Raw genomic sequence first — 240,036 nt, forward strand, 5'->3', positions numbered from 1 at the left:
AATATGCTGAATTTTACGTGTACGAGGTACAAAATGTTTTCGTTACAGGTCTGGGCATGACAAGGCGCTGAAAAAGATGCAAAAGTGTTCGGACAGCGGCACTTTGCGCTCAAAAAGTCAGAAAGATTTTCGATTTACGTCCTTTAACGTACAAGTCGCGTGACCGTAAGAGACTACCGGAAGAATCTGAGACTAATACTTGGCGAATTCCGTTTGTGTATGTAAGTTACGAGACCTAAGCTGGTTACGCAATCCGTAAAAGGCCCTATTCGCAGCGTCACGCCACTGTTACATGTCACAAGAGCTACAAGGTAAACTTTTTTTTTTATTACTACAGGTGAACAATAACTTCAAACACATCCCTATCAACCACCAACTACCTCACCACTAACACCATAGACTGAATAGTTGCTAACACACTAAGCCTGCATTTTTCTCTACCCGGAATCATGTACTTCATCTTTGTAAGGTGTTACGCATAGTAGCGTACCCTAAATTTTAAGAATTAATAATTGTCCTGTTAAACGACGCAGGTTGAACTTGCTCGAAGTTGCTGCATCCTGCTCTTACCCATTTGTCAACGAACGGGTGAGAGCGATATGCAGCAACTTCGAGCAAGTTCAACCTGCGTCGTTGAACAGTACTAATACTTGAGCACCCCCAAGTTATAATTCTGCATAGCTAGACGAGCGCACAATAGTGCGAATCGAATGTTAATTGTCAGTCTTGTGTTAAGGTGTTGTCCAGACGGGTCACCGAATTTGTTAGTGAGCTATATGTTAAATGTATTTTATGTGTATTAATAAATTATATTTTTACCTTTTTAGCTCACCAATGACAGAAATTGTCTCGTGTTTTGCTGTAGGAGTTGGATCACCATTGGCAACAAACACCTTCAGCAACATCAGATTAATCGTCAATCCTATCCTCGCTATCTCCCTTTTCAGAGGAGCATAAGCACCCTCCACTGCCCTACGATCGATACCAGCGAGATCAATATCGTCCGCCAGACCTCCTAATCACTTCGTCGAATGCAGTTGAACAATAAATTTGAAACAGCATCGCCCTGTTCGTTCAGCAAACACTTCGTCTGCGATTCGAATACATGGTTTTGATAATTAGTTTCGCTAGAAAACCATGTTCTAACATTGTCTACCAAAGCGGCACCAACATTTCAAAAAGGCGTAACTGCTTTCGCAACCAACTTTTTAAAGCTGTAACTTTTTTTATACACCAACATTTTTTTTAAATTTGTGATCAACATCGCTGTTGAAGCGGATTTTCTAGGCGTTTGTCCTTAAGAAATTCTATAGGTGTTTCATAAGGAAATATTTATTTTCAAATCCTTCAGAAGTTCCTCCGGAAATGCCTTCAGGACTGCTTCGAGAGTTCCGCGAGGAATCTGAAAATTCCTCCAGGAATTCCTACCAAAACTCCTCCAGCAATTCCTCTCGGAATTTCCCCAGGAGTTCCTCCGGGAATTCCTCCAAGACTTCCTTCAGGAGCTTCCTTTTGAAACTATCCAGGAGTTCATCCGGAAATTCTTCCAGGAGTTTCTCCGGGAATTTTTCCAGGTGTCCCTCCAAGAATTCTTACAGGAGATCCTCTGAGAATTCATCCACGAGTTCCTCCAGGAATTTTCCTAGAGTTCCTTCGGGAATAATTCCAGGAATTCTTCCGGGAATTCCTTCCGTTGTTTCTCCAAGAATGTTTCCAGAAGTTCTTCCTGAGATTTCTGCCGGATTTCCTCCGACAAGTCTTCCAGGAGTTTCTCCAAGAATTCACCACGACTTTCTCCGGGAATCCTTGCAGGAGTTCCTCCAAGAATTCTTCTAGGAGTTCTTCCGGAATTTCTTCCAGGAGTTCCTCCGGGAATAAAACCAAGAGTTTCTCCGGGAATACTTCCAGAAATTCCTCCTAAAATCCTTGCAGGAGTTCCTCGGGATAATTCCAGATGTCTTTAGGATTTTCTCCGAGAGTTCCTCCGGAAATTTCCCCGTGAGCTCCTAAGGGAAATCCTCCAGGAGTTCCTCCAGTAATTCCTCCGAGTTCTAGAAGTTCCTTCGGGAATTTTTCAGGAGTTCCTCCGGGAATTCTTATAGGGTTTTCTACGGAAATTCTTCCGGGAATCCATCCAGAAATTCTGCAAGAGTTCCTCCAATAAATCTCCAGGAGTTCATCCGGAAATTTTTCTAGAGGTTTCTCCGGGAATTTTTCCAACAGTTCCTGCAAGAATTCATACAGAAGATCCTCCTGGGGCTCTCCAGTCAGCCTATTGGTTAAGGCTTTGGATCGCCAATCCGGAAACGGCGGGTTCGATGCTCGTTCTGTTTGGGAACTTTTCTCGACTTCCCTGGGCATAGTGTATAATTGTCCTTGCTTCACAATATACAAATTCATGCAGAGGTAGGCAAAGAAAGCCCTTCAATTAATAACTGCACGGCGTGTTTATAGAGCAACTTTAAAACAAAAAAATAAGTAAGTTTGAAATTTTGCCTAATGATACTTTGGGCCATTCCCTTCACTTTGCTGGGTCGGTGGAAAACATCCATCGGAGGGTCTAGAACAAAAATTTTTTTAAGGTTTTTTATGCAAAAACTGTTAAAATCGCATATTGTAAATTATTGCATCTCCTACAAATAGTCACAACTTTTTTGTCTTTGAAGATAAAACCATAAAATTTTCAGGCGGTTCGAAGGAGTATGCGTAAAAGACTGTGTGAAAATTTCATTGCAATATGTTGAATGGTTTTTAAATAATAGCAAAACTATCAAACGCATTCTACAATACTAAGCTTAGTTGCAAAAGTCCAACAAAATATCTATATATTTTTTATATAATAATACACGAAAAATATTTAATTCTAAGCACCTTGATTCATTATGAGATGGCGGTACTGTGAAAACTTGTTTTTCAAATGATGAACAGATACATAGTCAAATGCATGAAAGGAAAACACACACACACACACTGCAAATATGTAGCTTTTCTCTGAAGTATTAATTATTTATTTCCAGAACGTGGTTTTGCGTATACATACATGTTCATTTTTTCCGTTTTATCTATAATTAAGGTCTTATCTAAGTATCGAATTGCAAGCGAAAGGCTTTAGTGGAGCGTAGCGCAATAATTTGGATTACAAAATACCTGTTTGATATTTTTCCGAAAGATATAGTTTTATGTTGAAAATATTCTACTAGTAAACGACGCCATAACAATGATTAATCACTCTTACTCATGCTTGGAGGTTTCAAATTACACAGAAAATATTTTTTGAGACATCATATGCAAATCGATAAAACTATTTAAATCATTGTTATTAAATTGTTTTTCCTAGGCTTTATGCTGAACAGCCTAATTTTCCTGCTTAATGTAGAAACATTTTCAATAAGCACTCCGTTCTTTCAACTATTCTTTCAGTACTTATTATCAGTTATTTGTTAATGAATGGTGGCATAACCAATAAGCATCACATTGCTATTAAATTCAAAGACAAACTTAAGTTGAGGTCCAACAGCTATCCCGCATAAACGATAACCATAAGATTTGCTTAACCGCCTATTCGGGATACAGTTCGAACAGTATGCGGTATTGTTGAACCGTCTGCATTACGGTGCGTGTATTGTGTTGGTTTATTAGGGATGTCAAATATCGTGGAATAATCCGCAAACGATGTTTAGTACCGTAAAGTTGCCCTTGATCGAATATTGCTCAACTGATTTCTGTTTTGAATTCAGTTCTTATCATTGTGTTCTTCAAGGCAGTGGTTTATGTACACTCATACCCACAACCTTAATGTTCTTATGAGGTCTTTAACATAGTTAACTTGTTTTTATGCTTTGACTAAGGGGAAATACTATTTAATTTTAAGCTTATAAACATTAATTCCAAAATAATTTAGTTTCTGTACTTTTTCCGCAAAACAGAGATGTTTCCCAATCCTCGAGTGCTTTTCTTGGCTTACCAAATAACATTCAAATATTTTTTTTAGGGAAGGCCGACATGCTCAGCAATTATTATATTATAGGATTCGTAATAGAGACATATTTGTACTTGTAAACATGTATACGCAAAACCACGTTCTTGAAATAAATCATTAATACTTTAGTGAAAAGCTGCATAATGGCAGTGTGTGTGTGTTTTCCTTTCATGTATTTGACTATGTATCTGTTCATTATTTAAAAAACAAGCTTTCACAGCACCGCCATCATAATGACTCAAGGTGCTTAGAATTAAATATTTTTCATGTATTATTAGGGTGGGGCGGGGCAAGATGGGTCGGGGGGCAAGATGGGTCAGTGCCATTTTCGGGCGCATTACTTATGTTTTGATTATGGTCATAATTTTGTTAGATGACCAGCATGAATATACAAAAGTTTGGAGCATTGATTGAAAAATTATTCACTCTTATTGGAATTAAAAAATAAAATGGTTTTTAGCCATTTTTCTTATGCGATACATTCCATATAATCCCCATATAAACGGCCGCGGGGCAAGATGGGTCACCTTCAATTTTGAACGTATTTTTGGAGCATTCCAAAGTTATTTATTTTTTATTACAAGACTATCTCATAAATGACTTCAATCAAGTGGAATGAACGCTCAAAATTATAACATAAAATTATGATAATTTTTTAGTGAAAACATCGATTTTCAAGTCGCCTTGGGACCACTCAAATCGTAAAGTTTTTTATATTCCAAATAAATTTATAAAATGTTCACTAGTAGCTCTTGTTTACTCAGTATGGATATGGAGCATATATGAATGCCGAACAAATCTCATATTTTGACGTTTTTCGTTGAGAAAATGTGAATTACTTAAAAGGTGACCCATCTTGCCTCGCACTTTTTTCACGGTGCAAAATCGATCACTTTTTAAAATTGCTTGTTTAACGTCATATTTTGTATTTAATTAACTTTTTATCGACTTTTAGCATAGCTAACTAGTGTAATAAAGAGTAGCGGACGAATACAAACCAATACAATTTGTATTTACAAAGTTATGGTGATCCATCCTTAGGTGACCCATCTTGCCCCGCCCCACCCTATATAAAAATATATAGATATTTTGTTGGACTTTTGTTACTAAGCTTAGTATTAAAGAATGCGTTTGATAGTTTTGCTATCATTTAAAAACTATTCCACATATTTCAATGAAATTTTCACACAGTCATCTACGCATACTACTTCGAACCGCCTGAAAATTTTATGATTCTATCTTCAAAGACAAAAAAGTTGTGACTATTTGTAGGAGATGCAATAATTTACAATATGCGATTTTAACAGTTTTTGCATGAAAAACCTACAAAAAAATATTTGTTCTAGACCCCCCGAAGGATGTTTTCCACCGACCCAGCAAATTGAAGGGAATGGCCCAAAGTATCATTGGGCAAAATTTCAGACTTACTTTTTTTATTATAAAGTTGTTCTACACAACACACCGTGAACTGTGGAAGTGCTCGAATAACACTAAGTTTAAGCGAGGCAGGTCAAGTCCCAGTGGATACTTAGAGCCATAAAGAAGAAGAAAAAGAAGATCCTCCTGGAAATCTTCTCCTGAAATTTTCAAGGATTTTCTTCCGGGAACCCTTGCAGGAGTTTTCTCGAGAATTCTTTCAAGGGTTTCTCCAAGAATTCGTCCAGGAGAAAAGAAATAAGTTAATTTTTCGATTAGATACATGAGAACCAAGGATGGCTTGGTTGCAGTCAGTCCTTTTAAACGAGAAAATTTAAAATATAAAGAAAGGTCCTAAGTGAAAATCTTGGTGAATGGTCTTGGAACTCACTTGCTTCTGTTCGATGTAATATTGGTTTATGGAGCTAACCGTGTTTTCCGTATATTAATAACTCCCATTGTTGTCCATCTGGTTCGAGAAAAATAAGTGCATTTCTTTATTGAAAAATATTGGCCACCCTATTTTGTTAACTTTGTATATGTGAGTAGTTTGAGGGCCAGTACATACTATAGTTGAACTACCTTTTCAGTTTCTTTGCGTACAGCACTGCGATCGGTACGCGAATTCAATCGTTTAATAAAATTGTTAAAAATACAGTCCACAGTGCTATTCTCACTGACTATCCGAAGGAACATTGGTCCTTGACGTACCGGATATTGAGTTAGCGCTTCGATTTCTTGATTTCGTGCGCGAATCAGGAAAATATTGACGTGTTTCGACGGCTCGACGGAAGTTCGACGCAGTTCGCGACGCGACGTGATTTCTGGCTCGGCGGTGCCAGGAAAGTGCAAAAAGTGATCGGCTTGAAGAAGGCTGAAGATTGATTCGAGAGCCTGAGTGTTTCTCGGAAAGAATCCACGATTTTCCGAAATAAATCCCAGACGGAATAATCCACCGGATTCGAGCGAAAGGAGAGTGAACATAACGAGAATTGGACTAGTGATGATATGTTCCTCAGATCCGGAAAAGTGAAGAAAACTTTGTTTCCTGCAAGTGCGTCGCCATTTTTGACACCGCAAGGTCAAGAGAGATACTCGACTCCCGTTGAAAGTGTGCGTGAGCAGCGTGAGCGACAAGAACGACGCAATAAGGAGAAAAACATGGCCGACACAGTAGAGGCTTTGCATCAGTGTTGCCAAGCGACAAAGAACAAAGTGGAAAGGATCCGAGTGGTGATCGCTGCAGCGAACATGAGCCACGACAAATTCAGTTTTCATGCTTTGAAACTGTATTTGAAGACAGTGGATTCCTGCTATGAGGAATTCAATGGATTTCAAAATCGAATTTATTTGACGGATGCCAGCCGCAAAGCTGAATTCGAACAACACTTCATTGAATTCGAGGAGGTCTACGAATTCACTCGGATCGCAATAAGTGAGATGATTCAAGCCCACGAAGATGAACGAGCTGCTGCTGAGGCCTCCAATGCAGATCGACTGAGCCAACTGAGTGTGATGAACGCCAGAGGAGCTAGCCAACCGGGTGGCAGCAGCTCAACCAATGCTCAAGCACGGATTCCACCTTCCCTGATTTTGCAACAAGCGCCTTTACCTACCTTTGACGGGCGCTACGATCAGTGGTTTAAGTTCAAAGCAAGGTTCCGTGATATTGTCGACCGGTGTGTACATGACTCGGATGCTACGAAACTACATCACCTCGACAAAGCTTTGATCGGAGATGCTAAAGGTGCAATCGACGAGCAAACTCTGAACGACAATAACTATGACGGGGCCTGGAAAATACTCATCGACCGATACGAGAATTTGCCGATGGTGATCCATGGACACATAACCAAACTGCTAAATTTGAAGCCGATGACCAAGGAATCTACCCATGAGTTGCGAATATTGGTCGATGACTGTGTAAAACGGGTTGAATCGCTCCAATTCCACAAGTTGAGGATGGACACAATGGGTGAAGCGATCATCATCACACTCTTGACGTCAAAACTCGATCCTGCTACAAGAAAAGCTTGGGAGCTGTCGGTTCCACACGGTACACTGCCGGCATACCAAGACACTGTTGCTTTTTTGAGGAACCACTGTCACGTACTGGAGCGCTGCGAACAAGGAATTAGCTCGGTGAAAGGCAGGAATCAAAATCCGATTTCCAGACCCTCCGCGGGGATTGCTGCACACAAAACACACACTGTGACAGTTCAGAAACCGGACGATGGATGCTCGATATGTTCGGGAAAGCATCTGATCGATACCTGTGAAACCTTCAAGAATATGCAGGTAGATGCGCGTTATGAAAAGGCGAAGCAGCTGGGATTGTGTTTCGGATGCCTCAAAAGAGGGCATCGAACGGGTGCTTGCAAGAACAAACCGGCTTGCCCATCTTGCACAAAGAAGCACCATCCACTGATGCACTACGAAGAGAAGAAAAAGCCTGTCAGCACCGACCAACCGGCACAAAGTAAACAAAGTGATGGTTACTCTGGCAACCCACCGCTGACGGCAGCCAAATGTGTTATTCCTTCTGAACCGAGAGTGTCGAAGAAACAAATCCTGTTGGCAACGGCGGTAGTGAAAGTTTTCGACTGTTGTGGTGTCCCGTATGACTGCCGTGTGCTTCTCGATTCAGGCGCGATGACGAGCTTCATTTCGGAGCGGATGGCGAATTTGCTGAATCTACGAAGAGTGAGCGCAAACGTTCCCATCGTTGGCGTAAACGGGATGAAGCAATTTGTGAAGTTCAAGATTTGTGCGAAGGTGGCTTCGAAAACGACCAATGACAGTTTCCTTTTGGAGTGTCTTGTGGTTCCACGAGTAACTGGACCCCTCCCGGCGACGAAAATCGATTCTTCAAGTTGGCCGATTCCAGATGCGCTAGAGCTGGCTGATCCAAGGTTTTACGAACCAAGTCGCATCGACATGCTGATTGGTGCCGAGATGTTTTTTGAGCTAATTCAAGCAGGAAAATGCCAGATGTCACCCGATTTGCCTGTGTTGCAGGAAAGCTCGCTAGGCTGGCTGGTGGGAGGCAAAATAGCCGGTGCAACCGCGTTCAACATTGTGAAGGTGTGTCATGCAAAACCAACGGAGGTTAACAACGAGCAGCTGAGCGAGTTACTCAAACGGTTTTGGATTGTTGACAATCAGCAGGACGACATGCATGTTGAATTCGACGAGTTTTGCGAGGATCATTTCATGAGGACACACACACGAACACCGGAAGGGCGCTACGTGGTCGTGATACCTTTTCGTGACAATCTTTGCGAGCTTGGTGAATTCCGAATGCAAGCCGAGAAGAGATTCTACGCACTCGAACGCCGACTGGAACGAGCCCCCGAAATGAAGAAGATGTACGTGGATTTCATCAACGAATACCTATCACTAGGCCATTGCCGGGTGGTGAATGAAGTTGACAGTTCAACAGATGGTGCGTATTATCTGCCACATCACTGTGTTGTAAAACTGGACAGTTCCACTACTAAACTCAGAGTGGTGTTCGACGCCTCTGCGAAGAGCACCACCGATGTCTCTCTGAATGACGTCATGATGATCGGCCCGACTGTACAGGACTCACTGTTCGACATTGTGTTGAGATTTCGAATGCATAAGTATGCCTTCACTGCCGATGTCTCAAAAATGTATCGCCAGGTGCTGGTGAGTCCTGAGCATAGAAAATATCAACGCATTCTATGGAGAGAAAATAGAACTGATCCGTTGAAGGAATTGGAACTGAGTACCGTAACCTACGGAACCGCGGCGGCGCCTTATCTAGCCACCCGCGCCATGGTACAACTTGCGAGAGATGAACACGACAACTACCCAACGGCAAGCGAATCTGTACTGAAATCGGTCTACATAGACGATGTACTCGACGGTGCGGATACACTAGCCGATGCAAAGCAGTTACAGAATGACTTGACGGTGCTACTTGCCAAAGGAGGATTTGAACTTCACAAGTGGTGCGCAAACGACGTGACACTTCTTGAAGAGATTCCCGCCCAAGCACAAGAAAAGCTGTTGAAGGTTCATGAAGGCGACGAAAGCGGTGTAATCAAAACCCTGGGAATACTTTGGAACCCGACAAAGGATGCCTTTATGTTTCGGGTAAAGCCAGTGGACGAAGGCGCTACAAAACCGACGAAGCGGTTGGTATTGTCCGAAACAGCTAAATTGTTTGGTCCGATGGGGTTTTTGGCGCCAGTTGTGGTTATTGCCAAAATGATAATGCAGCGACTGTGGAGCGACAAGATGAATTGGGATGACCCCCTTCCCGAAGAGCAGCTGCGCGACTGGAAGAGACTGAGGACGGAGCTCTGTAACATCAGTTTATTTAAAATCGATCGAAGACTGACAGCGGATAATGTGACGAAAGAAGAACTCCACGGATTTGCCGATGCCTCGATGATGGCATACGGTTGTTGCATTTATTTGCGAAGCGTGAAGACGGATGGAACTGTACAAATGCAGCTGGTTTGTGCCAAGTCGAAGGTGGCACCCATTAAAGAGCAGCAACGTCCAGTGAAACTCAAAGCAGAAGCGGAAGAGATGACAATCCCACGGCTCGAGTTGTGTGCGGCGCTCCTACTGGTGGAGCAGATGAAAAAAGTGCGCGAAGCCCTAGCATTTGACACCGAAAAGGTGGTGCTATGGGCCGATTCGAAAATTGTGTTGTGCTGGGTAAGAAAAATGAACATAAAGACTACAGTGTTTGTAAGAAATCGAATAATGAAGATTCGTAACTTGATGCCGAATGTTAAGTGGAACTATGTATCGTCGAAGGAAAACCCTGCTGACATAGTGTCACGGGGTGTCTTTCCCGAAGAACTTATAAGGAGTGCTCTTTGGTGGACGGGACCTGCGTTCCTGCATGTTGCAGAGTACGAAGACAGCATCAAAGTGTGTGGATCGAATTACGACGAAGATTCCGCCGTAGAGCAGGCAGTAACAGTTGCTGTCGATGGCGGCACTGAGCGATCTGTACCGGACAAGATAGTGACCAGTGCAATTGCTGAGAACAGAATGTACGAACTGATCCTTGGTTGTAGCAGTTTGAGGAAGGTGCAGCGAATCGTCGGATACGTTAACAGATTCATATTCAACTGTCGGGCATCAAAACGTAAACAGGAGCGACGTCACGGATGGTTGAGCAGTATTGAGCACAACGATGCCTTGATTGCTATGGTGTTTGTTGTCCAGCAGTGTGAACTGTCCGAGGATATTGATCGGGTGCAGAAACAAAAACCGGGGGGTAAAATGTTGAAGAACCTGAACCCGATCTACGACACCAGTGAACGATTGCTGAGAGTTGGTGGTCGTATTAGGCATTCTGACCTGCCGAGGGACCAAAAACATCCAATGGTTCTCCCGCAACGCAGTCATTTTACGGACATCCTGATTGAAGCACTACACGTAGAAAACTTGCACGTTGGCCTGAATGGCCTCCTGGCGATTGTGAAGCAGAAATTCTGGCCTGTCAGTGCGAGAAGAGCAATTAATCGAGTGCTGCATAAGTGCGTTACGTGCTTTCGTTCGAAGCCTACTGAGGTACAGCAGTTTATGGGCGACCTCCCTGCCTGTCGAGTAACAGCAGATCTGCCTTTCGCAAGAACGGGGGTTGACTACGCTGGGCCATTTCTTTTGAAGGTAGGTGCCCGATCCAAGATAAAACTGAAGGCATACATTAGCCTATTTGTGTGTATGGCCACTAAGGCTGTACACCTCGAATTGGTGTCATCGTTGACAACGGACGGTTTCATCGCGGCACTTCATCGATTTGCTGGACGCCGTGGTAACCCGTCAGAAATTCTTTCAGACAACGGTTCTAATTTCCGTGGTGCAGATCGTCAACTTGCGGAATTAGTAACACTTCTGAAGTCGCAGGTCCTACAACAACGTGTCAATGATTTCTGCCAGCCAAGGGGAATTTCGTGGAAATTTAACCCCCCACGTGCCCCACACCATGGAGGATTGTGGGAGGCAAACGTGAAGTGTATGAAGGCCCATCTTTACAAGGTGTTGAATGAAAGTTATTTAACTTACGAGGAAATGAATACCTTGTTAGTTCAGATCGAAGGAATATTGAACTCACGACCCCTTGTTCAGTTAACCGACGATCCTCGTGACTATGAAGCTTTAAGCCCCAGCCACTTCCTGATCGGCCGCGAACTGACAGCTGTTGCCGAGCCGATTTACGAAGATCTGCGAGAGTCAAGTTTGTCAAGATATCAACATGTGCAGAAAAGGAAGCAATGTTTTTGGCGGCGATGGTCAGCCGAATACGTCACCAGTTTGCAGCGGCGTAGCAAGTGGTATAAGGAACCTACACTATTGCGAAAGGGACTATTGGTAATTCTCAAGGAAGATAATATGCCGCCCAAATGTGGAAGCTGGATCGCATCGAGGAAGTCTACCCTGGGACCGATGGAATTACAAGAGTTGTTGATGTTCGAACAAGCAGCGGAATTTATCGACGAGCAACCACGAAGATAGCAGTTCTGCCAATTGATGACGAGGCCTAAGCTGAGGATTGCGGGCCAACCCACCGCGGGGGAGTATGGTTCGAGAAAAATAAGTGCATTTCTTTATTGAAAAATATTGGCCACCCTATTTTGTTAACTTTGTATATGTGAGTAGTTTGAGGGCCAGTACATACTATAGTTGAACTACCTTTTCAGTTTCTTTGCGTACAGCACTGCGATCGGTACGCGAATTCAATCGTTTAATAAAATTGTTAAAAATACAGTCCACAGTGCTGTTCTCACTGACTATCCGAAGGAACACCATCTAAGGGTTTCCGAAGTCAAGGCACGACTTCGCTTAGGTAATAAATTTTCCTTAAATATAGTTTTGAGAGCTACTAATACAAGGTAAAACATGTGATTACAATTCATCAACAGCTCATAGAATTCGAGGCCTGATCAAGTTTTCCTAGGAATAGTTGTGAGACACCTTCTTAATGACACATGATAGAGTATGAGTTAATGTGGTTCCACATAGATAAAACATGTGATTGCAGTTTATCTAATCGTATAAAAAACCATGTTTTTGTGTTCTCATACAATTTTTGAAAACTTCAGGCCCCGTGCGGTACCACTTAGTCTTGAGATACGATACAGACCTTTTTTTTTGCAGAAATAGGGGTGGCTTAATGGTCATGCTTATTACCCGAACACTAACTGAAGACAATGAATGTCATCATTAGATAAATACATGTGTCAAACTTTGAAATAAATACATTTTAATCATAAAAATTATGGACTTTGTAATATACTTACAAACTTGAAAAACTGGAACAAATTCTTTCGGCATCACTTTATTCATCCTCTTCTTCCATTTCCTCGTCTTCCTCTTCCGCTTCTTCTTGTTCTTCTTCGCCGTCCTCCTCCTGACTTTGTGTGACCCACCAGGATAGCAAGCCCAACCCGGATTCGTTAATTGCAGCCATAATCCGGTAGGGAGTCTTATTCGCCTCGGTTGTCGTTGTGCTAGTGCTGGGCGCTTCCTGATCTGGTGGACCGATGGGAGAGCTCTCCTCGAACACCTCACCGGAAACACGAAACTTGATACTCTCGCCAATGTCCATGTACAGATCGTGCTTTTTGCCATCTTCCAGCGGGTACTCCCACACCCAGGCCTGCTCCGCTTCCTCAAACCGAGACGGATGCTGGAGAGCCGAGGGCGGAATTAGGATGTCGTCGAAGAATCCCAGCGTTACGTGGACACCCTCTCGGCTGCAACTTCGAATCTTTCCCGTGATGACATCGCCCACCATCGGCCGGAAGACGATGTACCGAAAGTTGACTTCCGTATGGGAGGCACCGTCTCCGGGTAGGATAATGGAATCACCCAATTTAACGATGTCTTTGAGGGTGATGCACAATCCAACATTCAACAGGACCTTAGCATGAAGAATAATCGATTTTAATTTAAATAAAACATGAAAATAAATTTTCGATCCTTACCTTGTTGGCAAGCTTCCTGTTGACTTCATCCTTGATGGCCTCTGGCAGTTTCAAATTGAATAATTCCGGGGCAATGCGGACGGTATCTTTCAATTCAGCCAACACAAACATTTTGAAGCACTGACTAACGATTATTGTACTATTTTGCTACGCTTTATTCATAATTTATTACAATATTTTAGATTAAATTTCAATCGCGGCCACAACGCAAGCACCAAATTTCACCGGTCCGCGTGTTGTTTTCAAAACCCTCGACGGTGAAGAATCTGCAGAACAAAACAAAAATCGATAAGATAGTACTAGACTTTATCCACGCTAAAATATAACTAATGCACGCGTTTGAAGGGGCATGCATAATATACAGGGGGATGACGAAGGGCCAGAATCATCTACCCAGCATTCAATTCAACATGGCGCCCAATGTTTTTGTTTTGATTACTTAATTCATGGAAAAAATGCGCTGGAAACATCGGCACTGCTTCGCTGCTACTTATAATATCGTGCAAAGTGATAAGGAAAGATAAACAATCATCAAAAACAACGATTTCGTTGGAAATGTGTAATTTCTGAAATAAGCACTAGCAACACACGAGCCACACACCCGAAAATCAGGAGCAAGTTAGGGTAAACCGACCAGAAAGTGGGTACCAAAACGCGCCGTACCAAAAATGATGTTGGGTGGATCGGCGATGTACCGAGTTTGACAGCCGTGTCACCCCACTGATAATATATGAGACTGTATCTAGATTGAGTTTAAATAAGGGCGAAAGTAACATAAGAGAGTTCTCTTCATAGACTCTCTCTTCTGCAAATTAGAGTTACGCCCTATTCGCGAATTACTCCGGAACTGTCAAAGACCCGAAAAAACAGCTGATATAAGACGTCAAATGAAAAGGCTTATAGGGGACTGCATGAAATTCTCTCCTTCTCTTTCACTCTTACAGAAAATTTGTAAACAACAAGGCCAAGAAACGTCAAAATCCCATACAAAATCAAAACAATGCAGTGCCCTATTGATTGATGCACCAAGCGAAAAGAAGAAGAAGTTTTGACATCCAAGCGGTGTGCCGTCGATGAGATCCTCGTCGCTGATTGGTCGATGGATGTAAACGGCACACCGCTTGGATGTCAAAACTTCTTCTTTTTGCTTGGTGCATCAATCAATAGGGTACCCACGCTGATTGCACCATTTCATTGCAAACCATCTCACCATACAAAAATTCATCTCATTTCTACAAATCCAGTAACTCCACCAAACGTGCCCTATTGAAACTTTCCCGTTGAAAGCATTTTACACGAGATTTTTATCAGTGTACTCCTGCGCAGTACTAGCTTTGACAGTTTTTTTCTTGTCATTTTTGTTTTTCTTCCTTTTCGTAACAAAACCGCGTGCGTGTTCGTCGGTCAGTGCGGTGCGGGTGCAGTTCTACGCGGCGCGTGATTCCGTAATGGTCGTGTTTTTAGTGTAAAAGTTTAATTTATTCGAGACATTTGACCACACTTGGGCCGCAGAAAACTTCCAAGATCGCACAATGAGTGCCGGACAGTTTGACGATGCGTTGGAGGACACCACAGAGACCTTGAACATCATCAGCCTCAAGAAGCCGGAAGCCGAGGTGTTGGTGGTTGAAGATGAATTGGTGGCACCCCCCACAGTGGAAGTGGCCATAGCGGATGCAATCTTTGGCAATTCTCGGTACCGATCGGAGGAGCAGTATTCGCAAGACGATGAGGATTACAGTGGAAGTGATGACGAATATTATGCATTCGATGTGGATAACGTCCGGAAGAATCAAGCCGCTAACATGCAACAGTCTCATACCAATGTGCAAAGTTCCAGCCAGAAAGTATCCAACTTCCAACCAGCGGATGCCTTGTTTAAAAAATTTACGAATAAGATAAACGTGGAAAAGTACGAAGGACCGATGGCACTTCCAAATCATGCTAAAAATACGTTGATTGAAACTCAACGGAAGGCGGACAGCGATCGGCTCAGGAGTAAAGACAAACAGGACCGAGCCACAGCAGAGCAGGTCATGGATCCCAGAACTAGAATGATCCTGTTTAAGCTGCTGAACCGCGATATGATATGCGAGATCAACGGATGTATCTCGACCGGAAAGGAAGCCAATGTGTACCACGCGACGGCCAAAACCGGTATGGATTATGCCATCAAGATATTCAAGACGTCAATTCTGATCTTCAAAGACCGGGACAAGTACGTGACGGGAGAGTATCGATTCCGGCATGGTTATAGCAAGCATAATCCCCGGAAAATGGTGCGGACGTGGGCCGAGAAAGAGATGCGGAATCTGGTGAGGATGAAGAAATGTGACCTCCCAGTTCCGGAGCCGATTCTTCTCCGCAGCCATGTCCTCGTGATGGAATTCATCGGTAAAGATGGGTGGCCTGCTCCGAAACTGAAGGACGTCGAGCTGAGTGGATCGAAAGCTCGGGAACTCTATCGGGATGCCGTCGAAATGATGTGGGCCATGTACAACAAGTGCAAGCTGGTCCATGCCGATTTTTCCGAGTTCAATCTGCTCTTCCACAACGGGAAAATTGTCATCATCGATGTGTCTCAATCGGTAGAACACGAACATCCTCATGCACTGGAATTCCTTCGTAAGGATTGCACCAACATAACGGACTTCTTCCGGAAGAAGGATGTGTCGACGATGACGGTGAAGGAGCTATTCGACTTCATTACCGATCCCACCATCACCGATGCCAACATGGAGGAATGCTTGGAGAAAATGTCAGAAAAGATTGCCAATCGCAGCTTCGATGAATTCACCGAGCAGCAAAAAGTTGAGGAAGCTATTTTCAAGCAAATTTTCATTCCCAAAACGTTGCATGACGTGTACGATATTGAGAAGGACATCTTCGAGAAGAAGAACAAGGATGAGTTGGTGTATAAAACTATTGCAGGACTGGATGCCAACTTGAAGGTAGCCGAGAATCCCGAAATTCTGCATGACGGACATGGTAAGCTTTGCAATTAATTTTATACATACCTATGACTTCAATTTGTACCGTGAGGTACCCATATTTCGTGCACTTAAGAATCCTCAAAGTTTGATAAACGACTGAAATTTTACCATAAAGTATATCAGATTAATTTGTTCGATAATATCGAGTGCTGGCACTGCAGCTCCCATGAAAAATATAAATTAGGCAACTTCACATTATACAAGATAGTTACTGCATTAGTTTTGATTTGTTTGAAAGTGCCAAATTTCGTTCAAAATGGGTCCAAATTTCGCTCACTCTAAAAGACGTAGGATTCGCCTAAATGTGTTAATTTTTAAAACGTAGCATACTCGTACAATACCAATGAAACCATAAAGTGTAGATAAAATCGACGTCTGTGAGTATATGAGTGAATATTTGCCGTTTCCCATGTTGGTCCCGGATGTTTACATTAAGATTTCCAAAAATCCTTCTGTAGTTTTAAGGGTTATTATTTTTGACGTTTGTTTGCTCTTTAATTGACATCTTAATTAAACAATATATTGTTTGCTATTTGAATCAAATGTTCACTAACTTTATTGATGGTCAGTAATGTGAATCAATTCATTTTTGTAATTTATTTTATTTTATTTTATTTTATTGATGCACAAGGGGGTCATAGGGCCAAGTCTCCAATGCAAGTCCGAGAACTCGCATTGTCCATAATATACCTTTGAATTTGGGAGTAGGCATAGCAACCTCTTTAGCTCTGCGGCTTTTAAGTTTTGCGTGGCCTTGAGGATTGGGAAAGGTGGGAAATCGATGTGGTATATTGAGCTCTAAGAGAATGTGTTAGGGCCGATTTCTTCACCCTGGCTTAGGCGTTAAGCCAGGTTTAACTATATGGGTAAGCCTGGCTTACGACTTAAGCCGAGGTGAAGAAATCGGCCCTTAGTTAAATGGTCAACGTAATTTACCTTTGGGTCGCTTGTTTGGGGTAAGCGTTTTGAACATACTGGTTTTGCTGGGTTGCTCTTTCCTATTTTCGTTCGATCGTGTTGTTTTTTTGTGGTAGGTAGTTGTGATTAAATTTTGGTTGTTCTTGGAATGCTGCTTCGTCCTCATCGCCATCTCCATCGAAATACGATAAGCCTATGTCATTTGCTGTCTGCGGTTTCTAGCAAATCGACTTCGTAGTCCAACTTCACTATCTCCTGCTATAATCGCTTCGTCGCTTTCAAATTCGGCTGTCATTACCAATGTCCTTCCAATTCCAACGAACATTCGTCTATATCCACCTCTTGTCTACCGCTGGATTTCCACGTGAAATGAGGTCTGTCAACTTTTTCCCGGGATTTTGTAGATTAGTGCTTTATGCATGCTTCCTTTTCTGAGACTTCGGAGCACGTCTTAGATATGGCTGAGTACAAACAATGCTCATCTCCAGCGATATTTTTAACCAGCATCGCACCACTGTCGTACTGCATTACTTCCATTTTTCACTGCTATCACTCATGATACTCAGATACATGAAATATAAAAGAAATGTTAGTAGCGCTTTTGGTGATACTTTCACGACGGCCATTCAGAATGGTTCAACGGATGCAGATGCGAAGATCATCCCTGCTGACTAGCAGCGTTCATCAAACTCAGTTGAAGATGAAACTTAAAATATACGAACACGAAGAGCAACAAATAGACGAACTCGAATATTCTAAAAAAAAAAGAATGATCTTCCATCCGATCTTCAAGTGATCCTCACAAGTAGCATCTTTCGTTCAGGCACTTTTGAATGTCCGCATGCAACTTGTTCTCACAAGAAATCTGCCTCGACCAAGTTGGCAGAACGCGCCCATACCCCTTTCTGATCCGAAGGGCAGGCTTCTTCATCGTCTATCTCTTCTTCAAATTAAAGTGACAAGATGCAAGTATGATTAAACTTTTTGGCCATAAATCGCTAGGTTGTGATGCAATCTAGCGTCTAAGTGTAAAAAAGTTCGATTGAATTTGCATCTTGTCACTTTGATTTGCAGAAGAGAGAGTCGATGAAGAGAACTCTCTCATGTTACTGTCGCCCTTATTTAAACTCAATCTAGATTTGTTGTTACCCATCTTTCGTCTATTTACTCAACTAGCACTGTAAAGTTCGTCACTTCGAGTGTCGGCCTAAATTTTTAGTATTCATTTCATTAAAACTACTATTGTTGTACAGTCCACATATTTGATGTTGCCACGATGGGAGAGCTCAACCCAGTGGCACGTTGAGAACCGGTTTGTCCACATCTGCTAGAACTTTTGGCTGGGGGGTGGGTCTGGTTTGCAGGTTTAGCGGGGGCCTACCACAATTTGGGAGTGTGAGGGGGGGGGGGGGGGGGGGGATCTCTGCATTGAACTCACTACACATCAATTGCGCGGGGTATCTAGAAGACAATAGGACAGATCGGTGAAGTAATAGATTTGTAGTAATGAGCTGAATTTTAGTATGGTGAGAAGGTCAATCCTTCGTTTTTGCACTGAAATGGTGCAAAAAGCGTGGGTATAATGATTCCTTGCCAAATTTGATGCTGTTTGAGCAAAACTTTGGGCAACAGTGTTGTCGTTTTCTTCATTTCTTGCAACATAAACAACATAGTTATCCAAAGTTTTGCTCAAACTGCATCAAATTAGGCAAGGAATCATAATACCCACGCTTTTTGCACCATTTTATTGCAGAAACGGAGAATTGACCTTCTCACCATACTAAAATTCAGCTCATTACTACAAATCTAGTACTACACCGAACGTGCCCTATTGACGATAAGATTGGAAAAAGCTTGCAAGCTTGGACTAGACTAAAATAGTGGCCGATAGAAAACAACGCGCTAGACAGCGTTATTATTCATTTTTTAAATATTTACCCATAGGCTTTTCGCCGGTTGACAGTATAGTAGGGTGGGGCGGGGCAAGATGGGTCAGTGCCATTTTCGGGCGCATTACTCATGTTTTGATTATGTTAATAATTTTGTTAGAAGACCAGCATGAATATACAAAAGTTTGGGGCATTGATTGAAAAATTATTCACTCTCATTGAAAATAAAAAATAAAATGGTTTTTTGCCATTTTTCTTATGCGATACATTCCATATAATCCCCATATAAACGGCCGCGGGGCAAGATGGGTCACCTTCAATTTTGAACGTATTTTTGGAGCATTCGAAAGTTATTTATTTTTTATTACAAGACTATCTCATAAATGACTTCAATCAAGCGGAATGAACGCTCAAAATTATAACATAAAATTATGATAATTTTTTAGTAAAAACATCGATTTTCAAGTCGCCTCAGGACCACTCAAATCGTAAAGTTTTTTATATTCCAAATAAATTTAAAAAATGTTTACTAGTAGCTCTTGTTTACTCAGTATGGATATGGAGCATATTTGAATGCGGAACAAATCTTATGTTTTGACGTTTTTCGTTGAGAAAATGTTAATTACTTAAAAGGTGACCCATCTTGCCCCGCACTTTTTTCACGGCACAAAATCGATCATTTTTGAAAACTGCTTGTTTAACATCATATTTTGTATTTAATGAACTTTTTATCGACTTTTAGCATAGCTAACTAGTGTATTAAAGAGTAGCGGACGAATGCAAACCAATCCGATTTGTATTTACGTACACTCTAAAGAATTTTCACGTCCAATTTACGTGAAATATCACGTAGCTCACCCTTATTCACAAAATCTCAAAAGTTACCTGGCGTAAGTAACTATCACCCGATAATCACGGCGTATGCACCGCCCTGTTTGGTAAGATCCACCTAATGTTCACGTAAATCGTTTGAATGCGTTTGTGTTAGTAAACTTCTGACTTGGAAGTTTTCGCAAAACGAAAGCTACGTGATTTTCAGTTGTGCAAAATAAAAACAATATGGCGTCAATACTAAGTTGGTGCAGGAACCACGCCGTTTCAGAGCAAGTTAATGCAAATATTGAACGGTAATTTAATTGTTTAATGCAATAGTAATTATAAACAGGTTGACTTTTATTATTTTCTATAGTTTCAGAAGCAGGTGTTAGGGGTTGTTTGTGTAGTCGACGGACAACTAGTTCAGCGAATATTTGGAGCAGCTGGACGACGAAGATTTTGCGTCGAAACCTCTGGATTTGTTTGGAATTATCCTCGGAATTATCCAATCTTGGAGGATCCAAAACGTATGTAGGTGTAGATGTATAAATTATTATGTTAGTGAATGCAACTTTAATAACTCTGAATAAAAGACTGATGAAGAATTTTCCTAAATTGTTACATATTTGTAGCAGCTTGTAGCGTATTTGAGGTGTCAAGAGTTTTTACATCCCTAAAAAAATGCTATGATGTATTTTACGGTATCACATAATTTATGCTTTTCCGCTTTTTTCATTGCATTCTGTAAGGATTTGAAATCTCTTGCCTCTTCAAATACGTTGCAAGCTGGCACGGCTACTTTATTTCCATTCAAAAATAATGCAAAAATTACGTGAAATTCATGAAGAACTAATCTTGTTTCCACGTAAAATTTACCTGAAATTCCAGTAGCACTCACACACATTTCACGTAATCGGTACGTACAATGAATGTCAAGCTTACCTGACTTATCACGTCGATTAGCGAAGCTCAAATTTATCCAGCTACCTGTCATTACGGTGAAGGTTACGTGAAAAATGTGGTGGATGAAAACTACCTATCTTTTCACGTAAATCGGACGTGAAAATTTTTCAGAGTGTAGTTATGGTGATCCATCCTTATGCGACCCATCTTGCCCCGCCCCACCCTATTTAACTGTGTACGAAGATACGGATTAGTTGGTGTACAGATGACAGGGTTCTCACGGGAAGTGCTTCAATCGAGGCTTACATAACAACTGACAATAAAGAAACCTATTTTCCTTGACTTTCTACGCAATGGACATCTGACCGAACACACGTGTTTTCGTTAATCACCTAGGCATTATTAAAACATGACGTAGTGCATGACGGAACAACTAGCAGGACACAGTTCCAGACGTCTCTTTTTAATAACGATATTCAGCATATTTCCAATAAAACTACACTTCAATAAAGCAAAGACTAAAGCTGCTATGATAGAACAGATCAGAATGACTTAATTGACTTATTGACTACATATTGGAGATCTACTTCGAATAACTGACAAACTGACAAGAACCTAACTAAATACATGGACCATACTACAAAAAAAAACAATTGACAAAAAGAAAAAGGGGAAACTTTTATTAAAACTATTTTTGTTCAACGCAGGCCAAAACAGTGTCGACTTGGGCCACGATATGCCTACGTACTTCTGTGTGTTGAAACAAAAATAGAGGCTCATAGAAGCAAACGTAGGGAAAGGGTGCGGTGTTAGAACATAAGCACAGTGTGCTACCGCCGTAATCACTATGAAAAAAAAAGAAATCTAAAGATTTCCGAGTGAACGAACTTCGTTTGCAAAATGGCGACTTCACTTCACTTCACTTTGAGAAAGTTCTGGAATGCTTATTCAGCATGCACTTCCCCAGATGTTTGGATATTACATCTTCGGATGAACCTGATGTCTTTTCTTGTAGTTATGATTCTTTGGCTCCGATGCGGAGTATTGTAACTATAGAAACGATTGAGTGGGCACTAAATAGCTTAGCTTGAAACAAGCAGATGGGATTTATCCTATTTTGCTTCAGAAAGGATTTGATCATTTCAAACATGTTTTGAAGAAACTACTTGTTTGTAGTTTTGCTAGAGGTACAATATTCCCAAATATTGGCGGAATATTACTGTAAAGTTTATCCCGAAAGTGGGTCGTGAGTCGTATGAAGAAGCAAAAGGTTTCAAACCTATCAGATGGACCTCTTTTCTTCTAAAATGCTTAGAACGCATTGTGGATCATCACATCCGTGATGTTCATGTGGCCAACGTGCCTCTTCGTGTGAACCAACATGCCTTATGATAACTACAAGAAATCCGACAAGTTTCGTAAAGTATAACAGAAGAGTGCACGATAAATCCATACTTTGTGGCCCTTCCATGACAGTGTCAACTTGGGTAAAATATAGGTATCCATTTAACCTTTCAGAGCTCGCGCCTGTGGGATCCTAAAACTGCACCGTGCTGGCTTCCCGCACTCCAAAAATTATGAAATTCTGGATTTCGTCTAATTTTTGGGTGAAGAATCCGATTATAAAATAATCCGGATACCCATGAAGAAGAACCCACTTATTAGATCATTTTTTTGTGTTTCCACGTTGTTCATCTAGTAAAATTATTAAAAGTTTTGAATAACATGTTGTTCAGTAAAATAAACGGCACTCGACCCATCTTGACCCCACATTCCCAATTAGTAATTCCCAAGCCATGAATATTATATCATATGCATTTTGCTTCTTTGGTTCCATTCCAGATCAATCCGCCAAGGCAGAAGCTGCCCCAACACAAGACATATCCAGTGAAAGTGATAGCTCTTCCGAAGATGAAGAGGAGGGCGATGAAGACTCGAAAAAATCCGCTGCTGTGCGGGCGAAAAACGAAACAGCCGAAGAACGTAAAGCACGCAAAAAAGCCGTCAAGGATGAGAAAGCGGAAAAGCGCAAAACAAAGGTGAAAAAGCACGTGAAAAAACGAAAAGAAAAGTTGGGCGGTAAGAAGTAGGGGGTGATATTGTTATCAATAAAACAAAGTTTTTTTTAGATTCTGTATATAAGTACGGAAACTATCTACATTCAGTGTAGTCTGTTGATGTATATTTGGTTCGATAAGTTTCTCTGGAATGAAAAAAGAAACTCCCTTGGAAAACCTATCCTATGTAAAAATGATCATTGTCACCCGCGGAATATTAAACTAATGCTATTTCTATTAGTAACTCGTTCTAGAACATTACCAGAGTGGAAGAAGTTGGTAAAAAGATCAGCCCTTATTTCGCTCTAAATCTAAAAAAGATGATCACAATAGTTTTTGTCATGAACATTTCGTTGTGCCAACAACGACAGATCGATCAGCTCATTTGTAGAATCGCCTCCGAAGACTGAGGTAGCACAGCAATCGATAGAACAGTGTCATTGCAATCAAAATGCCCAGCTCGAACTGCAGCGTCGTGTTGTCTATCCGAACGTAGTGCAGCAACACCTTGGGATCATCGAAGTGGCAGTACATTTCGTTGCAATCCAATCGCTGGCGGTTGTAGCCGAACACCACCAGTACCACGGATACGACACCTCCCCGGATGAAGGACGCCCGCATCAACCATTGCATTATGGCGGGAATCTGCGGTGCAAAGTCGAACCCATAGATGGCCAACCCGAGGAAGGGAGCAATCGTTAGAGGACCTATTGCGGAACCATTCTGGAGAAGAAAAAAAGAGATTCAAGATATTAGACGGATTAGGTACTAACTCAAGCAATATACGCCAATATCTACCATAACGTTGAAGGTCGCTCCGATCATGAGGCCAAATCCTTCGGCGCAAAGCGACACGATCAGTCCGACAACGGTGAAGAGTGCGTAGCGGAAAAACTCGGCTGGCAGGCCCGCCAGCCAGTAGACGAGCATTGTGAAGATTACGTTTAGGAATATCTGAACCGGTAGCCGTGACAGTGTCAGTGCCAAATAGTATGGGAACAAACCGTACCAGCGGTTGAAGCATTCCTTCTTCACCAGCTTCACTTCGCGAGGATCTGTAAGTACACATTTAAGTTTATATGATTGTTCAAAAATTCATTATTATGCAAAAGTGGAATGTTCATCGTCTGAAAATTAATGAAATCATTTTTCGGGAATCATTTATATTTTGAATCACTTTGATTTTTTTAAATTTCTTTATATTCATAAATTTTAACGTAGAAAAAAACTTTAGAATCCGCAAAAATTGAATTGAATTGATTTGAAAGAAATAGTATTCGTTATTATGTCCTTTTGGTCATTCGTCGATACAAATTCACAGAAAAATGATACTCACATGCCAGAATCGGAACCATTACTTGCGTATAGCAAAAGAAGAAACATACTCCCAAACAAAACTTGAGATGATCAAACATTCGGGCGCCATCATTTGCAGCATTTAAGAAAATCAGTCCTGCAACGAAATAATATTTTAATGATAATCTGTGTCACATTACACTCTTTTATCCAATTCTTACCTATAAAAATTGCGCATATTATATGATGAACCAGCTGTATCCAAAGAACCGTTCTATTCCGCATCGTCTTAGTCCACATCAGTCGAAAAAGGACCCAAAACTGGACAAACCCAGACACGGCATGTGGGCTGTGGAAAAAGCGTGTAATCTGTTTCATCTTCTGTACCAACGTCGATACCTTGGGGCGTTGCTGTTCCAAGATCATCGAGGTCACCGTCGGTTTGATCACAAAGTCGGTCATGGGTTCGAGCGAGCTCGGTTCCTCTTCCAGTGTTGAGGTAGATGCGATTGCCGACGGCAGTTGCAGTTTCGTGCATATCGCCTTTCCATTTTGCATTGCTTCCGAGAGAGTTTGGATGACGTCATTCGACTCACTATCACACACTTCGATTACTGAAATATGGGGAACATTGTTAAAGCTTGGAAGATCTAATAATTACCTCAACATCAATTGCACTTACTGAAATCAGCTGGATTGTAATGCCTTGGGCATTCAATATGTACGTGGGAAAGGAACGGTACAACCGCCTTAGGGCTGCCCTGAAATACGCAAGACCCTCGTGCGATGACGTAGATGTGATCGAACAGGGCGAATATACTGGCAGAGGGTTGGTGGATTGTACAGACCACCGTACGGCCCTGTTTGGCGAGATCTCGGAACAACCGAACGCAGGTGGCCGCGGTCACCTCGTCCAGCCCGCTAGTGGGCTCGTCAAGGAAAAAAATCGACGGATTTGCCACCATCTCCAGAGCTATGGAAAGCCGTTTCCGTTCACCTCCGCTCAGTCTGTCGGCAGTTACATTTCTTCGGTGGTTGAGGTTCAAGTTGGATAAAACGTCCGTAATCGTTTCTTCATAGTTTGCTTTTCCTTTCACTTTTAGCTGGCAAGCAATGTGCATAAGTTCTTCTACTGATAGTAACGGTTGATGATGGTCTTCCTGTGTGATGTAACATGATGCCTTTCTGTTGAGGTGCATTGTGCCTTCCACTCCAGATTTTCTAAAATAGTGTACCAGAAAATTTTGGTTTGAAAAATTAAGTTAAAATGTTGAAAATTATGAATAGGGCCGGAATAAATAATAACATTTAAAAATAATAAATTTAAATTAATACAAAAAAAAATACAGAAATAATAATAATTAGGGACAATGGAAATTCGCGGTAAAATTTCTTAAATTTCGCGGGTCAATATTTTGAATTTCGCGGCGATTTCGCGGATCCATATTTTTGACCGTTTCGTTGAAGAAAACACAAATTTTGCATGCGAAATGTATAATTTACTTAGATTTTGTAAGGCGTATTCATAAATTCACAGAAAAAGTAACAAAATTGACAAAAAAAACCCTAATTCATCCACCTAGCGGTGATGGCGCCTTTCTCGTGCCTTCGAAACCCCATTTTAATAAAATTCAAGCGAAATATTGATGTATATCGCACTTTCATACGATTAATGTTCTTGTCGCCATTTTTTGGCGTCCAGGCATCTTCTCTACGAAAAATATACTTCATTAAACAGCCGCCATCTTAAATATGGAGCCGCCATCTTGGATTTTGGACCACTATCTTGGATATTCTGATCGCCATTTTTAGAATCCAGACATCATCCCCATACCAAATATACCAATAATGCATTGTTCCAGGCCCTAAAACTTCATTAAACAGCTGCGATTTTGAATTCGGAGCCGCCATCTTAAATTTTAGATCGCCATCTTGGATAACCTGATCGCCATTTTGGACTCTGAATGTTTTCCCCATACCAAATATACCAAAATTGCATGGTTTTGAGCCTAAAACTCAATTAAAAAGCCGCCATATTAAATTTGGAGCCACCATCTTAAATTTAACTTAACTGAATTGATTGGTATATGCGACTTGATCCTATATGATATAGTTTTTTAGTGCACTAAGGGCCGATTTCTTCACCACGGCTTAACCGGTAAGCCAGGCTTACCCATATAGTTAAGCCTGGTTTAACGCTTAAGCCAGGGTGAAGAAATCGCCCCTAAGTGTACGAGAAAAGCCAAACACTACTTTTGAGCTTTTTTTGCTTCAGTTATCTAACTAAACTAATAGATTCCAAGATCTTTTTTTGTAGCAAATTTAATAATCTTTCAAATGCGATAAGTTTGACCATTTTCAAGTTACAGCCAGTTTGAGGCAAGCAAAGTCAAAAACATGTAAAGTTCAATTACTACGTAATGGTTGAGATTTGACCATAAGCTTAAAACATTTTTTACACCAGTCTGAACCTGTTTGCGTGCTAACGTTTATAAGGTTATCAAAAAATTCGAGCTTTGCTGTATTGCATACAAAGGTTAAGTTTAATTTTATATTTGGCCGCTTTTGGAGGGACACCGGCTGTCCCTAATGTGGTCCTAACCTATTTCCTTGATAACCAGTCATCAGGTTATCAGAAAAGCCGTTATTTGTTGTATCGCCTGCATGGGTTTGGTCCTCTTTTATGTTTGGCCATATCCGTCGGGACCCCCGGAACCGGTTCCGGACAACTACCGCTTCAGATATGGTCTGATACTGTTTTCCTGCTAATCGTTCATCAGGTTATCGAAAATGCCGCTGCTTGATGTGTCGCATGCATGGGTTCGGTTCACTTTTATATTTGGCCATATCCGGCGAGACACCCGGAACTAGTTCCGGAATACAACCGGCAGTCCCGTATGTGGTTCGAGCATGCTCCCTTAATAACCGGCCATCAGGTTATAATTATTGGATAAGCCGTGATTTGATGTGTCGCATGCATGGGTTTAGTTCACTTTTATATTTGGCCACTTCCGGTGGGACATTCGGAACCGGTTCCGGAACACTACCGATTAAGATATGGTCTGATATTGTTTTCCTGCTAACCGTTCATCAGATTATCGGAAAAGCCGCTGTTTGATATGTCGCATGCATGGGTTCCCAAGTAACCATTAAGCCGTAAAAATGGCATTAAGTCGGCTCTATAGTCGAATGTAGAACCTGGCTAACAGAGCTAATTGGTTCTATATCCTCTTATAGAGCTGCTCAAAAGCCACTTTTGGCGAATTATTCGGCTGATATATGGCCAACTTTAAAATATCGTACCAAGTCTCTGGAGCGAAAGTTGTCAAAAGTGAGACAAAGAAAAAAGAAAAAAAAATTTGTTTATCTTCTGTTCTTTTCTAACTTCCTTCGCTTCCATTGAAGTTGCTTTTTTGCTACTTCATCCAGATTCTAGCTGTTGTCCTCCGAGTTCCTGATCAAATCCGTTGCCTTTCTCATCTGCTCCACCAATGCACCATGGGAATGGTGTGATCAAACTAGTATTTAAACCATGAAAAACAAAATAGTTTGGGCATTTCGAGGGTTGAAAGTGATATGGGATGAGGATGATTCAGTGGTAAGGTTGGTGGTGACGAACGCAGGAATTGATGCAGGAGAAGCAATGTTTATATAAATGGTCGGGAAACGTTTCACAAGAAGAGGAAAACGAGCTGGAGTTTGTCTTGATTGAAAAAAAAAAATGGAATAATCAAGATAACCAAATTCCATTATCTTTTAACAACACCATTCCGATAAACATGCCAACAACAAAAATAATCCCGTTTTGTCAATCCCGTCCGACATGGATGTTTAAAATGTATTGATCATGACCGACTCGAATCTGTTTTGGTCGAAATCTATTTTGATTGATATAAACGTCATGTGCTCCAAGCCCCGTGACAGCACTGACAAACTTCTTTACAGCTTGTAGGCTTTATATAGGCTTAATTTAGTTCTCACTGGTTATAGTGCCTATAAGCATTAGGAATGCTTATATAGAGCTACTAAGCACTGAAAAGCTGTTTAATGGCCGTTATAATGCTCAGAACAGTGCTTAGTGGTTACCTGGGTTATGTTCAATTTGATATTTGGCCACTTCCGGGGGGACACCCAGAACCGGTTCCGGAACACTACCGGTTCAGATAAGGTCTGAGACTATTTTCCTGCTTACCGTTCATCAGATAATCGTAAATGCCGTGGTTTGATGGGTCGCATGCATGGGTTTGGTGCATTTTCATGTCTGGCCCCTTCCAGGGGTACCGATCCGGAACACCTAAATGGCCATAACTCCAGAACGGCTGGACCGATCCGAACCATTTTCAATAGGAAACAATAGGACCAGATGCCGCGTCGAATAAGCCGTCGGTCATTAAAATCGGTTAAGGTTTACTACCAAAACACGGTGTGTCTGGTAGAACAAATTTATTACAAAAAAATGGGCATCGCTAATTTTTACGCTACGTGAAAGTTGACGCTACCAGCTTTCATTCAAGCCCAACATCGAAATATTCCATCGGGGGAACTTTTTCATACAAAAATTGGGTATGTTTGTTAAGTAGAAATAGGGATTAATTTGGAACCGTGCATTTTGTATGGGGAAAAACAGTATTCTGAAAAAGTTGTTCGGGATCCCTCGGTGGATTTTTTTGAGGGACCCTGCAAATGAAAGCTGAAAGCCTCTATTTTTGAATAGCGCAAAATTTGACGATGCCTATTTTTTTGTTATAAACTTTTCCCATACACACGCCGTGAAAAACTAATGTGAGTACATTTGTACACACACATACACACACATACACACATCATCACCTCAATTCGTCGAGCTGAGTCGTTTAGTATATGTGACTCGACCCTCCGGGCCTTCTATCAAAAAGTCATTTTTGGAGTGAACATATAGCCTTTCCTGTACACTTAGTGTACGAGAAAGGCAAAAAGAAAACAAACAGATATGAAATGATTTGAACTTTTATTATGTTAGACTCGGAATCGTAGATTACTTTACACTGTTGAAAGTTATCAGCTAATTTATGTTTTAAAATTTAAAATTGGTGGAATTTTGAGATTATTTTCAAAAATTTTATCTGATTTCGCGACATTTTGCGGGTTTCTCAAATTTCGCAACCATTGCCCAATTTCGCGGGATTCGCGGCTTCCGCGAAATCGCGAATTTACATTGTCCCTAATAATAATAATAATACATTTAGTGTATTTGATGAAAAAATACCCAAATAATTAGACAAAATCGTTAAACTCATCGGATTTGTTAAGAAATTTTCTAGGCGACTGTAATTTCACCATAAAATTTCAAAATTTCTTGAATAATTTATTTGTGTCTGACCATTTTTCGATTTGTGACATAAGAGAAAATCAAAGTTTGTATCAGCCCAACTTGATAAAAAATTTAACAGTGGAATTAAATATTTTAATAAATATTGGTAGAAAAAAAAGCTTCTATAAAGAAATTACATAGACATCTGTTATCCTTTCACTGGCATAGGTACACTCTCAATAAATTTGGAGCATCCCGTAATTTTTTTAAGCGCATCTCCGCCAATTTTCTTCAAAATTTCAAAAAAAATCTAGGTTTAACTCGAAAGATGATAAGTAAAAAAAAAGTATAGACATGATTTACAAGATTTTTCCAACAATTTTTTATATGAAAACTTTGCCCAATTTTCAGTTTTTTTCAAAAATGTAAATTTCGTATGCACACTTGATTTTGTTTTTCGACAACTAAACATTTAAAAATCTTTCATGAGAAGCCAGTCCTTCCAGAGCTTGTTTATTGTTCATCAAAATGTGTATTCCATATAATGTTTTTATGTAATTTCCATCATACTAAGCACCGACCAATAATGATCGCACCACGCCCTATGTCTCATGGCCAGTTTGGTTTCAATTACTAATTCTTAAATTAGCTTTCATATCATGTGACACGGTAAAGGCTATGCTACGCAATACAGATCCTATTGTGATCCACTAGCCTCTGCCCAGCAACTCCTATCCCTACCTCCTCGTGGTACTGGTTGGAAACTACGCTGGAATCAACGTCCGAGTTCCAGGGAAGGACTCTAAGTTCAACTATGCACTATGGTCCTCCGGAAAGTAGCGAGTCAGCCGTAAAAACCTATTGTAACGGAAAATCAGCAACAGAATAATATGAACTGAGACCAACGGCAACGACCCCAACGAACAAAAAGGACTTGCGATTGGAAACTCGGTACGTGGAACTGCCGATCTCTCAACTTCATTGGGAGCACCCGCATACTCGCCGATCTACTAAAGGACCGCGGGTTCGGCATCATAGCGCTACAGGAGGTGTGTTGGACAGGATCCATGGTGTGAACGTTTAGAGGTAATCATACCAACTACCAGAGCTGCAACAACACACGCGAGCTGCGAACAGCTTTTATCGTGAAGGGTGATATGCAGAGGCGCGTGATCGGTTGGTGACCGATCGACGAAAGAATGTGTAGGTTGAGGATTAGGGGCCGATTCTTCAACTTTAGCATAATAAACGTGCATACCCCACACTCCGGAAGCACTTATGATGACAAGGACGCATTTTACGCGCAGCTCAAACGCCAGTACGCAGCCTACGACTCATTGATTTCGCCACCTACAAAAACATGGCCATGCGTAGCACCTTTTTCCAACACAGCCTCGTTACACCTGGAGATCACCACAACATCCCAAATCGATCACGTTCTGATTCACGAACGGCACGTCATTACGGCACGACATTATCGACGTCAGGACCTATGGTGACGCCAACATCGACTCCGACCACTATCTGGTGATGGTCAAACTGCGCCCAAAACTCTCCGGCATCAACAATGTACGGTACCGGCAACCGCCACAGTACAACCTTGAGCGACTAAAACAACTGGATGTCGCCTCAGCATACGCGCAGAATCTCGAGGCTGCGTTGTCAGACGAGGGCGAGCTCGATGAGGCCCCTCTAGAAAACTGCGGGAGTACAGTGAAAGACGCAGCCGAGAGCACCATCGAGTACGTGGAACGGAACCGACGGAACGAATGGTTCGATGAAGAGTGCAGAACGGTTTTGGAGGAGAAGAACGCAGCGAGGGCGGTAATGCTGCAGTAAGGAATCCAGGTGGAATCCCAGGAGGAATTCCTGTAGGAATCGTAGGAGGTTGCTGGAAAAACTCCGGAAGGAATTCTTGAAGGAATGCCAGGAGCAATACTGGGACAAATTCCTAAATGAATCCAGGAAGGAATATCCGGAGAAATCCCGGGAGGTATTCCTGGAGAAATCCGGGAATAAATCCCAGATGGAATCCAGGGACGAATTTCTGGAGGAATCCCTAGAGGAATACTTGGAGAAATTCCTGGATAAATCCCGGGAGGAATTACTGGAAAAAAATGCGGATGAGTGCCAAGTGTATTTCCTATATGAAACCCTGAAGGAACCTTGAGATGAATCATGGAAAGAATCCCTATATTATTTTCAAATCAGAAGTTGAAACTGAAAACTTGGAACATTCATATGAATACCTGAGCAGAAGAAAATAACAAGTGAATAACATATCATGGTATTTATCTTAAATACTACCATACCTTGATATGCCCTTCATTTGGTGGTAATAAGAGGCAAAATAACAAAAACAAATACCAAAATTTAGTATGAATAACACAGTCTTATTATTTCAATAATGAATGCATACCTAAAATTTCAAGTGCTGTATTTGTTATCCCAAAGTTATTGAATAACAAACTAATTACATTTCTTGTTATTAAATGTTCCATTTGTTCGATGACTTCATGATGACTATAGTTCCGCCAAAGACATCAACTTCGAATATTTTCTCTCGATTGAGATATCAATGTAACAAATGTATATTACAATTCTGAAATATGGTTCAAAAGTCTATCTATATGTGATCTTTGCAGCTACATTTGCGCCACCTGATGGAGCAATTCTGAAGTAAACTGTCCCCCAAATAGGAAGTATTGGTATTGTTAACAGTATGTGAATATATTGTGTCAAGACATATTGTATTAAGACATTCACCTAAAAAGAAGTTTCCTTTTTTGAGGACATCCCGGGTAGAGGCAAAGAACAAACCAAGGACATAAAAATAACAAATTTTGCCATCATATCTCATTTTATCATTCTTGTGTTATTAATGAATAACACTAAATAACTCGTTAAGAACAAAAAAAAACGTTATCATTGCAAAATTCGTTATCATAAAAATAACAAATTATGTCATCATATCTCATTTTATCATTCTTTTTTTTTATCTGTATTAACGAGATTTTTAGCCCTAGGCTAGTTCATCTCGGGACCCACGCTTTACTTCCCTTCCGAAGGAAGAACTCACATTTTGTGAGTTTGTCGGGAGTGGGATTCGATCCCAGGTCCTCGGCGTGATAGTCAAGTGTTCTAACCATCACACCAGGTCCGCTCCACACACACCATTCTTGTGTTATTAATGAATAACACTAAATAAGTAACTCGTTAAGAACAAAAAAACGTTATCATTGCAAAAATTGTTATTTATGAGTTATTATTGAATAACAATAAATAACTGAAAAATAACAAAATATGTAATCATAGCAAAATAATTTCTTCTGAGCATCCTAAGTAAAATAACATCCCAAAGGCATATTTCGCAATCATAACTTATTTTGTTATTGATGAGTTATTTTGTATTTTATTTTAACCCATTAACGCCCAAGGTGTCTCACAATTTATATCTTTAAATAAATTTGTTATCCAAGGTCAAGTTCCAATAGAATAAGCATGATTTGACGAAAAAAAATGAAAGTCTATGGTGTAGTTCCAAAAAAATTCTTTACTGTAGGTCCTCCATATCTGATAATTTTCTCGAGTACTATTTCAGCACAACTTCTACGCTATCGCTATATTCTGATCCGTATAGATACATTACAGCTCTAAACAAGTGAGAGAGATAATAATCATTGAAAAAGAATAGAAAAAGGACTCATAAATTGAGGCAGTAATATAACCTGATAAACGCCTAAAAGTATGCAATGCATGGTCCTTGTAATTTAATGTAGTTTCGACTGCAGTGTTCAACATTTCTTATTTTTTTTAACAAATCAAATAAAGAGTGCTCATTATGTGTAGCATAACCAAACGTTAATAGTTAATAATGTAACGAGCTGCAAAAAGTTGATTTTTTCAGCACGAGTCGTACGAGGCTTGCCGAGTTGGATAAATACGACAAGTGGTGAAAAAAACGAGTTTTGCAACGAGTTGCAAACAAAATTTTATGCAATGATATAATTTCATTATACAACTCATTTGAATTGCATAATGTTCATAATGCAACCCAAATGGCCTGCATTATGAACAGTAGAATGCAGTATTGCATAAAATACTGTTTAAGTCAGATTTTACACTGATAATGAATTCTAATGAAGTTTTTTGAGTAATTGAGTTTTTCCTTCAGTACCCCGCAAAATCTCTTCGGTTAAGGGAATCTCACAACAAACACTAAAATAAATGGAAGTTCTTGTTGCTAGAGATAATGCTTCACATTACCATCAAATGTGTTTGCTGTCTAGCTAAATGTATAAAATAAATTAAATCTCATAATAACTTCTAGTCTCTGATCTAGACATATTTTTGTTTGTGGACGACGTGTTCCTAATTATGGACACCATAAGAAGCCGTGGTCCTAATTCTGAACACATAGTGTTACTTACTATGTACAAACACATTCTCTACGTTCGCAGTTTAGTCAAAAACGATATGTTTTGTAACGATTGGATAATAGAGGGGCTTAATAAAATTAACACCTCAACTCTCGATTCAATATATGCTTCATAAAAGAAAAATCTATTTTGCGTTAGCCGACTGTTCAGAATATGGAGCTGTCTATAATATGGTGCTCGCACGGTACTCGCGATACGTAAACTTTTCAGAAATGTTCCATGCTTTAAAAAGAAAATCTTGTTAAGTACTGTCCCTTTTAATTTGTATCCTTTGACAGATACGTATTTCGACCACAACTATAAAGTCGTCGCCAGTGTCTCGTACTTACAGGTATTCCACTAACACGCCCGTTCATCATCATTCCATGTTTTGATATAAAATTTAACCAGATATACTCTACACGGTTTCTCCACTTATGTTTGTACTGCTCCATTTTTTATTCGTGAACAATATGTGGGTGTTATTCTGGGCACTATCAAAGTTACATCGAAAACATAATATGTCTTTTGGCTACATGAAAAATGATAAACCACCCAAAAATTCAATTTTATTCGATCTACCAATTGCCATTTAGAATTACGTATAAAAGTCTGATAAACATAACGCTGGGGAAAGAACATTCCCGGTTGAAAGCCGTGAAGGAATCCTGGGAGGATTTACTGAAAGAATTCTGAGAGGCATATCTGGTAGAATTCCGAGGGAATCTCAGCAGAAAGCTTGGTAGGAATCCCTGAAATAATCACAGCAGAAATCCCGGGAGGAGTTGCTGTATAAATCCCGAGCGAGGATCCCGGCTCGTAGAAAGAATTCCATTAGGATTCTTTGAATATGTTTCGACAGAACACTTTGAAAGTATACTAAAATGAATCTGTGATGTAATTCCAGCAGAAATCCATTGAAGAATGCTGGTTAAAATGTCTGAAAGAACCCTTTCAGGATTTTCTAAAGCAATTCAGGCAGAAATCCCTGAAGTTATTTCTGAAGGAATCCCGTAAAGAATACCTGATGCAATCCTTAGAGAAATCATGACAGGAATGCCGGCCAGAAGCTGAGCCGGTATTCCTGCAAGAACCATAGAATATGTCTCTATGATCTAGAATTGCCTGAAAAAAACCTCGGAAGAAATATATAAGGTATGCGCACAGCAAAATCTGGTCAAAGAAAATCAAGCAGTAATAATTCAACCCAAACCAAAAGCAATTCATCGTAAAAAAGCACTAATTTACTTTAAATCAACAGCAAGACATTGCTGATTTGACTTGTTATATCCGTCATCTCGAGTTTTAAGCTTGAGTCCTTCCGTAAAGTTTTGCACAGTACCTTCGACCGCATGCCAAGAAATTTTTACCACCTTTGTGTCAAAATCAATCTTATTTTTCGATGAAAGCTGTCGTTCTTGACATTTTTTGAAGGTTCCAATTCACGGTTACTCAATATTTTTCAATTGGGTTGAGTTTTGAAGTGTATGAGATTTTACGTTTTTTGGAAAAAAGTAGTACAATTTCTACAGAGTTTTCTGCATACAAACGCAAGCATTCTCCGCCAAAAACAGGGGACAAAAATCAATTCAAATCAATACACAATATCTAAGCTTTTGAATAAGGGGTGCCAGCCATTTTTCCCGACATTTCCCGTAGATGATTGCTGTACATGTATTTCTAAAAGTTCGGTTTTTCAAACTACAAATTTATATTGTTGACCAAACTATGTATTTCTTGCCAAACTTCGATTTTTTCTTGCTCTTAAGTTGATCTGCAACCTTTCTAGGTTGTAATGATGTATAGAACCGAATACTTGAAAGCTAACTTAGGTCTGCGGGGACGGTCGCTTTAATGTACATTGTCAGATTTTCAACACGTTTGTGCACAAACTTTTCGAGGACTTTTTGTTCGCTTGTCTCTATTTTAAACACACTGTCAAAATATATCCCGAAGTAAATATTTTTCAATTCCTTACACAATAAGCTTTCATTTGCGCCAGAGATTGCCACGATTCGTTGAAAATAGAGAAATTTCTATCCAAAATGCGGTGGCTAGATTTTGCTGTGTGCATACCTTATTTTTCTTTTTTTTTTCGGGAGCAGCAGGAATCCTGGAAGGAATCCCTGAAGGAATGCAGAAAAGAATAACTAAAAGAATTTTCCAAAGCAACCCCTGCAAAAATCCCTGAAGAGAACTCCGGAGCATTCCGTACAGCAATTTCAAAAGCAATATCTGATAGTATCCCGGGAATAAACCTGGGAAGATTCTCAAAAGGAATGCCTGAAGAAATCCTGGGAAGAGTTCCTGAAGGTATCTCGATAAAAACGTCAGCTCATCTAATTTCATCTCAATTTTTCACCCTATTTTCTAGCCTCTACTTTACTGTCATCTTTGCCCTCTATTCCTATCGCTCTATCATATCCTTCAACCCTACCCTCTGCCCTACTCTCTACCCTATCCTCTACCATAACCACTGCCTTATCCTTTACCGTACCCTTTAGTCTATATTGTGCCAAATTTCACCGTCTGCCCTACTACATATCCTAACCTTTTTGCTACCCTCAACCCTACTCTCTATCCTACCCTCTTCCCTACCATCTGCCCTATCATTTACCCTAACCTTCTACTCCACTCCCTCTACTCTATCCTTCACCCAAACCCTCTACCCGACCGTCTGCTCCACCGTTTATGCTACCCGCTACCCTACCATCTACCATGACCCTCTACCCTTTTTCTCATGAAGCCCGATCGATAGATACCCATATTGCATGGTATCATAGCTCAAACTATCATACTGTGGGCGCAATCTCAGATATAGTCCGCCATATTGGATCTCAAAATGGCGTCAAATATCGTTTTTTGACTTCTACACATCAAGCCCTATCGATAGATACCCATATTGCATGGTATCATAGCTCAAACTACCATTCCGTGGCCCCCATCTTCTATATGGTCCGCTATCTTGGATTTCGGAATGGCGTTAAATATCGATTTTTGACCTCTACTAATCAAGCCCGATCGATAGATACCCATATAACATGGTATCAAACTACCATTCCATGGCCGCCATCTTGGATATGGTCCGTCATCTTGGATTTTAAAATAGCATCGAACATTCATTCTTGAGTTCTGCTCATGAAGCCCGATCGATAGATACCCATATTGCATGGTATCATAGCTCAAATTCTCATTCCGTGGCCGCCATCTTGGATATAGTCCTCCATCTTGGTTTTTCAAATTGGCGTCAAATATCGATTTTTGACTTCTACACATCAAGCCCGATTGATAGATACCCATATTGCATGGCTTTATAGATCATACTACCATTCCATGGCCGCAATCTTGGATATGGTCCGCCATCTTGGATTTCAAATTGGCGTCGGAAATTCATTTTTGAGTTCTACTTATGAAGCCCGATCGATAGATACCCATATTGCATAGTATCCGAAGCAGCATTGCCGTTAAAAAGCATATATTCTGGAGTTTTGACCGCCATCTTGGAACCTAAGCCACCATCTTGATTTCCAATACCCCTACTACCACCTCCACATTCTAAGGAATGTGTATGCCAAATTTGATTGAAATTTCTTGACGCATTCCAGAGTTATGCCTTTGTTCCGGCATACATATATACATACTAGAGTGGGTCAACGTTGTATGGAGAAACTATAAATTTGATCGTATCAACCCGGAACAAAGCTTTTTCAATTTATATTAGCGTCCAAAACAACTGTGCAAAATTTGGGAGCGATTGGTTGCGTCCCCGTATTCCGCATTGCGATTGAAATTTGTATGGAAGTTAGTATGGGAAAACGTACTTTTTTACATTTTACTCATAAGTTGAATTCTTTTGTCTGATACCATGTAACCAATGACGTTAAAGTGTAGCCTAGGATATGCCGAAAAACTTTGCCGAAGACCACAAAGTGATCCGACACTTGTAAAAAAAGTTATTCGCCTGGTAACTTAGGCCAAAAATTGAGATTTTGTTATTGATGCTATTCCTTTACATGTTAAATGTTAAGCACCACCGTGCAATCTGTACGTTATAACTTTTTTCACCAGTGTCGGATCACTTTGCGGTCTTCGGCAAAGTTTTTCGGCATATCCTAGGCTATACTTTAACATCATTAGTTAGATCGTTTTAGAAGAAAAAAATCAGTTTATGAGAAAAATGCAAAAAAGTACGTTTTCCCATACTAAATTCCATACAAATTTCAATCGCAATGCGGAATACGGGGAAGCAACCAATCGCTCCCAAATTTTGCACTGTTGCTTTGGACGCTAAAATGAATCGAAAAAGTTTTGTTCCAAAAAATCGACTTTGTAGACCCAGTCTAATACATACGTACATACATATAAACATACAAATAGACAAACATACAAAAATATAAATATACAAGCATATAAACACACAATCATACATACATCGACTTTTGTATGTATTGATTAACAACTCTGCCGAAGAAATGAACTATAAATTATTAACCATTGTCAAGATTCCAGGGAAATAATTTTATTTTCGCATTGGGAAATGAAGCTCATAGATCATGACAATATGTACTCTTTGCAGCATCGTTTACGCCACCTAGTGAACTAGTCACAAACTATATTGTCCACCATGAGCAAGGTATGAGTGTGGAGAACATCTTCTCTGAAGAAAGTATTCTAAAATTTTGCGTAATTCTGGAGATATTTACATCAAAAGGACTGTTCTATTTATAGGACGCTGGGCGTTCGAGGCATCTGTCCTATAAATAGGACGCTGGGCGGATATGGGTTAAATAGAATATTGATGAAGAGCAAATCTTGTTATTGGTTTGTTGGGAATAAGCGCTGAAAGAACAAATAATAGTAACTCACTTTGTTCCCGAAAAAAAGTAAATAATAACTAATTTTGTTATAATAAGATCATACCAAGGACAAAACATTTGTGAATCTACACTACATTTTTTTCCATTCATAAGAACAAAATTTACAATTATGAGGATCTCTTTTGAAATAACTTATTTTGTAATAACTTTGTTCTCAATAACTCGATAATAACTTATTCAGTTATTTTTCATTTTGAAATATTTTGTCCTTGGTTAGTTCTTATAAGGATAACTTTAGTTATTATTGCGTTATTTTCCGGAACAAAGTAAGTTATTATTTTTGTTCTTTAAGCTCTTATTCCCAACAAACCAATAACAAATTCTGCCATTCATTTTGAATAGCAAAATTTGATCTTCGTTAGTTATTTTCTTCTGCTCGGGATTTGTCGCTTGGGGTGTCTAGGATGCTGGGCGGATATGTATGTATTAGCGCCAGCTTGAAGAAAAACTGTCATTATCTCGATGTGTTAAACACTTTTGCCGAAGACACGAATATTCTCTACATTCAGAATGTAAAGATGCTAAATATTACTTTTGATCCGTTTTTTTTAATACACACTAGCGCTCTATACTGTGCTAATTTCGATTCAATTTATTTACCATAAGATTGCCCTTGGTCCATTGAAAAATTTTGTCGAAGACAGCATTATTCTAGGAAGTCACAATCAAAAGATAGAATCATTCGTGCCGTGTGGTCCAATGGACCCCATGGGTACAAAATCGCCCGATTCAATTTTGAAATCCAAAATAATCCATAGTACGCCATGAAACTATCGATATTATTGCACAAATAACTCATCGCTGTGTAGTTTGAAGGAACTGTAAAAATGTGGCCGATATGTCAACACCGACGAAATGTCAATCCAAACATTTTTGCGACCACTTTAAAGTGGCCAGTCTTGTTAGCGATCACAGTCTTTGACACCTTTTTGTCGATATTCGGCTGCCTTTGTCTTCAACATTCGCAACACAAGCGATCAAACTACTGTCCGGAACAAAAATGTCGAATGAATGCGCTTGACCACGATTGCATCTTCGGGAGATGATTCGGTTTTTGTTATTCCTGTCTTTCCCATAAAGAAAGCTGTTTTGTATAAATGTATGTGTCGTAATCGATTTATCACACACGAATAAACTAATATTATACCAATCTTAACTAAATTATCTGAGCAATTTGCATGGATCTGTTATTTTGTAGTATCCAAAATTCAAATAAGGCTGAATGTAAATGCCTCGTCATTGGATCTATTGAAATGTTTTGCATTGCCTTCGTGATAAGCACTTCTAGTATACACCCAGAAAGGTGAATGCATCTTCCTATATCTAAACCGGTTTCGAAACCAGAATGTAGCAGTTTATCTTCCCTGCTATGTGACACTATTTTTCATTTACTGAGATGGTGAATCTTGTCGCTTCTATCTAATGAAATGCACAAATGTGCATGCTACTTTGTAGCAAGAATCCACAAACATCACAGCTCGGAAGAAGGTTCATTGACTCCCACAAGCGCACCAGACTAAGCGCTCGACCAGCCAATGCATATGCATAATTGCGTGTGAAATTGCACAATCGCGCTGCATCATCTAAGCGTCTCCGGTTTACAAACGATACCGCTAGTTTCCCGGCGGCAAATGACGTTGACAACTATCGGCCGGCCACCACGTCATCCGCTGACTGCACGCTATTACCCACGGGGTGCGTCAGCCGAGAACCCACCTTAGTAGTAGGTACCTAATTATTCAATCGATATGTGACTGGCTAGCTCTGCCAAGAAATGGAAAACTGCGCCGGTTAGTTTTTCCCGGCAACCCATCGAACTGCCTATGCCTATACGTCTAGCTAGTAGATTCGTGAGTGACCCATCTCGCGTGAGCCATCGTAAGTGGGCCACCATAGTGATCATTACACCCCGGTTAACAGTCGTCTCCTTTGTGCAAAGTACCCATACCTATTCCAATGACTGCACTTGTGAATTGTTAATTATGGGTTGTACTAAATAATTGCAGGGGGTTTCCTCGAACCGGTTCACTGCAACAAAGAGCCAGTTCGATTCTGATTCACCAAAGCTTGAGGTGATGCGTATATCTTCTCTATTCGATTGAGAAAGTTTCTGTCATATTGCAATTATTCAGTTTGCTTATTATTGCAATGGTGGAATATATGGAATTACGATAATTATTCCATATAGCCGAGGCGACAAACGAGTGGGTGTTCAGGGTACCTAGTTTCGATTTACGAGTTTTTCGCTATGGAAACTTCTTTGACTTCCTTGGACAATATTTATAGTATTCTTCGTGCCTGCTACACAAATGGAAACATAGGGTCTGGGACCACTTGGGCAGAGGGACCTATTTTGGGCACTTGCTGCTATAACTCAGCCAATTTTTAACCGATTGACTTGATTTTTGGAACACGATCAGATACGCACAGTATCTAGCTATAGCGTTAGCGTTAGCGTAGTTGATACGCACAGTATCTAGCTATGATCAAAAAGTCAAATGAATCGGATTGAAAAGTTATTGCAACAATAGCTCTAGTCGGTGAAAACTTTTCGTCATACAGGTTCGGGCTCGTTTGGAAGTTAACCATCAATGTTAACTTCTTTTCCCGATCAGCCTAGATAGCTGTCTAGTGTCGGTAGCGCTTGTCTCAATTGGCTAAGCATAACACTACGAACCGCCAGATCCAGTGGTAAGAGTCCACTAAACAGGTGACCCCTAATTCATTGTGTTATGCGGCTTTATGCTTACCGTGCCAAGGAATGAATGGTTAGGGGCCGTCCATATACCACGTGGACAACTTGGAGGGGGGAGGGGGATCTAGAAAAGTCCATGCTTGTCCACGGACAGGGGGGTGGGGGTTCGTCAAATGTCCACGTGGACAACATTGACGTAGGAGTTAAAAAAAAAAATATTTACAAACTAAACAAATTATGTCGCATCGTTGATTAGATTCTCTTCAATAACAGTTTTTTCATACATTTTATTTTATTATACACTAGCTGTACCCGGCAAACTTTGTCTTGCCTACTGCGTTTTTGATGTTTTAAGTTTCTAGCCAACACCGGTCCCCGGTATGGAAAGATCAATTTTCAAAAACTATCATTTTTTTCATGTTTTATGCCTTATAAACCTTCCTTGGGTGAAAACTAACAGAACAAAACTAAGACGACCAAAAACGGACCTTCCTTTCGCAAGTTATGCGCGGTCCCACGTATGCCACTACATTTTTATATATATAGATTATCTTTTAGTTGGAATTGACTTCTTCAAGGACAAAAAATCATGGTATTGATTCACCGACTAATTTGTTTTAAATTATCAGAATTTTTAATTACATAGTTTTCTTCATTGAGGAATATTCTGGATATTTAAAATGGAGTGTAGACCATGCATATGCTGGTGTTTCAGTTAGAAGACTGTCTTTGAAGTTCTGTATGGATTTCTCGAATTTTCATATCTAATTTTTAAACTACTTCGAAGTTTCAAAATACATGTAGAGATTTGCTGGCTCATCTCAAACGCTTTTTTTGTAGCTTCCTTTAAAATTTATAGGATATTGAAGTCTAAATCTCAGCAATGTAATATAGTTTCGACTATACTCTATGCATTTTTTAAAAGTTGCTGTAATTCTTGTTTTAGTAAGAATCTAAGAAATAGCGCATCTAAGCAAACGTCTAAGAAAAAATACCTTATCCTCACAAAACAATCAGACAATAATAGATAGAAGAAATATTCTAAAAAACACCGTCTTCAATCAGCGGTTACACAGACTGAACAACCACTAACATTAGGCAATCGACATCACACGAAACACTCAGAGCAGAATTTTACATTTGACGATAAATTATTGCCGACTGGAGCGGGAAACAAACGCACACTCCCACAAATATTAAGCTCAAGTGAAAACTTGTAGATACTTATTTTGTGCCACTTCGAGAAAGACTTAAAAAATAAGTTATGCAAAAAAGTTTTCCCTCCTGCAACTTTTTTTTTGTTAAAAAAAATAAAAAAAAAATGACTTGTTTGTATTCTATAGAATACGTTGAATATATTGAAGTTTTTTACGCAGGTTTTTTCACGCGTTTTTTAAATAACGCGTAAAAAGTTATTTCAAAAAACGTCGTAAAAAACCGCGATTTTTTCACATTTTTTTTTTAAATTACGCAGTTTTTTACGACGTTTTTTGTAATAACGCGGTTTTTTACGCAGTACCATAACCGTCATAAAAAAGCTTCAGTGTATTTTCAATTCATAAATCTATTAATTATTTATATTTTAGACAATCTCGACAAAGAAAAAAAAAACATTATTAAAAAAATCAAAAAATTTCCATTTAATTAAAACAAATATAAAAAAATTCGAATGTCCACGTGGACATTTGGGGAGGGGGGTAGGGGTCAATAAAAAGTCCACGCTTGTCCACGGGGAGGGGGGAGGGGGTCGAAAACCATAAATTTTCTGTCCACGTGGTATATGGACGGCCCCTTAGGGGGGTCTAATAAAAACCTAACCACAAACGGAGCCTGTGGAGAATTAGGGTGCCCTCTACAGTATTGCGCCCTTACTGCGCTAACCGGGTGCAATACCTTGTGTTTTAAGTCTCATGTTTGAGACTAAATAAGGGCGGGATTATTCAAAAGTTGTAAATTAGCTTACATTAGTACCTGGGTTCGCTTAATGCATTTTCGCCATTGGCGTTTTTCAATTGACACCGATTTGGTTTGTCGTTGATGTTTCCTTTTTGTGCTGTGATTGTGAAGAGTGTAATCCTGTCTAGTTTGGGTAGTGGCTACGGCTAGGAAACTTCAGATCAATTTTCGGCGTAAAAAGCGTACGTAGCCCAAGTGGCTCTACTTCAAAAAGTTCATTTTAGTAGGGTAACTTCTGCATAGGTTACCTCGTGAATCCAGTTTTGCATCTTTCATTACAAATGAATTGTCGTGCCTTGAGCATGCTATATATTAGAATAACGTTAACCGTATGTTTCAACCTTTCCTTATGGATGCCTTCAAGCAAGCTCTTGTATTCAGCATCTTTTCGCTAATATTTGGCAGTAATGCTACGATGATTACATCATCTGAAGTAGCTCAAACATTAATTTGAGATGCTGCAGTTTGATGGATTTCTACATAGTACAATCACTTAACACAGAATTACACCTAACCTAACTCTGCATGAGCAGAATTTGTCATGAGTTGACTGATTGTCATGATGAGGAGTCTCTATTTGACCTTATTTGTACTTTTGAGTGTTTCTTCGCAAGCTTTGCGTATTCAGGCGTCCCGTCCCGGCTCAACAAACTGGGGAACCTGTACTAATTGATTGCGAACACATTTTATGGATAACTCGCTTCCACTGCTACTCCAAGAGAATTTCATTGTGGTTTTATTACTACAACGCCCTCTATTGGGTATCCCATAATTATTGTTTTGAAAGAAGCTTGTCCTCTGCGGTCTGTGCGGACCGTAAGAGGTATTCCTGAATGGAACTCTAATCTGTTCAAGTTCAAAATATCTTCGGGTGAACCATTCTTTTGTTTAGTTACCAATCTCTAGCTTCCGCCCGAGAATTGTAGCTAAAGAATCGACTTAGTGGGCACTAAAAAGCTCTGCTTATTTCAAATCTTCAGGAGCAAACGGTTTTTTTTTATTCTTAATCACTCAACCTAATTTACAGCTCTATTGTCCACTAGGGCACTTCGTGAGCGATTTCAATTGACAGCTGTACCTACAGATTGTACAGCGCCTAGATGTATTCTATTATACTTTATCGAACTGGTTGCCTTTCTGCTGCTTTCACTTTTCTACTCTATACGTGGTAGAATGATGAGCACAAGGATGATAGGTGGCCGTTATTCCTTTCCAGTCCGATTGGGTGTCCATTATGAGTAGCAGTTCGCCGATATCCAGGTATCCGGGTCCGTTTGAGCCATGGGGCTCAGAAGAGGGTCAGTGTCAACCGCTCTCGGTGAAGAGCGACTGACGAAAAATTGCAAGTGCCGGGGCTGGGAATCAAACCCATGACCATCCGCATATGAAGCGAACGTGTGACCAACTACGCCACGGGCCCCTAAACGAACGGGGTTTTGTCCTATTTTTCTCCAGAGGGATTTGAGTATTCCAAAGATGTTTTTGTTTGTTTGTAATTTTCTATTGGATATTTCCATGGCGTGAAACTACTCTATAGTTTTATCCCGAAAGGGTGAGTGCGTTGCATAAAGAAGGAATGAGTACCAGATTCATCTGGTTACCTCGTTACCTCAGAAAGGAATGCTTGAAACGCATTGTCGAATTTCACATCTGTGATGTTCGTCTGGCTGACAGGCCTATTCATGTGAACTCACATGTCTCCCAATTCGGGATGTCCACAGTGACTCTTTTACACAAAGTTGTATACGTTTTCAAGAAAGTACTCGCTCAAACGTAGTTTTTTCTTGGGTGATTTCCTGAGGATGCTTTCGATGACGTGTCAAATTGAAAGTCGCATGACGTCACAAGCCACCTCCAATGAGCTATAGGCTCTCTTTACGCTTATGCGTTTTACAGTGTCCTTTTTAGAGCACTGATTAAACCCGTTGTGGTATGGGCTATGAGCTCTCGTTGCGCTTATGCGTTAATTCTCCCTTCTAGGGTATCCCTTCCTATTTCATCAAATTTCCCTTTCCTAATTCCCATCCCTTATCCCATTCTCCCTCAGGTAAATGATGAAATGACGATGACACTAATGTCCCAAATGGAGGATATCGTACCTCTGGAGCCGGCTTTCTGATACCTGATAAGCTATAGCAACAAGTGCCAAAAATAGGTCCCCCTGCCCAAATGGCTCCAGACCCTACTCCATTGGCAAAGTAAGCTTTCAGCTAACAACTGTGGAAGCGCTTCTAAAACACTAAGCTGGGACGTTATACTATGAATAAGAAGGAGTGTGAGACACTTTAGCCCACACTTTAGTGTCATTTTTTACCCAAACCGTGCTCTACGTCAGCAAGCTGTTCCCAACGTGATACATTAGGAAGGTTAAGAAGTGCCTAGAGGGATCTCTGAAACCAATACTGAATTAGACACGAATGCACCCTGGGGTGTAAAGTGTCGTTAAAAAGCAAAAAAAACAATACTGAAGATCCAGGATGGCCTCCTAAAGGATCTTTTGGAAGAATTCTCGGAGGAGTAACTGAAATTACCCCTGGATTAATTTCTAAAGAAATCCCTGAAGGAAATCCTGGACAAATTTAGGAGGCTTTAATCGAAATTTAAAATTGTGTAATTGTGTTACGCGTTATAACGATATTTTGCTGTATCAAAACGTCATTGAATGTATTTCTTGTTAAATTCTGGAAACCACAGCAATTCTTACTTCTCTTCCCAGATAATCTCGAAGGAATTATCGTACGGTACGTAGGAAGGAACCCACAGACTACATTTCGAAATTTTCTGCTAACTTAATAACTAACTAACTGACTAACTAACTAACTGACGATTTCATTTTTTTGTTCGGTGCATGATCACTGCGACCAATATTTCTGGCGATCGATTTGAATAGGTCGTAAGTTTGCCGTGATTCCTATGCAGATTCGACCTATTCAAATCGAACGCTAGATTTGATCTATTGTGGTATATCCCATGTGGTATAGTGCATGTATTGAATAGTAAAGTATTCGGTTTTATTGCACTAGTCATTTTCAACTTAATTGCAAGGAAGGATTCTGATTGATAGGTTCCGCTTTAACAGGCTCCTTTTTCAGTCAAAATCGGATCCCTTAACGAAAAAAACAAGAAATGATACCGATATTGACCATGCCTCGGAACCCTTTAGATCCGTGTACGCACTCAATCTCAAAGAACGCATCATTTTCCTAAAAATCCTGAAGGAATCTACAGATAAATTCCTAAAGAAATTGCCGTAAGAATTCCCAGAGAAAGTTCTGAAGAAATCTCCGGAGGAAGATATCTGGAAATTCTTGAATGAGCCCAAGAATAAAATTTCTGAAGGAAAACCCTGGATAAAATCCCACTTTCGACAAATTCACAATATGCGAGATCTCCATTACAAAAATAAGTAAAGTTGTAAGTCCCTTAGATGAACTTACTGTACGCTGAAAATTTTATTGATATAGATAAAATACCTTCGAAGGAAACATCCAAGGAATTCTTGATGGAATCCCTAGAAGAATTGCTGAACTAATTCTTAGAGGAATTCCGACGGAATCCTCGGAGCAGTTCTTGGTGAAATCCACGAATAAATTCCGAATCTCTTGAAAGAATTCCTGAATTTCTAAATAAATCTTCGGAGGAAGTCGTAAAGGAATTACTAGAGGAATTTATAAAAGAGAATGTCAGATACAATCAACGGAAAAAATCTCTATGTAATGCCGTCGTAGTTTTAAAATTAAACGAAACGATCCAAGAAGGAAAAAACTTTGAAGGAACCGCAGATTGTAATTAAAGTAATTATTGGGAAATTTTGAAAGGGCTGTGTATAATCTTGCTGATAAATTCCTGATGCATGGAAATGAACTTGTGAAGTACAAAACACTTTCTAAGAATTCAGCAAAAGAATGTTTGAAGTAATCACTACAAAATCTAAAGAAACTCTGGATAAGATTTTGGAAGTATCTTATTTGAGAAAGAATTTTTGATGGAATCCCTTGAAATATATATAAAAAAACTAGAGTTGTTCATGTAAGAATTTCTGGAAAATATTTGAAAGATTTTTTTGAATCTTTTTTTTTTGAGATATTTCTTGAAGAACGTTTGCACTGTTTTCAACATAGTTAACCCTCGAGAACTCGCGCTGTTGTATTTTGTACAACACGGTGAAAAAATCTCGCTTTTTGTTTTCAGCATTAGCGTGGTGCTGACTGAGGTGGCCGACCGCGCGAGTTACGGAAGGTTAATGAATCATAATGTTATCGTTTGATCATTATCCGTTGTTTCCATGGTAAGAACTTTGAATATAGGGCACATCATTCCGTTGTAGCTAAGGTAAATTATACTAAGTCTTTGACTCGAACTTAGGAAAGTCAGCTTTCCATTCAAAATGTGGGGCTCTCGTGCATAGGTGCACTTAAGTGTGCTGATTTATGACTTACTGGATGCACCCCTTCAGGAGCTCTTTCTGGGATTTCAGAGGAATTCTATACGGAATACCTCCAAGAATTCCTCCGCAATTTCTGCACAAATTTCATCCAAGACTCAATGACTTTCTTCTGGGAATCTCAGGGGGTTCCTTATGAGATTCTTCCGTGGGTTTATTTAGAATTACCTCAGAATTTTCCTCTGACATTCTTACAGTAACCTCTTCAGAGATTCCTAAACAGGTTCCATTCCTAAGCAGGATGCCTCCAGGAATTCCTCCCAAGATTCCTATCGGGATTCGTCAAGCATGTTCTTCTGGGATTTCTCCAGAAGCTCCTTCAAAGATTCCTCTATGTGTTCTTTTGCGGGTTCCTTACATTGATTCTACTAGCTACACACTCAAAACAGATTTGCGGGCTCGGCAAAAACGCGCACAGCCGTCTGCTCAGTAAAACTATCAGCTGATATCCCAGCAAAAAGTGACATTTGTTAGCTGACTCTCAGCAAAACGATTGCCGAAGCTCAGCAATGAACTGTCAAAAATGCTGAGATCTCAGCAAAATTGTTGTTTGCTGATTACTCGGCTGTGCAAATCTCGGCAAAAGAATGGAAAAATGCTGATATCCCGGCAATCTGAATTAAGTGTGTAGAGACTGCTTCTGGGATTCTTCCAGAAATTTCACCCGAGACTTCTTCAGAGATTCTTCCAGAAGTTCTTTCCGCGATTGCTTCAGGAATTGCTTCCTGAATTCCACCAGAAACTTTTCCGAAATTCTTTCCAGACAGAACTCCTCCAGGAATTCCATGCGAGTTTCCCTCCGAGATTTTTTAGATTCTTTATGAGATTCATCTAGAAAATTCGTCCAGGAGTTCTCTAAGAACTTTTTCCGGTATTCTTCCAAGAACTTCTTCTAGAACTCCTTCAGGAACTCACTCCGGGATTTTTTCAGGAATTACCTCCGAGATTCTTTCAAGTACTCCTTCTGGATTTCCTGTGGACATTCCTCCTACATCTTCTTCCGGGATTCTACCAGAAACAATTGCCCGGATTCGTTCCGGAACTGCTCCTAGCATTCCTCCGGGAGCTCCTTCCTGGATTCTATCAGGAACTGTCTCCAGGATTTCTTCAGGAACTGCTTCTTGGGCTTCGTAATCGGACGGTTAGCGGCATCAGTCGTCCAGGCGTATCGCAAGTCTCGGAGTGTTCGTTCTCGTTACATGTTGTACACGTTTTTTGACTCTGACTCCAAGTGACAAAACTCAAACATAAACATTGTGCCAGGGGTCCACTAATGCTCCTGATTACAACCATTACAATTACCGAAGGTACTTTTCGAAGAATCCTGGAATAAATTTCTGGAGAATCTACGGAAAGATTTCTAGAGGAATTTCAGGAAAAATTGCGAGAAAACCCAGAAGGAATTCCTGGAGGGCGCTAGAATGAATTCATAGAGATTTTTTGAAAGGAATTCGTAGAGGAACAGGAACTCTTGGACGAATCCCAAGCGGTATTCCTTAAGGAATCCAGAAAGAATCTGTGGATTCATCACTGGAATACTTCCTGAGAAATTTTGTCAGAGCTACTGGAAAAATCTCAGATAGAATCACATTAGGAATCTCAGTAGAAACTCTTGGACGAATCCCAGATGGTATAACAGAGCCGTAACTAGTACACTTCAACTATCTAGACTCTAGAGGACTCTTTCCACTTTTCGAAGACCTAGATTATTTTCCATTCATCTGTTATTTATTACGTAATGCGGATCTAGAATATTCTATACAGTTGTTAGGATAAACAATGTCAACGCGTGCCGTTTTCAATGTCCCATATAGTTTATCATTTCCCAATGAATTGATCAAACATCGATAGAACAATCATAGCACATTCGATATAGCACATGTTGATATATGTACTGTGTGCTATGGTGCATGATAATCAGCCACCTATAATGGTCTGCTTCCCACTCAGCCACTGATTGTCACCACGATTATGATTATTAACCCTCAGCCCTGATTCATCCACACGTTAGCATCCGATGCATTGAAAGTTTCATCACGACTTTCCGCTTTGTAACTACAAGTCATGATAAGCTCTGTGTGCCAGTCTGTGCTGTGGGATTTATGATGCATGCAGTAGCGGACCAAGATGTTCGTTCAATGACACAAAAATGCATTACCTGGGCAGTGCATCTAGCAGTGTCGCACGTCACACCATTGACGGACCGGTAGCCCATTAAAAACCTTGTATTTTTCCTGTACTTTTTGTTGTATCACATTAACCTTTGCCGCCCTGAAAAACATCGCTTCCATCAAACGCTGGTAGTAACACTATTAACAGTAATGCCCATTCGTGTCTAGAATTTCATCAGTTAGGAACGGACAGTGACATGGGTAGGGCATCGGGTGTACAATAATAAACCATTGCATTGGATTAGTCATACATGAAATATGAAATAATCAACTAATGGAACAAATTTGACAGACAACGGAAATAATCGGAATTATTGCTAAACGTTTCAGTTCCAAATGTGAATCAACTGAGCAGAACATAGATGAACATTGAATGAGTAGGCAAACATTGGACATTGCAGACATTCAGCCAGAGTTGTATGGTATTCTAGAATTGTTGATAACTCAATTTTCACTAGATGAAAATGCGAATGAAAATTTCAAAATTTAATACCGAAAATCATATGCATTACATAAATATGTTTCTTCCACTGGCATGGCACTGAACTTACCGGTAGCCCGAGATGGCGTTTAGTAAACTGCTTTTTCCGGCACCGGAGGGTCCCATGATTGCTGATAATTGGCCATGTCGGAAAACGCCACTCACGCCTTTCAGTATTGTCTGTTTTCGGCTTTCACTGACTGCAACGAAGCAAAAGAAAACAAATGTTCGTTAATTGCCTATATGTACCGTAGATAGTAATGGACGGACAGGTGTGCATTGGGTTAGGTGTTAGGTCATAATGATCGAGGCATTCCTAATTCCTTCCTTTTCTTTTATGGCTATACATCCTAACAGGAGCTTGGTCTGGCTTTAAAATTGTTCGTTCGTTTGAGCATAACCCACGCGACGAAATAAGGACTACGATTGGAAACTTGGAACATGGAATTGCAAGTCACTAGGTTTCGCAGGATGTGACAGGATAATCTACGACGAACTACATCCCCGCAACTTCGACATCGTGGCGTTGCAGGAAATTTGTTGGACTGGACAGAAAGTGTGGAAAAGCGGGCATCGAGCGGCTACCTTCTACCAAAGCTGTGGCACCACCAATGAACTGGGAACAGGATTTATAGTGTTGGGCAAGATGCGACAACGTGTGATCGGGTGGCAGCCGATCAACGAAAGGATGTGCATGTTAAGAGTTAAGGGCCGTTTCTTCAACTACGTCCACTGCCCACACGAAGGGAGACCTGATGACGAGAAAGAAGCGTTCTACGCGCAGCTAGAGCAAACATACGATGGTTGCTCGCCGCGTGACGTGAAAATCATTGTCGGCGACATGAACGCGCAGGTAGGACAGACCGGTAATCGGGCGAAACAGCCTGCACGCCGTATCGAATGATAACGGCCAGCGATGCGTAAACTTTGCAGCCTCCCGTGGTATGGTAGTCCGAAGCACCTTCTACCCCCGCAAAGATATCCACAAAGCCACCTGGAGATCACCCGACCATCAAACAGAAAACCAAATCGACCACGTTCTAATCGACGGTAAATTCTTCTCGGATATAACCAATGTCCGCACATACCGCAGTGCGAATATAAATTCGGATCACTACTTAGTCGCTGTATGCATGCGCTCAAAACTTTCGACAGTTATCACCACGCGTTGAAGTCGAACGCCGCGACTCAACATAGAGCAGCTGCGTAATGTAGAAGTGGCTCAAAACTACGCGCAGCAGTTAGCAGTGGCCCTACCAACGGAAGAGCAGCTTGGCGCAGCTACACTTGAAGATGGCTGGAGGGACATCCGATCCGACATAGGTAGTACCTCGGCTACAGCACTAGGCACTCCGAATCACAGAAACGACTGGTACGACGGCGAATGTGAACAGTTGAAAAACGAGAAGAATTCAGCATGGGCGAGAATGCTGCAACACCGTGCGAGAGCGAATGAGGCACGTTACAAACAGGCGCGGAACAGGCAGAACTCAGTCTTCCGGATGAAGAAGCGCCAGCAGGAAGAACGAGATCGCGAAGCGATGGAAGAGCTGTACCGCGCTAAGGACACACGAAAGTTCTACGCGCAGAGGCTTGGTGCCACAAGCCGACATTTGCCGAGATAATCACGGGAATATTCTCACGAGCGAGCGTGAGGTGGTCGAAAGGTGGCGGCAGCATTACGATAAGCACCTTAATGGCGACGTTGCAAGTACCGAAAGTGGCGTGGTAACAGATCTAGGAGTATGTGCACAGGACGAAAGACTTCCGCCCCTTACCTCCAAGAGATTGAGGAGGAGGTTGGCCGGTTGAAAAACAACAAAGCCGCTGGAGCAAATCAACTACCAAATGCTTCTTAAATACGGTGGAGAAGCACTGGTGAGAGCACTACACTGGGTCATTACCAAGATTTGGGAGGAGGAAGTATTACCGGAGGAGTGGATGGAAGGTATCGTGTGTCCCATCTACAAAAAGGGCGACAAGTTGGATTGCGGAACTATCGCGCGATCATACTACTGAGCGCTGTCTACAAGGTACTCTCTCAAATTGCATGCCGCCGCCTATCACCGATTGCAAGAGAGTTCGTGGGGCAATATCAGGCTGGATTTATGGGTGAACGCGCTACAACGGACCAGATGTTCGCCATCCGCCAGGTGTTGCAGAAGTGCCATGAATACAACGTGCCTACACATCACTTGTTCATCGATTTCAAATCGGCGTATGATACAATCGATCGAGAACAGCTATGGCAGATTATGCACGAATACGGACTCCCGGATAAACAGATACGATTAGTCAAGGTGACGATGTATCGAATGATGTGAGTAGTTCGAGTATCAGGGTTACTCTCGAGTCCCTTTGAATCTCGCAGAGGGTTACGACAAGGTGATGGTCTTTCGTGCTTGCTGTTCAACATTGAAGGTGTAATAAGGAGAGCGGGGATAAACACGAGTGACGAGTGGGACGATTTTTACGCAGTCTGTTCACTGTTCAGCTGCCTGGTTTCGCTGATGATATTGATATTATATAGCTCGTAAATTTGAGACGATGGCGGAAACGTACATTTGACTAAAGAGTGAAGCCAGGCGAATAGGGTTAGTCATTAACATGTCGAAGACAAAGTCCATGAAGGCAAAGGGCTCCAGGAAGGAATCAGCGCACCCGCCACCCCGAATTCATATCGGCGGTGATGAAATCGAGCCGGTTGAAGAATTCGTGTGCTTGGCCTCACTGGTGACCACGGACAACGACACCAGCAGAGAATTTCAGAGGCGCATTGTGGCAGGAAATCGTGCTTACTTTGGACTCCGCAGAACTCTACAATCGAATTAAGTTCGCGAGTTCGCCGTAACACGAAGTTAACTACCTACAAAACGCTGATAAGGCCGGTAGTCCTCTATAGGCACGAAACATGGACCCTACGTGCAGAGGACCAACGTGCCTTTGTAGTTTTCGAACGGAAGGTGTTGCGTACCATCTACGGCGGAGTGGAGATGGAAGACGGGACTTGAAGAAGGCGAATGAACCACAATCCATACCACGAAAATCGGGAGGCTACGGTGGGCGGGTCACGTCATCAGGATGTCGGATAGCAACCCGACTAAAATGGTTCTCGAGAGTCATCCGACCGGTACAAGAAGACGTGGAGCGCAGCGAGCTAGGTGGGTCGACCAAGTGGAGGACGATCTGCGGACCCTACACAGAGTGCGGAACTGGAGGCAAACACCCAAGGACCAAGTGGAATGGAGACGGCTACTATGTACAGCAGAGGCCACCCCGTGCTTAGCCTGATCGGTAAGGTAAGTAAGTATAAGTAATATTTCAATTACTGAAACAGTTCACATCTCGTAAAACAAAGACTAAACATATGAAAAAAATCTGCAACCCTGTTATTGTTCAACAGCACAATTGTGTTGGTTCCTCACGAAAGGGATATAGCTAGTATTTCTGAGAATTTGAGCAGGGATCTTTTAATTTTCTTTGAAGATGAATATGATTGTTCTGGGAATTCCCCTCTGATGTTTCAAAAGTTAATATGTTCTGAGACCAACTATCACCAAATGATATTAATTATCCAGAGATCCAGGCATCAACACCAGGCTTCTTCGAGGGTCCCGCCAGGAATCCACTGAATATTAATCAGACACTAATTTCAGCAGAAACCAGATGATAACTTCGATAAGAATTGAGTCCCAGGCAAACCCACGGAACATCTTTTGATTTCTCTAATGAAAGTTGGCAGCTTCCGGGTTATCTCGCTTGCAATTAAGGTTCCCTGTTGATTTGATTTTCAGCCATGTGTTTCCAAGAAGATTGAGTAACACATGGTGGCGCATGGTTTTTAGTGCCTACGCTATCCATGTTAAAGGTCATACAAATATGACGACCATCGTTTGAGGGGGGAGGGTGTGTATAGGTCTGTATAGTTGTGACACTCTTTCTGTATAAGTTTGAATTCTTGAAAAATGATGGACGTCATTTTTTAATGTTGTCATTAAGTGTCATCTTACGCCATGGCAGATGACCTTTTTGCATCACTTCCGTTTTACGATCCAACATTAAACATCGATCACAATACATTCACGCAGAAAAAACTGTTTTAAAATCAAAAATATTTGAGGTAAATCCAAATAAATTGTCAATTTTTTCAGGCCACAAAAATAAAACTGTTTGGAGCAAATCGAACGTCACATTTGAAGCAAATGCAATCCATGTTTGGAACAAAAATGCATCTTCTGACAGATTATGTTAGTAACATATGTAAATATTTTTGTTTTTTTTTTTGTGGCAGGTCGGCCCTACGGAAATGTTTGTTTCTCATTAAACTTATAAAGTCATGTCCTTCGCTGGAAAAAACCCACTTCCTGTGTTGTACTTTCAATGCCAACATCATGTTTACATCTATTAGGTAACATACGCTCCCGAAAACAACGGAATTTCGTGCAGACTTTCGGTGAACCTTGCCTTTTTTCCAGGAGGAAGTCTTGTTTGATGTTGCAGCTGGAACTTGTGAGTTTTGTTTATGTTCTCGACGGAACGGGGGGCTCCTCAATGGGTATTGTCAAAATAAATGTGTAATTGAGTTAGTTTGAAAAATAAAAATTTTAGTTTTAAACATTTTATCAATTTACCGAATAAACATAAATATTTTTGTTTCTAACGAATGAAATTTGTCTCCGTGATTAGTTTCGTGAATATTTCGGCTGAAGTATCAAGCAAATATTGTTTAGTTGCTGTTACCAATTTGTATGCCTAAATAAGGCTAAAAACGATGAAAGTTTGAAAAAATGGTACCCGACTTTAAACCTACTTTCTTTGCTGAATCACGCAAAAGGGAAAAGTCCACAATAGCCAATGAGCCCAGCGCCTGTTTGAATTTATGTAGGTTCGTCATCAAACTGTGCTTTTTGTTTCTACCCTCCTATTGAATTGGGACAATATATAGTCAATTGTACATTTGAGTAATGTAGGCGATTTTTTCCCAGCGCGTTAGCAGAATAAGATGAGAATTAAACCTTTGATGTTTTATATTGATGGAAAATAGTAATAAAAAATGCACCTACAGTCTACCAACTTTTATTCGTCCCAGAACCCTCTACACCAGTGTATACTTACTGATGCTCTTCCGGACATTGACCGTGTACACCACATCTTGAAATTCCACGTCTTTCGTCATACTGGCGCGGGCGCGAGAGCTTCTAGCTACTATGGAAGCTGGTTATTCTCGACGGTGCACTTTTTCGCTCTCTTCCAGAGCCGCTCGAACAATGCACTGTGAGACCGGTTTCAGTGTCGTGCTCTGACTGAGGACGATCTGCTTCTGCGGGTGCTTTTCACTTTGCAGTTTTAAATACTAGGTATCCTATGTCGTCGTTGAACTTACTCTATCTGAGACTTCTCGCGACCGGCGACTGTTTGAACGCATTTGGCTTTGTTGGTAGAAAGTTTGGTTGACTGTTGAATTAACTGCTGCTAGGTGCTAGATTGATGCTCTTTTGAATTCGTTCTCGCCTTCCGTGACCGATCTGCAATGAGAAATAATAAAATATATAGTTAACCAACTGCTGGCCATGTGCTGTCGAGTGACGACGGAGTTCGTTTATTATCAATCGAATCACGATTACTGACTCATTTATTTCAAAGAAACTGTTTGTCTGCATGCGTCAATATCGTCATTCACCCTTTAGTTCTTGAAAAGGAAACCTCAGTTCCTAAAGATTGTAATTACACATCATGCTAGTTATTCCGTAAGACATGAGAACAGGGACGCCCTTGTATATATTTTAGCTTTATCAATGTAGTTCGATGATCAGACGTATTAAAATTTTCCTTAATATTTATATTAATGTATGTAATTGTGTTGATCTCCTTCCAGATTCCTTCTGGCAGTTTTCCAAGATTCGAACGATTTTTTCCGGAATTTCGGAGAATCTTAAAGAATTCTCGAATTCTGATCGATTTCGCCAGTAATTTTTCACGAGCATTCAGCACAATTTCTTCCAGAGGCTTTTTCGGTAGTGCTCCTAGAGTCCTTTGCTGGATTATTTAGAGTTTCTCCTTTGTTTAACCTAAACCTTCACCTCGGAATCTCATCATTATTTCACCACCACTAGCAACCTCAAAGCTTGTAGTAAATACTACACTTTTATTCACATCAAATGCTTGTATAATTTTTGTAGTATGTTCGAAAGTTGTAGTGTAGTAAACTCGATTTTATTTATACGAACACGTTCCACAAGTAGTGTTTACCACCAAAAATGCAGTTAACTCAAACTAACTACTTTCAATTTATATGACCTAATGAATGTTCAGAAAAAAGGGTGGGAAATTAAATTAATGGCGAAACTTCTTGGATGATTCTGTCACGGTCGCCATGTAATATGCCTGGCTGTGATATTGTACTATAAGATGACTTCTCAGGTTCACGTGACAATATTTTTTTCCTGTACACGGAACCGCCAAACTACCCAAAATTGAGTTCGTTTGACGCAATTCTATAGTTCGGCCCAATAAGCCAAAATTTGAGTAAATCGATTAAGCTCACGCTAGGTAGATTGCCTTTACCCCCAGCTAAAAATATACTCAAGAGTAAGTAAATTCAACCTAAGACCCCCATTCAACTCAATTTTGAGTATACCGACATTTACCCAAAATTGGCTTATTAGGGTCAAGGATGGATAGATGCATCTTTGTTTGTTTTTGACAACATCCGTGAGCCAGAGAGGGAAAACAACCTAATTTTGGGAAACGAGTTTATTCGATATACTCAATTTCGAGTAAAATCGACCCAAATATTAGGTAGTTTGGATTTTCCGTGTAGGGGTACACATCCACTGCGACCATTAATTGATCTATAGGATACTGCAAGATGACGTCATGAAGCCGTGCACTGACAGTTCAGCGAGCTTGTTTACATGGACTTAGTCTCAGGCGGAGATCCGGCGAACCTGTTTTTCGATAAAATTTCAGTGAAACGGTAATTAGACGATTGGTTGTGTATTAGTAAAGAACTGATTAATGCATCTTGAGCTTCAATAGAAAATGTCAAGATGGGCAGTGTCCGGTTAAAAATCCTGTTTACACACTTAATTCGCGTTCACTAAGTTTCAGTAGTGTGTTCGTGTTTTTCACGCTTGGCACGATGAATCTCTTTGACTGTAATATCCCAGGTGCAGTATGCCAGTTTGCTCCTACGCTCTGTTTTTTTTTCCCAATTTTTAGCTCCATCGATAGAGCACTTGATGATACTCCACAGAAGGGTTCCGGTCCATACAAGGCACCTAGCTAGCTGATCTGCAATTTCATTGCCTGCAATTCCACAATGATATGCGACGAGTCGGTCTCAACAGTCGGGGCACGATTTTCATGGAATCCGGCCAATTGGTCTGTTTTGCGTGTGACATGGATATTATTATTTAGGGGCAATGGAAATTCGCGGTAAAATTTCTTAAATTTCGCGGACTACTATTGTGAATTTCGCGGTCCTATATTTTTGACCGTTTTGTTGAAGAAAACTTCAAATCTGCATGTTTTATGAATAATTTACTTGATTTTTTGAGGAGTAATCAAAAATTCACTGAAAAAAGTAGCAAATTTGAAAAAAAAAGTATGAAACAAATATATACTTAAAATGCAATAAACTCGTAAAAAACTTTACACTGTCAAAAGTTATCAGTCAATTTTGCTAAAATATTTGTAATTGTTGGAAATTTGTTTGATATTTTAACAATTTAACCCATTTTCGCGGCATTTCGCGGAATTCCTCAAATTTTGCGGCTATAGCCCAATTTCGCGGATTTCGAGGCTTCCGCGAAATCGCGAATTTCCATTGTCCCTAATTATTACATTTGGAACGGTGGCAGAACTATATACCCGCCTGGAACGTGAAGCGGAACCGTGGAATCCAGGATAAGCCTAGGCAGCATTGTTACGACAAATGGGGACACTTTCGAGGTGGTGGAGGACTTCGTCCACCTCGGGATCTTATTAGCCCTAAAAGGGATACCTTCATGGCCTCAGTTTCGTCACCTCGCTGAGTGTGTTCCATCAAAGACGAGCTCTGAAAGGCGCCTGTGGTCCAATGGACCCCAGGTATCCCTTTTAGAGTTAACAACGTTTGTCGTGAAATACGAAGGCACATGATTAGTGGATTCGGATCGGATGTTCGCCATCCGCCAGGTGTTACAGGAATGCCGCGAATACAACGTGCCCACACATCACTTGTTCATCGATTTCAAATCGGCGTATGATACATTCGATCGAGAACAGCTATGTCAGATTATGCACGAATACGGATTCCCGGATAAACCGATACGATTGATCGAGGCGACGATGGATTGAGTGATGTGCGTAGTTCGAGTATCAGGGAGGCGGAGGGGACACTACCGCAGCTCTATCTGTGGATGAAAATTCAACCTTCATGCAGTAGTGTGCGTAACTGATTGCATGCGGATACCAAAACATACGCACATCACCTTCTCCTATGACAAACTATGAACAATGTTACAGAGACCTTCCACCTTGATACGTTTAGAGAGCGCCACTTGACTGGTCGCTTGACGCTTACACATAAAAAGGCCAGAAATAGCATTCTTTCTATTTTGATTTTTTGTTATTATTAAAATTAAAAGTTATTTAAAGCTTTTTTTTTAATATCATAACTTTTGAACCAGCTGACCGATTTTTAAATTTCTAAAAAAAACACAGATAACATCATGTTAGCCAGCTGTTTCATCTTATCCCACAAGCTAGACTAGAGCTGAAATGGAATTAGTTTTAAAAGTGGTGTAATATCCTTGATTGTGTCAAGAAATGACTTGATTTTAGCACTTAGGCCACACACATTTTTTCCGCTTGTCTCAGTAAAGCTCAGAAAAGAGTGAATTTTCTGACTGTGCAGCTTATGCAGATGTGTGTGAAGCTTGTTCATATTTGAGTTACCTTTTTTTAGCATGAGGGATAGAGTGAGTAGTAAGATCAAAAGTGGAAAGCGAGGGTACATTCTTTGAACCGAAGTGTAAGGGAATTTCTGAAGGACCAGTCAAAGTCTTTAACAATTATGGTTGGCGGTTTATCAAGCGGATGGTTTTACCAACTTCGGTACCGCCACCGCCAAAGCGACCCAATCTGTTAAATTGCCGTCACGCGGAGGGAAACAACGATATCTTTGATTAAACATTGGGCTACTAACGCAATGTAGACCAAATATTAGACGACCCGTCCCCGTCCATTCAAAAATTTGAAAATTTCTTTGGAGCGTAAACTTTGACCAGGCCCTGCTCCCTCCAAAAAATCTACATGGTTTATGGTCAGCCTCTCAGAAAAGATTATTGTATTGAGCATAATATCAAACCTCCACCTGAATATTTGAAAAGAAATCAGTCTCTTAGGTGCCGGCCAGAGTGGACGCGTCACGCGACGCGAAGCGGATTTCCCATACGATTTGACAGCTCCTTATTATTAATTGTTATTCCTTAGCGTGCAAATTTCCACTCTGGCCGGTACCTTACTCTTGGGCATGGAAAAGATAACCAGTCACCACGCTTTACGATACATTCATTCAGGGCCTCTGTTTGATTAATTTCATCGTTTACTATCGTTCCCAGCTTCCCGATGTCTCATAGTAATCTCAGGTTGTACTGATGACTGTCATTTGGATGTCATTCCAAGTATCCATTCATTTCACTCACCGATCGTATCTCCGATGATGTATTTCAAACAACAGCCACTTTGTCCCTCTGCTAAACTCACACGTTTTGTATTGTTATGGAATCTGCAAATGCATCCGTATGTCACCGGACAGCTAAATGGCGATTAGTTTGCACGTGGCATATCCGCGCCTATCGCTAATGAAGCCGCGCTTTCATCGATGATTGCACACGCCGCGCGGTTGCGGTAATGTCAAAAAGTTAATTACTCCATTTGGCCTGGGCATCTCCATAAACAATTGTTTTCACTCGGCAGAATGGGCAAACAACAAGCTTCATCAAGATCGCGTAGCGTTCCTAGCGGGGCTCCTCACAGTGCTGTAGGCGAGCTTTCGCGTGGTTATTTGCAAGTTCAAGATCAAGATCACTCAGCCTGATGGATCGGTTGAGCTGTACGCGGGGTTAATACGCTGGCTGCTGAAGCATGCAATCAATACGGTCGGATTATTGCTTATGTCTTATACTTAGCTGACCCGGTGCCGCGGTGCTTGATGACGATGACGCTGCTTAACAGTGGGGCTGGAAAGCATTTGCGGTCCATTTCACACGTTTCTTTGTGTTTTTGTGCTGTAGTCATCTACACCCGCTTTTTATTAGTATGTATGCATGATCATGTGCATCGTATATTTTTATATTTATGAGTTTCGGTCATAATTTTTGACAGGTTTTATGGTTATGCGTTTAATGTGTAGATAATTACTCGTTCATCTATTTTGTGACGTTGTTGATATACTAATTAATCATTTGTCAGTAATATGTATGGCATGTATGGAAAAATGGTTATGAGCGATGAATTGTTATTAATTTGCAGGACCGGAAATACCACCAGTATATTGTGAGGGTATTGTGTCAGTAATACGGAGTACTTAGGTTTATTTAACAGATTCGTAAAATATTATTGGTTTAACCCATGCAAAGAGAATCGGGCAAAAGCATGAGCATGATCGAGATGTTCGTACGATTCATAGTTGCTACGCCGTGACCCTCGTAGCCGTGCGGTTAGGGTCCCCAAGCTTCTTATCGCACCATGCTATGGGGTGAGGGTTCGATTCCCGCTCCGGGCGATGAAACTTTTCATGAGAATAGTTTCTTCTCCGTATCCACTGGTGCACGTGCATGCTCCGTGTGTCCCTTGTATAGTGTTAAGTTTCATTCAGTCTGTGCCACCTCTGGCTGAAGACGGTGTCCGCGTCTTTCTTTTAACCTTTCAGGGCGTGCGCCATCAAGCACCCGAAACTACACCGCGCTCGCACTGTATACGACGAGCGAGGTTTTTTGGTAGTGTTGTACTTTTTACAACATCACGCGTGTTGAAGGGTTAACAAACTTGTTAACAAAACCATAAAAGTTGCACATAGAATCAACAGATGAGATAGAGCTTGTGGTTAGATTACCATCGTTTGTGTATCTTTGAGAGTCCCAAGCTATAAAATGCCAGTAACGGTACCGCATACGTCCTTACGCTCATCGAGGAAGGGAAGGAATGTGAATGCGACATCAGTCAAATGAGTTCAATCAGTTATTGAACTATTTAATTCCGCCCTCTTTTGCTTATCCTTTGATAGACACGCGTATTTCGACAACCCCTTGTAATCTTCATCAGTGTCAGAAACAATTAAATTACCTCAATACTTGCAGCAAGCAGCAACTTGCATGTGAGTAATTCTCGCTGAAACCAGGCCGCCATTTACATCAAGTCTGGGATTTCAATTTTTTCTTGCTTAGCGAGAATTACTCATGTAAACTCTATCAACAAGCAGCTCTTGCGCCAATCTTCTTCTCGACGTCATATTGAATTGTTTTTGCACACCTGAAAATCACGTAGCTTTTATTCCACGAAAACTTTCAAGTCGGAAGTAGGGGTAGGCGGGGCAGTATGGACGGACACCCAGGGCAGAATGGACACTAGTGTGGGTCATCGGAACCGTTTTCTCAAATCAAAGCTTTTTTGGTTCCGTTTCGGGTCTTGAGTATCTGTGCAAAATTTGAGCACGATCGGTTGCGTCTACACTTTGCGCATTGCAGTTGAACTTTGTATGGGATTTTATATGGGAAAACATACTTTTTTGAATTTTAGCCATAAGTTGAAAAAGTTTGTCTGAAACTTTTTAACCGATACTGTAAAATGATAGCCTAGGATGTTCTGAAAAACTTTGTAGAAGACCGCGAAGCGATCCGATGCTTAAGAAAATAGTTATAACCAACGAACTGCATACATGTGTTTATGTTTTAACATGTAAAGGAATAACAATAGCAACAAAATCATGCTGTTTCGCCAAGCAATGTCAACGCTATAACTTTTTTGATAAGCATCAGATCACTTCGCGGTCTTCGACAAAGTTTTTCAGGATACTCTAGGCTATGTTTTTACTTCATCGGTTACTCGGTTTTAGAAAAATTCGAGCTTATTATAAGGGAAATGCAAAAAAGGGTGTTTTCCCATGTAAAACCCCATACAAACTTCAAACGCGATGCGCAAAACGTAGACATAACCGATCGTGCCCAAATTTTGCACACTTATTTCAGGTCTGAAATGGGATCAAAAAAGCTTTGATCTGATGGAATACCATTGAATTTTTCATTTTTCCATATAAACGATGACCCACTCTAATGGACACCCTCAATATTTTCAAATATGCGAATTCTTTTAAACTTTTAATGAATGGAGAATATAGTCCTTTTATCTAAATCGTAGTTTCAGAAAAGAAACATTCGAAATTAAAATTATACTTGACTTTACACGAAAAAGTTGCGTCCTCCGTTTTTGTGCATGGAAATTATAATTTTCACACCATCTAAAATAAGATTTAGTGGGTGTTTAAGGTGAAACATCAAGAAATCTCTTTGCAATCTTGCATACAAACTTTAGAGGCACAAATCTGACGAACGAAGCATCGAACCAAGCCAAACTTGTTTATCCTGGCTTTGCTCACTTGCAAAAAGAGGCAGCTTTTCCAAATCGAGCGCATTTGTTTATGAATTTTTAAGATTGGTGATCTTGAAAACGTCCAAGTCCAAGTCGGCCATTGTGGCAGCCATATTTGTATTCTCTGAAGTTTCTCCCTAATTGCGGGTCGATTAAAACCTGATATTTCTAGAACACATGCAATTAGTTTTGCTGTATTTACATGCTTAACATGTTTATATTTTCTTTTGTTTTATATCAAAAATCTAGTTTGAAAATGTCTTCTCCTACCGGGGCAGAATGGACACCCTTCTTTGTGAGAGAAACGGCAAGGGGAAAATATAAACTAAATCACAAACCAACCACATTCTTCGATTTCAGTAAATATTCGGGTAAAAGTTCACTATCGCAGACACAGAGCCGTAGCGTGGTTCCATTGCGCCCTTGGCAAGCATCCAGATTGGCGCCCCACGACAATTGGACATTGTCAATTTGCAAAAATTGTCATTATTTTTTTTAGAGTTTCTTTAAAAGATGGATTTTTGGTGTTTCGAAGGGCTTCTAAAATTATAACAAAATATTTCCCAAAAGATCTGCAAGAATGTTTTCTTAAAATCATTAGACGCACCATGGATATGGGTATATTCCTGAAGAAATCTCTATATGAGCTTTTGTTAGAATCTCTGGAAAAAATCTTGCTGGAATCATTGAATGATATTAAGCAAGAATCTTTGAATGAATTCATACAGGAATTCCGGAGAAATACCTGATGAAAAATCGGAAAACATTTTAGCAAGAATGTCCAATGGAGTAACTCTTGCAGGAATTCTTAGAGCAGTTCCTGAGGAATGCCTAAAGAAATTGTGGAGAACCAGAGGAAGATTGTTTGAAGGAATCCCTGAAAAGGTTTCTTTAATAATGTTTGGAGGATTTTCTAAAACAAAATCGCTAAAAGGTTTGATGAAGAAATCCCTGGAGGAAATTCTCAAGGAATTCATGGATGGCTTTAAAAAGAAACCTTTGGATAAATTTTAGATAAAATCAATGGCAGATTTTCAAAGGAAATTCCTGAATAAAAAGAATTTTCTATAGGAATTCATGAGGAAAATCATGAAAGGTTTTCTAGAGGAATTCTAGCAGAAATTTATAGAGCAATCGCTAGTGAACATGGAAATTAATGAACGAGTTTCTATGCAAGGCGTGAGATTTTATTTTTCTAAATGAATTGATGAACAACTTTCTGAAAGGAAACTCTGGTTGAATGTCTAAAATAATCTATGAAAGATTTTTTTAACAAAATCCTTGGAAGAATTTCTGAAGGAATTCTCAGAGGCATTTATGAAGGAATCTCTGGAGGGATTTTAAAAGAAATCTCTGCAAGACTTTCTGTAGGAATCAAGGGAGCAATTACTGAGGGAATCTATTGAAAGGTTTCTAAGTAATCACAACAGATATTTTTGCACAAAACTCTATAAGAATTTCAGAAGGAAACTCTGGAAAGAACCCCAGGAAAATATTTGTGAAACATAAGTATCAACCCCTAGAAGAATTTTTGAAGGAATTTGTGGAGGCATTTCTGAAGGTATCCTTGAAGAAAATTATCCCTGAAGAATGTTTTGGAAGAATATCTACAGACATTTCTTAAGGAAACTATCTAAGATTGTTCAATAAAATCCTTGGAGAAACATCCGGAGGAATCCTTTGACTAATTTTTGAATAAATTTCTAGATAACTTCATGAATGCCTCCTTTAATAAAATTCAAGAGAAATCTCTAGAAGTTTTGATTTGATTTTTTTAAGAATTCCATAGAAGTTTTTGTGAGAACTTCTTGAGAATTTATTTGAGATATAAAAAATACTAACGAAGATTTTTTGAAAGAATTTTCGATAGTTTTAGCGAAAGAAATCTAGCAAAAAAATCCGAAGAAACACCTGAAATTTATAAAGGATTCGTGGAATATTTAATTTGTTTTGAGGAAATGAAAATAAAAAAAATACTGATGGCTTTTTAGGTAAATACGCCTTGAATGGATTTTTCTACAGGTATACATAAGTTATTCTATTTCCCATTTGAAATATTTTTGTCTGTAAATTATTTGAATTTTTGCGACGAAAGTCCTCGGAAGCAACCTTAAGGCATTTCCCAGTGAGTATATTAAGGATTTTTCAAAAAGAAACTTTCATTAGAATTTCGAAAGCATATTGATTATGAAAAAAAAAACTCAAAATAAAATCTATATAAATAAAAATGGAATGGTGTTTGTATGTCATGAATAGGCTCATGAACGGGTCAACAGATCGACATGATTCTTTCACTGTTGCATTCCGCTAGGGCTCCGACGTGTTCGTACGAAAAAATAATTAGAAAAAGTGACCGGGAAGGCAAGAAAAACGGGAAAATCTGAAATTCCATGTTGAGGGGCATTTATTCATTGAACCGGGTGTCAAAAAACAGAGTAGGCAGGCAGGATGACGTTTGCCGGGACTGCTAGTAGTAAATAAATTTCCAGACCATCACACAGTGGTGCGAGGGCGGTCGAAACCTAAAAAATGAAAATGCTTTTCACGTAGATATATATTTTTGTCAGATTCCTAAATATTTCAACTGTAGAAATCCAAAATTTCAGATCGATTAATTGAAATTTGAATTTTTGACAGCCTGCTGAACGGACTGTGGTTTATGGCCTTTATAAAAAAACTATAATGTTTATTCACAGCTATGCCAGTGTCCCGTGCTTTAATAAACACATGAACTATAATAGTTGCTTTGAAGGCTTTGTTCGTAGATATGTGAATATCATCTGTATGACATTTAAGTTGTGAAAAAGCTGCCTAAAAATGAGTTATCCTTCGATATTCTTGAAAATTACCCATTTTTGAGTCAAAATTGATCTAAAACTATAGTAGGACATGCGCGCCCGCGATGTGGTTGTGCGATTTTGTAAGCTCAAGACCAGTGCTTTCGATTGGTGTATGATTTATTTTGCGAAAACTCGCGATAGATTTCATGATTTTCATATGTTTTTGAGGGTTTTAGGTAAGAGGTTTTGGCTGGCTTTTGTTCAGCAACGCACCACTGTGCATCATCATCATCATGATTAAGGTTCAAGCATTTGTCATTATTTTTCGGAGAATAAAAAGCAGTTTTCTTGCTGTAAATCAAAGCATTGATCATGAAAATATATTCACTGCATTCTATCCCTCATTTGGAGTACAGTGAATATACAGGGTGTTAGGTTCGTGAGTGCAAACTTTTTGAAGGGTGATAGAGGACCATAAATGGTGAAAAAAAAATGTTCTACGCATATGGTCAAATCTCAACCGTTACGTAGTTATTGAACCTCCCATGTTTTTGACTCTCATTGCTTTAATTGGCTATAACTTGAAAATTGTCAAATTTATCGCAATGTTTTTACCCTTATTCGAGAGATTATTGAATTTTCTATCAAATGACATCTTTGAATCGATTGGATTAGTTAAATAACTAAGTTTCCTAGAGCGAAATTGCTCAAAATAGTGTGTTTTAATTTGTTTTTGTGAATTATCTTTGCAACATGCGTAATAAGTTAAAATTCTTTCTTTGGTAGAGTTGTGGCCCCTGTTCCACTCTACAATTCGTTCTTTATCATCAAACGTCTATCTCTTATCGTTTTCTTGCAATTTTGATTTAAACATCGCATTTCAGGTCATAAATTTGCAACTGTCAAGGTAAGCACTTTTTTGCGCACTGTGCCGCACATTTAAATCGAAATTGCAAGAAAACGATAAGAGCAAGAAGTTTGGTGTAAATGAACGAATTGTAGAGTGGATCAGGGGCCACAACTTTGCCAAAAAGGAATTTGATTTTATTACGCATGTTTCAAAGATAATTGACAAAAACAAATTAAAACACGCTATTTTGAGCCATTTTGCTGTAGAAAACTTAGTTATTTACCTAAACCAATCGATTCAAAGATGCCATTTGATAGAAAATTCAAAAATCTTTCGGATAAGAGTAAAAAAATAGCAATAAGTTTGACCATTTTCAAGTTATAGCCAGTTAAGGCAATGAGAGTCAAAAACATGGGAAGTTCAATAACTACGTAACGGTTGAGATTTGACCATATGCGTAGAACAATTTTTTTCACCATTTATGGTCCTCTATTACCCTTTAAAAAGTTTGCACTCGGGAACCTAACACCCTGTATTTTCATATTGAAGACTTTTGTTTTGAACGAAAAAACTGCTTTCAAATGTTTGATGATGACGATGATTTCAATGACGAATTGTTCAACGTTAATATACTAAATAATCTGTTTTTTTTTAGAAAATGGAAGAATGCAAAAACACATGTGTAGAAAACATAAGAGGTACCGAAAAATGCGAGAAAGGTAGAAGTTGAAAGAAAGAATAACGGGGTTTTCATGCAGGGCAGAAGGCAGGTAAACAGAACTAAAAAATCAGTCTTGTGAAATATTTTGACGGAAACAAACGTGTTTTATAGCGGTGGAAAATAACCGAAAAAACCAACCCTAAACAGTTTTGAGGCCTGGAAATGGATTCCGCTCGTTTCGGATACGAAAACATGATTAATCTAAGATACTTTAGAACAGTGAAATCTTGGTAACATTAAATAAAAACAATCATCATCCTGTTTCCTTCTAGCCTTAGGCCTTTTCGGCGCCCGTCTGAGACTGGCGCCCTTGGCGGGGGCCAACCGCACGCTACGGCTCTGAGTAGACATAGGGTGAAACAAATTGATCAAAAAACGACAATAGTGGAAAATAGCATAGCTGTACATGCCAACAAAAACAAAGCTTTACCCAAATCAGTCTGAATTTAAATTAACTGAACAAAAATGAACTACTTTGGCGTATTATTCATCCATAGTAGTTGTTTTGTAATGAAATAACTTTATAGATGTAAATAATTTACGAAATTCGTCAAAGTCTCATGGTGTCCATATTGCCCCATGGGGGTGTTCATTCTACCCCGTATGCTTGAAGACAGTCATGAAAAAATAACATTTTTCGAAACATTTTTTGAAATGGATAAATCATTTGTTTTCATTTACACTCGTATGCAATAGCTGCTAAATAGACTTTAAAAGGATACATGTATCAAAAAACTAAACTTTTTGAACATCTTGCCAGGTAAAGTTGGCAAAAACCTTATGGTGTCCATACTGCCCCGGCTTCCGTCTACACTAACTCACTAACACAAACGCGTTGAAACGATTTACGTGAAAATTAGGTGGCTTAATACGACGTGGTTATCGAGTAAAAGTTTCTAACATCACGTAACTTTTGAGGTTTTGTTAATAAGGATGAGCTACGTGATATTTCACGTAAATCGAACTTGAACATTCTTTAGAGTGTATTAAAATAGCTAAATTATTTTTCAGAGGTGTGAGTTTCAGACCTTCTCGAATAAATTTTGACAAGCTCCACATTTTTATTCTTAAATATTTTTATTTTTCGAATTCCCTGTAACTTAAGTATGATGGAATGTAAGATAGGCCGTCCCTTATTTTGCAAAAAATGGAAATGTTATGAGTTCGTTATTGGAAAATGATCCTTTTAGCTAAGAAATGATCGTGCCAGAAGTCCGTATCTCAAAGCTAGGTGGTTTCTCAAGGGGCCTAAAGTTGTCAATAATTGTATGAGCATGAGTATAGATGACCGACCGTACATCGAAATTGCACAAGGAACCGATGAATAGGGCTTGGGACTAGCTTACTATTCTCAGTGTACACAGTTCGAGAGCTCTCAACTTGAATAGGGTCAATAACGGCGCCGGCCACGTCCTTACGGTCATCGAGGAGGGGAGGGAATGTTAGTAAGACAAACGTTGTTATAAAGACCGCGAATCGCTGCATCTCCACGTTTGTCTCGGGAAGGAATTTTTTATTAGTAGGGTAAGGTACATTATCAGTCCGGGAGTCACCTATGGTTGGTGATATGTTTTGACAATGGATCAATATACACAAACCGCCGTTAACAACCGACCACTTTTCAACGCAAAAACTAGCCAAAAAGAAAATGCTATCGCGCGTCTCCATTCCACTAGGGAGCAGAAACCTTTAGTCTATTCCACACAGAAATACACTAAACGCAACTCACTTGTCGGCGCCCGGTTTTTTTGCAAAAAATGAAATAAAATATTTATAATCAACTAAAAGTGTATTGGGAACTAGCGCCGACGGGAAGCAAAAAATTCGGAACCGATTCGAGCCACGACGTGTCCACCGCACACTGCTAAAGACACTGCTAAAGTTGTCAATAATTATATGGAACCGAAAAACCATGATTTTTTTTGTTGACGAAAAACAAATACGCTATTCTACTGAAACTGTTTATTTTAGGACCTTAATGGACCAAAATTGTACTTAGAATTGCGATATCTCTACTCTTTTTTGAGTTATTGACAAAAAAAATCGAAAAATCTGTGTTTTTGACGTTTTCTTTAGATCCCAAAGGAAACCTACCCTAATTTGCTCAATAACTTAAAAACGAGTGGAGATATCGCAATTTTAAGCACATTTTTGACCCTTTAGGGTCCTAAAATCATTGGTTTAGTGTAATTTTTTCGTCGAAAAAAATTTCATGTTTTTTTTGGTCCCATACAAATTTTGACACGATCATTTCTGAGCTAAAACGATCATTTTCCAACAACGAACTTATAACATTTCCATTTTTTGTTAAATAAGGGACGGTCTAATGTAAGGGTTATAGGGTAAAGTGGACAACATAAGCATTTTGGTCGTTTTCAGTGGAAATGCTAATTTGCTCAATAACTTAAAAACGAGTGGAGATATCGCAATTTTAAGCACATTTTTGACCCTTTAGGGTCCTAAAATCATTGGTTTAGTGTAATTTTTTCGTCGAAAAAAATTTCATGTTTTTTTTGGTCCCATACAAATTTTGACACGATCATTTCTGAGCTAAAACGATCATTTTCCAACAACGAACTTATAACATTTCCATTTTTTGTTAAATAAGGGACGGTCTAATGTAAGGGTTATAGGGTAAAGTGGACAACATAAGCATTTTGGTCGTTTTCAGTGGAAATGCGGCAAAATCCATCTGCTTTTCCGAGTAACATTGATTGATTGATTTATCTTTATTTGAGAGACTTTCAGCCCTTGGCTGGTTAGTCTCTTTGTCCGAGTAACATGTAAGGTAATGATATAGTCTAGAAATCTTGTAAGGGATTGCATTAAATAAATATTTTTTTTTTTATTATTTTCTTCACCAAAACGTGCATCGAAATAGCGTGAAAAAAATACGGACAATCGTAAAAAAATGGGCAATCGATGAACAAGTCGTTAGAAGTTATCTAACAGCATATTGTTTCTATGTTTTTTAAGTACAAACTATCAAATTTCATACGAAACCCTTAATTTGTTGTATTCAAACTGTTAATACAATCTTTAAAACACTTAAATAATTATTGTAAAAATAGTGTAAAAAACAAACACTATTTTGGATGAAAATTATATTTTGTCCATATAAAATATTTATTTATAACTTTTTACTTCAACTATCTCACAATATGTATGACGGCTGATAATTCTGAAGTTCGCAAAAAAAATATATGAAATTTTGGTAAAATTTGATGTCCATTTTACCCCCAAGGTCTGATTATGTTAAAATTATTTCAATATATTCTTCTACGTGATCTCTATTGGTTTAGGGTGTAAAATTTGTAATAATTTGAAAATAACTTACGAGGAAACCCTGGCAATGATAAGCCGATTTTGCATCATTTCCGATTTTTCATTCTTCTTCTTCTTCTTCTTCTTCTTCTTTCTCTTCTTCTTCTTCTTCTTCTTCTCCTTCTTCTTCTTCTTCTTCTTCTTCTTCTTCTTCTTCTTCTTCATGACTCTACGTTCCAACAGGAACTTGGCCGGCCTTTATTAAAATACGGCCAATCGTAAAAAAATGGGCAATCGATGAACAAGTCGTTAAAAGTTATGCAACAGCATATTGTTTCTATGTTTTTTAAGTACAAACCCTGGCAATGATAAGCCGATTTTGCATCATTTCCGATTTTTCATTCTTCTTCTTCTTCTTCTTCTTCTTTTTCTTCTTCTTCTTCTTCTTCTTCTTCTTCTTCTTATTCTTTCTCTTCTTCTTCTTCTTCTTCTTCTTCTTCTTCTCCTTCTTCTTCTTCTTCTTCTTCTTCTTTATGACTCTACGTTCCAACAGGAACTTGGCCGGCCTTTCTTCAACTTAGTGTTGTTTGAGCACTTCCGCAGTTATAATTGAAGGGCTTTCTATGCCTGTCATTGTATGAATTTGTACATTGTAAGGCAATGACAATGATACACTATGCCCAGGGAGTCGAGAAAATTTCCCCGACCGGAACGGGAATCGAATCCTCCGCCTCCGGATTGGCGATCTATAGAGCCGTCATTATGAACAGGTTTATTTGATTTTCATGTTCAAGATCAGCAAAAGTATAATGATTCATGCTTAGGCATAAGCTTCAATCGTTAAACATGTTGAAAAACAATAAGAGCCATAAAACAATATCCTGTCCACTTTATCTCCACCACCCCTAGAAAAAAATATGTATGTTTTTTTCATTGGAATTTGAACTTAGGATCTATTTTCTAAATCTAAAATTTCCTAAATTGTTTACTGTTGCTAGTTTTAAAAATTGACCATCTTGGATGGGCTATTTGGAAAATGTTGAGGCTAGAAGTCAGTTTTCTAGAAAGAAAAATAAATCGAGGGGCAAGGGTTTAAAAAAAAATACATGACATCGTCTAACATAGACCCTTTATCTCATACATCATTACTCTCAGAGTATATTTTTAATTCCTTAAAACATCTTCGGAGACATTGCAATCCTACAAACCCTTTGCAAGTTCTAAGAAAAAGTAAAGTTTTGAATAAGAATGTTTTTTTTTAGTATACGCCCTTTTTAAAAGTTGGATGACGAATATTTCAAAACAAATAACATGAAAAACATTTTCTGATAGAAGCAAATTTTTAGTTGAATTGAAAAAGGTCGCATCTACGTGATTCGTGCATTGAGCTGGAAATGCTCTATACTCTCTTCTTACTTAGGTCTGTCTTATATTAAGAGTACATGTTACGCCAATTCCCTCTATATGCGCAGTTTCTATAAGTTGACTTGTCCAAGAAGTATTCGTTTCGGGATTAATTATAGATTTTGACTTGACCAGTATCGGGTGTACGTTCTACTCTTCACGTCGCCACAGTAGCCGAGAACAAGATAGGGACCAAGAAAAGACGCAAAGTGTACTTTCATTTCAAAAGTAGGTATACATGCATGATTCGACATTGGAGAAATACTCTAAGGTCTAAGCCATGCGCACTGCAAAATGCATTGGTTCACCATTGAAAGTTGGTGGTCAACAATGCAATGTCCTTGAAACTATAACTTTTCAGATTGAATTGAAAAGAGCACCGGACGGAAACCGGTTCCATTTTTTGAGAACTGGAATTAACGTTCCCATCATGGTTCAGAAATCCTATCGAAATGCTATTTATAGTGAAAATGACGCGCTTGTGCCGATGCAAAAAAAAAATATGAGTACCGTCGTTAGGGGTGAGAATGGGTCAAAAAAGGATACTCAAAGATTGTTTGTTAAATAACAAATAAAAATGAAGTCGGAATAACTTTTTATTTGGTATGTATACTCTTCTATGTGGTAATGATAGTTTAGCAAGAAAGTATCACGTTATATGAATTGCTTACTAAACTACAAATGATTGAAAATTGACCCAATCTCACCCCTTAGAGGGGGTGAGAATGGGTCAAAGTATTCGAAATCGCCTATCTGAGAATATAAATTAATTTTATTGATCATATCTAGTAAACCTACTTTAAACACAATGTTATCATAACAAATAAATATTTAGGTAATTTTAAAAGATGATTAATCCACCTAAAAGGGCCTAATACAACCGAAAAAATGGTTGAAATTTGATAAAATAACTTTTTTATGCTGTATTGCCATTTTTAGCCATCATAATCATCCTCATAGAGTTTCAACCTTCATTAGAGGGGGGGGGGAATACAATGAGGGAGGGCGCATTGAAAGATTGATTTAAAAAGAACATGATAGTTTTAGTATACTGCATAAGAAATGTTTAACCAAACCCTCCGTTATAAACTCTTATGTACATGATCATTGGCCTCTATATTGCTAAAGCATATCATCCATCTCGAGATAGAGGAACGCTATTAAGTCTATTTTGTGAGCTTACGATATTGCAGTACTCTAAAGAATGGCTGATGATTAGAGGAGCTGTCCAAATGCATGGGTGTATTGTTATAAATGATTTTTGGCACTAAACGTTTTAACACACTCGTTTGACACTTCTCGACATATTTTCGAAACAAAGCGTGCTTTTATGAAGATACGGTAAATATGGCACCACTCTAACGTCAAATGGGGACTGTATAACAAGCTGAATTTTTAGTAAAGTTATGTGCACTCGATAACTTGCTTGACCCAATCTCACCCCCATTCTTAATATTTAGACATAGGGTCAAATATATTGAATTTTTAAATAAAAAGAGCAATGACATCCCGCTTTTTTCATTTCATCAACCTGGTAATACCTACAGCTAATCACTTGTAAGAAAATTTATGGTTAGGTACTTGTGTTAAACATTACGAAGGGGAAATTTTTTCAGAGTGATTTACTAGTAGTTGCATCATATAAGTTTGATCACAAATTTAACAAAAAACGATTATTGCTAAACATCTTATTCTGCATCATGACGTGTAAAAACATGTCCTCTTTGAAATAATATTAGGTTTTCAATATAAATTAGCGATAGTTGATGAGCTATTTCAAATTTTATGTTTCTCCGTTTTGACCCAATCTCACCCCCCAGACCCATTGTCACCCCCATCGACGGTAGGTATAAATCTGTCTTGTTTATGGCTACCCATCACACAATAACCACATGGAAGTTGACTTGCCTAACGGGTCATAATCGTACGGAATCACACGCAACTACTGGATCAGACTGCATGTTGGCGCGATTTGTGGCTGTAATTGCCTATACAATTATCCATATTCTGTTCTTTATATATCGATGCCGGCATTTGAAGTGATGATCAAGTCGTATGGGTATAGTTTTCATAAGCACAGCGTTCTATTGAGTTCGTTTCCCGATATCCAGTAAATGGCAAGGATCAACAATCCGAGTATCCTTTCAAAAACACTTCATCAATTTCATCAAGGATTCTATCCAAAAAATTATCTGTTTTTTGTGCACTAAATATTTTTCCAAAAAATCATCCGAGTCTTAGATTTTTTAGAAAGAAGAAAACATCTTGGAAACTTCGAAGCAATGTAGGGCTATAGATTTATTGGTAGAATTGAAGGGCTATTCAATCCCAAATTTCGGTCATCTAGGGAAAATTGAATGCGGCGTATACATCGTATACACTACACATTGGTACTTATCATGTTTAATTAATCGTAGGCATCCTGATAATTACACATACAATTTGACACACTGATTTGCACGATACCTTCCAAGCGAAACCAATAGGTGTACGTTGCCACTAGAAAGCGTGACCAATGCAGTAAACGTGAGATAATCAGTCAGAGGAAGCTCTTGCCGGTGACATACCCAGTGGAGATTGCTCATAATTACACAACCTCTCGTTACCTACTCCACAATATTGCGGCAACGTATATGGTTTCACGTCGATTGCAATCCAATAGTAGCGGCGGGGTTAGAATCCGAAGTGCTCTTCAAGTTGATAGGGATAAGGTTTGTTCTATCAGTAGGAAAACAATGCATATATGCGAATGGACATTGATTGTTTAGACAATGCACCGAGACTAAACGAAATTACCATCCGCGAGTGTCCATCAATCAACCATCAAGTGTGTGCATTCGTATGTTGGAATTCCGCATTATGACGGGAGGCGTAATTATTTTTGACCTCATGGCTTTGAACCAAGGACAACTGAAAGATTAGAATTATAGTTTTTACGACAGGAATACATCCATGAATACTCGCACGTTTGTAAGGTTTTGGCGTTGAGTTCAAGTTTGCTTACATTAGTTTACAGAAGTTAACTTACTACTCACTTTCCGTCCTAAGCACCCATGGTGGTGCAGAGGGCTGAATTGAAAGTTCTCCATCCTGGGCGATTGCCAGCCATCGCCTTGACCTGTGGCCAGGTCAAATTTCTGTCGACTTCCTTTATTTCTTTGTTGAGGCTGCGCCGCCATGAGCCTCAGTTGCGATGTGCTGCTGGGTCCCAGTCTAAAGCTTGTTTGCAGATTTCATTTCCGCCAAGGTTGCAACCATTCATTTGCAAAGATTTACATTCATTTGCTATTATCTCAGTTCAGAAGCATGCTATTGAAAAACAATGTATGGATGAATTTAACCTTGTAGTTTTATCTGAAAGTTTGCCGAATAGCATTGGGGTCGCACACGCATTCCAAAGTCGTGAGCGAGCCATGAAGGCAACTTTCCACAGCGTGAATGAAATTTACATTCACCGCGTGGAGAGTTGCCTTCACAGCTCGCTCACGACTTTGTTATACGTTTGCGACCCCAATGTTATCCAGCAAACTTTCAGATAAAACTACAGTGACCCCACACCGATGAATCACCTCAATTTTGTACACTATTTATGAATCACCATGTTGATCAAATGAGTGATCCATAAACTGTGGTCATTTTTGCCGATTCATAAATTGTGGGGTCACTGTACAAGGTTAAATTCATCCGTACATTGTTTTTCCATAACATGCTTCTGAACTGAGATAATAGCAAATGAATGTAAATCTTTGCATATGAATGGTCGCAACCTTGATTTCCGCCCCTGCGTAGAGTGTGGCCGACCCACCTCCAATTTCGCTCCCAAATTTCTGTCGCTATCGGCTTTTGATGACATCGACGATGGAGCTTCACGTTGGAGATCCAATTGTGAGAACAACAATGCACGAATTATGTACCGCAGGTATCTATTGATGAAGACCTGCAGCCGTTGAGTGTTCTCCACTGATACACACCAAGTTTCACTAACGTACAGCAGCACTTTCACGTTCGGATTTTGGTGCATCGATGAGGCTAATTGATTTTCCATACATTTCTTAAATTCGCAAAATCTGCCATCGCCGACATGATCCGTGCACCTATGTCGATCTTGATGCCATCATCGGCCGCCATTTGGCTACCAAGATATTGGAAGCTTTTAACATTCTCTACTGCTTGACACTGAAAACCATATAGATTATGGAACTATAGATGTGATTGTGTGATCACAAATAAAAAACTTCTGAGTAGATTCAGTTTTATTGAAAAAATCGTTAGATATTTCACGCCATCAAAACACATCCAATGAATTTCGTCAACAATAGTCCATACAGCTTTCGAGCCACGATTATGTATATTGTTCTGCATCAAATCATTTGGTTTCTCGTATACCAATACTATTCGTATAGTATCCTGGTAAACTAAAATGGTCATGTTTCTACTAATTTCTTGGGCTGTTTCGATTCAGAAACTCACCCTCAATTGGGTTTTTAAATTTTGAAAAAAGTATTAATTTTTTGATTTTATACGAAAAAGCACCTTTTTCTGAGCCACTATGATTTTTATCAGATTTTTAGAACTTTATTTCGATACCTAAAAACAATTTCAAAGAGATTTTTCGAAATCACCTTTTGACAGCTAGGCAACTGTTTGACAGCTCCGCCCAGTACAAAATGCAACGAGGGGTGATTCGACAAATCGCTCCCATACAAACTTCAAATTGATATTTAAATAGGTTCCCTGGCACCAAAATTGATGAAAATTTGGATTTCGGCTCAGTTTGGCATGCAGATTCAGAATATGAAATTATCTCAACACCCCTAAAGAAGCCAATTGAGAGGGGGAACCGGTTCGGTCACCGTGGATTACCGAAAAATCCGGATTTCGATGCAGCATCTCAATGCCCGATGCCAAAATATCCCACTTCTTGTGGCGCATATTTTCGCGCAACAACGTATGTCCAACACCTTGGTTAGGACGCACATAAGATTTGATGACATATCCAAGCTGAGTTCATTTTTGGCTCGCGTTTAGTTCAATTGCAACACTGGGTGCTAGTAGAAGGGGCTACAAAGAAGAAAGGCCGGGAAAGTCGGGGAAGAAATAAAGTTACACTTAACGTGACGTGATGTGAGTTTTTATATATGACAGTGCGAATATTCCCTACCCGCGAAGAACTGGTCAACAAACATGCCGACCCTGAGGTGTTGTTTCAGGGAGCCTCAGGAAGGCTTCCCTCTGAACTAGTTGGCAGATACAAGTGAAAGAATGAGTATCCCTTAAAAGAATAAAGAACTCACTATTTGCTTAGATTACTCGTTTTCGACGTTTTCGACGTTTTGTCCTTTTGACGTTTTGTCCCTTTCGACGTTTTGGCATTCGACGTTTTGGCATTCGACGTTTTGGCATTCGACGTTTTGTCTTTCGACGTTTTGTCTTTCGACGTTTTGTCCCTAAGCCTGGTACGTCATCTTGATATACATAGCTATAATAAAACTTATCAGGGGCATATATCACAATAGATCAAAAAACTGGTCGCAGTGATGGAAATACCCGACACGGAATAAAAAAAAACCGTAAAGCTAGAAGGATTGACCGTATTTACATCTAACAATTTGGTCTTGTTTACGTTGATGGTAGGAGAGCTAGGAGCTAGGAGAGCAACGTCATCAGCCAATGCGAAGTCATTTAGGTGCTCCATGGTATGGGCTGCCACAGCAACTCACGATTTGGTTCACGATCAATCGCACCTACCAGGATCTCGCCGATTACGATGAGGAACAGTAGCGGTAATAGTATACATCCTTGCTTCACTACAGCAACGACCCGGATGGGTTCGGACAAGAAACCGTTTTGCAGTACTCTGCACGAAAATTGCCTGTGCTTCAATAAGGCAGATGATTTTCTCAGGGACACCCCTGCGCCTGAGGGCAAATGCTTTTTCGTAATCAATGAACACCAGATAGTGACAATATGGGCCACACAGGAACGTCCGGCACGAACTCTTGCTTGCTGCCGCCGTCGGAGAGTTGCGTCAATCTTCTCCTATATCCGCTGAAGGATCACTTTGCAGAGAACTTTGAGAACGATACACAGTAGCATGATGCTCCGCCCATTATCGCATACAGTCTGGTCACCCATTTTGGGTACCTTTACTAAGACGCCGTGCATCCAGTCGGCCGGGAATGTCGCGGTTTTCCATATGTTACAGAATAATTGATGCAGGAGTTGTGCGGAAACTACGGGGTCATTTTGAGCATCTCAACTAATATGCGATCGACCCCCGTGGACCTGTTCAATTTCATGCTGCGGATAGTTGTTTCTATCTCATACATTGATGGAGCAGCGGTGTTGACACAGGTTTTAACTGATCAACCGGGTCGGTCAATAACTGTCCAGACGTATCTTGTACGGACATCGCAGCATTCATCCTAGTCCCACTAAGGCGACGTGAGACATCATAGAGGAGACGGATGTCGCCGATGTTTGCGGCTTTCTCGCCTTCGTCGGCAAGGCGACCCGTCTACATGAGCGTTTCACTTCCTTCTCGAGAGCCGAATAGCGCTGACGGGCTATGTCTTTGGCTCCTCGTACTTTCGCTCGCTCTATCGCGGCTTTGGTTTCCTTTCGCTCCCCTATCTTCCTCCAGGTATCATCTGTGATCCACGGCTTTCTCCGGGTGCGTAGCTCACCCAAAATAAATCTCGCCGGTGGCGATGAAGGCGTTCTTGATGGCGCTTCATTGGTCTTCTACGCTTCCACCTTCCGGCATGTCCGCAGCACGGTCCTCTAGCTCTTCGAAGAAGGACCTTTTCATCGCAGCGTCTTCCAGTCGGCGTGTGTTGAACCAGCGGCCGATTTTTTCCTCCTGTCGATGGATCCTAGCAATGCGCAGTCAGATCTCGCCGATTAGGCGATGATGGGTGGACGCAATGTCGGCGCTGCGATTGTTCCGCATGTCAAGAAAGCTCCGTCTCCATTTTCGGCTAATGCAGATGTGGTCGATTTGATTTTCCGTGACGCCATGTCACTTTGTGTATTACTGGTCGATGAGGAAAGAGTGATCCCCCTTACTTACCTTACCAATCAGGCTAAGGCCGGGGTGGCCTCTGCTGTACATAGTAGCCGTCTCCATTCCACTCGGTCCATGGCAGTTTGTCTCCAGTTCCGCACTCTGCGTAGGGTCCGCAGATCGTCCTCCACTTGGTCGACCCACCTAGCTCGCTGCGCTCTACGTCTTCTTATACCGGTCGGATGACTCTCGAAAGCCATTTTAGTCGAGTTGCTATCCGACATCCTGATGACGTGACCCACCCTCTGTAGCCTCCCGATTTTCGCGGTATGGACACCGTATTTCAGAAGCTCGCTTGGTAGTTGATCTGCTCCAGCGGCTTTGTTGTTTTTCAACCGGCCAACCTCCTCCTCAATCTCTTGGAGGTCAGGGGCCGGAAGTCTTTCGTCCTGTGCACATACTCCTAGATCTGTTACCACGCCACCTTCGGTACTTGCAACGTCGCCATTGAGGTGCTCATGGTAATGCTGCCGCCACCTCTCGACCACCTCACTCTCGCTCGTGAGAATATTCCCGTGATTATCTCGGCACATGTCGGCTTGTGGCACAAAGCCTCTGCGCGAGCGGTTCAGCTTCTCGTAGAACTTTCGTGTGTCCTTAGCGCGGTACAGCTCTTCCATCGCTTCGCGATCTCGTTCTTCCTGCTGGCGCTTCTTCATCCGGAAGACTGAGTTCTGCCTGTTCCGCGCCTATTTGTAACGTGCCTCATTCGCTCTCGTACGGTGTTGTAGCATTCTCGCCCATGCTGCATTCTTCTCGTTTTTCAACTGTTCACATTCGCCGTCGTACCAGTCGTTTCTGTGATTCGGTGTCGCGAAACCTAGTGCTGTAGCCGAGGTACTACCTATGACGGATAGGATGTCCCTCCAGCCATCTTCAAGTGTAGTTGCGCCAAGCTGCTCTTCCGTTGGTAGGGCCACTGCTAACTGCTGCGCGTAGTCTTGAGCCACTTCTACGTTACGCAGCTGCTCGATGTTGAGTCGAGGCGTTCGACTTCGACGCGTGGTGATAACTGTCGAAAGTTTTGAGCGCATGCATACAGCTACTAAGTAGTGATCCGAATCTATATTCGCAATGCGGTATGTGCGGACGTTGGTTATATCCGAGAAGAATTTACCGTCGATTAGTACGTGGTCGATTTTGTTTTCTGTTTGATGGTCGGGTGATCTCCAGGTGGCTTTGTGGATATCTTTGCGGGGGAAGAAGGTGCTTCGGACTACCATACCACGGGAGGCTGCAAAGTTTACGCATCGCTGGCCGTTATCATTTGATACGGCGTGCAGGCTGTTTCACCCGATTACCGGTCGGTACATTTCCTCCCTTCCTACCTGCGCGTTCATGTCGTCGACAACGATTTTCACGTCACGCGGCGAGCAACCATCGTATGTTTGCTCTAGCTGCGCGTAGAACGCTTCTTTCTCGTCATCAGGTCTCCCTTCGTGTGGGCAGTGGACGTTGATGATGCTGTAGTTGAAGAAACGGCCCTTAACTCTCAACATGCACATCCTTGCGTTGATCGGCTGCCACCCGATCACACGTTGCCGCATCTTGCCCAACACTATAGATCCTGTTCCCAGTTCATTGGTGGTGCCACAGCTTTGGTAGAAGGTAGCCGCTCGATGCCCGCTTTTCCACACTTTCTGTCCAGTCCAACAAAGTTCCAAAGTAAATTATCCTGTCACATCCTGCGAAACCTAGTGACTTGCAGTTCCATGTTTCAAGTTTCCAATCGTAGTCCTAATTTCGTCGCGCTGATTATATCGAGTCGTATTTTCTCCTATGTTATTCGCAATGGGGATTTTTATGGGTGGCTTATTGGGCCTACGCCAACACTCCTGTCTCGCCGGAGGGCCATCGTGCCAGTTCTGTTTAACGTCCCAACCAACACTGGGACGACCACGCTGATGGGGCTACCACCTTGGATCTAGCTGGGCGTGGTGCAGCGTTTCTTATTCAGCCGCTGGCTGGATGCCAGAACAGACGCTGTTTGAGCCGCACCTCCTTGGTGAACAGACGCTCGGGTCGTACCTCCTCAATCTAGCTGAAGTCAGAAGGACAACAGTGATCCCCCAATCACCATGTTATTGTTGCCACAAAACTCTGCAAACAGCTCTCCGTTTTCGCTCATTTCTCCGAGACCATGGCGTCCCATGACGTGCTCATAGTCTGAGTTGTCGAAACCAACCTTCGCCTTTAAGTCGCCCATGACGATCTTGATATCACCTTTCGGAATCTTGTCCACGACGGCATTCAGTTAGCTCTAAAAGTTCTATTTGTCTTGCATTTCGGCGGCAGCATCGGTTGGCGCGTACCCAAGCAACACAACTTGTTTCAAAGCCAGTAACAGCTACCTTAGAACACAATTGCTTCTTCTTAGAACCCAAAAAGCGCAGATTCTGAATCATTATGCAACTTGAATGAGAGGGAATGATAAAAAAATAAAAAAGATTTGTTCAGATTCGAACCATGGACACCAGGAGTACATATTAACTACTCACCTTACATACTACAATACTACAATTGCTGCTCAACACACCATAAAAGTTAGTTAAGTTACTTGTCACTTCATTGCACCTACTTTGTCACAAGTTAAAGAACAGTTAAAATGAAAAGACGCGCAAGTTTTTCGCAACACATTTGAAACATGATCTGAACAAACAAACCAGATTTAGATGTTGCATGGCTGTACCATAGCACATTTGATGTAAGCTTACTGTTTTACCACTTGTGAGAATATATAAGCTTCGCCTCCATGAATCGATGTTAAACACGAGGTTTCTCGTGATTTCTATGAAAGAAAGCCGAAACTTCACGAAATTCGGAGTTTAAATGCAACTCAATTTTCAAGATGGAAGTTGCGTGTGCTTTCCGTGCAACTCATTTAGACCAAAGCATAGGAAGCCACATTTTGGATGATGTTGCAGGTGCTGCTTGGGTTAAATTGGATCATGTTAAGGTTTCGACTTCGCGAGCGCAGCGCGGGCATGAGCGCTGAGCAGAAAACTAACTCCACGGTGTCGAGGAGCGTGTACACCTCGTTGGCCAGAGTATAGCAGAATTTCACCCGACGCCAATCTGTGTTCTCCAAAGTTCGGCCAACGGACTTCACTCAGTCCTAGGATCTCAAGTTTCATACCCTGCTGGACTAGGGTTAGTACATTCCAAGTTCCAATTCTTGTCCGTTGTTTCGCGCTAAAAGTCGTTGCCGTTGAATCGGTTCGTTATCTTTCATTTTCGGTTTCTGTAACAGTTCTTGGGTTTCGGGAACAGTAGGTTGTTGGCCTAATACAACATGGTTGGGCTGCCAGAACAGACGCTGTTTGAGCCGCACCTCCTTGATGAACAGACGCTCGAGATGTACCTTCTCAATCTAGCTGAAGTCACAAGGACGACAGTGCCCAGACTGCACTACTAGCTAAGCACACAACTCTCAGCTAGCGGTCTTAGTCATCGCTTGACCCGTGGAAGCATGAGATAGGAACTTGCAACAGAGCTATGTTGGACGCTCTCCCTATCGACCCACCATTTTGTAGCCTCATACAGAAGTAAACGAAAGTTAGTAAAAAGAAAATCGTGTTAAGTACTGTTCCTTTTAATTCCACTAAGAATTTGCATTCTTTGACAGATACGTATTTCGACCTGTAAGGTCGTCTTCACGAAGATGTTAACTTCTACAAAACTTCAAAATTGTTCATGCCTAATCATATGCTGATTCTGATCAGCAAACTGGTTACATCAGCTGACTTTCTAAGCTTTTAGTTACAGCTTAAAATCAGGTTTAACGTTGGTTTTGCGCAATATTGATGACATTTTTTAATATCAAAATTAACTATTGGCCTGTCTTAAAGGTAAATATATATGTCTCTGACAGATTTTGGGCCGCTGAATCTGAATCCGGGTTCAGATTTGCTCTCCAGCACGTCACAATGCAATGTTTGACTATACCTCAATTCATAGGTCGAAATATGCGGTTTGGGATTTTTTGACTGCAAGCCATTAAGCATGGACATTATTTTTGTAAGCGATCAATGAATAAACTGGTCGATTAACGTCTAAACTTACAACTCATGCAACATATTTCGTTTTATCAAATCAAATAGGATAATTTTAAGATAGACTGGTGTAACCTAGTGTTATCAGCAAGTGAGCTAGTAAAAGTTACTGTTTACTCTCAAGAAATAGTTGGTATTAAAATGTTGTGCTACAGAGCACTCCTATCGTGGAAATGTGTGATTCTATCTGCTGCACCTAAAGACTCGTTTAGTTCAACCGGTTACGACCGTGCGGTTCCAATAGTGATAGTAGAATGCGTGGTGCACCAGTCGTATGACGTCGTCGTGGTTCTAATGTCTCGGCCAAAGTTTCAACATAGAACGTCGTCGCGCCGTTGGAACTTGGATCGTTTCTGTATGGGCTAATGTCAGCATAGTACCCGAGACCTATAGGATTTAATTTTCAAATTCATATATAAACGAGATCGGTCGGTAGACCGGTTTTTGCTTCCACATCTCTCGTACAAGATCTAAAGGTACTGCTCATTCAAGCGATGTCATTCTCCAGTATCCACTGACGACGACGACCGTGCACCTAACTGCACCGGTCAAGTTGCATTACCACAAGCCGCTGCCGCCGCCGCCACCGGCTGAATGAAAACCATCTGGCTGCAGAAGGTTTCTTTTGATTCGTGGGCATACGATTTTTATTTTCCAGCATATTTACGGTTGCACTTGAGCGATAAACATTAATGTTGTGCCGTACTAACAAATGTGTACGAGGCGAACGGAACATATAGGCTCACTGGGCCGTTCTTTGACGGTACGGTACGGTGACTTCGTCGCGCGCGAAGAACACTAGCTCTGTGGTAACCGGGTACGTAGGCATAGTTTATTGGCGCAAATTAGAAATCTGACCGATTCAAGGTTAACCTGCGCGCGCATCGCTGCCAATGACGACTTCGGCTACTGGTTAATGATCGGTTAAAAATGTTCATGACCAATTGTATTCATGGCGAAATACGCGATTCTTTGTTATGACTGGTTGACAAACAAATAGTGAATGTCCTTTGGCTCGTCAAATCGAATATTTTTAAAGGGAATTCTTATCTATAACTGGATGTCATGACCAATGCATCATGCCGTCATAATCTAGCACAGCACTTCTAAAGTTCCTGAACACGATCTAGAAAAAAAATCCGAATTTCCCACATTTTTAGTATTTTTAAATTAAACTCAGCATGTTGGTAATGTGTAGATTTTGTTAAAATTCTGAAGTTTCATTCAGATTTCCAAAATCTAATCAGTGGCTTATAAACGTAGCAATTTAAACTGTTATTATTCAACATGATCATTAACCCTCTAATACCCAATCCCGCCTTTAGACGGGGTATAGTTTGAGCATTTTTGTAATTTTTGTTTCGTGGAAAATCCATTTTTTATATTTTTGGCTGATATTTAGGACTGTTCTGTATATCTCAAAATGGTTTTTGGTGTATTTTAAAGCGTATTTACATTTTTTTAAAAATCATTGAAAAATTGATGTTTTAGTCACCTTTTAAAAGTCATTGTTTATTTTCTATTGAATCGCTACAATTAACATATTTTAAATTTTTCCCAAATCATTCTATCCTTGTTTAATAGTTTAAGGGAATCGAATACACTCTAAAATTATTTTCCTTAAAGTTACACGGAAAATAATATTTTCTGTGAAAAAAATTAAAATAATAATATTTCAACAATAATCATAAAATCTCAAAATGTTTTCATCTCAAAAAATCCGTTCCCCAAATTGGATTCCAGGAAAAATATAAAAGTGTGGGGATGTTCAAAAATAAAAATGAAAAAATCAAAAACTGAAATTCACGAAATCGAGAATAAAAAAGAATTAACTTCCAAAACATGTTTAAATCGGTTTTAGATGACAAAAAATGATATTTAGAGGGTTAAACGGCTCATATAACCGAAGCGGTAAACGAGTTTCCCAGGCGGCCCAGGAACTTTTCGCACATGACATTTTCTTGTCTTTATTAGGTACACCGGTCGTAGGCAGAAGAAATTATCAGTTAATAACTGTGGCAGTGCTCATAATTGAACTGTGGAAGCTGAGAAGAAGCCTTTGGGGGCCCAGTGGGGTCGGTACGCCAAGAGGAGAAGGGTCATGAAGCATCATCGCCCAATTAAACAACGTTGTGTTTGTTCAACTAGGACTAAATAATAGTATTTCCTTTGCAAATTTTCGTCCGTGATCATCAGCAATTAATATGTAAAGCTGATCATGTGAATTTATAATCCCTTTTTTGAAAAATTGTTATATTGTAACCGTTCGCCGAATTAGCTCGAGAGATTATAAAACGCGGTGGCTTTTGCGCCACTCTCGCTAACGAGAGACCACCGGTTCAAATTCAAGTTTGCCCGACTAAAGTGACGACTCTTATCTCGAGGGCTTTCTCGAACGGCCGCTGACTCGATTAAAAACTCTAAAATCTAGTATATAAAACGTTCAAACTGAAACAGTAACAAAAATTTACACGACAAGAGACTAAAAACTGAGTAAGCTACAACAAACAATTAAAGGTCGCTGAAGTGAATTTATTGAACGCAAAATTAATGAATAAAACAAAAAAATAATGGAAACAAAGAAAACTAAACAATTGAATTCATTCGTATGTATATTGTCTTTCACAAAATGCTCGTCAAGTGTGTGTGTGTGTGTGTGTGTGTGTGTGTGTGTGTGTGTGTGTGTGTGTGTATGTATGATCATGGCCATGAACTCAAAACGACGTACCTGCGCAGGCTTTTCCGTTGTCGGTGCATTTCCGTGGCCAATCGTCGACGTTACGCTCTCCTTTTCGTTCGCCGGATTATAGGTGCGGAGGGGGAGTGTCGGCGGTCCGGTACTCTGCCCGATCGTGCTTAAACCGCACGCGGGTAGGCCAGATATCATCCCTACTTTCCGTTTAACTGCCAGTTTTGGCGGGCGAGGAGCAGCGAAAAAGGCTTGAAGCCAAAATAAAAAGCGTCTCTTGGACGCTGAGGTCCAAGGACGAAACACAGAGTTAAGACAATATACACTAAAAGCGAATTCAAATTCACAATTACCTTTGGAAAACTTAAACGAATGCTCAGGGAACAGAGTGTCTGCCCCTGGCGACAAGATCCTAAATTTAGTCCACTAAGTAACGAAAAACAAAGACAATAAACATTAAATTCATTTCATACAACTGAACTACATTATTTCGAAACACTACACACCTTTACAAACTAAAAAACTGGCAGAAGGTCGCCGAAGCTCACTTCTGTTCTCCAGCCGACTCTAACTTAAAATGATGGAGTCAAGTCGATTTCTCTAGTCAAGTAAATTTCCTGCTATTGAAGCAGTCGTCTATTCAATTTACAAACTATTATATACAAGTGCGCCAAATTCAAACCGCACATGGCCGCAAAAACTATTTAACGCCATCGAAAAAGTCCTATAAGATGCATAACATGAATCGTCATTAGCTTAGCCTAGACACAAACCTTATATGAAACGGATAATCTCTACTAAATGAAACGGTTCAAACTCAAAGACATATTCAAAGAATCCAATTCACATAAGATTTTACTTTAAAAGACAAAAACGTCAAAAGCTACAATTTAACGAAAACAGTAATAATTTAAAGAAACGAACTTTGAATTAAAATACTAAAATATTAAAAAAAAACGTATTTATCCAAATTTATCAAACTGAATTCAAACTTTATTTTACTTAAACAGAATAAAAACGTCAAAACGTTACAATATCGTGCAAATTATCTTGAGCTTCAGCTAGCTGAATAACCATAGCTATATGTACATGATGCATGAACTGAACATGGAAACGTAAATGAGTGATATGCGTGCTTAGCAAGAACATTGACCGCTCTCTCCAACAACAATACCTGCTTTTTATGATATTTTCGAAGAATTGCCCCTTATTACTGTTTTACGGAGCCCTTGATTTATTATTTTTTCTTGGAAGTACCTCACCTGTAGATTTTAACTATAGAAGAAAACCATGATTTGCTTGCAAAGCAGCGCTGAGATATTTTTTATATGTTAGAGGTTCCCAAACTTTTCGCTATCGCGGCGCCCTTCTAAATTCCCAAAAATGTCGCGGCGCACCAAAGTTTTCAACGAAGTTTTTTTTTTAATTTTAAAATACTTTCACTTTGAAATGTCAAAGGAAAAATCGTGCAACACTTCTCATACCATGTTTTCTTAGAATTCAGAGAATATTTGGAAAACTAACTATTTTTTTAAATAAATTTCTCAAAGATAAATTGCATATCTGTAAGATTTCAAAATTTATGTTGATTTCATCATAGAAGCTTTATAAATAAGAAAAAACTCAGACGTACAGGTAAAACAATCTGCTAATTTTAAATAATTTAACAAAAAATTCTAAAGCGTTTGCAATATTTAAAGATTTCTAATTGACTTAAAATAACTTCACAGAACTAGACCGAAATTTCATTTTTTTTGCGGAAACACACTTTCAATTTCAAACACTTTTATTTATTCTGGAAAATTTCGGTAAATTAAGACACATGATAGATTGTAAAGGTACTGCCAAATGGGCTTTGATTGAACTTTTTATTTTCATAAATTTCAACTTACCCCTTTGGGGCTGGAGTGGCCATATATAGCCCCGATTATGAAACCGATATTGAAAATCATTATTTTGTTGGTCCCCTTGGGCTTGTTTTAACCTTTTAAAGCATATTTTCCACACAATTACAAAAAAATAAGTCAATTTAGTCTTTTAGGCAAATTGTCAACACGCTAAATGAGTGTTAAGATATTGTCAAATAAAGTAGCAATGTACTAGGTAACAATTATAGTAAGGGGATTCACTTAACAGCGTAAACTGATTAAACTGATTAAACGTCGCGATCACCAAGGCAATCTTTGATTATTTTATTCGCAAAATCATGAAACTCAAATAAGCAGAAAATCATGGCTTACGCAGCAATTTAATCTGTTTAGTGAGTACCCCTAGTGTACAATTTTATGAAATTTACTAATTTTGTATCACTATGGAGAGTCAAAGAGCACTGGAACAAAAAGATGTGATTTGTTCAGTCTTAACAGAAAGTTATTTTCAAAACACTATACAATATTACAAACAAAATCAAAAATACAGACACGAATGCAACACAAAGGGGTAAAGTGTCTTTAATAAATATTAATAACTAGCTGTCCCGGCAAACTTTGTCTTGCCTACTGCGTTTTTTGTCGTTTCAAGTGCCTAGCCAAGCCGAAGTCCCCGTTCATACGTAATTTTCAAAAACCCTCAAATGTCCCATGTTTTTTGCCTCATAAACCTTCCTTGGGTGAAAACTAACAGAACAAAACTCAGACGACCCAAATCGGACCATCCGTTTGCAAGTTATGCACGGTCCCACATATGCCACTGCATTTATATATATATAAATTATATATATATAGATAATAAAATCAAAAATACATACCTTACAATTTTAAAACACTTCCTAATTCATCACAAAAAGATGGAGATGGAACCTGCAACAATAAATGAAAAAAGCGTTCAGTTAAAAACAATTAATAAGAAATGTATGTAATTAAACTGGTCCATAAAATTGTAAATAATTAGAGATAGCCAAGCTTTTTAAGTTGTATCAATGACAGAAATGGAATGCAATTTAACTGGAATACATATTTTGCAAGCAGCACCTCGTATGATATTTAACTCTACTATTCTGATTTATTCATATTGCTAACGTTTCTACTGTCAACCAGTGCTATCAATCGACGAAACTGGACTATAAAAGCTCAGTAAATGCTACGCCTTCGAAACAGCGTGATTCTGCACGTGTGCGGTGCGGTGCTCTACCGTAGCTATATTCTGGGGAATTACTTTTTTCTAGTTCTAGTTCGCGTGCTACAACAGAGTAAACAATGATAATAATCAATCAACTTCAAGGGATCATGAGCGGATTATGTCATATTTCAAGGCAATTGGGGTTACGTATAACATTGTCAGCGCACAAGCTATACACATTTTAAAAAGGTTTTTTTTTAATATTCTGATGATGAAAAATGAAAAAGTTAACGTATGTATGTATTACTTATTTTGAGTAATAACTGAGTTCAATGTTTAGCTTAATTCCTCGTATCCCAGAATAATAGACAATTGATATAAAATTTAATCGCGGAAATGCAAAACACTGTGTTTGGCCAATCATGAATTAAATAGACGGTGTGTCAACGTCTGGGCTGCAAAACGGTGAGTCGATAAGGAGAGCGTGCAATATAGCTCTGGTCCTCACAAGTTCCTACCTCATGCTTCCACGGGTCAAGCGATGACAAAGACCGCCAGCTAAGAGTTGTGTGCTTAGCTGGTAGTGCAGCCTGGGCACTGTTGTCCTTCTGACTTCAGCTAGATTGAGGAGGTACGACCGGAGCGTCTGTTCACCAAGGAGGTGCAGAGCCGACCGAAAATCAAATATTTTCTTTAAGTTGAAAAAACTACTTTGGCAAATCTAGTTCAACTTTCAGACGTCCAAGTGATTCTATCTATTTTATTTATTTTTCTGAAACACTTTTTGGCGTATCCAGTGAAAATTGCTGGCACCAAATTAATTCAATTTATTTTGTTAATTTTTCTGAAACATTTTTTTGGCGTATCTAGTGAAATTTACTGGCACCACATCAATTCAATTTATTTTGTTAATTTTTCTGAAACATTTTTTGGCGTATCTAGTGAAATTTGCTGGCGCCAAATTGATTCAATTTATTTTGTTAATTTTTCTGAAACATTTTTTGGCGTATTTAAACAGAAATTTATAGTTAGGGGGGTCAAGTGCCCCCTCTTGCCCCCCTTTATCTCCGCCAATGGGTGCGGCTCAAACAGCGTCTGTTCTGGCATCCAGCGGCTGAGTAAGAAACGCTGCACCACGCCCAGCTAGATCCAAGATGGTAGCCCCATCAGCATGGTCGTCCCAGTGTTGGTTGGGACGTAAAACAGAACTGGCACGATGGCCCTCCGGCGAGACAGGAGTGTTGGCGTAGGCCCAATAAGCCACCCGTAAAAATCCCCATTGCAAATAACATAGGAGAAAATACGACTCGATACAATCGGCAAAGACCCACGCGACGAAATAAGGACTACGATTGGAAACTTGGAACATGGAATTGCAAGTCACTAGGTTTCGCAGGATGTGACAGGATAATATACGACGAACTACATCCCCGCAACTTCGACATCGTGGCGTTGCAGGATCTTTGTTGGACTGGACAGAAAGTGTGGAAAAGCGGGCATCGAGCGGCTACCTTCTACCAAAGCTGTGACACCACCAATGAACTGGGAACAGGATTTATAGTGTTGAGCAAGATGCGACAACGTGTGATCGGGTGGCAGCCGATCAACGCAAGGATGTACATGTTGAGAGTTAAGGGCCATTTCTTCAACTACAGCATCATCAACGTCCACTGCCCACACGAAGGGAGACCCGATGACGAGAAAGAAGCGTTCTACGCGCAGTTAGAGCAAACATACGATGGTTGCTCGCCGCATGACGTGAAAATCGTTGTCGGCGACATGAACGCGCAGGTAGGAAGGGAGGAAATGTACAGACCGGTAATCGGACGAAACAGCCTGCACGCCGTATCGAATGATAACGGCCAGCGATGCGTAAACTTTTCAGCCTCCCGTGGTATGGTAGTCCGAAGCACCTTCTTCCCCCGCAAAGATATCCACAAAGCCACCTGGAGATCACCCGACCATCAAACAGAAAACCAAATCGACCACGTTCTAATCGACGGTAAATTCTTCTCGGATATAACCAACGTCCGCACATACCGCAGTGCGAATATAGATTTGGATCACTACTTAGTCGCTGTATGCATGCGCTCAAAACTTTCGACAGTTATCACCACGCGTCGAAGTCGAACGCCGCGGCTCAACATCGAGCAACTTCGTAACGTAGAAGTGGCTCAAGACTACGCGCAGCAGTTAGCAGTGGCCCTAGCAACGGAAGAGCAGCTTGGCGCAGCTACACTTGAAGATGGCTGGAGGGACATCCGATCCGCCATAGGTAGTACCTCGGCTGCAGCACTAGACTTCGCGACTCCGAATTACAGAAACGACTGGTACGACGGCGAATGTGAACAGTTGAAAAACGAGAAGAATGCAGCATGGGCGAGAATGCTGCAACACCGTACGAGAGCGAATGAGGCACGTTACAAACAGGCGCGGAACAGGCAGAACTCAGTCTTCCAGATGAAGAAGAGCCAGCAGGAAGAAGGAGATCGCGAAGCGATGGAAGAGCTGTACCGTGCTAAGGACACACGAAAGCTCTACGAGAAGCTGAACCGCTCGCGCAGAGGCTTTGTGCCACAAGCCGACATGTGCCGAGATAATCACGGGAATATTCTCACGAGCGAGCGTGAGGGGGTCGAGAGGTGGCGGCAGCATTACGATGAGCACCTCAATGGCGACGTTGCAAGTACCGAAGGTGGCGTGGTAACAGATCTAGGAGTATGTGCACAAGACGAAAGACTTCCGGCCCCTGACCTTCAAGAGATTGAGGAGGAGGTTGGCCGGTTGAAAAACAACAAAGCCGCTGGAGCAGATCAACTACCAAGCGAGCTTCTAAAATACGGTGGAGAAGCACTGGTGAGAGCACTACACTGGGTCATTACCAAGATTTGGGAGGAGGAAGTATTACCGGAGGAATGGATGGAGGGTATCGTGTGTCCCATCTACAAAAAGGGCGACAAGTTGGATTGCGGGAACTATCGCGCGATCACACTACTGAGTGCTGCCTACAAGATACTCTCTCAAATTTTATGCCGCCGTCTATCACCGATTGCAAGAGAGTTCGTGGGGCAATATCAGGGTGGATTTATGGGTGAACGCGCTACAACGGACCAGGTGTTCGCCATCCGCCAGGTGTTGCAGAAATGCCGCGAATACAACGTGCCCACACATCACTTGTTCATCGATTTCAAATCGGCGTATGATACAATCGATCGAGAACAGCTATGACAGATTACACAGCGCAACATTTTTTTTGTCTCAAGAGCAAACTTATGTGTCTCCGAAGGATTTTGGGCCGCTGAATCCGAATCCGGGCTCAGATTTGCTCCAATACGTCACAATTTCGAGCTATACCTCAATTTATAGGGCAAAATATGCGATTTTGGGCTTTTTTGACTGCAAGCCATTAAGCAAGGAAATATTTTTTTTTAAGCAATCAAAAGGTTAATGGGTCAATCAACATCTAAATCAACGACTCATGCAAAATATTTTGTTTTACCTAATCAAATTTGGTAGATTTAAGCATTTTATGTTAGTATGAAAACTTGCATGCAACTTTTGGAGGTTGACTTGTATGGGAAATATCGTACCTAACATAAATCGCTTAAAACTATCAAAATCGATTTGGTAAAACGAAATATTTTGCATGAGTCGTTGATTTAGATGTTAATTGACCAATTAACCTTTTGATTGCTTTAAAAAAATATTTCCTTGCTTAATGGCTTGCAGTCAAAAAAGCCCAAAATCGCATATTTTGCCCTATAAATTGAGGTATATCTCAAAATTGTGACGTGTTAGAGCAAATCTGAGCCCGGATTCGGATTCAGCGGCCCAAAATCCTTCGGAGACACATAAGTTTGCTCTTGAGACAGACAAAAAGTAAATTGCACGAATACGGATTCCCGGATAAACTGATACGGTTGATCAAGGCGGCGATGGATCGAGTGATGTGCGTAGTTCGAGTATCAGGGACACTCTCGAGTCCCTTCGAATCTCGCAGAGCGTTACGGCAAGGTGATGGTCTTTCGTGCTTGCTGTTCAACATTGCTTTAGAGGGTGTAATTAGGAGAGCGGGGATAAACACGAGTGGAACGATTTTCACGAAGTCCGTTCAGCTACTTGGTTTCGCTGATGATATTGATATTATTGCTCGTAAATTTGAGACGATGGCGGAAACGTACATCCGACTAAAGAGTGCAGCCAGACGAATCGGATTAGTCATTAATGTGTCGAAAACAAAGTACATGATGGCAAAGGGCTCCAGGGAGGAATCACCGCGCCCGCCACCCCGAATTCATATCGACGGTGATGAAATCGAGGCGGTTGAAGAATTCGTGTACTTGGGCTCACTGGTGACCGCCGACAACGACACCAGCAGAGAAATTCAGAGGCGCATTGTGGCAGGAAATCGTTCTTACTTTGGACTCCGCAGAACTCTACGATCGAACAAAGTTCGCCGTAACACGAAGTTAACCATCTACAAAACGCTGATTAGACCGGTCGTCCTCCATGGGCATGAAACATGGACCCTACGTGCAGAGGACCAACGAAAGGTGTTGCGTACCATCTACGGCGGAGTGCGGATGGAAGACGGGACTTGGAGAAGGCGAATGAACCACGAGCTGCAACAGCTGCTGAGAGAACCAACCATCGTCCATACCGCGAAAATCGGGAGGCTACGGTGGGCGGGTCACGTCATCAGGATGTCGGATAGCAACCCGACTAAAATGGTTCCCGAGAGTCATCCGACCGGTACAAGAAGACGTGATGCGCAGCGAGCTAGGTTGGTCGACCAAGTGGAGGACGATCTGCGGACCCTACGCAGAGTGCGGAACTGGAGACAAACAGCCATGGACCGAGTGGAATGGAAACGGCTACTAAGTACAGCAGAGGCCTCCCCGGCCTCAGCCTGACCGCTGCTGCTGCTCCTACGCATATGGCCTCCACTTTATCATCTTATGCAACATTTAATACGATTACTGGTTGTCTGAGTAATAATTTACTGGTTGGCTGGGTAGTGCTCAGCATGAACGTGTGCAGACGCAGAAGACTCTGGCGTGGGAAAGATGGAATTGCATCATCAATTACTTCCCCTTCCCCATATTGATCTGCAATCTGACGTGGAAGGCGGATTTCTTGCCTAAAAATAGAAGATCATCAACACTCATACACTGAAAATGCCCATTTATCCTAAGCAGCTACACGAATTTTCAAGATTGGTGCTCTTGAAAACATGAGTAGGGGACCAAGTCGGCCATTGTGGCAGCCATGTTTGTGCTCTCTAAAGTTTCTCCTTAAGCTCATTCCTTTCCAAAAATGGAGACGCTGGTTGTTGAAACCTTCTACATATTCATGAATCAGCTTCTTATGTTTACTGGGTTTAGTTTATTCCACCCCATGAATTAAGCCTTTTTCCACAACACCCGTTTTTTCGAACGAAGCTTTGGAAATGCTTGAAAACGTTGAACATGAACATGTTCTTATTTTGATTTCTTGCAAACATTGTTAAGTTACTCTTAACATTCAAACGACTCTGCAGCAACAGTTTTTGCCATTTATCACTGGTGCCGTAGAAAGTATGAAATATGGCATTTTGAACCTCTTTCTCCTACGTGGTGTGATCACCGGTGTTTGACTTCTCTCCCAGTTCGTAACGTTGAACGAAATGTAAAAAACGGTCCTCGATTAAATTTTAAACGGAAAGTTCAAGCGACATGCGGTGACGAATTTCGCATGAAATTTAGGTCAACTTGACCTACTCCAGAATGTACGGCACTATAGCGATTGCAATTGTTTGATATTTGCATTCAAGCGCGTCTGTCCGTATACACTTTGTTTTCCTGCCTTGTCGAAAAGAACCGCGCGGTTTTGCTTTTGTATATATGTACATTTATTCCGCAAAAGGGTTTACTTTTCGCTTCACGTTCAGCTGGTGCTGATAGCGAAAGTCTGTGTGGAAGGGTTCAAAGTCTACGCCGAACGTTACAACTAGATGGGCGTTTAATATGAACAGATCGCATTGTATCTAGGAATATCTCTGATTCAGATCTTTACACGTCCCATAGTATAAAGGCTTCGCAGTGTTTTATTCGACAGCAAATTAGTCGTACTGCAATTTAATTAGTTTCTTTGAGAACTTTATGACGCAGCGCACCGATCTCGCCTGACAGCGTCGTCGAGCGTGTGGCTATGATATACTGCACTGTCGGATCGATAAAAACCAGCACCCATTGAAGGTCGATCGATTGTCTATCGACGGGTGCACTCGGGTGTTTCAGTACCTACTAGAATACAAAACTTTTTTCCTATATATCAGCTTACGGGAAGTTACGTTCCCTGACGACGACGACGGCGACGACATAAAGAAGCCGGCCGGCAGGCCGAGTGGGAAGTCTACGAGTGCTTATGGGTCAGAGAAAACGTCAGAAAATCGTCGCTGTTCGTCAGCACAATGGAAAAACTGCATCGACACTTAGGTATAGACATTATGCAAATCGATCGTGATTGAACTAACATGCATCGATCAGCAGCAGTAGGTTTATCTTTGTCAACACCTCTACCGCCGGCTTTACCACTTGATTGCACCTGATGTAAATGGTGAGCTTGGTTTAACTTTAATAGCTGGATTCATTTTGGTGGGAACCACACTTTTTGGCGGGAAAACTTTTTTTGTAGTGTTTTCAGCTTAATGAGTTTCTTGGACACCCAGGTTTGTGCACTTGAAACTTCAAATACAATCGTCATACACAGCCGACATTGTTACGGCTATCTGTGAAGTTCACCAAGCACCAACATTGTCTTCAAAAGTTCCATTAAATGATGATAAATCACTTAATGAGATCTAAAACAAACTTAACATTTGCTCAAGTTTAGATATTTAGAATGGAAAAGAAAATCCGCTCTGAACAAAAACTTGGCGGAACGATGGGCTTCAACGGGTTATCTAAGATTTCAACGGATTGGAATCGTCAAAGTGGCAGGGTTACTTCGACATTCGGAGCGTGGCCTCCACGGCCGACAACATCCAACATTCGAAGCGCGGGTTTCAACCGTCAACGAGACAAGAAAGCTAGGATTACCAGGAGAAATTTTCATAACGCATTCAGGCTAGGACAATCCATGATACAAGGTTATTCAGAAACTTGAGCAGTTTCAGAGTGGGTGAGTATGTTCGGGAGTAACATTGCCCACCCAGAGCTACATCACTGGTGAGAAATATTTCACCCTTCTCAACCGAAGTGCAATTGATTTTCTTATCCTCTCAGAAGAGATAGAAGACCCCAAAATGGGCATCACAAATAGCATAGGGACAATCTAGGTTTTAGTTTTCTAGATTTTATCTTGATTATAGATAATATCATATACCTAGGTATCCGATTTTTAACTTTTTATCTGAACTATGGCAACAAATGTACAAAAGCAATGTTCAAAACTCAAACTATGACTAAGGCAGTGCAAGTTGGTGTGAAATTTACAAATCTAGTTACTGAAATGAAGTTTTTGAATATATAAACTGGAATGACCTTACTCTGTATGTAGTAAAAATGATAAGCTATTCAATTTTTAGCAATTATAATGTGCATATTTCTTATTAACCCTCCTAAGACGTTAGGTTTTTCGCTCCGCGATGGTGTAGTGCAAGATCAACGTGCTTGACTGGGTCATATTGACCCGTACTCCTACCAACATCCTAATAGGGTTAAGCCAGTACTTCCCAAACTGTGCGCCGCGGCGCCCAGGTGCGCCGCGAACCTTTCCCAGGTGCGCCGCAGGATTTTGGCTTTTATGACAAATAAAAAAAACAAACTCTTTATTTGTATTGCGGAATACCTTTAATTTTTTTCATTAGTAAAACTAGTGTCTCTCACATTTTTTTCTAATCTTTCCTAACTCTTCGATTGTTCCATAGGATTTCTGGAATCCTTTTTAAACATATCAATTTAAACCGCATTTTAAAATTTCAAGTTTTTGAATTTGGTTTTGGAATTCATAAGCTTCAGCTTAGCTTTTGATTTTACTATAACTTGTCTAAAGTTTTAATTTCAAGAACATTATTTACGTTCTTTTCAGAATCATTACAAGATCTTCAGTACAACTTAGCGGCATACAGGTTTGCCGATCTGGTAGTGTAAAGAGCTAGCTTTGACCTTTTTGAACCGGACTGTTTCATCAGTACTGCCGCAACCTCGCTGAACTCGAATGAGTTTTTTTTTTTATGGGATTTTTTTGGCGCTCCCATAAAATCATCAAGACGGTCGAAAATCAACCAATATCGAATGAGTTTGTTATGCTCGGTTTCATCAATGGGGTTATATATGACCAATCCAGGCCCAAAGGGTTAAGTTGAAATTCATGAAAATAAGTTCAATCATAGCTCACTTTACAGTCTCTTCATGTGTCCCAGTTTGCCGAAATTTTCCAAAATAAATAAAAGTGTTGCTTTGCAATTTCCGCAAGTTCTGTGTAGTCATTTTCATTCAATAAGCATTCTTTAATTATTGCAAACGCTTTAGAATTTTTGGCTGAATTGTTGAAATTCAGCAGTTTGTTTTACCTGTACGTCTGAGTTTCTTCTTATTTTTAAAACTTCTATGATGAAACCAATATAATTTTTGAAATCTCACGAATATTTAAACTATCTTTGAGAAATTAATTTAAAAAACTTAATTTTCCAAATATTGAATTCTGGAAACACGATATTAGAGAAGTGTTTCACGATTTGGTCTTGCACATTGTAAAGTGAAAGTTGCATAAAAAAAACTTTGTTAAAAACTTTGGTGCACCGCGACATTTTTGCAAATGCCAAAGGGCGCCGCGATAGCAAAAAGTTTGGCAACCTCTGGGTTAAGCAATTATTAATCCCATCAGTTCTACTTTAATTTATCATCGAGCTGATTGAAATACAAATAAAATAAATATAGCCATTTAGATTTTAATGTTTCACTGGAAACACATTTAGATATTGACAATGCCCTCGATATTTTGGCCTACACACTTAAATTAAATCGCCGACCTCAGCAAACGGATTGCCGAGAATCCAACAGCCGAGAACCCGGTAATAATTTTTACTGAATCTCGGTAAAAGTTTTACCGAGATGTCGTTAAAACTTTGCCGAGATCTCGGTAATCCAACTTTTTACCGAGATCTCGGCAAAGTTCACCGAGACTCGGTAATGGTTTACCGAAATCTCGGTAAAAATTTTACCGAGAATCAATAAATATTTTACCGAGATATCAGCTGTTGGATTCTCGGTAAACCGTTTACCGAGATCAATTTCTGAATTTAAGTGTGTACTATAGTCGAGCAAGAGGCGCGTACTTAATACTTAAATGGTCGGGGTTCTGCTAAACCGAACCAAAGACCATTTTTTGAAAAAATGAGTTTTCTTAACCATTGGATAAAGAAATGGGTGATCCTCCTTCTATGTAAAAATCCAGTAATTCTGACTGCTCTACGTGGAGTAAATTCATAATTTCTGTTTGGCAGAACATACAAAAAACAAAATTGCATCCAACCAGAGTGAACTGTAAACCATTCCATTGAATCAGCGAAATATTTTAGTTTTGGTCCAGATGAAGAACATTTCAAGTTCTCCTCATCGCCGTCAGATTTCTAACTTCTAATCGAATCATAGTAACACTCTGTGAGGGAATTGAACACGTTATTAGAAATACGGATGTTGGAGGATCCAATCATATTTCGATGGCGCTGATCGTCATTTTTTCAAATCACAGTCAGCCAGACCGAACCAAATCCACTACATTTTAAAATCAATTTATTCCCAACTATACAAAAATCAACTAGTTTTAAATATAGGGTGTCCCAGAAAGTATGGGCACAACTTTGTATAACAAAAATACAATCATTTTCTTAACAAACAACATTTTCTTTATTTTTGTATTTTTATTCAAAGTATTTTCATTGATTCCTGTAAAGAGATTATACATTAAAAAGGGTTTTTGTATTCATAATATTTTAAATGAAAAAACACCTTCGAAATTTTCTGCACAAACTACTTTTTTACGGTTTTGCCTAAAACCCAAATTCGAAACAATTTTTTCGATTTTTTTTGTCATGATATATTCGAAAATATGATTCCTTAGATGGTTGATTGAAATTTTTTATAAAAAAATGTTTTGCCTGTGCGTACGGGTACTTTAAAATTTTGAGAAAACTGAAAAAATCGCATTTTCTATTTCTGGACAAGACATGCCCACAGACATTCGAGTTTTAAAGGATGTTTGAACGAGAGTAAAAATAATTCAATCTACACTTTAGAAAGCTGGAGCATTTATTTAACTTATAGTGAAATTTAATTGTAGTTTTTTGCATGCTGTGATATTTATTCAGAAGTTTGTTTTCAACTATTCGAAAATCGGGTTTTCAAAAATATCGATTTTGGTGTTTGAATTCATTTTTCAGGTACAAAAGTATATGTTTTAAATTCAAACTGAGGGTTGTATAATAGATACGCATGTAGAAATACACGGATATATTTGTTTAAATTTTTATTGAGTTTAATTTAATGGGTAGAAAACAATTTGTTAAACGATGCCATTGAAAAATATAGCAATTTGTGCAGAAGCTTTGAAAGGTCTTTTAGGGAATGTTCTACCGCATTCAAACGAAGTGTAAAATGCAAATTCTAATGATTGGCATTTGATGTTAATACATTGAGGTAGGATATGTGTGAAAATAAAGTTTGTTTGTGCATCCATTCCCAAATGGCAGAGCTGCAAAGTTGTGCCCATACTTTCTGGGACACCCTATACCTGCGTTATGTCGACATACCTCATACTGATAATTTAACACAGGAGCCGTCATTGAACAACAAGTCTAATTAGAATAATAAAGCTTTAAAAAATAAAGACTTAGTTCGCTTTGGCTGGTCGAAAATTGCGTTTTCACAAAAATCATCCTTGAGAAGAATGTTTAGAACTTGATTCTGACTTAACGACTGACCTTCAGTTAGGTAAAATGACCTAGAGGTAACGTGCTTGGTTATCACTTAAATGATCCAAGTTCGAATCTCTTTGACATTTTCGAAAACTTTTTTGTACTTAGTTCACTTTGGCAGAACATTTTCATGGTTTTCTTCGACCAGCATAAATTTGAAGTACACAAATTGCTCCACTTTTACATCTGAGGACTTCAGAACATGCAAGAACACCATTTAACATAATCACTCTTGCTCTTCGCTTGCACAATGCACATGCACCGCCTATGAAAAAAAAAATGGGTGGGAAGGGCTAAACTGGGAGGGCTTCCGCCGTTCATATTCAAACATTTTGAGACTTCCGTGCTATCAAACTATACGCGTCCTCTCTGATTTTATAAGAGATTGTGTGTGATATCGATTTCAAACTTCATAGACGATGAAAAATCGAGATTTTGTTTCACAATCCGACTGGTTTTCTCTGAAACAAGGAAACACAGTCAGCCACACTGAACTATTAACCATATTCCAATGTTTTTGTTCAGCCAGAGTGAACTGAGTGCAAAGTACTGAGAAATTAAATATGATTATATCAATGATTTCAAATAATTTACATATATTCTTCATTTCTGATAGTTAAGGACAAGGTATTTGGAGTACATAGCTCAAAATTTCTAGAGCACCGTTTTTTAGAACCGTTGAACGAATTTGGATGAAAATGCATCACGCTAATTGTTCAGTGGTTGTCAACAGCATGATGCATTTTAATCCAAATCCGTTCAACGGTTCTAAAAAACGGTGCTCCAGAAATTTTGAGCAATGTACTCCAAATACCTTGTCCTTAATAAAGGCTTGTAAATTACATGAGTGCGGAAAAGTTTCAAATAATTTTAGCTGTTGTTTATTTGTTGTTGAATTTTAAGCTTAATTATCTCGGAATAAACTTTTTGGCTCTTAGTTCGGTTTAGCAGAACCCCGTCCAAATGTGAAGTCAGATTCGTATCAGTTACTATTGACGACGATCTAAAATATATGGGCCGTCTTAAAAACGTAAGAAGGCTATTCCAACGAAAAACCTCAACAACTTGTTTCGAATGTAAATTTATTGATTTTTTTTAAGCTAACCAAGTCAAGTGTAAATTATAATCTTGAAACGCTTCGATATTCGTAATCAAAACACGTGGAACCTTAACCATTAGACTGTTTGTATTGCTGTTTGTCATAAGGCCAAATATTTGTCATTGTAGTTCGACATTCATCCAAGGTTGCCATGATTCATGTTGTGTTGATCATTTGTTGGACTTGTTTGGCCAAATATTTATTGATACCCTGTAGGGTAATTTTCCAGTTGTTGCACGGCTAAAAATTCGCCAATTGTTGTAGACCTCATAAGAATAACATGGAGTGTGCAACAAAAGGCGAGTTTTTAGCCGTGCAACAATTGGAAAATTACCCTATATATTTTCAATTACGACCAATAAGAACGTCGAAAATTGAGTAAATTGTGCTCATTCTGCGAATGGAGTGACGTGAGAAAAGTCGGAGTCGTATATCGACGTGAGAAATCTCGACTCGAATGAGGTGACTCTCCATTTGATTTACACGGCGAGTCACTTCATTCGAGACGGTATTCCTCACCTCGATATACGACTCCGACTTTTCTCACGTCACTCCATTCGCAGAATGAGCACAAATGTGTACTCTTGGACCATATTTTGTGGTTTAAAGCAAATACCATGATAGGACTTTAGGAGCCTATTGCGACTTTTTAGGTAACCTGATGAACAGTTAGCAAGAACATAGTCTCAGACCATATTTGGCACAACTTTTAGTGCTTCGGAACCAGTTTCGACGAGAAAGGCTTTCTTCAGTTTTCTCAAGTTTCCATCTAGAAAATTATCCTGAAAATTCTTCCAATAGTTTTTCTAGGATTTTCGTAGGAATTATTCATAGGGTCTGTGTATTTTCCCGATATGCTTCTAGAGTTTCTTGTTGGATTCTCGTAGGAGATTCTTGCAAAATTTATCGAGAATTTCTACATGAATTTCTCTGGTTTTTCGTAATAACTTTCCAACAATTGCTCCCGAGATTTCTCTTTAAAATTTCCTTTATATTTTCTACCAACATTACTTATGGATTTTTTTTCCTAGATGTCATGCGAGTAAGACTGTTTTCAATCATACCAAGAATGTAGTGAACTCTGTAACTTCTGAGTAGATCAACAAGGAGTAAAGTTGGCTGGTTTTTATTCATGTGACCTAATGTTTTTTTTTATCGGTGCAAAGTTTCCCTGTGTATTATACCCTGAGTATTCCAGATTTTTCCTGTTAGTAGAAGCGTGATTCCTCGTTGACACCAGCTCAATGACATCTTTTGACAATTAAATTTACTTTAATCTAATCTAATCTAATCTAACACATACGCAGCCAGTACAAGAAAGCATCCTGGAAAATAATCGGGTTAGATTACACCCGATCATTTTTCTTGTCAGTATTGATGCTTGCAGCATATCGACGATATGACACAAGCGTCAAAGCGGCCAGGCCTACTGCGTAGCGTTTACCGCAAAGATGATTCTTTGAAATGATTCGATTTCCATAAGCTCTTAAATATTTCAAATCGGATCACTTCTAGAATCTACAGGGGAGGAAGGATGCGTGGACATACCGTACCAAACGCTCCGAGATTTGATAAATTATTTAGTTGTATATATGAATATAATAATGGCACATTAAAAATAAGCATGAAACGTTCTCACCAAATTTAAATCGATCGTCCGTGGACCCTTTCATTGATAAATGATATTTCTGACGTCCGTCTGGTGGCTTGATGTTGGCAACAGGATTCCTTTTGAAGGCGACGTTTGGGTGACGTAGTACCAAACGGCTCATCCAAGCCGAGCGATGAAAACACTTCTTTTCTTCCACTGATAGCTTTTCAACACGAAAACAAAACCAAACTAAGAAAATTGAGCCCGACATCAGAAGCAATTCTTAATACAAATCGTGCAGCATTTATTCCAATGTAATATATTGATACCGTCGATGGGGGTGACAATGGGTCTGGGGGGTGAGATTGGGTCAAAACGGAGAAACGTAAAATTTGAAATAGCGCATCAACTATCGCTAATTTATATTGAAAACTTTATATTATTTCAAAGAGGAGATGTTTTTACACGTCATGATGCAGAATAAGATGTTTTGCAATAATCGTTTTTTGTTAAATTTGTGGCTAAACTTATATGATGAAACTACTAGTAAATCACTCTGAAAAAATTTCTCCTTCGTAATGTTTAACACAAGTACCTAACCATAAATTTTCTTATAAGTGGTTAGCTGTAGGTATTACCTGGTTGATGTAATGAAATAAGCGGGCTTTCATTGCTCTTTTTATTTAAAAACTCAATATTTTCGACCCTATGTCTAAATATTAATAATGGGGGTGAGATTGGGTCAAGCAAGTTATCGAGTGCATATAACCTTAACTAAAAATTCAACTTGTTATCCAGTCCCCATTTGACGTTAGAGTGGTGCCATGTTCACCGTATCTTCATAAAAGCACGCTTTCTTTCAAAAATATGTCGAGAAGTGTCAAACGAGTGTGTTAATGCGTTTAGTGCCTAAAATTATTTATAACAATACACCCATGCGTTTGGAAAGCTCCTCTAATCATCAGCTAATCTTTAGTGTGCTGCAATATTGTAAGCTCACAAAATAGACTTAACATAATATTTCAACGACCCTCTATCTTGAGATGGAGTGATTTGCTTTACCAATATAGAGGCCAATGATCATGTACATAAGAGTTTATAACGGAGGGTTTGGTTAAACATTTCTTATGCAGTATACTAAAACTATCATGTTTTTTGTTTTACAATCAAGCTTTCTATGCGCCCCTCCCTCATTGTAATCTCCCCTCCTCTCATGGAGGTTGAACCTCTTAATGAGGATGATTATGATGGCTAAAAATGGTGATTCAGTATACAAACGTTATTTTTTCAAATTTCAACCATTTTTTCGGTTGTATTAGCCTTTTTAGGTGGATTAATCATCTTTTAAAATTACCTAAGCTTTAATTTGTCATGATAACATTATGTTTTAAGTAGGTTTACTAGATATGATCAAAAAAATTTATTTATATTCTTAGATAGGTGATCTCGAATACTTTGACCCATTCTCACCCCCTCTAAGGGGTGAGATTGGGTCAATTTTCAATCATTTGCAGTTTACTAAGCAATTCATATAACGTGATACTTTCTTGCTAAACTATCATTACCACATAGGAGAGTATACATACCAAATAAAAAGATATTCCGACTTCAATTTTATTTGTTATTTAACAAACAATCTTTGAGTATCCTTTTTTGACCCATTCTCACCCCCAACGACGGTATACGGATATTTCACATAACTCAATTATTTTCTCCTAACCGAGTGCGGCGGGCGGAACACCAACCCAACCATCGACGTCAAAAGAGTTCGCATCGTTAGGAAAATACGGCACGGGACTTCACAGGGATCTACTTTTCACTCGCGGAATAAATACCCGGGTGGCGTAGTGCCGCACAGATCGCTAAAAGAATCACGGAAAAACTTTTCACGAAAACACAAAAAAATTGCAAAAAATGCTTGACAAGCAAACGAAAACACAACCGTTCGCGGCAACGCTCACTACGATCTCTTTTGACAATTAAATTTACTTTAATATGAAAACGGCTACTTAAGTGACCAACTTAACCCTCTAATATCAAACCCCTGCCTTTTTTCTGTTTTTTTTTTTGGAATGATCTGTATATCTCAAAACGATTTTTGTGTCTTTTAAAGCCTGTATCCGCAATAATCGGGACACAGAAGAACGGCTGTAGCTCTGTAGTAATTCGGGAAAAATAGCCATATTACACAGCGCAACAATGTTTTTGTCTCAAGAGCAAACTTATGTGTCTCTGACAGATTTTGGGCCGCTGAATTCGAATATGGGCTAAGATTTGCTCCAGCACGTCATAATTTTGAGCTATACCTCAATTTTTACGACAAAGTATGCGATTCTGAGATTTTTTGACTGCAAGCAATTAAGCATGAACATTTTCTAAGCAATCAAAAGGTAAATTGGTCAATTAACATCTAAATTAGCGATGAAGCAAAATATTTTGTTTCAAAAAATCAAATTTGATAGATTTAAGCATTTTATTCTACACAGATCGAAATAAGAGTGTAAAATTCTGGGACATGATGCACATATTTGGAGCGTGGGATATCACAGAAGTTTACATGACAAATCATGTAAAAGTCATGAAATATCATGTAAACTTCCATTATATGACATGTAGTTCAGCATGACTCTGAGTGTTTACATGACATATAACACAAATTTACATGATATATCATGTAAACCATCATAACAGTAAGTTTACATGACTAAACTGAAGTTTACATGACGTGTAAGTGTCATTATTTTTTTCTGTTCTTGCATGCAACTTTTGGAGGGTGACTTGTATGTGAAATATCGTACCTAACGTCCTAATATAAACCGCTTAAAACTGTCAAATTTGATTTGGTAAAACAGAATACTTTGCACGAGTCGGTAATTTAGATGTTAATTGACCAATTAACCTTTTGATTGCATAAAAACAATATTCCCATGCTGATTGATTTGCAGTCAAAAAGGCCCAAAATCGCATATTTTGCCCTATAAATTGAGATAAAGCTCAAAATTGTGACGTGCTGGAGCAAATCTGAGCCCGGATTCGAATTCAGCGGACCAAAATCTGTCAGAGACACATAAGTTTGCACTTGAGACAGACCAAAAGTTAATTTTTGTTACGCTGTGTAATTGACTGAGAACTCTTTGGTGTATGTTTATTATTTGTGCCAAATTTCATAAAAATCGATGCTTTATTTTTAACTGTGGAAGAAAAACAAATAGACGTGATTTTAAGCATTTTGTACAATCATGAGCAACTGCCATTCGCATAATAGATGATTCTTTTACGCTACAGTTCAAAGTTCTGTGATCATAACTATGAAATTTCGTCAGCAGTTATGATACTTATAGAGACACTTTCTTGCAAAATTTCATCAACTTTGATCAATTGGTTTGAAAGCTACTGGTGTTGATAGGCGTGAATGCTAGTGAGTATTCTTCGTGTTTTTCATGTGCGATGTTAGCCTATTCATAACTCTGCCAATTTTCATGAAATTTTTACAAAAGGTAGATGATTATGTGTATATTAGGCGTGCAAAATTTGATGATTATTGGCATAGGACTTTCTATAGTACAATCGAAACAACGAAGGGTGCTAACTAATTGCTGACTGAGGGGCTAAAATCACGTGTTTCACTATAAATTGTTGATAGCGTATCGATTTTTTTTTTAAATTTTGCCCATGCAACGAATACACAATGGGTCCAGAGCCGCATTTACGAAGACAAAAATGTTTGTGCCCAAATCCGATTTTATTCAATATAATTTTATGCGTTGATTTTTTCGCTATACTTTGTTCTGAGCACTTTTAGAGCATCTAAAAACCCACAATATTGTCAAAGACGCCAACCTTGTATCTCATCGATTTTAAGAGTTACAACTGATTTTCTATGTAAAAATCCGTATTTTTTAAATTCAATAAAAAGCTTCAAACAAAAAAGGTACTCACAATTTTTTCACCATCAATAGAACAGAGTACGATCTTTACAATGAAATTCGACGATTGAAAATCCATTTGCTCCTTTTTGAGATATGACCCAATATCTTTTTAACTATGAGAGATAGAACATTGAGCTCTTTGGAAAAATATGCGTCATTGATAGTACTAAAAGTGCTCGGAACAAAGTTTTTACGAGAAACGAATGGATTAAAAGTTATTGCAAGAAAACTGAATTTCATGGATCACCCTAACATGATTCTTTGAAAAAAAAAAATAAGTTAGGAACCATAAGAGATAGAATAATGGTTTCTTCGGCAAACTTGCTCCAAATAAGTTCTTTTACAACTTTCTAGAACATTTTGTAAGCGTACATAAAACTGTTAAATAGCAGATGTTTGGATCAGCTAAACTAGAGAGATCACCCTAATTTCACAATGATGAAAAAAAGGTCGAAAAACTTATGGTTTAGGCACAAACATTTTTGTCTTCGTAAATACGGCTCTGGACCCATTGTGGAATGTAGATTGAGATGTTTTTGTTCAAAATTTCAGCCATTTCCTTGGCCAAATTCAAAAGTTACAGCATTGACAAGCAAAACTAGGGGCTGTACAAAATTCAATGGCACACATTCGACACTTTCGTTGCACCAACAAAAAGTACTGCACCGATTCACAAGAAATTTTGTAGGTGAAATGAACATATCTTAAGATGTTATTAGGCCAAATTTGAGCAATTTTAGTGTATCTATTGCAGGTATTTCTATGTCCCGATTATTGCGGATACAGGCTTTATACATTTTCGAAAAACCACGGAAAGCATTTTTATTTTTAGTTTTTTTTTATGTGTATGTAGCAAAAGCTAAACTTGCTAATTCTACACTTACACGGAAAACATGTTTTTCGATAAAAAAAATATAAATAAAAATAATAATATTATAGAAATTATCAATAAAATCTCAAAATGTTTACACCTCAAAAAATCGATATCCCAAATAGGCTTCCAGGAAAATTTAAAAGTGTAGGGATGTTCAAAAATAGAAAAATCAAAAACCAAAGTTCACAAAATCGCGAATTAGAAAGAATCATCTTCCAAACAAGTTTAAATCGTTTTAGAGGACAAAAAATTACATTTTTAGATTAAAACCAAAAACTTGGGTATTAGAGGGTTAATTGATTGGTCTATTTTTGACCGTATTACCGGTTTAGACGTAGTAGTGAATCTTTTCAATAGAATCTTGTGTAAGCTACATGATACTTACATACCTCTGCGATGTCCTATGATAATACGTGTTATTGTGTATCGTTTGTGAGTTTCAGATAGATCGTCTGTAAGTTATAACCAATATAAACACCTAAGTAACCCAGCAGGGCCTACGGCTTTACTCCCTGTCCGAGGAAAGGTGTGATAAGATATTTTTGTCTTAGAAATATCGACGGCGCCGACTAGGATTGAACCTAGACCGACTGGTGTGGGAGGCAACCACGCTTACCGCTACACCATCACCACCGACGCCATTTAGTCGAGGTCGGGTACTGAGCTCCGCTATATCTCGTGAGAGGAAATGTTTCGTTATAATTGCGTGTAAATGTTTCAACAGAGCTTGTATGATGACTGATTAATTAAGCGTGTTTGTCCAAACCTGGTAAATTACCATCGCGTTGTGTACGGATATTAATTTCATTCATCGATTTCCAAATGCATTCAAAGTGCAGTTGATTGCATGATTCTTTGTTCAAACACATCTAACTTAGAACATAACGTTCAGATTCAAGATAGAAGAACAACAAATAGATTCTTCTTCTTTCTGTGTCTTCATTTCCAGTAGAAATTGACATGGATCTCTTCGACTAAGTCTTCTTTAAGGACAAACGTCTTGAAATCCCGATTCAACAATGCATCCGAACTTCAGGCGCACAAATCTCAAGCAGCAAGCTTAAAACAACAGTGCATTTTACTATTCTGACTTTGCTCACTTGTAATAAGCTTAAAATAATTGTATTGTATTTGCCTGCAAATTAATACAATTTTTCTGCAACATTCAACCCCCAAAACAGATCAACTTCCTCTGCTTCTTTTTGCTTTTCATGGCGTAACGTCCCTACTAGAACGAAGCCTTCTTCTCACTTTAAATAACCATTTTGAGATACTCTATGCGTAAGGAAGTTAGGGGAATTTCCTTTACGAAAAGTTCCTGGACCAACCGGGAATCGAACACTCAGCATGGTCATTGGTCATGCTGAATATCCACGCCTTTACAGCTGTGGCTATAGGGGCCCCAAGATGATCTTCTTATATCGTATGAAACAAAAACTTCTCATAGCTAATGCGTCAATATCACCGTACCATGTGTGTAGGTGTATGCACGTGTACAAAACGATCCTACAGCGCAGCAGAACTTCTCGTACCGTAACGATTAACGCGCATTATTGTCATAAAACCACCCATCCGTTTGAACTCGCTAGTAATTAATTATGTGTGTTTCGATCGAGCAATTGTGGCGGCGGCAGTTCTGTTGTTGCCTTCGTTCTGTGTTTACTTCTAAATGCCATTAGGTAATTGCAACTTGCTGGTTTATGGGCAGCTACAGTCCGAAACGAGTAGTCTTTAGAAAACAACAATCAAGGGCGTTTCTGACACAAGACACAAGCCTATTGCCAAATACATATTGTCATTGGGGGCTTGAGGGTATAATAAATTTTGCCAAGCGGTTTATTAGGAAATTATTTACTTCTGAACCGAAGCATGGTCTATAGGGTATAATGCGCCCCACCGGGGCAAAACGTCCCCCATCATTTTCTAGCGATTCAAGCGCTTTTCGCATGCGTGATCGATTATAAACCTTAAATATTGAAGAAAAATTGCCATCAAGCAGATCCGTTAGTTGATTGGTACTGAAAAGCAATAAAAATATCAAAAAGTCTGAAATCGAGGCTTTTGGCGTAATATTTTACCTCTTGTAAGTTGACTTCATTGTAAACGAAGCTAGTGCTGTTCGCTTGTGTTATTTTGCAACTTTTATGCAGTTAACCACTTGTTAAAAGACCCTTCTAGGATGAGCATGTGGTGGAATTAACCCCTGGGACAGTTTTATCACGGGGCTGGACGTTTTTCTTTTGATGGGGCGTATTGCCTCGTTTGTTTTGAAAAGGCAAATTTTGGAACGTTTTCGAAAAACGTTTCAAAGCTTTCATAGCCGCCCCTCCAAAGGCAAAGTTCGCATGCAACACTTCAATGACTTTAGAAACAACGATTTGCAGTGGACCACAGGTGGAATAAGGCGCAAGTTTCAGATACATAGCCATTTCTGCTTAAGGGGGGCATATTATACCTGTTTACCCTAATGTTAACGAGGACGGTGCAATTGATTCGCTCTCTATAACGTGTTTCGAAACCCATCTTTCATACGCAAAGTGAAATGTAAATGACGCTTTTTATATATTTTGGATAATGTAGTAGTTAGGTCTCCAGTTAGCCTAGTGGACAAGGCTATGGATCGCCAATCCGGAGACGGCGGGTTCGATTCCCATTCCAGTCGGGAAAAAATTCTCGACTCCCTGGGCATAGTGTGTCAGTGTACTTGGCTCACAATATACAAATTCATGCAATGTGAGGCAAAGAACACCTTTCTATTAATAACCGTGGAAGTGCTTAAAGAACACTAAGTTGAAGCGGGGCAGGCCAAGTCCCAGTGGGGACGTAAAGCCATAAAGATGATGAAGAAGAAGTTATATTAATTAGAGGTAAATCTCATCTCAGCGGCATCGATCGTAGAGCATTGGAGAAAGTCTAGGAAGAAGCTTACGCCCTTCGGAAGAGGGAAATAGCGGGAATATTCTTTACAATAAAACTCAATCCAGACGAAGTATGAACATGATTGCGGGTAGAGTCAGAATTGAGTAGTGTAAGTACTGGGGTAATGATTGACGGATGTGATTGAAATTGATGAACGTTCAGCATGAGAAAGTATGTATGCCGACTGTTCAGCAATATGTCACCGAAATTTTTGACAGTTCGTCTTTACCGAACACTTCGGTACGAAAAATATCTGAATACAGTAAATTATTTGAAAAATTACAAAAGTTCAGCAAAAATCTAGCTGTTGTCGTCAAAAGCAAAGTTTTATAACCGAGGGCACAGCAATTTAATATCATTGACGAAGTTATCCGCAATAAAAAGTACCGAACATCGAGCACGGGATTAAGTGTGCGGAAGGTATGTGCGTTCAACAAATAGTGGTAGGACATCAGCTGACACATTATACGTATGAAATCGCGGCCTAAATCCAACCCTTTGAACCATGGCTTCTTCGACACCTGTGGAATGATGGAGTGCAACCATCTACCCATCTCTCCATTTGTGTTGCCAGCTGATCAAGGTCTCCTGACGGGCCAATGCAAAAAATTCGTCGAAGGCGATTTGACGCTCGTAAATATCGCCTTCGCTAGCGCCCACCTTAGTCAGTGAGTCCGCTTTCGCATTGCCCGGAATCGAACAATGTGACGGGACCCAAGCTATGGTGCTGGTTTATGAGCGTTTGGACAAAGCACTCAACCTTGGCGCATTCCATTCAGGAAGTACGCTGAGTGCTTCATCAATTTCATTGACCGAACAGCCTCCAGAGAGCTTACACACTCAGTTTCAGTTTCGTTGTTCGGTAATTATTTTGCCGGAAAAATTCGGTAATGCGAAAAAATAACCGTTCTACGGTAAATATGATTGATTTTACAAGAGTTCGGTAATATTTTTACCGATTGGATTGTGATTTCATATTTTGACAGCATCATCTACCAAATAATTTACAGTATGGACAGTAAAATCGAACAATTACCGTATACTGTAAGATATATTACCGAACATCTTGTAAAACACACCTCACTTTACCGAAGTTCGGTACAGTTGCCAGCAACATTTGCGAAATGTCAAATTGGCAAAAGTGGAAATTTTATTTTAGTTCAAGTAGTTCAAAGTTAGTTTCCCCTGGAAAATGAGTAAATCTGAACATCTTGTCGGCCGGTATTTGTGATTTTGTTAAGCGAAGCATCGTATTTTATGAAATTGAGTAAGTACTCATACTTATATTTATTTTGGCTTTCCTAAGGGCTTTCCTCCAATTGAATAATCATCATTTGGTTCCAGGTCTCCCAGGTGTCTACGTGGTAGAACGGGGGTGAAGTGCACTTCGCGACGTTTTACATATCAGTGCTGACTGCTGAGGCTGAATAATTATTAGAAAGAGTGACAAAATCATCGGAAGTTATCGAAAAATTTTATGAATAAAAAGATTCAGACTCTCCAGGCTGCATCTTTAATTTTTTCATGTACCGAAAATCTGTAAAATATTCAAAACAAAACATTTAACTACCGAAATTCTACGGTAATTTGAAAACGCAGATTACCGAAGAATACGGTAAATTTTGACAGCCTTTGAAATTTTATTTTACCGGATGTTCGGTACACGTTTCGACTACCGAACGGATTACCGAACGTTCAGCTGTTGAGAATTCGGTAAAAAATTACCGTATACTGTAAAAAAAACTAAGTGTGTAGACTGTCGGTAAAAATGAAGTAGTGCTCAGGTGGAAGAGTGATAATGTACTCTAAGGTGTAGTATATAGCCGCTAGCTCAGCAACGTATACCAAACAGGTCTTTTGAAGCGGCGCTATGAAAATCGTTGTAGACACCAAAACCAGTAGAATCATTTGTCTTTGAACCATCTGTAAAGAACTGTCTGTCCCCGCCTATATACCCGAACTTACTTGCAAAGATTTGCGGAATACACATGGAACGAAAAAAATCTGGTACTCCATGGACCTCATCCTTTATGGACAGATCAAAATCCACAGAGGAACTGCCGAAGTCTGTCGAAGTCTGCATTTCTGAGTGTTCTTTCTAGCCATACTACTGAGGATTTTTTTTTGGCATTCCAACTACTAATGTGATCATCAGTTATGTATCCTTCTTTCAAACATAGGCTATTCTTTCAAGGAATTTGTTAGCATTTCAACTGGTAATACTTTCATCACAGCTTTTATGAATTGGATTTAAGCTTTACGCTCTTGGGGACCGTTCATAAACCACGTAGACTTTATGGGGGGAGGGGGGGTCTGGCCAAAGTCTACGCTCCATACAAATTTCAAAAAATTTGTATGGACAAAAGTCTATGGGGTTGGGGCTCTGAGATGACCAAATTTTGGTCTACGTGGTTTATGAACAGCCCCTTGCCATCAAGGCTACAAGGTTCCCAAAATGAGCGTCCAAACAGCCCCACACCCTATTTCCAGCGTGTTTCACAATTATTACGGACCGAGTTACAAGCATCTTGAAATCAAAGCTTAGTATCAAACACATAATTACTCCAATAAAGAACTCAACTAATCACTTTCGAGTCCTTTGCTTTCGAATTGAACTAATATGTGGGCATACCCGGCTGTTCTACAGCTGTTCGTTGGAAGCTTATCATTTCTGATTTAGAAAAAAAAACAACCTATCGAATGCCACACGAAGTCTGCCTGGTATCAATCTTCCGGCTGGGCTGGCGAGAAAGGAGGTCAAAATATAGCCAAAGCAAAGAATATCGCAGTCCATTCGACGGTGCGGTGACGGCGACGACGACGACAACGGGCGGGACAGTTAGTCAATCGCAATTTTTATTGAAAGCAATTGCGAGTTGCACTCAGGCACGCACGCATGTGTGCGATTACTACTGTCAGAATTTCGCTGATATGAACGATCATATTACCCTACTAGTAGTACTACCCTACATGCCTGACTGATAGCACGATTGACACGAGCCCGAGCGCTGAGCACATATACGTAGGGTACTTAGAAATTCAAATTTCGATTCGCACTTCTCGTGAACTTTCTCGCGCCTCGCTGCGTTGCGCGCTAGCTCGGTGTTGACCCTTGTTCACACACGCTGCTGATAGAATTGTAGGGCTGCTGTTAGACAAAATAGTAGGTATACCGCATGAAATTGCTTCGAGGAATGCGTCGGCTAGTAACGATGTGGAAAATTTCGTTACATATTTCCCAATTAGACCTTTGCGTTGAGGCACGCCTGATTCTTCGATCTTAACCATGAGATGTCAGTTGGTTGAACGAGCAACCGTTTCTCAGGAAGTAAGGTCAACGGCTGATGTATGTTTGTTACGCATATATCCGTTTGTATTGAGTCATGCCATGGAGGTTCACCATATTATTTGTTTACATATGCTTGTTAAGGCACTGAACTTCAGAGCAAATCCATGTTGAATGTGTTTGTTCTTGACTCCCTGAAATATGAAGTGACATCGTTTACAATGGTATTACCTGTAGCAAAGAAAGTTGTCACTAGGTTAACAGGAAACGTCCATGCGTGAGTTGAGGAAAATAAAAAGAAAACCTTTATCTTGCTATGTTACACTTTTTGCATGAGACCTCTGAAATTTGTGTGGGTCGTACTTATCATTAACAATAATCTTCTGAAAGTTGCAATGGGTTCAATCCCAGGCCCGTCCCTTTCCTCCTACTTTGTGTCTTTCTATATACTTTCTCCCTCCTCTCTACATATGCAACTCATAATCAGGTGTTCATAGCCATCGCTAGAACCAGAAACGGTTGAAAAGCCTTTCATGGTTCTTTTGCTTCCCACTTTTACAGCACAGTGCCAATCTATTACATAACGCCTATGAGTTATGCAATCATGCGAACTGTACCATATACCTTCAGAATAATAAACACACAAGTCTATCACCCTACGCCTGGTATCCACACACCAATGTGTGAACCCTCTGTCAACATTATCCCACCAACACTCTGACATCCGCATAAATTCGTGTAGACGCAGAGCAGAGGTATATTCGGTCTGCTGTGGATACAAACGATTGCAATCATAACTTCCCTCCCCTTCCCCACGTTTACCGGCAACCTGACGTGGCAGGTGCCAATGTCGCCTGAAATAGAAGATCATCAATGCTCACACACTGAAGATGTCTGCTAGTCCCCGACAAATATCTCATTGGTTCCTTGTGTGAGTGTAGCTGGTCTGGCGATACTGGAGTAGCATCTACGGGCGGTCAATCAAGCTCAAGCTCAAGCTAAAAAAAAACCTTCACAAATTACTGCATGAATTTTTCCACAAAGTACTCCAGGAATTCCTCCAGTATTTTCTCCAGAAATTTCTTCAAGAAATTTTTGAAAAACTTTCTGGTGGTAATTCTTGGAGGAATTCCTGAAAGAATTCTTCAAACATTTTCTGCTGAAGTCTAGGAGGTATTCCCGAAAGAATTAATGGAAGAGATTGTTGGAAGAATTCTTGGCGGATGTCTTGGAGGTATTCTTGAAGGAATTTCTGGAGGAAATCATAGAGGATTCCCTGAAGGAATTCATGGAGGAATTTCTGTAGGCATTTCTGGAGGAATTTCTGAAGGCTTTCCTGGAAGAATTTCTGAAGGTCCCTGGAGGTATTCCTAGAGGAACTCATAAAGGAATTCTTCGCCAAATTCCTGGAGGGATTATTGGAGGAATTATTGCCAGAAGTATTGGAGCAGTTCTTGGAGAAATTGTTGTTAGAGTTCTTGTCGGAATTCTTGAAAGAATTTCTGGAAAAAATCCTGGACGGATTCTTAGAGGAATTCTTAGCAGCAATTTTAGAGGAATATCTGGAAAAATACTTGGAAAAATGCTTGAAGAAATTCCTGATGGGATTCTTGGGGTAATTCTTAAAAGAATATTGAAGTATTTTTTGGAGAAATTCTTGGAAGAAGTCTCGGAGCAGTTCCTGGAAAATTCTTTGAAGGAACTCTCGGTGAAATCCTTGGAGTTGTCCCAGGAGTATTAATTTGAGCAATTTCTGGAGGTTTCTTGGAGAATCTCGGAGGTATTCATGAAAGAATTGCTGGAGGATTTTTTAGATAAATTCTTGAACAAATCTGGCGAAATAACTGAAAGCATTCTGGGCAGAAGTCTGAGAAGTTCTTGGGGAAGGTCCTGTAGGAATTTATGGAGAGATTCTTGGAAGAATTGTAGGCAGATATCTTGAATGAATCCTGGATGAATTCTTGAGAAATTCCTTGCTTTATTATTGGTGTAATTTCTGGAGGAATTCTTGGGGGAATCCCTGAAGATATTATAAGAGGAATTCCTGGAGTACTTCCTGAAGGGCTTTCCGGAATCTTTTCTGAGGGAATTGCTGGAGGATTTCCTAGTGGAATTCCAAGAAGCATTTTCCAGAAGGAATCCTCGGACGAATTTTTAGAGTTATCCCAGGAGTATTTTCTTGAGGAATTTCTAAAGGTTTCCTGAAGGCTCCTGGAGGTATTTATGTAGGAATTTCTGGATAAATTCTTAATTTTTTTTTTTAATCCTTTGAATAACACAAGTTTACAAAATAAAACGAAAGTCGTGAACTTCTGTCAACGACCAAAACTTTTGAAGCACAATTTAGTGCTGATTTCGAAACCGACCTTAAAAATTTTTAAGTAGAACCGTTTTTGAGTTTTAGCTCAATATCGAGTTTTGCAACTTTTCCAAATATGTAATTCACTAAAATTCAAATATATTGCGTTTTGTTCAACCAATTTTAAATCTTTTTCCATAAATTAAAAGCTGAATACAATACCATTCTATCATCTCAATACAGGTTTTGCGTCAGATTGATAAAATTCAAGATATTGGCGAGTTTCAGGGACGATCTTCTTAAATTTTAGCAAAATTCCCCAAATTTTTTGAAGAAATGTATTTTTTCCAATAAGAAGAAACCAACTTAAAAATTCTCTCTCGACGTTTATTTGAAATATCATATGTAGGCGAGTTACAGTAAATTAGAGGGTCTTGCCCGGGATTTCCCGGGACAAAAATCCCGGGATATCCCGGGATTTGAAAAATCCCGAATCCCGGGATATTTTTCAGAAATTCCCGGGATTTCCCGAAAATAAAAAAAAATGGCAATACTAAAACAAATCTTTTCACTTTGAAATCTTCTCTTAATCAATGCTTCCTTTTTCCATCCAATTCTACGCTATCTGTCAGGCATAGTTTATTTCTACTTAAATCAAGTTTAGATGATAGTCCAACTAATTAAACCAAAGATATTTTGGCTGAACTTATGTCATTCATTTTTCATTTCGTTTTAATTATTCGTTTATTTTGAAGGCTCGGGCGCCACATGGGCTTAACTGAGCCGAAATCTTTTGTTTTTACATTGATTTTACATTTTACAATTTATTTCTGCCTTTCCATTTTTCATTTATGTGGCGTTACATTACAATTATAATCAAACTGAATCAACAGACAGAATATCGGAATGTGCTAGATTGCTCTGGTAGTATTCTTGGAATTTATGGCAATGTTGAGCATTTTTACAATATATGAAATATGTTAACTGTTGCAAATATTTTTAGATGTTTCTGGAGTTATCCCTTAAGACTACTGTGTTGTTATACAATATTCAACAGCTCTGATCAATTGCTTTCACATTTACGTTTAAATTATGAGGAAAATTCGCAGAATTTTCAAAAGAAAACGGATAAACAATCACTAACCTCTGCAGGACTTTGGCAATCTTTAAAATCTTTGTTGACGATTTCGTAAAGATATTTCCGGTAAAATTCGTTGAGACATTTTGTTCTTAAGTCCAGGCGAAATTTTCTGCGGTACTCATTTCAACAATCACTAGAGATAATACAAGTGATAATATTTTGACGAAATTTCTAAGAGAAATCAGGAATTTATTTACAAGAAGGAACAGCACACCATTTTTAGATCTTCTGCAGAAATTTCTGTGATGATTTATGGTGAAAAACAGAGCAATATCGAATTGCAAAAAAAAAAAAATAAAGTGAATCGTACAATAAAATCGAAGAATATAATTTAATACCAGAAATAAAAAACCACAAAAAAACATCTGAAGAAATTGTTAAAGTTGTCATCCTGCCAAACAAATCGAAAAAAAAGATCAATGGACTTTCGGGATAGAAATGTTGCAACGGAAATCATAAATTAATTTTCGAAAGAATTTAATAAGGATTTTTTTGAAGATATTCATATCAGTTTAAGGACAAGGTATTTGGAGTACATTGCTCAAAATTTCTAGAGCACCGTTTTTTAGAACCGTTGACCGGATTTGGATTAAAATGCATCACGCTGTTGACAACCACTGAACAATTAGCGTGATGCATTTTCATCCAAATCCGTTTTTTGAGAGGGTCTGTCTTGAAATATTCCGGATTTTTTCCACAGTTTCTTCAATGTATTTCACTAAAAAAATTAACCGAAATTTTAAAATGTTAACATGAATGTATATCCACATATAATTGAAATAGTCACACATTTTCTTAAAGAAAAAAAAACAAAATGCGGACAAATAATATCTTAAGAAATTGCCGTTCGAAATTTTCAAATCACCATTTTAACTCCGTCATAAAATTCTCACACAGAATTCATTCACGTCTCAGGGTTAATTATAAGAGATTACTCTAGAAATCAAGTTCTGTCAAAAAATTCCTTCGGGTAAGTAACCTATAGACCAAGTTATCCTATTGCGGAAGAAGATGAACTTTATTTGAAAATTTTCGAATACCTTTGAATGTCTCCAACTGCCCTCACACAATCAAATGTCTATGAAATATGTATGTTGTATATTCTTTCGAATATAATGGTTATTGGTTGATCGAATTTAATTAAAAGTGCTTAAGAAATCGTTCCATTAACTTTTTCATCGTTTTTTTTTAAAAAATAGATTTTTCCCGGGATCCCGGGAAATCCCGGGATTTGGAAAATAAAAATCCCGAATCCCGGGATTTTTTTCAGTCCGGGAAACAAGACCCTCTACAGTAAATATTTCAGATCAATCGGAGCTTTGATTACGGAGAATGAGATGTTTGAAGTGAGCGACTTTGATTAAAAATAGAACAAAAATCGATTTCAAATCATCAACCTTGTATGGGAAGTCGAAAAAATTTTCGCTCTACTGTAATTTTTTTCTTTCGCGTTTTCGAACTCAGGGGATGATTCTACACTAAAAATGATCATCAGCTTACCGAGTTCAAAAATGCTGTAAACTAGTGTAATTCTTCGAGAAATTCCTGGAGGATTTCCTAAAGTATTTTTTGTAAGAATTTCTTAGGAAAAATTTTTTGGAAAAATTCTTCTACCTACAAGGATCCTATGAAGAATTCTTGGTAGAATTTTTAGAGGAATATCTGTAGAAATTCTTGAGAAAAACTCTGGTGGAATTTTTGAAGGAATTCTTGGAGAAATTCCTGGAGGCATTCATGTGAGAATTTGTGTTAGAACTTTGGAAGAATTTGCGAGGAATTTCTTGAAAACTTCCTGGAGAAGAATTCCGAAAATTCGGAGGAATAATTGAGAGAAATTTTTCGAGGACTTCCTGAAAGCATTCTTTGAGGAATTATTGGCGAAAATCTTGGAGGAACTCCTGAAGGACTTTTTGGGGAACTACGCCAATAAAATAAAGAAATACAAGAGTAAAGCTTGTGGAGCTGAAGGTCTTAATTCCAGAATAGTTTGGATGACCTAGATTACCAATTGAATTGCACTCTGAAACTCTAAGAGTAGCGTAGATTATATTTCGCGAGCATTCGCTACAATGAAAATATCCTATAATATTTACACTACAGATATTGTAACCCATACTTCAAAATACATTGGGCCCATTTGTATGCCAGAGGATACCCAAATAGCAACTCATATAAATACTCGTAATATTATGAGGTGCAACAGACACAATCGTGAAATAATTATACCAATAGAGTGAAGAGAAACAAGAGTAGAGCCTGTAGACCTTGAAGGTCCTAATTCCAGAATAGTTTGGATAACCCATGTATGTACTTAAAGCATTATAGTTGTGCACTGAGGCACCATCAGCAGTATAGACTACATTCCACGAATATGTTTTACAATTTAAGCATGATACAGTATGTAGACATTGTAAACCAAACTTAAAAGAGTATTGGAGGTCAGTTGTATTTCACGGAATGTCCAACTACCACAATATCGAATTGCTCGTAGCATTGCGAGGTTTAATGAACATCAATGTGTTAAAATATCTTAAACAAAGTGGTAGATGTTGCAGATCATAAGAAAATGAATTCCAGAGTAGTTTGGATGACCTAGATCACCCAATTCATGTACCATGAATTTTCTAGGAGTACTTTGAGGCTTTTTGCAAATATACTATATTAACAATATAGGTCACTCTTACGATTTTTTGGCGACACCTTTTTAGTGAATGTGGCGCCACCAAGCGTCAGAAGAGGTACTACTACACACTAAATGCATGCGCTATCCGAATGACGTTTATTCTGTCGAACTGTCATTGCATGGTGGGGATGCCCATTTCTTCTGAAATAATCGATTAAACATTAATCGATTTTTTTCAACTACGCAAATTAGAAAAAAAAATAATTCCCTCTACTTGAACAATTTCTGGCGTATATTATCGTCGCAGCACCAAATCTAAGTCGCGACTCGCGCGACATGCGAAGTTGCAGATGAGAAGTAAATTTGAACCGATAAACGTTCATAACAGAGACTAAAACACAGACGACCCAAAGCGAACTTTCCGTTAGCGAGTTATGAACGGTATTTTCTCCGGAAATTACACAAGAATTTCCTTGTGGGATCCCTTTAAGAATTGAGAGGGTTAGAGGCAGAGGGGTGTAAGTGACCAAAAATTCAAAATTGAGATAAATATCGCACGTGATTGGGGGTGGAAGCTCAGGTAAAATATTATCTCCTGGGCGCCCATTAAAAACACCACCCCCGGCGAAGACTGGCGCTCGAGCCTAGCTATTTAGCACTGTAGTTGGAGTAAATGCCAATGCAGAACCCGTAGCTTCCGGGAAGGTAAGCCCAGCTCCCTGGGTTAGTGGGTTGGTGTCAGGCCCTGCGAGCCAGCCGTAAAAAAGACTAGCACCGGAAAATCAACAAGAGAAGAATGCGAACCGATACCAATGGCGACGACCACAGCGACGAAAAGGGACTTGCGATTGGAAGCTCGGTACGTGGAACTGCAGATCTCTCAACTTCATCGGGAGCACCCGCATACTCGCCGATATACTGAAGGACCGCGGGTTCGGAATCGTAGCGCTGCAGGAGGTGTGTTGGACAGGATCTATGGTGCGAACGTTTAGAGGTAATCATACCATCTACCAGAGTTGCGGCAACACACGTGAGCTGGGAACAGCTTTTATAGTGATGGGCGACATGCAGAGGCGCGTGATCGGTTGGTGGCCGATCGATGAAAGAATGTGCAGGTTGAGGATCAAGGGCCGATTCTTCAACATTAGCATAATAAACGTGCACAGCCCTCACTCCGGAAGCACTGATGATGACAAAGACGCATTTTACGCGCAGCTCGAACGCGAGTACGACCGCTGCCCAAACCACGACGTCAAGATCATCATAGGGGATCTAAACGCTCAGGTAGGCCAGGAGGAGGAATTCAGACCGACGATTGGAAAGTTCAGCGCCCACCAGCTGACGAACGAAAATGGCCTACGCCTCATCGATTTCGCCGCCTCCAAGAACATGGCCATTCGTAGCACCTTCTTCCAGCACAGCCTCCCGTATCGTTACACCTGGAGATCACCACAACAAACGGAATCGCAAATCGACCACGTTCTGATTGATGGACGGCACTTCTCCGACATTATCGACGTCAGGACCTATCGTGGCGCTAATATCGACTCCGATCACTACCTGGTGATGGTTAAACTGCGCCCAAAACTCTCCGTTATTAACAACGTACATTACCGGCGGCCGCCCCGATACGATCTAGTGCGACTGAAGCAACCGGATGTCGCCACCGCATACGCGCAGAATCTCGAGGCAGCGTTGCCGGACGAGGGTGTGCTCGATGTGGCCCCTCTAGAGGACTGCTGGAGTACAGTGAAAGCAGCCATCAACAACGCAGCCGAGAGCACAATCGGGTACGTAGAACGGAGTCGACGAAACGATTGGTTCGACGAGGAGTGCAGAGCGGTTCTGGAGGAGAAGGATGCAGCGCGGGCGGTAATGCTGCAGCATGGAACCCGACAGAATGTGGAGCGATACAGACAGAAGCGGAAGCAGCAGACCCGTCTCTTCCGGGAGAAAAAGCGCCGCCTGGAAGAAGCGGAGTGCGAGGAAATGGAACTGCTGTGCCGTTCACAGGAAACACGCAAGTTCTACCAGAAGCTCAACGCATCCCGCAAAGGCTACGTGCCGCAAGCCGAAATCTGCAGGGATAAGGACGGGAGCCTCCTGACGGACAAACGTGAGGTGATCGAAAGATGGAAGCAGCACTTCGACGAGCACCTGAATGGCGAAGAGAATGTAGGCACGGAGGACCAAGGCAGCGGAGGAAATGACTATGTTGGTGCAGCAGAGGACGGGAACGAACCAACTCCCACGCTGAGGGAAGTTAAGGATGCCATCCACCAGCTCAAAAACAACAAAGCGGCTGGTAAGGACGGTATCGCAGCGGAACTCATCAAGATGGGCCCGGAAAAGTTGGCCACCTGTCTGCACCAGTTAGTAGTCAAGATCTGGGAAACCGAACAGCTACCGGAGGAGTGGAAGGAAGGGATAATCTGTCCCATCCACAAGAAAGGCGACAAGTTAATGTGTGAGAACTTTCGAGCGATCACCATTTTGAATGCCGCCTACAAAGTGCTATCCCAGATCATCTTCCGTCGTCTTTCACCTAAAGTAAATGAGTTCGTGGGAAGTTACCAAGCCGGTTTCATCGACGGCCGGTCGACAACGGACCAGATCTTCACCGTACGGCAAATCCTCCAGAAATGCCGTGAATACCAGGTCCCAACGCATCACCTGTTCATCGACTTCAAAGCGGCATACGACAGTATCGACCGCACAGAGCTATGGAAAATTATGGACGAGAACAGCTTTCCCGGGAAGCTGACTAGACTGATAAGAGCAACGATGGACGGTGTGCAGAACAGCGTAAGGATTTCGGGTGAGCTATCCAGTTCATTTGAATCTCGACGGGGACTACGACAAGGTGATGGACTTTCCTGCCTACTATTCAACATCGCCCTGGAAGGTGTTATGCGACGAGCCGGGCTCAACAGCCGGGGTACGATCTTCACGAAATCCAGCCAATTTGTATGTTTTGCGGATGACATGGATATTATTGCTAGGACATTTGGAACGGTGGCAGAACAGTACACCCGCCTGAAACGTGAAGCAGCAAAGATCGGACTGGTGGTGAATGCGGCTAAGACAAAGTACATGCTGGTAGGTGGGACTGAGCGAGACAGGACAAGCCTTGGCAGCAATGTTACGATAGACGGGGATACTTTCGAGGTGGTAGAAGAATTCGTCTACCTCGGTTCCTTGCTAACGGCTGACAATAACGTGAGCCGTGAAATACGAAGGCGCATCATCAGTGGAAGTCGTGCCTATTATGGGCTCCAGAAGAAACTGCGGTCAAAAAAGATTCACCCCCGCACCAAATGTACCATGTACAAGACGTTAATAAGACCGGTGGTTCTCTACGGGCACGAGACGTGGACGATGCTCGAGGAGGACATGCAAGCACTCGGAGTTTTCGAGCGACGGGTGCTAAGGACGATCTTCGGCGGCGTGCAGGAGAACGGTGTGTGGCGGAGAAGGATGAACCACGAGCTCGCTGCACTTTATGGCGAACCCAGCATCCAGAAGGTAGCCAAAGCCGGAAGGATACGGTGGGCAGGGCATGTTGCAAGAATGCCGGACAACAACCCTGCAAAGTTGGTGTTTGCTAACCATCCGGTTGGTACAAGAAGGCGTGGAGCGCAGAGAGCACGATGGGCGGACCAGGTGGAGCGTGATCTGGCGAGTGTTGGGCGTGACCGACGTTGGAGAGCTGCAGCTGCAAATCGAGTATTATGGCGGCAAATTGTTGATTCAGTATTATCATGAATTTGATGTTAACTAAATAAATGAAATCGCACGTGATTCTACGAGATCAGCTTTGCTTGTTGCCAAAGACCCATAATTTTTAAAAATGTTTGAGCATATTTAAACATTGATTGAAAATATGACGCTTAACCGTTGAGGAGATTTGTTTGGAGGCAGAGGGGTGTAAGTAATTTATTATATTTTCATGAAGTATTGCGCAACATTGTTTCAATCAATTTAAATTCTCAAGTTAATAATGGCAGTGATGGTATTGTACAATTTCGAGTCTCACTGAGAGGGGAAGTTACCTTTTCGTCATTTGCCCTTCTCATTATCCATTTCTCACTCACGCCAGTATTTGCAAAGTCTAGCTTTTGGAATAAGGTAAAACTTTCACTCGACTGGCTTAGCCGCAAACATCGATAGTAAATTAATTGACTGATATTTTTGCTGAACTTTTCACACAAAAAAGTGACAATATGACCTTCTTTTCGTTGCACATCGTGAGTACGAATGACGATAATGTACCAATTAAAATTACAACACTGCATTTTATTCACAATTGTTCATTCCCAAATTTAGGATTTTATGACGATCGTGAAGATCAGAATTAGGTTATCAATTTGATTACCAAAATTTTGTAGTCTCACGAATCAAGCGGTGCTTTGCTAACTAGCCGACGTTTCGGCTGTGTTTGGCAGTCTTCTTCTATAGAAAATTAGGTCTATTTCTCCTAAAAGAAGGCTGCCAAACACGGATGAAACGAAGGGCAGTTAACAAATTACCGTTTGAAATCGTGAGACGTCTAAACTCCATATTTCAGTATATACTCGTTGGAAACCACTGTCAGGGACGAGTTTACATACGCAGTATTACAGTAAAAGTGCATCATTACGTCGTGTATGGTGTCGTTGAGGCTCTGTTTTAGAATCCGTATGATAAATCATTAGATTTTAAATCGTATTGTTGGCGATTTCCATAATTTGGAAGGATAAAACATGTATTAGTAGCGCACGCCTATCAATTTATACATGTAACCCTCGAGCAGTCGCGTCTTCGACTACCTGCAGCGAAGTCACGTTCACGTTGTATACCACAAGCGTGTATTTTTCATGGCGCGTGTACTCAATACACGACACGACCGCTCCCGGGTTAATAATGAGTTTCTGTCTGTCTGTATTATCCTTATAGACTAGGAAATATCTGAAACGATTGGCGTGAACATTTGCATGCCAGTTTTTTTTTTTTTTCGAGCCGGGGAAGATTCTAAACAACTTGACAAATTAACTGGCAAAAGAGGCCCCAATACACATAACGGGGGACTTCTCTATGGAGCTGTGTATCAAAAAGCCGCACAGCCGGTTTACTATAATTTTTAGCTTTTCAATATATCAGGTTTAAATGTATTTTCATTTACATTTGGTCGGCGTTCAGTCAGAGTGGACTACGCGATTTTACGGGCATTTAAAGATAAGCTGAGGAATTTGTTAAACCTGAACTTTTCGACGCTAGTTTGATGCAGAAGTGTCATTACATAAAAGAATAATATCATTTCTGGAAATAATGCCAGAGATTTGACATTTCAAGTGCTTGCAGGACATTTTCTCGAAATCATTGAAAAACAGATGGTCCGGTCTGACTTAACGCCGACCATTTAAAAATAAAATAAACTTACATTTTTGAAAATACTATGATGATTAAATTGTAGGTCCTTACTGACGTAACAATGATCCGACAAAATGGTCACTAAGGTTTTATGTTACGCTAGACGCATCACGATAGCGCAGTGTTCGTTCAGAAAGCCTGGGTCATAATCCCAACATCCCACTAGGGTTAAATTTTGGGCTTTTTCTTAATTTCTCAATACTTCATCTGATTTTTGAATTCAGAAAAGTAATAATCCTTCCCCATCATCATGGTTGCTTGCATTATTCATTTAAAACGAAATTAGACGCTGTCCATAAACTACGTATACTTGATTTTGGCAACCTTAGACCCTCCCCCCTCCCCCCCTCGTAGACTTTTGTTCATACAAAATTTTCGAAATTTGTAAGGACCGTAGACTTCCACCAGACTTCCCCGTCCCCCTCAAAGTCTACGTAGTTTATGAACAGGCCCTTAAACATTTTAGGGACAATTTTATTCATAGTAATACTTGAGTCTACATGTAGAGTATATGGCCTATTGAGAACTTGTTTGGTGCCAAAGGGGTGTAAGTGACACTAACCCAAAAAATCAAATTTTCCTATCTGCAAAAAAACAGCGTATTTAATGTCTGTTTCCATCTCAGATGGTGGAGTTACTTGATAGTAGAGTGTTCGGAGCGAATCCAATTTTTTTCGAATATTGTTGATTTTTTTATAAGATGTCAAAGTTTTCGTTCAATATCTCAAAATCGAGTTTTGGTCACTTACACCCCTCTGCTTCTGACCCCCTCAATTGCACCCTGGATTTTTTTTCTCCAAGATTCCTCCTAGAATTAATTCTCGAATTAGTTTAGGAACTCCTTTCGGGATTGCTTGGGGAAAGCGTTCCAGCGTTCCTCCTCCATATTTTGGAGGAATTCCAGAAGGAACTCCGGGAGGTATTCGTAAAAAAACGCCTGAGGGAATCGTTGAAGGAGCTACTGCAGGAATCCAAGAAAGACTCCAAGAAACTCATATAAGGAAATCCTATAAGGAACTTTTTGACGAATCCTAGAAGAGAATTCTTGAAGATTCCTATAGAAGTAATTCTTGAAGAAACATCAGAAGAAATTGCTGAAGTAATTTCAGTAGGAACTCATGGGGGTCCCTCGAAGGAACCTCTGGAGAAATTTAAGAAAAAAAACTTTTAATCAATCTCTGAAGGCACACCTGGAGGAATTTCATAAAGAGCTCCTGAATGAATCTCAGAAAAAAAACTATAGAAGGAAACCAAGGAGAATGGCATATCCTTTTCTAATCGGAAAATCCGTATGCATATATCCGTTCCTAACCATTGCTAACTGAGTCGCAGGTGCAGTTAGACGCGGTTAACGACGGTTAGCAACGGATAAATGCGGATTTTTCCGGTTAGCAAAGGAAAAGAGAAAACTGAGAAGGAACTTCCGTTAGAAAATCAGAAGGAATGCAGAAAGAACATCTGAAGGAATGCCTTACTCAATTTATGGAGGATTATCACTCTGCAGCAGGCGAATTTGTCAGAATATTTTTACTAACTGATGTTCACCCAGAAGCCCATGACTGTATATTTAAAAACAATGAGCTTTGCAAGGATTTCGCGACGATCGTGTAAATGTCCAATCTTTGACAGCACAATGTTCACACATCCAACAACAAAGCCGATTAGTCCGGAATAAAACAATCAGTATTCGAATAAACTCACAGTTCACTCCGGAAGAACAACGAAATTAATCAAAAATAACTCATTTTTTGTAAGCACGCAACGCTCAAAATTATTATTATTATTCAATAATTATTATTATTGAAATTATTAAGTTCGTGCATCGGTCCATTAGCTTGTGCACCCTTGGATCCTTGGATTCAATGTCTTGCACTCTGCCACAAGAAATTTGACGTGCACTTGGTTGGTGATCTTCCGGATTTTTTGTAAGCTATGTATTCAATCCGATGTATGTATGTCAGCGTGGACATTAAGAAAGATGATAATTTAAGCCATTGTCAAAGGAAAATAGCAACCACCAGGGCAAAATATAAGTTAATTTTGAGGGTGAAAATTTTAAATTTCTAAGTGAAATGATTTCGGTGACGTTACAATGAGGGAGCACTCAAATTCTTCTACAGATGTATTCGTAGATGTCATCTAATGAAATATTATTTTGTTTGTTTATATTGTAAATCGATTATTTGTTAATCGATTATTTGGGAACAAAAAACTTTGACACCCCTAAGGGAACGTCCATAAATTACGTCACGCTTTGAGGGGGGAGGGGGGTTCAGCAAAGTGTGACGACCCATACAAAAATTTCAAAGGCCCCATACAAAAAGTGTGATATAGGGGGGGGGGGGGGGGGGGTTGAAAATGGGCAATTTTTGCGTGACGTAATTTATGGACGTTCCCTAACATCTTTTTTCGAGAAATGTCACCTTGCACGGTAAACAAAAATTGATCAAAATACAATTATTGACTTTTTCTGACAACAGGTGGTGTTGTAATCATTCGTAAACGGCGTCTCCATGTCGTTGTATGTGAAAACACGAAGTGACCTATATTGTTAATATAGTATATTTGCTTTTTGAGTACCGTAGCCTATGTTCTGTGATCATTCATTGTGTATAAAATGTGGTTTAGAATGTCGGATTTGTGACACAATCATCGGAGTACTTTGGAGGCCTTAGAATAGCTCTGGGATTAACCTCTGGGAGTACTTTGGAGGCCTTAGAAAAGCTCTGGGAGAATTATTCTCCTTGACTATAAAAAAGTTGCAGGGTAAAACGTTTTAAAAAAAAAGAAGATACTGCATTTCTACCAAAAAAGGTAGTCCCGGGTGTTTACGGGTTGTGGGCTTCATGACCGAGCGATTAGCGGCGTCAGTCGTTTAGGTGTCTCGTAAGCCTCAGAGTGTGGGTTCGATTCCCGCTCCAGTCGGGGGAAACTTTTCGTCAAACGGAAAATTCTCCACTGGGCCACAGGGTGTTATATGTGTTGTCCGTTGTCGAATGTTTGTACTGTTCAGTCTGTAGAAGCCGTAAGGTCGAAGACAGTGTTATTGTCTTTTTTTTTTAATTGGTCTCTAATATTCCACAAGAATGTTAGAATAGTTTATACAATTCCAACAAGGTCATAGATTATAGTTGAAAAACAGTTTATTGCAAAAATATTTAACTAACAAATCTCGGCTACTGAACAACTGTAGATGTCAAGGACTATGTAAGTTCCAAAACTATTTTGTCGGCCCTGGATGTCCCAAAAGTATATAACAATATAAATCTGTCTGTAGTTCTGTTGTTCCAGTCGCCATATAGCTGATTTGCAACGTTGCGCTGCAAGACGGATATGACTACTGTACGAGTGTTGACCTGCTCTTTGGAGTAGCTGGATTGGTCTGGGATATCTCCAGGATAAAGGAATTATTCATATAACTCCAAGGGGATCATAGATGATAGTAGAATATGTGATTGTTTCAGTTTATAGCAAAAACCACTAATATAACGGCTGTAGATGTCAAGGACTGAACTCCAGGATAGTTTGGATGACGCTGAATACCCCAAACGTATACAACAAATTATACCAGTCTTAAAGTAGGTCCAGTAATATTAGTTGATTATTCAGCGCACGGGTATTCTAACAAGTCCTCGCTGAGGGTGACGAGACCGATTCCTGATCGATCCAGGAACAATCCCAACACTGTCAGAGAATATATTTAGACATCAGTTTGCAGCAATTGTAGCTTCTGTACAGCTGTAAAGTCAATCATTAAGCTCCTGCACAATTCAGAAGACCCAATATTATGTAATATTAATCAGTCTTCCAGTAGATCTGGGAACCATAGTTGATTCACGCAACGTTAGTATGGAAAATGGATATGACTTCTGTTACAATCAGGTATCAGGTATCAGAAGGCCGGCTCCAGAGGCACGTTATCCTCCATTTGGGACATTTGTGCCATCGCCATACATATGAGCCTATTTCATCATTTACCTGAGGGAGAATGGGACAAGGGATGGGAATTGGGAAAGGGAAGGTGATGAAATATTTTTTTTTTTTTGTTTTCATTTATGTGTATTTTAACTTATGCTAATTCTACACTTACAAAGGTGATGAAATAGGAAGGGGTGCCCTAGAAGAGGGAATGAACGCATAAGCGCAACGAGAGCTCATAGCTCATACCACAACGGGGTTGATCAGTGCCCTGAAAAGGACACTGTAAAACGCATAAGCGTACAAAGAGCCTATAGCTCATTGGAGGTAGCTTGCGACGTCATGCGACTTTCAATATGACATAGAAAGGCACGTCATCAAAAGAATCCTCAATATTCAAGAAATCACCCAAGCAAAAACTGCGTTTGAGCGAGTGCTTTCTTGAAAACGTATACAACTTTATGTAAAAGAGTCACTGTGGACATCCCAAATTGGGAGACATGTGAGTTCACATGAACAGGCATGTTAGCCAGACGAACATCACAGATGTGATAATCGACAATGCGTTTCGAGCATTTCAGAAAGAACGACGTAACCAGATAAATCTGGAACTTATTCCTTCTTTTTACAACGCACACACCCTTTCGGGATAAAACTACAGAGTAATTTCATGCCATGAAAATACCAAATAGAAAACTACAAGAGTTCAAAACATGTTTGAAAAACTCAAATCCCTCTGGAGAAAAATAGGATAAAACCCCATTTGCTCCAGGAGATTTGAAGTAAGCAGAGCTTTTTAGTGCTCACTAAATCGATTCTATAGCTACAATCCTCGGGGTAGAAGCTAAAGATTCGTAGCTATACAAAAGACTGGTTTATCCGAAGATATTTAGAACTTGAACAGGTCCGAGTTCCATTCAGGAATACCTCTTGCGGTCCGCACAGACCGCAGAGGACAAGCTTCTTTCAAAGCAGTAGCTATGGTATACCACAATGAAGGGCGTTGTAATAACAAAACCATAATGAAACTCTCTTGGAGTAGCAATGGAAGCGAGTTATCCATAAAATGTGATCGCAATCAATTATTACAGGTTCCCTAGCTTGTTAAGCAGGGACGCCTGAATACGCAAAGTTTGCGAAGGAACACTCCAAAGTGCAAAAAGGTCAAATGGAGAGTCCTCATCTGACACATGCCAATTAGTCAACTCATGACAAATTCTGCTCATGCAGAGTTGGGTTAGGTGCAATTCTATGTTAAGTTAACCATGAACTGTACTACCTAAGTATTCCATCAAACTGAAGCATCTCAAATCAATGTTTGAGCTACTTCAGATGCCAAATATCAGCGAAAAGATGCTGAAAACAAGAGCTTGCTTGAAGGCATCCATAAGGAAAGGTTGAAACATACTGTTAACGTTATTCTAAAATAGAGCATGCTCGAGGCACGACAGTTCATCTATAATGAAAAAAGCAAAGCTGGGTTCACAAGGTAACCTAAACAGAAGTTACCCTACGAAAATGAACTTTTTGAAGTAGATCCACTTGGGCTACATACGCTTTTTACGCTGAAAATTTATCTGAGGTATCCTTGCCGTAGCCACTACCCAAACTAGACAGGATAACGCACTTCACAATCACAGCACAAAAAGGAAACATCAACGACGAACCAAATTGTGGTCAATTGAAAAACGCCAATGGCGAAAACGCATTAAGCGAACCCATATAGGCAGTAATATAAGCTAATTAACAACATTTGAATAACCCCGCCCTTATTTAGCCTCAAATTTGAGACTTAAGAAGGGCAACTGATTATCTCGGAGAAACGCAAGGTCCACTGCACCATTGCTCCGGTTAGCGCAGTAAGGGCGTAATACTGTGGAGGACGCCCTAATTCTCCACAGGCTCCGTTTGTGATTAGGTTTTTATTAGACCCCCCAACCATTCATTCTTTGGCACGGTAAGCATAAAGCCACATAACACCATGAATTAGGGGTCACCTGTTTAGTGGACTCTTACCACTGGATCAGGCGGTCCGTAGTGTTATTCTTAGCCAATTGAGACAACCGCTACCGACACTACACAGCTATCTAGGCTGATCGGGAAGAGAAGTTAACATTGATCGTCAACTTCCAAACGAACCCGAACAGCCAATAAACCATAGTTGATTCACGCAACGTTAGTATGGAAAATGGATATGACTTCTGTTACAAGTGTAGACCCGGAAGTTCTGAACTTCAGAGTAGCTGAATGGTCTGGAATATCCCAAAAAAGTTTGGGATGATTCATATAAGTTCAAGGGGGTCATAAATAATAGTTGGATATGTAATGTTATAGTTCATAGAAACCCACCAATGTAACGGATGTAGATGTTAAGAACTAAACTCCAGGGAAGTTTGGATGATGCTGCAAATTTCAAGAGTAGGTAACAATTTATTTTAATCTAATTTATATATCTTAATCTCTAAGTTTAGGGATCCGATTTTGACTGAAAAAGGAGCGTGTTAAAAGCGGAACCTATCAATCAGAATTCTTCCTTGCGATTATGTTGAAAATGACTACTGTAACAAAGCCGAATACTTTATAACTTCCCAATGGTGATAAAGTAATACGACATGCACTATACAAAGGACACGGGGTATACCACAATAGATCAAAATATTGGTCGCAGTGGTTATGTTCCGAACAGAGAAAAAAAAATCTCTAAGTATGTCCAGTAGGTTTAGTTGATTATGCAACGTCACTCTGTATAACGAATATGTCTACTGTTACGAGTGTAGATCTTTAATTCTGCTATTCGGAGTAGTCTGGTTAATTTGGATCATTCCGTATATGAATTTCGGAATGGTTAATACAATTCCAAGGGGGTCATAGATAATATGTGATGTTACAGCTTATAGCAAATTTACCTACTGTAACAGCTGTAGATGTCAAGAGCTAAATTCCATGATAGTTTGGCGAATTTTGAATATGTACTAGTCTTAAAGCAGGTCAAAATTCAACGTTACTTTGTATAGCGGATATTGAGGTTCTGAGGTTCTAATACCAAGTTAGTTTTGGATTACCTGCCTTGTCCTTATAATGTCAATAAGTTGCTTCCAAGTTTCCAAGAGTTTAACGGACTGCATCAAGTTATGCAAAGTTACAATTTGTTGCTGAAATGAACAGAACTGCTCTTGTAGATTTGAAGGACAAAATGTCAAGAACAGTTTGGAACACCTAGACCACCAAAAGATATGACAAACTAACTCATATTAATAAAGAAGGCTATTCAAATACCTATGCATGTTAACCATATCCAAAATCATTTAACGCTACTGGTTTATCAATTATTTTGTTTTTCCTAACTTTTTAGTGTTCTGGATGTTCTAAGTAAGATGACAATGCATGATGTCTCAAACCAAATTACTCGTATTATATTTTTCCTAATAGGGCAGCAGTTGTTCAACTTTGTCGAGGGCATAGTTCACTTTTTTTATCAAGTAGGTGATTTTATACTGCTTTTTTTATTTGGGGTAATATATGGTTCCTCCTTCATGAGCACTGTTTGTTATGTTTCTTTCTTTTTTGCTCGAAGAGAACACACATGATAAAAAAGAACGGAAATAATCGATTAAAATAGGCTTTACATATAATCAAAAAGGGTACTTATACTCTAGTTAACTGCAATATGCAACAACAATCAACACACTCATTTTACGTACTTCCTTTTGCTTCTTTGCGTAACGTCCCGTCTGTAACAAAGCCTACTTCTCAGCTTTCTGGGGTTACTGCATCGACCGGGAATCGCACCCATCATCCTCAGCATGGTCTTGTAGAATACCCTTGTACTTACCGCATCGGCTATACGGGCCCTGTACAACATTGTCAAACGTAATAACCCGCTTGAAGCGATCTGACACCTCATCATGGGTATAACGCAGGGTTAATTGCCCTTATGAATATGAATATGAAACAGAAGCAAAGTAAGTATCAGTAAGATCAAGCTGGTCATTCCTGGTGCCTCTAATTACTCAGAGGAGAAACAAACAAACGACTTATTGTGTGTATCAACTAACTGGTATGTTTCTGTACGAATGCAACATGTAAATTTTTGTGACATTCATGTCACTTATAAAGTACAACTTCTTTACAAAAAAGGGGTTGAATTAACAATTCTTTACAACACAACTCGCTCCGCTGCTGCTTTTTTAGTGTGGGGATAAGGGCCGTCTTCTACAACAAAAGTAAAGGCCAGTACTACTCCTTCCTCGACCCACTAAACAACATTCCCATGACCGCCAAACATCGCACATCGCACCCTCAACATTAGCTGCGTAACTTGCAGCAATAAGCATCAATGACCCCCCCCCTCAAGTCTACGTGGTTTATGGACAGGCTGTTAACCCTCGAGCGATCGCGCTGTTGCATTCTGTACAACACGTTGAAAAAATCTCACTTTTTGTACTCAGCATTAGCGTGGTGCTGATGGGGGTGGCCAACCGCGTGATTGCCGGAAGGTTAAAAGCTCGGGAACGTCCTGCACTCGCTAGGTCACTCTCGACCTGGTCAGCCCACATTCGCAGCTGTCCACAATTTGGCACGATAAAGGCTGGTAAAATCCGGATCTTTGGCAAACATAATCTTTGCAGAGTTTGAGACGTCAGGACGTCTTGATCGTGGACGTCCTGACGTCCTACACAGATCGAAAAAAGCATGAAAAAATCTGTGACATATCGTGCACATGATTGGAGCGTGGAATATCTCAAAAAATTACATGACATATCATGTAAAAGTCATAAAATATCATGTAAACTTCCATTATATGTCATGTAATTCAGCATGACTCTGTGTGTTTACATGATATATAACACAAATTTACATGATATATCATGTAAACCATCATAACACTAAGTTTACATGACTAAACTGAAGTTTGCATGACGTGTAAATCTCATTATTTTTATCTGTGTAGGTTAGCTCGCCTTCGGATGTCTTCCCAGGGTCGGTACTGGACCTGTTTACCTGTAGACAAATTTCCAGAGTGACACGGAGGTGAACATAACTATCTGAAAGGTCAACAAACTGTCGTGCAACCAAAGGCTACCAGTTTTAATTTAGGGGTGGCCAATGGGGCACGTTCGGAGTAGTACTAGATTTGTAGTAATGAGCTGAATTTTTGTATGGTGAGAAGGTCAATTCTCAGTTTTTGTAATGAAATGATATAAAAAGTGTGGGTATTATTATTCCTTGCCTAATTTGATGCTGTTTGAGCAAAACTTTGGATAACTATGTTGTTTATGTTGGAAGAAATGGAGAAAACAACACCACTGTTGCCCAAAGTTTTTCCCAAACAGCAGTCCTTGGAGTAGACACGTGGATGCCAACGGACACTTGGACTTTCTCAGCCTGGTTAGGCTCCGGTCGGCGTTCCGCTGGACGCTTGATCCTGAGTGGGTCTGTTGTTGAGCAAGAAGGTATCCGCGGCTTGGATGGGCTCCGGTTGGCGGTTCGCTTTACCTATGGTTGAGCACGTGTGCTTCCCGCTGCCTGGACTAGCGTTGGGCGATGTCCCGCTGGGCGCTTGGCTTGGAAGGTATCTGTGATTGGGCAAGTAGGTTTTCCGCGGCCCGGACAAACCCCGGTTGGCGTTTCGCGGGGTATATGGACGGCTGCATCCGGTGTGATTTTTTGGACACGCAGGCTTTCCGCAGCTTGTAAGGGCCCAGATGGGATATCGCTGGGTCCGGAAGATATCCGAGTAAGCACTTTTGTTTTTGTTGATAGGGTGGACTTCATAGATGTTCGTCAAAACGGCTAGCTAGCACTTTTAATCTTGGAGATAGTCCTACTACTGACCACTGATCTACTACTACCATCTATCACGATTCATAACACACTGAATTTTGGGTTTCCATTGTTCACTTCACATTATTTATGTCAGTATACTACAATGTCTTACAATGTTTTTTTTATAAGATTTATGATACGAGGCGCTGTCCATAAGCTACGTAGACTAAAGCATTGTCCAGTTAGAATCCGGACGCAAAGGATAATTTATTGTGACGCTCTAAATGATCATAATCATATTTTTTTCGCTGCAGTCTGATCATAAACAAGTCCTCTAATGACGGAGAAAATTTCATCGATTTTCTTGCTACGAGTCAAAAGTTATTTCAGATTGAAGACATGCGAAGGAAAAAAATCTTGCACAAACACGCTGAAAATTTAGGGTGGTCAGGTACGATAGTCGCTAAAAATGTTAATATCTCCAAAACCATTACGTGTGATGTGCTCAGATGTTGTTAACCAAGCCAGGAGGAAGTGTCCAAGGAAGATTAAAGTTTATGTTCATGGATAAATCTGCTTGGAATTCCAAGATTTGCCAGGAAGTTCGAGCTCTGGACATCGTTTTCTCACATCACGATTTTGACACCAAATGTGTACAAAGATGATAACCTCAAGAATCGCGTGCTGCTTTTCAAAAATGCCCACAAGGGATCTGAAGAGGTTTGAGCTACTTTGGTGAGCTATCACGACAGCCTGAGATGTGCAGTGGTGTCATCATTGTTGGATAGTGTTTATTAACGAAAAAACACTCAAATTTCGCTTCATTGGAATTCACTGATAAGCCCTTAATTTCGCAAGAAGAGAAATATTTGGTAAAGTTTCTTTGGATTCCTAATCAGACTGGTAGAGGGTCTCAGAACACTACAGAGATGACCCGATTGTTAAACAAATACGCCGAAGGGGTTGATGTTAAAATTTTCTATCATTGTGCAGATTTTTAAGGAAAAAATGAAAAAATGTATTAAAATTTAAATTTAATAATTTTAATGATATTTTTCCATGAAACTACAGTAAATTATCTTTGTTTTGAGGGCTTAACCTTTTCTGTTTGTTATTCCACCTCTGAGATATAAGTGATTATCTGCGTCCGGATTCTAACTGGACAATGCTTTATTTTTGGTCATCGCAAACAGGTGATGCGTGGGAATCTGATATTCGCAGCGCTGGTCCTTTGTTGACCATCTGTCGTTGAAGCCGGTCCTATGTTGCAGGGATGGCATGTTCCTCAGTGTGTGTGCAAGTGTGTGCGGTTTTAATATGTAAATGAGCTGCACTGTGCACCCTTTCAGTGCGGATTGCCACCCCCGGGGTCCTATGTATAACTTATCCGTTATTAGTGATAGACGGCGGAAGATGATCTCAGATAGCACTTTGTTGGTAAAATTTAGGACGGAATCGCTTGAAAGTATTCACATCCGTTGCCTTTCATGTAGAAACGGTAACCGTCCCGTCCACATCTTGGTGATCAACCGGTGCTGATAAATGGCCAACGTTTCCGTGTCCATCTTTATCAGTTGTACAGCTGCTATCCAAACCATACCAACAGCCTTGGTTCCCAATACATATCTGTCGTATTGGCGTAGTCATTCTTCCGTTATCTTGATCATTCTGCCGTTCTTTGCCTGCGTTCTCTACACCATTTAGGTGTTCGTCGAAGTGCTTCTTCCACCTTACATATGATCACCTCACTTTGGTCCGTGAAGATGCTTCCGTTCTTATCCCTGTACGTACACTTTGGCCCTTGGCACGAAGCCTTAGAGAGGGCTAAGCTGGATTTCTAGTAGAACTTTCCAGTATTTTTTTCAATTAAAATTAAAATTGAGAATTTTCTAACACTCTGAGTTCTCCCCCAAAACTGCTCCGCAAAGTCCTGCATTTTTTCCAGCTTCATCGAGCACGCCTCGTCTAGCTAATAATTTCCACGTCCAGATGCTTCGGTTGCTCTAGGTCGCACCGAGGTGACCGTCGGTACCATACTGGGTTGATTACGATGAGTTTTGGGTGTACTTTGACCATCATCATATAGTGGTCAGAGCCATCGTTAGCGCCACGATAGGTATAACGTCGATAGCATCAGAGAAGTGCCGTCCATAAATTGGAGCGTTGTCGATTTGCGATTCCATATGCTGTGTCAACTGCTCAGTAGCTGTGAAAGTTTTTTTTTAATACTTGCAACCATTGTTGAAGTTCGTAATAGCTGTTCTGTCTTTTTCAAATGTTGATTCACAACATTGAAATTGTTCATATGTATTCTACTTTATTCAACAGAACACAACTAACAGTCAAATTCACAGCTGCAATAATTACCTTAATAATTGCAAATTGACCCCCTGTAGATGAGAGGCTTTGTTTGTGTTCTCTCATTATTCAATTCTACCTTTTCGTATGTTCGTGAGCGACCATGTATGTTTTGGATGCGAACAATTTTGCGCACATCTTAAGATGACTGCTTCTCTGCCTTTCGACTCAAGGCATATGAAATCCGTAACGTTAATTAAGCTCGAGGAATCTTGAAACCATAATCCGGTCTCAGCACTGCACGCCACGAGAAAGTGAAAAACAAAACCTTTCGCTTGTAGGTCACAAATGAACGAAATGTCATAGCGTGCATTTCAGCAGAAATATTATTTTATGTTCATGAAAGGTTTAAACCTATCCCACGTTGTTTTCTGGCTCATTCGTTTGGTTCATAAGTGAAGTGACACACGCTGAACAGGGTATCAAGGTAATTCGACATGGGCCTTGACCTTCAATAGGCTCACAGTTCTAGTTTTATTTTTCATGTAACCACTACATCTCATAGAATTGTGCCTGAAGATTAAAGCACCCCTGTGAGATACGTCTGAATGTCCAAAATGTGGTTGACCTTGGAATTCAATGGATCTCTTCCATGACTTAATAACAACAAGACTCCGCAGCTTCCTGATGCTTGACGTATCTTGCTGAAGATTAATTATCACAGTTCTAACTTCTGATAGAGATCACTGATTGTGGTGTATTTAATATTTGCCGCGATGATTTATTCTAAAGCCTTCAGAAGAGCTTTTAAAATAGAGACAATTTCTACTTTTATATTTGGTATTTTTAAAAAAAATTTATACCTTTCAATATAACGTACATTTGTATACATTGTACTGTACTTTTTAAAATCAAGGGGATAATTTCAGGAACAGTTATTAATATCAGCTTTAGCTTATTCTGCCTTTTTCGTTATCTTGTGTTGTGCATTACTATAAGAGCTAATTTTAGAGTGCTAACACAAACGAAAACATTTCTACCTGTTTTATTGTCATTTGAAGGAACATTAGCATTAATTATCATATAGAGTATTTTCTAAATCTGGTGTTCAACCTGGAAAGCGTCGTAAATCTTGCACATAGCTCTTCCTGTTGTGACGCCAGAACCCTCCTCGTGTAATAAAACGACCATATTTTACATGACGAAGGTTTTTGCAACGCAATGAAATGATTACCCGTTCTAACCAATAATCGTGTGAAAAAGTGCTACGCATACAGTGCAAACGAACTGACGACGATCGCAGCCATTCAGTCAAGACCAGCCAGTTGACTCAGTGTGCATGATCTGAGAGTAGTCTTAATGCACACACCACAATCTTCCGAGGTGCGTGGAATAAGCATTCATATGGTGGTTATATTAAAGAATGTAGAGCTGTATGAATAGCTAATCGTGTAACGGCACAATGTGTAGCCAGGCTGCTACGCCTAGGTCGAAGTTGATAGGTAAAACAATCTATGTCTATGAAGTGTAGATAAATCGTCATCTTGATCTGATGTTAATCACTGATTGTGCTAAGATTTGTACATAAAACGAATGCAAATGCATTTCATTTGAAATATTTATTTGATGTAAAGATAGACATCTTCATCAGCCAAGCTTCATTAGATGTATCTAGAATCTACATCATAGTGTTGGAGGGCTCATCGACGCATGCGTGCGCTGCGCCGTGCGATGCGTGCTGTTTATGAAGTATTGCACATGATAGGTACCCGACGTCTCCACTAGCACTACGTACAAATTTCTAGCCCCTTTTCCGGACAGATGTGTCAAGACAGAAATGTTCTCTCCCCATTTGCAAAGAAAACAACGGTGTTGAACATTTCGACGAATGACTTAAGAGAGAATGTTACAACACCGTGCAAGGGCGAATGGTGCGCGTTATAGCCAGGCGCGGAACAAACAGAGCTTAGTCTTCTGGAGGAAGCAGCGCTAGCAGGAAGAACAGGGACGCGAAGCAATGGCAGAGCTGTACTGCGCTAAGGACACGCGGAAGTTCTACGAGAAGCTGAACTGCTCGCGCAAAAGCTTTGAGCCACGAGCCGACATGTGCCGAGACAATCATGGGCATCTTCTCACGAGCGAGCGTGAGTTGGTTGAGAGGTGGCGACAGCATTACGATGAGCACCTTAATGTCGACGTTGCAAGCGCCAAAAGTGGCGTAGAAACAGATCTAGGAGTACGTACGGTGGAGAAGCTGGTGAGATCACTACGCTGAGTCATTATCAAGATTTGGGGAGATGAAATATTACCGGAGAAATGGATGGAAGGTATCGTGTGTTCCATCTTCAAAAAAGGCGTTGGACAAGGTACTCTCTTAAATGGTATACCACCGCCTAGACTGTGGCGGTGCACCGATGGCAAGAGAGTACGTGGGGCAATATCAGGCTGGATTCATGGGTGAACGCGCTACAACGGACCAGATATTCGCCACCCACCCGGTGTTGCAGAAATGCCGCGAATACGATGTGCCCACACATTACTTGTTCATCGATTTTAAATCGGCGTATGACACAATCGACCGAGATCAGCTATGGCAGAGTATGCACGTATACGAATTCCCGGATCAACTGACACGATGGATCGAGTGATGTGCGTATTTCCGGTATCAATAAAACTCTCGAGTCCCTTCGAATCTAACAGAGGGTTACAGACAGCCAGGTGTTCTTTCGTGTTTGCTGTTTAACAAGCGGAAACGTACATCCGACTAAAGAATGAAGCCAGGTAAATAGAATCAGTCATTGTTGTGTCGAAGACAAAGTACATGATGGCAAAGGGCTCTAAAGAGGATTTAACACACCCGCAAATCCGAATCTCAATCGACGGTGATGAAGTCGAGGCGGTTGGGGAATCCATATATGTATTTGGGCTCACTGATGACCGCCAACAACCGCCAACCAGCAGAGAAATTCAGAGACGCATTGTGGCAGGAAATCGAGCTTACGTTGGACCCCGCGGAACTGGAATTAATAAACTTTAAACTTAAATAACTAAAATTTTAGTAAACTATAGAAGTTTTGCTTAGCTTTTCGTATTCTGGGATCGTTAATTCTAGTTGAAAGCATATTTGGGTCATTCCGCACCAAGTGACCGACCGCTTGCAATCGGCCATCACGGATTTGAACCAAATTTGGCTGAAACATTTGGCGGCTGTTCGAGTCCGTATGAAGTTGATCATCAATATTAACTTTTTTTCTCGATCAGCCTAGATAGCTGTGTAGTGTCGGTAGCGATTGTCTCAATTGACTAAGAATAACACTACGGACCGCCTGTTCCGCTGATAAGAATCCACCAACAGGTGACCCCTAATTCATGGTGTGATGCGGCTTTATGCTTGCCGTGCCTAGGAATGAATGGCTAGGGGGGTCTAATAAAAACCTAATCGCTAACGGAGCCTGTGGAGTACCAGGGCGCCCTCCACAGTATGTAGCCCTTACTGCGGTAACCGGAGCAATGGTGCAGTGGACCTTGTGTTTCTCCGAGACAATCAGCTGCCCTTCTTTAGTCTCACATGAGGCTAAATAAGGGCGGGATTATGAAGATGTTGTTAATTAGTTTAAATTTTCACCTATATGGTTTCGCATTATGCGATTAACACAGTGTATTCTATGTATCCTCGCCTTTGGCATTTTCCAATCGATACCGATTTGATTTTATTGTTGTTGTTCTTTGTTGTGCTGTTGTTGCGAAGAGTTTAATCTTACCTAGTTTGGGTAGTGGCTACGGTTAGGATAGCTCAGATCAATCTTCAGCATAAAAGAACAGCAACGATCAATCTTTGCAGACTTATACAAAGTGGTACAGTCCAAGTGGCCTTGGTACAAGAACCTTACTTTCGTAAGGGAAATTTCTATCTAGGAAACCTTGTGAACCCGGTGTTTGCCACTTTCAGTAAACCTGAAATGGCAAACTCGCGTGTCATGCCTCGAGCCTGTGTGCTTGTCAACAACGCAATAGTTGCTACACTCATCTCTGAGCTAACCACCAGAGATGTATGTGCTATCACAATTGATGTGTCTGTTGGAAACCTCAACAGGAAATACGTCTATTGTTCGGTGTATTTACCGCATGATGAATCATCCCCTACGGATGCTTTCAAACAAGTCATCGCATAATGCACTTCAAAAGGCCTTCCGCTAATTGTTGGCAGTGATGCTAATGCTCACCATATCATCTGGGGCAGCTCATACATTAACTTGAGAGGCTCCAGTTTGATGGAGTACTTAAGTAGTACAGATCTTGCATTACTTAACATAGGCAACCGCCCAACCTTCATAGTATCTGCTAGAGAGGAAGTGTTAGATATAACGCTTTGCTCTAGCAGAATTAGTCACGAGCTGACCAATTGACATGTGTCAGATGAAGAATATTTATCTGACCATCGCTATATCTTTTTGACCATTTAAATGTTTCTTCGCAAACATTGCGTTTCAGGAATCCTCGGTCAACAAACTGGGATCATTTTACTGATTTGGTTGCGGCCAAATTTCATGGATACTCACCATCCATTGATACTCCAAGTGATTTAGATGATGCCGTTGATACTACAACGATCTTCATCATGGAAGCTTTTGAAGAAGCATGCCCTCTACGGTCTGTGAAGATCACAAGAGGAACTCCTTGGTGGAACTCTGATCTGGCGAAACTCAGGAAACAATGTATAAAGAGTTGGAACAGACAACGTTCGGCTGATTCGGAGGCTTTCAGGTCGGCTCGCAAGGCCTACAGGAAAGCTCTCCGGTCTGCTGGACGATCCGGCTGGAAAAACCTTTGTGCAAATGTTTCCAGCTTGAGTGAAGTCAGTCGGTTAAACAAAATCCTTGCGAAATCTAAGGATTTCCGGGTGAACGAACTTCGTTTGCCAAATGGCGATCTGACTTCCTCTGATGAGGAAGTTCTAGAATGCTTATTCAGCACACACTTCCCTGGATGTTTGGATATTACATCTTCGGATGAACCTGATGTCTTTTCTTGTAGTTACGATTCCCTGGCTTCGGCTCGGAGTATTGTAACTATAGAATCGATTGAGTGGGCAATTAATAGCTTTGCGCCTTTCAAATCTCCTGGGGCAGATGGGATTTATGCTATTTTGCTGCAGAAGGGATTTGATTATTTCAAACAGGAAGAAATTAGTAACGTTATTTACAAAATTCCCTGTAATGACTGCAATAATTGCTATATAGGTATGACTAGGAATAATTTGCACCGAAGATTAGCTGGACACAGATCAAACATAAACAAACTGGAAAAAATGATTAATGACAACACAAATACTGAAACAGCAACGAATGCACTAGTTGAAGCGACAACCGCACTCATACAACACTGCGTAGACCATAACCATAGATTTAACCTAGACCAGACACAGATTATAGATCACAGCAACAAACAATCCACACTCCCTTTCCTCGAAATGTGTCATATTACCAACACGGAACACACAGTCAACAAACGAACAGACATAGACAGGCTAAGTACGACATATGCAGGTGTACTACACAGTATAAAGAATATTGACAGACACAACAAAATTAGAAGCGAAGACCATTTAGACGAAAGTTAGATTATTCCGATAGGGCATTACAGCTACCAAAATGAAAGTTCCGAATAAGGGGGTATGCTAAAGAGGGAAAATTTGCGCCATTGCCAAAAAACCGTTGAACTGTTTAAGTGATTTCGAAGTGTAAGGTATTTTACAGTTAAAATTTCTAAATGACAAAATTAATTTAAAACACACCCACCTTACAGCATGTACCAAAAACGACACAAAACGAGACAGTTAAAGTTAGACAAAACATTTGACCAAAAACGTTAATATTTATGTAAGTAATCAGACAAATTTTGTAAAGACAACTCTGTTTAAAGTCAAGTACCAGTTACAGTTTCCCCTGAGGAAGACACTATCCCCGTGTCGAAACGTCGGGTGAATAATAAAACTCGTTTTTTGAACCCTAAGACTGCGTAGCCGTTAATCTATAGAGTCAAGATTACAGTCGATTCCCAACAGCAATTTCAAACATGTTTTACTTGTTTGCAGTTTTGCTACAGGGTATATTCCCAAATCTTGGCGGGATATTACTGTAAAGTTTATTCCGAAAGTGGGTCGTGCGTTGTATGAAGAAGCAAAGAGTTTCAGACCTATCAGTTTGACCTCTCTTCTTCTGAAATACTTAGAACGCATTGTAGATTTTGGGCACTTGGCCGCCAGGGCGCAAAATATTCGAGCAGACGAATTGAAGTTCACCGTGCGGCAATTTTCATTCACTTGCCTGCATATTCATATTCAGCTGCTCGATACTCGTTTGTCAACTGAATGAAAGTGAATCATCTTACAAAGTGTTAAATTGCTGTTAAAATATTAACGCTTCGATTACATTTAACGGTGATTTACACAGATCTTTTCCCATTTGATTGTTGTGGAGTGTTTTTGGAAGGAATCGTAGCCATAAACGTAGGTAATTATGAAGATGTTTCTCGATCGGCTTCATATTCAATGACTACGAATTGACTGACTATGTGAAGAGGGAGAGTGAAAATGAATTTGTTTGTTTTGAATATTCAGTGCAGAATCATTCAAATTCGTGCTGATTTCAGTCAATGACAATGAAAATTTTGCACCCTGCTTGCCGCTATAACTAAGTCAATTTTAAATCGATTGATTTGAGTTTTTGTAGTTTTTGTTTGTGTAGATACTGTACGTACCTAACTCTATACAAAATTTCAAATCAATCTGTTTGAAATTGACTTAGTTATAGCGGCAAGTGCCCAAACTAGGTACACCTGCCCAAATGGAACAAGACACTATTTGGAATCGTTTCAATGAGAAAAATAAAACAAAGAGAGGATAATTTTCATATCGGCCAAAACGAGGGGTGCTGCCACGGGCCGAGAGGTGATCCGATCGGCACCAAAATTTGGAGTTTTTCTTTTTCCATCTAAACAAATGTTTCAACCAAATTTGGTTCAAATCCGTGATGGTCGATTGCAAGTTTTCACATTTTCTCGGTCACTTCATATGGAATGACCCATTTACAGCACTGAGAGGCATTTCACTAACTGATCAATTTCACCCCGAAAGTAAAATTTTTGATTATTTATTTTAAATGATATGTATTATATTTAAATTATTTGCGATAGAAGTTTCAACCTCGTTGACTGATAAAACCGTGGTTGTACTTGTTTTTAAGCATCGATTTTAATCATATCGATAAATGTTCGAAAATTAGGCGCCAAAAACTGCGAAAAGTGATCAATTTCACGCGAATCCACGGTAGCTGTCCTCTATTTGCATTTTCTCAACTTTCCAGTACGCTATGAAGCTGTTTAATTTTCATTATAATTGAGGGACTATATAGGCTTGTTACCTACAAAGAACAGACGTGGTAGATTGGAAGATAACCGAGAAGTAACTGAAAGTAGACAGAAATTCCAATATGAACAATAGGGCGCCTCAAAGATTTTTAAGAAAATTCAAACCGAAAATACCATGAGTATTTCCACCTTAATTTGCTGTTTAGGACACTCATAAGCCACAGCGAAAATTTGAGGGGAATCGATAAGGTCCAAAGGGTCGCCAAACGAATTTGAAATTTATATTAATAAAACGGGGACATTATATGCAAAAATTACAAAGTTTCAGTTTTCCGTCGCAAGGTGGCGCTAGAAGCGTTAAAACACAACTATTTGTATTATTGTTATAAGGAATTCTATGCACAACAACTTTTTCTAAGACAGCATAGTGTTCCGATGTTTGAAAAACGATATTGAAAAACAGAGAGTAACGATACTATTCCTTCGTATGCTAAAATAAGCATTTCAAAAATAATTTGATAATAAGGCTGACACAAATTTCGATTTTCTCTTATGTCACCGCCCCCTCGGAAAATTTTGGTCGATATTCAACATTTTGAGGGGGGACAACAATAAATTATTCAAGAAATTCTAAAATTTCAAGGTGAAATTAGAGTTGCACAAAAAATTTCTTAACAAATCCGATGAGTTTATAGATTTTGCCAAATTGTTTGGGTATTTTTTCGTCACATACATTTATTATTTATTGTCCTCCCCCTTAGCGAGCCAACGAGTATTGTGACATAAGAAGAAAATGAGATTTGTTCCGGCCTAATTCTTGAAGCATATCTGCATAATTACGTCACGTGTATGTCATTGTAGGGCTTTTACACAATGTGTGTTACTGATTTCGTCTTATTTGCACAACAAGTAGAACACGAAATACTCTTGGTGAGCGCTAGTGTAAAACATAGGATGTAAAAACACTTTCCCATACCGTCACTTTTCTGATTATTGAAGGTTTTATATTTTTCACAGTTCACTGGAAATGTAATGTATTCGATGCAATTGGATTTATTTTTTTTATTGCAACCCATTGATGAAATATCCCTATTTGAAGGGAAGTGCCAAATTACCGCACGCACCCAGTAGCGAGATAATTTCAAATCAAAGATTATTGAAATTGAAAAATTACATTCATATTAATAATTCTGCCAAACTCATCAACTACGCAAATTTTCACTCGATCGTAATATCAACGTAATAAATATTACGCTTATAAGTGAACAGAAAGGAATAACAACAGCATAACAAGTTGTGTTATTTGGGAAAAATAACTGAATAATAGAACCGATTATTTTTAAGTTATTAACATAACATATTATATTAGAAACTTGTCTGTCATAAGCGGCAAAATAACAAATATCATAACAAAAAGTGTTCCCGGAAAACCATTTTAATAACTTGTTTTGTTAGTTTCAATAACAACTTAAGAATAGTGATGTTGGTAAATATTTCAACAACAAACTTTGATAGTAATATGTTATTGATAATAATCGGAGAGCAAAATTTGTTAATTGATATCAAATTCAGTTTTTAAGTCATTCTAAGAGATTTGAAGTTGGCTCACTACAACGCAAGATAATTGCGGTAATTTTTATATTTCCAAATAATACGACTTCCATTCTACAAAGATTCCTCCAAAAAAATTGCTAGAATTTCTCCTGAACTTCCTCTAATGATTCCTTCAGGACTTTCACCACCAATTTCTGCAATATTTTTCCCAAAACTCCTCCATCGGTTTATCTAAGAATTACGTCAGAAATTTTTTCTGTGTTTTTTCAAGAATTTGTCCTCTCTGAGGTTTTTTTTCAGGAATTTGTCCTTTAAATCTACCAGAAATTCCTCGACAGATTTCGTCATAAACTTTTCCATAAATAGATCCGAAAAATCTTCTAGAGATTTCTTTGAGAGTTCTTCCAACAGTTCTTCTACGGAATCTTTCACGGTTTTCAAAGACTCCTCTGGAAATTTCTCCAGAATTCTGCATATAATCCCTTCAAGGATTTCTTCAGAATTTCCTGTGATAGTTTGTCTCGAAGTTTATCTTAATATTTCTCTAAAAATTTCTTTGAGGATTTCACCAGCAGCTTTTTTAAAAAAATCTCCAAGAATTTTTCAAAAGATTCTTCCAAGAACTACAATAATTTCGCAGAAGTATTACTTTTGGAATCTCTAAGAAAACTGCGCCAGGAGTTCTTTTAGGACTTCTCCAGGGATTTATCGAAAGGGTTCCTCCAGATTTTTCAAGTGTTTTTTCCGAATACTATTTAAGGAATTCTACAGAGAATGTGTTCAGAAATTTTCTTTTAAACTGAATACAAAAATTGAACAAAACAAAGGGACAATTATTGTCGAATTGTTGCTTTGATTTCAAAACTTGTTACTGTTATGCTATTGTTGATAAGTTGATCAATAGTACAAATATAACAAAACTTGTACTCCAACAAAACATGTTATTTAAATGTAATTTAATGAATGTATATGAATAGCTTGATTATAACAAAATGAGATTGTCCAACAAAATTTGTTATGGAAAAGCTATGCCTTGATTATTTAATAATAACAGAATAAGATATAAAAACAGGTTATGTAATTTCGTAGTAATTAATTTGCTATCCTCCTCTGCTCGAGTAAAGTCGTATTCATAACTTTGTAGCTTCATTTGCGCCACCTGGTGAGTTAATTCTGAAATAATTTATCCACCAAATGGAAAGTATTGATATTGATAACAGTATGTAAATATATTGTATCAAGACATTGTATGAAGGCATTCCTTACCCCCCAAAAAGCTTGCTTTTTTGAGGATGTTTGTCGCTCGGTGTATCTATGACTAAAATTCTGGGCGGATATGTATCAATTAGCGCCGGCTTGCAGAAAAACATAAAAATAATTTTCATTACCAAATAGTTCTTGATGTACCGTAATCCGGGGTCAAATTGATCATTTTAAAAAAACACTAGCGTCATCTACTGGGCTAATTTCGATTCAATTTATTCATCTTAAGATTTAAAATAAAGTACCGTATTCAGCTGTTCTATTTTCGGTAAAAGTTCAGATTACCGAATGTTCAGTAACACATTACCGAAGTTAACTCTATTGTTTACCGAATGTTCGGTAAAAATTAGCCGAACTTCGGTAAAACTGTGCTGAACTACGGTAATCCGAACTTTTACCGAAAATAGAACAGCAGAACAAGTGACTCTGAAATAAGTGTGTGCCCTTGATCTATTGAACAAATTTGTCGAAGACAGCATTATTTTAGGAAGTCACAATCAAAATATACAATCCTTTGTACCATAGGGTGTCCAATGAATCCCAGGGGTACAAAATCGCCCGGTTCAACTTCGACATCGAAAATAATCCATAGTAGGGGTAGGCGGGGCATTATGGACACCCGGGGCAGAATGGACACCCTCAATATTTTGAAATATGCGAACTTTTTTGAACTTTTAATGAATGGAGAATATAGTCCATTTGTCTAAAACGTAGTTTCAAGAAAGAAACATTCGCAATTAAAATTATACTTGATTTTACACGAAAAAATTGCGTCCTCCGTTTTTTGTGCGTGGAAATTATAATTTTCACACCATCTAAAATAAGATTTAGTGATTAATTTATTGCAGGTCGATTAAAACCTGATATTTGTAGAACACATACAAGTAGTTTTGCTGTATCTACATGCTTAACATGTTTATATTTTCTTCTTTATTATATAAAAAATCAAGTTTGGAAATATCTTCTGCTGCTGGGGCAAAACGGACACTCACCTTTTTGAAAGAAACGGCAAGGGAAAAATATAACCTAAATCACAAACCAACCAAATTCTTCGATTTCAGTATATTTTCGGTTAAATGTTCACTATAGTAGACATAGCGTGAAACAAATTGGTCAAAAAACGACAGCAGTGGAAAATAGTTGTTCTAGGCACAGCTGTACATGCCGACAAAAACGAAGCTTTATCCAAAACAGCCTGAATTTAAATTAACTGAACAAAAATGAACTACTTCGGCATATTATTCATCTATAATAGTTGTTTTGTAATGAAATGATTTTATAAGTGTAAAAAATGTACGAAATTCGTATTAGTCTCATGGTGTCCATATTGCCCCATGGGGGTGTCCATTCTGCCCCGTATGCTTGAAGACGTTCATGAAAAACTAACATTTTTCAAAACATTTTTTGAAGTGGATAAATCATTTTTCTTCGTGAGCATTCTTATGCAATAGATGCTAAATAGACTTTAAAAGGATACATGTATCAAAAAACTTAACTTTTTTGACATCTTGCCAGGTAAAGTTGGCAAAAACCTTAGGGTGTCCATATTGCCCTGCCTACCCCTACACCATAAAACTATTGATATTTTTGCACAAATAACTCATCGCGATGTAGTTAAAAGGAAATGTTTTTTTTATCTGTATTAACGAGATTTTGAGCCCTAGGCTAGTTCATCTCGGGACCCACGTTTTACTTCCCTTCCGAAGGAAGAACTCACATTTTGCGAGTTTGTCGGGAGTGGGATTAGATCCCAGGTCCTCGGCGTGATAGTCAAGTGTTCTAACCATCACACCAGGTCCGCTCCACAAAAAAAGGAAATGTAAAAATGAGGCCGATATGTTAATTCGAACTTTTTTGCGACAACTTTAAAGTGACTCTAATGGAACCCAGGTATCCATTATAGGATTAAAAGAACTATTGGATAAATTATTAAAAAATCTGAAAAACTATGTTGTAGAAAAAGAAATCCAGTAAACTTTCAGGATCTGGTGAGATATTTTAGAACAAATGATTACCACGTGGATCGTTTATTAGAAAAAAAAAAAACTTGTAGCTACCAAGGTAGGATCTACGCCATTTGAGACTTCACAAAGTAGAAAAATAGAAGAGATAAGTACATATATGATTTTTAATGTTCCATTATTGTTATCTACGCATTCCACTTTTATTATGTATTATATATTCGATATATTCAACTGATTTAGGGTTCTAAGTACTAAGTATAGCTTTATTTGTATATGTAGATCACACATTTTGATGTTATGTAAGAATATTACCAGGCTAATTGTACATACATTTGTTCTTATGCAAGAAATTATTATATTTGAGCATGTTCTGCCTACCTTAGATAAGTGCTTTAATCGCTAATGAGCAGATGCGAGATTCACAAGCCGGCAACGATTATCTCCTCTGAGGAAGCTGGAAAGGTGTGCTACAGGATCTCCTCTGATGTGCGGAATATCCAATATCTGAAGAGCGCTCTTGACAGTTTTGCTTAGTCACGGAAAACAAAATCATCAAAACCGTGGAACACTGCTAAGAATGCTGGCTCATCAAGCTTTTTTTTTTGTTGTTATTTCTTCGTCAGAACACTCACTATTCTAGCACTACTGATTCAAACGAAGAACCCATCGCCGTTCACAAAGAATGAAGCGTTCTTCGTTTCGCTGCTAGCAGCTATGACGGCGATTATGGCTCAGAAACGAGTCGTAAATTGAATTAACCAAACAGTTCAAAAGTACAGCAGAAAGGAAAAGGCCACACTCTACAGGAAGCAAAAAAAAAATACACTCAAAAGCAGACCACTCGACCAAAACAGCACAAATCGCAAGAAAACTAAGTCAGTAGACACTAATTGTATAAAACTGTAACTCTCTATAACTATCACTCACGCAAACAGGCAACTACGCGAAAATGCCGACGACGTCGCGAGCACGCGCGAGAACGAAAAATTCCGGTGCAGAGACGGAAATGCGACCGAACTGATCGAGAACCCAAACAGCACTAGCTAAACTACTGAACTGAACCGCGCTGGCCCGTCGACGAGAGTCTCTTGAATTGGCTTTGGCGCCCGCCGCCGCCGCGTGGTTGCTGCTGGCTGATGTGGAGGAGAGAACGGTAGTTTTGCTGCAGAGCGCGCGCATAGGTGGCGCGATACCCTTCCGCCGTGGTGCCGGGCCAGGCCGATGTGGTCGCGCGAGGAGGTCGCCACAAGTGGCATGTGAAGAAGGCAAATGGAACGAAAGGGGTGATCTGCAGAACGGCCTACCTATAATAGCTGACCTTATATTTACCTATGGGATAATGATTCTAGGTGGACTGATGATGTAGCGAATGTGTTCAGTTTCATGTATCCCATTACACCATCTATGACGAATTTAATGAAATACGTTAATTGAATCATTCCAGGTTTAATCGCATAACAACTACAATTGGAAAGGGTTAACTTTTGGAAATGATAGATGGGTCTCTATTTGATTGGCTGTATATGTAAAATCACAGACAAGAGAAACATTTCCTCCTCTTCTTGGTGTAACGTCCTCACTGGGTCAAAGCCTGCTTCTCAGCTTAGTGTTCTATATGCACTTCCACAGTTATTAACTAAGAGCTTCCTCTGCCAATGACCATTTTGCATGCGTATATCGTGTGGCAGGCACGAAGATACTCTATGCCCAAGGAAGTCAAGGAAATTTCCTTTACGAAAAGATCCTGGACCGACCGGGAATCGACCCCGTCACCCTCAGCATGGTCATGCTGAATACCCGTGCGTTTACCGCCTCGGCTATATGGGCCCCTCGAACATTTCATCCACCGCAGAAAAAAATAACATGTTGATAACCAAGAGATCCAGGATGTTTGGAGAATCTGGTTAGACGGGACATCATCTCCTTGGCATAAAGTTCTGTGAGTATGTTCACAGTTTTTAACCTCACGTCCACTATAGGAGGGGGGGGGGGGGTGTATGGGGGGCGTAAATGAAATTGGACGTAAAATAAATCAGAGCTTTTACTAATTTTCATTGAAATACACATATTAGATGCTAGTTTACCTTCTCCATGTGTAGTTTGAGTACTGACCAAGCGCTATCATGTGTGGCCATTCAATATTTGGAATTATGACCGCAGATGGCAACACTGACCGATCTACATAAAATACCGTCCATTAACCTTCACGTACCCGACCTCCAACATCTCATTTTCAAAATGCTGGCATTTCGTCAATTTTCATCCAATTTTTTTGAAGTCGCCCTCAATCGATCATAAATTGGTGCATATTTATAACACCCAAGTGGCCATACAGTATCCGCAACCATTCCAGAGATATTCCGGATTGTACTGGGGTCAGGGAGGGTGTCGAAATGGCTAAAAATAATTATTTCGTGTGTTATTTTGTTTGAACCATCGATTCTCAGCGGAATTTTCATTGCGAACAATAAAACACAACTGCGATAACCAGATTTGAATAAGTTGACCTATCCGGATCACCGTGACAGGTTCCGCGGGGGCCTCATTGGGGGCACTTCTGGTTTTCATCCAAAACATTTCGTGTGACATATCAAACTTCCTGATTTCGAATGACTGATTCAAAAACGATACTCTGAAATCTGTATCAACTAATATGGCCACCCCGGAACATGTAGCATAAGTTCCACGGGGGTGACATCGGGGACATATCAGGTTTGTAATCGAAACATGCCGTGCGACGTATCAAACTTCATGACTTCAAGAGAATGGGGCAGAAAAAGTTGACTGAAGTATGTTTTAATTGATGTGGCCGCTCCGGAACACCTGAACTAGGTTCCGCGGGGGCCTCTCAAGCACAATAACACACGAAATTATCACTTTAAGCCATTTGGCAAAGAAGACACTTCCCCCACCCCCTGACCCCAGTGAGATCTGGAATATCTCCGGAATAGTTCCGGATATTACATGACCACTTGAGTGTAATAAACTAGCACCAATTTATGATCAATTAAGGTCAACTTCAAAAATATCGGATGAAAATTGACGAAATGCCAGCATTTTCAAGTTGAGTTGTCGGGGGTCGGGTATGTGAAGGTTTACTGGGGCCTGGGGGTGTTGCTAGTTAACAAATAAAGTTTCAGCTTCTCTATCTCGGGATCGAAAGCAGATAGAAATGTGTCGTCTTCAACAAAGTTGTTCAGAAGGACAAGAGCATTCTGGTGATTCACTATTTATTTGGTGATTTGGTGATTTTACGAAGCATTGAACCACGCTGCATTTGTTTATCCTGGCCTTGCTCACTTGTAAAAAGAGGCAGGTATCAGAAGGCCGGCTCCAGAGGCACGTTATCCTCCATTTGGGACATTTGTGCCATCGCCAAAATAACAGCCTATTTCATCATCTACCTAAGGGAAAAGAAAGGAAAAGGGATTTGGATGGGGATAGGGACAGGTAAGGAAATAGGAAAAATACCCTGGAAGAGGGTACTAACGCACAAGCGTACCACAATGGGTTCAAACAGCGCCCTGAAAACGGCACTGTAATAACACATAAAGCGAAAGAAAGCCTATAGCTCTTTACCACAGCGGGTTAAGAACAACAGAATATCCTGAAGATTCAGGTTTCTGAAGTCAGTTTCACTTAATAAGTGTTTACCGAATACTCGGAAACGCAGTAGCGCAAAAACTGGACAGTTACATATCAAATGATACGAAGTTCCATAATCGGATTCACAGCTATCACATGCAAATGAATCAGCTTGCTGAACATTCGCCATGTGATAGCTGAGTCGGCAGTGGCCAGTCAATGCTTTGACCAGAATGCTGCAATTCTGCTTTGACAGATTTATTAGATACTTCGCCACCCTTGGAGATGGCTCAGTACAATACAATTTGGTTTGACGACATGACTCCAAACTATTCCAGTATTGTCTGTGTTGAGCGGCAGCCCAGGCAGGGTACAAAATGTTCATAGTCATTGACTGAAAATAGCACAAATTTGAATGATTCTGCACTGAATATTCAAAACAAAGAAATTCATTTTCGCTCTCTCTCTTCACACAGTCAGTCAATTCGTAGTCATTGAATATGAAGCCGACCGAGAAATATCTTTATAATTACCTACGTTTATGGCTACGATTCCTTCCAAAAACACTCCACAACAATCAAATGGAAAAAGATCTGTGTAAAGCACCGTTAAATGTAATCGAAACGTTGATATTTTATCAGCAATTTAACACTTTGTAAGATGTTTACAAATATTCATTGACTTTCATTCAGTTGACAAACGAGTATCGAGCAGCTGAATATGAATATGCAGGCAAGTGAATGAAAATTGCCGCACGGTGAACTTCAGCTCGTCTGCTCGAAAATTTTGCGCCCTGAGCCCAGGTGTGAATCTGAAGCTTTACCCAACACTTCGATATCGGAATAGCTGGCTCAGGGCCAATGAGGTCATATGATGGCCAGGTACCCATACAAGGTGAACAGCGTTTGCTGAATTCAGCTCTTCGATTTGAGTTCGACAAGCGATAACTACCTTCGACCTAGAGTTGGCCGAAGCAAGTGCTTTAATAGCAGCCTGGCTATCTGAACAGAAGTATATTACTTTGCCCATTACGTGCTGCTGAAGCGACTCTGCACATAAGAGCAAAGATTTCGGCCTGAAAAACGGTGCAGTGTCTACCAAGTGAGTAAGACTGATACAGCCTTAGCTCACGAGAATAAACACCAGCACCTGCTCGACCTTCGAGAAGGGAGCCATCAGTGTAACATACGATGCCGTCTGAAATACTTCTTTCCAGATAACCAGATGTCCACTCTTCCCGGGAAGGGAATTTCGTGGAAAATGTCCTATATGGAAAATTACAAGCAATTGTAAGATCACTTGGAGCAAGAACCATTTTGTCCCAATTTACTAAAAGTGAAAACAACGAGGTGTGTGTTGATGTGCGGTTCACAGGAGTTTCCTCTAGTAGACCGTAACCGGTAAGTGCAAGAAAGTGCTTCTTGTTTGAGATGAATGTGCAGTGGGGCAACTTCAAAGAGAACTTCCAGCGCTGCCGTGGGAGTTGAAGAGAACGCTCCAGACATCGCCATTAAGCACATCCTTTGGGGATGGCCTAATTTTGACTGGACCGTTCTCACTTCACGCTTTTGCCACCACACAAGACATCCATAAGCCAATATTGGCCGAACCACAGTTGTGTAAATCCATTTGATACACTTGGGTTTTAGACCCCAAGTTGTACCAAAAGTACGCCGGCATTTCCCGAAGGCCATACAAGCTTTCTTGATTCTGAACTCAATGTGAGGTGTCCAGGAAAGCTTGGAATCAAGAATGACTCCAACGTACTTTACCTGTTCAGTCACATCGATTTCAGAATCAAAGAGACGCAAAGGTCGAACGCCATTACGGTTTCGCCTTTCCGTGAAAAGAACAATAGATGTTTTACTCGGATTAACCGAAAGGCCATATTGGCGAAACACCCAGACAAGACTGCTTTTGAGCAAATGCTTTCTCGATATCGTTAACAACCTTGTGTAAAAGAGTCACAGTGGACTTACCAGATTGGTAGGCATGTTGGTTCACATGAAGAGGCACGTTGGCCAGATGAACATCACGGATGTGATGATCCACAATGCGTTCTAAGCATTTCAGAAGAAAAGAGGTCAAACTGATAAGTCTGAAACTCTTTGCTTCTTCATACGACGCACGACCCACTTTTGGAATAAACTTTACAGTAATATCCCGCCAGGATTTGGGAATATACCCTGTAGCAAAACTGCAAACAAGTAGTTTTTTCAAAACATGTTTGAAATAATCAAATCCCTTCTGAAGCAAAATAGGATAAATCCCATCTGCCCCAGGAGATTTGAAAGGAGCAAAGCTATTAAGAGCCCACTTATTCGATTCTATAGTTACAATGCTCCGAGCCAAAGCTAAAGAATCATAACTACAAGAAAAGACATCAGGTTCATCCGAAGATGTAATATCCACACATCCAGGGAAGTGTGTGCTGTATAAGCATTCCAAAACTTCCTCATCAGAGGAAGTCAGATCGCCATTTGGCAAACGAAGTTCGTTCACCCGGACATCCTTAGATTTCGCAAGAATTTTGTTTAACCGACTGACTTCACTCAAGCTGGAAACATTTGTACAAAGGTTTTTCCAGCCGGATCGTTCAGCAGACCGGAGAGCTTTCCTGTAGGCCTTGCGAGCCGACCTGAAAGCCTCCGAACCAGCCGAACGTCGTCTGTTCCAACTCTTTCTACATTCCTGAGTTTCGCCAGATCAGAGTTCCACCAAGGGGTTCCTCTTGTGATCTTCACAGACCGTAGAGGGCATGCTTCTTCAAAAGCTTCCATGATGAAGGTCGTTGTAGTATCAACGGCATCATCTAATTCACTTGGAGTGTCAATGGATGGTGAGTATCCATGAAATTTGGCCGCAACCAAATCAGTAAAAAGATCCCAGTTTGTTGACCGGGGATTCCTGAAACGCAAAGTTTGTGAAGTAACATTTAAATGTTTAAAAAAGATGTAGCGATGGTCTGATAAAGATTCTTCATCTGACACATGCCAATTGGACAGCTCGTGACTGGAGCCTCTCAAGTTAATGTCTGAGCTGCCCCAGATGATATGGTGAGTATTAGCATCACTGCCAACAATTAGCGGAAGGCCTTTTGAAGTACAGTATGCGATACTTGTTCGAAAGCATCCGTAGGGGATGGTTCATCATGCGGTAAATAAACCGAACAATATACTTATTTCCTGTTGAGGTTTCCAACAGATACATCAATTGTGATAGCACATACATCTCTGGTGGTTAGTTCAGAGATGAGTGTAGCAACTATTGCGTTGTTCACAAGCACACAGACTCGAGGCATGACACGCGAGTTTGCCATTTCATGTTTACTGTAAAAAAATCCTAGCGAAATTCCAGGAGGAATTCCTGCAAGAACACTTGGAGGAATTTCTGAAGGATTCCCTGGAAGAATCTTTGGAAATATCCCTGGAGACATTCGTGGAGAAATCCCTGGAAGAATCCCTGAAGCAATTCCTGGACGAATCTCTGGAGGAATTCCTGGAGGAATGTATGAAGGAATCCCTGAAAAATTCCTGATAGTATTCCTGGAGAATTTCCTGGAAGAATCTCTGAAGAAATTCCTAGAGGATTTCCTGAAGAAATTCCTGGAGGAATAGCTGACATATTTTCTGGAGGATGTCCAGGAGCAATTTCTGGAGAAGTTCCTGGAGGAATTGAAAAAAATTGTGGTATTTTCTGGAGGAATTCCTGTAAAAGTTCCTTGAGCAATCTCTGGATAAAACCATGGAGGAATGCCTGGAGGAATTCCTAGCGGTTTTCCTGTGGAAATTGCTGGAGAAACCTCTAGAGGAATTTTTGAAAGAATTACTAGATGAACTTCTAGAGGAATCTCCAGAGGAATTCTATTTCTATTTCCGATATTTTTCTTTTTCTGAAAAAATCGCTTAAGAAATTCGTGGAGGAATTTCTAGTGGAATTTCTGGAAGGCTTCCTGGGGGAATCCTTGAAAAAATGGTGGAGAAATTCGTGGAAAAATTCCTGGATCAATTCCTGCAGGAATTCCTAGAGGTATTCAAGGAGGAATTCTTGAAATAATTACTGGATACATTTCTAGAGAAATCTCTAGAGGAATTCTGGGAGATTTCCATTATTTTTCTATTTCTGAAAAAATCCCTTGAGAAACTTCTGAAGGAATTTGTAGCGGAATTTCTGGAGGAATTCCTGGGGAAATCTTCGAAGGAATTTCTGATGGAATCCCTGGGGGAATCCTTGAAGAAATTTGTGAAGAAATCCCGGGAGGAATCTGTAGAGGAATACGTGGAGCAATCCCTGAAAAAAATGCTGAATGTATTCCTGGAGAATTTCCTGGAAGAATTCCTTAGAGGGTTTACTGGAAGAATCCTTGGAGGAACTTCTGGAGGAATCCCTGGAAAAATCCCTGGAGAAATTCGAGGAGAAATCCCTGGAGGAATCCTTGAAGCAATTCATGCAGGAATGTCAGGTATTCCTGGAGAAATGCCTGGAGGAATCCCTGAAAAATTCCTGAAAGTATTCCTGGAGAATTTCTTGCAAGAATTTCTAAAAACAAATCCCCAGAAGATTTCCTGGAAAAATTCCTGGAGAAATTGCTGACATAATTTCTGAAAGATGTCCGGGAGCAATTCCTGGATAAAATTTTAGAGAAATTGCTGGAAGAATTCCTGAAGAAATTCTTGGGGTAATTACTGGAGAATTTCCTGGAGGAGTTCCGTTGGGAATTGCTGGAGGAATCTTTGAGGGAATTCCTGAAGGAATCTTTAGAGGAGTGCTTGAAACAATTACTGGATGAATTTCTGAAGGAATCTCTAGCTAGAGAAACTCTGTAAGAAATTTCTGAAAAATCCCCTGAGAAATTCCTGGAGGAATTTCTATAGAAATCTCTGGTGGAACTTCTGGAGAAATCCTCGAAAGAATTTCTGAAGGAATTCCTGGGGGAATCCTTGGAGAAATTCGTGGAGAAATCCCTGGAAAAATCCCTGAAGAAGTTCCTTGAAAATTTTCTAGCGGAATTCCTAGAGGAAACCCTGCAGCAGTTCTTGGAGGAAAAAAATCTTGGAGGAATTCCTGAAAAAATTCTAGAAGGTATTCCTAGAGATAATCCTAAAAGAACTTTTGAAAAGTTTCCTGGAGAAATTCCTGGATGAATTGCTGACATAATTTATGATGGAATTTATTGATTAATCCCTGAAGAAATTCCTGGAGAAATTCCTGGATGAAAACCTGGAGGAATGCCTGCATGAATTTCTGGAGGAATCTCAGGAAGAATTTCTGAAGCAATCCTAGGAGAAACTCCTGGAGGAATCCGTGAAGCAATTCCTGGACGAATCTCTGCAAGAATCCAAGAAGGAATCCCTGGAAGAATAACTGAAAAATTTCCTGGAAGAATGCCTAGGAAAATTCCTGGTGGAATTTTTGGAGGATTTCCTGAAGTAGTTCCTGGAGGAATCTTTGGAGAAATTCCTGTAGGAGGCTCTGGAAAAAATCCCTTGAAGATTTCCTGGATAAATTTCTGTAGGAATTCATGGAAGAATCCTGGAAGTAATTACTGAAGGAATCTCTGGAGGAAGTCCTGAATGAATACATTGAGAAAACCCTGGAAGATTTCTTGATTTCTTGATTATGTCAGCAATTTCTCCAGGAAATCCTCTAGGGATTTCTTCAGAGATTCTTCCAGGAAATTCTCCAGGAATACCTTCAAGAGTTTTTCAGAGATTCCTCCAGGCATTTTTCGAGGAGTTCCTTTGGGCTTCCTCCAGGTATTTCTCCACGAATTTCTCCAGGGATTTTCCAAGAAATTCCTCCAAGTATTCTTCCAGGAAATCCTCTTGGAATTTCTCAAGGGTTTTTTTTTCAGAAATTTCTCCAGGGATTCCTCCCAGAATGCCTCTGGAGATTTCTCCAGGAATTCTTTCAGGGATTGCTCCTAGAATTCCTCCAAGGATTCCTTCAGAAATTTTCGTCCAGGAGTTCCTCAAGAGATTTCTTCAGATTTTTTTCTAAGGATCTATCTATCAGTGCATCAAACAATTGTTCGTACAGCAATTTTTTTGTTTTATTCAAATGCTTACAACTTTTCTATATGTGAATCGAAGCCGCTGAAAATGTAATCCTGAGTTACCTATACAGGGTGACTGGTAATTCGTGTTACACCCGAAAGGAGGTGAAAGTAGACCATATTTGCAGCAAAAAATTGTTCTACAGGTAGGTCCGGAAATCACTGCTAAGTGAGTTATTCAAAAATTAGTGTTATTAAATTACCCCATCTTTAAACATCTCTAACTCAGAAACTATGAACCGTATAATCAAACTTAGCGCATGGATAGAAAGCTTAAAGCTTTGTCTTTTAATGCTCTTTGGACAGGTAATTGATAAAAAGTCATTTAAGTGCAGAAATTTTGACTTTTATGTAAAAAGTGCCTAAAAATGTACCCCCTTTTCACCTTTTTTGATAGTTTACTCGTGAAAAACGTGATAAATGTGTGAAATGTTCTTGTACAAAACATTCATTTTTTGATACGCTACCAAACTGTCCTTTGGTGCAACATTGTATCTTTCATAGTTTTGTCACAATCTTGAATTCAAAATTTTGTGAAATAAATCAATGTTTTTATTGCAATACTGTCTGGCAACCCTACACGTTTGCTTGCTGTTGGTCGTCGTGCGCATGGCAACGAAGTCCAGCGTCGCGGCGGCGGTCATCGTTTGACAGAGCCAACAGTGAACGGCAAATTGCGCGCAATGTTTATGAATCAATCTCAAGGCATCCTTTTCTTTGGGTGAAGATTCAATTCGCCTAGATGCCATACACCCAAACCCACTCACTGGTGGAATTTAGCGAGATCATACCGCTGGGTGGCACCGTTTTAAGGGATATTCAAACCTACGGGCCGAGACAGGGTCCGGGCCGAGGCCGCGGCCGAGACTCGATAGGGCTTTTGTCGCTTCGTTCTCATTGCACACAATGCTCACCGGGCTATAGCGCCTGCGCACCAGCAATTTATGTTGCGCGAACGCACGCACAGTATGAAGCGGTTGTCATTTATTTTTGTTTTTGTTTCTGCGCACTTTCTCCAGTGTGTTTGATGTACATTCATCCAGAACTTTCTTTTGTAATTTCTACAGGAATCTGGGATTCCTCCAGCTTTTTTTTTATGATTTCCCTTGGAGTGCTTTCTGGGACTCTCCCGTAGTTCTTTCTGGAAAACCTCTAATGAGATTCTTCTAGGAGTCCTTCCTGGTATTTCTCCAGCTACTCCGTCTGGGTTTTTGTCCTTGAGTTCTATTAAAATTTCTTCTGAGATACTTTCAAGAACTGGTTTAGAATTTTTCTCCAGAAATTCCCCCAGGAGTAGCTTCCCACAGTTTATTTATTTTCAGTTCAACGGGAAGCCCTCCTGAAGTTCCTGAGAGTGAGTCCAGGAGCTCCCCAGGCATTCCTCCAGGGCACCCCCAAAAAATACCAAGGGAATTTCTTTAGAATTAGCCCAAGAATTCCTCCAGCATTTGTCGTAGACTCACCCTAGCATTTTACTGGGAATTTCTCCATTATAACTCTGGAAATTAATGCAGGAGTTCTCCAGCAATAATGCATGCTTCTCTTCAGGATTTTTCCCGAAAATTACTGAAGCACTCAAGGAATTTCTCCAGAAGTTCCTGCATTAATACCTCCAGGACCTCCTCAAGGGATTCCTCCAAAAAATCCTCCACGATGTCAACTAAAAATTCTTCCAGTAGTTCTTCCAGGAATAAATCCAGAAATTTATCTCGAAATTCCTACAGGAATTTCTCTTCACGAATTGAAGAAGAGATTCCATCAGGAATTCTTCCAGGGATTTCACAAGACAATTTTTCAATAAATTGCTCCAAGACTTTCTCTAAGAATTCCTGCAAGGATTCATCTAGGAATTCCTCTGACGATTCCTCTAGAATTTTTTCCACGGTGTCCCCCAAGAATTCTTCCTGCAGGAATTCCTCAGAAAATTCCTCCAAGAATTCTTTCAGGAATTTTTCCATAAAGTCTTTCAGGATATACTCCATGAATTACTCCAAGAATTGCTTCAGGAATAACTCTAAGAATTCCTCCACGAATTGCTTCAGAAATGACTTCAGGGATTATTCCTACGGGAATTACTCCAGGAATTCGTAAAAAAAACGTTCCGGAATTTTTCCAGAATTCCTCCCAGAATTCCTTTTAGAAATACATCAAGGAAATGCTTCAAGATTTTTTTCAGAAATTCTTTAAAGAGCTGCTTCAGAAGTGGCTCCAATCTTTTAGGAATTCCTTTACGAATTATTTCAGGAATTCCTCCAGATATTGCTTAGGAATATCTCCAGGAATTCGTCCTGAAATTCTTCCCGAAATTTCTCAAGGTTTTATTTTAGAAATTCCTCAAGAATTTTTCCAGGAAGGCCTCCAGAAATTCCTCTCAGAAACACTCTAAGAATTTCTCCATGAATTACTTCAAGGCTTTCTCCAAAAACTGTTCCAGAACCTACTCTAGGAATTACTCCAGAATTTCCTCAAGAAATGTCTCTAGAATTTCCTCCAAGAATTCCTTCGGTTAATCTTTTAGGAATTCCTCCCGGAATTATCTCAGGTACAGGAATTCTTTAAAGAGCTACTCCAGGGATTCCTCTGGGAAGCGCTTCATATTTTGTCAGGAATAGCTCCAGAAACTCCGTTAGAACTTACTCCAAGAATTCCTCCAGGAATCACTCCAGTAATTCCTCTAACTAGGATGTCATCCGGAAATTTATCTAAGAATTCCTCTCAGGAGTTCCTTCGGAGTTTCTTTCAGGAATTACTCCCTGGAAGAATCCCTGGTGGAATATTTGGAGGAATTCTTAAAATAATCCCTGGAGGAATTTTTGAAGAAATGCCTGGAGGGAGTCTTGGAAGAAATCCTGGGGGATTTCCTTGGAGAAATTTCATTAGGAATCCCTAGAGAAATACCTGTAGTAATCCTTGAAGAAGTTTCTGAAAGAGTCACTGGAGGAATACCTAGAGGAATTCAAGGAGGAATCCCTGGAGCAATCTCACAAGTTATTTTTGGAGGATTTCCTGGTGGAATTCATGGAGAAATTCTTGGAGGAATTTTTGAAGGAATTACTGGAGGAATTTTTGAAGGAATTCCTGGAGGAGTTTGTAAAGTAATTCCTGAATAAATTTCTTCAAAAATCCCAGTAAGAACTGTTCGAGGGATTTTTGGAGAAATTCATAGAGGGATTCTTGAAGCAATTCTTGGCGGAACTCTGGGAGGAATTCCTAAATAAACTTTTCTAGGATTTCTCCCAGGAAATCCTCCAGAAATTCCTTCAGGATCTTCCTCAAAAATCACTCCAGAATTCTCCCTGAATATCCTCCAGAAATTATTCCAGAAACTGCTACGGGAACTCCCGCAAGAATTCTTTCAAGATTTCATTCAAGAATCCGTTCAAAATTTTTTCCAAGAATTCCTACAGAAATTCCTGGATGACATCCTACCTTGAGGAATTACTGGAGTGATTCCTGGAGGAATTCTTGGAGTAAATTCTAACGGAGTTTCTGGAGCTATTCCTGGAATCCCTGTAGTAACTCTTTAAGGAATACTGTACCTGAGATAATTCCAGGAGGAATTCCTGGAAAGCTAACCGAAGGAATTCTTGAAGGAAGTTCTAGAGACATTTCTTGAGGAAATCCTGGAGTAATTCCTGGAGTACGTTCTGGAATAGTTCTTCAAGGCGAATTTCTGGAGATATTCCTAAGCAATATCTGGAGAAGTTCCTGAAAAAAATCGTGAAGGAATTCCTAAAAGATTGGCTGGAGGCACTTCTGGAGGAGTTCTTTAAGGATTTTCTGAAGAAATTCTTGGAGCATTTCCTTGAGGTATTTCTAAAAGGAATTCTGGGAGGAATTTCTGGAAAAATTCCAGAAGTAATTTTTTGACGAATTCCTGGAGTAATTCAAAGAGAAATTATGGGAATTCTTGGATTGTTTCCGGGAGGAATTCTTGACGACTTTCCTGGAGTAGTTCCTGGAGTAATTCTTGGAGGAATCCCGTAAGAATTTCCTTGTAGAATTCCTGGAGGATTTTCTTGAGGACAGCCTGAAGTAGTTCCTGGAAGAATTCCCGTAGGAATAATCCCTGAAGTCATTTCTGAAGCAATTCGTGGAGGAATTCTTAGAGTTATTCCTGAAGCAATTCTTGGAGTAATGAATGGAGTATTTCCTGGAAGACTTTATGGAAGAATTCCAGAAGGAATTCTTGGAGGAATTTTTGGAGGAATTCCTCGAGTTATTCCTGAAGCAATTCTTGGAGTAATTCATGGAGTATATCCTGAAAGACTTTATGGAAAAATTCCTGAAAGAATTCTTGGAGGAATTTTCGGAGGAATTCCTGCAGGAAGAATTCTTGGGGGACACCGTGGAAAAAATTCTAGAGGAATCGTCAGAGGAATTCCTAGATGAATCCTTGTAGGAATTCTTAGAGAAAGTCTTGGAGCAATTTATTGAAAAATTGTCTTGTGAAATCCCTGGAAGAATTCCTGATGGAATCTCTTCTTCAATTCGTGAAGAGAAATTCCTGTAGGAATTTCGAGATAAATTTCTGGATTTATTCCTGGAAGAACTACTGGAAGAATTTTTAGTTGACATCGTGGAGGATTTTTTGGAGGAATCCCTTGAGGAGGTCCTGGAGGTATTAATGCAGGAACTTCTGGAGAAATTCCTTGAGTGCTTCAGTAATTTTCGGGAAAAATCCTGAAGAGAAGCATGCATTATTGCTGGAGAACTCCTGCATTAATTTCCAGAGTTATAATGGAGAAATTCCCAGTAAAATCCTAGGGTGAGTCTACGACAAATGCTGGAGGAATTCTTGGGCTAATTCTAAAGAAATTCCCTTGGTATTTTTTGGGGGTGCCCTGGAGGAATGCCTGGGGAGCTCCTGGACTCACTCTCAGGAACTTCAGGAGGGCTTCCCGTTGAACTGAAAATAAATAAACTGTGGGAAGCTACTCCTGGGGGAATTTCTGGAGAAAAATTCTAAACCAGTTCTTGAAAGTATCTCAGAAGAAATTTTAATAGAACTCAAGGACAAAAACCCAGACGGAGTAGCTGGAGAAATACCAGGAAGGACTCCTAGAAGAATCTCATTAGAGGTTTTCCAGAAAGAACTACGGGAGAGTCCCAGAAAGCACTCCAAGGGAAATCATAAAAAAAAAAGCTGGAGGAATCCCAGATTCCTGTAGAAATTACAAAAGAAAGTTCTGGATGAATGTACATCAAACACACTGGAGAAAGTGCGCAGAAACAAAAACAAAAATAAATGACAACCGCTTCATACTGTGCGTGCGTTCGCGCAACATAAATTGCTGGTGCGCAGGCGCTATAGCCCGGTGAGCATTGTGTGCAATGAGAACGAAGCGACAAAAGCCCTATCGAGTCTCGGCCGCGGCCTCGGCCCGGACCCTGTCTCGGCCCGTAGGTTTGAATATCCCTTAAAACGGTGCCACCCAGCGGTATGATCTCGCTAAATTCCACCAGTGAGTGGGTTTGGGTGTATGGCATCTAGGCGAATTGAATCTTCACTCAAAGAAAAGGATGCCTTGAGATTGATTCATAAACATTGCGCGCAATTTGCCGTTCACTGTTGGCTCTGTCAAACGATGACCGCCGCCGCGACGCTGGACTTCGTTGCCATGCGCACGACGACCAACAGCAAGCAAATGTGTAGGGTTGCCAGACAGTATTGCAATAAAAACATTGATTTATTTCACAAAATTTTGAATTCAAGATTGTGACAAAACTATGAAAGATACAATGTTGCACCAAAGGACAGTTTGGTAGCGTATCAAAAAATGAATGTTTTGTAGAAGAACATTTCACACATTTATCACGTTTTTCACGAGTAAACTATCAAAAAAGGTGAAAAGGGGGTACATTTTTAGGCACTTTTTACATAAAAGTCAAAATTTCTGCACTTAAATGACTTTTTATCAATTACCTGTCCAAAGAGCATTAAAAGACAAAGCTTTAAGCTTTCTATCCATGCGCTAAGATTGATTATACGGTTCATAGTTTCTGAGTTAGAGATGTTTAAAGATGGGGTAATTTAATAACACTAATTTTTGAATAACTCACTTAGCAGTGATTTCCGGACCTACCTGTAGAACAATTTTTTGCTGCAAATATGGTCTACTTTCACCTCCTTTCGGGTGTAACACGAATTACCAGTCACCCTGTATATTGACGATTGTTTGCTGAAATTTTGAGTAAAATCCAATAAAAGTTCAACAAGTTACAGAACTTTTCGTAAAACTTATAAGATTTTTGAAAAGATTTTTAAACATATCTCAATATGTTATGAACTTGATGAAGCATTTTCATTTTTATTGTGATACAGCTTATACCCACGAATTTCATATGTAGCTTCATTCAAGGCAACAAAAAATATGAAAAATTTGCATATAGTCAGAGTGTCATTTGGAAATTTATCATATTTTGATCAATGAAGGTGCCAAGTGATTTCAACTTCGTCAAACTTTCTTATTGTAAAGGGTGTCCCGACCCAAACCGCACCACGGAAAATAGTGTATAACTTCCAGTGTATAACTATATCTCCGACGCGAGGTCCGTTTGCACTATTCCAACTATAAAACTGTCAATACTGCAGTGCTGCGATTCTCAATTAAATCTGATAGTGTTAACCTAATATAATAACATGATTTCAGTCAAATTTCGAGCCATTTTCGCTTAACACTTTCAAAGTCAGAAAACTTTGAATGTCACAATACAATAAAACAATTTTGCATATTGCGAATTTTGGCTCCAGATACGACCACAACTTTTTATCCGATTTGGTCAATCGAATGAAATTTTAATACAATATTTCTATATACATACGACGCCAACTTCAGAAAAAAAAAATCATTGTAATCGGTTCAGTATGTCTGACTTAAGCGTTACATATACCTATCTGGTCAATTTAATCTAACTTCTATTTTCACTAATTGTCTAGTCACTTTTGAAACGTACCTTCTTCTTGCTTTGTTTTAGGTTACACTTTGTTTTCGTTCATTGTTCTATTGCTTGTTCTTTGTATGTTTGGTTTAACGGTTAATTAACATCCAAGATATAATTTTACTGTTCACATTACTAACCGTACTAACACATTTTAACATCAGCTTTCCGTACTATTATGTTAACTACATTTACTAACAAACATTCTAACGTTTCACGTAGCTTTTTCGAACAAGCTATCAAACTGATCCTAATTTAGAAAAAAGAACACAAATCATTGAAAAACGTTCACCAACGGTTAGGTGTTACACAAAATTCACCACAAAACTACAAATTGCACACGCGCGCTACTGCGATCTCTTCGAGGATCACAAACAATTAAGTCTTAATTATTAAGAGTTTAGATTAGGCTTTTATAAGAAAAGCCAGCGTGCATAAAACACTTCTTATTCTTCTTCTAAATGAAAGCTACCATATCCTAGTAGAACATTTGAATTTTATTACGATTAGACATTTGGTTACTGAGATATCTTTCGAAGAGTAGGTGGGAGAAATATAACTTAACTTTTTGAGAGATTTTTTACCAAGTGTATAAATTAATAAATTTCTCAGCCGTCTGTCAACCGATTTGAGATCTCTTAGCATTAAATGGAAGCTACTAAACCCTATTTAATTTTATTTCGATTGGACATTTGGTTACCGAGATATCTTTCGAAGAGTACTTCGGAGTTACAACTCAACTTTTCCAAAGATTTTTGACAAAGTTTATCATAATATATTTCGCAGCCGTATGTCAACCGATTCGATTTCTTCTACCACCAAATGAAAGCTACAACATCCTAGTAGAACGCTCTCGAATCTTATATGGATTGTACATTTGATTACCGAGATATCTTTTAACCCTCGAGCGATCGCGCTGTTGTATTTTGTACAACACGTTGAAAAAATCTCGCTTTTTGTACTCAGCAGTAGCGTGGTGCTGACGCAGGTAGTCAACCGCGCGAGTTACGGAAGGTTAAAGAGTACTTGGGAGTAATTTCATTAAATACTTTTTTTTATTATTATTATATTTGCTTACTCTCTTCCATGCCCTTCAATTACTTCTTTTTCTTCTTCTTCTTTATGGCTCTACGTCCCCACTGGGACTTGGCCTGCCTCGCTTCAACTTAGTGTTCTTTGAGCACTTCCACAGTTATTAATTGAAGGGCTTTCTTTGCCTCTCATTGCATGAATTTGTATATTGTGAGGCAAGGACAATGATACATTATGCCCAGGGAGTCGAGAAAATTTCCCCGACTGGAATGGGAATCGAACCCGCCGTCTCTGGATTGGCGATCCATAGCCTTAAGGACAAACGTCTTGAAATCCCGCTTGAACAGTGCATCAGAACTTCAAACGTACAAATCTCAAGTAACAAGCTTCAAACAAGAGTGCATTTTATTATTCTGTTGTTGCTCACTTGTAATAAGCAAGAAGATTAGGTGCGCTGGTATTGTTTACGAAGAGATTTATGCGCTCGAAATCGTGAGTAGGTGCCAAAGTCGGCCATTGTGGCGGCCATTATGGGATTCTAACAAGTCTGTCCTCAACCACTAGGCTAACTGGAGACCCAATTAATAATGCAAATGGCTCTGGGTCGAATTGAAACTCATTCGACATCATATAAAAACTACAGAGAACAAACAGAGAATCTGCTCTATGTAGTGTCTACCTAATGGTTGTGTGCATATGAAATACCTACATGACATACTATTCATGACAGTACCTAGGTCATGATTCATTATGTTACCTAAGGTAGTATAAATACGGGTGGTCATTGGACCACACAGCGGAGACTGCACAAGCCTTGGACTGTCAACATCTTTAAAATTCTTCTTTTGAAGGATATAAAACTCTAGAATGTAACTTAGCAAGGGCCGTGTTACTCCCAGCAAGGATGAAACCCCCGTCTTCAAGCCTCAGGGTCGGCAAGACGCTCGTGACACTCCGCGAAAGAAAACACTTATAGGTTCGATTAAGAAAACTCCCTGTATTGTCGGTCTCGTGCACTTTTATTCCTACTTCCTGACGTCCTCCTTTCCTACCACTTTCCTCTAGCTTTCTCCCTCCTAGCTTTTTGGCGTCCGCCCTTAACACTGGACGACGCCTCCCACGTTCTTAAGGACTAGTCCTACCTTACTTTCTTCACTTTTCTTCGTTCTTCGGGGCCCCGCACACTGCACGCCTACGCTGCCGCTCCTTTCGCCTGTCCACTAGCTCCTTCTCTCCTTCCTGGGCCAGGGGGCGGGCAATTCTTCTCCTTTCTTCTCTCTTCCGATGGCTGCAGCCTCTCGCGGACCTTCCTCCTGTCCCGTGCGCCCCTCGAGTGTGTTGACGGACTCGAGGCTTCTGTGATCCGTAGAGTCACTGGAAAAAGCCTGGGTTTCGTTGACGCACTTGATTGTCGTATCGGGTACAGGGTTGATGCGGACACACTACTAATTAGCAGGTAGGGTCTACGCTGCGGTGTGGCTCCAAAAGATACCGCAAAGTTCGGTTTTAAAATAAAAACCGCGAGGTCCTGTGGGCACAATGGGAAAACCGCAATGGCGGGTTAGGCACTGTACGGATGGCTAGGTTCGGAATTATTTCTACGGGGTTTACCTGGATGTCCAGATTACTCTAATTTCTCCACTTTCCTTTTCTCCTTCTTTCCACTTTTCCGTGCTTTCTAAAACTCCTTTTCACTTCTCCAATTATACTTTTCTCCAACCTCTAACAACTTTTCAAAACTTCGACTGTTGGCTCTGAAGATCACCAGGCTAATGATCTGTTGGATTCAAGCTCGTTGACCCCGAACCTTTGGCCATTGACCCGCCGTACATCCTCCTCATGATGGCCACCCAGTTCGCCTCCCATGGCCGCCCATTTCGCCACCCCCATGGCCGCCCATTCGTGCAGTCCTGTGCAGCCTGGTGGTGACTAGCGGAACTACCGTCGTCCTTACATGGGGCAGTGTAGTGACGGCTGCGTGCGTGGGATTTCGGGACGTGACACTTAACCTAACTACAAACGTTTTCCTTTATATATACAAAATACGAAGAATACTATACGCGACAAATCTCATCAATACTGGACGTTACACTGACACTTGTTACACTCTCCCCCCGCTCGGGTAAAAAAATATTAGTGAAGCTAATATTTTTTTCGTTTAAAAACACTTAACACCGCGACAACTTAACACGTACCTCTGAACCTGAACTTCACAAACTTCGTTGACAGACACTTATTTTTTTACAATGAAAGCGACAAAATCTTGACACATTGCTCCACTCCTTTAATTTCAAAAATCCACTTGGGTAAGAGAGCATTTTATTTCAGCACAGGTATGGGACGGGGTCATAAGGCATCATCGTTGGATTTTCCAACTCCACGCAATTTAAAGGTAAAACCTTCTACTGACCATCAGCGTACTAAGACTCCGGTCTCCAACGTACCCAAAAGTGCTAATTTTATTGACCAACATTGATGAGAAACGATTTAAAAATATTTACAACAAGTTAAAATTATATATTTTACAAATTAAAAACCACAAAAAAAAAACGAATTAAAACTTTTCTAGAAAAACTACTATTTTAATGAGCATGCTAAAATTGATAAAACATGCAAAATAAATAAACTTAATTCCGGAATTACTATTTACAAAAACAACGTTGCAGAGTCACCCTCTACTACGGTATGAAATATTTTAGTACAATGAAATATTTCCAGTGTCGGAGTTCACTGTTGATCGGCCGATCTTTTGTACTATTTCCAACGCGCGATACTGTTATCATGATCAACTGTGTGTGCATACTTCGGGAAGATCGAGCTATCAATAAAGGCTATTGTTGAAAAATGGTAAGTATCTAATGTGGTTCTGGTTAGGGAAAAATGTGAAAATGGGCATTTTAGTGACTAATTTTATCATTTTAATGACATTTCGTCGACGAAAGTTTGGCCAAATGATCATTCTAATGGTTTAATATTGCTAAAAAGCCTAATTTTCAAGTGTTTCCCAACCAGAAGCTCATTGCGATACTTGGCGGCATGAGGCATGATTTCAGGTAAGTATCTTTTTATTGATTTAGTGAACCGTTGTGCTATTGTGGGCATGTGAATTGATTATTCTAAATTGTTTAATCGTCTATCTGTTCCTATTTGTAATGTGATTGTTCTTGTTTGTCGCACAATCCAGTCTAGCTCCTTATCCTGCAAATTCCAAACGAATCATGCTCGCTTTTATCTACCACTGGCAATGCAACCTTAGACTGGTTCAAAACAGGATTGCTTGCTTAATGATAGAATGCAAATTGCATGTACAAATTTCTCTAGAATACAAAATCTTTTTAAACTAACAAATTAAACAAATTAAAAATTACACGATAAAATTCACATCACAAAATTATTAAAATATTCTACGATTTCCTAGGATTTTTATTACTGCCTGACATTCGTGGCGGTTAACCTTTGAATGGACAGATGAATGGGTGGATGCATCTGCAGCTGCATACCACTGAATGGGTCCGTTTGTTCCCTCCTCGAATTAGGATTATGCAAAAGGCATCTGACGTGGTTTCCAGATGAGGAATTTACGGAAACCCGGTCGTCAACCTATTTGACATCCTGATCCTCAGGAACAAAACGTACCACGGAGAGATTTTCCGTTTACGCCTTCAAATCTGCCGACGAAAATACACCGAGTGACTTGCCATTCAGGTCGGAGACTTCGTAGGAGCTCGTACCTTTTTTGGCGACTATGATGCAGGGAGTGTAGACCAAGGTGTAGACTGGCCCGAGCTTGGCGTTGTAGTCGTGACCAGCCGAGGATTGTCGGAATGACCTTTTATACACTCGCTGTCCTACATCGAAGGTTGGTGAGTACCTTTTATGGCGCAAATCGTATTGCCTTTTTGTACTCTCATGAGTCTTTTTTAGGTTTTGGCTGACGGTTTCCCACACCTTTTTCGACACACCTCTCATCCTCTCCATGCGATCTTCATCGATGAGTTCCTCGTTGCTCTCCAGACGATGATCTGATCCATGAGTCATGATCTCGTTTCCGAACACAATTCGGTGAGGGGAGAATTTAGTAGAAGAGTGTACAGTATTGTTTAACACGAATTCCATCTCCGACACTTTAGTGTCCCACAGACGTTGATCTGACCGGACGTATGAACGGATCATCGCGTTTATCGTTCGGTTCAAACGTTCTGCTGGATTCGCCTGACTCCGGTGACGAGCATTCGCCCAATGTTGAATGCCGTACTTTTTCAACAATTCTTGGAACTCCTTCGACAAGAACGTCGTAGCATTGTCGGATATCAGGTATTGAGGCACCGACAACTTTCGCAGCCACATCTCTTCCACGATCTTGCATAGACTACCAGACGAAATCTTCTTCACCGGGACAAGCAGGCAATACTTAGAGAAGATGTCTAGAATGACCAATAAGTGTGCATTTCCCTGCTTGCTCCGAGGAAGAGACTGAATGTAGTCCATGCAAATGATCTGGAATGGTTTGGTCGCGATCCGTTGTTGGCCCATTTCGGGTGCGGTTGAAACTGTGGATGGTTTGTTTTCCTTGCACCTACCAATGTACTTTTTAAGGTCGGCACTCATTCGAGGCCAGTAGTACCGCCTTTTTAATTTTTCGACACATTTTTCGAAGCCGATGTGCAAGTTATCATCATGCTCCTGCTTCATGATTTGTTGGCGAGACGATTCTGGAACACATTCTTTCCACTGGAAGCTATAGTCCAGGACATCTGACCGAGCTGACACTAGCTTATACAATTTGTCGCCGTCGATCCGGAAATCCATATAGCTTTCCGGATTTTCTTCGACAGAATTATACAGATTGATGTACCACTCGTCGTCATCCTCTACTTCTAGAGCTTCGATGGATCGAGACAGGGCATCTGGCACAATGTTGTCCTTGCCTTTCCTGTGCTTCACCTCCATGTCATACTGTTGTAGAGTGATGCTCCACCTACTCAGTCGTGACGATGATCTCCATTTAGCCTTCATGATGAAGGTCAACGCTGATGAATCCGTCATCAAGGTGAAATGTGTGCCCTCAATGTAGCACCTGAATTTATCAATGCAACGAAGGGCGGCTAACCCCTCCTTCTCCGCTGCATGATAATTCAGTTCCGCACCCTTAAGCTTTTCGGAATGGTACGCAATTACCCTTTCCTCCCCATTTTGGACCTGCGTGAGAACTCCAGCGATTGCCGTGTCACTTGCGTCTGTTTGGACACAAAAAGACAAACTAAAGTCTGGATTGGCCATCACAGGCGCTGAGATCAGCCTCTCTTTGATGGCCTTGAAAGCTTCATTTGCTGCGTTGTTCCACTGCACTCTCTTCGGCTTGTTTTTAAGCAAGTCGGTGAGAGGTGCAGTGAGTTCACTAAATTTGTCGATGAACCTACGGTAGTAATTGACCATACCGAGGAATCGTCTTAATGAACGTACCGAGTTAGGGACCTCAAAGCCCAAGATCGCTTGGACTCGATCTGGGTTAGGTCTAAGACCTTCTCGGGATAAAATGTAGCCCAAGTAGGGCAGTTCTTGGCAGCAAAAGTTCGACTTCTCAAGGTTGATGAACAAATTTGCACCCTTGAGACGTCTCGCGAGTTCTCGCAGTTTTTGGATGTGCTCCTCAAACGTATGACTGGCCACTACAATGTCATCCAGGTACACAAAAATAAAGGGTTCCAGGGCACCGTACCCTAGAACACGGTCCATGAGCTTGCTTAAGGTGGCGGGACTGTTTACCAGCCCAAACGGTAAACGTGTAAACTGGTACAGGCCCTTCCCTGGAATGGAAAATGCCGTAAATTTACGGGATTCCTGTTCCAAGGGCACCTGTAAAAATGCCTGGGACAGATCGATAGTGGACAGATACTTAAAAGGTCCTAAATGGCTTAAAATTCGGTTTTGATGGGGAAGGGGGTACGCATCCCTTTTGGTGCGCTCATTGAGCTTTCTAGCGTCAAGGCACAACCTGACTTCTTCACTGTCTCGCTTTTTGACTGGCACCACAGGCAGAGCCCAGTCAGAGTCAGAAAGTTCGATGATGTTGTCTTGGAGCATTTTGTCGACGGAATTATGAATTTTCTTCTGAATTTCTGGGCTCCAGGGATACGGATTTTTCCGAACGGGCTCCGCACCCTGAAACTCCTCTTTAAACTCGATCCGATGCTTGATCAGATCTGTCTTGCCAAAATTTCCCGGACTTGCTACCAAGAACAACTTTTTCACCTCCTCTAACTGCTGAATTTGCTCTTCACTCAACTGTTCTTCTTCTTCTAGCTCTCTGTGGGCGTCCTCGTCAACGGCTTCGATGGATTGGCTAAACGTCGGACGAATGCCAAATTTCCGCCAAAAATCATACCCTAGGATGCATCTACGATTGAGTTTTGGAGCAATCACTACGGGTAAGATCTTCGTCTCTCCGTTGAAACTAAATGGGATGTCTACTGCACCTATTACTTCTAAGTTCTCTCCTGCTGCTGTTCTCAGGTTCGTGTTCGTGGGTTTGATTTTCAGTTTTAGCGAACTAATCAGTTTCCTACTCCCTACACCTAACACAGTCCTCTCTGCCACGCTGTCTAACAACCCAATCACAGGAATACCTAGAATCTCGACCTTTGCAAATGGTCTCGGATCGTTACTCAGAGTGACAATGGTGGCAATCTCCTCACTAACTGAGTCATCCCCGAGTACCTGCTCATAGCCGAGTTTATTCAGTATTTCTGGAGGATTTGACGCGAACTTTCCATGAGGACTTTCCAAGTTGACTGAGAGACTGGCCTGCCTCATTGAGCAGTCTCTTGCATGTTTTTTGCCTGACAGTAAGGACAGTTTTTCAAAGTGAATCCAGGGAATCCACATTTGAAACAAAAAGTATGTTTCTCTTTTGGACATTCCTCAAAACCGTGATCATTTTCATGGCAATTGAAGCAAATGCCCTTTTTAATTGGAATGTATGCCTTGACTATACGCTGCAAGGCGTTCGAACCACTCGGTCCAGGAATTGGACTTTTCTGTCTTTGAGGGTTCTGTGGTTTGCCATCAGATTTTTCTACTTTTTTGTACTCTTCCCTCTTGTGATGTTCCTGTCCTGAATCTCGTTGTTTCCAAAAACTCTTCTGACCATTACCCTTACTGAACTTCTGTTCAAACCTGCCTGCTTCTTTTCTTCTATCCTGCTCGTCTCTTCTGTACCTATCCTGTCGGTTTGGGAAATTCTGTCGGTGGTTGTTAATTTCGTCTACCCGAATCGGCCTATTTGGGAACCTATCGTTTCTCTGGTATAATTGCCAGTTTATCGCGTCAAACTTCTTACCGAACTCTTTCATTTTAGGTACGTCGTTTACACCGGCCGCAAGCATGGCGATACGGACGTCCTCACGCGTATTGCGGAAGAGCACATCAAACTTGCGCCTATCGTCCCAGGAACTGGACATACCTCGGAAAATACGGACCATGTCCAAGTAGTAGTCCTGAAACTTTTCGTTGGTGCCCTGTTTCCGGTTGTATGCCTGTCGCTCGTACACGTAATCGATATCTATCGGTAAGAATTCGCTTTTAAGTTCGCGAACTAACTCCTTCCAAGACCCTAATTCATAGTTTCCGTTCACCTCCATGAACCAGGCTCTGGCTTTGTGAGTGAACAGATGATGAGCACTCTGAAAGAGTTCATCGTCAGAGAACCCCTCTGAACGAGCATTAAATTCAACCTCCTTCACGAACTCATTCAGGCGTTTTCCGTTGTCCATGCCGTCGTACCGAATCGTCCATTTGTGCACCGGCAACCGGTTGCTGTTTGACCTCGACCTTTCTCTTTCTGACGATTTCGGTTGGCTAGGAGCAACTACTACCTTTTTTGGTTCTACTGTTTGCTCTGAACTACTCATCGAACTATTCCTGTCCTTCAACCACTTCAGAAAATCCGTAGGTTCCTGCTGAGAGGATTTTGGTTGGATCCTTTCAGTTTCACCTAATTGGGTACTGTTCAGCGTTTTCGCCGGTTGCTCTGGTACCGGTACATTCTGTTTTGGCCGTTCAGCCTCAAGAATTTCGATACGCTGCAACAACTGACCGACTACCTCTAATAACTGCTTGTTCTCGGCGGTCAGCTTCGCCTGTTCAACCTTCAGTTTTTCTACCTCCTCAGGTGCACCTACTTCTTCTACCTCCTCACTGTGGCTCTCGACCACCGGAATCTCTTTCTCTGCCACCTGAAGTACCTGAACTCTCTCTACTTCCACCTCTTCTACGTTGACAATCTCCGCTCTATCCTCCTCGCGCTCTTCATTTGTTTGTCCTAAACCTTCTCGCAGTCGACTCAAGCTTTCATTCACGATTGCTAGTTCCGCTGCTCTAACCTCTGGTAAGTGTGAGGCTGCCGAGAAGAATGTACTCAACAGTCTGTTTAAACACTCACCCGCAACTACGGCTAGTCCATTCAGACTCTCGTCATTCAGCTCACGATTCCGCAATCTCTCCATTCGGAAAAGAATGTGAATCAATCGGTTTTTGAAACACTGATCCGGAGCTTTCTTTGACCGTCTGTTCTCTAAAAACGCTTTTATAGAATTTAGTTTATCGTCACAGGTTTCTAATTCCTCAACTACGTCTACCTTACTAAAATCGTACGCAATATTCGACTGATCATCTTCTTCTTTCAGCCGGTTTCGCAACGCTCTCTCCAGGCTGGCGCGAGGAGCAATTTTGTCCATCTTGCGGATCATCAACTCATGTTCGAGTTCATCCACGGTGAGGTGGGCAGTATTCAGCGCGTTGTACTGCGCACGCAGCACGGTCATCTCCATGGTTGGCAGATTTATCCACCGGAAATCAGTAGAATTTAAAAAAAACCTAATTATCAGCACGCAGCTGTAAAAAATTAAAAAGTGTCTAGTTTTATAGCCGCTTCCGCTTGTGGAAAGCAATTGAAAAATCCTAAATTTGTTCTCGCTTCCTAATGAAAGCAGCAAATAATTAAAAAAGAGTCCTAAGTATTGTTCACCAACTTCACCTGGTTAAAATTGAAATAAAGTGCCTAGTTTGCTCGGTGTATTATTACGCTCTTCCGAAACACACTGATCAAGATAACTTCCGGAATTTTTTTTCGCGAAAGTTAGCTGTAATAATCTCCTGCTGTTTCAAATTATATCTCAACAATAGTTGGTAGCTATCTTGCCACTTGGGACTTCCAAGACCTCCGTTATGAGAACAATGATTACAAGTCCTGCACAACTCCAAAGTAGTTCGTGACGTCAATTCGGTAAGTGATTTCAAGGATTTCCCAGAGACCTCCGCAACGAAAAGTTATCAAATCTCAAGTGTTTCCCAAGCACGGAATGCCAAAGACAATTCACGTTGGGCGCCAAAGTGTAACTTAGCAAGGGCCGTGTTACTCCCAGCAAGGATGAAACCCCCGTCTTCAAGCCTCAGGGTCGGCAAGACGCTCGTGACACTCCGCGAAAGAAAACACTTATAGGTTCGATTAAGAAAACTCCCTGTATTGTCGGTCTCGTGCACTTTTATTCCTACTTCCTGACGTCCTCCTTTCCTACCACTTTCCTCTAGCTTTCTCCCTCCTAGCTTTTTGGCGTCCGCCCTTAACACTGGACGACGCCTCCCACGTTCTTAAGGACTAGTCCTACCTTACTTTCTTCACTTTTCTTCGTTCTTCGGGGCCCCGCACACTGCACGCCTACGCTGCCGCTCCTTTCGCCTGTCCACTAGCTCCTTCTCTCCTTCCTGGGCCAGGGGGCGGGCAATTCTTCTCCTTTCTTCTCTCTTCCGATGGCTGCAGCCTCTCGCGGACCTTCCTCCTGTCCCGTGCGCCCCTCGAGTGTGTTGACGGACTCGAGGCTTCTGTGATCCGTAGAGTCACTGGAAAAAGCCTGGGTTTCGTTGACGCACTTGATTGTCGTATCGGGTACAGGGTTGATGCGGACACACTACTAATTAGCAGGTAGGGTCTACGCTGCGGTGTGGCTCCAAAAGATACCGCAAAGTTCGGTTTTAAAATAAAAACCGCGAGGTCCTGTGGGCACAATGGGAAAACCGCAATGGCGGGTTAGGCACTGTACGGATGGCTAGGTTCGGAATTATTTCTACGGGGTTTACCTGGATGTCCAGATTACTCTAATTTCTCCACTTTCCTTTTCTCCTTCTTTCCACTTTTCCGTGCTTTCTAAAACTCCTTTTCACTTCTCCAATTATACTTTTCTCCAACCTCTAACAACTTTTCAAAACTTCGACTGTTGGCTCTGAAGATCACCAGGCTAATGATCTGTTGGATTCAAGCTCGTTGACCCCGAACCTTTGGCCATTGACCCGCCGTACATCCTCCTCATGATGGCCACCCAGTTCGCCTCCCATGGCCGCCCATTTCGCCACCCCCATGGCCGCCCATTCGTGCAGTCCTGTGCAGCCTGGTGGTGACTAGCGGAACTACCGTCGTCCTTACATGGGGCAGTGTAGTGACGGCTGCGTGCGTGGGATTTCGGGACGTGACACTTAACCTAACTACAAACGTTTTCCTTTATATATACAAAATACGAAGAATACTATACGCGACAAATCTCATCAATACTGGACGTTACACTGACACTTGTTACAAGAATGACCAAATCGGGTTTTAAATATAGGATTCGATTTATCTTAGCAAAATTATGAACTATTTAAATCGAACTCCAGATTCCAGAACTGTTGAAACGTTTTTGAAGGAGCTTGGCGAGCGGATTACTTTGCAGCGTTAAATTCCGAATTTTGTTTCGAAAAATATGATATAAGTTCTTGAGAAATTCTCTTCCTACTGACCCAATCTCAGCCCTCTTTTTATATAGAAAGAGGAAATCTGTTTTTACAGATACCCCAGAGGTGGTTCCTCGGGTGATGTGGGGTCGACACTAAAACCTCTTTCTCTCTCTTGCTTACCTTCGTGGTACGCCCGTTAGGAATGACTTCGTACATGAGTATGTACACTCTAATGGTAAGCGTTCCACCTGCTATAGCAGGTGTTTTGCTTAATTTTTATGTGAAGTCGTTATTCTACAGCATTTTGCCTTCATAAACATGCTGATTCAACATGTTACAGTAGGTTACTGCTCGATTTTTCCTTAAAAGGTGTACAGAAACGTCTAAATTGTCATTTTTTCTAATCGACAACAGGCGCACGTCTTGCAAAAGCGACCAAAAAATGTCAACATTGACAGCATAAAAATCACGCCGACAATTTTCGTTGATTTCGGAAAAAAAAAATCGGATTCCGCGCTGTAACAACTGTCGTAATGTTCGATATACACAAGGATTTGTCCAACAAAAATACTTTTTAGATGTTTTGTGACAAGTAACCTTTTGATTTTGTTATTTTCAACAAGCTGATTCATTAACTGTGGATGATTCATCGGTGTGGGATCACTGTATTTGGCGTCTGGGCAAAGGGTGCACGAGCGCCTTCAGTTTCAGAGATCGAAGGTTTTAGTTAAAGTTAGACACCATGTAGACTTGTATGGGGAATATTGAGATAGGAGTAGGCGGGGCATAATGAGCACCTTGAATTTTCACTGTAAATCTTCAAATTAACAAAACAAATTGCTTGATTGTAGCCTAATTATCTAAAATCCAATGAGTTGATGACAAAACATTAGTCAAAAAATTCGTTTACCTTGAAGAATTAATCGAAATGCGTAAAGTGGTCATGTACTAGGAATAGTAGTTTACGCAACAAGGTGCAGAATGACGATTTTTACAGCACGAGTCGTACATTTATCCAACGAGGCTTGCCGAGTTGGATAATTACGACGAGTGCTGGAAAAATCGAGTTCTGCACCGAGTTGCGTACAACGTTTTTTGCAATTTCATAAATTACCCTTGAGGATTGTTTTCAACAAAACTTTTTCATCAAACTGCACACTGATGTTCATAGCTAATGTTTAAGAAAATCTGATTATAGTAGATTATACTGTGCAGTTGTCAAAATTTTTCATAACTGCGTCCAGAAAGCATCAAGAAGTTGACCAAAACTGAAAACAGTGCTGTAATGGTTCATTACGCAACGCAAATCAGTGCTGTAATGAATCATTACAGCACTGTTATTTAGGGTAGGGCGGGGCAAGATGAGCACCCTAAGGATCACGTTGAGTTTATTGAAAGTTAACACAATTTTTCAAAGTGAACCTTGTGTATAGCTATGGTATCACGTTCTAAAATTATCATTTTTTTTCGATTATTGAAAAAAAATGCGGTTTTATAATACTTTATACAAAATGACCCGAAAAACAATAAACGATTATTAGGTTGCTTATTTTTAGAAATTTACTCAACCAAATAGTTGCAGAGGTTACGGAAACCTATGTTCGGCACTATTGAGTGGATTACAATACATAAGTGACCCGATTTTGTCAGCCCCTTTGTGAACACATGTTTTGCTCTCTGCAAAAACATAAACACTTTTTCAAACTTTTTATCCCTGTATGTTCTGCATTTCAGTTGTAGGTTGATCAAACACAAAAATAAATTAATTTAAATTTGACTGTAAGATAATGAGAGTAAAAAGTTTGTCGCAAAATGAGGCTGACAAAATCGGGTCCTTACTGTAATTTCAAAATATTTTCTTGCCCCACTATAGGTAAATAACTAAAATTGAATAAATTTTAATGTTTGTTTTTAGAAAATATTTTCTAATGTAAATTAAAATGCTTTGCAGTAAGCTAGTAATGTTGGCTGATAACTAGAATTATGGTAAAAATTTGATTCTGACATAAAAACCTTATTTTATTCTGATGATTTCTTATAAGAAAATGCTAAAATTCCATGCTATCGACTTATTTGACAATATTGTTTAACTCGTTCATTATGAAGTACCTTTTATCAGGTTTACAAACAGGATGAACATTATTCTAACGGATTATGAAGTTGCTTGGGCAAAATTCATCATAAAAGTAGTAAAACGGAGGGGTGCTCATCTTGCCCCGGGTGGCCATCTTGCCCCGTCCTACCCTAGGTGTGGGAAAGTAGGCCTTTTCCTGTCAGATATGCGTGAGGTAAAACAGCCTATTACGATGAGAAATTGCAAAAAATATTTTTTGCAATTCCTCATCGTAATAGGCTGTTTTACCTCACGCAAATCTGACAGGAAAAGGCCTACTTTCCCACACCAAATTAACAGTGCTGTAATGGTTCATTACAGCACTGATTTGCGTTGCGTAATGAATCATTACAGCACTGTTTTCAATTTTAGCCAACTTCTTGATGCTTTCTGGACGCAGTTTTGAAAAATTGTGACAACTGCACAGTATAACCTGTTATGATCAGATTTTCTTAAACATGGCTATCCAGCTTTTTACGCTGTGATGAGGGGTGTTTCGTTTTTGACAGATCTTGCCGACAGCCCGTGCAGCATCACAGTAGCGGAAAATTTCAGTTCACTGCTCCTGAATAGACGAGTGCACCGATGAACTGAATTCATCGCGGTCCGAGAATTTTGACACTAGAGCGGGGCCATTCCCAATCGGAATTGTTCAATTCTGATTGGAAATCGTTCACTTCCGATTGGAAGCGGCCCCGCTCTAGTGTCAAAATTCTCGGACCGCGATGAATTCAGTTCATCGGTGCACTTGTCTATTGCCAAAAGTTTTCACCTAGAGGTTACTATTGTTAAGGTATCCCGGGGCAAGTGGGACCTAAAAAAATGCTAGTTTGGTTTTGTCAAGCCAAAAAATTCTAAACATAAATAATTTTATAATTCCAATGGTTCTAAAAGACATTGTTGATATATTTCTTCTTAGTAATGGGCATTAAAACTGTTTCAAAAATTTTAAATTCTGTATATTATGCATATTCTGAAAAGTGGAGCAGATCTTCATATACTCCGTATCACGGGGCAAGTGGGACCTATTCGGAATTTTTGTACAAATAGCTTAATAAACTTGCTGCATATATGTTAGGTAGCATAAATTATAAGTACCTTATGCGAATAACTATGTTTAGCGATTTATGTTAAAAAAGTTTTGTGGTATCGTGCATAAATTACGTAACACATATAATAACGAATTGCTGAAGAAAAAAAAAATATTTAACTCTAGCAGCTCGTGCAAAACAAATTGATTTTATTTATACAAAAAGCGCCCCAAGGTTAAATTCCGAAAGATTTCCAAACTTACTTTTTATATTACGTAGTTGATGAGTCTCGCCAAAAGGTTTTTCAACATTTACAGATGTTATGTTTTCCCTTACATAATATTGCGATCATTAAATAAAGATTTTTAAATCGTAAACTCCGAAAAAGTCGTTTTCCAATTTTTTGATACTTTATGGCCGGTTCCTAAACATTCAGAAAAACTCATGCAGCGAAAAACGAAAAATTCATAGAATTTGCTTGAACTAAGATATGAAAAAATAGATAATTTCGAAAAAAAAGTGCTATCAAAGACTTCACCATTTTAAACAATAGCTTCATCATCAGAATAGAAGTAATTAAGTATAATTCAACGATTGATTACATAAAGCGCCGATTTTTACTTCTCTTTTGTGTGAATTTCAACTTATGCTGAAGAAAGTAAGATAAAACTATGAAATTGTGTTTGTTTACTCTCATAGGTCTCACTTGCCCCAGATGCTGAAATACATTAGGGTAAGTGAGAGCAGTTAACAAAAGGTAATAAATGACGCTTAAAATAATTTGCAAGCACTCCAAATATTATCCTGAAACTGAAAAAGTTTTACTTTATTTGTTATTCTATTTTTAAACGACGAATGTAGTAGAGTACGTTAATCTCACTTAGTGAATTGAAAATTACATATGAACAACAATAACATATATGGTCTCTTTTTGGTGAGAACAATAACAATTTTTGAATTCAAAGTATCCGTTGATGTGATACCTATGTTTTCTATGAAGAATGTTTGCCTTAAAAATAAAAAATAAAAAAATTATAGCTGTAGGTCTCACTTGCCCCGGATTCTCACTTGCCCCGGAGTACCTTACCATAAAAATAAATAAAACATTTTCAATAATTTGAAACCTTGAATGCTCCTTGTCTTAAGGAGCTGAATTGAAAGTACTAATTAGTCTATGGTACTATTATCTAACAAATGAGCCAATAAGAACTAAATATAATTGAGTATTCTTTCAAAATTGCAGAGGCAACCCCGTTTGAATTTTGGTTGCATTGAGTTCCGTGATTACATCCCCATATGACCATTGTAACCGTTCGGTAACAAAGTGTTTCTTCTGACTACGATGTGGGACGGTAGGTTCAAACACTTTGAATCGGTGGGCGGCTGATGAACTAACACTCCAAACGTATGGACTTATCCACCGATGAACCGAATTCATCGCGGTCCGAGAATTTTGACACTAGAGCGGGGCCGTTCCAATCAGAACTGGAAGATTTCCAATCAGAATTTAACGATTCTGATTAGGAATGGCCCCGCTCTAGTGCCAAAATTCTCGGACCGCGATGAATTCGGTTCATCGGTGGATAAGTCCATCTGACGTGCGGATGCAGGAAAACGCATCACCCACAACCCGACAAAATTGAGGGCTGGGAAGGCGATCAGAAAGCGGGCAGTTGGGAGCGACAGTAGGGAATCAACGACGAAACCGCGAGCATAGTCTACCGGAGTGTGTCCTCGGTTTTTGATGACCAGGCCTCAAGGCAGATCCCAAACCGATCACGTGGCTCCTCAGAGCGATACCCCGTACCTGCCCGTCATACTTGTGGATCCCAAGATCTCTGGGTGGTCATCCGAGCCAGCGACCATTGGCCTAGTGAGCCATCAGTTCCTCGCAGGGGCTTTCGTCGGGCCACGGGAGCCTGGTTCTCTTACCTCCTTGCCAGCACGCCGCCACGACCTATGTATGTATATCAACTGACAGTCGTCGTCGAACCACCTGGCCCAAGAGGTTAGGCCGCCAATCCGTGACGCAAAAACTAAATTCCGTTCTAACAGCTGTGGAAACCCAAATATACGAATTCTAAACTGGCAGACAAACTGCACAGCAAGAGCAAAAAAATTGATGGTTTGTGCTGGCCAATATCTGTTAGAATTTCCACCACTTGCCGCTAGAATGTGCGCCCATCGCACTACGACAACATCAACAGACAGATCAACTATGTTCTTGCTCTTTTGACATTTGATATTGTATTTCCGTTTCCGACTTCATTATCTAACTCGATCATTAGTCTCGACTGTGCAAATCGAATGCGTTGTAATAAAATCGTTCCTATATAAAAGTCCCGTTTTCTACCTGTTAATATCCGATTTTGCCCAACAGGTCATGGGCCCCGCGTCGCGAGTGCGCGTATAATGTGGATCGCGAACGGTTCGGTGCGAGAATCGGAATAAAAAGTTGCTTTCGCGGTGGGAACAGTTTCGGCGTGTGAACATTTTCTCGGTTCGCGTTGAGCAAAGCAACATGGCGGCGAATATGAGCTTGGGCGTAGAGAAATTGAATGATTTCAACTACGAGCTCTGGAAATTTCGCATGGAGCTTTTGCTTCTCAAGGAAGGAGTGAAAAATGTCGTCGATGATCCCGTTCCCCAAGTGCCGACAGCGACATGGCTGCACAGGGACGGGAAGGCCCGCGCCTTGATTGGCCTTTCGATTGACGATAGCCAAACGTGTCACGTCCTGCACGCTGCCACCGCTCGGGATATGTGGCTCTCGCTGAAAAACTACCACGCACGGTCATCGCTCGCTACAAAAATACACGTTTTGCGGAAGCTGTTTCGGATGCACTTGGCGGATGACGGCAACATGGCAGAGCACCTCTCCCAAATCACACAGCTGGCAAACAGGCTGTCGAACATGGGCGACCCGCTAAAGGATCACTGGCTGGTTGCTATCATCCTGTCGAGCCTGAACGATTCATATGATAGCCTGATCACGGCGTTAGAAAGTCGACCGGAGGCCGACTTGCAATTGGAGTTCGTAAAAGGGAAATTACTCGACGAATGGAGGAAGCGGCTTGAGAAGGCGGGTGAGAGTGCAAGTGGCGGGAGCGAAAAAGTGTTGAAGACGGTAGTGAGTGCAAAGAAAATGGAAAAGAAGAAGAAGGAAAAAGTGTGCCACTATTGCGGCAAAGAAGGACATTTTCGAAGGGAGTGCAGAAAGCTAGAGTACGATCGGAAGAACAAAGAAAAAGACAGTGAGAGAAGCCAAAAGGCAAACGTAGTGATTGAAGACGAAGCAGAAGAAGTGTGTCTGGCCACGGGACAACTCGGTGGCGAATCCGGTGAAGTGGTGTGGTGTCTTGATTCAGGCGCTACATCGCATATGACCTGCGATGCATCTCTGCTGGAAAACGTCATCAATGTGAACACGACAATTGGACTGGCTGACGGTAACAAAATCGCTGCTGTGGGAGTCGGATCTAGCCGATTCCGTACGCTGGGTGGAAATGGTAAGGACGTGCCTGTGACCATCAAACAGGTTTACCATGTCCCGGCGTTGGCGGGAAACCTACTATCGGTAAGTAGACTGACCGATGAAGGTTGCTCCGTGATTTTTACCAAGACGGACTGTGAGATCCAGAAAAATGGTAAGGTTTTGCTCCGCGCTGAAAGATGTGGTAATTTGTATCGGCTGAAGTCTTCTGTCCAGAAGGCGCTCGCGACGGTTGTGGGCCATAACGAAGATTGTATCCACGTATGGCACCGTCGTCTGGGACATCGAGATACACGAGCAATTGAGAGGATCGTCCGGGATGGCCTGGGAACCGGGCTGAAGATGGAAAAATGTGCCGTGAATTCCGAGTGCGGCGTATGCTGCGAAAGTAAGATGGCACGTGCGCCATTTCCAAAGAAGTCTACGTCTACGTCGAGTGCTGTTGGCGACCTTGTCCATACCGATTTGTGCGGCCCTCTGGAGGTGTCGACGCCGCGCGGGAATCGGTACCTGATGACTATGGTGGACGATTACAGCCGGTACTGTGTTCTCTATCTGCTGGCCAACAAGTCGGAGGCTGCCGGAAAAATCGTGGAGTACTCCAGGATGCTCCAGAATCAGTTCGGCCGGCTGCCAAAGGTGATACGCTCCGACGGAGGAGGAGAATACTCCGGTGCTGCTTTGAGGAAATTTCTTGACGAGAACGGAATCCTGCTGGAGCAAACGGCGCCGTACAGCCCGCAGCAAAATGGCACGGCAGAACGAAAGAACCGCACGTTGCAGGAAATGATGCGGTGCCTTTTGTCGGAAGCTGGCTTGACGAAACAATATTGGGGAGAAGCTGTGACAACTGCGAATCTTCTATTGAATATGCTACCGACTGCTGCGATTGACGTGACGCCGTACGAACGGTGGTGGGGCAAGAAACCCGACTACTCTTTTCTGCGTGTCTTCGGAGCCGAAGCATATGTTCACGTACCAGATGTGAAAAGGCGTAAGCTTGATCCCAAAGCGAAGAAGATGGTGTTCGTAGGATATGCCGAAGGGAGGAAGGCCTACCGCTTCCTTGATCTCTCGACGAACCGGGTTACAGTTAGCAGAGATGCGAAATTTTTGGAGCTTTCTGATGCTGTTCGTGCGGAGAAAGAAGCAGGTACGAGTGAGGGTACGGCCTCGACCGTCGGCCATCAGCTGCAGCTGCCCTTGGCCGAAGAAGAAGTAATCGACATCGAAGAAGCCGAAGAAGATGCTGCGTCGGGGGATGAAACGGACGACAGCAATGTGTTCCAGGATGCAGTGGAAGCCGAACCTCAAGCCGGCGATATGGAACTGATGGGAGGCCTTCGTCGTTCATCACGTGTCAACAAAGGTGTTCCTCCACGAAGATTGGTAGAGGAGATATTTTGTGCTCGTACCGAAACTGATGCGGAACCAGTGAGTCTTCAGGAAGCCCTAGCTGGACCCGACGAAGCTGAGTGGCGCACTGCCATGAAGGAGGAGATCGAGTCCCACATCAAGAACGGTACGTGGGAGCTAACCGAACTGCCACCGGGGCGTAAAGCGGTCGGCTGTCGATGGATTTATAAAATCAAACGTGGTGCGTCGAACGAGATCGTCAAACATAAGGCTCGCTTAGTAGCACAGGGCTACACACAGAAACACGGAGAGGATTTTGAAGAGACCTTCGCTCCTGTTATCAAGCAGACCACGCTCCGCACATTGTTGGCTGTGGCGTCTCAACGTAATCTGACCCTACGCCACCTAGACGTTAAGACTGCTTACCTTTATGGTAGCTTAGACGAGGAACTGTTTATGAAACAGCCACCAGGTTTCATCGTCAAAGGGAAAGAGCGACTGGTTTGCCGACTTCGCCGTAGCATTTATGGCCTGAAGCAGTCGGCCAGGTGTTGGAACCAGCGTCTGCATGCCGTGTTGCAGCAACTGGGGTTCAAGCAAAGCGAATCAGATCAATGCCTCTACACCAAGGTCGTCGGTGGATTGCAAGTATTCTTGCTAGTCTATGTTGACGACATTCTCGTTGCGTGTCGGAGCTCCGCTGAAATCGACAAGATAACCAGAGCACTGAAAAGGGAGTTCGACATCACAGACTTGGGAGAGCCAAGCTACTTCCTAGGTCTGGAGATTCAACGTCATGATGGGAAGTACAGCGTTAGTTTGGAGGGATACATTGATAGAATCGCTCAAAGGTATGGACTTCAAGCTGCCAAGGCCGCTAAGAGCCCAATGGACACTGGATTTGTTTCGACAACGGATAGCAGTACACCATTCTCCGACAATTCGGCGTATCGGAGTCTCGTTGGCGCCCTATTGTACGTAGCGGTATGTGCTCGACCCGACGTGGCCGTGAGCGCATCCATCCTTGGTCGAAAGGTATGTGCACCTACAGAAAATGATTGGAACGCGGCTAAAAGGGTCCTCCGTTTCCTGTACTCAACCAAGAGCGCACGTTTGGAGTACAACAACGAAGCCGGTCTTGTCGGGTTCTCGGATGCCGACTGCGCGGGTGACATCAACACTCGTCGTTCAACTACTGGGTTCGTCTTTCTATACGCCGGAGGAGCAATTTCTTGGGGCAGCAGGCTTCAACATTGTGTTACGCTCAGTTCAATGGAATCCGAATACGTAGCTCTTGGAGAAGCCACTCAAGAAGCTGTGTGGTTAAGGCGATTGCTTACCGACATGGGGGAAACTCTCAAAGGACCGACGTGTATTATGGAAGATAATCAAGGGTGCATACAGTTCATACACTCAGACCGAGTTAGTCGTCGGTCAAAGCATATAGAAACGAAGGAGAGATATGTGCGTGAACTGTGCAACGAAAAGGTGATCCGGCTCGAATACTGTCCTAGCGAAACCATGGCGGCTGACCTTTTGACGAAGCCGCTGGGAACAACGAAAGTCAGGCAGTTATCCAAGCTGCTCGGGCTTCATCCAGGGAAGGTAGCGGCACCTGGTGAGGAGGAGTGTTAGAATTTCCACCACTTGCCGCTAGAATGTGCGCCCATCGCACTACGACAACATCAACAGACAGATCAACTATGTTCTTGCTCTTTTGACATTTGATATTGTATTTCCGTTTCCGACTTCATTATCTAACTCGATCATTAGTCTCGACTGTGCAAATCGAATGCGTTGTAATAAAATCGTTCCTATATAAAAGTCCCGTTTTCTACCTGTTAATATCCGATTTTGCCCAACAATATCCATCAAGAATAAAATGTGCCTTGCAAACCGAATTTGATCGTAGGCGAGCCCCATCTGAACTATCCTAGATCTGAACTGGTACTAAGTAATATTGCGAATCACGTTCCGAATGCTATCCGGCTGGGTGCTGGTTTATAATGTTGTACTCACAGCAAAGGTTTCTTCATGGACAATAATCACGAACCTAAAATGAAAAAAAAATTTAAATCATAACCAAGGTTCATACTCAAACACTACTCAAACAGGTTTGAAAACATTCTGGGTGAAAATTATTGATAATTCTGGAGCAGTGAACTGAAATTTTCGATTGCTGTGATGAGCTATGATGCTGCAAGGGCTGTCGGCAAGATCTGTCAAAAATGGATCACCCCTCATCACAGCATAAAAAGCTGGATGAACATACGTGTGCAGTTTGATGAAAAAGTTTTGTTCAAATCCTCGAGGGTAATTTGTGAAATTGCAAAAAACGTTGTACGCAACTCGGTGCAGAACTCGATTTTTCCAGCACTCGTCTTAATTATCCAACTCGGCAAGCCTCGTTGGATAAACGTACGACTCGTGCTGTAAAAATCCTCATTCTGCACCTTGTTGCGTAAACTACTAATAAGAATCAGGTGACCTACAATAAGGTTTTGGGAATCGAACTCACAACTTAGTGGCCATCTATCGATTTTCTTGATATTCCCTAGGTCAATGAAATGTATTTGTAACACTTTTCAACGATTTGTTTAATTATTTTGTTGAGAAAAATATGCTTCAAAGAGTTGGTAGTAGGGTGGGGCAAAATGAGGAACTGGTGAAAAAATAATGAAAATGGTAAACATCTTCAACAAACGAATTTTAATTTTGGTTTTCGCTGTTTTGATGCATATAGTAAGGTTTTGTCTGTAACTTTCAATTTATTAGCTTGAAAATTTCAGTATCTGTATATTATCAACGTTTAAAAATTCCTCAATAGAAGACTCCTTAGAACCCCACAGTTCCATACAAAAATCAACCCCGTAATCCCTTAAAATTCTCATTTATTGTTGCCGATATGCTTTATCATTAACAAGAATAGTCAATTAGCATTTGATTGTGTACAAAACTGGTATTGATCATACTGCCCCACCTAGGGTACTCATTATGCCCCACCCCCAAAACGCAACTCGCGATTTTATACGTTTTTAAAAACATAAAATTCTACAATATTTATAACTTTATTCGAAATTTCAACGATTAGCTTTTGTCAGTTAAGATTCAAATGAGGATTGATCATTAAAATTACACATTTACACTTAATTTACTGGATTTGGTGGCAAAATGCTTAAGCTGCTCATTATGCCCCGCCTCCCAAGTGACATTAAGTATTGAATACGACCACTAGCGTGAATTTTTCCATACACAAAAATGCACGCCAATTCAAAGGCTATTCAGATTGCATATGCAAATATTACCCAATTGATTTGGGTAAAATGGCTAAATAATGATAAAACTAACAACCGGAGTGAGAGTGTACATATTGTCTCCCAAGATTCACGACTACACCTACAAAAGAGACACGCATACATTTGAACGTGATTACCACTATACCAGAAGGACTTCTTTCACATTTCAGTTGCATTTTCATTTAAGCCATTCTAAACAAATATATTTTAATCCCAGATGAAAACGCATTGTCTCATGAGTGTGCATCCGGAACGGCATCCAGTTCCATTGCGGCTTGGCTCCTCAGTCGTTCAACACCCCGAACGCTAACGATAGTCCCCGGTGGTGGTGGCTCGTAATCCGGATGATTTTTCAACAGATGGGTCCGCAGCACATGGTTCTGCGAGAACGCCTGACTGCATATCGGGCAGACGTAGTTCTTCTCTAGGTCGTGCAGGGTTCGGATGTGGAACCGCAGGGATTTACGCGACTTGTACGCCTTCCCGCAAACGTTGCAAGGGAAGTTTTTATCGTCCGAGTGCGATAGCATGTGGAATTTCAGTGCTTGTCCGCTGATGAACTTTCGATCGCACAGTTCACATGGATAAGGGGTCGCTCCAGTGTGTCGCCGGGTGTGCAGGACATACTGCGAAGAGGTGCAAAATCCAGCACCGCATATCTCACAGACGTACTTCTTTTTTCCGGTATGACACCTGTCAACGTGATACCGGCGAGATGAACAATGGAGAAACTTTTTATTACAGTAAGAGCAACTGTAACGCTTATCGTTAGAATGGATTCGTTTATGCATGTTCAGATTTTCTTTGAGGGTGAATCGAGCATCGCATATTTCACAAACGTGCGGTTTAGGCCTGTCGACGCCGTCATTTTCATGGGACAACTTATGCATCTTTAACGATCGAGAAGAAACTATTTTTCCGCAGTCTTCGCATTGTGCTGTCAGAGGTTTCCCTCTGAAGAAGACGTCTTCTTTCTGGACTGGAGCATACCGAGCTCCTTTGGCTTTAATTGAGCTTGGTTTACTGGATTGACTAGGACCTGATTGGCTAACATCTTCAACGGTTGTTTCGTAGTCATCTTCTATGGCATTATCCACATCGCCATATACCATTTCCTCGTTCACATATTCAAACTCTTGCTCATTCTCGTCGAATGCAATCGTTTCTTCAACCTCTTCCCTTATCATAATTTCCGATTCTTCGATAACCTCCACCGTTTCCACTTCTTCTTGATCGTTGTACAAATCCATAAGATTTCGCAATACATCCTCCGACCGTAGCACCTTCCGCCGAAATTCAAAAGCCGCCAACAGTCCCATCACACAATCGTCACAGATCCTTGTAGGGAAAAATTCCACAGCGGAGGCGGAAGTAGGTACGGTAAGCGAATCTCCCACTCCGGCAACGAATCCATATACATCCAGGTAGCTTTCCAACTTGGGGACGCCTTTGAACTGAGGAATACTACCCACGATGTACGGATCGGTCATCATTTTTTCGGTGGACGATTTGTTCTGCAGGCACACCCTGCAGGTATCGACGGACACCGAGAAGTCCATTATTCTTAGCGAAATTTTCGCTAAGATTTTGAGTTTATCTGAAAAAATGCTGAGAATGTGTAAAATTACTAACCTGTAATAAATTATTATGGCTTACCAATGTTTTGCTGGCCTACAATTTAATTTTAAATTTTAGTAAAAACTTTTCAACATCGACAAAATTAAATAAAAACAAACACTGATATTAAATTTTGACGTTTCTTTTGCTTTGTTTGATAGTACGCAGCCAAATGTGTTCATAAACAAGAAGTCCGGAGTAATTCGCGAATAGGGCTAACTGACAAAACAATAACATTGCGGATACCGCAATTGAATGGTCCACTGCACGAATTTATTCTGGCCTGCTTACTCTCACGCGAAATTTGACGTTTGAGCGGTGTCGGCACCGCTCAAACGTCAAATTTCGCGTGAGAGTAAGCAGGCCAGCATAAATTCGTGCATTGGACCATTGGGATGTTTATTGCCATTTTCATTGGGTCTGGTACGTTTGGCATAAGGCCGTTTGGCATAAGGACATTTGGCATAAGGACGTTTGGCATAACGGACATTTGGCATAAAGGACGTTTGGCATAAAGAATATGTGAAATATATTTTCCCTCTGGAAAAAAGTTAAAGAACAATCTTCAATGGAAAGAAGGCAAACTTGTTAGTGGTGCATTATTTTGGATCTCTTATTTTCGAAATAACCTTTTGCTTCCATGAATTGAAGGGGAATGTTCCTTCTTTTGTATAATATAGGCTGTTCTTTATCGATACAAGCAATTTAGATTCCGGTAGTGGTTCTTTCCAGCAAATCATCCTTGTCTGCATATTATATTCAGAAAAAATATTGCATTATAATGTAATATCCTTCTTTAGAATACTTTTTCTTTTTTGACGTTAAGTATGTGGCTCTTTTTTTACTGAAATTATTTTATAAAAAACGTCCTTTATGCCAAATGTCCATTATGCCAAGTGTCCTTCATGCCAAACGTCCTTATGCCAAATGGCATTATGCCAAACGGCCTTATGCCGAACGTACCAGACCCTTTTTATTAGCCTAATCCAGGGCTGCCCAACGTACGGCCCGAGGGCCGGATTCGGCCCGCGAGGACGTTTTGGCGATCTTCCAAAAGGAATTTTCCCTGAGTTCTATTAAGTATTTCCCTAGAACCCTGGGAGAGATTGCTGAGATGGATTCTCTCAGAATCTTTAGAGGAATTATTCCAGAATCCTGAGGGATTTCCTAAGATTCCCGAGATGGAACGAACCCTGTAACGGATTGCCACAGAATCCTGAGAGATGTTTTTCCTCGGGATTTTCCCAGAATGCTTCGACGGATATCCCCAGAATCCCCAGAGGGATTCTCCTAGAATACGGAGAAAAATTCTCGTGTAGTATTGAAAGACATCCCATTAGAATCCTCAAAGTGATTGCCCCACAACCCTCAGAGGGGTTCTCCACATTATTAAGAGAAATTCATCTAGAATCCTGAGAGGGGTTCTCAAAAACTAGTTTTCGGAATCCAGAGATGGACTCCCGCATAATCGCTAACTGTAAATGCAATGTTTCTGGTACTGTAGATGACTATTAGTAATTAATATTTAACTATTTCCCAGACTATCCGAGATAACAGTAAGATAACCATTCCATGTACATATTTGCCCGTTTGACAAATGGTGAGCCGCCAAATTACAGTATGTGGAATAGGCGGTTAAGATAGGTTACCATAAAAAATCGCCCGTTTTCTCGAACAAATTTTTCGCAATACAGTAGAGGATACGGTCAATATACTATCCAGTTTTTGAGACAATCCACTGCATAGCAAATGGTTAGAGATCAGTTTAACAATACATCTGGAAAAAAAACGGACAATGTATGTGTTATTATTGGTTTATGGTCTTCCAAGGTATTTTAAGCTTATCGCATATAGTTGAGCTATATTTAAACTGTTTAAAAATAATAAGATGGTTATGCGTTAATCAAAGATTTTTTTATTCACTAAATATTTCTCCTCGAATGCATCTGCAAAATGTTTAAGCTTTCACGCGTCCTACCGAGCAGCGCAACCTGCAAATCGGGCTTGATATCGGGTCATTCCGATCGGATGAGATGGGTTGTGGTGTCGAAGTCTGCTGGAATTCTCCAACTTGCGCAGTGTTCCATCCTGGACCCGGCAGCACCTACGGTGATTAAAACTTATTGTGGGCATTCCTCCGGTAGGAGCAGATTTTAAGTCTCACAGGACACATAATTCTCGCTCGCAGCAGGACGCATCCTTCTCTCCTACCTTTTGGAGACCCACACGAAGAGGGACACACAAGTTCGGGAATTCTGCAAAATAATTAACATGCGATGAAATACGGCACAAAAAAAACAAAATTTAGGAGTTATGGAAAACTTACCTTTGTTTCATCCAGAAAACTCCATACCGCTCCATGCACTTGAAACCAAGCTTGAAACCGTTTACCAAGGCAGATTGTTGTTACTCAGCTCGCGGGCGAAAGAATTTGTTTTTCTCTTCTACAAAATTGAAAGCTGAAAAGTTTAATCGGCACAGATACCAATGAAAGCTACTATTTGGCAAACTGTCGAATTTAAGTGGCATACAGTGAAATACACATGTGAGAGTGTGTTGCGCGAAAATAATCACAAACCGTTTGAGAAAAGGTCATTGTATATTGCCACCATGCCTTTCTAGTTTTCACTCGTATATTATTTGACCATTTTTGCACAATATGATATGCTGTTACAACTTGAAATGGGTTACATTAACTGTTCTTTATGATCGAATGCTTCGAGTTTCATAGTTTCACCAGAAAAGCAACTGTCCGTGGTTCAGTAACAGTAACAGATAAAGGAGACATACTGTGTGGACTGTAATACAAACTGCATTTCTCTATGCGGGTTATAACCTAGAATCCTGAAAGGGATTCTCTACACGGAGAGACGAAACTACCCAAAAGTGAGTTCTTCCACCCAACTTCGGGGTTGCGTGCGTCAAGCCAATTTTGAGTTGATGGAATCGATGTTTTTGTTGGGTTGTTCCCGCTTGCTTCCATGTGGAAAAAATACCTAATTTTAAGTTTTTTCCACCCAACCGAAATTTTGACTAGGTTGTATTCACTCAAATTTGAGTACTGTGCTATAAACTCAGTTTTGGCTTGACGCACGGAACTGCAAAAGTTGGGCTGTTTCTCTCTTCACTCTCTGACAACAACAGAAAGAGCGCATGAAAAGGGAGATGAAAAAGAACTCAAAATTGAGTTTAAAAGTACCTAATTTTGAGTTTTTCAGTTTCTCCGTGTAGTTCATAAGGAGGATTCCTTTAGAATCCTGAGAAAGATTCAATTAAGGACAGACTTGTTAGAATCCCAAAATGGCTGCCACAATGGCCGACTTTAGCACCTACTCACGATTTTGAGGGCACATAACTCTTCGTAAACAAAACCAGCGTACCTGAGCTTCTTATTTTAAGCTTATTACAAGTGAGCAAGAACAGAATAATAAAGTGCATTGTTGTTTGAAGCTTGCTTTTTGAGATTTATGCGTCTGAAGTTTTGATGCACTGTTGAAGTGGGATTTCAAGATGTTTGTCCTTAAACTCCTGTGAGGGATTGCCCAAGAAACCTGAGGTATGCAGGTATGCCTCGATATAGTGGACCCTAGTCCTAGATTACCTAGGCCCTCGATTTTATGTACATTGGTTAAATTCTACAGTGCATTGAGTATTGTGTTGTTCATTGCTGTGCATGCATCGCTCCTGTAGGGGTGAGTATGGCAGCATAATCGATCGCGTTCGCTATTGTCTCGAATGAAAATTAAAACAATAGATGCGCGGGTGTTTTAGTGTTCAGTATTGTGTTGTTCTTTGCTGTGCATGCATCGCTCCTGTAAGGGGTGAGTATGGCAGCATAATCGATCGCGTTCGCTATTGTCTCGAGTGAAAATCAAAACAATAGATGCGCGGGTGTTTAGTGTTCAGTATTGTGTTGTTATTTGCTGAGTATTGTGTTGTTCTTTTCAGAGAAGAACATTAATCAAGACAACTAGATGATCGGCATTGAACCACAAAAACCCCACAACAATTAGTGAGATCTTTCAATATTATTTATTGATAAATAATTCTACTTCAGTATATTTACTTTATAACTGCATATAAGTTGAAAATTCGCTATTTTCAACATCCTTTCATCTATTGGAAGATGCTTCAGTTCTGGGCTCTTTCTAAGTTGATGAAGGGATTTATAAATGCTTGCAAGGACTTGGCCAGGTGTGTGGAGCTGAGTGAATCTATGACATTGTAGATAGTAGCGACATCAGCAATGTCAATGGAAATATTCAACTTTGCAACTCCATCCAAGATTTGTGCAAGTATTCATGCTATGCTATGCTATGCTATGCTATTGGTTAAATTCTACAGTGCATTCTAAAAAAAGTAATTTTATATTTTTGAAGAAAAAATCGATTCGGTCGATTTCGTGGGACATCAGCATCGATTCAAAAAATCGATTAATCGGAACAAAAACATCGATGCTACGAACATCGATTTAAAATTGACCAACACTAATAAATGGACCACCCTTATGGTAATGTTTCGTTAACTTGTGGCTGCGTATATTTTTATTTTTGTTCATTTGTTTTGTCATGCACGTTCGTTCGTCAAGCGTGTAAACTGTTTTGTTAGCAGCGCAGTGGCGGTTTATCTGTTTCCAATGTATTTTTGCTCATCGGAATGATCAGTAAAAAGTTTAAACATTCTGGTTGAATTCTGATTATTATTGATAACATAAAATTAAGTAAGGTATTAGATTTCCCTCAAAAATTTGTAACTCAACACTTCTCCAAATCTTCCCAGCAAAATGACTTCCGAGGCGCTACAGTACGATGCCGCCTTGGGTGGCCCAATCAAGCTGCCGGACGAAATCGATTCGGCCCGGTTCAACGAGGAACGAGTAACGGAACTGAAAAGCTTTCTTCTTACCATCGCCAACACCGAAAAACAGACCAAACTGATGCATCAGTCTTTGCCGCTGCATATGCGTCGCCGGGCCATGAGCTACAATCCCAAACGGCTACCAAGAAAATTCCGCAATGCCCACATTTCACAGTATTGCAAGAGCGGACTGCCTGAACGGAAAAAGCGACCTTCGAGGAAGTACAGGCGGAAAGCGAGGAATCTGTTGCAGGAGTATAACAGACGAAAGAGGAGCAACATGTGGCTGGAAACGCACATCTGGCATGCCAAGCGATTCCACATGATTCCGAAGTGGGGCTATAAGATTCCTTACACGCCTACCAGCAAGGGTTACAGGGCTTGCTATCGGGCGACCGCGAAGCACTGCCTTTTGCAAGATATGTCGTACTACGGATGTGTGGAGATTCAAGGACCGGAAGAGGTATTGAAAAATGAGCTGAAGAAAATATGCAGCGAGAAAATCGGACTAACTATTGCTGCGAAGGCCTACACGAGTGGCAAAAGGTCTGGGAGCGTGTGGATCTACAAGAAAGACCAATATCCTGAACAATGTCTGGGCAAAGTTAAATTTATCTGGAAAAGCGAATCCACCACGGATGGCAGAAGGGTTTTATGGTTGTTCGCGCATCCGGCTTTCTATAAGAAACTGGTCGAGGAACTGATCGTTTTGTTTGATTTGAGGAATTCCAATCGGGATGACACAATGGACGTCGATGAGCCGTTGGATGTATCTAAAATTACGAAGAATGCTGGCACCATTCGGATTCCTAAGTATGTGAACTCTAAGCGATCGATCGAAGTCAAAGAGTTGAAAGACACGTTGAACTACTTCCGTTTAACCGGTCCATTGTCCCACGCCGTTTTGAGCAAAGCATTAAAACCGTTCAATTCCACAAAAGGCGAGAAGTCTAATCATTGGTTTTCCAATTGGATAAAAACTACCAAAAATATAAAATCTACTGCGCAACAGACGGTCTTCTGGGATCTAACAAAAGATCTGACGACCCCCGGTGCGCTTAGCCCAGGCCTGGTGGTCGGCTTGACGATAGAAGACCCCCGCCTTAATCGGAAGAAGAAACGAACCAAAGCCCTTCCGGATGCGATCGCGGCAAATCGTGATTTGCCGGAAACTACCACGGACTTGGCCCGCTCTCCCATTTGGGCGGAATCAATCAGGGACTCCGTTACCACAAACATGCTATCAACTCATCAGCTGAACGCTCAGAGAACCACCCAGGGGCTTGTTCCGGGTGAACCGTGTGCATTCGAAGACACCATCCAACCCGTTCCGATACTCCTGGTTCAGAATTCCGGCTCCCAGGATGCCGCATTCAAGCAGCTTGGTTACGGGGCCGGATGGGAACTGATTGCCCCGTCGGGTTACGGACTGCCGATATGGCATACGTTGATCATGTGGGGAGCAAAACCCGCGGGACTGAAGGAAACCGAAATGCAGGCGCTTGAGTCGGGAATCGATACGCTGCGGGTGCCCGATACGGTCTTAGGTAAGTGCTTAGACCAGGCGGCCTATTAATATTATGTTAATTTATGACGATGCAGTGATAGGCTCTAACATTTACATCTTTTAACTGATTTTGACCGAACACAATTCAATGTTGTTTCCATCATTTTGAAAAATTCAGAAATACAAAATATAGGGTATTGGTTCCCTTATTAAGCATGTGGCTCCCATTTTCATCCCACGAAAAACAAAGGGTTGAAGCGCTATTTGTTTTGTTTCTTATTTTTGTATTTTTTGTTACAAGTGAGCACCCATGAAAACAAAAAGAACGGAGTCAATCGGTGCCGTACCGTCGTGCGGGGCTTCTTTATACACTTTTTCATGGTTTTTCAACTTTATGACATTATAACTCCCAGACTAGTGAATGAATTTCCGCAATTTTTATACACAATAATTGTGAGTATTGGTATTATTAGATGTGGAGAAAGCATATGATACAGTTTGGCATGATGCTGTTATACATAAGCTTCATGTATCCCGTTGCCCAATTTATTTGGTGAAACTTGTGCAGTCTTTTTTGACACAAAGACAGTTCCAAGTAACTGTAAACGGGACACTATCCGGCTGCCATAGCATCCCTTTCGGCCTTCCCCAGGGTTCCGTCTTGAGCCCCACATTATACAACGTGTTCACCAGCGACGTCGAAATGGTGGACGATGTCGTGTATGGCTTCTTTGCTGATGATACGAGTTTCCTCACTACCCACGACGATGCCAAGATAGTGACTACCAAGCTCCAGCATGCCCAAAACAAACTGGAAGAATATCAACACCGGTGGAGGATCAAGATAAATCCATTGAAAACCCAAATTGTCTTTTTTACAAAGAGGAGAGCTGCACACCATTTTCCGTCGTCAATGTTAAAAATCAATGGGATTCCCGTTAAGTGGACGACGAAGGGAAAATATCTTGGACTAATCTTAGACCAAAAATTGTTATTTGACAAACATATAAATGAAAGCATAGCTAAGGTGAATAGGTTAACCAGGGCATTATATCCGCTCATTAATCGAAGGTCTGCTCTACAACTCGCCAATAAGTTACTTCTGTTCAAATGTATTTTCCGACCAGTGCTAACATACGGATCTCCAGTGTGGCAAAACTGCGCCAGATCACACCTGAAACGCTTACAGGTTAAGCAAAATAAACTATTAAAATTGATCCTTGGATTACCCCCACACTTTCCGACGCTGGAAGTACACGATATCGCCGAGGTGGAAATGCTACAGAATTTCATCGAAAGAATAGCAGTCAAATTTAGTATCTCATGCGTGAATTCTTCAAACCCTCTCATTGAAGTGCTATAAACATGACTGTGATAGTAGTTTAGATAGGTTAAGCTCAATATTTAATTACTAGGGTTTTTTTTAAATTTTTCCCTAAAACAGATTATTACACGAAGTAGACAATCAGCACTATTGTCCCGCAAGTATAGGTGAAGTGAATGTAATTGTAGCAGTTGTAAGAAAATCAAAACTCTGCAAAAAACAAACAAGGCAACATGAATGTATTTGAAACTATTTCACTAAATAAATTAATTGAATTGAATTGAATAAAACTGTGACGATGCCATAATTGTGAGTATGTATGTAGGATGTATGCAAAATTTGAGCTAAATCCATCAATAAACAAAAAAGTTGTTCATACACCAATCGGACATATCTCATATAGAACCGGATGGGGGCTACTTTGGACATTTTTAACTATAGCAAAACTGCATTTCAAATTCCAGGGTTATTTGGAAAACTACATTGTACCAATACTGTAGTATACTGTATCATACATAATTTTTTTTTTTTTTTTTTTTTGGAAGCTTCCTAGCGGCACGCCGACGGACGTAGAAACCTCTCCCATCACTGTGCGCACAAGCGTCTCGCGTTTGCGCGGACAACGACAGTTCACTAGGTCTTTGGATAGGATAGAGAACGTAATCCTTCAGAAGCAGTTCACCAGCCGTGCACAGAACATGTCGTCCAGTAAGACACTGTTGCGTACTGACTCAGAAGGTTACGGTAGAAGGTGTGAAAGTTTCGGTTTTGTCATATGGTCGATTTTGTATTTGTTTTTTTTTTATCATGTCAAGGTTTAAAGAATGTTATTGTTCATATTTATGCTATGCCCTATTATTCAGTAATCTTTGGTGTGCCTATGATCTGTTAGATAGTCGATGTGTTTGTTATGTCCATTTTCGTTGATCCTCATTCTAGTATTGTTTTTATTATCTTTGAAAGTTGTCTTTCGTCCACATCCCTAGCACTATCAGCATTGGTCCAAATAAGTCCATATTAAAGAAAACCTTTCATACACTCAGTCGAAAAATGTAAAAATATCTAATTTGTCATAAATAGTCTACGTTAGTCAAAGTCGAAGTAGTCAGTTTTTGTCGATTTCGTCTTGATCACACGTTAGCTTCGAATCTATAAGCAAGCACTGTTAAATGCTGCACTTCCCACTATTAGTTTCTTAGTTATTTTAAATTGATATTAAAAATTATAGAGAAAATTGAATCACGAAAGCACATCAAATGTTGAGAACTATGTATTAGTAAATTGAATACGCGAGATACTACTAACTATTTCATATTTGAATTAAATTTGTATTTGTATAGTGTATTTGTTAAAACTAACCGAATAGTGGGAAGCCCAGGAAACAGTTCAAAGCCTGCTGACTCAAAAAAGATTCCGAGACTCGTCACAAAACACAAAAGTTTGCATTTATGATTCACAACGACTCTCGAAACCTTCGCAGACTCAATCGACCGGAACTGTTTTCTGGGTATAGAAACTACTAGGCCCCAGCAGGTCCCTCCTGTTTATCGAGCATTTCTGATAAATCAGCCATACTCCATCTGTAGCAGCCGGTTCGCAATGAACCGTTGGAGGCGCATTAAAGTGTTAAAGGTGATATTTTCATTACAAGAATTACAATTGACATCCTTCACTTTAATACCGTCGAACCCTGTGATCTTGGCCAGGGCTGTATCATACATAATTTCAATAAAAATATGCGTTTTAAGATGGTTCTGTGCTACCTTTGGTATTATGAGCAGCGTGATATTGCTATATAGATAGTCTGAAAAAAGGGACCATCAATCCTTTATTTGGGCGAAACGGTCATTTATAACGTATAACGATACAAATATTCGATTGTATATGATACGTTGATACATTTTGAATGAATTGATCAACCCTTTGAAATTTATGAACTGTAGAAACAATGCCTACAAATGTTCTGATAAGTTATGTATATTATACTGGTTTATTTGATGTTTTTTCGCGTCCTGACAAGCAATAAACGGTCTGTTTGAAAAATAATTTCAACCAAATGAAGGGAAAACTATTGCTTTATAATAGTTCCTAAGACATCAAACAGATTTGAACCATATTTTGAATTTAAAAAATCCATATTCAAAAGTGTCCAAAGTCCACTCCGACGGTAATCGCTTGTTTTCGAATAGGATGAAAATAAGAGCATGAGATTACAGATGGCACACATACCCTACCTACAATATTCATATTTTGTTGTGAGCTGTCTCTGTCTTGACAGCATTTTTTTTTTCTAAAATTGTCAGGGTTTGTATGTGAACAGTGGTGGCCACATTTTTTGTTAATTACGTTAATTGTTAGAAAAAGACGTTGAATATTTTTGAACGGTTTAACATTTCAGTTGAGTTTTGGAAACGATTAACATTAACCTGCAGTAATACCTAAGCTACATTTTTTCCTGTACAAATCGGAATTATCTACTTATAAATTTACAGACTGGATTTTTTTTTTTGCTTTCCTATTCCAGGTCAAACTGAATCCGACGCGGAACATGAAAATAAATGGAACAAATATTTTGCAAAGCCAAACAATCGACGTGTCAACTACAAAAAGCTAGCCATTGCATCGCCATTCCGCTGTCCCTGGGCTCAGCTGGTGTCGGAATGGGGTGGAACCGAAGGGGCCGATTTCCACGTGCTCCGCGATCAGGAGATTCTGAGCAAAATTCATCACGCCTTGAATCGTAAGTTCAATTTGAAATCAGCCCAGATGCCAACTTCTTCTCTCATCCCGGTCTATCTAACCATGAAAACAAGAGGCAATCCGGGCGACAACGCCCTAATCTGCCTGCCGTTTCGATCGGATTTCCGAGAAAACAAGCAAAAGAAACAACACAACGATTTCAGTCCGGTTTTCACGGAACCGCTTCGCAAAGATCCCCAGCAAAAGGAGCGAATCTTACTGCGCAAGCAACACCTACAACTGCTGAAGAGGCTGCGCAGCCGAAGAATCCGCCAGAAGAAAACCCGCCAACGGACGAATCCGGGAACGTTAATTCGGATTGCGAAACCGCAAAATGAAAAACTCATCAGGGATCAGCTGGTTCGAATGCGAGAACTGTGGCTGCCGGCCAAACCGGAGAGCATTCGCAACCAGTGCAGCCGAGAGTGCTTCGGCTACATAACGCAGTGTAACTTTAGCCTATCGGAAGCCAGAGTGGCCGCCTTGGGATACGTGACGGCTAAGGGACTGGAGAAGCTGTACAAAACGTGCATCAAGGGTACGTTCAAAGTGCTGGTGCGCGGCACCAAGTCCCGTTGTTACCGATTCGCTACTATTAAGGTACGAACCGACTGATGTTTTATTTTGTAGGAAGTGGAGGTCATATTTATATGCATTTTGATTATAATAAAATTGTTGAAATGAACTAGGAAAAAGTGTGTTTATAAATTAGTAGGTAGACACTAGCCACGGCATTTCGGATCATAAAGGTCCCACATCGATCGGTTTTTGCTCATTTAGTTAAACTAAAATATATTTCAATCTGCTCGGTTTGTCCACCCTACTGCCATTCACTAGTACCATTCTTAGTACGGTCACAATTTACACGTGTTCAAACGGTTTTCTACTGATGGGTAGTATTTGCTTTTGCTAATTAGAATCGACGGATGCTAGCTTTGGGTAACCAAGTAAAAATGTGTCGTAATCTTGTAGGTACCGTAAATAGGATTAGTACGCCTTAGTTGCATTTTCTTTGTGATTTCGATTGAAATTTAAGTTGCAATTAAAGAGTTATAAACCGATTACAACCGGCAACCTAATGAACTATTTTACGTATGTAAAGTAGAGGTAGTGAAGTGAAAAAAAATGGATTGCTTTGAAATTATCCGTTCGATGAGCGTGTTTTTCATTCGAATTGGTTGACACAATTACTTGATTAAACAAAGTGAAGGAGTTTTAACACTACTAATCATTTGTTGGCGCAAGAATACTCTATATCTAGATAATTTCATAAATGTTTGATGGGAATACTTTTGTTGATTTGCTTATAGTTGCCATTGTCGCAAAGAGGTTTATAAAATCACAACGACTTTATAGGGTGATTCTGTTTTGGGGGTTGCAATCTTTTTTTATTAACATGTGCCGGTGTCATCTTTAGTGTTGTCGACTCTAATAAGTGATTATTACATTTCTTTTGAAAAAATATCGCTCTGATTGACTCAGTTTGACTAAACTAGTTAAGTTGCTTCGTAGTTGCAGTATTTGATGTTTTTTTTTAGTTTTTGCTCAGTATTATTTTGAAATAAGTTAGAAAAATACGCTGCTTTAAATTACAGTTTAAAATTTACACACGACTTACGGATGTGAGCGAACCATTTGACTATTCACTGACGTCGCACGTATTTCTCGATGAATTTCTGTAAAAAGAGAAAACTTGTTAGGAAAGATTTATATCAAGGATGTATGAAAATGGACATTCGCTTTATCAGACTCGATCAACATGGTTTATATGTTCCTTTGAGAGACGTTCATGGATTATTACATTCCGTCATTGTACCAGTAGCCCCTCGTAGCCCCTCCTATTTCAATAGCCGCTCACAGCTATGAAAAAGATCATTATTGATATACACATTAGCGTGGGTCATCGGAACCGTTTTCTCAGATCAAAGCTTTTTTGGCTCCATTTCGGGTCCTGAGTATCTGTGCAAAATTTGAACACGATCGGTTGCGTCTACACTTTGTGCATTGCAATTGAAATTTGTATGGGAAAACATTTTTTTGCATTTTTGTCATACGTTGAAAAAAATTGTCTGAAACTTTTGAACCGATAATGTAAAATTATTCCCTAGGATGTACTGAAAAACTTTGTCGAAGACCGCAAAGCGATTCGATGCTAGTAAAAAAAGTTATATACAACAAACAACATGTGTTGCTGGCAGCACTGCCATATGATGTCATAGCAACTGAATTATATCATAATGTGAACCAATAAACGAAGAGGAATGAGAATTTCAGAAGGCTGTCAAAGCAAGTGTGTTAAGTGATGTGAAAACACATAAAGTTGTAATTGCACTAAATAATAGGGGCCCATATAGCCGAGGCGGTAAACGCACGGGTATTCAGCATGACCATGCTGAGGGTGACGGGTTCGATTCCCGGTCGGTCCAGGATCTTTTCGTAAAGGAAATTTCCTTGACTTCCTTGGGCATAGAGTATCTTCGTGCCCTGCCACACGATATACGCATGCAAAATGGTCATTGGCAGAGGAAGCTCTCAGTTAATAACTGTGGAAGTGCTCATAGAACACTAAGCTGAGAAGCAGGCTTTGTCCCAATGAGGACGTTACGCCAAGAAGAGAGAGAATACCTAAATAATTGGAATAGCTTGCTAAAATATTATTCTACTTACAGCTACTTATTTACAAACAGATAAATGTTCAACTAATCTAGTTATCACAGTTAAAATCACAATAAGTTATCAGAACTTTAATATGTAGTTTGTTATTGTAACCTGAAAATCTTTAAACACAGATTAACGAACACAGATGTTACGGGGGAATTTGATAATAATCCTATGTTAAGCGGAATACCAATTTATGTAAGTACAATGTATAGATATAAGTGATTATCGAACTAAAAATGAGGGGGTTAGAAGCAAAGGGGTGTAAGTGACAAAACCTACTTTCGAGTAAATGAGGTTTGAAGTTTATCATCAATTTTTCATCACATACAAAATGTATTTAGTTTAAAAATCGAACCAATATTCTACGATTTATTGCAATTTTTCTAATCATCGTAAAAATAATGTTAAAAAAGTTCCTGTAACTTTAAGATCTGCAGAATTTTTTGATATGCTTAGCTTAAAATTGACAAAATGTCATTGGCGTAGCTAGGATTTTTTTTGGAGGGGGCCCAGGGGGGGGGCCTGATTTGAGATGACTTTTAAGCGGTAAGATCGCCCGATATGTGAATATGCAAATCGCTATTGGAATTTTGAGGAATCAAAATTACTGGATTCCTTTAAGAACGCATCTAGGGATTCCACCAGACATTTTTTGGGGATTTGACTTTGAAGATTCCTCCAGTGATTGTTCCAGTGCTGTTTTCGCGGTTTTTAATAAATATTTCTCCAGGTGTTCCTGCAGGTATGCCTTCAGAGATTTCTTCAAATTCCTTCCAGAATTTCATTAGAGATTGATCCAATAATTCCATCTGGAATTAAGGTGAAACATCAAAAGATCCCATTGCAATTTGTATGCAAACTTTAGAGGCACAACTCTGACGAACGGAGCATCGAACCAAGCCGCACTTGTTTATCCTGGCTTTGCTCACTGGCAAAAATAGGCAGCTTTTCCAAATTGAGTTTACGAATTTTCAAGATTGGGGCTCTTGAAAACGTGAGTAGGGGACCAAGTCGGCCATTGTGGTAGCCATATTTGTATTCTCTGATGTTTCTCCTTAATCGAAGTATTTCTGCAGGGATGTCTTCCAGAAATTCTTTCAAAAAATTTTACTAGAGATTATTAAAAAATCAATCAAGGAATTGCTTAAAAATTTTGTAAAAAAAACCTTTAGGAGTCCATCCAATTGTTCATTCAATAATCCGTATAGAAGTGTCTGCAGTAAACAAGGATTTCTTTGGATTTTTATCCAGGGATTTATATAGAAATTCTTCCAGGAATTCGCTAAGAAAACTCTCCTGTGATTTCCTAAGGAATTCCTCATGGGATTACTTCCGGGATTCCTCATGGGGTTTCCTCAGAAATTCCTCCAGGAATTGTTCTAGGATTCCTCTGTAAATTTCTTCAGGGGTTCACCTAAAAATTCCTGCAGGGATTCGTCTAGGAATTGCTCTGAAAATTCTACAAGAGATTCCTCTAGGAATTCTTCTAGAGATTCCACAAGGGATTCCTCCAGGAATTCTTTCAGGGCACAGTGTTCGAAATCGATGATTTTACGATCAAAATTGAACAACTTTTTTAAGGTTGGTTCTAGAGGTTTGGCGTGTTCTACAAAGTTTTTCTGCATGTTAAAAGGCGTTTTTTGATAAAATGTTATAAATGATTAATCCCCCTAGAAGTGAGATAAAAAATTTATATTTTCGAAATATTTTTTTAGAGGTTTGACGTCTTCGGCAAAGTTGTAGCCCATAATAAGAGAACAAAAATCGTAGAACATGTCAAAGCTCCATCTCTTACGGTTTTCGAGATATGAAGCGTTTTGTGCGAAGTACCCCTAAAACTAGTTTTTTCAGTGTAGTTTCAACAGATAAAATCCTACAGTTTTGTGACCTTCTACAAAACTTGTTCAGAACGTTGAGTTACACATTTCTTCCGAAGATGTCAAGTCATTATATCTTAAAACAAAAAAGTTATAGGCAAATTTATCATATTTTAAGGTGTACTTTCACCTTAAGTAACTATTTCTGGCGCAAAATGGCGCAGATGGCTCAGTCGGTAGTTGAAAGATTAGACTTTTTACTATCACTTGGGGGTGGAAACCCTCGTGGGCAATAGTGGGAAAGGTGGTTTAAATACATGACAAAAATTTATTATTTTGCCTGTAATACAAGCAAAATAAATAAAAAAAATAATAAGCCCACAGTAATTTTTACTGCACTGTGTTTCTTCCGGCAATATTTTAAAACGTTTTTGCAAAAACCAGTGAGTTTTTATCACTTAAAATTAAAACATCAGAACAAAATATTGTTCTCGAGAGTTGTGACTAAAGCTAGTTCTAAATAAAAGTATTGAATTTCTTCAAACTTATGACAACATATCTATGCCCAAACGAATGACAACCTACTCAATAGTCATAAAACTGAATGGCTACGGTGGTTAGAATACCAAATGCGTTTTGATAAATACCTTCGCAGTTCTTATTAAGGTAGTTGTAATTTTACTTTCTTCAATACATATTTCGACGATTTCCTGGTGAAAATAATCTTTTATATCAAATGATCAATTTGATATAAAATTTTATTTTCAACCCGATTGTTGTGAAAAGTACTGTTAAAAATATAAAAAGTACTTCAATTAACTCATGATGCAGACGATGGGACGTAACATGTAATTGGTTAACGTCAAGAGATTAAAAATAATGTTTGAAATTTAAAAAAAAAACTACCGCGTTATTTCTCGGCACCCCCTGTATTTTATTGATTTATATCTGATATATTTTTATTGCTTCCCAGTTGTAAGTCAAACTCGTGGATTACCGAAAAAGCTGTTAATCTGCTATCGGACGAATCAAAACTTCTCCTGATATTTTCCGATACCGATTCCGTAGTTGAAAAGTCAAACAACAAATATAAATATAAATACATGAACAAATAACAAAAAAATCTACTATGTGCACATCTTCAACTGTTTAATATTTCCTTCTTCCTATTTATAGCGCTACTTAACTTAAATATTGCCCAAAAAAAAACTTCAAACAGGTAATTTTAAAGTAACTTTATCAGAAATTGTCTGACCATCTGATAGTAAACAATATGAATTCAAAATCATGAATAAAATATTCTGTTTGGTAAAAACAATGCTCAAAAACGACACGAATGCAACTTTGGTGTGAAGTGTCGCTAATTTAAGTAAATAAACCAATAAATCATGCTCAAAAATGTTGTAAAATATTGCTGGAAATAACGCAATGCAGTAAAAATTACTGCGGGCACTTAAATGATTAATTTTTATTTATTTTTCTTGTATTACAGGCAAAATAATTAGTTTTTGTCATGTATTCAAATCACCTTTCCCACTATTGCCCACGAAGGTTTCCACCTCCAAGTTATAGTAAAAAGTCTAATCTTTCAACTACTGACTGAGCCATCTGCGCTATTTTGCGCCGGAAATAGTTACTTAAGGTGAAAGTACACCTTAAAATATGATAAATTTGCCTATAACTTTTTTGTTTTAAGATATAATGACTTGACATCTTCGAAAGAAATGTGTAACTCGACGTCCTGAACAAGTTTATAGAAGGTCACAAAACTGTAGGATTTAATCTGTTGAAACTACACTGAAAAAAACTAGTTTTAGGGGTACTTCGCACAAAACGCTCCTTATCTCGAAAACCGTAAGAGATGGAGCTTTGACATGTTCTACGATTTTTGTTCTCTTATTATGGGCTACAACTTTGCCGAAGACGTCAAACCTCTAAAAAAATATTTCGAAAAAATAATTTTTTTATCTCACTTCTAGGGGGATTAATCATTTATTACATTTTATCAAAAGACGCCTTTTAACATGCAGAAAAACTTTGTAGAACACGCCAAACCTCTAGAACCAACCTAAAAAAAGTTATTTAATTTTGATCGTAAAATCATCGATTTCGAACACTGTGCAGGGATTTCTCCAAGCATTCCTCTAGGGATTCTCACTGGAAGTTTTTCAGGAAATCTTCAAGAAAATCGTCCAGGGATTTCTACAAGGATTTCTAATGAAATTTAAGCTGGGATTCTTCCAGAAATTCCCCTGAAGATTTCTCAAGGATTCCTCTAGGAATTTCTCCAGGTATTTCTCTAGAGAAACCTCAATTTCTCTAGAAATTCCACCAGAGATTCCTCGAGGAATTCTTCCAGGAGTTCTTTAAGGGATTACTCCAGGGATTCTACTTGAAAGTTCTCCAGCGATTCTTCAAGAAAATGCTCCATTTTTTTTTTAATTTTTATTTATGTGTATTTTAACTTAAATGCTAATTCTACACTCAAAAATGCTCTAGTAATTGCTCCAGGGATTTATCTAGGGATTCTTTCAGGAGTTCCTCAGAAGATTTCTCAATGAATTTCTTTCAAGACTCCTCCAGGGTGTCTCACAGGCATGTCTCCAGAAATTCCTTCAGGTGTCCCTCTAGGCATTCCTTCAGGAGTTTCTCTAGGGATTGCTCTAGGAATTCTTGCATGAATTCTTTCAGGAATACCGCCAGGCATTCCTCCAGGGATTCTTCCAGAGATTCATCCAGGTAATCATTCGGAATTTAACTCTGAGACTCCTCCAGGTAATCATCCTCTCGGAGTTTTCACACGCATTATTCCATGAACTCCTTCAGGAATTCCTCCTGAGATTCCTCTATGACTTCCTTCAAGGACTCATTCAGAAACTCCCCTCTAAATTTATCCAATGAATTCCTCCAGGATTTCATCCAGGCATTTCCCCAGGGACTTCCAGGAATGTCACCAAGAATACCTCCAGGAATTACCTCAAGAATTTTTTCAGGGTTTCCTCGAAGAATTAATCCAGAAATTTCTCCTCCAGGGATTGCTCCAAGGATTTCTCCAGGAATTGGTTCAAGTGATTCCTCCAGAAATTTCACCAGGAACTCCGCCAGGAAAATTCTTTCAAGGATTCCTCTAAAGATTCTTCCAGAAATTCCTCCAGGAATTCCTCCGATGATTCCTTTAGCTATTCTTCCAGAAATTTCTCTGGGAATTCGCAATGGAAGTTTTGCAGCGATTCCTATATGAGTTCCTCTGGAGATTCAAGTATTCCTCTAGCAATTCCTACTGAGATTCCTCCAGGTATTTCTCTAGAGATACCTCAAGGAATTCCTCCAGAGATTCCATGAGGGATTCCTCAAGGAACTCCACCAGGAATTCTTTAAAAGATTCCTCCAGGGATTCGATTCTTCAAGAAAATACTCCAGAAATTTCTTTAGGGATTCCTCCAGGAGTTTCTCTGAAGATTTCTCAAGGAATTCCTCTAGAGATTCATCCAGGAATTCTCACAGGCATGTCTCCAGGTATTCCTTCAGGAGTTCCTCCAGGTATTCCTTCAGGAGTTCCTCTAGGAAATCTTCTAGGGATTGCTCTAGGAATTTCTCCAGAAATTCTTTTAGGAATACCTCCAGGCATTTCTCCAGGAGATTTTCCAATAAGGATTCATCCAGGTATTCATTCAGGATTAAATTCTGGGACTCCTCTAGAAATATCTTTAAGAATTCCACCAGAAATTGCCCCGGGATTCCTGCAGAAATAACCTCAGGAATTCCTGCATAAATTACCTCAGGAATTCTTCCAGGAATTCCTTTAGAAATTACTACGGCAATTTCTCCAAAAATTTCTTCAGGAAATAATCCTTCCGGAGTTTATACAGGCATCATCCCAAGTATTTCTCCAGGGATTTCTGCATGAATTCCTTGAATGCCTCCAGTAATTACCCCAAGAATTTCTCCAGAAATTGATCCAGAAATTCCTCTGGAAATTCGTACAGAAATTCCTCCAGGAATTTCTGCAGAAAATCCTCCAGAGATTCCTTTTTGAATTGTTTTCAATAATTGCTTTATTAATTCCTCCAGTAGTTTTTTACGGGATTCATTCAGGGTTTCCTTGAGGAATTTATTCAGAAATTTCTTCTCCGGGTATTCCTCCAAGGATTTTTCCAAGGACTTTAGAACCAGGAATTGGTTCAAAGAATTCCCAAAGAAATTTCACCAAGAACTCTTCCAGAAATTCCTTCAGTAATTCCTCCAGGAAATTACCAGAAATTTCTTCAGTGTTTCCTCCAAAGATTCTTTCAGAGATTCTTCCAGATATTCCTCCAAGAATTGTTCCTGGAATTCCTCCAGAAATTCCTCTGGGAATTCCTCTAGGAATTTATCTAATAATATCTTCAGAAATTTTTCCTGGGATTCCCAAGGAGATTCCTCCAGAATTTCATTCAGGGATTCCTCCAGGAATTCTTACAGCGATAGTTCCTCGAAAGTACCTCCTGGAATTCCTCCAAGAATTTGTCCAGAATTCCTCTAGGCGTTTCTCTAGAAATTGCTTCATGGAATCCTCCAGGGATTTTTTTTCCAATAATTTCGCAGGGATTCTTCCAAGAATTTCTGCAGAATTTTTTCTAAGGATTCCTCCTGGAATTTCTCTAGGGATTCCTCCCAGAATTCCTCTAGGGAATCCTCCAGAAATTTATTTAAGAATCCCTTCAAGATTTCTCCCAGTGTTTGCAGCAGGAATTCATCCAGGAATTTCTGCAGAAAGTCCTCCAGGATCTTCTCCTGGAATTCCTCCAGGGTTTCCACCAGGTATTCCTGCAAGAATACCTTCTCCAATAACTTCTCTAGAAATTCCTCCAGGAATTCGTCCAAAACTTTCTCTAAGGATTCCTTCAGAAATTTGTCTAGAAAATTCTCCCATGATTCTTCAAGTGATTTCTCCAGAAATTTCTCCAAAGGTTCCTCCCATATCTGCGTTAAGGATTTCTCCAGGAATTGGTCCAGGGAGTCCTCTAGGTATACATTTAGAAATTTTTCGAGGGATTCCTACTGGGTTTACTCCAGGTATACCTGCAAAAATTCCACTAGCGATTTCTTCAGGAATTGCTTCAGATATTGCTCCAGGAGTTTTTTCAGGGATTGCTCCAGGAATTCTTGTAGTGATTCCTTCAGAAATTCCTCGCTGGATCTTTTCAAAAAAATATTCAGGGGCTCGGTCAGAAATTTCAGAAATCCGTTCATCATCTTTTCCAGGGATTCATCTAAGATTTTTTCCAGAATTCCCTGGAGATTTTTTTTATTTACTTGAAGGACTTCTACAGGAATTCCTCCAGCGATTTGAATTGGGATACTTTAAGATAATTTTAAAGGGATACAGGAGTCTGGAAATTTTTCAAGAAGTCTTCCAGGAATTCTTCCATCATTATCTCCGAGAAATCTTAAAGGAGTTCGTCCACAGGCTCAGGAATCACAAATTCAGGAGATCATCCACGAATTCCTCCAAGAATACCGCCTGCAGCTCCTGGTGTCCAACTCAAAAAATACTAAAATATGACATTTTTTGAAATATCTCGGAAATCAGAAAAGATATCGCAATTATGAGGTCAAATTTTGTCCAACTGGGCTCTAGAATCACCGATTTAGTCTAGAAATCTTATGATGGAAAGTTGAACTTAAAATGTTTTTTTTAAGGTTTGTTCTAGCAAAAAATTCAGTTAAACCCTTTGTGCTACCCCTAAATATCAACCGAAATCGCTCATTTTTGCACAGCTCACTTATTTCGACCAGTACATCACGTATCACTTGGGAAATCATATCCCGAAAATATTTTTTTTTAATTAGCCCCACCCTTCTGTATCTTTTTCAAACATACCATGCTAGGATATCAGACATTTCTCCAGGAATGTTTTCAGGAATTCTCCCAGAGAAGACTCTTTGGGAATTCCTTCAGGATTTCCTCTCGAAATTCCTCTAGAAATCGCTTTTTAAATTTCTCCAGGCATTATTTTTTAATTTATTTCAGTTATTTGTCCAGGAATTCCTTCAAGTGAATGCCAGAAATTTTCCAAGAATTCCATCATTCTCAGAAAATACTCCTACTCTTCAAGAGTTTCTCCAGGGATTTTCTTCAGAAATTCTTACAAAGACACATCGAGGAGGAAACCCAGTTATAGTTACAAGGCTTTTACGAGACTACCTTTAAAAACTCTTCCAAGGATCCTTCCGGGAATACGTCAATTGAGATTTGTATAAGATTATGGTCTTAGATGAGTATATGCAGTACAGGAGTATTAAAAACTATTCCTAAAGAAATTCCGACAGGGACGTACTCAATACAGTAATAGAATACAACTGAAGGTTTATTTTTAGAAGAATAGAGATCCAGGCTATTTCAAGATTTCTAACACGCTTAGACAAATTGGATGATAAATTACTGAAAGAACTCTAGTTAGTCATAAAAGACATTATGTAGACATTTTCAAAAAGTCTTCGGAAGGGTTTCCATTGTGTTCTACTGGAGACAATTTTGAAGGAAATCATAAAGAAAATTCTGGGTTAGTTCTTAGGGTCTGTCTCAATTGGGATATTAAAAATAATTTTAATTAAATTTGACAGTTCGAAAATTATTTTTCCTTGATTTCCGAACTGTCAAAAATAATTCTGCTCCAGAGCAGACTTATGTTTGACAGAACGATAATTTTCGTCCTCACCGGCTCGCGCATGCGCACGCTTGTCCACTGGTGTTTGTTTACATATCGGTTTGCGCTTTTCTCTCTGTTTCTCTCTTGCTTCGATTTTGAGGTGGGCCCGTCTATGCGTCCGTAATAAATATAATGTAATCATTTTTATGATAGAAATATGTGTATGGATTTGGTATGGATGAAATTTTGCTTAATTGTACTTTATCTTGCTGAAGTCCGTAGCTTGATTTACGACGGATAGCGAAATGTTTTTCGTTGAATATTGTTCAAGAAGTCGGCATTAGATAAATATTTCGATCGTGTTGATTTTCTTCCCTGCTCATAAAAAAATCAGTATTTAAACTGTTTTCCCTCAAAGGGGATACAAACATATTTTTATATTTAAGCTGCCTCGGCAAACTTTTACAACTGTTGACCGCCCTCTTGATTAGTTTTATTTCGATCATGGTGAATTTCTTCCCAGCTCATTGAAAAACATTAACTTCACTATTTTCATATTTTTCTTGATAATTTTGATAACTTTTTGTACATATAAACACAGCCATCAAGAGTACGGATCAAACCATGCAAGGGTCATTCTGATCGGTTCAGCCGTTCGTAGGTTTTGTTGCCTCAAAGGAACTTCAAACTCATTTTTATATATATAGATTTATATTGATATGTATAGATAGGAAGTGAAGTAATCGTAAACGATCGAACGTATTCACGCTACCTCTTGATTCCCTTTTTGTGTATGTGAAGTCAACATAAGGAAGTGCAACAAACAAGGCAACAAAGGATTTTTTTCTGTGCACCTCTTATAAATATTTATCCTAAAACTTCTCCAATATTTCGTCCAGGAATCCCTCCTAAAGTTCCTCCAGGGATTAGAAACAAATGGAACAATTCCTCAAGGAATTTCTCATTTGAAGTACTTACGGAAATTCTTCCCGCAATTGCTCCAGGAGTTTCTGAATTTCTCTGGAAGTTTTTTTATGAACTTCTCTAGGGTATTGTTAGGAACTCCTCCGGAAGTTCCCTCAGAATTTTCAAGACACCCTGGAACAATTCCTCACATTTTTGTCAGGAATTCCTCACAAATTTCTTCTATATTCTTCCGGAAGTTTCTCGAGGAATCTCCCTAAAGAGTCACATGCTGGAGAAATTGTGCTACGGAAGAACCACCAGTGAGAATTTCTAGTGAGAGGCAGCTTGGAGGAATAAATGAGGAAAGCATCGAAACAATTTCAAGGCAAAATAATATTTTGTTTTTAAATTTTCCGACAAGTTTTCATTTCTGAGCGGTATCATTTTTGGTAAGGCAACATTGTCAACATCGATCAATATTGACGTGTTTAAATTGGGCCAGAAAAAAAATTAAATTTGACAGCACAATGATTTTCGAGCTTTGAAATAATTTTTGAACTGTCAAATTTGAATAAAATTATTTTTAATATCTCAATTGAGACAGAGCCTTAAAAGAGTTCGTTATTTCCAAACAAGTTCAGCTATGATTTGTTGCGATAGTTTTGCAGGTATTAGCAACAACAACATTATAAGCTCTACAGAAGAAAATATGCACGAGTAAAGAAAAATCCCTAACATTCCTCAACATAACTTGAATTCCACAAGGAAGAACTTAACAATATTTTACATAGAAAATTCAGAGGCTCTTTGGGATACCCATCGAAGGATTCCTTTGAAAACTATCATAAAGATTTCATTTCTCGGCGATTTAAAATGGAAGTTGTGCAGAGCATTGCTGCCCATAACTGCATAATTGTAACATTTGCAGTTTTTGCCAATATTGAGTTAATACCGGGGATCATCTCCTAATCATCAGTACTTTCATCCAACCAAATGAACTTTATAAGTTTGTTCTGCAAAATGTGAAACAAATACCAAGTCGTTTTGTCTCATTAGCTAATATTCATTAATGTAACCGCATAACAGTCACACTGGAAATACACACTGGTTCATAGCGTACCATCAATCATATTTTGACCTGATATTTATTTTAACTATTCATCCAGCATACAAGAAAAGCTGTAGAAAATTTCATTGTAAAAGGATGAATTTTAAATTATTAGCAAATTTTTGAAATTTCGTTTCATCTCCATACTAACGCATGTTGCAAACTTTAATCTCCATTTTCTCCAATGCCTACTTTTGTCGAATGTGACTGTTATGCAGTTATGGGCAGATTGCTACTTATATAATATTATATTATATTATACATATTTCAAAACAAAACTAACAGAGCAAATCAAATATACAATTTTAGACAATCTTGTAAAGTGTGACAAGTTGAGAATACTCTACAATAACTATCAATTAAACACATATTATCCATCCATATAAATAAAAATGGAATGGTGTTTGTATGTCACGAATAGGCTCGGGAGCGGGTCAACAGATCGACATGATTCTTTCACTGTTGCATTCCGCCAGGCCTGCGACGTGTTCGTACGAAAAAAATAATTAGAAAAAGTGACCGACAAGGCAAGAAAAATGGGAAAATCTGAAATTCCATTTTGAGGGGTATTTCTTCATGGAACTGGATGTCAAAAAACAGAGTAGGCAGGCAGGACGACGTTTGCCAGGACTGCTAGTTCCAAATAAATGTGGCGCTGTCCATAAACTACGTAGACTTTTTTCCGGCCATCTCAGACCCCCCCTCCCCCCTCGTAGACTTTTGTTCATACAAAATTTTCGAAATTTGTATGGAGCGTAGACTTTGGCCAGACCCACCCCCCCTCCCCCCCCCCCCCCTAAGAGTCTACGTAGTTTATGGACAGACCCTGTTTATTTTAGATCTAAGTTTGTCATTAAGATAGCGGTTTTCAGATTTTTCTCCTTAATTTCATATATAGTCATGGAAAATTTCTGGGGGGTGTCTGGTGGATTCTGGATGGGGCCTGGCTCCCAGGCCCCCCCCCCCCCCCTCTAGCTACGCCAATGCAAAATGGTCACTTCACCCCTTTGATTCTGGGTCCCTCAAATGTAAATGAATTGTAGCTTTTAGCTGTTTCGCACCCGCACATCGGAGTTTGCGATCTGCTTCGAAGAAAACCCCCCTAGAACCCCACTTTTCGCCGTAAAAACATGCATGTGCTTAAGTTTTAACATCTAAAGGAATAACAATAGCAACAAAATCATGTTGTTTTGTCAAGCGATGTAAACGCTGTAACTTTTTTCGTAAGCGTCAGATCACTTCGTGGTCTTCGACAAAGTTTTTCTGGACACACTAGGCTATGTTCCCACATTATTGGTTACATGGTTTAAAAAAAAATCGAGTTTAAAAAAAAAACATTTCTCTTGAGAGAAATGTTTTCCTATGTAAAATCCCATACAAACTTCAAACGTGATGCGCAAAAAGTAGACATAACCGATCGTGTCTAAATTTTGCACAGTTATTAGGGTCCTGAAATTGAAAAAACTTTCTGAATCATAAAAACTTTGATCCGATGGGATGCTATCAAATTTTCCATATTTCCATATAACGGATGACCCACTCAAATACACATGCACGATTGCCTTCAATTCGATATCATTGGGCACGTATATCCGTAGAAAAAATATTGAATTTTTGCAGAGAACCCTGTTATCTACGCTCGGGAGCGGCTATTGGAACACGACCGGCTACTGGTACACTGAGGATACATCAAAGCTGCAAAGGAGTGTCCAACAAGCAGATCTTCATTAGTTCCTGCTTAAAAAGGACTTGTGAATGGAAACTTGGTACGTGGAACTGCCGATCTCTTAACTTCATTGGGAGCACCCGCATACTAGCCGATCTACTGAAGGACCGCGGATTCGGCATCGTAGCACTGCAGGAGGTGTCTTGTGCAGGAACCATGATGCGAACGTTTAGAAGTTTTCGGTCATACCATCTACCATCAAACCCCAAAATTTTATTCCCACCTTTGGGTTTCCGCGCCGAAGACCCAGCGCCAGATTCGGCGACAAAGAGAGCTGACAGCAGTCGCCGGGCAGTTGGCAATCTTGATATTTGACGGCGGTCGCCCGTTAGTCATGGGAGTGGATTGTTGTCACGCAAATAGAGCTTTTCGTTGAAAATGCATGTGTATTGACAGATGCATATTGTTGACAGATTTTCTGCTGTGTAAGTGTAAAATTCTTCGATTTCCTGTATCGCACACTACTCAAACCGTTTGACCAACATTGCCACCGCCCCCTGGTTGGTCGAACCAGCGAATGTTTCTGCAACGGTATGACGAACTGCCAAATCGTGTTGCACCAACATGTCACTTTGGTTGCACCAACATCATCCCCCATTTGAAATCGCACTGTGTTTGTGCAACAACACTACACACGGTACGATTGGTTCGTCAAACATTGGCTACGCCCACCGTTGGTTTGAGTAAAATCAAACTGGTTTGATTTTTGCCGACCAAACCGTCAACCGTCAAATCGGTTTGACGAACTGCCAAATCGGTTCGTCAAGCAGCATCACACACGGTCAAACACAGCACCAACTCAACCACCAACCTGGGGGCGGAGTCAATGTTGGTCAAACCGTTTGAGTAGTGTGTAGGGTGCCTAAGCCTTCGCTGGAAGGAAACGTCATGTTGCTCAGCGAAGCAAGGAAAATTTTCAGTGAAAAAAGCAATATCATCAGGGTACCAGATTCCGCTCATCTAAGGCCAGTTTCGCAGAAAAACATCATCAAGATTCTTTTGAATGACAGCAAATGTTTTTGCATTTTATGTTAGTTCAATCTAAGTACAGTCAGATACAAATCAGGACTATTGTAGAAATTTTCATAAAAGTATGATTTGATTACAATTTGTGTGAGACCAAAGTGGTCCTAATTCCGCTCACGAACAAATTTATGCCACCTTTTAAATAGACTTTTTCGGAAAAGTGCATTATTTGTGCAACTTTATGTTTTTACCATTAGTTTTTCCTGTTCAGTAGAAGATTATAATAGTGTGTACTAAAATCGGCAGATTTTACGATTTTACGATTTTCTTGCGTGAGCGGTTATTGGATCATATGAAATTACCCACAACTTTCTTGGGCCCAATAGCCGCTCAAATAATTTCATTGTTTTGTTTTTAAAATGTATGTGTTTCGGTAAATATTGCATAAAATGACTTTGTTCTCATCTAATTTATATTGTCCAAGATAATCAGCGCCGAAAAGTGTGTTTTTATGCGGGAAAACTTATTTTTTGCATCAGTGAGCGGCTATTGGGTCATGAGCGGCTACTGGTACACTGACGGTATCTCTAGTCGTTTTTGAGTTATTGACAAAAAACGACCGAAAGATCAGCATTTTTTGATGTTGTTGTTGTGGCATGTTGATGCCACTTAGCCTTGAGATACGGACCTCAAATTTTGACACAATCTTTTCTTAGCTAAATCGATCATTTTACAACATCGAACTTATAACATTTCGATTTTTTGCAAAATAAGGGACGGCCTACTGACCAGACTGATCAAAGCCATGATGGACGGTGTGCATAAATGCGTGAGGGTTTTGGGTGAACTATCCGCTGAGTAAAAAAATATATCATCAAAAGTATATCATAATTATTGTACGAACCTTCATGTCCTCTAACTCGGCCTCATTTGACGAATGTGACAGACCCCTATACGATTGGAATTGCGAGCTCTTCATGAATGTCTTCAATACACTCGACGACAATTGACCAAACTTGTATGGCACCACTGGATCACAATCTCCGTGGCATTGCAGAATCTTAAAAAAGAGATATAAAGGTGTCAAACATAATGATCACGTGCTACTTCACAAAAAAAAATACTCACCGGCACTGTATTAGGGCATTTGAGCGCACCTGGGAAATTCTTATGCATCGGTAACCAACAGGATAAAGCCATAACCCCAGCCAATGGCTCCGTAAAGGTCAGTGCCGCGTACAGAGCCAGAGCACCGCCTTGCGAGAAACCTCCCAGCATTATGCGGTTAGCAGAAATTCCTCCCTGTAAAACGTCCGGCAATACATGAGCTAAACTTTCTAAGCAAACTTAGACACTTTATGTAAACCAACCTGAATCTCGCTTCGAATGAGCTCGTGCACATTCTTTGTTGCGTTTTTGATGCCTTCCTCGTCCTCGGGTCCTCCGATGTCCAGCGTCTTCAAATCGAACCACGACGGCATACGGAACCCAGCGTTCAAGGTCACTGGAATCGTCGGTGCCGTCGGACAGATGACCTTCATGTCCGGCGTACGAATCATGCCCATAGTAGTGGCCCACCCATGGCTGAGAGAATAACAGGTTTATAAATTAAGGAAAAAGTTTTTTGTACATTTAAAAGCTGAAAAGGGTTGTACTTATACATTAGCTAGCTGATGGAAAGAGAAAACGGAAACAGCCGACACAACATATTTGATTCTCCATAGAAATCGACTCTGACCCTCTGTCCTAGTTCATGTCATAATAGTAGGGATAAAAGACTACCTATAGAGGACTGTTGAAGTTGAGCCTGTCGTTGATTAACATCCCCATATGTTTCACGCTTTGTTTCGATTCGACTCAATGATACACCTGAGAGAAAGCCTGCGTCACAGCTTAGTGTTCGATGGGCACTTCCACAGTTTTTAACTGAGAGCTTCCCCTGACAATTTGCATTTGTCTATTGTGTGGCAGGCACGATGGTACTTTATCCCTAAGGAAATCAAGGAAATTTTCATTACCAAAAGTTTCTGGATCGACCGGAAATTGTACCTGGATTCCCTTTACAGCTGTGGTTCTTATAATATGGGCTCGTTAATAATATGCTCTCCAACTATCAAAGATGATGTAGGGTTTCGTGTTCCTAGCACTGAACAGCATAGAAGTCACAATTCAGACGTTCGATTTGAATAGGTCCTAAGTTTGCTGTTGTTTCCTATGTAGATTCAACCTATTCAAATCAAGCGCCAGAATTGGGTTTTGAAATTAAGAAAAAATCAATGATTTTTTATTTTTAAACGAAAGAGCACCTTTTTCTGAGCCGCTATGATTTTTTTCATATTTTTAGAACTTTATTTTGGTACCTGAAATTAATTTCAAAGAGATTTTTTGAAATCACCTTTTGACAGCTGGGCAACTGCTTGACAGCTCCGCTCAGTACAAAACGCGACGAGGGGTGATTCGACAAATCGCTCCCATACAAATTTCATTTTTTTTTTTAAGAGTGACCAAGTGGAGCTGCAGGACAGCTGATAGCAAAGCCTGGACCCTTCCCCAACTTTCCCCCCACTAGGACTAATACTCACGATGGACTAGACGATGTCGTCAACTTGAGCAAAGTGTGTAGTAATTAGCATTAGGTCGTAGTAGTTTTTAAAAATACTGTTTTTAACTTTTCCCATCGCACTAGTGTTTTGATCGAATGGAAGCTCTAAAGATGATTTGATAATTGAACAATATTTCAATTATCGAAAATCTCCGAGGTTACTGGACAACATTCAGAGATAAAAAAGGGTGTCTATGTCTATGTTAACGCCTTCAGAGTACTATTCTTAAGAAATATACAAAGAGCAAAAAGAAAAAAAATGTGTCGTAGCTAATTTTTAAAGATTTGATATTTCTGAAAATTATTCGAAGACCAGAACTAGCGTTTTTAGCCGATATGGGCAACTAGTTTTTCTGACAGCTTCCCCAAACAATAATCAGATAATATCATCAGTTATTTTATAATACATTCTGAAAATTATTTCAAGCTGATTACCAATAGTGTCAATAACCGATGTTAGTCATTGACAGCACCAGCATCATTTCCAAATAACTCTCATATTAGTGTTAGATAACACTTTTTGAGCTTCCATTCGTTATTGTAAAGAAATTTGTCAAACCCTATTTGTCAAAATATAGTCAATAATGTATCAAATTGTGTTTCTAATTTCGCTAGTCGTCTTCTGCATATCTGTGATCATCTCAGTCCAAAGTAATATTATATCCATCGTAACCCTTTACAATGTCAACCGTCCTAAGTCCTAACTAAATTCCTGCTTTTTCGATCAGTGAAATAATACCGTCTAAGATATAAAAACGAAAAAGTTCAGTCAACTGATTTTTGTCAAAAATAAAAATGATAATGATTATTTGTCAACTTTTATAAATTCACAAATCCCATAAAAATAAGAAATACAAACTCCTATAATCAACAGTTTTATCTTTACCTAATCAGTCCATAATTTTCTAATTGTAATGAATCTAATCTGTAAGGCTGTAAGTCAACTTATCCTAGCGTCCCCTGTCCTGTGTACTAACGAATTCAAGTAACGAATGATGAGTGTAACGCAGAGACCTCCTCTACCCACTCTTGCGTTACGTTAAATTTAACAATTATTGTTAAATTTGAGAAAATTCAAAGAATGCAAAGATTAGGTCTATGCAAGCTGAATTATAATTTGTTTTTGACTTGTGATAAATGCACGACGGAGTATTGGTTCCCATTAGCACTTACGGCGATTCCTTCACTTGCGCTCAACTCGTAAACTAGATATATCTTGCTCAAAGTCCAAGCGGTGGTGAATGAACTGGCGCTAAAGTGCTAATGGGTTAAGCCCTCCCATCGCGTCAAGATCGAATATCCAGGGGGAGGGCCATACAAATTTCAAATTGATTTTTAAATAGGTTCCCGGGCACCAAAATTGATGAAAATTTGGATTTCGGCTCAGTTTGACATGCAGATTCAGAATATGGAATTATCTCAACACCACTAAAGAAGCCAATTAATATTTTTTTCTGACGTAGATATTACTAACGAGTCTGGATAAAACAAAGAGAAGAAACGTCAAAATTGGAACAGTCGATTTTCTGTCATCCCCATAGTTCCAATCGAGCAGGAGACCTGTCAAAACGACAAGGATTCGCCACTTTGAGGAAGTGAATGAGCTGATGGAGCACGGTATATATCTTTTTATAAAAATCGGCATGTCTCAAAATTGATTAGAAGCAAGCTTAGACTTTCCCCTGAGTAACTCTCGCTGAGACCGGCCCACTATTTAAGGGGCCATTAGACTGTTTGTCATTATGACAAATATTTGCCGTTGTAGTCCGACATTCATCCGAGGTTGCCATGATTTATGTTGTGTGGGTCATTTGTTGGGCTTGTTTGGCCAAATATTTGTCATGTCTAATGGGACCTTAAAGGTCTTAAAAAATGTTTTAGGAGGCGTTTTTGTGAAAGTCTTCGCCAAAAAATTAAGGAAAATGCGTTTGGTTAGTCAAATTGATAGACCCCTCGTTGGTTACAGCCACAGCAATTTTTGCGGACACTTCGATTTTGGTCAAATGGTGTCTCATTTAAACCGTTATAACTCGAAAGTTTCTCCAAAATCCACCACAAAACGAAATGTTGTTGAAAAGAGGAAATATAGAAGTAGGTACTACTTACATTGACAATATTTACAAAACGGCAGTTAACTTTTGATAGGAGGAAAAGACCCTATCTAATTTTTTTGATCGTAGTGTGCTCTGCCAGGGACAAGTCGCAAATTTCTTCCTGGCAGGGATTTTCTCGGGGATATTTTTGTTTTTGTATTTGCCCCGTTAATAGAAGCATGTAAATTAATTTACTTCTGCAGTCTTATACAATCATAACATGATTATGTTAAGTGGTGATCAAAGTGAATTGTGTAGTGTATCTTCTCAAGCGATAAGTAAGAGGGTAAGCAGGTACCGTCAATGAAGGCAGATTGCGATACAGATCAAGCTGCATTCCGCTGAAGACTTCTGTGGATAAAGTGTGCAAAAATAAAATAAAGAAGCTGGCCTTCCGGAAAAATATCCAGAAGTTATTGGACTCAAATTGAGGATTTATCCTTAGTTCCTTAGATGCTGTGACCTTTCAAGCGTCATCGGTGACACTTGGTGAGAATGTTCCTTTTTTTATTTGATAGTCTATTTTATATCAAACTATTCTGTTAACAATTTTAATATGTAATAGTTGCTAGATTTTGGCATACGTGAAGCAAGGGGGTGTTTTTGTCTCGTTTCAGAGAGCGAACATTGGCGCCTAACCTAGGCTTTTCAGCCTGCACGCGAAGGGGAAATACTTTGGTCCCATCCCAGGATTCCACCGGAAAAGGAGTGACATTAACATTTCTTAGCAAAGTCACTCTCATCGTATTTGCGTATTTATTATGCTATTTTACTCATACTGAGCGGTTGGTACGAGATGTCTCCGTTCTATAGTTTTATTGTGGAATCGAAAAAATGATTCCACAGCAATACCCAATAACACTGCACAGTAGGCCTGGCCGCTTTAATGCTTGTAATAAAAAATGAGAGACGAACCAGCCAAGGGCTGAAAGTCTCTCAAATAAAGATAAATCAATCAATCAATCAATGCTTGTAATACATCTCTGATGTACTGCAATCATTAATAATTACAAGAAATAGTAGTTTACGCAACAAGGTGCAGAATGACGATTTTTACAGCACGAGTCGTACATTTATCCAACGAGGCTTGCCGAGTTGGATAATTACGACGAGTGCTGGAAAAATCGAGTTCTGCACCGAGTTGCGTACAACGTTTTTTGCAATTTCATAAATTACCCTTGAGGATAGTTTTTAACAATTTTTTTTCATGAAACTGCACACTGATGTTCATAGCCATGTTTCAGAAAATCTGATCATAACAGGTTATACTGTGCAGTTGTCACAATTTTCCAAATCTGCGTCCAGAAAGCATCAAGAAGTTGACCAAAACTGAAAACAGTGCTGTAATGGTTCATTACGCAACGCATATCAGTGCTGTAATGAACCATTACAGCACTGCTTATTTGGTGTGGGAAAGTAGGCCTTTTCCTGTCAGATTTGCGTGAGGTAAAACAGCCTATTACGATGAGAAATTGCAAAAAATAATATATTTAGTCGATTCTATCATTTTTCAGGATTCTTTCAAGTAATGGCTGTGTATGTGTAGACTAGACTAGACTAGACTAGACTAGACTAGACTAAAGAAAAAGACATCTCTAGTTTTTTGATATGTTATGTATAAATCGTATAAATGTCTCAGCTTTCAATTGATGCAAACAATTTGAAAATCGGTGGTTGCCAACATGGTGGAAAAAAGTTTTGGTACCTACAAAAATCCAACAGATTCGGATTCAGCGACCCAAAATCTGTCAAAGACACATAAGTTTGCTCTTGAGACAGATCAACATTTTTTTTTCGTTTCGTTGTGTTATTACGCATCTAGGTGCATCTGGGAATTTTGGAAACTTAAATTCATACATCTGTCTCTTTTCGTTTAACGCACGAGTGACGCATAGCACTTTTACAGTACCAGGATCGACTTTTTCAAGAATGACACAATTTCAGGAACTATCAATCTCCTGGAACATCTGAAATCTCATGGATATCTCTAAAAAAAAGTATATGTTTCCTTCCTTCCGGTAAGCATTCCTTCACAATTATCTTCTAAGATTGCTCCAAGGATTTATTCACAGATTACTGCAGAAGTTTTTTCTGGAATAGTTTTAAGAAATCCCAAGGATTTTTATATGCAATCACTTTCTTATTCATTCATTCAATCACTTGTAACTTCACCATAACTTATCCTCGGTTTCCCCAAAATGTTCTATCTGGTATTCCTTTCTGTTATCTCGTATCATTCCGCTTGGTTATCTCTTGAAATTAGATGAGAATTATTTAAAAAAAAAGTGTTACTTACTTTGGGATTTCCTTAAAAGTTTTTTTTTAAAGCATTTTCATTTGCATCTTGATGATTTGTTACATTCATCAACTTAACCCTCTAATACCCAACCCCGCCTTTAGACGGAGTGTAGTTTTAGCATTTGTGTAATTTTTGTTTCGTGGATAATCATTTTTTTAAATTTGGGGTGATATTTAGGACTGTTCTGTGTATCTTAAAATAGTTTTTGGTGTCTTTCAAAGCGTACATATTTACATTTTTTTAAATCATTGAAAAATGGATGTTTTAGTCACCTTTTAGAAGTCATTAATTATTTTGTATTAAGTCGCTACAAATAACATATTTTAATATGTTCCCAAATCATTCTATGAAAGTAAACCAGTTTAAGGGAATAGAATACACTATAAAATGATTTTCCTTAAAACTACAGGGAAAATAAAATTTTCAATCTGTATCCTAAATAGGTTCCCCGGACAAATATAGAAATGTGGGGATGTTCAAAAATAAAAAAATTAAAACATCAAAAATCAAAATTCACAAAATCGAGAATTAAAAAGAAACATCTTCCAAAACATGTTTTTGATTTTAGATGACGAAAAATGATATTCAGATCAAAATGAAAAAATCCGGTACAGCCTGGATTCGCTGGTTGGGTCACGACTGCGACCCGATTAGCTAATCATATGCGTTCGTCGGGGCAACGGACAACTGATCAAAATGCTGTAGAGTGTAGACACACGCAAGTGATGAGAAATACGTCACAAAACACTCACATACTTGCACAAACGTTCTGTACATTTTTTTTTATCTGTATTAACGAGATTTTTAGCCCTAGGCTAGTTCATCTCGGGACCCACGCTTTACTTCCCTTCCGAAGGAAGAACTCACATTTTGCGAGTTTGTCGGGAGTGGGATTCGATCCCAGGTCCTCGGCGTGATAGTCAAGTGTCAAATATACTATATTAACAATATAGGTCACTCTTACGATTTTTTGGCGACACCTTTTTAGTGAATGTGGCGCCACCAAGCGTCAGAAGAGGTACTACTACACACTAAATGCATGCGCTATCCGAATGACGTTTATTCTGTCGAACTGTCATTGCATGATGGGGATGCCCATTTCTTCTGAAATAATCGATTAACATTAATCGATTTTTTATTCAACTATACTCAAATTAGAACAAATTCAATTCTCTCTTCTTAAACAATTTTTGGCGTATATTATCGTTGCAGCACCAAATCGAAGTCGCGACATGCGAAATAACTTTAACCCTTTTTAAGGCAGTGGCAACTATATTGCCACCTTATACACATATTTTTTTCTGTTCGTTTAGAAAAATTTTAAAACTTCTGTTTTAACTGTTGAACGCATTAGGCCTTTGTGAACACTCATAATTTTTTTTTGAGCCATAACAAATATGAATGGGCTTTTTTAGAACAAAATGTCTGTCCAAAAACTTCCATTTTTGGGTGCATAAAGGATTTTAAGCTCGAACTTCTGTTGTGGTCAGCAAATTGAAAATCAAATGATGGGGATTAAAAGCCCATGTTCCTTATACTTGTGGACAACATTTCAACTTGATTGCTTCATTACTTTTAGGAACTCAGCCATTTGAAAAAATGTACTATTATAAGTGGGCATGTACTAAAATTGCCATATCGTCCAAAATGATTGACATCGACTTCAAATGTCGACACATGTAACTCATGAGTATTGGGGCAATAACTTATCAAAAAATCAGCATGATTGATAAAAGCATCACAAAATAACAACATTTTAAACTTTGTTGACAAAAAGTTAAAATCTAGACCAATTTTTTTTCATACAAAATCGACCATCGAAGTTTTTGAAAATAAAATCGTATTTGTTCATTACACCACATTTGCTTTATATTCCAATGTAGAACGAGTTGATTCCGTGCCTGGTTTTCTCGGCCTTATAAAGGGTTAAACTGATGAACGTACATAACAGACTAAAACACAGAATACCCTAAACGAGCTTTCCGTTAGCGAGTTATGAACGGTATTTTCTCCGGAAATTACACAAGAATTTTCTTGTGGGATCCCTTTAAGAATTGCACTCTGGATTGTTTTTCTCAAAGATTCCTACATAAGCTCTTGGGGGATTCCTCCTAGAAATAATTCTGGAATTATTTTAGGAACTCCTTTCGGGATTGCTTAGGGAGAGCGTTCCAGCGTTCCTCCTCCATCCTCCAACATTTTTTTTATCAAATTTCTCCAGCAGTTTTGAAAAAAATCCTCCAGATATTCGTTCTGGTTTTTTTTCCAAAAGTTCCTTCTGGGATTACATATCTCCATGAATAAAATGCAATCAGTGAAGTACTAGATTTGTAGTAATGAGCTGATTTTTTGTATAATGAGAAAGTAAATTCTGCAATAAAATGGTAACTGCAATAATGGTAATAAAAAAGCAAGGGTTTTATGACTGCTAGACTGATTTGATGTTGTTTGAGCAAAACTTTGGGTAACTGTGTTGTTGTATTCTCATTTATTACAACTTCAACAACATAGTTCCCCAAAGTTTTGCTGAGGCAGCATCACCGTTTCAATGCAGTAACGGAGAGTTTAGCATCTCACCATACAAAAAACCAACTCATTACCACAAATCTAGTATTCACTTATTCCTTCTGGGAATCCCCGATAAAGTACTTCTGAAGACATTACAAATTTATAGAAATCTCGGAAGGAATCACAAAAATAATTCTTGGAGGATTTCTGATACTTCAAAGAGAAAACTTCTGAAGGAATCCTGGAAAGATCTCTCAAAAAATATTAATTAAATTGTTCATATAAAATCGCGTTGGAGATTGACAGAGTCACTTCATCACAGAAGACCTTGTGGAAATCCTCAAAGGACGGAGTGAATTCCAGAAGAAACTTTTGGAGGAATACTGGTATAAATCCCGGTTGAAATTCCCAGAAGGAGGAATTTTTTAAGGAACTCTTGGATAAATCACTGAAACAACTTTGGAGGAATTCAAGAAGGAACTCCGGGAACTTCGTAAAAAAAACTCCTGAGGGAATCGTTGAAGGAGCTTCTGCAGGAATCCAAGAAAGACTCCAAGAAACTCCTATAAGGAAATCATATAAGGAACTTCTTAACGAATCCAAGAAGAGAATTCTTGAGGATTCCTAGAATTAATTCTTGAAGGAACATCAGAAGAAATTGCTGGAGTAATTTCAGTGGGAGCTCCTGGGGGTCCCTCGAAGAACCTCTGGAGAAATTTCAGAAAAAAAACTTTAAATCAATCTCTGAAGACACTCTTGGATGAGTTTCAAAAAGAACTCCTGAATAAATCTCTGAAAAAAAAACTCTAGGAGGAAACCAAGGGGAATGACATATCCTTTTTCTAATTGGAAAATCCGCATTTATCCGTTCCTAACCGTCGCTAATCGCTGCTAACTGAGCCGCAGGCGCAAGGAAACCGATTAGTCCGGAATAAAACTATCAGTATTCGAATAAACTCACAGTTCACTTCGGAAGAACAACGAAATTAATAGAAATTAAATATTTTCATTCTCAGGTCCGGTCCCGGAGCTTATTTTTTGTAAGCACGGAATGGATGCAATGTCTTGCACTCTGCCACAAGAAATTTGACGTGCACTTCTCGCGCTTAGTATCATACGGGCGTATCTACAATGATCGATTTCTTTTCATCGACTTTCTCTTTGGTTATTAAATTGACCAGCAAATCATTTTCGGCTGTTTTTGTTGTTTTAGATGCTAGTTCTAGTAGTCCTTTACTGAAACACGCCCAGAGATCATCCGAATATTGGTCGTATTTCCCGGAATAATCCGAAGGGAAAATCGATGAAGAGAAATCGATCATTGTAGATGCACCTGTATGATACTAAACGCGAGACTTGGTTGGTGATCTTCCGGATTTTTTGTAAGCTATCCAATCCGATGTATGTATGTCAGCGTGGACATTAAGAAAGATGACATTAAATGCCATTGTCAAAAGAAAATAGCAACCACCAGGGCAAAATATAAGTTAATTTTGTTGGAGTAAAGTAGTAACAGCCCCCTTGTACTAGAATTATAATAACGATGAATGATGATGACTGATGAGATCTGTCTGAGTGTGTATTAGCGTGGGACACCAAAAGACATTTTACTCCTGTACACTTTTTGAGTTCCATTTTGGGCCCATATCTACTGTGCAAAATTTCAGCTCGATCGGAGAAACTATATTTTAGCGCCAGCCACTTTAAGTTTTCATACGATTTACCATGGGGAAAATCACTATTTCAAAGAAAAATCGCCACAGGTTGCCCCTTAACCCCTAAAAATAAATCGATGAATGATTTCTGTTGGAAATTCTACGAGGAACCAACCCTCCGAAGACTGCAAAGCGATCTAAGGCATGTGGGAAAAGTTATTTACTGAAAACCGATTGGCATGCCAACGCTGTTTAACATGTAAGGAATAACAATAAATAATAAAATCTTGTAATTTTATTGATCGGGTGAGGCTTAATAACTTTTTCCACGAACGTCGCATCGGTTTGCGGTCTTCAGAGGTCTGATTCCTCGTGAAGTTGTCTACAGAATTTCATCGACTTATTTTTAGGGATCTAGGGGTGACTCCTAGCGATTTTTCTTTGCAGAAGTATTGATTGGTTTGTCTTTATTAGAGAGACTTTCAGCCCTTGGCTGGTTCGGCTCTCTTTGCAGAAGTAAAATGTTCCCATAGTAAATCGTATGAAAAACTAAGAATGGCGGGCGCTAAAATATAGTTTTTCCAATCGATCTGAAATTTTGCACAGTTGATACGGGACCAAACTGGAACTCAAAATGTATACAGGAGTTAGAGTTTTTCCATTTTTTGTATTTTCCCATATAAACCGTGTACCAGGCTAGTGTGTATGTGTACGAGTATCGACGAAGCATATTGCTGAATAATTGTGTTGATTGTTTTGTTTTTATCATTAGTCCGTACTAGCCCGTTGGCAAATAAACAAATGTAAAAACGCACTCTGAGAGTTAATCAATTTCTTCTTCTTGGTTACGCGAATCCCGGGACGGTAGTGATGTGATAGATCGGTTGGAATTACAGTGACGATTCGTTCGTTGAGAGCTCATTAGATGGGCTGTCTCGATGGTTCAATGTTCACTGGTTGGGGCAAACCCCAACTAAAAAGCACTGTCAATGTCAAAATAGATGTCAAAACGAGTTTGACGTCTGACCGCCGTCGCATCACAGCTCCTGTATACAGAACGTTTGCGCAAGTATGTGAGTGTTCCGTGACGTATTTCTCGTCACTTGCGTGTGTCTGAAGCATTTTGATCAGTTGTCAGTTGCCCCAACGAACGAACACGATTCGCTAATCGGGGCGCAGTCGTGACCCAACCAGCGAATCCGGACTGTAACTATAACCGTGTCCACTGCGAGGCCAAGTTCAACAAATTTTTGAGGGTGAAAATTTTAAATTTCGAAGTTAAACGATTTCGATGACTTTACAATGAGGGAGCATTCAAATTCTTGTACAGATATTGAGTATTTTACAGCTAAGTAGACTAAGGTACACCGGGGCAAGTTGAAACGGGTGGGGCAAGATGAAACAGGAAGTTTTGAAAAAGATTTCAATACAATTTGGAAATTTGTCCTTCACTAAAAGATTGTTTGAATCAAAAACAATGTGTTATGGCGATCAAACTGTTTATCATTATTAGAAAACATTATGTTAACCCACTGTTTCATCTTGCCCCACCCGTTTCAACTTGCCCCGGTGTACCTTATTTATATTCGTAGATGTCATCTAATGAAATATTATTTTGTTTGTGTACCTATATTGTAAATCGATTATTTATTAATCGATTATTTGGGAACAAAAAAACTTCGACACCCCTAGTGGCGTCACTAATAGGATACTGCAAGATGACGTCACGAAGCCGTGCACTGACAGTTCAGCGAGCTTGTTTACATGGACTTAGTCTCTGGCCGAGATCCGGCAAAAATGTTTTTCGATACAATTTCAGTAAAACGGTAATTAGACGATTGGTTTTGTACTAGTAGAGTTGAATATAATCGATATTTCCGTATCATAATGATTTCGAGATGGTAAACGTAAATTAAATTTTCGCCGCTCGTTAAAAATTCTAACACCTTGTAAACAAGCTCGCTAAACTGTCAGACAAAGTGAGGTTAGATCAGGTGCTTGCAGTACTCTATTGAGTTGCATCTGATGAGCGTTAGAACAAAAGAGACATCTAGTGGTTTGCAATGTTTATCTGCGCCACCTGTAACTGTACCTCATTGCATCGAGACAGCCCATCTAACGAGTTCTCAACGAGCGAATCGGCACTGCACTCAGAAATTAAAGTATACTCGGAATTACTATTATTTATGCATTTTGTTTCCACATCTCTCTTACTCTCTTTCTGTTTTCATGCTATCTGGCCCTTCACCTGGGTTGACGAAACACTTCTCTTCAACCCAGGCTAAACGGCAGATAGCATGAAAACAGAAGAGAGTGAGAGAGATGCGGATACAAAATGCATAAATAATAGTAATTCCGAGTATACTTTTATTTCTGAGTACTGTAGACAGTTCAACAATACCACATACTGTTCAAATTGTATCCCGAATGGGTGATTAAGCACATCTTATGGTTATCGTTTATGCGGGTAGTTTGTTCGAGTTTGACGTGCCTGCACCCTCCCTGGCTGAAATAGATGCTCTGTGTATTACACCTTACACACTTTCACCCTGATTTGTCAACATACATGAAAGCAATGTTTATGACACATAACGTTTAATTCGCAGTACCAGTTAAGATTTTTGCATGCTTAATTTTTCACCTGCGTGTCAGACACAGGGCCGTGTACAGAAAATGCGTAAAGGGAGGTTTTTTTTTTGGCATTTTCAATAAAACTTATATGAAACTATGGTGAAGTGGGGGGGGGGGGGTTATTACACGGGCTTGGTCAGATATATATATTTTAACTTACCCTTGCTGTAGATTAACTTAAATTAATCATACAAAGAGCTAATCGTAGCAAAAGAATTTCTTTAGGAGTTCCAATAGAATCAGAATAACTCTCAAGTAACATTTTGATGACCAATAAGCCGTGTAGCGGTAAAAACAATCGTCATTCTAATTTAATGATGGTTCTAAGATCCTCTTCTAGCCTATTTGACTAAAAATGTTGCTTGGGACTCACATGTCACTTGTTCCTGGATTTTCTTCGTTGATTTTTTCAGAAAATCCACCAGGACTAGGAATCAGATTTCGTTAGGAAAATCATTCTACCCGTTAACCTTTCAGGACGCGCGCCATCAAGCAGCTGAAACTGCACCGCGCTTGCGCTGTACACGACCAGCCAGGTTTTTTGGCAGTGTTGTACTTTTTACAACGGCGCGCGTCCTGAAGAGTTAAACAAGACATCCTTTCAAAATTAACCTAAGAGTTGGTTTTGAGATTTACCAAGATTTTCCTTCCAAAATTCCTACAGGAGCTCCTCAAATTCTTCTGCGTGAATTCATTCAATTTTTTTCTGAATTCCTTCAGAAATGCTTTCTGATATTGCTCCGGAAGTTTCTTTTAGGATTTCGTCCGAATTTATATCTGGAATTCCTTCAAAACTTTTCTAGGATTTCATCAGGAGCTTTTTCTGTGATCCAAAAGTTACTTCTAGTATTTTTTCAAGAAATCCTTCTGGGACTCATCCAAAGTTTTGCAGCAGGAGTTTCTTCTGGAACTCTGATTTTAAATACTTCTAAGTGGAGTACTAGATTCTATATTTATTTTTCTTTTGAATCCCTCCAAGATTTCTTATTGCGTTTCCTTAAAGAATTCTTTCTGGGAAAATTCCCAGAGTTTATTCTAGGAATCCTCCACGAGTTACTTCCGGGAGTGTTCGTGAAGTTACTTTTGCGGATTCTCTAGGAGTTCTATATAAAAATCCTCCAGAAGTTCGTTATAGGAGCCCTCCTCGTGTTAAAAATCTGATAGAAATCTTCCAGGTGTTATTTCTGAGAATCCCCAGTTTTTCTGAAAATGCGCTAGGAAATCCTTCAGAATTTCCTGCTAGGAATCGCGCAGGAGTTCTTTCAAGCAATTTCCCAACTTGTGGGAATCCTACAGGATTGATGGGGTACCAGTACCCTTAAGACACAGAGAAACAGACGTCACATTCTCATTGCTTCCCATCGATCAACTTTTTAACGGTTGATTCAAATATTCAGTAGTAGGTCGATCTACCACTCGCGGCGCTTGTATCGTTTTTGCTCCTGTTTGACGTTTGCTCACTACCACCATCTTGTGGCGGCCCGGCCAAACACAGTACGTATAGCATTGGGCGATTACGTTTTTGTGACGATGTTTTTAATGAAATTTGATCTAAGTGTTACGTCTGTTTCTCTGTGCTTAAGAATTCTAGGAACAATCTTTAGATCGAATTCATGGGTCCCAGACTAAACTTATGTTCCGTAAATTCCTGATACGGTAAATTCCTAAATTCCCTAACAGAATTTATAAAGTATTTTCTAGAGAAGTTCTCAGAAAAAAATCCATTAGGGAATCTGCAGGAACCCACAGAAGGTATAGAAGGTGGAATTTTTAGCAGAAGTTACTGAAGGAATCCAAGATTTTATTTTTTGGAGTAATCGGAAAATGAAATTCCTGGATTTATAAAAGTTTTGTAAGAATTTCCAGAAGGAAGCTCCGCGAGGATGGACCTACCTTGGGTAGAAAATCCCCATAATTAAGAGTAATTAATTGAATAGAAAAGGAAGCTCCTGGAGGAATATCTCATATTCTTGGATGAATCCCCGGAAAGAACACCAATGAAGATATCCATACAAAATAAGCTATTTATATGAAAAATAGCTCAATTGTTCGGGATGATAGTTTTACCACACTCTGTGGTTTTACCTTGGTTAACTTTATATGCATATATCCCGCCTGTTATTGGTTTATTATGGTAAGATACTTGATTCACTTTCGAGGCGTGACTGTGCAAGTGACCATAACTACTCTCATTGTGCAAGTTTCAAAGGCTTTTTTTAAAGGTACCGTAAACCGGGGTCAAATTGATCAGCGGGGTGAAATTGATCGTTCGGGTACTACATTGTAATTCCATACTAGGAACTCTTAAGCGTCGTAATAATATTAAACTTTCTACGTCATCTGGTTCGTAGATGTCTGGAGATGAGTGTAGACTTTATTTTTTTTAGGAAAAAGCTAGTTTTGCCGTATTTTATAGGAATTTGCAATGAATTTCACATTTAGTTGAAACCATTGCTACTAAACATTAGATTGCTAATAGGACTTCCCGTAAATTCTCCGTTTTAACATTTTTGTGGAGCCTTGGTTGGGAAGTTATGTAGCTAATCAGTACATAAAATAGTTGAAAAAAGTTCATTTTATGATGAAATAGTCATTTACATATTATGATAGAAATCACTTATTTGAAATGAAATTGCCTACCTTTAGGCGTTCAAGGGGAAATTTCAAAAGTAAATTTTGCTTTTAATGTACTAAATTCACTAGTTGTAAGATTTTAAACGCGTTGTTCGGTTTTAGAAGAGCAAAATTTATCGGAGAAGGAAACCTTCCTTTCCAACCTATGCTTAATTGTATACTGATCAATTTCGCTCCAAATAGAACAGATCGGTGAAGTACTAGATTTGTAGTAATGAGCTGAATTTTAGTATGGTGAGAAGGTCAATTCTCCGTTTTTGCAGTGAAATGGTGCAAAAAGCGTGGGTATTATGATTCCTTGCCTAATTTGATGCTGTTTGAGCAAAACTTTGGATAACTATGTTGTTTATGTTGCCAGAAATGGAGGAAACAACAACACTGTTGTCCAAAGTTTTTCTCAAACAGCATCAAATTAGGCAAGGAATCATAATACCCACGCTTTTTGCACCATTTCAATGCAGAAACGGAGAATTGACCTTCTCACCATACTAAAATTCAGCTCATTACTACAAATCTAGTACTACACCGAACGTGCCCCATTGGCATTATTTAACTTAAAGTTTAAATTTGTTAAACAAAATTCTGTCACATGGTTCCATGGAGATCCACTGGGTACTGGTTTTACAGAAATTCTTTTGGCAATATTTGAATTGCCACTGATATTATCCGCAAAAGTTGTTTTAAAGTGATCAATTTGACCCCGGATTACGGTACAATAATAACGCCGGTCACGTCCTTGCAGATAAGTGTGGCGAGAGAAGGAATATTAGTACCAAACTTTGTTATGTCTCCACCAAAGGCTGCGGGAAGGATCGCTTGTTAGTAGGGTCAAGATCCATTTTGGTGTACCGGTTCTCGCCATAGTGGTTACCTAAAGATAATTCCAAATTTTGTATCATTTCAAGAGTTTTAATGGCAAAATACATTTAATTTCTTGTTATTAAATCTTTCATAATATGTCAAAGTTTAAAAGTTTTCTAAATTTCCACTACGGCCAAATAGAGAACCACTATGGTCATGCCTCTATACACTAATATGGCCTTTTAATTCATAATCATGCCATGCAGACGGCCGTGCTATTGTTTGATTCATGCGGAAAGCAAATAATCGACTACTCACGTCAGGTGGTCGCTTATTTTTTTTACAACCATGTCTTTGTGTCATTTTTTTTAAATTGAAATTTTAATGATTCTAATTTGCCATGCTGTTCGATTCCCAGATGGTCTAGCTAGGAATTTCTTGTAATGGTAATTTCCGTGATTTCCCTGGGCATAGAGAGCCTCCATACCTACCACACGCTACCATACAAGTGAAATAATCATTAGCAGAGGAAGCTCTCAATTAATAATTTTAGAAGTGCTTAAAGGGCACTGAGATGAAAAGCAGGCTTTGTCCCAGTAAGAACGTAACCCCAAGATTAGTAGGAAAACAAAACACAAAATATAAGGTAGTAGGTAAACAAAAATTGTATCGTCTAACAGCGGTGTTTTTATATCGGTAGATAGCTTGGTTATTGGCGTACACAGTGATGATGGTGGAACATTTTATTGATTTTTTGTCACCTCATCCAGTTTAGCCCATCCAGCATAAAAATAATCTAAACGAGGAGTTCCATTTTATTCCTTTCAAAACAAATTCACTAAAATTATATAATCTGATAGTTAAAGCTGTTTCCATCGCTCTTCAAATAATAAACTTCAATAAAAAAATAGAGCCAAACTGATAACATATAGGAAGAAGATTGTACAACCCTGATAAGAAACGCTATAGACATAATTACCCGGTGTCGCCCAATCCATGCAGAAAGATTAGCTGAAATAGTTGGAACAAAAATTTATATGCAATCATTAGTGCATCGGGCGACACTACACGGTATCGATTAATGCTCAAGGCTATTGCAAACCCAACCGTGGGAAAATTGAATTTATTACCGTGGATGTGTGCTTTGCAGCTGATTGAATGATTACTGGAGCTACTGCCATTGTTTCTTCTGGTTTCAAATCACAACGAATTGTGTGTCTCCACTGAGCTTTTTCTTCTGCACACTGCACTGGAACAATTCACTCAATCAGTGCGAATTGATTCGTGAAATTTTATTACAAAATCACCGGAAATAGCAACAGTTTTCACTATTTTTCTTCACTCAATCACTGCACCCGTACATTAATTTTTTGCACTACCCATGTCAGTGGCGTTCGTTTTGGAAGAAAGCAATAAACGTCAAGTTACGCAAACGTCAGAACGACACTATTGCACGCACACTTTGATAACAATGTGGGGAAAACACACTGATAGAGGCAAAAGCTTCTAAAAATAAGGTAAAGTGGATTCCTATTGCTATGGGCTCAACTAGGCTTCCTAAAGTAATAAAATCATCCGAAATTCCATCCATCCATCCAATCCATCAATTAGTAGAAATAAAAGACAAACGTGTATCAAAAATGTTCATATAAAAGTCCATCTGAGAGGTATTTTCATTAAAATTAATTTACATGAAACTTTTTGGAAAAATATTGAAAATTGTTGATATGTTCGTCATTCGTCAACACCTTCAAACAATCTGCTCTACAACAAAAATGTTTTGTCCATTTTTCAATGAATGACCACTTATTCTCGGTAGATCGATCACAGAATAATTTGAATCTGGTTATAAACATCTCAATGCATCATGTTTTTTATGAATTGGAACCAATTTTGTAAATTGGGACATAAATCTCCATACACCGATAAACACCTAAAAGTATGCAATACCCTTGTAATTACATGACAATAAAACTATTGTGCTCAGAATTGGTTTAAGGTGAAACACCAAGAAATCCCATTGCAATTTTGCATACAAACTTTAGAGGCACAAAACTAACGAACGCAGCATCAAATCAAGTCGCACTTGTTTATTCTGGCTTTGCTCACTTGTGAAAAGAGGTAGCTTTTTCCATGTCGAATGTTTTGTTTACGAATTTTCAAGATAGGTGCTCTTGAAAACGTGAGTACACTGAAATAAATTTTGTTGTAGTTTCTACCAAAACCATGTTAAAATTAAGAACAGCACCAACAATTTCCGACCGAATGCAAAATTCTGTTAATTGTACTGTAAAATTATCAATATTGCCATGCGTGCGGTACCGTTGACTGAAAACATACTTGATGCTTCTACTTTGGCATTGTAATTTCGACCATGTCGACTTGAACGTTGCGCGTCTTGGATAAACATGGTCAAAAATACAACGTAGAAATAGTAGCATCAATAATGTTTTCAGTCAACGGTACCGCACGCATTGCAATATTGACAATGTTTCAGTACAATTAACAGAATTTTGCATTCGGTTGAAAATCGTTGGTGCAGTTATTAATTTTACCATGGTTTCGGTAGGAACTACAACAAAATTTATTTCAGTGTAGGGGACTAAGTCGGCCATTGTGGCAGCCATATTTGTATTCTCTCATGTTGCTCCCTAAATAAATTTGTGGAACAGGCTTTACACTCCGCTGTAGAAATGTCGTCCATATATGAATCATCCATTTATCAGTTCTTATGTATTTTTTTTTTTCAAACGAGCAATTGGTCATCTTATATGGTCTTTTCGCCTTTTGAATTGTTTTTTTCTCATTTAATTTCATTATTCCCTAAATATAAATTTCCAAATTCTTTAGGATGCAGAAACATTACTAGCTAGCTTTTCGTCAATATTCACATATTATTGCGCATTTCTCACCCTACTGGACCACTGTCGCATTTAGTATAATTGCGGGATCGTGAATAAAACTGCGATTTTGCATCGAATCGTATCAGTGTCTTCTGCGCACTTATGCATTACAAAGTGCTGAATAAGTGCGCAGAAGACAGCGAAACGATTCAATGCCAAAATCGCAGCTTTATTCACGATCCCGCACTTATACTTATTACTGCGAAAGGGGTCCAGTGAAATGAATGATGTTTTGTATCAATTTAAAAAACAGCTAACTTAAAAAGAAAAAAAAAACATTTTTAGGGGATTTGGGGCAAACTAAGCTCTAAAACTATATACTGCCGTCACCTCCCGTCTATGAGGCTATGGGCAAACAATATTTTGGATCTTTTTGTGGAGCATGTAAGCTATTGTTCATCGTTTACAAATGCTTGGAATCGGTGTTATTAGGTAGAGAATTACTTATGGGTAACTCTCGCTGAGACCGTCCCGCTATTTACACCATGTCTTCAAAAATGTTTGAGGTGGCGATTTTCGGAAAGTCCCCCCCCCCCAAAGTAAGAAAAAATGCATTTGGTTAATCAATTTGATGGACCCCCGTTGCACAGTGGGAAAAAATAAGTATAAAACGCGAATAAATTCAATATCTCTGCTCGGAGTGGACGGATTTGAATGAATTTTTGACACGAACTGTAAAAATCTCTATAGTTTCAGATAAGAATATACGAATAAACGATTTATTTAATTCGTGTTTGTGTAAAAACTTCCGTAGTATCGAATGGAGCTGGTTTGGCTCATCGCACAGCCCTAAAAATTTGAATATTTTCAAGTAACCCCGATATCCCCTTTTCTTTTAAATTTCACATGCATCTTCGCTCGGAGTGGAACACAATCGATAAGAGCAGGACAAACCCTATATCAAATTGCTGATACTATGGAAGTTTTTACAAAAATACGAGCTAAATAATTTATTTATTTTGCACGTCAATCGGAAATAAATGATGGTATTCTCAAAAAAGTGTGTGAGAGAGAGCTGTTTCCAGCATCGTGCGGCGAATGACTTTCTCCTTATCTAAAACTATAGAGATTTTTGCAGTTTGTGTCAAAAATTCATTCAAATCTATCCACTCCGAGCAGAGATATTGAATTTATTCGCGTTTTATACCTATTTTTTCCCATTGTGCGTTGGTTAGAGCCACAACCATTTTTGCGGACAATCGATTTTGATCAATTGTTGGCTCATTTAAATAGTTATAACTCAAAATTTTCTCCAAAAACCACCTAATAACAAAATGTTGTTGAAAAGAGGAAAGATAGGACTACTATTTACAGTAATAAAAAGTTGGGTCAGCCATATTGATTTTGGCCACCATCTTGGATTTTCATACCAAAACTTTTTTTTTCACCATGTTGGCAACCACCGATTATCAAAATTTTTGAGTCAATCGAAAGCGGGGATATTTTTACACAACATATAAAAAAATTAGAGATGTATCTTTTTCCAATCAAAAGTTATCTGCACTTTTGTAAATCATGACACTTTAGCGCACTGGGCCAGGTGCCGGTTGTTTACATAAATGCAGCGTTATTTCATATTGTTTACGAACATTTATTTGAAATCTGAATCCACTAATGAAAAGTTGAAAGTTTCAGCTTTTCAAAACACCAAAAAAGTTTAAAAAGCAATGTCCGCATCATTGAGAAACATTTAAAAACGGGGACGAACCTCAAATTTTCCCTAATTTGGCGGCAGGCGCCGTTATGTATACATGCAGGCGTATTCTCTGATGCTGTTGGGTGTCGTTGCCGGTGCGCATGGAAATGTATGAAGAAAACGTGTCATGGTTTACAAAAGTGCAGATAACTTTTGATAGGAAAAAGATACATCTCTAAATTTTTGATATGTTGTGTAAAAATGTCCCCGCTTTCGATAGACGCAAAAAAATTTGAAAATCGGTGGTTGCCAACATGGTGAAAAAACAGTGTTGATATTAAAATCCAAGATGGCGGCCAAAATCGATATGGCCGACCCATTGTTTTATAACTGTAAATAGTAGCTCTATCTTTCCTCTTTTCAACAACATTTTGTTATGAGGTGGTTTTTGGAGAAACTTTTGATTTATAACGGTTTAAATGAGCCAACAATTGATCAAAATCGAGGGGTCCGCAAAAAATGGTTGTGGCCATCAAATTTATTAACAAAATGCATTTTTCTTACTTTTTTGAGGAGGACTTTCAGAAAATCACAACCTTAAACATTTTTAAAGACATGGTGTAAATAGTGGGACGGTCTCAGCGAGAGTTACCCTCATACTTGTTTGCGTGAAAAATTAAAAAAAATCAATATTTTGGTACCAACGACGTCGCAAAAAAATAGTTTCTTTAGAAATAATTCTTGTGTATACGATTATTTATTCAATTATTATTACGAGAAAGTTCCTTTCAAAAAAATCAAAACGAAAATTTACCTTGAAAACGTGCCTCTGCCTAATTGACCCCGTAATACCCTAAAATTCCAACATTTTAATAACGTCTTGTGTGTAACGTTACTCAATTGATTTGGGGCGATGAGATCCCAGCGAAATATTCACTAAAATCATTGATGCCGTAAAATAAAGGAATAATCAAAATGTTAGGGGGAACTGGGTTAAAACGGGCTCTATAAATCACTTCAGAGCAGTTGCCCGTACACGAATCACTCACCAATTAGTTCCTGGGAAAATTTGCTTTCGAATGACTTATTGGAGGTCACGTAGTTTCGTAATTTGAAAATTATTTTTTTTCACCTTTGGAACAGACGACGGAAGATGATCTGGGATAGCACTTTGTAGGCAGCATTCAAAATAGTTATCGCTCTGAAGTTCTCACATTCCAAATGGTCGCCTCCCTTGTGAATGGGGCAGAATACCCCCTTCCTTACAGATCCTGACTATGAACCGGTGCAGACAGGTGACCAGCTTTTCTGAGCCCATCATGATGAGTTCAGCTGCGATACTATTTTTACCAGCAGCTTTGTTGGTTTTGAGCTGATGCATCCTTAACTTCC

At 39.8% G+C, this 240,036-nt stretch overlaps 7 protein-coding genes across 8 annotated transcripts; 3 read left to right on the forward strand and 4 right to left on the reverse strand.

Moving 5' to 3' along the window:
• The first annotated feature begins 6,556 nt into the window (after positions 1-6,556).
• Positions 6,557-11,902, forward strand: LOC134290658 (uncharacterized). Its single transcript, XM_062857837.1, has one exon. It carries the CDS (start codon positions 6,557-6,559, stop codon positions 11,900-11,902), a length of 5,346 nt encoding a protein of 1,781 aa, XP_062713821.1.
• A 725-nt stretch (positions 11,903-12,627) lies between these two features.
• LOC115264576 (DNA-directed RNA polymerase III subunit RPC8) lies at positions 12,628-13,633 on the reverse strand. Its single transcript, XM_029868420.2, has 2 exons — positions 13,375-13,633; positions 12,628-13,310 (listed from the first exon to the last, which is right to left on the reverse strand). Exons 1-2 carry the CDS (start codon positions 13,483-13,485, stop codon positions 12,726-12,728), a joined length of 696 nt encoding a protein of 231 aa, XP_029724280.1. The 5' UTR covers positions 13,486-13,633; the 3' UTR covers positions 12,628-12,725.
• A 1,120-nt stretch (positions 13,634-14,753) lies between these two features.
• Positions 14,754-23,075, forward strand: LOC109407710 (serine/threonine-protein kinase RIO1). Its single transcript, XM_019680863.3, has 2 exons — positions 14,754-16,362; positions 22,736-23,075. The coding sequence occupies exons 1-2, from the start codon at positions 14,907-14,909 to the stop codon at positions 22,981-22,983; spliced, it is 1,704 nt and encodes a 567-aa protein (XP_019536408.3). The 5' UTR covers positions 14,754-14,906; the 3' UTR covers positions 22,984-23,075.
• A 179-nt stretch (positions 23,076-23,254) lies between these two features.
• Positions 23,255-150,412, reverse strand: LOC109407709 (ATP-binding cassette subfamily G member 4). Its single transcript, XM_062859682.1, has 10 exons — positions 150,280-150,412; positions 149,731-150,152; positions 88,784-88,835; positions 55,694-56,103; positions 50,649-50,778; positions 24,929-25,467; positions 24,468-24,860; positions 24,287-24,403; positions 23,749-24,005; positions 23,255-23,673 (listed from the first exon to the last, which is right to left on the reverse strand). The coding sequence occupies exons 4-10, from the start codon at positions 55,752-55,754 to the stop codon at positions 23,332-23,334; spliced, it is 1,839 nt and encodes a 612-aa protein (XP_062715666.1). The 5' UTR covers positions 55,755-56,103; positions 88,784-88,835; positions 149,731-150,152; positions 150,280-150,412; the 3' UTR covers positions 23,255-23,331.
• A 38,764-nt stretch (positions 150,413-189,176) lies between these two features.
• LOC109431253 (zinc finger protein 771) lies at positions 189,177-190,816 on the reverse strand. Of its 2 annotated transcripts, none has more exons than XM_019707481.3 (2): positions 190,679-190,816; positions 189,177-190,619 (listed from the first exon to the last, which is right to left on the reverse strand). In XM_019707481.3, exon 2 carries the CDS (start codon positions 190,579-190,581, stop codon positions 189,256-189,258), a length of 1,326 nt encoding a protein of 441 aa, XP_019563026.3. In that variant the 5' UTR covers positions 190,582-190,619; positions 190,679-190,816; the 3' UTR covers positions 189,177-189,255. The 2 variants fall into 2 exon arrangements, with proteins under 2 accessions (XP_019563026.3, XP_062712505.1); XM_062856521.1 differs by having other exon boundaries at positions 189,177-190,630; positions 190,679-190,751.
• Positions 190,817-195,209: 4,393 nt separating this feature from the next.
• Positions 195,210-201,751, forward strand: LOC109407704 (ribonucleases P/MRP protein subunit POP1). Its single transcript, XM_019680853.3, has 3 exons — positions 195,210-195,359; positions 195,419-197,043; positions 200,852-201,751. Exons 2-3 carry the CDS (start codon positions 195,423-195,425, stop codon positions 201,679-201,681), a joined length of 2,451 nt encoding a protein of 816 aa, XP_019536398.2. The 5' UTR covers positions 195,210-195,359; positions 195,419-195,422; the 3' UTR covers positions 201,682-201,751.
• A 76-nt stretch (positions 201,752-201,827) lies between these two features.
• LOC109407707 (acyl-protein thioesterase 2) lies at positions 201,828-235,516 on the reverse strand. The gene is made up of 6 exons (XM_019680857.3): positions 235,236-235,516; positions 235,085-235,116; positions 218,253-218,466; positions 218,011-218,184; positions 217,787-217,942; positions 201,828-202,742 (listed from the first exon to the last, which is right to left on the reverse strand). The coding sequence occupies exons 1-6, from the start codon at positions 235,284-235,286 to the stop codon at positions 202,710-202,712; spliced, it is 660 nt and encodes a 219-aa protein (XP_019536402.1). The 5' UTR covers positions 235,287-235,516; the 3' UTR covers positions 201,828-202,709.
• Between the last annotated feature and the right edge of the window lie 4,520 nt (positions 235,517-240,036).

This window comes from Aedes albopictus, chromosome 3 (assembly GCF_035046485.1).
Source record: "Aedes albopictus strain Foshan chromosome 3, AalbF5, whole genome shotgun sequence".
NCBI classification, from domain to species: Eukaryota; Metazoa; Arthropoda; class Insecta; order Diptera; family Culicidae; genus Aedes; species Aedes albopictus.

Coding starts and splice junctions, on each gene's coding strand:
- LOC134290658 (XM_062857837.1), top strand. CDS start 6,557: ATGGCCGACACAGTAGAGGCTTTGCATCAGTGTTGCCAAGCGACAAAG.
- LOC109431253 (XM_019707481.3), bottom strand. CDS start 190,581: ATGGACTTCTCGGTGTCCGTCGATACCTGCAGGGTGTGCCTGCAGAAC.
- LOC115264576 (XM_029868420.2), bottom strand. CDS start 13,485: ATGTTTGTGTTGGCTGAATTGAAAGATACCGTCCGCATTGCCCCGGAA. Junction 13,311..13,374: donor ACAGGAAGCTTGCCAACAAG/GTAAGGATCGAA, acceptor CTTCATGCTAAG/GTCCTGTTGAATGTTGGATT.
- LOC109407707 (XM_019680857.3), bottom strand. CDS start 235,286: ATGGCAGTAGCTCCAGTAATCATTCAATCAGCTGCAAAGCACACATCC. Junction 218,185..218,252: donor TCATTCGAAGCGAGATTCAG/GTTGGTTTACAT, acceptor GACGTTTTACAG/GGAGGAATTTCTGCTAACCG. Junction 202,743..217,786: donor CCGAGTTAGAGGACATGAAG/GTTCGTACAATA, acceptor CTCTTTTTACAG/AAATTCATCGAGAAATACGT.
- LOC109407710 (XM_019680863.3), top strand. CDS start 14,907: ATGAGTGCCGGACAGTTTGACGATGCGTTGGAGGACACCACAGAGACC. Junction 16,363..22,735: donor AATTCTGCATGACGGACATG/GTAAGCTTTGCA, acceptor GTTCCATTCCAG/ATCAATCCGCCAAGGCAGAA.
- LOC109407704 (XM_019680853.3), top strand. CDS start 195,423: ATGACTTCCGAGGCGCTACAGTACGATGCCGCCTTGGGTGGCCCAATC. Junction 197,044..200,851: donor GGTGCCCGATACGGTCTTAG/GTAAGTGCTTAG, acceptor TTCCTATTCCAG/GTCAAACTGAATCCGACGCG.
- LOC109407709 (XM_062859682.1), bottom strand. CDS start 55,754: ATGACGAAAGACGTGGAATTTCAAGATGTGGTGTACACGGTCAATGTC. Junction 24,404..24,467: donor AATATGCGCAATTTTTATAG/GTAAGAATTGGA, acceptor ATTTCGTTGCAG/GACTGATTTTCTTAAATGCT. Junction 23,674..23,748: donor GAGCGACCTTCAACGTTATG/GTAGATATTGGC, acceptor TTTCTTCTCCAG/AATGGTTCCGCAATAGGTCC.